At 36.8% G+C, this 288358-nt stretch overlaps 2 protein-coding genes and 3 long non-coding RNA genes across 33 annotated transcripts in view; 3 read left to right on the forward strand and 2 right to left on the reverse strand.

Annotated features, from left to right (window-relative positions):
* Nucleotides 1-28315: 28315 nt before the first annotated feature.
* Nucleotides 28316-31755, forward strand: LOC141396377 (ketimine reductase mu-crystallin). The gene is made up of 2 exons (XM_073971783.1): nt 28316-29259; nt 31370-31755. Exons 1-2 carry the CDS (start codon nt 28491-28493, stop codon nt 31627-31629), a joined length of 1029 nt encoding a protein of 342 aa, XP_073827884.1. The 5' UTR covers nt 28316-28490; the 3' UTR covers nt 31630-31755.
* Nucleotides 31756-82476: 50721 nt separating this feature from the next.
* On the reverse strand, nt 82477-213084 carry Tlk (Tousled-like kinase). Of its 29 annotated transcripts, none has more exons than XM_073974731.1 (9): nt 158475-158709; nt 113569-114813; nt 88248-89151; nt 86347-88136; nt 86086-86264; nt 85178-85370; nt 84901-85106; nt 84091-84310; nt 82477-84029 (listed from the first exon to the last, which is right to left on the reverse strand). In XM_073974731.1, exons 2-9 carry the CDS (start codon nt 113998-114000, stop codon nt 83769-83771), a joined length of 4185 nt encoding a protein of 1394 aa, XP_073830832.1. In that variant the 5' UTR covers nt 114001-114813; nt 158475-158709; the 3' UTR covers nt 82477-83768. The 29 variants fall into 29 exon arrangements, 18 of the variants coding, with proteins under 18 accessions (XP_073830832.1, XP_073830828.1, XP_073830834.1 ...); XM_073974727.1 differs by having other exon boundaries at nt 86347-88175; XM_073974733.1 differs by having other exon boundaries at nt 113569-114810; nt 158475-158702.
* Nucleotides 91354-92237, forward strand: LOC141397888 (uncharacterized). The gene is made up of 2 exons (XR_012411559.1): nt 91354-91477; nt 91745-92237. It is a non-coding gene; the product is annotated as an uncharacterized lncRNA (long non-coding RNA).
* LOC141397887 (uncharacterized) lies at nt 98492-99258 on the forward strand. Its single transcript, XR_012411558.1, has 3 exons — nt 98492-99009; nt 99080-99139; nt 99204-99258. It is a non-coding gene; the product is annotated as an uncharacterized lncRNA (long non-coding RNA).
* A 71594-nt stretch (nt 213085-284678) lies between the features above and the next one.
* Nucleotides 284679-288358, reverse strand: part of LOC141397886 (uncharacterized) — a 522872-nt gene continuing 519192 nt past the window's right edge. The window contains exon 2 of the long non-coding RNA XR_012411557.1: nt 284679-285059. This is a non-coding gene — a long non-coding RNA (uncharacterized lncRNA). The remainder of the gene's footprint in view (nt 285060-288358) is intronic.

Genomic DNA, 288358 nt, shown 5'->3' on the forward strand with positions numbered 1-288358 from the left:
GATTGGGAAAAATTGTGTTTAGGGATTTTTGCTAAAAGAATGTATACATGTATAGACCTTGGATTGGGCGACATAATTTCATTTTAAAAAAAGTTAAGACTGGATTCCAGATTTCCCCTTGTTCCTGATCAATTTATGAGAAGATCCAGAATTTCTATAAGTGAAGTCCGACGATTAGACGCTAAAATTAGTCTATTGACAGATGCACGATATGGCGACAGAATTTGTCATTTACATAACCGCAATTAGGTGCTAGAATTTCTTGATGGATAGACTAACTATTGCTCAGCATTAGTTCTCGGCAGTCACAAATTCTTTGTGATAAGTAGACATCGGATTTTTGCATATTTTTGAAAATTATAATGTTAAGATTTTTGAAAAATTAAATGTTATGACATTTCTAAGGTTTTCCGTTGCATTCGCTTACCGAAGTGATACCACTGAATTTCATAACATTCACTGTAGTTGTGAATTATTTAATAGATGATACGCCCAAAAATATATGGGATTAATATATTCATTGTTTTGACCATATATTAACTGTGACATATTGCCAAAAAAGTTCTAAAAACCAAGTAAAATTGGCCAAGAAGTCTTATTAAAAATAGCATTTGAATTAAAAAAAGTAATGAAAATTATTTCAACAGTAGAATAAGTCTAAAATAAGGTTTACATCTTTGCTAAATAAGACATTTTCGCTAACATGAACTTTCAAAATTTTGGACAGGTGAAATATTCGTCGGAGACCCCCAATGTGGTATACCAATCTTCATATCTCGACGAGATAAAGCGATTTTGAGATGTGTGTCCGTCCGTCCGTCCGTCTGTCCATTATAAATTGTAAACACGCTCCAGGCCGCAATTATGGACCGATCGTCATGAAATTTTGTATGGAGGTCGGGTTCAGATCAGAATAGATCCCTATTCTTATTGGTGATGATCGTGAAATATTTAGCGGGTTAAATGGACCAAAAAAATAATATTTAACCGATTTTCTAGCGGCTCTGTAGGTCTCAATAATAGTCCGATCAACGCGTAATTTTAAATAAGGTAAGAGTATATCACAAAGGAGAAGCTTGCAAATTGAGATGGCGATCGGATAATATTTAGAGGGTTAAATGGACCAAAACTTTTGTGTGAAAATTGTGAAAATTTTTAATATACAGCTTATATCTTAATTCCTGGAAGTGATATTCTGGTCAAGTGAGATATACTTAAAAGTGGAACGCTTGACCTTTCAATTGATGCCAATAATGTTGGTGTGCATGATCAGATAACAGAGTTACAGCCTAATATATTCCGTAATTTGTTTGTAGTGTAATAATAAACTCGCTAGAAGTCGCAATTATATATCAATGGTCACGAAATTTTGCACCGGGTAAGAGTATAGGTCGAAAAAGATGCCTACAATTTTGAATGATGATCTGATATTCTTTAGCGGGTGAAATGGACCATTACTTTTGTATGAAAAATAAAAAAAATATTATTTTTGGTCGATATTTTAATTCCTTGAGGACATATATATTTCGCAAAGTAGCCTACATGTGGGAAAAAACTACTGACCATTCCTCTGATGTAAATTGCAATAAAGTGTTTGCTAGATAACGGGCCTACTGCCTAATATATAATGGGTTCTGTGTAGAGAACCACATTTTTATCCCATGCTACATATTGTCTCTCCAAAAGTTTATGTAACACCACGAAATATTCGTCCTAGACCCCTTATTTGGTATGCCAAAATTCATATCTCGATGAGATAAAGCGATTTAGCGATGTGTGTCCGTCCATTAAAAATTGTAAGCAAGCTTAAGGCCGCAATTATGGACCGATTGTAACGAATTTTTTAAGGAGGTTGGGTTCGGGCCAGAATAGAAATGATTAGTTTTTGCTGATGATCGTGAAATGTTCAGGGAATGAAATGGACCAAAAACAAAATTTTAGACAATTTTGTAGCGGCTCTGTAGGTCAAAATAATAACCCGCAAAATTTTAAACTAAGTTTGAGTTTATGATGAAGAAGAAGCGTACAAACCAAATTGAGCGGGTTAAATGGGCTGAAACTTTTTTGTGAAATTGGTAAAAATTTCAATAACGTAGCGGTTAAACAAAAGAAGTAGTAGTATTACATAAGTGGGTTTCATTACATTTTAGTTTGCGTGAACTAAATTTTCCTTTCCTGCTACAAAAATGCCTTTGTCATGATAGACTTTTTGGTTTTGGCCATGAGTATTATAAATTACATCTCTGATATTTGATAACACTATGCAGCACTGAAAATGTAAACAACTTTTACTATACACTCCACGTCAGTAGAATAGAACACCTACATTTTTGTTAAAGTTAGCTTATTTATCCCAAAACGAATGAATCTGCGTTTTTAATCTTGTGGGGATTTAAAGTCTATGATGTTATGTATCAAACACAGAAAAAATTATGTTTCTAGCTCTTCGCGAAATGATTTTCTGATCAATTTTCCGATAGTACTATGAAAACTAGGCATTTATTTTTGGTCATCAGGATAGAACAGTCACTTTATTTTCGCGAATTTTTGAGATATTAACGCCGAATTTTCTTTCAGTCGATAAAGCAAGGCTTTCTAATAATTTTTCACCAAAGAAAACCTATAAATTATTCCGCGGACACCGAAATAACAGCGTTAAAGGGTTTAAATTGACAGATATTTGAAACATCTCAGAATATCAATAGGAGTCGCGCAGTTATGTCATATTTCTTCACAATAAGATAGAATATGACACAGACAACCTCGACGGATACAATCGAGTGCTTCGGATGCTGATAAGATGGAACATTTTGAAAATAATTATGAAAAACTTCAAAATTTCTTATAAAAACCTTGATGTTTTGTTCAATAAAATGGGTTTTCCGCGAACAAGTCCGCCGTTTAAAGGTTTGGAAATATGCTCCGGATTTGGAGGAAGATAATCTGATACGAAAACAACCGTTATGTTAATGCACTGAGGGAAATTTTAGCACATTTTTTAAATTGAACACACCCTTTGGACTTCGATTTTATATGTGATCTTTTTTCGGTGTCCGCGACTGTTCTCAACAGTGTTATGCTCCAATATAAATGGACCAGGATATGCTCTCTATGCCGGATTTTCCGAATTAGTAGTTTTTTTAACTGAGCTCGCAAATGTAAAAGCCCCGTTTTCGCGGGAAAACACAGTCATGGAAATTGAGGTTTTAGGTTTCGTATGTTGTTATACAAAGTACTAAAATTTCCCTCAGTGCATTAAAATAACGGTTGTTTTCGTATCAGATTATCTTCCTCCAAATCTGGAGCATATTTCCAAACCTTTAAACGGCGGACTTGTTCGCGGAAAACCCATTTTATTGAACAAAATATCAAGGTTTTTATAAGAAATTTTGACGTTTTTCATAATTATTTTCAAAATGTTCCATCTTATCAGCATCCGAAGCACTCGATTGTATCCGTCGAGGTTGTCTGTGTCATATTCTACCTCATTGTGAAGAAATATGACATAACTGCGCGACTCCTATTGATATTCCGAGATGTTTCAAATATCTGTCAATTTAAACCCTTTAACGCTGTTATTTCGGTGTCCGCGGAATAATTTATTGGTTTTCTTTGGTGAAAAATTATTAGAAAGCCTTGCTTTATCGACTGAAAGAAAATTCGGCGTTAATATCTCAAAAATTCGCGAAAATAAAGTGACTGTTCTATCCTGATGACCAAAAATAAATGCCTATTTTTCATAGTACTATCGGAAAATTGATCAGAAAATCATTTCGCGAAGAGCTAGAAACATAATTTGTTCTGTGTTTGATACGTAACATCATAGACTTTAAACCCCCACAAGATTAAAAACGCAGATTTATTCGTTTTGGGATAAATAAGCTAACATTAACAAACATGTAGGTGTTCTATTCTACTGACGTGGAGTGTATGTTTTTGAAAGTACATATTTAGACTACAACAAGTAAGAAAAGCCTATAGTCGGACTGAGCCGACCATGGGATACCCTATACCACTATCCCTGGACAATCGCTCTCCACGGAACTTCTTTTCAATGATTGTGAAAATTTAATTATCAAATATCAGAGATGTAATGTATAATACTTATGACCAAAACCCAAAAGTTATCTAGCATGGCAAAGACATTTTTCTAGCAGAAAAGGAAAATTTAGTTCACACAAACTAAAATGTAATGAAACCCACTTATGTAGTACTACTACTTCCGTTGTTTAACCGCTACGTTATTGAAATTTTTACCAATTTCACACAAAAGTTTCAGTCCATTTAACACGCTAATTTTTATCTGATCTTCACGTTGGTTTGTACGCTTCTTCTTCATCATAAACTCAAACTTTGTTTAAAATTTTGGGGGTTATTAGTTTGACCTACAGAGCCGCTACAAAATTAGTTAAAATTTTGTTTTTGGTCCATTTCATTCCCTGAACATTGCACGATTATCAGCAAAAACTAATAATTTCTATTCTGGCCCGAACCCAACCTCCTTAAAAAATTCGTTACCATCGGTCCAGAATTGCGGCCTTAAGCTTGTTTGCAATTTTTAATGGACGGACACACATCGCTAAATCGCTTTATCTCGTCGAGATATGAATTTTGGCATACCAAATAAGGGGTATAGGGCGAATATTTCGTGGTGTTACATAAACTTTTGGGATAAAAATGTGGTTCTCTACACAGAACCCATTATATAGTAGGCAGTAGGCCCGTTATCTAGCAAACACTTTATTGCAATTTACATCAGAGGAATGGTCAGTAGTTTTTTCCCACATGTAGGCTACTTTGCGAAATATATATGTCCTCAAGGAATTAAAATATCGACCAAAAATAATATTTTTTTTATTTTTCATACAAAAGTAATGGTCCATTTCACCCGCTAAAGAATATCAGATCATCATTCAAAATTGTAGGCATCTTTTTCGACCTATACTCTCACCCGGTGCAAAATTTCGTGACCATTGATATATAATTGCGACTTCTAGCGAGTTTGTTTTTACACTACAAACAAATAACGGAATATATTACGCTGTAACTCTGTTATCTGATCATGCACACCAACATAATTGGCATCAATTGAAAGGTCAAGCGTTCCACTTTCAAGTATATCTCACTTGTCCGGAATGTCACTTCCAGGAATTAAGATATAAGCTGTATATTAAAAATTTTCACAATTTTCACACAAAAGTTTTGGTCCATTTAACCCTCTAAATATTATCCGATCGCCATCTCAAATTGCAAGCTTCTCCTTTGTGATATACTCTTACCTTATTTAAAATTACGCGTTGATCGGACTATTATTGAGACCTACAGAGCCGCTACAATATTGGATAAATATTATGTTTTTGGTCCATTTCACCCGCTAAATATTTCACGATCATCACCAATAAGAATAGGGATCTATTCTGATCCGAACCCGACCTCCATACAAAATTTCGTGACGATCGGTCCATAATTGCGGCCTGGAGCGTGTTTACAATTTATAATGGACAGACGGACGGATGGACGGACGGACTGACGGACGGACACACATCTCAAAATCGCTTTATCTCGTCGAGATATGAAGATTGGTATACAACATTGGGGGTCTCCGACGAATATTTCGCGGTGTTACATGAATTTTTACCAAAACAAACTTATAATACCCTTTTCCACATTGTGGTATAGGGTATAACAAGTAAGAAAAGTCTATAGTCGGACGAAGCCGACCATGGGATACCCTATACCACTATCCCTGGACAATCGCTCTACACGGAATTTCTTTTCAATGATTGTGAAAATTTAATTATCAAATATCAGATATGTAATTTATAATACTTATGACCAAAACCAAAAAGTTATCTAGCATGACAAAGATATTTTTGTAGCAGGAAAGGAAAATTTAGTTCACACAAACTAAAATGTGATGAAACCCATTTATGTAGTACTACTACTTCCGTTGTTTAACCGCTACGTTATTGAAATTTTTACCAATTTCACATAAAAGTTTCAGTCCATTTAACCCGCTAAGTATTATCTGATCTTCACGTTGGTTTGTACGCTTCTTCTTCATCATAAACTCAAACTTTGTTTAAAATTTTGCGGGTTATTATTTTGACCTACAGAGTCGCTACAAAACTGGTTAACATTTTGTTTTTGGTCCATTTCATCCCCTGAACATTTCACGATCATCACCAAAAACTAATCATTTCTATTCTATTTACAATTTTTAATGGAAGGACACACATCGCTAAATCGCTTTATCTCGTCGAGATGAATTTCGGCATACCAAATAAGGGGTCTAGGATGAATATTTCGTGGTGTTACATAAACTTTTGGAGAGACAATAAGTAGCAAGAGATATAAATGTGTTTCTCCACACAGAACCCATTATATATTAGGCAGTACACGCAGAGAAAAAATATTTTTCGCTTTTGTTGGAACAAAAATATATGTTTTGGTTCCAAAAATGTATTTGTTTTGTTCAAACATTGTAATCCAAATCCAAAAATACCATCTTTTGTTCCAAACATAGAAAACAAAAACAACTTTCGAATTTCCGCAATATTGTTAAAATCGTTAACAATACCGATTGTAGGAACTATCATAATCTAATTTTGTTTACAAAAAGTATTGTCAATACAGAAAACCAGCCCAGAAATTTTTGATTTGAGTGCATATACTTCTCATATACACTTTTCGCATAACTTGGATATAAATGTCGCGTATAATATTGCAATCATTGATGAACACAATACATGGTTTGCTGCATTGGCTGACAACAAAGACAAACAAAAAGCCACAAGAACCCACCACAACATAAGGAATAATTAAACACCATAACAAACATGAAAAGGAAAGAAGAATGAAACAAAACAGAAACAACTAAAAACAAGAGTCTCACAAGTACATACACACAAAAACAAAGGTAAAGGCTGCATGTCATACAAACACACCACAACTCACCAAAATTGTTTTTTCAACACGGCATCGAATAGCGAGAGAAGAGAAACACATTTTCGAAGAAAAGAGAGAAATATTGTTCAGTTGACACAAACTATTTTTGGATTTACAATACTATATGAGGAATCCAACAATATGTTAACAATACATATTTTGCTCTTGGAATATTGTTGGATCAAACATATTTTTTTCTCTGCGTGTAGGCCCGTTATCTAGCAAACACTTTATTGCAATTTACATCAGAGGAAAGGTCAGTAGTTTTTTCCATATGTAGGCTACTTTGCGAAACATATATGTCCTCAAGGAATTAAAATATCGACCAAAAATAAAATTTTTATATTTTTGATACAAAAGTAATGGTCCATTTCACCCGCTAAAGAATATCAGATCGTCATTCAAAATTGTAGGCATCTTTTTCGACCTATACTCTTACTCGGTGCAAAATTTCGTGACTATTGATGTATAATTGCGACTTCTAGCGAGTTTATTATTACTCTACAAACAAATAACGGAGTATATTAGGCTGTAACTCTGTTATCTGATCATGCACACCAACATAATTGGCATCAATTGAAAGGTCGAGCGTTCCACTTTCAAGTATATCACACTTGTCCGGAATGTCACTTCCAGGAATTAAGATATAAGCTGTATATTAAAAATTTTCACAATTTTCACACAAAAGTTTTGGTCCATTTAACCCTCTAAATATTATCCGATCGCCATCTCAAATTGCAAGCTTCTCCTTTGTGGTATACTCTTACCTTATTTAAAATTACGCGTTGATCGGACTATTATTGCGACCTACAGAACCGCTAGAAAATTGGATAAATATTATGTTTTTGGTCCATTTCACCCGCTAAATATTTCACGATCATCACCAATAAGAATAGAGATCTATTCTGATCTGAACCCGACCACCATACAAAATTTCGTGACGATCGGTCCATAATTGCGGCCTGGAGCGTGTTTACAATTTATAATGGACAGACGGACGGACGGACGGACAGACACACATCTCAAAATCGCTTTATCTCGTCGAGATATGAAGATTAGTATACCACATTGGGGGTTTCCGACGAATATTTCGCGGTGTTACATGAATTTTTACCAAAACAAACTTATCCCTTTCGGTGATTCTATGCCATATGGCATAACCAGTTTTTGAAGCCCGTTTTAAGGCAAAATACTTATGGGCACTCTTTTTTTAATAATTTTGTATTTTTCCCTGAAGTGTTATCTAAACATAATTCGACAAAATTTTTTGATTGGTGGACCCTATACATTGTTTTGTCTCAAAGAGCAAGCGCTCCTCATTCGATTTAAAATTTGCATGAAAATACCATCTTATAATTTTATATATTTTATTAACAAAAATATTTTTTTGTTAACTTTTTGTATTTAGTTTAGTAGATAATCATTGCCTTAATAATTAAAACGAAAAAAAGATCCGAAATATAGTTCAATGGAGCTGCCAGATTTTTTATATTTCATACTATGCCATATGGCATAGATTTTTCCCAACGGAAATGTTTCACTTTGTTTGACTCCCAGATCTTCTATTGTAAAACACCTAGATCTTCTATAAGAAGACCTCCAGATCTTGTATAAATAGACCTCCAGGTCTTCTATAAGAAGACCTCCAGATCTTGTATAAGTAGACCTCCAGGTCTTCTATACGAAGACTTCCAGGTCTTCTATAAGGAAACCTCCAGATCCACCATAGGAAAACCTCCAGATGATGTATAACAATTCTTGCAGATTTTCTAAAATAACTCCTCCAGATATTATAAAAGATGGCACCCACGTCTTCTACAAGCTGACCTCCAGCCCTTCTATAGGATGACATTCAGGTGTTCTATAATAAGTCCTTCAGATCTGCTATATGAAGACATTCAGGTCTTCTATAAGAAATCCTCCAGTTTTTCTATAAGAAGGCCTCACATCTTCCATAAGAAGACCCTAGGTTTTCTATAAGAAGACCCTAGGTTTTCTATAAGAAGACCCTAGGTTTTCTATAAGAAGACCCTAGGTCTTCTATAAGAAGATATTCTATAAGAAGACCTTCTATGTGAATACTCCCAAATCTTCTAATAGTAGACCTCCAGATATTCTATGAAAAACCTTCATGTCTTCTATAAGTAGACCTCCTGGTCTTCAATGAGAAGATCTTATGCTTTTCTATAAGAAAGTCTCCTGCTCTTCTATGAGAAGACGTCCTGCTCTTCTATGAGCATACCTCCTTCTCTTATATAAGAAGACCTCCTTCTCTTCTATAAGAATACCTCCAGCCCTTCTGTATGCAAACGTCCTTCTCTTCTACGAGAAGACGCCCTGCTCTTCTATGAGCAGACCTCCTGCTCTTGTATAAGAAGTCCTCCTTCTCTTCTATAAGAAGACCTCCTGCCCTTCTATATGCAAACGTCCTGCTTTTATATGAAAAGACGTCCTGCTCTTCTATCAGAAGACGTCCTGCCCTTCTATATGCAAACGTCCTGCTCTTCTATGAAAAGACGTCCTGCTCTTCAAGAAGAGGACCTCCTGCTCTTCAAGGAGAGGACCTCCTGCTCTTCAGGGAGAGGACCTCCTGCTCTTCTATAAGAAGACCTCTTGCTCTACTATAAGAAGACCTCCTGCTCTTCTATAAGAAGCCCTCCTGCCCTTCTATATGCAAACGTCCTGCTCTTCTATGTGAAAACATCCTGTCCTTCTATGAGACGACTTTTTCTCTTCCAGGAGAAGACATCCTGCCCTTCTATGAGAGGACCTTCTGCTCTTTTATGAGAAGACGTCCTGCTCTTCTATAAGAACACCTCTTCCTCTTCTATAAGGCCTCCTGGTCTTCTATAAGATGAAATTTGATTAAAAACTTGAATATTTTAGTTTTGTTTTTTTTTCCTTTAAATACATTCTATGCCATATGGCATAGTTTCCAAAAACCACTTTTCCAAACAAAATGTTAAAAAAATAGTTTTGATTATTCATATAGTGGGCTTAAGTATATATAAAATTGGAAAAATATATTTTTCAGATCAAAAACAAAAAAGAAGCACCGAAAGGGTTATAATACCCTTTTCCACATTGTGGTATAGGGTATAAAAACCCTAGTAGGGTTTTGTCCTGTCAGATCCAGTTCGGATTTTATGGCCTCATCTAAACCGTGCTAAATCTACACTTTTTTGCATTTATCAGGCCTTTGTCTCAGAAACAAATAGGAATTTGGCCTTGCTGTCTCTAGCAATATTGTAACCCTAAACTAGTAGAACTTATCTTTTGAAAAAAAACCACATAAGAAAAACTCCATCTAGGGCATCAAAATCTATAAAATATAGAACATTTTACATAATTGGTGAAATTATGGTCAGAATCGGCTAAACTATTGGGAGTTGAACCAAGTAACCTTTTGCAAAAATCTTCCAGATTAAGTTCTCAACAATTCTTTAGAACATTCTGAAACTCTAAAATGCTTACTTCATGTGTTTCAGCCGTATTTTGCATCATATTATTTACAACTCGTATTTCAAACATTTACACCAACAGTTTATTCTCGCATTTCGGATTTCACTACATTATTTAAATTTTTATTAAATCGTCGTTGAAAAATTGACAGAAAACAACGGCATAGAGGCATTTTACAACAATGACATGTGCTGAAGAGTTGTGTATTACATTCCAGGGTATATTTTACCAAAAGATAGTATTCAGAAAAACGGTTTTGGAGATACGGTGCGAAATGTATAAAAATTGAGGAATTTTTGCATATATTTTGAAATTTGAGGCAATAAATGTAGTTTTTCGAGTTCATTATTTCTCCAAATATTTTATTCTTGTACTTATCTACAAATTTGCTTCAGAGGTCAGAAGAAGATTCGCATTGGTTTCAGAGATATCGCCCCGGATTTCTTTAAAAACTCAATATTTAACCTTGTTTAGATGGGGCCATAAAGTCCGAGCTGGATCTGACACAACAAAACCCAACTAGGGTTCCTTGTCGTTTGGGTCTGTACTTTCAAAAAATCCTCAGTTCGAATTGTTTGCACAAGATCACCTTAAAAATGTTGCACAGTGTAATTAAATTTTCACAATCATTGAAAAGAAGTTCCGTGGAAAGCGATTGTCCAGGGATAGTGGTATAGGGTATCCCATGGTCGGCTACGTCCGTCTATAGACTTTTCTTACTTGTTTTATGTATTTATTTAATAGATTACAAAATGTTCATCACATTACAGAAGTTTTAAAAAGATACAAAGTGTTTTAATCTATAAACGACTTAACATGAATGTTGAGAGACGCCCCTGTATGAAGCCTGGAGTCAAGTGTCGACATGTCACCACTTTATTCTACCATTATGGTGAATTTGTCAATATTTTGTCCACAGATTGTCAACAATCGTTATTTTACTTTATTTTCTTGAATAAAATAATAGTGGTCAATAAAAAACACTTTCCTATTTCTCAAAAATGTATATAAAAAAAACTTTAAATCAGTGGTACCGTTATACGGGACCATACTTTTGGCGGAGACATTTTTTGATCACTACGAACCCTTAATGCTGAATTGCACCCAATTTAGACAGAGAGTGTAGATAAATAAAGATTTAACAAGTAAAAAAGTATCAGTCGGCTTTGCCGACAGAGATATACCCTCAGCCTGTGCAAATTGAAACACTTTTTTCAGAAAAAGCTTATGTATTTAGGGGGTTTCAAAATTTTGGTCGTATTAACCGACAAAAATGTTGATTAGGATTAAAGTTAAAAAAAATTGCGGAAAAGGTACTTTAAGGAATGGACCGACATAGACCATGGGGGTACCATAGGGTTTTTACACCCATCGGGCTGTTTTCTCTAGAAGTATGGACTTGCCCCTGAAACAACTTTTACCATCGTAATTGAGGCAGCGAATGTAAGTTGCTTCAACAAAAATCAAAGTGATTCAATAGCAGGTCTTAAAGTGAACTTATCCAAAATTTTGTGTGGGAGGTACGGGATGGAGTGGACAAATATAGTCCATATTCGAACCTGATCTATATCTGGTAGATATTATGAGAATGTGGACCAAATCGGTCACTCCCATCAAGAGTTATCGTGTGCACAATTTTTCCGAATATTTTTGAACTTTTGTGGGGTAGGTACCTGAAGGAGTGGACCGATATGGCTTATCTACGAACTTAAACTAAGTTTGGAAACAATATTACGAAGGCCAAATTTTGGCCGGAATCGGCATATCCGTTCGAGAATTATCTTGCGCTTCCACCCACAAACATGGTGTCATAAGGTTTGTTTTTCAACTTTCAGGCTATTTTTTCAGGAAGTATGGACTTGCCCCTGAGGAAACTTGTACCTTCGTATAGGGGACAGTGAATACGAGATGTTACAACAAAAACCAAGGCGATTCGAGAGCAGGTCCTAAACTGAACTTTTCCGAAATTTTGGTCGGTCACTCCCATCAAGAGTTATCGTGTGCACAATTTTTCCGAATATTTTTGAACTTTTGTGGGGTAGGTACCTGAAGGAGTGGACCGATATGGCTTATCTACGAACTTAAACTAAGTTTGGAAACAATATTACGAAGGCCAAATTTTGGCCGGAATCGGCATATCCGTTCGAGAATTATCTTGCGCTTCCACCCACAAACATGGTGTCATAGGGTTTGTTTTTCAACTTTCAGGCTATTTTTTCAGGAAGTATGGACTTGCCCCTGAGGAAACTTGTACCTTCGTATAGGGGACAGTGAATACGAGATGTTACAACAAAAACCAAGGCGATTCGAGAGCAGGTCCTAAACTGAACTTTTCCGAAATTTTGTGTGGGAGGTGCTCGAAGGAGTTTACCGATTGAGTCCATATTGGAACCTCATCTAAGTCTGGTAGAAATTTCATAATGTGCAAAGTATGGACCAAATCGGTTACTCCCTTCAAGAGTTATCGTACGCGCAAATTTTTCGAACATTTTCGAACTTTTGTGGGGGAGGTACCGGAAGGAGAGGACCGATATAATCCATCTTTGAACTTGAACTAAGTTTGGACAAAATATTACGAAAGCCAAATTTTGGACCGAATCGGCAGATCCGTTCGCGAGTTATCTTGCGCTCCAACCACTGCACACGGTGTCATGGGGTTTTGTGTAACTTTCAGGCTATTTTCTCAGGAAGTATGGACTTGCCCCTAATGAAACTTACAGCGTCGTATAGAGGACAGCGACTACAACTTGCGTAAACAAAAATCAAAGCGATTCGAGACCAGGTCCTAAACTGAACTTTTCCGAAATTTTGTGTGGGAGGTACCCGAAGGAGTGGACCGATTGAGTCCATATTGGAACCTTATCTATGTTTGGTAGAAATTACACGATGTGCAAAGTATGGACCAAATCGGTTATTCCCTACAAGAGTTATTGTGCGCACAAATTTTGCGACAATTTTTGAACATTTGTGGGGGAGGTACCTGAAGGAGTGGACCTATATGGCCCATCTTCGAACTTAAATCGAATCTGGACAAAATATTTCGATACCCAAAATTTGAACCGAATCCATTGATCCGTTCGAAAGTTATCGTGCGCACCAGCCAGCCAGACAGACAGACGGACAGACAGACAGACGGACGGACATTGCTAGATCTACTCAAAATTGTCTGAAACGGATATCGTACAAACATACTTGGGGTCTAAAACCATTATTTCGATGAGGCACATTTTTGGTCGTATCAAAGTGTAAATACCCTCTTTAGCCTAAAGGCTGAGGGTATAAAAATACTTGAAATCGGGCGGTATCGGTATAAAGGGGCTATACAAAAACGTAGACATATGCCTACAATTTTTAAATGGAGAACTTTGTTGACCCCAAAAGCCAAATTACAGGCAATTTAGACTGAAAATATGGGTAATAACTTTCAAATAACTATAATCGGGCGTTACCGTTATATGAGGGCTATACCAAAACGTGGTTATATGTTTATCTAAATCTTTTAGCGGAGAAGCTTTTTTACTACTTTGAACCCTAAATTCCAAATTACAGCCAATTCCGACCGATAATATAAATAAAATCTTACAAATGACTAAAATCGGGTGGTTCCGTTATATGGGGGTTTTACAAAAAACATCCAAGAAGAAGTTTTCTGACCACTAACCAAACCCAAAATGCCATATTATAGCTGATTCGGCTTCAAATTTGTGCCTAAAATGTCAAAATACCCGATATCAGGTAACGTTATATGGGGGCTATAACAAAACGTGGACCGATATAGCCCACTTTCGAACTCGATATAAGTTCAGACCAAAGACATATGAGTACAAAATGCCATCCTTTTGTATCAACTCATTCGGAAGACAGCGTTATTACATCAGACGGACTCACATGGCTAAATCGGCTTAGAATTTTACCCTGAACAAGAATATATATGGGGATTTCTGAGGGAAATCGGACACTTTTTCAAAATGAGGTTTTTGATTTCCATTATTTTTTTGCTGGGGTGATGCAAACCATTTTAGTATATTTTCAATTTTTTTACTAAAGGTTCCAGATATATCGCGCCTTGAAAAAGTCGAATTCTGTAAAAACTATATGCAAAGAAATACTCATAACTTATTTAATACTGGTCCAAAGAGAAAAATCTTTTATTTTGTATTTTTTTATTTTTTATAAGTTATCTAATAAAAATAGAAAAAATTGTACACGGTGGGCTAAAATGCAATTTTCACGATTTAATAATTAAAATAAATTTTTTTCAATGATTGTACTCTTCGATTTTCTTGAATTTTTTTATTAAGCTACGATTAATTACAAAAATTTTAAGTCCTATTTGGTAGTAGGATTCAAATAACTACTATTATATTTTTTAAAAGCTAAATTAAGATAAATTCCTAAATAAAACAACAAAATCAATACTAATTAATGCATCGTAATATTTTTTTGGTAAAATGACATATTTTGCACAGTGGTATATAGGAAAAATTTTATTGACAAATTTTAAAAAAATTAGATAAAATAGTAATTATTCGAATCCCACTACCAAATAGGACTTAACATTTTTGTACTTAAACGTAGTCTAATACAAAAAAATCAAAAAAAAAATAAGGTTGAAAATCTAAGAAACCCCGTTTTTCTCTACATCTTCCTTTATAAAATCAAAAGACGAAGTGACCCAAAGAAATAAAAACAGCCAAGACAGAATTTTTACATTAGAACCCTTGAATAACACTGTGCGACAACAACAAAAATGACAAGAAAACTGAGTAGATTACGAAAGTAGAGCAAAAAATATGAGACACGTGTATGGGCGTTTTTAAAGTTTACATCGGAAAATAACTACAATAGGCGGGGTAAATTCCGCCCATTTCTAGTTTTTTTTTTTTTCGAAATATTCGAGTTAAGATATTATGGAATCCTTGCATTTTAGGTTTATAGTATCTTTGGCAACTTTACAAAAGAGGACGTGGGCAATATTTTTTTAAAAATTTTAACCCCCCCTGCGGCTCATCGAAAGGGACTTTTTTGTCCTTTTTTCGAAAATCTTTCAAAAACTCCTTTAAAACGTGATTATATCAACTCCAAATATTCAACAAAATTGTTCGTTATAAAATATTACTATAGGTCTCAGAATACAGCAAATCTATAAGATTTATAATCGCCAGAAATCCTTATAAATGAAAAACTCGTTTTAGGGTTAAAGTCGGACTTCATCTGAGTTTAATTAAAATTGTCCCACAAAACATAATTTTAGAGAGATGACGTCAAAGACAAAAATATTCTTTGTCAAATTTCACTATGGGTCACTAAAGAAATGAAATGTCTATTTGCATTATATATTATAAAAATAGCAGTATCAATTTTGCTAAAAAAACATGAAAATATTTCCCAATTTTTTTATGACATTTTTTTTCCTTCTTTTTTCGAGTTGATACATGAAAGTAATATGAAACTTGGTTCTAGGTGAAAAGTGGCAAAAGATGAAATATTTTACACAAAATTTCACTATGAGTTTCAGAATAAACCAAATATCTAGCTATGCAATTTTCTTAAGAAAATTAGATTACAAATGTATATATATTAGGATGAAATTATATGTTTTTATTTTGGACTGTTAATTTTACATAATTCAATACTTGATCAAAATCTAGCAAAAACCTTTACTTTTTGAGAATATTGTTAAAGAAAGAAATGTTCCAAATGAAATTTCATTGTGAGTCTCTGAATAAAAGAAATCTGTAACCATAACATATAACATTCTTAGCGGCCCTTGTTTTTGATATAGTGTTTAGGGCAATATTTTACAATTTGTATCCAGATTGTCGTTGTGATTGGACACTATAAATATCTTATTGATGGTTTTTCGTTATAAATTCATACATAAGATGTAGTGCGCTCCATTTAAACAGCCTTTTTCAAATATATATTCACCACAAATGTTTCAAAAGCTGTGTAAACATCTTCTGTCTGAATTTATAACGAAAAACTATCAATAAATTATTTATAGTGTCCAATCACAACGACAATCTGGATAAAAAGTGTAAAATATGGCCCTAAATCCAATATGAAAAACAAGGGCCGCTAACAATGTTATATGTATGTTATGGTTACAGATTTCTTTTATTCAGAGACCCATAATGAAATTTCATTTGGAACATTTCTTTCTTAAACAATATTCCCAAAAGAAAAGGATTTTGGTAGATGTTTATCCAGTATGGAATTATGTAAAATTAACAGTCCAAAATTAAAACACATAATTTCATCTTAATATATATATACCTTTGTAATCTAATTTTTTCAGGAAATTGCATAGCTAGATATGAAACTCATAGTGAAACTTTGTGTTGAACCAAGTTTCATATTATTTTCATGTATCAACTCAAAAAAAGAAGGAAAAAAATGCACAAAAAAATTGAGAAATATTTTCATGTTTTTTCAGCAAAATTGATACTGCTATTTTAATGATATATAACGTAAATAGACATTTCATTTCTTTGGTGACCCATAGTGAAATTTGACGAGGAATATTTTTGTCATCTCTCTAAAATTATGTTTTGTGGGACAATTTTGAATAAATTCAGATGAAGTCCGACTTTAACACTAAAACGAGTTTTTCATTTTTAAGGATTTCTGGCGATTAGATAAGATTTACAGGTTTGTTGTATTCTGAGACCTATAGTAAAATTTTATGGCAAACAATTTTGCAGAATATTTGGATTTGATATGATCACATTTTAAAGGAGTTTTTGAAAGATTTTCGAAAAAAAAAACCATTCGCTGAACCGGTTGAGGTTCAAGATTTTTATCAAAAATATTGCCCACATCCTCCTCTGTAAAGTTGCCAAATACACTATATACCTAAAATGCCAGGATTCCATAATATATTAACTCGAATATTTCGAAAAAAAATGGGCGGAACTTTCCGTGCCTACTTTGGTTACTTATCGATGTAAACTTTAAAAACGCCGACACATGTGTCTCATATTTTTAGCTCTACTTTCGTAATCTATTCGGGATTTCCCATCATTTTGAAAAAAATTGAATTTTGTTGCACAGTGTAATTTTCTTGTAGCAGAGTATTATTAAACCCTTTATTTTTTGCGTAGTCCAAAATATTTACCCGGAATTTAATGGTACACAACAAGTCTTGTAAGAAAAATGGCACTTGTATATCCCATTGTTATCGTTCTTTGACTATATATTGCCAAGAAGAAGTCAGCTGTGTAAATATATTTCACCTTTAAATCGATGAACAATTCGAATGAAATTCTATAAAACAGACCACGATTTAATGCAGCAAAATTTAGTTAATATATTTTAATTATCTACAATACATCATATGAAAAGAAGCGACTAAAAATGTTTAATTCAAGATTAAATATTTTGGCTGGAGGTAAAACAGCAATTATTGATCAGTTCCATAATATACAAGATTGTACTATTCTTAATGTTATTTTAAAGGAAAATTTTTAAATTTGCAGATTATTGCAGGTTCTGGCATAGAAATATTATAATTTCTATAATAATGAAATTTTTCATATTTTTTATCTTTTCAGTTATTTCTAGTTTATTTGATGTAGTCTCTAGCGCTTATATTCCACCAACATTTGTGGTAACAACAATACCCCAACCCTGTCCTGATCATGTACTTTTGTTGGCCTACCTAATTATTACAGTTGTAATAGTTTTCGTGTCGTTGGAAATATGTTTGACCATATTGTCGAATAAAAATAAACAGAAAAGAGAGATTCAATATACCTAATCGTATTAAAGGCGAACTGTTAACATTTATGAAAATGTATAAATATTAGTTTTATATAAGTATAAGTTTTTATATGTATAATTGATAAATCGATTTTAATAATAAATATATGTAATAGTTTTAAATTGCCGAGGAAGGTGATTATGTATTCTTTTCTGGTATTTCCAAAATTCGAAAATGTTTAAGCTCCTTCTCACAAGAGAAATAGATAACGATTATGTTAAATTTATTTTAAACAGTTTGTATAATTTCAACCCATAGGTAACGTTACCGGGTCGAAAACGGCCGTGTAAAAATGTATTACAAATTGTAAAACACTTATATACTTTATATTATATGTTCTGCGGAATCATGAATGAAAATTTATTACCACATATTTTCAAAAATGACACGCCTCCGTAAATGACACGTAGAAATTACCAAACGTGTAGGTAAAGATACCCTGTAGGAAATGTCAATAGTGAATCTATACTTACTTACTACTGACATTGTCAACAGTACTACTTACAAACTGTAGACAACTCATGTAATTTCCTATAGACATTTTGTATGAACGTGTCATTCGAAAGTCAGTAGTGACATTGGAACTAGTATGTCAGTAGTTGATTAGGGAACAATCTAGTATGTCCTTAAATTTTCTTACCTATTGCAGCTGTATAAACATTGTATTTTTGCCAAATAATCCTTCAACATTATAACTCATTATTATGTCATGTCTAGACAGCGGAATTTTATGCAACCCCTATTTTTGGTCCGATTTATGTCAAATTTTGGGACTAGGTATATTTTTGGCTTCTGATTCAATTGCAAACGAAACATATGACATATGCAAAATGCATAAATTTTTGCATATGCAAAATTTGTTCATTTTGCATATTTTCTTATGCAACAAATATTTCAATAAAAGGTACAAAAATGTTTGTATTTACAATTTTTCTGTTTAAAATTCTTTTCAGACAAGTCAATAAAATACAGAAATGTATAACCACAGCCTCAACCTTCAAAATACCGAAAATCGGGAGGTATCGTTCAATGGGGGCTATATAAAGGCCTGAACCTATCCCGAAAAATTTTAGATGGAAAGTTGTTTACCCCCAAAGAAGACTTAATAGCAAATTTCAGCCATTTTGGCGGGATATTGAGGCCACAACCTTCAAAATACCGGAAATCGGGAGGTACCGTACTATGGGGGCTATATGAATACGTGGACCTATACTGACAAATTTCAGATGGAAAGTTTTATACCCCCAAGGAAGACTTAATACCAAATTTCAGCCATTTCCGAGGAATATTGAGGCCACAACCTTCAAAATACCAGAAATCCGGAGGTAGCGTTCTATGGGGGCTATATGAAGACGTGAACCTATACCGAGAAATTTCCGGTGGAAAGTTTTATACCCCCAACGAAGACTATATACCAAATTTAAATCATTTCGGTGCGATATTGAGGCTACAACTTTCAAAATACCGAAAATCTGGAGGTACCGTTCTATTGGGGCTATATGAAGACGTAGACCTATACTGACAAATTTCAGGTGTAAAGTTTTATAGTCCCAACGAAAACTTTATACAAAATGTCAGCCATTTAAGTGTGATGTTGAGGTCACAACCTTCAAAATATCGGGATGTACCGTTCTATGGGGGCTATATGAAGACGTGGACCCATGCGGACAAATTTCAGCTGTAAAGTTTCATACCCCTAACGAAGCTTAATACCACATTTCAGCCATTTCGGTGGGATTTTTAGACCACAAATCCTTGTATATATTTTTGCATATGGTTTTGCATATGCTCATTTTATGCAAATATGTAGAAATATGTCAAAAAAAGCACGATATTCAAAACTTTCTGGGCCTAATTCGTTTTATTTTGTGATAAAACTAGTTTCTGTCTAATCAGATTTTCTCTACGACCATACTAACCATATATGCATTTGCATAGGTTTCCGCTGTCTAGTCATGTCCACATCCAGCGAGACGGGACAATATATTCGTCAGGCTCCGCAATCTTCTCTAAAGGTTCCACAAAATGTCTAATTGTCGAAATTTCGCCACAAATGTTGTCAGCCACATCAGAATTTGTATTTCAATATAGAATTGTCTGTTTTTCACTTGTCTTTTATAATTTCTTTTGCTCATACTTGTTGTTATAAAAATTATGTACCTTAAGTCTAATCACTCGTTAAATTCACGATATTTTATTGATTTTTCACGAACCGCCAAAATTATTTTACCCCAAACAAGAAAATCAAGAAAAAATAAGAAGATGCTTAGTTGGGCTATCAGATGCCTATATAAACAATGCTTCTTCTTATTAAAGTAAAAGTATCAATTGTTGACAACATGTAGACAAAGTGTTGACTTTGTCACCATAATATGGTCTGTTCCTTTACTTTTAAAAATGGTAACAATGGCAGAAAATGGTAAAAGTGGTGAACTGCTCTCATATAAATTGTATGCTTATAAAAGTAAGGGAACACTTTGCGGGTAAGAAGTGGTAAAAACTGGTAACCTCAGGTACGTAAAGGAACACGACTATAGTAGACAAAGTGGTGACATGTCGACACATGACCCCATGCTTCCTACAGGATAACTAATGGGTAGCTACCTACCCGGTTACCTAGACGTTGAAATTACGAGCATGAGTGCTACTGTTATATGGGATATATACCAAAACATGGACCTATATTGATCGTTTTCTGCGTTGAGGTTTTCTATCCATTTTGAATCAGTAGGGAAATGTATAAACATAAGCTTATGCCGACAAACACAGTTGTATACGTTTAATGAAGACTAACAGCCTGTTTATGTATGTCGAACGAAAGGTTTCTTGCGCTTCCAAAGTGGAAAAAAATCATTTTCTGTTCATGTAAACACCTTCGAAACGAAAATCTATGCGACCGACAAGCCATACGAAATAACACGTAAACGTACACTTTTCCATTATATGTATTTGGGTTAATGTATTTCGAAAGGACTGTCTTTTGTAGAAAGAGAATGTCAAATCACTCACTTGCTTTGTAGCTGTCGAATATAATGTAAACTCGCGAATAACACCGAAAATCTTAAATCAAATTTATGTAACACATTCTTAAAACAAAATAAAATTTTTTTAGCCACGTTTTAGGCTATGTTTATATTATAGCCTTTTGCAGGGTTAACCTTCTTAATAAGGATTTATTTGACATATACGCAAAGGAATTGACATTTGAAACCCAGTGGGTTTGTTAAATCCGATTATATCGACACCTCCAAATAATAGTATGCTAAGTCTAAAAAGTGAGTTTTGCAGGAGAAGCTCTCAAAGTGTGGAAATTTTTTTGAACTTCAGTACTATGCTAAGTCAATATTTGTTTATAACTTCTGTTCGGATTGACCGATCATTACCAAAATTTGACAGAATTTAAGTGAAAGGACGTTCGACACCTCCAAATAATAGTTTGCTAATTCTGAAGAGTGAGTTTAGCAGGACAAGCTCTAAAAGTTTGGAAATTTCTTTGACCTTCAGTACTATGCTAATTAAATATTTGTTTATAACTTCTGTTCGGATTGTCCGATTATTACCAAAATTTGACAGAATTTAAGTTAAAGGACGTTAAATATAAAAATGTAAAGAACTTGAAAACATGCTAAGTCGACTTAGCATAATATTGTTTGGAGTCGGTTTCATACATTATTTTGAAGAAATCAATTAAATAAAATAATTCAAAACACCGACATATTTTTCTCTCAAATAAAACAAATCACCCAGCCAGCATTTTTTTGAATTTTTAATCAAATTCGAGTCTTTTTTGATCCGACTGCGCGATTAAAAAGCTGGAATATGAGCGCATTTTCCGATCATAAAAGACTCTTTTGTCGGGAGAAATACGTAACCTTGGGCGACTCTTCTAAACAAAACACATATGAGTCTTCCTCTGCATTAGTTTAGAGCAAATGTGTTCTTCTTTGGCACGGTGGTGCCGAAGTTTTTCGGCAATTTGCACACATACGACCCGAATGCATAGAAAGCGCGTACGAAAGAGAGATAATGTTTTGATTTGTTTTTGTTTTGTAGCGAGCCTGCATAAAGACTCTAAACTTTAGAGTCATTTTCGACCATTTTCTGACGGTATATAAAGTATTTTTCGAGTCGTATTTTAATTATTTATTGGTGATTTGGTGATTAATTTGGGACTCTTTTTCGAGTCTTTTTTTAGTCATGTAAATTTGTCAGTATAGGTCCACGTCTTTAGATAGCCCCCATAGATCGGTACTTCCGGATTTCTGGTATTTAGAAGGTTGTGGCCTCAATATCCCTCCGAAATCGGTGAAGTTTGGTATTAAGCCTTCCTTGGGAGTATAAAACTTTCCACCTGAAATTTCTCGGTATAGGTCGATGTCTTCATATAGCCCCCATAGTGCGGTACCTCCCGATTTCCGGTATTTTGAAGGTTTTGGCCTCAATATCCCTCCGAAATGGGTGAAGTTTGGTATTAAGTCATCCTTAGGGGTATAAAACTTTCCGCCCGAAATTTGTCGGTATAGGTCCACGTCTTCATATAGCCCCCATAGTACGGTACCTCCCGATTTCCGGTATTTTGAAGATTGTGGCCTCAATATCCCGCCAAAATGGCTGAAATTTGGTATTAAGTCATCCTTGGGGGTAATCAATTTTCCACCTAAAATTTTTCGGTTTAGGTTCAGGCATTCATGTAGCCCCCATAGAACGATACCTCCCGATTTTCGGTAGTTTGAAGGTTGAGGCTGTGGTTATACATTTCTCTATTTTATTGACTTGTCTGAAAAGAATTTTAAACAGAAAAATTGTACATACAAACATTTTTGTACCTATTATTGAAATATTTGTTGTATAAGAAAATATGTAAAATGCATAAATTTTGCATACGCAAAAAGTTATGCATTTTGCATAATTTTGCATATGTCATATGCTTCGATTGCAATTTAATCAGAAGCCAAAAATATGCCCAGTCCCAAAATTTGACATGAATCGGACCAAAAATAGGGGTTGCATAAAATTCCGCTGTCTAATAATGACTAACGGATCCGAATTTTTGCTGGGTAATTATCCAACATTTCAAATTTGGCCGGAGAATAGTCAGATCGATGTTCTCAAACAGAGGGGAGTGGACCAACACTGTCCTATCGCATGGCTTTTCCTGGTTGAGTCCTCGACTAAGATGTGTTGTTGCAACGGTGTATTTTTTATGATATGTTTGTAAATTTGTTTCATGCTTAATCTGGCTGTTGGGCTATATGCAGCTGTGGGAATGTGGGTGTTTCGATGGGATGTAATCATAGATCCACCGTTAGTCAGTTTAGTAGGTTTGGTAGGGCAATTGAAAAGGTCCAATATGTTGTACGGACCTGTACCGCATGGTGGGCAGATGTTTTGCACGGTTTTATCAATCCTTGCCCTATAGGAACTTAGTACGAACCATGCCGAGCGTAGTTGAACCAAAATGAATGTGGCAACTGACTGTCCTCAGCTGCGATAGATGGGGGATGTTCTCCAAGGACCGCATTCATTGATCTAGGGGTACTCTTTTGTAACGCTGGACCTCTCATTGTAGGTCATGAAGATCCCTCCTGACACGCAAGTACTGCAACGAAAGCATCCCATGCTGCACTGGAAGAAACTTTGTCCCCTCATGCAGATGGTCCACTGAAGACGTTCTGGCAGGTTTGAATTTTGTTTCATTGCCTTGTTCCATACGGTCCCGCACCACACTGACGCAGAGCTTACCACAGACCGACCGATTGTGTTATATGTGGTCAACACAATTTCTTTGTCTGCACCCCAAGTGCTGCCGGTTAAAGACTTGAGGATCTTGTTCCTACTAGAGTTGGGTAATCTAGTTCCTAGTTCCTTGTACTAGTTCCAAAACGTATGAGTAACATCATGAAATATAACGTGTTATGTTAAGTATACGCAGTTTGTTCAAAGAAAATATGTGGGCCATTGGAACTGCGAAGTGAACTAGATAGTTCCATATAGTTCCTTTGGCACAACTCTAGTTCCTACATCGCAACTCGTCACATATAGCTGTGGCATGTTCGGACTACATGAACATGCTGTCGAATGTTACTCCTAGATTCATGGGGTAGTTAGTGTTCGGAATTCTGTTACACTCGACCAGGACATTTAACTCTGAGCTCATCTGCGCAGTCCATGTGTTGCAAATAGTGGCTGTAGACTTAGTGACGGATATTTTCATATTCCTAGCATGGAAAAAAAGGTGGTTAAATCGATCAAATAGGAGTTCAGCGTTTGGCTTTAGAGAAGGTATCGCCAAGTTCGTACAATCATCCACATAAGTTAATACCCTCTGGAGGGGGTGTATTACATGAAAGGTAGAGATTAAACAATACCGGAGATAGAGTCTAAACAATACCTTGCGGGACTGCCAGTTCTCTCTACGAAGCTTTCTTTTTCTGAATTCTAACATACGACTGGGGTCCACACATATAATTGTTTATCTAACTTTCAAACTTTGCCGGAGTGTAGTCTATTCGATGTCCTCAAACAGAGGGGAGTTCTTGACTGTATCAAAGACTGTTTTGATAAGCCGAGCACCACCATCACTGTTCTATCACACGCTTGATCTGGTTGAGTCCTCGACTAATATGTGTGGAGATGGCGCCCAGCGTTGTTGTAGTGCTGTTTACGGAATCCATGCTGATGATCGGCAACTGGACAGCTATTTGTGATGATGGGGAGGATTAAAGCCTCAAGATACTTTGCAACGGGCGACAAAAGTGAAATAGCTCTGTACGATTCAAGTTTGCTGGCATCGATGCCTGCCCGTTAGTTAGTTTTCTTCGCCCTATAACTTCAGGTGTGATCAACAAATTGTTGATTACAATAACTTTCGCACCCCTTCGGATCAGTTAGCGTAACGTCGCCAAACGTGATTGAGGTAATATCATCCTTCTTCACAGGGTTCAAGGGTGACTTAAGCGTTTCCAACAACTCATTACTTCCGGCCCCAATGTTGCAACTCTCCTGATGATTTATCCACTTGTTCCGTTTATGGTAACCGACCAACCTGTCAACTTCCAGTGTCAGTACCCTGACTCTGGGGTCACTGGGAGTTGGCATGATGAAACTCATCACGCTCATTTGCTAATTCCTTCGCCTCTGTTGAGAAGTTTGATCTCACATTCGGGTATATGGCGAGTGGCTGCATCAGTGATGATGTCTCAGATCCTACATTTGTGCTACCCGAACATGTGATGGGTTGGGCAGATATCTGAAGCGGTGATTAGTGAATTTTCTGAAAATACGCCAATTAGCTTTCCCATGATTGATGAAAGTGGGGCGTTCAGAGGTGATGAAATCAGGTGCTAATGGAGACATGTATGGAGTTTGACCCAAGAGAAACGACAGGTTGACACGTGACGCCATTTGTCAGACCAAGTGACACGATGCTTATGTCTGACGATGGAAGAAGTCCAAGACCTTCCAGAAGAGGAAGATGGTCAGAGAAAACGGAGCGGAGCCGCCAACTTCTTACTCCAAGGTAGCCAGGAAGTACTACAGGGACGAACAGTGCTATGCAGTGATCGATTCCAGTAGAGGGTCCGGCAGATTGCTAAAAGAACACCAGGAGGCCATCGAAAAAACGATCGGTGACAAAAAATTGGATCACATCCTGAGAAATGGCCCAATAAATATAATTAGTAGCGAGCTCAAGGGGGACTTCCTGTGGTTCTACTTGGGCCCAAAAGCAAAACCGACCGCTCTCGAGGAGGTAATAAATGGAGTAACCACCCCTTGGGAAGGCGGTAAATTGAAGCTGGTGAGGAAGGAGAACGTACCTCACCTGACTAAAGCGGCAGTTTTCGTAAAAGGTTATGGCTGCAAGTTGGAGACAGAACGCATGCTCGAAGTCTTTGAAAAGCAAAATGAGACTTTGGAAGTGAAGAGGTGGGAAGTCTTTCACAGGGAGGAGAAAGAAGAGGCCACTCTCCTTGTGGTGGGAATTGACGACCTCTCACTAGCCTGTCTCTCAAAGACGAAGGGCAGTGCGTTCTATATCTGCAACGCAGTCACCTTAAAGACTGGAAGGGCAAGAGTCGGAGAGGAGGAAGATGCCCAACCACCTAGCCGGGAGAAACACCTACCGAGCGAAGACACAGAGGGAGACGAACCCAATGATTGAGGTCATCCAGATCAACCTTCATCGGAGCGATACGGCGACTCATGGCTGATGGAGAAAATGAACAAAGGTAATATACATATATATCTAATCCAGGAACCTTGGACAGTGAAGAACAAGGTCTCTGGATTGAACCATATAAATCATCTGAGACCACTCCTTCTCTGACCACAGGCATATTAGGTTCAAAATATCAAGGCCACCGCCAAACCCGATAACATTCCGTAAAAAATCCAAAACAAACTGGAGCAAGTTCGGAAATAAATTAAGGTACAGGCTAGGGCAAGGAGAAGCCATCGCGGTTATAAGACTGAAAGCGATGAGCGAGTGGATCGAAAGAGACCACCAAACATACCACCAAAGCATATTACGGTTCACAACGGGTGAATCTATAAATCAAATAGTATCGGACCGGATACCAGAATCAAGTGAAGTGTGAAGTTCTAATACCGGACAGATATATGTGGATCGATGGAACCCTAGCACAGATTCCCGCTGGAAGCTGCGGGTTTGCGGACGGGGCTGTGTTAGGGGGGAGAACGGGACTGGGTCTTTATATCGTAGACACGGAAACGAGGACCTCCCTTCGGCTGCCGGATCATAACACGATCCTCCAGGCCGAAATCCGAGCTATCACAGAATGTCTGAACTGGTTTAAAACAAATACAAGGTCATCCTGACGGATAGTACAGCAGCAATTAGAGCTATAACAAGTAAGGCAACAACATCGAAAACTGTCTGAGAGTGTAAAAATTCAATTAATGACTATTCCCATTATGGCTCGGTAAACATTACATATATGGGTACCAGGACACATAGGGATAACGGGAAACGAAGTAGCAAACTCCTTAGCAAAACATGCCAGAGGGCTACCTACAGTATGTCTAGACTCTAGACCAGGAGGAGGCATTGTGACTCACAAGAGAGCCCATGTGCTCTAAGTGAGCGTAAATTTGTTATCGCTCACAGCCTGTGTAGATGCTAACACGTTGTGAACAACAACAAATTTACGCTCATTGAGAGTACAAGAGAGACCCAAAAATGTTCTCTGCCTCACTCTGCTCTAGACAATGCCAAGCCTTTAAAGGCGGCGCGTGTAGTACTAAAAGCTTGGGCAAAGAATGCTCATGTATCCCTATGGAATAACCAGGAAAAGGGAAAAACTACAAAAATCCTGTGGGGAAACCCAGACCAGGACAAAACAAGTGACCTCCTAGTGATGAGTAAAAAGGATATCAGTAGACTGATTGTTGTCCTTACAGGGCATCTTGGACAACAAGCGCATCTGCACAGGATAGGCTGTGCAGAGAATAGTGAATGCAGGGCATGTGGCGAGGACGACGAAACGTTGGAACACTATCTCTGCCACTGTCAGGCTTTCACAAACTTGCGAACTCAACTAATGGGACACGACATAATTACAGGACTCGACCATATCAAGGTTAAAAAACTTGAGGGACTACATCAATGGAACGGAACTTCTAAACTATTAAACAATTTTAAACAACAACTTCCCGGACACATACAATTAGAGGGCACAATAGGCTTCTTCTGGCTTAAGTGTATGCTCTTTATTTTAAAGACATGTGATGATCTTGAATCACCCCTCTTCTCAACCTAACCATCCTACTATTGCGGTTTGGGCATTGTCATGTTAAAATATGGAAGCGGATTGCTATCTGTCATCTTTCATTCATTCAGCTTTTCCACTTCATAACATCACTATTAACATAAAATTATAACTTTACTAATCTCAAAAATTTACGCTACTAGAGACATCTTACGGTGACAATATACATTATTATTATTAAGTGCGGACACCAACCTCCAAACGTGTGACCAGAACAATGTACTGTACACCACTAAAATAACATCGATCGAATATGGCATATTATCGATTTTTACGACACCACCGATAACCGCACCGCACAATAGATAAGAACTTGTTTTAATTAGAAACAAAAATAAAATAAAATGACAACAACAAACCGCATGAGAATTGGTTTGGGCTGCATAAAAATCATAACGATTACGGGTTATTGGCTTTTTACGGCGATAAAAAGTTTGAAGTTTTTGTCAGTCTATGCTAAGCTATATAAACAAACGCTGGTCGGGAACAAAAGTACAAGTGTTAACAAGTGATAAACAATAAACAAAATGGAAACCAAAGCAAACGAACAACCAAAATATTTTAATGCCGCAGAAGTTGCAAAAGTTTTGACATGGAATTTGGTGAATGCAGCAGTTGAGGAAGCCTTAAAGGCAACTGCACCCACTGAATCAAATCCCCAAGATGCGGAGGCCTCATTTGCCATACAACCAGCACGATCGGTGACATCCTGTGGTGACAGCTCCAAATTATTGCTTACCATGCCTGGATTTGTGGGCAATTACAAGTTAAACGAAAAGCGCACCAATACTCTGGCATGTAAATTGGTTACATCGTTTTCAGCCAATCAAAAATTGAACCCACCTTTACCCAATATTTTGGCAAACATTCTGCTATTCAGCTCAGAAACGGGTCAGCTACAATGTATTATGGATGGTACACAAATTACTGGATGGCGTACAGCTTCAGCATCATTGGCAGCTACGAAATATTTATTCTTACATCGTTTTTCAGAGGGGATGAATAAAGCTATTCGTGTTGCCATCATTGGTTGTGGTGTCCAGGGACAATCACATGCCTTGGGAATGTGTAAAACATTTAATGTTGTCGATATTTATCTATGGAATCGTACCAAATCAAAAGCTGATAAGTTGGGTGAGAAATTACGTGCAGAGTTTCCCAATAGCTTGACGGTTCATGTGTGTGAGACCCCAGCAGAGGCATGTCGTGAAGCAGATGTCATTTGTGTTGGTACCTATTCGCCTACGGCTTTAATCAACTACAGCATGCTGAAGCATGGTCATGTCCATGTAAATAGTAAGTATGAGATGCTTCATAGTACAATTTTTGGAAATTATGAGGGGAAAAACGTTTAAACCAAAACTTAAAAATGTGTCAAAACGACCAAACGGAGGGTATCTACAAGAGATGGGGTGCCGGAAGAAGTCGAACCTGTCGTGTAGGATAATGCCAATATACGTTATACTGTCGGAAGATTATTTTATTTAATTACTTTGATGGTTGGTATGTCTGTCCGGTATCATTTCACTGTGCTATCAAAGCGTCCACGCATCACCAATAGGATATCATCGGCATAGCTAGACAGTGATAAACAATTTATACAGGACTGGTCCCAGTAAAGATCCTTAAGGAACCTCCGTCTTGATGGGTCGTTGTTCGGATATCCTGTCATCCACTCTCTATCGAAAGCCTCGATCCTTCAAAAAACTTGTCACATTGCGGCATGTTTCACGATCGATGCTAAAAGATTGTATTTGTATAAAATGGCATTCTGTCATACCGCATCGAAAGCTTTTTTGCGAAGTCCAGGCTCACCGCTATGGCCACTTTTGTAACGCTCAAAAGTCGTGGGTACTCGTTTTTGATTTCAATAAACTATTTCTCTAACAAAATGTATTTATTTCAAAATTTAAATTCAAATTTAACTGTCCAAGTGCCCCTTAGTGGTAATACCGGAAACTAATGTGCAGTTAGGGGGAACACCTAGCGTCAAACGCACACACTAATATTTAGTACGCCGATGAGAAGTGAATCAAACGACGGCCGGTCACCAGCAGGTATAAAAGGGGGTGCTGTAGAAACAATGTGGCCAGTCGTCTGTTGGCGTTTGTTGAGTCATGTGGTGTTGAAAAACAAAACCTTGACTTTTGTGGAAATAGAGTAGATCGTAGTTTTCTACATAGTGAAGTGGTGTTGAAAAACAAAACCTTGACTTTTGTGGAAATAGATGGTCTGTTCCAGTACTGCAAAAATCTACTAATTATTTCGAGAACACAAAGGAAAAAATTTTATTGTAGTAAAAAGTAGTAGCTTCTTCTGGAACAGAGCAATAGTGAATGGTAGTTTCTACGTAGTCGAGTGAGGTTGAAAAACGAAACTCGGCTATTAGTAGAAGTAGATGCGGTGAAGCTTCTGTCTCGTCGAGTGGGTTGCAAAACGAACCTCGGCTGGTGCAGACACTAGTTGTTGGCATCGTCGTGGTATTTCTGTTGTGTGTCGTCTGAGTCAAGTGGTGTTGCAAAACAAAACCTTGGCTATTCGGCAGGGCATCGAGCCGCCATTATTGTAACTGTAGTGGGGCGTCTGAGTCAAGTGGGGTTGCAAAACAAACCTTGGCTTTTCGGCAACACGTCTGCGCGTACCAGTCCACCACTGCAATACTTGAACGCCGCAGATCGATCCTGGGCTAACTTCGCTGCCAAAGCCCCTATCGCCAAACGCATATGCGAATTTTATAGACCGAAACCACCATGTTTTTCGACAACAAACGCACTGAAAACCTTTGGTTGTATTTCAACTTTGTTTTTACTTTTCGGGCTGTGCTTTTTCTAACACTCATAGACAAATTGTTGGAAGAGGCTCTGCAGCTCAGGGACTGTTCTGGTCGCTTTAAACCAGTGCTCACCAGCGAAACCTTACTGAGAGCAAGTGAGCGTAACATTCAATGTAAAACACACAATAATGCTCACTTGCTTTCAGAAATTGCTCGCTGGTGAGCACTGCTGTAAACGAACAACACAAATATCCAGTAGAGCATAGCAAATTGAGAGAGCACTTTTGATATTAGCGTGATTGAGAACCTACTAATAGTTGCAGGGAAAATTTGTCGAGAAAGAATTCGAAAGTTCAATCTGTTCAATAGTAAAACTGTAACGTGATAGAAGACTAAAAATAAGAAGACACTTGTCCCGACGTTTTTCCACCATCACTTCCACTTTCGCAGTTATGGGCACCCAAAGATTTGAGAACTGATAAATATCAGCTTGTCTTCTCCGGATCTAACTATGATAAAGAGATTTTCTAAAGATACTGACTTCACAATAACCCCTCTACATCACTAACGTTTGCTTACTAAAATATCAAGGAAATTGTATATATTTAATAAGTTTTTTTCTATACATTTTAGCCGTTGGTGCCGGACAAGTTCACTTTGGTGAAGTTGCTCAAGACATTTATGATAACGGTGTGGTTTATGTCGATTCTTTGGTCAGTGCCAAAACCGAGCTGAAAGACTTAAAGGCAACAATTGTGGGAGAAGTTGGCGATGTAATACGTAATCGAGGTCAGAGAAGTGAAAATAATCGTATAACAATTTTTCAATCGATGGGAATTGCTGCTGAAGATGCTACCGTAGCTCAAGCTGTGTATGAGGCATTGTGTAAATGATGAAAGGGGCTTACATGGAGAACTTAAATTTGGACATTCCGGAAAATAGCTCAATATAAAATGTGTGTATCATCAAATTAACATTTTATTATGGCCATTACAATAAAATTTGTTTAAATAAAAATATTTATTGAAAAAGTCGTAAATAGTTGTGTCTTTTTACTTTTTCAGTAATAATTATTCAGTAACTTCTTTTCAGAGAGTAAGAGAGATTTTACTCTTTGATACGAAAATAGAGAAAAAAGTAAAAAGACAGCATTTAGTAAACCTTAGCAAGATAACAGTTGATAACCAAAACAAAAACATTGGCGCCAATGCATGAGCGAAAAAATAACACCAAAGCAATGAAAAAGTTCTTCAATTTTAAGCAAAATAAATAAAAAATAATTAATGTATTAATAAAATAATCAATAAATAAACCCGAGTCGTAATATTTATAGTATTTATCCGCAAAAATAAGATAAACATTGAGCAGCTGACCATTAGCAGATGATTAAAAATCAGCTGATCGAACTTGCTAAATGTTGCTGGGAAAAATTCTTTCAGCAACTTTTAGCAATTTCTCAGCAAACAACTGTCAAAATTGTTCTCTCACTTCGCTCTCTTTTACTGAACTTTTGTGTAAAAAGACAGCATTTAGTAACATTTCGTAATAATTATTACAAATTATCACGTAAAAAGACACACCTAATAAATAAGGCTGATAGTGTTGACGATATCATCCGTCCAAGGCAAATTTATACACACCACGTCAGTAGAATAGAACACCAAAATTTTTGTTAATATTAGCTAATTTATCGAAAAACGAATGAATCTACGCTTTTAATCTTGTAGGGATTTAAAGTCTATGATTTTCCGTATCAAACACAAAAAATATGTTTCTAGCTCTTCGCGAAATAATTTTCTGATCAATTTTTCGATAGTACTATGAAACATAGCCATTTATTTTTGGTTATCAGGGTGGAACAGTCATTTTATTTTTGCTAATTTTTGAGATATTAACTATGAATTTTCTTTAAGTCGATAAAACAAGGCTTTCTAATCATTTTTCACCAAAGAAAACCTATAAATAATTCCGCGAACACTGAAATAACAGCGTAAATGGGTTTAAATTGACAGACAGATTTCTTCACAATAAGATAGAATATGACACAGACAACCTAGACGGATAAAATCGGGTGCATCGGATGCTGATAAAATGGAACATTTTCAAAATAATTATGAAAAACGTCAAAATTTCTTATAAAAATCGTGATATTTTGTTCAATAAAATGATTTTTTCACGAACAAATCTGCCCTGCCGTTTAAAGGTTTGGAAATATGCTCCACGTTTTGAGGACGATAATCTGATTTGAAAACATCCGCTATTTTAATACACTGAAGGAAATTTTAGCACATTTTTCAAATTGAACACACCCTATGGACTTTGAATTTTATATGTGTTCTTATTTTGGTGTCCGCGACTGTTCTCAACAGTCTTATTTTCCAATATAAATGGACGAATTAGTGGTTTTTTTAACTGAACTCGCATATGTAGAAGCCCCGTTTTCGCAGGAAAACTCAGTCATGGAAATTGAGGTTTTAGGTTTCATATTGTTAAGGTATTAGATTTAACTAATCTCCGTGTAGACGTTGTTTTATTCCCCAGTACGATTTGCACCAAATAAAACAGGGTTCGTTTTAGATTACGTTTCTACAATGCTTTATTTACTTTATTACACTTATTCAGAACCGACTTTAATTACTAAGCACACAGCAAGTCTCTAGTTAGCACGCAGCTACTCTTTTACCGATCTGTTCAGTTCAACGCTTAAAACACAACTCAACTCATGTTGCCGTTCCTACCGCTATTTATATCCAAAATCTCCTTGGTCTAGAATTATCCAGTAATCTGGCAACTTCTCGAATCTGTGCAGCGAACACACAGACACACATTCCCACTAAGCGAACAACCATACTCACATAAATACAAGTAGACCAGCACAGTAATGACGTAATTACAACAACAAACAAATACACGAAATACAAGAAGTAGAAACTAAACGATAATTACATGATTATGGCAAAACAAAATAAAAGCACATTAATGAAAGGTAAAGTAACATCTAGAATAATGAAGAGAGTTCTACATGGTAGTTGTTGTTGCTTAAATAAAGTAACTGCGTAATAAAACTTTACGTTACAATTCAAATTTTTAACTTAACGGAAATTAAACTAAACTAACTTAAAACTATCAGTTACATTCGTAACATTGCCTCCCGCTTAAGCCTGTTCGTCCCGAATAGGCACAGTTCCCTCTCGGTGGTATGGACATTGGTAACACTGCCTCCCGCTTAAGCCTGTTCCTCTTGACTAGATGCAGTTCTCGTTCTGTAGTGGTGGCAACTGATTTAGATGTACCCTCTACTGCGTCAGCTTTGGACTCTTGCTCTTCTGGACGACGTTGCTTTCTCTCCAGGAATCGCGATGCTATACCTTCTTTCTTCGTGGTCACCTTCCTAAGTGCCACCTGGTCTTCCTCGGACTTGCCCTTCCTTGCTGTACGATAGACCTTTCCTCGACGTACATCTTCTCTTTTTCCTCCTCGTCGCGAGATTTTTCCACTTTCCTATGGGCCAATTGTCAGCGGCTTCCACCTTCAGCGTACGGACATCTACAGCGATCTCGTCGGATTCTGCACTTTGGCGATGCTTGCTTTTCTCGTCGTAGCCCACATTTATCGGTATTTCCACATTGGACCAAGTCATCACACGGTGCTTTATGTCCAGGTTGATGTCGAAGGCAATCATAAAGTCCACGCCAAGTATAACTTCGTCCACAATATCGGCCACTATAAAATCGAAATTTACAGATTTCCTACCCATGCTCAGCCTTTGGTAGGCCTTTCCATGAACCGTTGTTGTCTCGCCTGTGGCCGTCCTCAATTTGACTCCATTTAACGGCAATACCTTCCCTTTTACCAAATCCGGTCTAATAATGGACTTTGTTGCACCGGTGTCCAATGTCAAGGTACGCAATACACCACTGACGAAGCCTATAACAGTTAGGTTGTGATTCTCCTGCTGGACTATGGCTATAGAAATTGTGGGACCATCGTTTTCATCTTCTGCCAACGGCGCCTCGTGATTGACGGAATTCATTTTATTTGATTCACCTGATGTCTCTCTTTCCAGATTCTTGGCCACCGGTTGGTCGTCGCTCTTTGAAGGCGGTGAGGTGGATCTGAGCCTTGGTCGTTGCAATATGCATTCTCGTGCAATGTGTCCAGCTTTACGACAGTTGTAGCAAGTCTTTCTCGTTTTACCAGCCCCTCGTTTCACACGCATTAGTGCATCCTTTAGCGGTTCGACAACGGTCTGGGAATTGTTGTCCTCAACTTGCAGCCTCCTCACGTTGTAAGCTTTAGGTTTCACCAGCATCCTCGCGGTTTCTTGGGCCAGGGCAAATGACACGGTTTCTGCAAATGTTCCTATCGGTGCCGCATACGTCGCAAATTTTATCTCTGGATCACGAATACCACTTGCAAATGTCTCAATCTTTATGCGGTCCACCAATGGATGTGTCTCTCCTGGATATGCCAACTGCGCCAACCGCTCTATATCAGCCGCAAAGTCTTGTAAGGTCTCATTTGGCTTCTGGACTCTTCCCCTCAGTTCCATTCGGTAGATCTCTTGCTTGTGTTCACTACCGTACTTACGATCAAGAGCAGCCATTATATCTCCATAGTTGTTCCTAGAAGCGGCGGGAATACTCTGTAATACGTCAGCAGCATCACCCTTCAATGCCATAAGGAGTGATACCGCCTTGTCGTTGTCGTTCCAAGAATCTCTAGCAGCCAATGTCTCGAACTGTAATTTGAACACATTTAAAGAGGTAGAGCCGTCGAACACTGGAGGCTTGATTTTTATCGTGTTATGAATAGCTCTCACTGGACCGCCTTTGATTTCCAGTTCCGACATTTTCTTTTCTATGCCAAGAATCTTCTCATCTTGAGCCAGAAATTTCTCGTCAACAGACAGAATCTTTTTATCCAACTCTTTAATTTGCACCTCCACGTTTTCTACTCTCTTTTCAATCACTATCGTGATGTTCTCGAGTTTCTCGTTAATTTTTCTAGAATTCTCTTCCAACTCCTCTTTTAAGTTTCTTGAATTTTCTTCAAACATCCTAGAATTCTCTGCCATTAAGTTTTCGGTGATTTTTCTGGAGTTCTCTTCTAACTTTGCCTCTAATTTGTCGTCGAATTTGGCAAATCTTTCCTCCAATTTTCTGGAATTTTCTTCACTCTTTCTGGACATCTCTTCCAACATCTTACAGTTGTCAGATTTCATTCCCATGGAGCTTCCTTCTATTTTCCTAATTTCCACCATCATCATAGCCAGCATTGATTTCAAATCGTCTCCACTGGCAGCTACCGATGAAACTTCCTCAACGGAGGATTCGCCCTTTGCCGATAACTCGACTTCCTCCTTACTGTCGAAGTCATATGCGTCGATGTTCATTCCACGGCGCTCGAACTCTTCCAACAAGCGTTTTTGTAGTTCGGCCTTGTTGCCAGTAGAACACAACTCCAACTTACTTAGCTCCTTCTTCAAGTCTTCCACTCGTAGATCCTTAAACTTCATTGTAGGATGATCGTAATCCCACTTCTGACACCAATTGTTAAGGTATTAGATTTAACTAATCTCCGTGTAGACGTTGTTTTATTCCCCAGTACGATTTGCACCAAATAAAACAGGGTTCGTTTTAGATTACGTTTCTACAATGCTTTATTTACTTTATTACACTTATTCAGAACCGACTTTAATTACTAAGCACACAGCAAGTCTCTAGTTAGCACGCAGCTACTCTTTTACCGATCTGTTCAGTTCAACGCTTAAAACACAAGTCAACTCATGTTGCCGTTCCTACCGCTATTTATATCCAAAATCTCCTTGGTCTAGAATTATCCAGTAATCTGGCAACTTCTCGAATCTGTGCAGCGAACACACAGACACACATTCCCACTAAGCGAACAACCATACTCACATAAATACAAGTAGACCAGCACAGTAATGACGTAATTACAACAACAAACAAATACACGAAATACAAGAAGTAGAAACTAAACGATAATCACATGATTATGGCAAAACAAAATAAAAGCACATTAATGAAAGGTAAAGTAACATCTAGAATAATGAAGAGAGTTCTACATGGTAGTTGTTGTTGCTTAAATAAAGTAACTGCGTAATAAAACTTTACGTTACAATTCAAATTTTTAACTTAACGGAAATTAAACTAAACTAACTTAAAACTATCAGTTACATTCGTAACAATATGTTGGTCGAAGGTCACACTAGAGTGGTTTCATTGAAACTTTTAGGGATTCTTAAATCAAGTTCCCCATTACAGCAACTTTATGATTTTACTCTAGTATGGAAATCGACCTAGGAACCCTAGATTTCATGAAATTGTTTCAGTGAAACCAGCTAGTGTTACCTTCGACTTGCTTTCATATCAGATTATCTTGAGCATATTTCCAAACCTTTAAATATGCTCCACATGTTCGCGGAAAAATCATTTTATTGAACAAAATATCACGGTTTTTATACCCTCAGCATTTATGCTAACGAGGGTGTACGAGTAGACTTTCATACGGGCAAAATGTGCCTCATCGAAATAATGGTTTTAGATCCCAAGTATGTTTGGACGAAATGTGTTTCAGACAATTTGGAGTTGATTTAGCCATGTCCGTCTGTCTGTCTGGCTGGCTGGAGCGCACGATAACTCTCGAACCGATCAACCGATTCGGTCTAAAATTTGGCTTTCGTAATATTTTGTCCAAACTTAGTTTAAGTTCGAAGATGGGTTATATCGGTCCACTCCTTCCGGTACCTCCCCCACAAATTTCGGAAAATTTGTGCGCACGATAACTCTTGATGGGAGTAACCGATTTGGTGCACACTTTGAACGTCGTGAAACTTCTACCAGGCTTAGATGAGGTTTCAATATGGACAAATTGCTCCACTCATTTGGGTACCTTCCACACAAAATTTCGGAAATGTTCAGTATAGAATTTTGATTTTTGTTGTAGAAACTTGTTTTCACTGCCCCCCGTACGACGGCACAAATTTAATCAGGGGCAAGTCCATACTTCGTGAGAAAATAGCCTGAAAGTTGCAAAAAACCCCTATGACACCGTGTAGTGGTTGGAGCGCTAGATAACTATCGAACGGATCTGCCGATTCGATCCAAAATGTGGCCTTCGTAATATTTTGTGCAAACTTATTTTAAGTTCGAAAATAAGCCATATCGATACACTCATTCAGGTACCTCCCCCACAAAAGTTCAAAAATCTTCGGAAAAATTGTGCGCACGATAACTCTTGATGGGCGTGACCGAATTGGCCCATATGTTACACATCCTAATATGTCTACCAGATATAGATCAGGTTCGAATATGGGCTATATTTGCCCACTCCTTCGGGTACCTCCCACACAACATTTTGGATAAATTCACTTTAAGAACTGCTCTCGAATCAATTTGATTTTTGTTGAAGCAGCTTGCATTCGCCGCCTCAATTACGACAGTAAAAGTTTTTTCAGGGGCTAGTCCATACTTCTTCAGAAAACAGCCCGAAAGTTGTAAAAACTTCTATGGTACCATATGTAGTGGCTGGAGTACTCGAACCGAATCGAATTGTTTATGTGCATATTATTCCCTTTCCGCATACGAAGTAGCGGGCATTTTACTAGTAACTTATAAAATGTCGCTGAAACTCCCAATATATCTATATACATATATAAAAGAGCTTAGTGATAAGTGAGTGAGTGAGGGAGTGAGTGACATATACATCATCGCCCAGCCGAAACCGCTGAAGCTAGAAAGCTGAAATTTTGACTGTAGGTTGCTGTCGGTGTGTAGGGGTGAGATAAGGCTGGGTTTTTGGAAATTCGACCTAGAAGGGTACGAAAAGTACTAAAAGGTACTAAATATGGTACCCTTTGTATTAAGCAAACGGGAAGAGCTAGAATCCTGAAATTTGGAATGAGGGTAACTGATGGAGAGTTTGAAAGATGCACCAAAGGGTTTTGGGAAATTCGACCTCTAAGTGTACGAAAAGTACTAAATTTTGTACCAATTGTAAATTTTGAAGGGATTTAGATAGAAACTTGCAATTTGGTATGGAAATGAAGGTTGGGAAGTAGTGTTTATAAAAGGAAATGGTTTGTGAAGTTTGTACTCAGGTGTACGAAAAGTACTAAATGGTACTAAATTTAATACCATTTGGATTTTTGTGAAAGGATAGAGCTGGAAACCTGAAACTTGAAACTAAGATTACTGACGGAGTATAGGATTGATATATAGGGGTAGTTTTGGAAATTCGTACTTACGTGTACGACAAGTTCTAAATGGTACTAAATTTTGTACAATTTGGATTTGGGTGAACCGATAGAGCTGGAAACTTGAAATTTGGAATTAAGATAACTGTTGAAGTGTACAATTGATATATGGGGTAGTTTTAGTACTTTTGTTTACGGAAAGTACTAAATTTGGTACAATTTGGATTTGTGTCAACGGATAGAAATGGAATACAGCAACTTCGTACTTATGAGTACGGAAAGTGTTAAATGGTGCTAAATTTGGTACAATTTGGTTTTGGGTGAACGGATAAAGCTGGAATCCTGAAATTTGGAATTAACATTACTGATGGAACGTAGGGTATGAAAAGTACTACACTTGCTACAATTTGCAATTAAGATTGCTTTTGGACTGTAGAATTGATGAAGATTTGAAAATTCGTACTTATGAGTACGAAAAGAACTAAATATGTAGTACTACCCTTGGATTTGGGTGAACGGATAGAGCTGGAACCCTGAAATTTGGAATTAAGTTTACTGTTGGAATGTAGGATTGATGTAGTTTTGGATGTTCGTAAATTTGGGTACTGAAAGTACTAAGTGGTATTAAATGTGGTACATAAAATATGAAATATAAAATATGAAATATCTATATATATAAAAGAGCTCAGTGAGTGAGTGACTGAGTGACTGACATATCATCGCCCAGACGAAACCGCTGAAGCTACAAAGCTGAAATTTTGATTGTGGGTTGCTGTTGGTGTGTAGAGGTGAGATAAAGCTGGGTTTTTGGAAATTCGAACTAGAAGGGTACGAAAAGTACTAAAAGGTACTAAATAGGGTACCCTGTGTATTAGGCAAACGGAAAGAGCTAGAATTATGAAAGATGTACCAAAGGGTTTTTGGAAATTCGACCTATAAGTGTACGAAAAGTACTAAAAGTTTCTAAATTTGGTACCAATTGTATATTTTGAATGGATATAGCTAAAATCTTGACATTTGGTATGGGAATCTAGGTTGGGAAGTGATATTGATATAAGGAAAGGGTTTTGGAAATTCGTACCAATGTGTACGAAAAGTACTAAATGGTACTAAATTGAGTACAACTTAGATTTGGGTGACGGGTAGCGCTGGAAACATGACATTTAGAGTTACGATTACTGTTGGAGTATAGGATTGAGATAGTTTTCGAAATTTGTACTTATGTGTACGAAAAGTACTAAATGGTACTAAATTTGGTGCAATTTAGATTTGTGTGAACAGATAGAGCTGGAAACCTGAAATTTGGAATTAAGATTATTTTTGAAGTGTAGGATTGAGATATGGAGGTAGTTTTGGAAATTCGTACTTATGTGTACGAAAACTACTAAATGGTACTAAATTTGGTACAATTTGGACTTGGTTGCACGGATAATGATGCAATGATGAAATTTGGAATTAAGATTACTGTTAGAGAGTAGGACTAAGGTAGTTTTAGAAATTCGTACTTTTGTGCACGAAAAGTACTAAATGGCATAAATTTGATACAATTTGGATTGTGAGAACGGATAGAGGTAGAATCCTGAAATTTGGAGTTATGTTTACTGTTGTAGTATAGGATTGAGGTAGTTTAGTCAATTCGTACTTATGTGTACGAAAAGTACTAAATAGTACTAATTTTGGTACAATTTGGATTTTATAGAACGGATGGAGCAGGAATCCAATAATTTTAAAGATTACTGTTGGGTTGTCGTATTGAGATATGAGGGTAGTTTTAGAACTTCATACTTATGTGTACGAGAAGTACTAAATTTGGTACATTTTGGATTTATTTGCACGAATAGTGACGTAGTGATGAAATTTGGAATTAAGATTACTGTTGGAGTATTTGTGAGAACGGATACAACTGGAATTCTGAAAGTTGGAATTAAGATTACTGTTGGAGTATAGGATTGAGGTAGTTTCTGAAATTCTTACTTACGTGGATTTGTGAGAACGGATAGAACAGGAAACCTGAAATTTGGAACAATGATTACTGCTGGAGTATAAGACTGAGGTTATGGAAAATCGTACCTATGTGCATTAAAGCTACTAAATGGGACTAAATGTGGTACTAAATTTGAATTTGTGTGAACGGAAAGAGCTAGAATCTTGAAATTGGGAATTAAGGCTACTATTGGAGCGAAGGATTGAGATATGAAAATAGTTTTGGAATCGTTCTTTTCTGAACTAGATGGTACACGGTACTAAATTTCGTACATTTTGGAGTTGGGTGAACGAATGGAGCTGGAATCATGAAATTAAGACCTAAAATTACACTTGAAGTGTAGGATAGAGATATCGATGTAGTATTGGAAACTTATATTTGGGGAACGAAAAGTAATAAATGGAAATTTGAAATTAAGATTACTTTTGCGGTGTAGGATAGAAATATGGAGGAGGTTTTGGAAATTCGTACTTATGTTTACTAAATTTGGTACATTTTGGATGTGTGTGATCGGATAGAGCTGGAATCCTGAAATTTGGAATTAAGTGTGGGATAAATATATGGAGGTAGTTCGGAAATTCGTACTTATGTGTATGAAAAGTTATAAGTGAAACTAAATTTGGAACCGTTTGGTATGTGCTAAACTAAGGAACTAGAATTTTGAATTTTAGTATTAGGATCAGTGTTGGTGTGTAGAATGGAGATAAGAAAGAAATTCCGGAAATTAGTGCATATGTAAATGTACTAAATGTTACTAACTTTGATGTTGTGTTAAAGAATAAAATTGGGATTCGAAAATTTGGTATAAAAGTCGCTGTTGGTGCGTAGGATGTGGTTGTGGAAATAAGTTCCATAGGTATACGAAAAGTACTAAATGGTAGTCAATTTGTTGTTGGATGTACGGATAGAGCTGGTGTGTGGCGTTGGTATATGAAGGTGGTTGTGGAAATTTGATGTACCATAAATATACGAACATTACTAAATCGTTCTAAATTTGGTATTTGGTGTAGGAATAAAATTTGGTATTAGAGTCCTTTTCGTATGTGGGGGTTTGATATAGAGAAGGTAGAGGTGTAGGGTTGAGGTTTTGGAAATATAATAAGTACTAAAGGAGTTGAGCTGGAACTTAGGGATAGCAGTTGGTGTATAGAGTGGAGATAAGGCGGAGGTTTTGTGAATTCTTACATATGAGTACTAAATGGTACCAAATTTGGTACAGTTTGGATTTGTGAGAAAGAGCTGGAATCCTTAAATTTGGGCTTAAGGAATGTGCTGAATGGTACAGAATTTGGTATAGTTTATTATTGTGTAAAGCGGATGAGATAGAATTTTAAAATATTAGGAGGAGATTTTGAAAATTCGTACTTATGTATATGAAAATTGTTTCTGGGGAAACATATAGAGCTGGAAATGAGAATCCCGGTTGGTATATAGCGTTGATAGAAGGATGTATTTTTTGAAGCTTATACCAATGCGCACCATTTTGGTATTGCGTGTAAGAATAAAACTGAAATTATGTAGTTTGGAATTATTATATTAGTGTACTAAAAGTTCCAAGGGGTAATAAAAAATTAGTGCACTAGAAGTACAAAATATTACTAAAAATTGTAGTACTAATATTGAGTGAACGGCTAAATGCAGCGCTTTGACATTTGGGATTACATTAAAATCGTTATGAAAATTCGAACTTAAAACTTATGACATGTTTCTACATGTAATGCCATAGGCATTAGGTGAACAAGGAGTGCAAAAACTGTTAAATTTTACATAATGTTCAGGGTTTGAAAAGTTGTATTATATATTGTACCATTGGTTTTATGTGAACGCGAAGTAACTTACTGAAATTAAGTAATTAAATTAGATATATGTGAAAATTTTTTTACAAGAAAGATTTTTATCCCTTAATGGAAATACCTTAAATGAATTGACGGCTGTTGATGTTTTGTGGTGAGGTAGACCGATTTTTTGGAAATTCGGACTGAAGGGGTACGAATAGTACTTAAATGAAATTAAATATCAATAAACAACAAAATTTTCATACCTCGCCAATTCGATATGAAATATTGTTTATTCCTTTCCGCATACGAAGTAGCGGGCATTTTGCTAGTCTAAAATGTGGCGGTGTCATTAGGTCTGTACGATAACTCAAAAGTTTGTGCAAATTTGCACAAACTTTTACAAAATGCTGTTCGATAACAAACTTGCAAAGTAAAAGAGAGAGAATTTGGAGACAATCGTGAGAGAATATTGGAGAGTTTTGGAGACTTTTGTTTACAAGTTTTTGTAAGGAAAATTTTTCTTGTAAGAATTTGCAAGTTTGATCAGCTGACTTAAATTCGAATGTTTTGTGGCGAACTTCTTGGCAAAAACATAAACAAACGTTTGGCTATTAAAATAAATTGACATAAAAAAGGGAAAAAATTATTAAATAAATTACATTAAGTAAAATAACTTATTTTGTAGTTTGTGACTATTTTTTTATTTTAAGGGTATCAAATCCCAACAAAAAGCGGTGCATCCTTGGAGTAGGAGAAACACAATGAAGAGGCAGAAATGATTTCAGCCTTATGTACCGAAGCCAGGACCACAACGAACAGCATCGGTATACATTTCCCAAGGATCCCAAATATTGAGCTTTTGTGGCGGAGGTATCCTAGAAGTTAAATGAAATTTGGACAAAATATTAGGAGATCGAAAGTGTGGACCAAATTGGTTGCCCCGTTCACGAGATATTGTGCTACCATTTTAGTGACATTTTTTAAATATTAATGGACCGGTATTGTCCATCATCGAACTAAAAACTAAATTTGGACAAAATATGACGATGTTCTTCGGTTCAGTTCGAGAGTTGTCGTGCACCAGCCACTACGTATGGTGCCATAGAGGTTTTTACAACTTTCGGGCTGTTCTCTCAAGAAGTATGGACTTGGCCCTGAAAAAAAAAAACTTTTACCATCGTAATTGAGCCAGCGAATGCAAGTTGCTTCAATAAAATTCAAAGTGATTCGAGAGCAGGTCTTAAAGTGAACTTATCCGAAATTTTGTGTGGGAGGTACCCGAAGGAGTGGACAAATATGGTTCATATTCGAACCTGATCTATATCTGGTAGATATACTTACTTACTTACTTAGCTGGCCCATTACAGAACATTTGTTCTATAGGCCGAACTAAGAAGAGATCTCCATTCCTCTCTATTTGTTGCTTTGCTCTCTGGAATACCGCGCCTTTTCATCTCAACATCCACTTGTTTGCGCCATCTATTCCTTGGCCTGCCAATTCTGCGTGCACCGCCATGTGGCATGTATTCATACGCCTTTTTAGCGGGTTCATCATCGCTCATTCTTATGATATGGCCTAGCCAACGCAATCGCTGCATCTCGATACGTTTAACAATATTGATGTCGTTGTATAGCAGATACAGCTCGTGGTTCATGCGACGTCGATATTCACCGTCAACGCAGATTGGTCCGTAGATCTTTCGAAGAATTTTTCTCTCAAACACACCAAGCACTGCCATGTCTGCTTGCGCAAGTACCCAGGCTTCGGAGCCATACATCAGCACGGGTAGTATCAGTGTTTTGTAGAGCGTTATTTTTGTTTGACGAGATGTGGCTTTGTTTTTAAACTGCTTACTTAATCCAAAGTAGCATCTGTTGGCCAATACAATTCTTCTTTTTATTTCACAACTGATGTCGTTTGTTGTGTTGACGGAGGTGCCGAGGTAGACGAAGTCTTTTACTACCTCAATATTATAGGAACCAACTTCCACAGTCGGTCCGAGCTCAATGGACGCATTGCGCGTCGACACCATCAACTTGGTCTTCTCACCGTTTACCGCCAGACCCACTTTAGCAGATTCTCCTTCGACCTTTATAAAGGTATCAGTTACTTCTTTTACTGATCGACCCATGATGTCTATATCATCAGCATAAGCAAGTAACATGTGACTATTGGTGTAGATTGTGCCACTTCTTTTGACGTTTGCCTCTCGTATAACCTTTTCTAGCAGGATGTTGAAGAGGTCACACGAAAGGCTGTCTCCTTGTCTGAAACCTCTTTTGGTACCAAACTCTTCGGAGAGGTTCTTTCCTATTTTAACTGAGGACCTCGTGTCAGTTAAAGTCATTTTACAAAGCCGGATGAGCTTTGCGGGAATACCAAATTCAGACATGGCTTGGAATACCTTTGAGCGCAGCGGACTGTCGAAGGCTGCTTTATAATCGACAAAAAGGTGGTAGGTGTCGATCTGCATCTCTTGGGTCTTCTCCAGGATTTGCCGCAGGGTAAATATCTGGTCAATGGTGGACTTGCCAGGTCTAAAGCCGCATTGGTATGGTCCAATAATCTCGTTGACCATTGGCTTTAGTCGTTCGCACAATATCCCTGACACGATCTTGTAGGCAATAGGGAGTAGACTTATGCCCCTATAGTTAGAGCATACAGTCTTATCTCCCTTCTTGTGGACGGGGCACAGGATACTCAGGTTCCAATCGTCGGGTACTCGTTCTTCCTGCCAGATGGTGCTAACTAGCTGATGAATACACCTTATCAGCGTGTCGCCTCCGGTTTTGAACAGCTCGGCTGGTAAGCCATCGGCCCCTGCTGCCTTATTATTCTTCAGCCGATTTATTGCTGTCTTTACCTCATCTTGGCTGGGCAGTATACATTCAATACCATCTTCTGGGATTGGGACTGTGGTATCTTCGTCTTCTTCGCTGCTATTGGATACCAACAGATTTGAAAAATGTTCTTTCCATATCCTGAGTATACTATCTGTATCAGTTACCAAATTACCTTGCTGGTCTCTACAGGAGGATGTGCCTGTACCAAAGCCATCAGTTTGATGCTTGACTCTTTGGTAGAATTTTCGGACTTCATTCTGGCTCCTGTACATCTCGATTTTTTCACACTCCCGCTTTTCCATCTCTCTCTTTTTCCTGCGGAAAAGACGTTTCTCCTCTCTCCTTTTCTCCCTGTATCTCTCTCGTGCGCTACGCGTTGCTACGGATTGTAAAGTAGCCTTATATGCCGCATTTTTCTCTTCGGTGGCAGCACGACACTCCTCATCATACCATGGATTCCTTGGTGGAGGTCTCTGGTATCCAAGTATGGATTTTGCGGCTGTTTGCATGGAGTGGGCAATGCTTTGCCATTGCGCTGATATGTTATCGGGATGAGGAGGGCTTTGATTAAGCAATTGGGCTAGTTGAGTGGAATATGCTGTGGCTATCTGTTGTGATTGCAGCTTACCGATGTCTAACTTTCGTGTTGTGTCTGCTCGTACTTTGTTTGCTACGTTTAAGCGGGTGCGTACCTTTGCTGCAACAAGGTAGTGGTCCGAATCAATGTATGCGCCTCGGAACGATCGTACATCCAACACGCTCGATGAATGTCTTCCATCTATCACAACATGATCAATTTGGTTTCTTGTTTTCTGATCTGGAGACAGCCAGGTGCCCTTATGAATATCGAGATGATTAAATCTGGTACTGCTAACTACCATGTTTTTTGCAGCTGCAAAGTCTATCAGTCTCATACCATTGTCAGATGTTTCACTGTGGAGACTGAATTTCCCGACTGTTGGGCCAAAGATATTCTCCTTTCCAATTTTGGCATTAAAATCGCCTAGAATGATTTTAATGTCATGGGCAGGGCAACGGTCATATGTTTCTTCTAAGCACTCGTAAAATATATCTTTGGTCTGTTCGTCCTTTTCTTCAGTGGGAGCATGAGCGCAAATAAAGCTGATGTTGAAGAATTTAGCTTTTATTCGAATTGCAGCAAGTCTTTCATTCACTGGAGTGAAGCTGGATACAAGATGTTTTAGTCTCCGACTAACTACGAATCCACAACCAAACTCATGCTTTACGTCATGGCAGCTATAATACAGTGCGTCACCTTTAGGTGTTGTTGTGACGCCTTTCCCAATCCATCGTATTTCCTGTATGGCAGTAATATCGGTCTTGTACTTTTCAAGTACGTCTGCCAATGCGAAGACTGCACCTTCTCTATAAAGAGTGCGAACATTCCAGGTGCAGATTCGCAGATCATGGTCCTTAAAACGTTTGCGGGGTTCGTCAACTTTAGAGGGGTTTGTTTTTCTTTTCTTTCGTTTTTTCATAGTAGGCTGTTTTTTCTAGGGGAGGGTTACTAACCCGACGCCCAAACCCAAGTTTTTAACGTTCTTATGGGTGAACGCGCGGCACATGTTAGCTCACTACCTTTAACGGGTGTTAAAGGCAGTTCCCCAGGTGACACCACGGGGAGGTCAGTGTCCACTTGGGATGAAAGAGGGACCAAGATAAATCCTGGGCTTTGCCATGTTAAAACCGGTCAGGACCGTTCCTTGGTATCTTCCATCCCCTACGTCACTGGTAGATATATTAGGACCAAATCAAGAGTTGTCGTGCGCACAATTTTTTTCGAACATTTTTGAACTTTTGTGGGGAGGGTACCTGAAGGAAATGGAAAATAAACAAGTAAGAAAGTATCAGTCAGCTGAGCCGATAGAGATATACCCTCAGCCACGTACCCGAAGAAAAAAAGTTAACACAATACTTCTGTAGGTTTTTTAGCTGTTGGGAAAATTTTCCAGGATGGAAAGGGCCGCAAAAAACTACATTTTGCAACAAAATTCAGAATGATCCTGTAGGAGTGATCCGATGTAGTATATATTCGGACCTAATACAAATCTGTAGGAAATATTTTTTTCTTTATTAGTCTATGGATATTTTCCTTACAGACTATATAATAAACAAGTAAAAAAGTATCAGTCGGCTTTGCCGACAGAGATATACCCTCAGCCTGTGAATATTGAAACAATTTTTTTCCCAAAAAAACGTATGTATTTAGGCGGCTTTAAAAATTTTGGGCGTATGAACCGACAAAAATGTTGATTAGGATTAAAGATCAAAAGATTTGCAGAGGAGATACTTAAAAGAATGGATTGACCATTAAGGAAGAGTGTCTCCAGCCACTACACATGGTGCCATAAGGGGGTTTTTACACCCTTCGGGCTGTTTGCTCAAGAAGTATGGACTTGCCCCTGAAAAAACTTGAGGCAGCGAATGCAAGTTGCTTCAACAAAAATCAAAGTGATTCGATAGCAGGTCTTAAAGTGGACTTATCCGAAATTTTGTGTGGGAGGTACCGGATGAGTGGACAAATATACCCCATATTTTAACCTGATCTATATCTGGTATATATATTAGGATGTGTGAAGTATGGACCAGTTCGGCCACTCCCTTTAAGAGTTACCGTACGAACAATTTTTCCGAACATTTTTGAACTTTTGTGGGGGAGGTACCTGAAGGAGTAGACCGATATGGTTTATCTTTGTTTGGACAAAATTTTACTAAGGCCAAATTTTGGCCGGAATCGGCATTTCCGTTCGAGAATTATCTTGCGCTTCCACCCATAAACATGGTGTAATAGGGTTTGTTTTCCAACTTTCAGGCTATTTTTTCAGGAAGTATGGACTTGCCCCTGAGGAAACTTGTACCTTCGTATAGGGGACAGTGAATACAAGATGTTACAACAAAAACCGAGGCGATTCGAGAGCAGGTCCTAAACTGAACTTTTCCGAAATTTTGTGTAGGAGGTACTCGAAGGAGTTTGCCGATTGAGTCCATATTGGAACCTCATCTAAGTCTGGTAGAAATTTCATAATGTGCAAAGTATGGACCAAATCGGTTACTCCCTTCAAGAGTTATCGTACGCACAAATTTTCCGAACATTTTCGACCTTTTGTGGGGGAGGTACCGGAAGGAGTGGACCGATATAGTCCATCTTTGAACTTCAACTAAGTTTGGACAAAATATTATGAAAGCCAAATTTTGGACCGAATCGGCAGATCCGTTCGAGAGTTATCTTGCGCTCCAACCACTACACACGGTGTCACATGGTAGAACAAATACAAGGTAAAGTTAATACTACAACAAATACAACTCGAACAACAACCACAAAGGAATTTGTTTTTGTTTGTAAACCTTAGTGTCAACGTAAATGTAAACAAAACAAGGAAATGTCTATAAATTATTGGAATTTAAAAACTAATAATTTTGCACATTTGATTGAATATTTTGGAAAACATGAATGAAAACTCGTTAGATTTTCAATTTGAATGTTTCCATATCATTCCACTAAATGCATAATCTCTCGCAGAAAGTAGAATACTTGCAAACATATTTCGGGTCGCTGGTAATTCATTGAAAAAAGAGAAGCTGTTTCAATCATTTGCTTTTGAAAACAAAAAAGCACATGTTTATTAGGGCTTTATTCTTTTCAAGTTTAACAAAATACCACACATATTAACAAATATTGTACCGCCTCTATAAGCGGTGTTTTAGTGTGCGGCATGTCGTTTGGACCTGGAGGAGGTTACATGTCAATGGGAAATAGTTTTTTTTCTGATGAATAAATTTGTTCTTGAAAAATATATATCCCTAATATACATCGAACATAGAAATAAATACATAAAATGTCGAATGGAATTTGACACTAACACTACAACCCAGTTCAGTCAGCTGGGTATTGCTGCTACCTTCTCTTGTTCTACCATGACGGTGTCATAGGGTTTTTTGTAACTTTCAGGCTATTTTCTCAGGAAGTATGGACTTGCCCCTAATGAAACTTACAGCGTCGTATAGAGGACAGCGGATACAACTTGTGTAAACAAAAATCAAAGCGATTCGAGACCAGGTCCTAAACTAAACTTTTCCGAAATTTTGTGTGGGAGGTACCCGAAGGAGTGGACCGATTGAGTCCATATTGGACCCTCTTCTAAGTTTGGTAGAAATTACACGATGTGCAAAGTATGGACCAAATCGGTTATTCCCTACAAGAGTTATCGTGCGCACAAGTTTTGCGGCAAGTTTTGAAAATTTGTGGGGGAGGTACCTGAAGGAGTGGACCTATATGGCCCATCTTCGAACTTAAATCGAATCTGGACAAAATATTTCGATACCCAAAATTTGAACCGAATCGATTGATCCGTTCGCGAGTTATCGTGCGCACCAGCCAGCCAGACAGACAGACAGACAGACGGACGGACATTGCTAGATCTACTCAAAAATGTCTGAAACGGATATCGTACAAACATACTTGGGGTCTAAAACCATTATTTCGATGAGGCACATTTTTGGTCGTATCAAAGTGTAAATACCCTCTTTAGCCTAAAGGCTGAGGGTATAACAAGTAAAAAAGTATCAGTCAGACAGAGATATACCCTCAGCCTGTGGAAATTGAAACACTTTTTTCACAAAAAACTTATGTATTTAGGGGGTTTCAAAATGTTGGTCCAGTATTAACCGACAAAAATGTTGATTAGGAATAAAGTTCAAAACCTTTGCTGAAAAGGTACTTAAAGGAATGGACCGACATAGACCATGGGGTGCCATAGGGGGTTTTTACACCCTTCGGGCTGTTTTCTCAAGAAGTATGGACTTGCCCCTGAAACAACTTTTACCATCGTAATTGAGGCAGCGAATGTAAGTTTCTTCAACAAAAATCAAAGTGATTCAATAGCAGGTCTTAAAGTGAACTTATCCAAAATTTTGTGTGGGAGGTACGGGATGGAGTGGACAAATATAGTCTATATTCGAAACTGATCTATATCTGGTAGATATTATGAGAATGTGTAAAGTATGGACCAAATCGGTCACTCCCATCAAGAGTTATCGTGACCACAATTTTTCCGAATATTTTTGAACTTTTGTGGGGTAGGTGCCTGAAGGAGTGGACCGATATGGCTTATCTACGAACTTAAACTAAGATTGGAAACAATATTACGAAGGCCAAATTTTGGCCGGAACCGGCATTTCCGTTCGAGAATTATCTTGCGCTTCCACCCATAAACATGGTGTCATAGGGTTTGTTTTTCAACTTTCAAGCTATTTTTTCAGGAAGTATGGTCTTGCCCCTGAGGAAACTTGTACCTTCGTATAGGGGACAATGAATACAAGATGGTACAACAAAAACCAAGGCGATTCGAGAGCAGGTCCTAAACTGAACTTTTCCGAAATTTTGTGTGGGAGGTACCCGAAGAAGTAGACCGATTGAGTCCATATTGGAACCTCATCTAAGTCTGGTAGAAATTTCATAATGTGCAAAGTATATACCAAATCGGTTACTCCCTTCAAGACTTATCGTACGCACAAATTTTCCGAACATTTTCGAACTTCTGAGGGGGAGGTACCGGAAGGAATGGACCGATATAATCCATCTTTGAACTTGAACTAAGTTTGGACATAATATTACGAAAGCCAAATTTTGGACCGAATCGGCAGATCCGTTCGAGAGTTATCTTGCGCTCCAACCACTACACACGGTGTTATAGGGTTTTTTTTAACTTTCAGGCTATTTTCTCAGGAAGTATGGACTTGCCCCTAATGAAACTTACAGAGTCGTATATAGGACAGCGAATACAACTTGCGTAAACAAAAATCAAAGAGCTTCGAGACCAGGTCCTAAACTGAACTTTTCCGAAATTTTGTGTGGGAGGTACCCGAAGGAGTGGACCGGTTGAGTCCATATTGGAACCTAATCTAAGTTTAGTAGAAATTACACGATGTGCAAACTATGGACCAAATCGGTTATTCCCTACAAGAGTTATCGTGCGCACAAGTTTTGCGACAAGTTTTGGACATTTGTGGGGGAGGTACCTGAAGGAGTGGACCTATATGGCCCATCTTCGAACTTAAATCGAATCTGGACAAAATATTTCGATACCCAAAATTTGAACCGAATCGATTGATCCGTTCGAGAGTTATCGTGCGCACCAGCCAGCCAGACAGACCGACAGACAGACAGACAGACAGACGGACGGACATCGCTAGATCTACTCAAAATTGTCTGAAACGGATATCGTACAAACATACTTGGGGTCTAAAACCATTATTTCGATGAGGCACATTTTTGGTCGTATCAAAGTGTAAATACCCTCTTTAGCCTAAAGGCTGAGGGTATAACAAGTAAAAAAGTATCAGTCAGACAGAGATATACCCTCAGCCTGTGGAAATTGAAACACTTTTTTCACAAAAAACTTATGTATTTAGGGGGTTTCAAAATGTTGGTCCAGTATTAACCGACAAAAATGTTGATTAGGAATAAAGTTCAAAACCTTTGCTGAAAAGGTACTTAAAGGAATGGACCGACATAGACCATGGGGTGCCATAGGGGGTTTTTACACCCTTCGGGCTGTTTTCTCAAGAAGTATGGACTTGCCCCTGAAACAACTTTTACCATCGTAATTGAGGCAGCGAATGTAAGTTTCTTCAACAAAAATCAAAGTGATTCAATAGCAGGTCTTAAAGTGAACTTATCCAAAATTTTGTGTGGGAGGTACGGGATGGAGTGGACAAATATAGTCTATATTCGAAACTGATCTATATCTGGTAGATATTATGAGAATGTGTAAAGTATGGACCAAATCGGTCACTCCCATCAAGAGTTATCGTGACCACAATTTTTCCGAATATTTTTGAACTTTTGTGGGGTAGGTGCCTGAAGGAGTGGACCGATATGGCTTATCTACGAACTTAAACTAAGATTGGAAACAATATTACGAAGGCCAAATTTTGGCCGGAACCGGCATTTCCGTTCGAGAATTATCTTGCGCTTCCACCCATAAACATGGTGTCATAGGGTTTGTTTTTCAACTTTCAAGCTATTTTTTCAGGAAGTATGGTCTTGCCCCTGAGGAAACTTGTACCTTCGTATAGGGGACAATGAATACAAGATGGTACAACAAAAACCAAGGCGATTCGAGAGCAGGTCCTAAACTGAACTTTTCCGAAATTTTGTGTGGGAGGTACCCGAAGAAGTAGACCGATTGAGTCCATATTGGAACCTCATCTAAGTCTGGTAGAAATTTCATAATGTGCAAAGTATATACCAAATCGGTTACTCCCTTCAAGACTTATCGTACGCACAAATTTTCCGAACATTTTCGAACTTCTGAGGGGGAGGTACCGGAAGGAATGGACCGATATAATCCATCTTTGAACTTGAACTAAGTTTGGACATAATATTACGAAAGCCAAATTTTGGACCGAATCGGCAGATCCGTTCGAGAGTTATCTTGCGCTCCAACCACTACACACGGTGTTATAGGGTTTTTTTTAACTTTCAGGCTATTTTCTCAGGAAGTATGGACTTGCCCCTAATGAAACTTACAGAGTCGTATATAGGACAGCGAATACAACTTGCGTAAACAAAAATCAAAGAGCTTCGAGACCAGGTCCTAAACTGAACTTTTCCGAAATTTTGTGTGGGAGGTACCCGAAGGAGTGGACCGGTTGAGTCCATATTGGAACCTAATCTAAGTTTAGTAGAAATTACACGATGTGCAAACTATGGACCAAATCGGTTATTCCCTACAAGAGTTATCGTGCGCACAAGTTTTGCGACAAGTTTTGGACATTTGTGGGGGAGGTACCTGAAGGAGTGGACCTATATGGCCCATCTTCGAACTTAAATCGAATCTGGACAAAATATTTCGATACCCAAAATTTGAACCGAATCGATTGATCCGTTCGAGAGTTATCGTGCGCACCAGCCAGCCAGACAGACCGACAGACAGACAGACAGACAGACGGACGGACATCGCTAGATCTACTCAAAATTGTCTGAAACGGATATCGTACAAACATACTTGGGGTCTAAAACCATTATTTCGATGAGGCACATTTTTGGTCGTATCAAAGTGTAAATACCCTCTTTAGCCTAAAGGCTGAGGGTATAAAAATGTTGTACATAATTTTCTGAATTTAAATATATTACAATTTTACTTTTCAATATACAAAGTTTGAGATAAATCGATTTCTCTCTTAAAGGGTTATTTTACACATTAGCCAGTTTAGGTGGTGCCGGTAGGATTTTATGAACCTTTTTGGGTCATTATCTCAGGAAGTATGGACTTGCCCACAAAAAAAATTACAACGTCGTAACAGAGGCCGCAATTGCAACCTGCTGCATCACAAATTAATAAGATCAGAGAGGAGTTGTTAAACTATACTTTTTCCAAATTTTGTGTGGGAGTGGACCGATATAGTCCATATTAGAACCCGATCTATGCCTGAAAGTAATATTACCAATAGCAAAGTTTGACTCAATTCGGTTACTCCCTCCTAGAATTATCATGCCCACAATCTTGGCGAAACATTTTGAACCTTTGTGGGGGAGGTATCGGAAGGAGTGGACCGATATGGTCTATCTTCGAACTTAACCAAATATGTTGATCCATTTGAGAGTTATCGTGCGCTCCAACTACGACACATGGTATTATATGGGTTGTTTGCAGTTTTTGTACTGATTTCTGAGGAAGTATGGACTTGCTCTTGAAAAAAATTATATCGTCGTAATGGGGGTAGTGAATACAAGTGGCTGCAACAAAAATCATAGCGAATCGAGAGCAGGTCTTTAACTGCACTTATGCAAAATTTTGTGTGGGAGGTACCCGAAAGAGTCCATATTGGAACCTTATCTATGTCTGGTAGAAATGTCACGATGTGCAAAGTATGGACTAATTCGGTTACTCCCTTCAAGAGTTATCGTGCGGACAATTTTTCCGAACATTTTTGAACTTTTGTGGGGGAGGTACCTGAAGGAGTGGACCGATATGGCCCATCTTCGAACTTAAATCAAATCTGGACAAAATATTTCTATACCCAAAATTTGAACCGAATCGATTGATCCGTTCGAGAGTTATCGTGCGCTGCAGCCAGCCAGACAGACGGACGGACATTGCTAGATCGACTCAAAATTGTCTGAAACGGATATCGTATAAACAAACTTGGGGTCTAAAACCATTATTTCGATGAGGCACATTTTTGGTCGTATCAAAGTGTAAATACTCTCATTAGCCTAAAAGCTGAGGGTATAAAAAATAAAAAAGAAATGGTAGACACCTTCAATTGTTAAATTTAATCTTTTCCGCCAATTTCTTGTTTCTCAAATCAGCTGACTTCTTGCAAGTTTTTGCAAATTGCTGTTCGATAACAATCTGCAAATTTTTTGCTTCGAGAGAGTAAAATTTGTGGAGAGAGGTTACTGAGAACTTGCTGAGTGCTTGCAAGTACTTTTCACTTGCGATGTTATCGTACACACCTATTATATGGGAGCTATGACAAAAGTTGGACATATTTTGAAAAAAGTTTACAGACTTGTTTCCTGCACTCTCAAGCCTCTAAATATCAATTTTAAGAAAAACCGGTTGAAAAATTTAGCTATGACAGATCAATTTCAATTGTATACTACATACACTCATAAAAGGAATTTATACAAAAATTCTCCCATCTTAATATAGAAAACGCCTTTTTTAAAAAAGGGGCAAAAATTAGCAAGAAATGACTACTGAATTTGTTAGTACAGGCCCCTGCTAGCTTCTAAAGTCGATTTGGCGGAGGTCATATTTGGTATTTTTTTAAGTTTAATTATATTTAAAAAATGTTGGTAAAAGTAATTTTCAATATACATAAAAACATTGATTTTACATCGCTAATTATACAAATGTGTTCGTTCGTTTTTTAAATATTATGAAAGTACTTACCATCAGCTTCCCGATTCATAATAATTTTTGTCTCACTTCTGTATATTTATGCAATGACACAACACAACAAAAAGAGTATATTTTACAAAACAAAATATTTTTTTATTTTTATACAAAAATGTGTCAACTTTTACTATGCACCAACTAACGGAATCTATCGGTATTAACAAAAACTAATTATTTTCGGTTGAATTTAAGTGTTTTTTGTGGTACTGCGCAAGGCGAATTTAACAAGGTGATCCAGAAGGCGAATTCGGGAAAATTCAGGCCGCAGTCAATTTGTTTGCGCGAAATATCCACAAAAGGTAAAAGAAAACGGTAAAATATTCTTCGCGACGCATAAATAAAGATGTTGTACACAGATATTCTTTATAGAACCGAAATATTTGTTATTTAATTTTGATTAAGAATATGTTTTGACAGCAAATGAAGACATCAGTTGGTTTTATTGTATCACCTTATTTCTTGCACCATGATACTGCGATAACAAAATGAATATTTTGAAACCTCCAATAAATACTTGGCTAAAAATTTATTGATTGAAACCAAGGCAAATTTATATAAGGTATATGCATGAATTACAGCAGCAAACAAATTTACAAAAACAACATTGTTGTTTTTGAAAATTAGTTATCAATGAAAATATTGAATAATAAGGTCGTTCCAAAATTGTTCTCAGGAAAAACATAAATACATTTTGAAAATCCTCTAAAATAGAACAAATTTGAATCAAAATGTAAATATAACGCATTCAAAACTCTCGTAGGTAATTTTTATTACACGTTTAGGATGAAAGCAGCATTTTATGGTAACAAATTTCGAAGTTTCCAATTTCATGAGTAGAACCTATTACATTTTGAAAACCAAATTTACAAAAAAGTAAAAATACAGCTAATTGTCACTACTACTCTACTACTAGTTTGAAATTGAAAAATGTCAAATGAAATCCAGAAAAAAACTTGAATTTAGATTTGATTCACATTTAAAAATTCTCCTTGAAATTTATCCGCCCTTTATAACTGAGTTTAGAATATTTCTATTTTCTTCCAGCCCTATTCTGAACGCAGGGAGTTGGGAATTTTTTCCCATTCCCACATTTTTGTATTCAGAATAATATGTTGTGGGAGTTTTTTCCCCATTTCCCATCTCCCCTCATTCTGAATGAAGTTCGAATTGAGAATTTGTGGGAGAATTTCGTGTCTTTTTGTGGGAAAAATCTCCCCAGCAAAAAGTCTGCGAGTTTGAAAAAAAAAAAATTCAAGGAATTTCATATTTTTATGAAATTTCATATTGAAATAAGTATTTTTTCAAGCTCGAGGTCAATATATCAATTATCTTTTATTGTTCGATATTTCGCAATTCTTTGAAATGCATCTTCAGGAAGATAAAATCGCAAAAAACACGTCAAGAAATAGTCTTAAAATATTTACTTAAAACTAAGGTAGCATCACTACCATCGTCGTATTTACAACAGCTGACGATGGTTGATTTAAACGTATAGAAAGGACACGGTGGTCTTGAAGCAACTTTAACGGCCTGTTTCTGTATGTCGAAAGAAGAAACACGTCCAAACTCTTGTGTGTTTTTCAAATTTGTTTTTTGTTTTGAAGCAAAAGCAAAGGTAAAATTATTTCGAAAACTAAAGTTCGGGCGTGTTTCATTCGCACACATTCTTCTTTCGACATACAGAAACTGGCTGTAAATGGAAGGTGCTTACACCTGTGATGTTTTTGAGGATTCTGAAGGGGCGATTCCGGGGCGAAGCCGCAAGTTCTATATCTATCAGGCATGCCACAGAAACCAATTCCGATCGAAAGTGGAATTTATTCCGTATTTAGCTTCTTCAGAAACCGAAAAACGAACATTTTTTTTCGGAATGAAACCACTTCTGTAGTGGAATTCTGTAACTCATTTTTCGAGTTACCGACAAATATCGGTAAAATTAAAATGCTTATAATTTCGGTAATTAACGAAAATTTTCTGTAAGTTAACAACCAAAATAAAGCTGTTGCTAAATCCTACCGATAGCAATAGTGCTTTCAACTTTTTTTTGATACTTTTCATCCATAATTTTGCGTTATTATATTACCGATTTTTGTCGGTAACTCAAAAAATGAGTTACAGAATTCCACTACTGGTTTCTCAAGTGGAATTATATTTTTTATACCCTCAGCATTTATGCTAACGAGGGTATATGAAGAAAAGACAAAATTTTTTAGTTTTCCATAAAAAAAAAATTAAAAAAATTTTTTTAAGCTACATAAAAGATTTTTGGTACATAGATTGGGGAAAAAATCAAATTCTTAAATCTGTTCGAGATACTAATTTTGGTTGTTGCGCGCAAAAGTTATGGCGGTTTCAATTCTGATAAAAAGAAAAAAATCTTTAAAAGACTCTAATCATTATATTGAGAAACTCTCTTAATTAGGGGCTCCCTACGTAATATATGATTACTGAGGCCACATAACATTAGTGAAAAAGTTTTAAGTTTTCGCGGAAATTGAGAAAGAGTTAAAAAAATTTGCTGGCTTGCCAATTGTTTTAATAAAAATTAAGCTGTTTATGCATCGGAAAAATATTTTAAAAATATGTACGTAATCTAAACATCGCGAAGATTCAAATGAAACCAAAAATATACAAATCTGTTTAGCGGTTTGCATATTATAGCAAAAACAAAAATATATATTGAGAGAATTTATAAAATTTTTGTAAGAGAAAATATTTTTTCAAATTTATTTTGTGAGTTAGTTGAAGAAAATGTAGTAAAATTAGGTCGGAGTTATTCTCCTATTTCAGTTAAATTTCACGCAAAAAATCAAATTTTTTATTCTAATCACTTCTCGAGTACACGCTAACATCTAGCGGAAGATATGGGCAACGTTATAATAAATTTTGGTTTCCTTTGAATGGGGTATAATCTTCAAAAAAAATTGTCTCGGGTAATGTTCATTTTGAAATGCGTGTAAATCGCGAAATCCTCAAAATCACTTGATGCGCATGCGGTTTATCAATACGGAGAATTCTTCTCTTTTAATCTGTACACATGTGCCAGGATTTAATTTGGCGGTTAAGATGTAGCATCGCCTACAGCGTAGTGTGCAAAAAACTGTATAATGCTTATATTTTGCACAAAGTGCATACACTTTTTATGCGCATCCGATTTCACTATCAAGCGTGAAAAAATACATCGATCTAAACATATTTCAATATAATCCATCAAGAACCGTGGATGTAGCATCACACAGTATTTTTTGGATAAATCGGATACAGCTCCCATGCCACTAAATTTTTCAAACCGCTGTTTTCGCACAAACGCGAGTGATGATTCACTTTCTTCATTGAAATGGAAACGATCCACCTAAAACGCGAATTAGTCAGCGATATTTTGAAAAACATTTTTCGCAAAATTTTAAATTTTTGCAGTAGCCATTTCCGCCGTTCTAGTAGATGGATTTTTACGATCTGTTATTCATATGATCCGGATCGTCGAAAAACTAAAATATCGCGGGGTACCAGCACACTCAAAACGATATTGTAAATACTCTACCCAAAAAATAGGTTTTTTAGAAAAAATATCGCACTAAATTTTGGCCTTTGGCAGTAGATTACTCTGCTGCGGTGTGGGCTACATACTCAATATACATATCAGATTATGCGAAATCGCGAGTTCTTTAATCCTATAATTGGTTTTTCGAAATATCCGAATGCGCGTCCCAGTTACATAAAAAATACAAAAAACACCTGAAATCCGGCTTCAAAATGTCAGCATCCATAAAAGGTGGATACAGTGGAAATTTTGGAAAGTGATACATTAGAGGTGTAATCTTCATTTTGTATTCTCCTACTTTTACTTTGGACAGATGTCCGTCATTTGAATGGTTTAATCAGAAATCGAATAGCAATGTAAAAAACCTGTTTAGCTTCAACGTGTTTTTACCTATGTTTTTTCCTTTACGCGGTCGTAACTACCACGTAAATTAAATGTTTTTGCTAAATTTTTGAGCTTTGTACAAAAACATCTAAATTAATCCAGCAATAGTCATAGTTACTGGTAAACTACAATAGTTCGCGTATTATAATAGTGCAAACCTTGGCTTCATGGAAACTAAAAAATTTTGACTTTTCCTCATATACACTTTCATACGGGCAAAATGTGCCTCATCGAAATAATGGTTTTAGACCCCAAGTATGTTTGGACGAAATGTGTTTCAGACAATTTGGAGTCGATTGAGCAATGTCCGTCCGTCTGTCTGTCTGGCTGGAGCGCACGATAACTCTCGAACGGATGAACCGATTCGTTTCAAATTTTGGCTTTCGTAATATTTTGGCCAAACTTAGTTTAAGTTCGAAGATGGTCTATATCGGTCCACTCCCGGTACCTCCCCCACAAAAGTTTGAACATTTTCGGACAATTTGTGCGCACGATAACTTTTGAAGGGAGTAACCGATTTGGTCCATACTTTGCCCATCGTAAAATGTGTACCAGACTTAAATAAGGTTTCAATATGGACTCAATCGATCCACTCCATCGGGTACCTCCCACACAAAATTTCGGATAAGTTCAGTTTAGGGCCATCTCTCGAATCGCTTTGATTTTTGTTTTAGCAGCTTTTATTCACTGCCCCCCATACGACGGTACAAGTTTCATCAGGGGCAAATCCATACTTCCTGACACCGTGTGAGGTGGTTGGAGCGCAATATAACTCTCGAACGGATCTGCCGATTTGGTCTAAAATTTGGCCTTTGTAATATTTTGTCTAAACATAGTTTAAGTTTGAAGATAAGCAATATCGGTCCACTCCTTTAAGTACCTCCCCCACAAAAGTTCAAAAATGTTCGGAAAATTTGTTCGTACGGTAACTCATGAAGGGAGTGACCGAATTGGTCCATACTTTACACATCCTAATATATTTACCAGATATAGATCAGGTTCAAATATGGATTACATTTGTCCACTCCATCCGGTACCTCCCACACAAAATTGCGGATAAGTTCACTATAAGACCTGCTATCGAATCACTTTGATTTTTGTTGAAACAACTTGCATTCGCTGCCTTAATTACGATGGTTAAAGTTTCGCCAGGGGCAATTCCATACTTCTTGAGCAAACAGCCCGAAGGGTGGAAAACCCCTATGGCACCATATGTAGTGGTTGGAGATCCATTTCCATAATGGTCAATGTAGATCGATTCTTTTTAGTATCTCCTCCGCAAAACTTTTGATCTCTAATCCTAATCAACATTTTTGTCGGTTCAAACGCCCAAAATTTAAAAAAACCCTAAATACATACGTTTGTTGGAAAAAAAAATTGTTTCAATATACACAGGCTGAGGGTATATCTCTGTCAGCAAAGCACTAGTGTCAGGTAGAGACAATCATAGCGATCATGAATACTCACGTAGGGAGCTTTTCATGAGTGAGTTGCAGCTCACTTCTCACGTCTCGACCTATCACAAATGACAAGGGAGGAGCGAAAAAAGTGAAGAGGGGTTCACAAGTTTGAAAATTGAAAATAGTGCCGCATTTTGTGATCCCTTGAAAATATAATTTGCGTTGCCATATCGTTATTTTATTTACAAATAATTTTGCAATAACTAAATTCGTAATTTTGTTAATAAAACATTATTTTTTTTTATATTAAATTAATATTTCTAAAACGAAAAATAAGTTTTATCAACAATCCACTTTAAAATACTTGGTAATTGATAAAAAATATTAAATGTTTGATATGTGGCAACATCTGTAACAGCTGTTTTTTTTTTTTGTTTTGACAGATACATACTTCTTCTTCTTTATTTGCATATTCGATCTCCGAATATAAGCGACCAATACAATTATATATCATTATTTGTTACAAATTTTAAGGTATATTCATATATTATTCGTGATCTCCATAAAAGCTTCTCTATTTCTGGCTTCACTCAGTAGGAATGAGAAATTTTCAATGCCGGTCCATTTCAGAATATTGTCAATCCATGATGTTTCTTTCCGTCCTCTGGATGGCTTCCCTTCTATCGTTCCACCGATTATGGTTTGGAGCAGCTTGTATTTTCGGTTCCTCATTATATGTCCAAGATATGACACTTTTCTTCTTTTTATTGTTGTAATTAGTTCACGTTCTCGATTAACCCTTGTCAGAACTACTGAATTGGGTATCAAATGTGTCCATGGGATTTTTAGGATACGTCGATAAATCCACGTTTCAAAAGATTCTAGTTTCTTTATGTCAACGGCTTTTAGCGTCCATACTTCTGAGGCGTACAGCAAGACCGACCAGACATAAGTTTTAACAAATCGAATTTTTGTTTCCATGTTTATGTCATGACTGCATAAGACATTTTTGTATTTGAAAAATGCACCTCTCGCCATTTCTATTCTGCATCGTATTTCTTTTGTGTTATCCCAGTTTTCATTTATTTTGACGCCGAGATATTTAAAAGTCTGTACTCTATCTATATGTACATTATTTATTTGTAATTCGGTTGTTTCTTCGTTTCTGGATTTGGATATAATCATATATTTAGTTTTTGGGATGTTGATCTTTAACCCATACTTTTCGCTACAGATATTTAGACGAGTCAGAAGGAATTGTAATTCTGACAGGCTACTTGCAATTAACGTGGTATCATCTGCATATCTGATGTTGTTGACGAATGTTCCACCAATATATATGCCTTTACGAACGTTAGAGACTGATTCTTGAAAAATTCTTTCGGCGTAGATATTAAATAGTAATGGTGATAGTATGCAGCCCTGTCTAACTCCTCTCGATATTGCAATGGATTCTGTAAGTTCTCCATTAATGTCGACTTGTGCTGTTTGGTTCCAATATAGTTCCTTGATACACTGTAGTTCCTTTCCTTGGATGCCAATAGAAATGAGGATTTCCACCATTTTGTCATGCTGTACGGTATCGAAGGCTTTTTCATAATCCACAAAACAAATGTATACGTCCTTTTGTACATTTCTACATTTCTGTATTAAAACATACAGATACATACATAGATATGTAAAAATTGTTTATTTACGCCTGAAGAATTTCTGCAATTTGCAAAAAAGCAGTGTTCGAAAATAAACACTATGGTATCGTACCGTACCGTTCTGTACCGTACCAAGGTGGATAGGTACACTACGATAGTGTACCGCTCCGGAACACAAACACTAAAAAATATTTTAGTGATACTGTACCGGAACACAACGATAATCGTAGTGTACCGCATGCCGGAGCACTAAAAATCGTAGTGCTCCGACTGCGGAGGACTAAAAACCGTAGTTTTCCGACTGCGGAGCACTAAAAATTTTAGTGTTCCGACTGCCGGAGCACTAAAAATCGTAGTGCTCCGACTGCGGAGGACTAAAAATCGTAGTGTTCCGACTGCGGAGGACTAAAAATTTTAGTGTTCCGACTGCCGGATCACTAAAAATCGTAGTGCACCACGTGTTGGAACACTAAAAAATAACAAAGGAATTATGTTTTCTTAGGAAAATGAAATATTTGGTTAAATTTGATTAATACAAATTAAGATAAACTGTTACATCCATGTATGTTTAAATTAGTTAAACACATTGCGAAATATGGTCAAAATTATGAAAAAACAATATTTAGTTTTTGTGGAATGAAGCAGAAAGATCATCGCGCCGGAGCACTAAAAATCGTTTTGTACCACGATTTGAAACTATAAGGTAATGAACCATACATTAATTAAATTAATTAAATATTATATATATTTTTTAATAAATAAAAATTAAAAGAAAATGTGAAAAACATCTCATTTGGTTTTTGGACAATGGAGCACTAAAAATCGTAGTGTTCCGACTGTCGGAACACTAAAAATCGTAGAGTACCACGAGCCGAAACGCTAATAATAATGTTAAGATAATCGTCTGTTTATTATGTGTTTATTAAATATTTTATGTTTTTAGAATAAATAAATATGTATTTATTTATTATTTAATACATTTTTTATAAAATTATTATTTAATAAATAAAAATTAGAAGGAAATGTGTAAACATCTGATTTGAAATCGTAGTGTTCCGACTGCGGAGGACTAAAAATTTTAGTGTTCCGACTGCCGGATCACTAAAAATCGTAGTGCACCACGTGTTGGAACACTCAAAAATAACAAAGGAATTATGTTTTCTTAGGAAAATTAAATATTTGGTTAAATTTGATTAATACAAATTAAGATAAAATGTTACATACATGTATGTTTGATTTGGTTTTTGAACAATGGAGCACTAAAAATCGTAGTGTTCGACTGCAGAACATTAAACATCGTAGTGTTCCGACTGTCGGATCACTAAAAATCGAAACAATGGAACAATAAAAATCGTGGTGTTCGGTTGTGGAGCACTAAAAATCGAAACAATGGAACAATAAAAATCGTGGTGTTCGGTTGTGGAGCACTAAAAATCGTAATGTTCTTACTGCCGGATCACTAAAAATCGTAGTGTGCCGACTGCCGGATAACTAAAAATCGTAGTGTACCACGTGCAATACGAGGGCGGTTCGGAAAATTCTTAGCCTATCAATGAAAGAGAATAGTTAGGTTTTCAAAAATATTTTTAGCTTTCAATATAATCTCCTGAAACTTCAATACACTTAGTCCAACGCTTTTCTAGCAATTCTATCCCTTGATTAAAATAGTTTTCCTCAAGGTCTTCAAAATAGTGGTTTACAACTGTAATTGCATCTTCATTTGAGATAAAACGCTTGCCAGCAAGGAATTTTTTTAGATTTGGGAACAAGTAAACGTCACTTGGAGCTAAATCAGGAGAATAAGGTGGGTGGTCAAGCAACTCGTACTTTAATTCGTTGACTTTAGCCATTGTAAAAACACTCTTGTGCGCTGGTGTGTTGTCTTGATGAAAAATATTTTTTTTGTGTTGTAAGCCAGGACGTTTTTCTCGAATTTGTACATTTTATTGATCCAAAAGGTTGCAATAGTACTCTGAATTTATTGTTTTACCCTTTTGCAGATAGTCAATCAATAAAATACCTTTGAAGTCCCAAAAAACCGTTGCCATGACCTTATCAGCCGATTGAATTGTTTTTGCCTCCTTTGGGGCACTTCCTCCAGCTTCATTCCATTGTTTCGATTTTTAGAGATCCGGCAGTTGGAACACTACGATTTTTAGTGCTCCGCAGTAGATCACTACGATTTTTGTTGTTCCATTGTTTCGATTTTTAGAGATTCGGCAGTCGGAACACTACAATTTTTAGTGATCCGGCAGTCGGAACACTACGATTTTTAGTACTCCGCAGCCGAACACTACGATTTTTATTGTTCCATTGTTTCGATTTTTAGAGATCCGGCAGTCGGAACACTACAATTTTTAGTGATCCGGCAGTCGGAACACTACGATTTTTAGTTATCCGGCAGTCGGAACACTACGATTTTTAGTACTCCGCAGCCGAACTCTACGTATTATTGTTCCATTGTTTCGATTTTTAGAGATCCGGCAGTCGGAACACTAAAATTTTTAGTGATCCGACAGTCGGAACACTAAAATTTTTAGTGATCCGGCAGTCGGAACACTACGATTTTTAGTGATCCGGCAGTCTGAACACTACGATTTTTAGTGCTCCGCAACCGAACACTACGATTTTTGTTGATCCATTGTCCAAAAATCAAATCAGGCGTTATTCACGTGTTCTATTAAATTTTATTTTTTAATTTGTATTTATTAAAAAAAATTATAAAATATTTAATTTTCCTCACAAATCATAATAAACTCATGTATCCACAGTCAGAACACTACAATTTGTAGTGCGCCATTGTACAACAACCGAATCAATGTTTTTCATATTTTCTACTTAAGTTCCCAACGTAATTAATTAATATGTATACATACGTGGATTTAAGAAGTGTATCTGAGTTTTTATGTCTTAATTTGTACTTATCTCAAAAATTATAAATATTTAATTTTTCTCGCAAATCATAATAAACTCGTGTGTGGTACATTATCATTACGTTATTTTTTAGTGTTCCGACATGTGGTACACAACGATTTTTTAGTGCTCCGACTGCGGAACACTACGATTTTTAGTGTTCCGACTGCGGAGCACTACGATTTTTAGTGTTCCGACTGCGGAGCACTACGATTTTTAGTGCTCCGACTGCGGAGCACTACGATTTTTAGTGTTCCGACTGCGGTACCCAACGTTTTTAGTGTACCAAAATGTGGAACACTACGTTTATCGTTGTGCTCCGGATCAGTATCACTAAAATATTTTTTAGTGTTTGTGTTCCGGAACACTAACGCTAAAAATATTTTAGTGATACTGTTCTCGGAGCGGTACACTATGTTAGTGTACTGTTTATTTTCGAACTCTGCAAAAAAGTGAACAAAAACCGTTTAAAGGTCATTAAATGGCAAAAAGAAATGAAAATTTTTAATATTGCATTTTGAATGATGTGCGAAACGACAAACGCTGAGGAATACAAAGAAAACCAAGCAAAATTTTGTGGAAGTCGTTCCATGCGAGCCAAATCTCACTGGATCTTTTGTATTAGTTCAAATGAAGTTATGAAAGATCTCATTTTCAGCATTTGGAAGGAATTTCAAGAATTGTAAATAAATACAATACGTGAAACATCCGATCTTTTCTCCACAATAGGACCAATTATATAATTGCTAAGTACAATTCGTGAAATTCGGATTCAACATTTGAACCAATTTCATGGATTTTAAATACAATTTCTCAATTTTCAAGAAGGTTAACCCTGCAAAAGGCTATAATATAAACATGCCCTTTTTTATGAATTTAATCCTTCCTATTGTGGCTTGTTCGTGGAATATATCATGCCAAGGTGGTGGTTAAGATACTATTCCACTGGGTTATTGAAGATGCCATCCAAAATGATTTGGATCTCTTAGGGGTTACAGTCTTGTAAAAAGAATGGGCGAGAGTTGTAAAAAGGTGACATATAACTTGCACTCATGCTTGAATAGAATCTTTGGCATCGAATATTTTGCTGGGAACCTTAGCGAACAAAGAACAATACAAAGGCACTTAAGATATGTCACTTATCATCTTGAGTGGCCGCAAAGTTTGGAAGTACCTAAAAAAAAAAATTTAGAAAGGTGTTGCTCCTGATTGGATTCTCTTCCATTCCTGTTTTCATCAAATGATTCTGAACCGCTTCCCATATCTGCAAAATTTTGGCCAACTTCAACTCCACCTCCAAATTACGCCAAATTCGATTGAGGTCTTCCTTGCTTCATTGATACACGGATGAACATGTAGTTGCCAAAAGAATTTCTAATTGTTTTTTATTTGTTACCTTTAACGCAAAACACAAATAAATACAATTGATTATCATTGCAAAAGATTCGTTTCTTGTCGATTTTTTCTATAAAAAATGTCCATAGTTACATTTTTTTGTTCAACTCACCTTGATTTCTGTGGTGAGAGAAAATTGCCTCACATTCTCACTTTTTTGACATTTATAATAGCTACTTTTCTCACGAACGTGAGTTTTGTTCTCCCTTATGATGTTTATAATAAGGGAGGAGAGTGAGAAAACTCACGGTGAGATGATGTTCATGATTGGGCTGAATGTATGGTGGAGCGCTGTTTATCCATGACCGTAAGGGATTTCTTGGTAGTAGTTGTATTATATACGTGATCATATTGTCACGTTACACTTCATTACGACGGTACAAGTTTGTTCAGGGGCAGGTCCATACTTCCTGAGAAAATGGCCCGAAAGCAGTAAAAACCAGCTATGGCACCATATGTTGCGGATGGAGTGTGCGGTAACTCCCGAACGGATAAACCAATTCGATCCACAATTTGGCAATCGTAATAATTTGCGCAAATTTAATCAAGTTCTAAGATGGGCCATATCGGTCCACAAAATTTCAACACTAAAATGGTGCGCAAGATAACTCTCGAAGGCAGTAACCGATTTGGTCCATACTTTGGACATCGTAATATTCACCCTTATTACGGTTGGCGTTGTCGTATCCAAAATTGCAAGCTGACGTGTCGTAACGTCTAATTGGTATTATGTATGTTTTTGTACAAAAAAGCAAAAATTTCAATTTTTAAAGAATTCTTGTGGTAACTAACATTATTAGAATTATTAGTAGATCATTTTTAAACTTTTAATTCAGAAGAAAAACCAAACCAAAATAAGTGTTTGGCGTAGACGTTTTTGTGGTCGTTGGCGTAGTCGTTGTCGTAGGGATATTTTTTGGTACCACGTAACATTTACGACAACGACAATTTTTTTCTCATACAAAGTTTAAAAAATATATATTTTTTTAATTGTAAAACCATTCGTTTGAAATCATATTTTGAGAAAGAACTAAGAAATTTACATTGCATCAATCGTTATATGAGGACTCTTAACAGATTTTCAATAGAAAGTTTGTCATCTGATAAAGACACGAAATTTATCTTATGAAAATGAATCAAAGTAGTAAAATTTGTATTTATTATAGTTATTTTCCAATATATTTTAATAACCATTGCCAAAAAATTCTTTTGAAATTAAATTGTTTTTATTTTTATATGCTGTCGTTTACAAAATCGGTCACGACTCTTTCCTCGTATTTCAACGCCATACGTAATACCAATTTGTCGTGATACGCCAAACGTAATACCGATTTGTCGCATCAAAAAAAATAAATGTTGTATTTAAACCAAGAAATTCGTTTTGGGAATTACAAATGTATTTCTTTCGATTTTTTTAGGATATAAAATGCTATAAAAGACAAAAAATTTCGTTGTATATAATTTTTCATCATATAAAAATGTATCTTACGACTACGCCTACGACAACGTCTACGTCACTTGACTACGCCAACCGTAATAAGGGTGATTTCTACCAGGCTATGGACTACACTTTTTTCAGTTGTAATTCGAATTATTTTAATTGTAATTCGAGAATTCGGTTTATAATTCGTAACATTTCATTTGTAATTCGAATTATTCAATTTGTTATTCGAATTATTACAAATGATACCGTTTTACTTGTTTTGGAAACATGTCACTTTAAAACTCTCCAAAAACACTTAAAAATAATAAAAATATTGTTTTATTAACAAAACCAAATTTAAATTCATATTTGTTACCATTTTATTTAAAAAATTCGCAAATTTTCATTATTTCTCAATTAGCGAAACCAATTGTTACCAAAGGATTGCCACACAATTTTTTCATGAAAACCACTAAAAAATCTGGCATTACGAATGATAAAATAAAGTAAAGATACAAAACAAAAATAACACAAACAAGATATTTGTTCGGTGTTATGTTGATTATTTTGCGCCTCGATTACAATAAAAATTAACTTTCTCTTTTTTCTTAGCTACAATATTTTCTTCTGTCACATTTCGATAGGTATAGCGGTTTCCAAGCAAAATCGTGAAAACCTAAAAAACCCTTAAAATGTCAACTTGAATCGCGATTTATTTAAATAGCGCTCATGCGATTTTTTTTCCTCATCTATGAACATTATAGATTCAGAATCCGCAAAAGGTTTCTAGGTATAAGCACCTTTCAATTAAAGTTGCTTCAAGGGCACCATGATGATCTATTAACAATTCTATTATTTTTTGTAGCCAAAATAATTCTTAAAAAATTATGTTTTTGTTTTTCATAATACCGATTAGGCGTAAAAAATATGTCAATATAATAAATGTGAATATGTAATAATACGCAAAAATATGTAATAATCGGGAAAAAATATCAGAATTTATCTTTTTGACTTTTATAAATATGCAAAATACGAGGTCTAGCGATCATTAGGAATAAATAAAACTAGCGATATACTCGTTAAACCCCTAACTCAAATTATTCCGAATGGACATCAACATACAGGGGGTTATCATGAATGACATTTCCCCGTGAGTTTCGTCTTTCCGCCGTTGCAACTTAAGGGAGAAAGTGAAAAAATTCACGGGGAATTGCCGTTCATGATAACCCCCACAATTTTTAAATTTACAAATTTAAAAAGTTCCTATTATTTTATACACAAAAAGTATGTTTGCCTAACAATTAAAAAATGCTTACATCAGTTCGCTCATTTTGAAGAAAATGTGTTTATTAGTACAACACACCACACAACGTTTGACACCATTCACTTAAAAATATCCATAAATTAATGAACGGTTGTTAAAATAGGTGAGTTGTACCTAATTCAAAAACCGTGAATTCAATGCAAATAGGCATTTTGTATTACAAAACAAAATTACAGCCCCCCAAAAGTATGCTATAATAATTTGGTGTAAATAATTTCGAATTTCGAAATTTCTTCTCAAATTTTTTGCTGTTCCCACGTCGTTGAGAATATGGAAAGCGTGGGAAAGGGAAAGTTCAGAATGGGGCTGTTCATTTTTCTCATTCAACAAATAGGTTTGAAACAAAGTGGGAAAGTATATCTTCTACTGAACATACCTACATACCTTCTGTGTATATAACATAACACTGTCATAACTTTAAAATACTACTTACCTTCTTGTGATAAACCTTAATTGGAATCGAATTTGGTGTAAACCTTGTGTTAGGCAACAACAATTTTACACAAACTAGCCTGATTGGGATGAAACTCGCGCCAATTTCCTCTTTACACAACGAAAAAAAGCTTCAATTAGTTTTTATTTTTAAATAATTTGTAAATTTTTTTATTTATGTCTTGATTTTTTGTTTATTTTTTTTTTACTTTTTTCATACTTTTTTTAAGTAAAATTTATTTTAATGCATTTTCTCTTTTTGTTTTCTTTTTCATTCATTAAATATTGTTAATGGGGAGTGGAGGGGGGTCTTCTTTTAGGGGAAAGGAGGATTTTCAATATTTAGTTTTATTTTTATTAATTAATATATGATAATCCTAGAGATTTTTTTCTGTTGTTTTTATGCATACATTTTTGTTGTTGTTGTTTTTTTTTATAATATTATTTATGTTGTTTTTTATACTAAACAATAATAATTTCAAAATTGAAATATAGTTTTTTTTTTGTTTTGCATTATTTTTTATTTATTTTTTTGAATTTTATATTTATATATTTTTTTAATAGAGAGTATAGAGAGAAAAGTGTGGAGTGTGTATGGTGTGTGTTTATGCATGAATTTACTTTTTTATATTTATATTTTTTTGAAAATTATGGGGGAAGGGGGATTTTACACAGCTGTGTGTTTTATTGTGGTAATATTTTTGTTGTTGCTTGGTAATATTTATTTTTTTGTTTTAATTTTATATTTTTGTTTTTAATTTACGACATATGCTAAAATTTGTTGCTTTTTGTTTTTCATTGTTGTTGTATTTATATATTAAATAATAACTACTTTGGGGGAGAAAGTTTTTGTTTTTTTATATTAATTTTTATTGTGTTTTGTTTTTTATGTTTAATATGTATATATAATATTTTTAAATATTTATTTTTTTTAATTATATATAGTTTAATGTATATTAGTAAAATACTCAACAAATATTGTTTTTTTTATTTCTTTTTAAGCATTTTATGTTTTCTTTTTGAAAAAAAAAAATATAAGGAAAATAAACTCAAAATAATTACACAAATATAATAAATAAATTAAAATGTCATACTCGTTTTATGTTTTGCCGATGTGGCCCCAGAGACCTAATGTTCTCAGTAGTATTATAAAAAGTGAGGTTAATGAGTCTCCACAATGGTCATGTCCCAAAAAAACACACACGAACCCCGTAGAACATTAACATTTCGGTTCATGATTTTATCGTGGACTGAGACGGGTATGTTCTGAGACCCACTTCCCCTCACACTTCACTCCTCAATCATTTTGTTCACCCCATTTACTCCTATTTTTTTCGAATTTCTTGGGGATAAAATTCATTGGGGTATTGAAAAAGAAGAGTGCACCCTGGTTCGTTCATAAAATACTCGCAAAATAAGCGTAAATGAGGTGAACAAAATTCATGAGACGTGAAGTGAGAGATGAAGTGTGTCTCAGAACATACCCGAGAGATTTCTCTCAGAACGATCGAGATGACATTAAGTTCAAATCAAAATGTCACAAGCTAATGTTCCCAATATTATTATAAAAGTGAGGTTATGAGTCTCTGTAACGATCATGCCCAAACAAATGTACCTATTATAACATGGTGGCAATAACGTCATGATAACAGAGATATAAATAGGCTATATAAGAAACAAACCCCCTGAAGACGACTTATGGATTAATATTTGGGTCTGCGATTTAACCTAGGCTGAAAAAAATTCTACTAGTCCCAGTACCAGGTAATTGGATCGCATCATCTTTTCTTCCATCTTTTCAATATTTATCGATACGTAATCAGCAGACCAAACAATTACAGAGAGAACACTATTGGATGAAAGTTCTTCGAATGAAGAAACTACTGTTCCGGTCAATGAACGGAAAGAAACAAAACGATTCCCGTACCAATCACACAAAGCCACAAACTTTTCAGCTTCTCTGAATCGTTTCATTCTCACAACCAAAACAAAAACACAAACTTTTCAACGTAAAAAGATGGAAACCGTACGATTGGTGAAATGTAACTTCGGCTATGCTTTGCCGAGTTGTTTCATTCACCACCGAAACGACAAGTATTTTTGGGAAACGTTTTCCGTGCGTTATGGTCAATGACACACTCAGACACACACACACACATGTGATTGCTTAACAACCCTATAAGTTAGCATCAGCATACCACAGTGAATTTTATCAACCACCAAACGTTTTTGATTTATTCACATGTGTTAAGTACTATTTAGTTTTCTATCTGTTGTTGTGGAGTTGAGTACTTTTCGCTTTTCGTTTTGTTCGTACTCACGAATGTAAACAAAACGAAACTAAACAGCGAGCTCGGCCAACGAGGGTTATGTTTCGTTTTGTATTGTTCCTATGGAAAATACGAAACGAAACGATTGGAAATTTTATTTAAAGTATTTTTACGTACTCTGGTTCCGGTGCTAACCTTGACTGGACATTTTTCCTCACATTTCGCTATTCCCCATAAAGGCTACATTGTGTCACCGTTCAAAAGGCCCGGTACCAGCATCTAATCATCTTTTCTCCTACTTTCTCAGTATTCTTCGATACGCCATAAATCGACATAAGTCATTTCTTTTTAACTTCTCATTATTTCATACTACCCAGAATGAACACAATGGACCCAAGCTCTTCGAATGGAGTAACTGGCGTTCCGGTGATGGCGCATCTTTAAACTTAACCTAACATTAAAAATTTAACCTCACTTTTTTAATATTCTTTATAAAGGCTACATTGTGTATAGCATAGCATTTTTGGGCTTAAACATGACAAAAATATTTGTTTTAGAAAATTAAATAAACAAAAAAATAATAACAAAACCATTCATAAAATTTACAAAAACAAAAAATATATTCAAACTAAAAAAAAGGTATAAATCAAATAAAAATAAAATGCAAACTGAAATGGAAAACGCAAAAAATTAGGAATCACACCTAAATACATTTACTTTAATTATAAAATATTTTGTTTTCATTTTCAATTATAACTATAATTATTTTAAATATAATAGTACAAATTTATATATTATTATAAAATTAATTATACATACATATGTTTATTTGCAGGCTTAAGGCTAAATGAAAGGAAAATTTTTGTATGGGTTTTTTGTTTTTAGCTTAAACTTAAATAACTTAAACTTAAATTAAAGAAACTCAAAAAAAGAAAAAAAAAATAAAAACTTATGTTTTTATTATTATAAAAATCTATTCAAATGTTGTTTATTGTTCTGCAAAGAGTTGTTATATATAAAGATGATTTGTTTTTTCTATGTACATGGGGATTTTTAAAGGGGAGAGTTTTTGTTTTATATATTTATATTTTTAATTATTTTTTGTTTGTTTTAATTTAGCATTTCCTTTTTAAAGCTAAACTTAAAGATCTAGAATATTCTGTTTTACTTTGTTTACTACTAAACATTATTCACTTTTTGTTGTTGATCTTGTTTTTTTTTTCTTTACTTTTTCTTAATATTCATCAAAATTGTATATTTTAAATTTCTGTAATTTTGTTGTATTTCTTTTTTGTGGAACATTTTTGTTATTTTATTTTTTTTTTGCACATTTAGCATCATACCAATTCTCTTTTTTTTTCATAAACTGTGGCTGGGATTTGTTAGTTTCTTGCTGGAAGTTGTCTTTTGGGTGGATGGTTTTCTGAAAAAGGATTGATAATATTTCGTTGTTGGATTTTTGTTTTGCTTGATTGTTTGTTGAGGAAGAAAAATGAATTGCAGTTTGTAGTTTTGATTTGGCTTTAGCAAATTGAAGCTTTATTTAAGTGGGAGAATGTTTGTAAAATATTATCAGGGTTATCATGAATAAAAATTCCGTGCAGAATTTTTCCCTTTCCCCAATTTGATAATTTTTTATTTATATCCAAAAACGGAATATTTTTGTCGATTCGGCAAGAATATTCCATAATTAAGTGATTCTAGTTGTTTTCAACTTTTTAAAATATTGATTTTAAAATAATTTCACTTTTTAAAATTATTTTCCGTGCGGAAAATTCCGAGGGAAATATTCATGATAACTCTGTATATGATATTTCAAAATTAAACATGCAAAGAAAAGATATACAGGGTTATCATGAATATTTCCCGCGGAATTTTCCGCATGGAAAATAATTTTGAAAAGTGAAATTCTTTTAAAATAGATATTTTAAAGTGCTAAAAACTACTAGAATCAATTAATTATTCAATATTCTCACCAAATCGACATAAATATTCGCTTTTTGGACTTAAATATGGAAATAAAAAATTGTCAAATTGGGAAAAGGGAAAAAACCCGCACGGAATTTTTATTCATGATAACCCTGATAGAGAGAGGTCAACGGTAAATGTTCACTTGTGGGAGATTTCACACCTTCTCGCCCTATTATGTTATGTTTGAATTTCGAAATTAAAATATTAAACAATATTCATGTATTATTGTTCCATATTCGAATTTCAAAAAAATTAAGTTTTCGTTCTCATTCCGTTCCGTTCATTTATAATAAATAGGGCAACATGGTAAAAGAGAGAAATCTCCAGCAAGAGAACTTTTATAATTGCATAAATAAAAATTTGTTTACATTTTACATAGACAACATCTGTGTTAATTTTATAGAATTAGAAGATATGAATACTGGGATTTAATAACATTTTTTATACACACATTATAAAATATTTTTTAATTGTAATTTAGACATTTTATGTTATTTTCTCCATTGAGAGATTACAAACGTGACTTATTTATACGTTACTCTGTCAAATAAATGCTTCATTCACCAAATTTTTTCTGTGGACAAACATCATTTATGACACTGAAAGGGTTTATAAAGTCGCACCGGGTCCACAATCAATGACGATCCATGTATGGATTGTACAACAGCAAAAATAGGGCAAAAATAACTTGTTGTGGAATTCTGTTACACATTTTTGGGTTATCGGCAAAAATCGGTAAAATTAAAACGCAAAATCATTAATGAAGAGTACCAATAAAAGTTGACGTTGACAGCTCTACTCGATCGAAATTTCGTTAATTACCGAAATCACAATTTTGTCGGTAACGATTTAGAGAATTCCGTTCCTGATTAAGATTTAGCATTTTATTTATGCCTTTATTACCCAACTGTTGGTACAAAATGTATTGAGATTGAATATTTTGGTTCACGACAACTTCCAAAAATTGTGGAAGAACAATTCACAACTGGCAAATCCACGGCAGCGCGTTCTTATGTACCGGATTGAACCGAAACCGAAGAGTTGGTTATTTATCCCTAACTTTTATAGGTATTGAGAAAGTTTTGTGCATAATTTATCCAAAAATTCTGTATATAATTAAATTGTGAAATGTTTACTATACACGATATGTACAAAAAATTTTCAATAATTTTAGATAAGTTATCTATGAATTTTGTATAACTCACCTGCACGTTGTGAATAAACGTCGATCTTTGGTGGTGTAAATAATTCACAATAGGCGATCTACATTGAGTAGATCAGTTATCACATGGATAAACTAACGACCTGTCCTGTCTATTTTTCAATTTTATAATAGTTTATACAAGACTTATTTAAATTTTCTCACCGCCAATTGACGATAATTCTTTACGAATTGCGGATAATTGTGAATAGTTTATTTACGAAAGAAGACAAACTTATCCACGAACGAAAAACGATTTATCCACGGTCCGTAAATAATTTATCCACGATTTGTGTGGATTATATTTTAAAAGTTCTGGATAATTTATGAAAAAATGTGAGATATTTTACACACGAATTTGGTATTGGTTATCCTCGACTTGTGCATCATTTGTAAACGAATGGTGAATAATTTATCCACAATCAGTCCATATATTATCCAAGGATTTTGTATAATTTATCCATGAACTGTGGATAGTTGTCTACGTATTCCAGTTTTGCAATGGTGAATAATTCGAATGGAGAATAATTTACTTTGTGAATAGTAAATTCACGAATGGTGGATAATTTGTTCACCAATTATGAAGAAATTATACAAGAATTATTTTATAACTAAACATTTATGGATAATGGGTTTACAATTTGTGGATATTCAAATGGCAGGTAATTTGGTGAATAATTTATGAATGGCGGATCATTTATTTACGATAGTTCATCCATGATTTGTGGATAATTTATAGAGCAATTGTGAACAAATATCTACGAATTTGAATAAATTTGAGAAATTGTGGAAAATTAATTTCAATTTGTGGATAATTTATTATCCAAGAATTTTTGGAATGAATCGTTCTCAAATTGTGAGTATCCACAATTATACAGGCATGTCACAGATTCCGATCGGAATGGTTTCAATTCCGTAATTTAATTTCGATCGTTTTTGTTTTAGCTTCTTCAGATTCCGATCGATTTTGTAAAATCGGAAAACATCATTATTTAGTTTAAATATGAAATTAAATGTAAATGTATTAAGAAAACATTTTTATTATTTCTAAGTGTTTTTAGAGTGTTTGAAAGTGGCAAATTTAAAAAAAAAAAAAAAAAAAACTAAAGTTGAGTTGCTATCAATAATCGACCCCTAAATGTAAATTTGTTAACAAACCAACATTTTTATTATTTCTGAGCGTTTTAAAGTGGCAAATCTAAAAAAATAAAAATAGAATTCCGTTTGCAAAATCAAAAGTGGTTTCATTCCGAAAAATTCTTCGTTTTCTGAAGAAGCTAAATACGGAATGAATTCCACATTCGATCGTAATTCGTTTCTGTGACATGCCTGATAGATATATTTATTACAGGCATGTCACAGAAACCAATTCCGATCGAAAGTGGAATTGATTCCGTATTTAGCTTCTTCAGAAACCGAAAAACGAAAAAATTTTTCGGAATGAAACCACTTTTGATTTTGCAAACGGAATTCTATTTTTATTTTTTTAGATTTGCCACTTTAAAACGCTCAGAAATAATAAAAATGTTGGTTTGTTAACAAATTTACATTTAGGGGTCGATTATTGATAGCAACTCAACTTTAGTTGCGTTGCCAGAAGAGAAACTCATGCAATTTAAATGATCAAAAATGCTGAAATTTTTGTCAAATTCAGTGAAAATCAGTGTTTTGAACCTTTAGCTATTAATTTAATTGTAAAAAGTATAAATTTTAATGCGGAAATAGAAAATTCTAATACTAAATTTGCTGTGGGCAACGCAACTGGAGCTGGGTTGCTATCCATAATCGACCCCTTAATTTCATATTTAAACTAAATAATGAAGTTTTCCGATTTTACAAAATCGATCGGAATCTGAAGAAGATAAAACAAAAACGATCGAAATGAAATTACGGAATTGAAACCATTCCGTTCGAAATCTGTGACATGCCTGATAATTATAAATATATATATAATTGTGGATATTCACAATTTGAAAACGATTTTTCCAAGAATGGTGGATAATATATCCGCATAATGTGGATAACTTATGTACGAGCAGTATATAATCCATTTATGAATTGTGAAAAATTATCCAGGGGCCTAATTCTCGCATCCGTTATCGAGCGAGTTTTTGTTCGAAGGCAAATTACGAACGATCGAGTTTTTTGGATTCCCTTATACGATCGAAATTATTTAAAAAAGTTATCGATACATACGGTTACACTATGCAACACTGAAAATGCAAACAACTTCTAGTATGCATTTTTTGAAAGTACATATTTAGACTACAAAAACCCTAGTAGGGTTTTGTCCTGTCAGATCCAGTTCGGATTTTATGGCCTCATCTAAACCGAGCTAAATTTACACTTTTTTGCGTTTATCAGGCCTTTATCTAAGAAACGAATAGGAATTTGGCCTTGCTGTCTTTAGCAATATTGTAACCCTAAACTAGTAGAACTTATCTTTTGAAGAAACCACATAAGAAAAACTCCATCTAGGGCATCAAAATCTATAAAATATAGAAAATTTTACATAATTGTTGAAATTCTGGTCAGTATCGGCTAAACTATTGGGAGTTGAACCAAGTAACCTCTTGCAAAAATCTTCCAAATAAAGTTCTCAACAATTCTTTAGAACATTCTGAAACTCTAGAATGCTTGCTTCATGTTGTTTCAGCGGTATTTTGCATCATATCTTTTTCAAACGCGTATTTCAAACACAGTTCACACCAACAGTTTATTCTCGCTTTTCGGATTTCACTACATTCAGGTATGTGATGAAAACCGAATCGAATCGATTTGCAGAATCGGAATAGTATATAATTGGAATGCCGTTGATGATATTTATTGTTTTTCTTCGCGAACGCCACTAATTTGAATGATATTTTTAAAATCCATCTTAAATTTCATTAAAATATTTACCAAAATTAGAGAAAAACGATTTCGATTTATGTCAAAACGAGTCGAATCGTTTTCCATCACATACCTGATTATTGACATTTTTATTAAATCGTTTTACAGCAATGTCATGTTCTGAAGAGTTGTGTATTACATTCCAGGGAATATTTTTCCAAAAGAAAATATTCAGAAAAAATTAACGGTTTTGGAGATATGGTGCGAAATGTATAAAAATTGTGGAATTTTTGCATATATTTTGAAATTTGAGGCAATAAATGTTGTTTTTCGAGTTCATTATTTCTCCAAATATTTTATTCTTGTCCTTGTCTACAAATTTGCTTCAGAGGTCAGAAGAAGATTCACATTGGTTTCAGAGATATAGCCCCGAATTTCGTTAAAAACTCAATATTTAACCATGTTTAGATGGGGCTATAAAATCCGAGCTGGATCTGACACAACAAAACCCAACTAGGGTTTCTTGTCGTTTGGGTCTGTACTTTCAAAAAATCCACAGTTCGAATTGTTTGCACAAGATCACCTTAAAAATGTTGCACAGTGTTATCGAACGGTGAAACATATGGTAAACACAAAATATTACAAACAAGTTGTTGTGCGGCAAGTTTCTCGCAAAATGGAATAAAAACATGAAAATTGTATAAAATAATAGAAAATTGTGAAAAATTAAAATAGTGACCCGAAATAAATTCCACTATGTAAAAATATAAAAATCGCATTCTGGCATTGGAAAATATATTTTTAATTTTTAAGAAACAGTCCCTTTTTGTCTAGTTTTTTTACTCATATTATTGGAAAAATGTTTCATTAACGAAAAATGTTTTATTAAAGTTCGTTTTGTGCTACAAAAATAATCATTTCGACAGCAGATGTGTGGCGGACAAAAACTTGCAAGATTCCACTCGAAAATATCGATCGAAATAACTCGATCGCGTATGCGAGAATTAGGCCCCAGATATATAACTGAAAATAAGCTTTGCATCCACATGACATAACCAACACTGCATAATCTTATGTTTCTCACTAAACTGATCATATCATTTTATATCACATATAATTTTATTTCAATCATTTTATGAATTAAAAGTATGCGGGACCTTTTTAAATATTGAAATGGAATAAAAGTTACTATTGTCAATAATAGACAAAAGATCATTCAATCGTGCAACATGAAATATTTTTTTATAAAAAAAAAATATTATTAAAAAAATCTTTCTTTAAGTTGTTTGTGCATTACCTTTTTTAATATTTAAATATAATAAACTTTATTTTAGTCAAAAATAGGTAAAAGTTCATTCATTCCCGCTACACAACATCATTGTTGAAAAAAAGTCATAACTCTAGTGTATAAATTAACCACGAATTGTCGAAAATGTATCCACAAAGTTGTAGTGGTTTATCCACAATATGTGTAAAATTAATATGCAACTTCTTAATAATCTCTGTACTAGTTGTGAGTAATTTATCCAAGAATGATGGGTAATGTGGATAATACTATGCATCACATATTCGACGATTTACTCAGCATAGCAGCAAACCAATTCAAACGAAAATAAACCCCTTCATTGAAGAATGCGGATATTATATATTTTGAAGGCAGCATTTAATAGAAGAAAGACAAACGCTTCTCTCATGAGGTAATTAATGTTGAATGAAAAGCCAACTGTCAATCATTTTTCCAATTAATTTTAAAGTTTCTAATATTTTTGGAAGTTTTTGTGAGTCTATGGTGTGAAATTGGTTTCTCGCCAAGTAAAAGCAAATACGGATATTGAAGTCTGATTACAGACTAACAAATGTTTAAAAAATTGTCTGGACTCAATCAATTACAGTACATATGTTCCACAGCGTAATTTTTAAACAAAACCTTGATATTTTATGCACAGTTTGTGGACAAATTATATATACATCATTTCCATTCTCCATTCAGGAATAATGGATTTTCTAGATAAATATAAAAATGACATTGTTAAACAAAAACGTTTTTTGTTCATGTTTTGTAATCATCCTTTTGTGAAAAAAAGTCCAAAAACAATCCCACAAAGATGCGGAGCAACTTTTTTAACCACCAACTAATAAGAATAAAAAAAATAATAATCACATTGTTGTTTTTGTTTTAATATTTTACCAAATAACTTACAACTGATTTTTATTTACAAAATTATTAATAGTTGTTTTTTTTTTTTGTAATGTGTGGTATTTTTTCTTTTGTATTTTAATAAATCACTTAGTAATTAGAGGATATTATTTTTAAGACTTATATTCATTGTAGCTTTTTTTTTGTTTTTTTTTTCGTTTAAAGTTGTTGTTGGTGTGTTTTTTGGGGAATAAAATTCTAAATTACAATTAAAAACATTCTATTCGTTTAGAAACTTAAAAAAAATTAAACGTTTACATGAATAATAATAGGTATGTATATGAAATAAAAAAGTAATAATAAAAAAATCATAATTTTTTAATATTTATATAATAATAAAAATAAAATGTGAAAATTGAACATTATAGTTCAATAATAATAATGTAATAATAAAAAATCAATTAATAAAAATTTCTGCGGTGCATTTATCACTCACTCTCACTTGCTAAAATACCTTGCCGTGCAGGGTATTGAGAAAAGCCAAGCCAAAGTTAAAACGAAAACCTACTGCCAATTTTATGGAAGGAGTTCAGAAGGAGGAGCAGGAGGAAATAGAAGGTGGGGTGAAGGGCAATGGATGCTGGGTGTGATGGATGATTTGAGAAGAAATGTTGTTTTTATTTGTTATTTTTTTCTTTCATTATAATTATTTCTTATAATTTTGATAAATATGCTTTAGAGAAAGTAGGAGAATGTTTGCTTGCTTGTCTTGAACTGTTTGTATTTTGCTTGAGGGAATTTCTTTCTTTTCTAAGCGGTTTTTTAAACGGATTTTCTGGTTTGTTGCCATATTTTTTTGTTTTGTTTTATGTTATATCTAAATATTATAATAATTATATTATGTATGTGTGGGTTTTTTATAATTAATTATTTTAAAAGTTAGGCTTAATTTACCATTATTATTTATTTTTAATTAAACTTAATTTTTTGCTCATCCATATATTCTTTATATACTTTTTTCTCAGAGAATATTTTTGTTGTATTTTTTCATTCTTTTTTTTTCAATAACAAAGTTTCTTAAACAATTATTTTGTTTTAATTTAGTTTTTTTTTGCTGCAGTTCTTCTTCTAAGTGTATTCTTCTCTTCTTTTTGTTCCTTATCCACAGAAATTCTCAATATTTTTTTTTTGCTTATTATTCATTTTGTTTTTTTGTGTTTCATCAAAACGTTCACATTATCCTTGTAGGCTAAAAATTGTTGGTTGTTTTTGTTTTTTGTTTCTAACTTACAATTAAAAAATTCTTTCGCAGTTGGTTGGTTTTGTGTTTCCTAATAAAAATGAATCACCATGTCTTACAAAGGAGAATATATTGTGGCGGGCTTCCTCATTCTTATTTTTTGCTATGCTATTTGGTTCATAGAAGTTATTCTTTTGTCAATTTCAGAAATCGATTCTGTGAAGAGCTGCAATTACTTTGTGGTTGTGTTAAGAGGTGGTCGGTAGCGATTTAAGTGAATTTGAATATAAGTTTATGTTATAATTAAATTGAAGTTAATTATTCATGAATACCTGCAAGGATCATCTGATACCTTTATATAGCGAACATTTTTAAGATGTTTCTAAACGTATTTCGATTATTCTCTAGTCGATGACTTCACTTCATTTGCGGTGCTAATCTTTACGAAGCGATTTTGAATAAAGCAGTTCATGAGAAATACTTTTTTTAAATAAAAATTGGTCGTACGTTTCTGAAGACCTTTTCAATACAAAATTAATTTGTTTCATGGGATTTTTTCTATAGAATAAACTAATGTTCAATTTGTGAAAATGTTAAATTTTTGACGAAGCTTTGTTCAAATTTTTTGAAAGGAAAGATTCTTAGAATTCTAAAGAATTTAGTTTTCGAAAAATTCGATATCCGAATTTTTAAGTGTTTTTATTATTTTTTAGACAACTTAAAAAAATAATATTGACCTTTACATTCTGAAGGTTTCTTTCTATACAAACAATTACCCTTTAGATCAAAGAATTTTTGTCCATAGTACTCAGATTAGAGGATTTTTTCTGTAGTAAACGTTCGGACCGCTGATTGAGACGTTACTTTCTCTATTTGATTTCGTACGATTCCTTAGATACTAAGGTAGCGACATTATGCTGATAGAAATCGATCGTTTTTAATGATAAACTTACAAATGTGTGACTTTCAATATGGCATTCTTTCTCCTCTAATATGTCAGGCAATCTTTAAAAGGCCACACATGCATCAATAGAATTTAGAGAGAATTTTTAATCACAAAGAATAGTTCAGGAGGGAAATATAAAATCGCTTGATAAATAACTTCACTGTGGTAAAATTGAAAGTAGCTATTATATAGAAATATAAGATAACAAAAGACAATCCTATCCAAATTTGTTTGACAAAGTCCCTTTAAACAGCTTTGAATACCTTAAAAAACAATGAAACACCAGCAGTCTAGCCAGCTAGTTTGTTGAAAAAAATCCCACAAAGGCTTACATGCGACATTCACCACCTACCTACCACCCACCCCCTCATGACACATATGCCACACCCAAATTACACCAGCTTTAAGGCCAGTATCTACGTTATTTTCTAACAAACAGAGTGGGGAAAAGAAAACCTATTCTGACAAACGGCAGTGTAAAAGTTTTGTTAAATTAATTTCCTCCACTGTCCGTTGTAGAGGAGAGTGGAGTTGCATAGATATTGTTCATTTGGGAGGAGGAAAGCTATACTTATAACGCTTTGTATGAATTTTCTTTTACTTCTTAGGTTTTTCCTAAGAAAATGTGAGCATCTTATGTTGCTGCTGTTGTTGTTTGCTTTGTCGACATTGCTGTTGCATTGTTGTTATAGGGTGTTGTTGCTGCTGTTGTTGTTGTTGACTGCGAAAACTTCTTGTACCAACATATCCACCACCGCCACCATTACCACCAATGTTGTTATTGTTTGTAGGCAGCATTGTTGTAGATGTTGTTGTATTCGGAGTTGAAGATGAAGAGGAGCTTGCATTATTTCTTCTTGTATGATGATGGTGATGCTGCTGTGGCTGCTGCTGTTGTTGTTGGTTTATTATATTGTGATGGGACGACATTCTTGTTGTTACAGAATGATGATTCATATTCAGATTCTGATTTATTATGCTATGTTGTTGATTTTGATGATGTCGTTGATGATGATGTTGTTTATGGTGATTATTACTGTTGTTATTGTTGGTACTATGATGATCCTGTTGTAATGCTTGTTGTTGTTGCTGATATTGTTGCTGATTATGGTGATTATGATTGTGGCCAATATTGTTGTTGTTGTTGTGATTGATATTACTACTATTACTTTGTATTAACTTTAACAATTATGAATTGGAATTACGTTTAGTGTGCAGCTAGGACGAACTCGATTGATTCAAATTGCCAAACATGCCCGCTGAGAATGATGTCTGTCCGGCAGAATTGGCTTGATTACCTGATGATTGCTGTTGCTGCTGTTGTTGTTGCTGCTGCTGTTGTTGCTGTTGCTGCTGTTGGGTCAGCGATTGGCCACGGCCATGCTTTGGAATGGGAGGTTGTATGTATTCGTGCCGCGCCAGCGCAAATACATCCATGCGATCTTCTTTGCGATAAGCCAAACATCCTCTAATAAAGCTCTGCCAAAAGAACAAACGTTTCAAAGGAAATCTCACAACAGAAATTAATTAGGAAACTTACCTTTGCTTCATTAGATACTGTTGGTTTATTGGAGAATTGTACTTCTGTGGCTTTCAATATGGTATTCTCCTCTAATATTGTGGCTTGTGATTGATTATGACCAAACGGTTTCTTGCCATACAGGCATTGATAGAAAATCACACCAACACTCCATACATCAACTTTTGATGAGATTTTGGGAGGATTTTTACCCACAACAAAGCATTCTGGAGGCAAGTACCTGGTAAAACCCGTGAAATAAAAAAAGATTAATACAGAGTTATATTTTTCTTTATCTGTTTAGGATAAGAAATCATTGATCAGGGACCAATAAAAAGAATGCCAATAATGGTGCCACCCTAGTGCAGTATTATATATCGTAAGATCGATTCTTCGACCATTTCAGCCTTGGCTAAGTCAGTCGGAATAATGTTGCCCTAAATTTTCTATGTTAATTCCAGGAAATGTAAAACATCTCTACACGTGGCATAGTAAAACGTCCGAATGGCCGCTCGGTCCCCTCGATAAAAAGGAGGTCTGCTTCATAATGAGATATGAGATAAATCTTCCAGTGTGCCTTTTGGCATGTGGAAATAGTTCTTTATTAACCTTATCAATGATATAAAAACCATTTCCCAAGAACATTTCTGAAAGGACTATGGAATACATTGCTGACATAAATGAGTTGAGCCCGATCATATTCTTAGCTCAGTGGTAATATACCTCCTTTTTATAGTCGAACTCGCCACCTTTAGTTCTATAGTGGAATTGCCCGGCGAATCACAAGGTCAAAAAGTTATTGCATTTTGGCTATGTTTTCACAATTCTTACCAGTATGTTCCTGCTCCCTGGGATGTTAAATCCATGCCATGGTCGGGATTGTAATTTTCATCATCCATCACTTTGGACAAACCAAAATCAGTAATTTTAATTTCACCGCATACATTGCCCTCGGTTAACAGAATATTACCCGGTTTCAAATCATAATGGATAACCGGTGGTTTAATCTCATTCAAATATTTTAAAGCAGATACAACCTGAAAATGAAACAAATTTTAGATTTAGTTAGTCACTTTTTAATATTCTATGAGAAATGTGAAATACATACCTGCATTATGATCGAACGTGCTTCACGTTCTGGTATCGTCTTGTGTTGTTTTAGATAGAAATCTAAATCATGACCATCACAATATTCTAAAACCGTGCAGAATGAATTTGCATCGATTTCAAAGACATCATATAATTTAACCACTCTGGGATGATCGAGGGCCTTGTGAATATTGTATTCTCTTAAAGCATGCCTGTAAAAGAAAAATAAAACAAATTTATAAATTAGATACGATTCCCAGGTTTGAATCATATTATGTTAAGGGAAACAACTAGGATTGCTGTCAGTTTTACAAAAATGTCTTTGAAAATATAGGCTGACTTCCAAAAATCAGTTGCTTTGTATTCGTGCATGAAATTAAGGGTTCTTAAATCGAGTTCCCACTACTGCAATTTCATAAAAATACTTTAGTATGGAACTCGATCTATGAACCCCTAGTTTCATACACGAATACAAAGCAACTGACGTTTCGGAAGTCAGCCATAATTTTCATATTAAAAGATATCCTTCTATGATGATTTTAAAACTTTCTCCTGTGGATAGTATCAAATTTTTTCATTGGAATAGTTTGTGTTGTAATAACTTCTCAGGCCTTTGTACTTACCCCACAACATATGTTTATCATTCTGATTAAGACAGCAATCCCTTGATCTAAAGCTAAGAAACCAACTACTGCAAAAGTTGCCTAAATTTCTACCCATATCCTGACACTTTGCAGGATAAAATACACTACTGCATTATAGGATTTATATAGACTCGAACTTAGTTCTTAAATATTTAAATTTTCATCATAAATAACTGGCACTTGTTATAATTCAAATACCCATTTTTTACTTCCCATAGCCTATAACCTCAATAAAAAATTAACGAACAGAATTTCCCAAATTGTATCTCTTTTCTTCGCTTACTTGATATAATTGGCCTTCTTATCTTCTTTCCAATCCTTATTCAATTGATGAACTTTACATGCAACATAACGTTGTTCCTTTAAATCGAAAGCCTTATGGACTTCAGAGAAACCACCTTTTCCCAAGAGCATCAGCAATAGATAACGGTCATTCAATACTGGATGATTATTGAAGCGGGACTGAAAAAAAAATAAAATAAACATGAAAAAATATGCATTTACATTAAACGATTATATCAAACAACATTATTCAAATACCCACCTGATCTTCATTTAAAATACGTTTCAATTCACGTATATGCAAATTACGTTCACGTTCCAATTTTTCCATTTCTAACTGAAGATCGGCATCTTCTTTTTTGAGAGCATTTTGGCGTAATTTAAGAATCTCATCATATTCATAATATTCTTGAGCGGTATAGACACCCGATACGGGATCAGGTTTAAGGAACGTTGCTGAATCGGAACCACTGCCAGAATTATCACCTCGTCCCGAACCACCGCCACCACCACGATCTGATAGACGATCAGAACCTATGCCCGTGCCGCTGGTACCACTACCACCATTGTGCAGCAGTTGATTTTGAGCTTGTGTCGAATTTGATCGTGATAGACCACGACCACTGCCACCACCGCCACCGGTAGCCGAGGAGACGCCACTAATGCCGCTATCATTACCCGATAGACGATCACATCCGGCATTCAAATTGGAGGAATCATTTGAATTGGAATTTTGCTGGCTATTATTGTTACGTTTGCGACCAGATTCGGCTGGCCTCTTTTTCATTAGTTGCTTCTTTTGACGATCGATTTCTTCACGTTCTGCAGAGATTTCTTCTTGTCGTCGATTCAACTCCTGGAAGGCATAGCCATCGGTCCAGTTCTCCTGGAATGTAGCACCTACACGCTGTGTAACGAATTGGCCCAGCCGCAATCGGTTCTGCATGCATTTTTGACGAGCCTCCTTTTTCTCAATGCTAGATTTCTCCTTAAGCAGCTTCTTGACCACATCAATACACTTGGCTATGTGGGATTTGTGTTGATCGATTAGTTTTTGATGAGCAATAATTTGACATTTTTGTTCATCAGACAGTCTTGTCATCTCATCCAATTTTGATTTGCTGGATTCACTCTCCGATTCACGCTCTTGCATGTCGTGTTGAGAGAGATCGGTTTGTGTTCCTTTGGTGACCATCGTTGTCGAGGGTTGGGGTGGCTGGGGCGCACCACTAACGCCAACTGTTTGTGGTACTCCGCCTGGATTGTTGGTGAGCATGCCGGCATGTTGCAGTGAATTGAGTTGGGCAGCCGCTACAGCGGCCATTTGTTGTTGCTGCGAGGTTGTCAGTGTCTGTTGCACGTTTGTGGCAACGACGGAAGAGGCGGGAAGTTGGAGAGTTTGCTGTTGCTGCTGTTGTGGCAGAGGAGGTGGAGGAGGTCCATTTCCCGCAACACCACCAGCGCCCGCTGCTGCTCCACCCATAAGGGTACCACCTGCAGCCTGATTGTGTACCATGTGGGAGGACGTCATTAGACTAACATTACCGCCCACTCCAACTAGGGGTGATTGCGGAGGAACCATTGCATTGGAAGTTTGCTGTTGCCTTTGCTGCTTGCCCGTTACCGAGTTGGCAGCCGCTACACTACTGTAATGGAAATCTGGAGGCGGGGGTTGTGACGTGGGTGTTGGCGGTATACCGCCGGGTGCTGAAATTTGTGGTTGCTGTGGACTAGGTGGATACATGGGATACGTGCTATTACCGCCGCCTACAGATGTTGGCACTTGTTGGGCCTGGGGACCAGGTTGCTGCTGCGACTGCTGTTGTTGCGGGCCAGCCGATGAGGGACTCTTAGAGCCGCCGCCAGCTGTATGCCTCATAGGACTATTAGTGGCTCCTGTGGACTGTACACTGTGCTTAGCATTGAAATAGTCATTGATCTTTTTATTATCGCCTAAAGAACCTCCGCTACCGGGTGGTAGGAGACGAGGGGTTTTACCACCACCAGCGCCAACGCCGGAACCGGGCATTTGAAGACGATCCTGTTGAGCACCTAAATTTAGAGATAAATTGTTTTTTAATAATTGTGAACCTGAAGAGGAGGAGGATGAATTGTTGTGTTTAGTTGATTTAGAAGCGTTGCTTGAACTATGATTATTATTACCTCCATTACCGCCGCCAGGACCGCTGCCGCCACCACCACCTCCACCAGCACCACCACTGTCATCTGTGTGTAAAGCGGTTATTTTTCGCTTACGTTTTCGTTCAGTTGGAGTGCGTGATAGTTTTTCCATGCGTCCGGTGTTTGTGGCACCACCAACTATAGCAGCACCGCCGGCACCGCTACCAACAACTGTTTGTGGCTGATGTGATAGCTGATGAGGAAGATGATGATTTGTTGTTTGCATGGCATTTGGATCTGTTGATATACCCATACCGCCGCCTCCGGTATTCATCATACCGTTGCCAGCTGTTGATACTGTTACGTTTGTTTGCTGTTGATGTTGCAAAATACCAATTTGTTGTTGTAGTAAACCGCTGGATTGTTGTTGCTGTGCACTTAGCATGTCTGAATTAACAACATCTTTTTCACTGTGTGAAGAGCCAGTGCTCATATTCGAGTCAGGATTACTGCTGTGGCCACCACCACTGTGTTGCTGTTGCTGCTGATGCAGCAATAGATGTTGCTGTGAATGTGCCTGTTGCTGTTGTTGTAGATGAGAAGTTTGTGTTTGCGATGTGGGTGTTTGAAGGTGGTGATGTTGTTGTTGCTGATGTTGATGGAGAGAATGTGGATTTGTGGCAAGTGTTTGGGGCTGTTGTTGCTGCGTATAATGTGTTAAATGTTGTTGTTGCAATTGCAATTGTTGCTGCTGTTGTGTTTGTTGCTGCTGCTGCTGTTGGATTAATTGCGGTTGTTGTTGCTGTTGTACCTGTGACAAAAGTGCCTGTTGCGATTGCTGCTGCTGTGAATTATGAACAAAATGCGTTTGTTGTTGCTGTGTTGTATGATGGCTTATGGACGTCGATGTCTGTGGGGCCATCTGCAATTGAGCGCCGGCGGACATCTGCAATAGAGGAAGAAGCAAAAAGGAAAATGAATTAGGATAACGTTTGCAGAAATGTTGCAAATATGAATAGTTTAATAAAATTAATGGCATAAATGTATGAACTTCATTCCGGCTGAAACTGCAGCATTCAAATCGAGGGTGTCTCCCTTAACTACACTTGCTTTATATACTTGTTCAAAACAAATAATGTCCAATGAATTCGTCGTATTTGTGAAGCCGATTCCTCTGATAAGCTGTCTAAACAATAGCTCTGTTCCCTTACGTTCAAGAATCTTCAAGTTTTACCACTTTTTACTCGAAAAGCGTTCCTTTATTTAAGACACTATATAATTCATATGGGAGCAGTTTACAACTTTTGCCGGTTTTACCATTTTCAGAAATAAAGGAACATATCAAATATGACTAAATATGACTGTTGTCTTCATCTTTAACCATAGTTAATTTTGTTTTGTGCACAATTACGATACGTTACAATTTTCACTAATCACTATAGAGATACATTGCTTGCTCAATTTTGACAATGATAGCAAAATGGTTGAACAGCTGATACGTTACATATGACGTATAGTACGAGTGCACTAATTACAAATGTAATTACTTTCACTTCACGGCAATAAGATTTTAATCAACGGCATTTAATTTGTTAGGAATTAATAAGATACAAATTATTATTAAATGTGTAGTTAGATATTAAATGTTCATAGTTCCATAAATTGGAGTTTAATGCTTAACGAAAAAACTATCGTACTCTTTTCTTTTGTCTGTCTTCAAGGAATTTTCGGGAAGTAGACGACATTAGAAACAATTAAAGGAATCAATGTGTCCAAGACATCACACAATTTTTATGAAGAAACAATGGAAAATTTAAGGGTGGAATCTTTAAAAACACCAAGTAAAAAAGAAACGATGCTTTGACTACTTTGAATTTGACATACTTATATACTCTGTTCACATACATACACACAGTACATAGAATGTAAAAGTTAAGCAAAAGTATGTATGTATAATTAAAATCATTTATAATAAAGAACAAGATGATAAAGGAGGAGGAGAAGTAGGAAGGAAAGGGAAAAAAGAAAACTAACCAAGTACCTTATACGGATTCAAACTAAAGAAACTTATTTTCTTGTTTAAATAAAAATGAACACTAAACAATTTTTAACAAAAAACTCACATCTTTTAGACATCATCATTGTTATTGTTATCCTTCTTTAGGTAAAGGTCAAGTAGTAGTCATAACTTTTATTAATTCCATTAAAATTTTCACACAATTTTATATTTTTGCTATTTATTTGTCATTTATTATTGATTCTCCCTTTTATTGTTTTACTATAATTTGTTGTTACTTTTGTTCTTTTCGGGGTTTTCAATGGGAAGATGATGATGGAACAGCTGTCATTCGTGTATTATTCTTATTAAAACGACAGAGATGTACTCCACTTTGCTATGGGCAAACAAACAAAGAGAGAAAGAGTTAACACTACCATGTCACACAGAGGCACCACTGAGCACAATGATTATGTCAAAATTGTCAAATCACCAGTGTTGTAAAGTGTTTTATTTATTAACTCGCCATACGAAGACCCAACACATCTGTGGATAACAAAACACGATGGAAACGAACGAAGAAAAAGCAAAGAAAATACACAACAATCAAAACAGAGAACAAGAAAAATACTTAAAAAATTACAAAGCAGCCAACAACAGTGCTAATAAAAAACACAGGCGCATAAAATACACGAAGAATACGGCGATTTTTTCTTCTTTTCTTTTAAATACGCACAAACACACACAGCCGGTCGAAGAGTGTGCTAAACATATACTAAAGTATATTTACTCGTGCAGGCCTACTATTGTTGTTGCTATATCCTCCTCGGTGCACAGCACACACGCGTATTTCTTCATACACAAAAATCCGCGAATAAACACGAAATATCTATAGAACCCATCGACTAACTGACAGACGGGCGGGCAGGCAAATTGTCATTTGGTCGGTTGTTTGGTGCGTCCGGCGATTACGTCGTTGTTGTTTTTGCCATTGTAGTGTAGTTGGAGGAACACGACAACTACGACGATGAAAAAGAAGAAATAGCAGTAGAGAAAAAAGTTTAAGAGATTTGCATGAAGTATAGACGACGGACGGTTAAATATGGCTGGGGCAAAAACAACAACAATAGACTAAAAGACGACGGTGGCGACGACGAATACAAGACACAAAATACGGGCAGAATAACAAAAGCAGGCACGAGAAAAAATAAAAATGGCTACCACGAAGGGAGAAACAACGTTACAAACTATAGACTATTGTGATTAATTTCTATTTGTAAAAACTCAAATTTTCAATTAATTTTTTTAAACACAAAACATTGTTGTTGCACTTCTTAATTTGTATTTTTTGCAAAGTTGCCTTTATTTTTGATGATAGAAATTTTTGTTTAAATATTTAAGTCATTTAACTTTCTTTTTTTATTAAAAAAATCTTTCCTACGAACAAACACACTCACACAAATGTTATGCGAATTTTCAAAAAATTGCAAAATTGTTTTTTGTTGTACGTTTTTATCTTTTTCTCAAACCCAAACGATGACAGACAAAACGACATTGTGAGTACCACACACACAGGAGAGACAGGGACAGAGAGCGCCTCTGTGGTGAGGTGAGTGAGTGGTATTGGGAGTTAAAAGATTGCGGAAAAGTACTTTTTTTCTTTTCGTTATGAAATTTTAGGATAAATTAATGTATAAATATTAAACAAAAATTATTGTTTTTTATTATCCAGCCATCGTCATCATCATTTTTTATTTTTCTTATTTTGTTTTTGTTCACTGCACAAAAAAAATTGCTTTTGGGAGAGTGTGTATGGGTGTGTAAGTGTGTGTCAGTGCGGCGGCCACTGAATTGAGGAACAAAAAAAAGGAAAGACACAAAAGCAAATGAAATTAATGATTTTTCATACTCCAATATTTTTTGCAATTTTTTAATTTATTATTTTTTCAACACTTTCCAACACTGGTGATTGATTATTTGGCGAGATTATTTATCAACATTTTTATTGTAAAATAAAAAGAATTTACTTTTCACTGCATTTTTATTGCTTTGTATTTTTTTCTTGTCAAATTGTAGTTGAAAGCAAAAATGAAAAAACTTGTATGGATATTTTAACGAAAAAACTTGTCTTGTTCCGCGAGACGTTGATAATGTTAAAAGGAAGGAAGAGAAATATTTTATACGCCAATAAATGGTCTCATGATGGTGGTGGTGTGTTGTTGTCTCATCGTCGTGCTGCTGCTGTGGTTCGCAACGTCATTGTACAAAAACACACACACATAGCTACATACATATGCATAACAGAGCAGAGCTCATGAGCGAGCGAGGGAGCAAAGAATTCGTGTGGATGTGTGTATGTATCTTTTGGCAAATGCTCTTCTACGGCTGGCTGGCTGGCTGGTGTGTGAATAGAGTAAATTACAACAACAACGATATGTAGATGAAAATCATTCACAACAATGGGTTGCCGTGTTTTACAAAAAGAAAAACGCCGCACAACATGAAGAATACAAAAACGGGGAACAATTTTATATCCAAGTTCAAAAAGGGAGATTTTGGTTAATATGTTTGTGCATTTATTGCAAAGTATGAATATCTACAAATTACAGTTTGTCAACTAATGAATTGCAAAAACATTGTAACAAATTGCATATTAATTGTTCATTTATATGTTTTTATGTATGTTTTTTGTGCAAATCTCTTGCTATGGTTCTAAAAACAATATTCCCTCAAAATATACTATGTTGTTTTATAGTACGTTTATATATAACCGGATTTAACAAACCCACTGGGTTTCAAATGTCAATTCCTTTGCGTATACGTCAAATAAATCCTCATTGAGGAAGTTAACCCTGCATAAAGGCTATAATATAAACATGGTCTTACTTTGCCCTAAATGAACAATTAATAGGCAATTTGTTACAATTTCGGTTTTGCAATACATTAGTTGACAAACTGTATTTATTTTACACATGTATGTATGTTAAAAAGTGGATTGCTTTAGTAACGAATGTTTGCTAAATGTCAAAACAAAAATGTTGTCAAAATTAAAATATTTTCTGAGAGTAGGTAAGTGAGTTGTGGGAATTTTTTTATTTAGCAATTTTCTCTCTCTCACACTGTGTATTGCACTCTTTTGTAATGTTTTGAGTTTTTTTTGCCTTTGCAGCTCCTGTTATGTTGTGTACAGAGAATATGCGCTGCTGCTCTGGCAGTTTTGAGATATAACAAGATAAGGTGTTAAATTAACAGATGTTAGGTCAATGAGGTGTATCATTTGACTGTCTTATTTATTATTTAAACACAGTGGGACATTTATGGTTGGCATTTAACAGAGGTGGTTATAATGGATGGTGGTTGATTTTACATTGGGTTAAATCGCTTAACATTAACCTGTACATTAGCCTGGTTTTAACTCAAAGGAAAAAATCGATGTCGGACTTTTTTATGCGGAAACCTCTTAAAATGTTTAGTTTTGTTAAAAATTAAGATTGCCAAAGTTTGAGGTCAACCGGAATATTTTAACACGTGCCAATGGGGCCTCAAAGTTTCCATGGGCCCTTTATATAGCCAATAATAAAATTTGACCCGATTTTCAAAATTTGTTGTAGGATTACTTGTTTAGTTACTTCAAAGAACTGGTAAACAGTATTCATCGATTGGATAATAAATACGGTCTGCAGAGTGATTTTTTTTTTTAAATTCGCCTTTGGTCCCATACAAATTTGTGTAGGGCCAAAGGGGAATTTTAAAGAAATCGCTCTACAGACCACATTTATTGTCCAATCGATGAAAACATTTTACCATGTCTTTGAAGTGGCTAAACAAGTAATCCTACAAAAAATTTTGAAAATCGGGTCAGATTTCAGTATTAGCTATATAAAGGGCCCATGGAAACTTTGAGGCCCCAGAGGCGCGATTGAGCTCAAACTTTGGCAATCTTAATTTTTAACAAAACTTAACATTTTAGGATGGTGCCGCATAAAAAAACCGACATCGATTTTTTAAAACCGCTCTAATGTACATACATATGTATAAAAAGAGGTGTTTCTTTTCAGATTTTGTTGAATGATGTAATTAATTTAAGAAATTAAAAAGTTAAAGATAAACGTGTGGATCTGGGCCAAGAATTGTGAATAAAATAAAACTATCTGAAAATGGTGCAACAATTTCAGTCTAGTTCATAAAAAATACGAGCACTGTTCATGGAGTAGTTCATGTTGGGAAATTCTTGCAAAAGCTGGAATGGAACATTAAGAAGAGAAACATTATCGAGCGAAATACGGAGAATGAAATTATAGTGCAACAAAGACTACTAAAAACTTCACAACGAGAGGTGTATAAACTTGTAGCCCTAAATATTGGGACATCTCGGGGCCCATATATAAAAAAATTATATTGTTGTAGCCGCTTTTAAAATGTCGACACGATCCGAAAAGTGGCCTTAAACTGAAGTAATCGGAGAATTTGCTCTAATTTTCCTTACGATAGTTATGACGCCAAACATCCATCTTAGTTGGTTTCCGTAGGATTTTTAGAACTTTTGAAGAAGTAAGACTTGCCCACGAAAAAAATTCTATCATAGTAAACAATAATACAAGGACAACCTTTAGCAAAAATTTCAAGACAATCGTGCAGCCCTTAAACTGCACTTACAGTGAGTCAGAGTCAAAAGTATCCACTTGAGTTTTATAGATATTAACATGAAAATTGTGTACAATAGGTATGAAGTAGAAATCGCAGAAATAATAGAAATTGTTAACAAAATAAAACCAGTAAGGAAAGAATCATAGTCGGACGGGGCCGACTACATGATACCCTACACCACTGTGAATATGTAAAATATAGGAGATATATGTATATCAATTTGAACTGAGTTCTATATAATATGGTACACTTATTACTAGACAAAATGCTGTCACACATTCCAAAGTTCATCAAAATTGGCAGATATATAGGGTGTTTGGTGCAGCAAATACGTCAAATCGGCCGAAAATATATATGGGAGCTATGTCCAAATCTGAACCGATTTCGTTGTAATTTTGCACATTTATTTTCAGACCGAATTCAGTCACACAATCCAAATTTCATCAAATTCGGTCGTATATAGCGTGTTTGGTGCAGCAAATACGTCAAATCGGCCGAAAATATATATAGGAGCTATATCCAAATCTGAACCGATTTCGTTGTAATTTGGCACATTTATTTTAACCGAATTCAGTCACACAATCCAAATTTCATCAAATTCGGTCGTATATAGCGTGTTTGGTGCAGAAAATACGTCAAATCGGCCGAAAATATATATGGGAGCTATATCCAAATCTGAACCGATTTCGATATTATTTGGCACATTTATTTCTAGACCGAATTTCGTCATTAATTCCAAATTTCAACAAAATTGGACAGATATTATGCATGTTACATATGTACAAATGCACTAACACATAATACCCCTTACCACAGTGTGGTGTGGGGTATAAAAACGCATTTTTTGAGTTATGTCATTCTTTGAGTAAATGAGCGATATGTAGGTATGTACTTGCCCTCTAAAAGTAGAACTATCGATTGATAGTTTTGCCTATCGATATTATCGGAACAAAAACCCCCAACCTAAAATTCATTGAAATAAATAGAAATTTCGCTGTTTTTCGGCTTTGTGTGTGTGAAAAGTAAGTCCGTAGTCACACGTACACATTTTTCGGAAAAGTAAAATGTATTTTTTAATATTTTTATAAAGTAAGAGCAATTGTTTCTGTGAACTAATTGTGCAAAATGTCAAGAAAATCATTGACATTTCCGCCATTTTCATCTTCAAATTAATGGTGTTGACAGCTTAACGATAATATCGATAGCAATCGATATTTTAAACTATTATATCGAAAATATCTAATGTTGGGAATATCGATGGTTTGCCAGCTCTACTAAAAAGTTGTACTGTTGTAAAAATTCAAAACGATTCTAGACATGTACTAAAACTGAACTTGTGTAAAAACTTTTGAAAATTTGTGTGAAGTAAATGAAGGAGTGGACCCACAAATGGAATGTTTCGAAGAAAATTATCTTTCGAACCATTTTAGCGAAAATGTGTTGAACAAATGTCAAATGCGTACATAAAAAGGGGATTAAAAAAATTGTTATTCATTTTGCACCCAATAAAGTATTTTTTGGTAGATTAAAAAAAATATTTTAATTAATAAAGAAAAAAATACAAAATTGGGATGAAGAAAAATTCTGTGTACTACCACGAGACCGTTTGCAAGAATACACATTTTTCTGTATTCGCAAAAAATTAGGTCATCAAACACAAAGCGTTTACATAAAAGCCGAAAAAAGAAGGCATCATCATCTCATTCAACAAGAACAACAACAACAAAAACGCAGAGTTGAAAAAAGCATGCATGCAAGCGCAAATAGAATTCATCAAAATTTTGTATAGATTTTTCCCCTCAGCAGCCATACATACAAACAACATTTGAATATGTGGATAATTGTGGCGGCGGTGTTGGGCATTAAAACTATTTTCAACACATTAGAGAAAATAATGAATTATCGACAGATTTTTATTCAGTCTGACTGAATGATGGACGTTGTCTGTGTGCTGTCCCGTCCGTCCATACATTCTCTTCGTATCTTTTCAACACAAATTATTTCCGTTTTTCACCACACCCCCACATTAGGTACCCCAATGAACACACACTCGTACAGCAGAGGGTACTACTGCCTAGCATCAATTGTTCGTTCGTTCATACCTAACCTAAAACTAAGCAAAGAGTAATAATATCAGGCAGCATAGCCGTTAAAATACAACACACAATAGCCAAACAGACAGTACAAAATAGAGAAGATGCATAACCAAACACAAACCGTCATCTCGTTATGGACTTTTGCAGACCTTACAAATCTGAAACTATTGAAATGGGCCGACGACACAACTGATGCTGCTGCCGTTGTTGTTGAATCAAATATTCCACACCACCGTGTAGTTAGTCAATTGGCAAAAACAGGGGCCGCCACACAATCAACCAAAAATTCAATCGGCGGTGTATGTGCAATGTGGAAAAGAGAGCAAAACTTAAAATGCAAGTCAGACGCCCAGCCAGCCAACCGAGCGAGCGAGCCAGCGACTAACCAACCAAACTGCATTCATGCATATGAAAAACAACATTGAGAAGTGTACACAACAAGCAGCAGCAAGCAAGCAGTGCACTTCATACAATGCCATATCAAATACATTGCCGTTGGTCGTCGACCGACTCGTTGTCGGTCGTCAGTCAGTCACCACACACCGTCGTCCGAGTCTCATATAAACAAATCTCAACAACAACAACAAGAAAAACTTTCAAACAACAGCGAAAAAATTGCAAACACGAAGATGAAAGACAGAAAAAAGAACACGAATGGGCAACCAAACAACAGAAAAAAATGAAATGAAAACTAAAAACCAGTTTAAAAGGGGAATGGACTCCAAGTAGTGATAAGACCGACGACGACGACGAAACGGCATACGAAATGAAAACACAGCAACAACAACAGAAGTGACAAGCGAAAAAATAATTTTATGAAAAAAAAAATCAAACAAGAAATGATACACGACCGACCGACTACTACACAACGAGAGTTGGGGCCAGACCAATCTAACAAAAAAAAAAAACCGAAACAATCACAATAATAACAACAAGCAAATGGGGGGCAAAGCCATTTCAACATCGATCTTAGATACGACAACGACCAGACGACGAATGAATATTTGCAACAAATCTCAAATGGTTTGATGCAAACAGGTTTTCTTTCTGGTTGTGAGTCGGTCGTTGTTGGTTGGTTTGAATCAATAGGGTGGAGAAAGAAAATTATTGGTCCAAATATTCGTACAAAAATGTTATTTCAATTCACATGTAGGTATGGTATGGCTGGTTAAGCAAAAACTTGTAATAATATCAACAAATTGTTGCTGGATATCATCTGTTGACGCAGAAGTTCTGCAAAAGATAGCGATTCATTTTAAAAAGCAAAGAAACAAACCAATTGTGTTTGTTTACGTTTTACAGCTTTCTTGGAAAATATAATAAAACTACAATTCTTGCTGGAAAAGTAAGCAGACAGACCTTATGTGTTAGTTTTGGCGATTTTTTGTAAGACGGTTTTCCCTCGATAGGTAAATATTAAATTTGCGAGTCAGTTATGGAAGTTGGAAATCCCACAAAAGTTGTTTAAGCATTATAACCCCCATTATTATAAGTCTTCTTTTGTTATAGTTTGGATTTACCAAACAGATTTATAGCGTTCCGGTTAACTTAAAGTAAAAAGTGATGATTGAATTTCAAAGAGGAGCTTTTTAACATTAACTTTGAATGTAAAAATTATATTTTTAATGCCTCCAAATTGGTTAATTTTGATAGTAAAAGATAGTAAAAGAACACATATAATAATGGCCCTAAGATGTACTTTACTGTGTTCATACATACAAACCATATGAAGTATGCTTTGATTTCGTTTACATATAAAAATAATACAGTATGTAATACAAGTTTTGTGAATACACCCAATAGAAAATCAAGTCATCGACGACATTTTCGTCGACGATTCGTTGACGAAATTACCGAAATTGTCATGCACGACGCGATGCATGACCATGTCTTGCAAAGTGTCGTGGCAACAAACTCAAAAATTTTCAAAAAAGCGTGCTATGAAATTATTGTTCACATATTGATTCAAATATACAATTTTCATTTTGGAATAATTGTAAGATAAAAAAATCATCAAATTCTGAAAGCACGTCAGTACTAAACAGTTTGCTTCAAACAAAGAGCGGTAAGTGAGAAAAATTATCTTAAGGAACTTAAAAAATAATTTAAGTTATTCTTTTAATACATATATGTAGCGAAGTCATGGCAAATTCCGAAAATCCCAGCGGTTTTAAAAGATGCGGCAGTGGTATATGGTAAGATTATAGATTATTTTAGTGGTTATTGTCAACATCCATTAATAATGTTTTCTTTTTACAGAATCCATATATAAGGCAGGTCGCCCCTCCATAGGTTGTGATGAGAAAATTCAAAAATAGGTGGATCGGAGAATATTCTGGAACGAATCATTATTAATCTAAGATAACATTTATAAAATGATGTATTTTTAATGTAATAAAAATAAAAATTTGACACACGACAACAAAATGAAATTGTCTTTAGTAGGGTCGTTAACGACAAATAGCAAGACAGTGTCTGTAAAGCTGTCGTCAACGAAAAAACGAGTTTTTTGTCTTCGAAGTCGTCGTCGACGACAGCTTCGCTTACCTTGTCGCCCAAGTTGTCGTGCATGAATACTGGGACACTTGTGTGAAAAAGTCGTCAACGATCCCAAAGGGCTGTCTGCAAGGAGTCGTGAACGAATTGGAAATGTCGTGTACGATTCATCAATGTTGTCTTAAAGACACTTTCTATTGGGCATATGAAAAATAAAGTCAATTCAAATTCAGTTTTTCAAATTATCGGCTGTGTTTTAATTCTCTCTCCGCCTATAAGTTGGTGACCCTTGACGCTGAATATTTTTCAAGCAACCTAATTTGTGCCTCAAATCGCAACAATGACAAGCAAATCAGGAACAGCCAGTAGTGTATCTCAACAGAATGCAATCCCATCTGTTAATTCGATGCAATATGGCATTAAAACTCCCCGATTTTGGAGAGAAAATCCGTCTCTTTGGTTTGTCCAGGTGGATGCGCAATCTGCTTTGAATGGAATTGATACCGAGCAGAAAAAGTATTACATAATAATCGCCGAATTGGATACAGAATTGCTGACATGTAAGTGACATCGTTTTGAATCCACCTGAAGACGTATATACACAATTGAAAAAACGTTTGGTTGAACATTTTTCCGTCTCTGAGGAAAAACGCATTAAGCAACTTCTCAACGATCGGGAAATTGGTGATAAGAAACCGAGTAACCTGCTACGGGAAATGAAGAATCTTGCTAATGGTGGTGTCAACGACGAATTCCTGCGTACAATGTGGATGCAGCGACTACCAACCAGTGTTGCCGAATTTGCTGATTTATCGTCATTTTGACGATTTTTTGGCCCAAAATTTAAAAATGACGATTTGACGATTTTATGGTCCAAAATGACGATTTTTTACCTAAGCCAGAAATGCATGAAATAAAAGACGATAACTACATTTGACCAAAGTTTCACGAAAGATTTTAAGGAAAGCAATGTTCCAACTCGATTTTTGAGCTTTTTAATGTTTTATAGCAATTTCCAGACGGCTATATTTAGGCACATATCTGGCATATCTAGGCACAGGAATTTTATAGTTTTTGCCCCACATTCAAATTACATGAGCTGAAAATTTTCGTTTAGTTTTGGTAATGAATAAAAATCTTCCTTAAAAAGTTTTCGAGATAAAATATTACTTATATATATTTTGTTATAAAATATATGAGCCCAGCTTCTTTATTAACTTCCTACAAATGCCCTCTTTAAGTTGTCAGCCAGTTTTTAATGAAAATTTTTATCGATTTTCGACTGACCAACAACCAAAATGTACGTGTACGGACAAATATGGACAGGTACACTGTCAAGCAAGCGATATTTGAGCTAAGCTACCATTTAAAATGACAATGTGTACCCAGATTTACCATACTGCATTGCTTCAAGCTCGATAACTATAGGAAAACTATAATCTTCTGAAAGCTGTATTTATAGCAGTATTTAAGTGATGTTGGGTTAGATTTATTGCTGTGGATTGTATATCTTATGTTGTCAGTCTCATTCACAAAAATAGCAGCGAAAAATCGCATTAAACGGTAACCAAACCGAGTTTTGGACCATGTTGACGATTTTTTGACGATTTTTCAAATATTGTTGACGATTTGACAATTTCTGATCAAAAACTGTCGGCAACGCTGCTACCAACACATATCCAAGCAATCCTGTCTACATCATCGGAATCTCTTGAAGCAATTTACTTCGCAGATTTTCAGTCATTTGTAAAGCAACTGACTATACGGAAGTCAGCCTGTGTGTGAGACCTCCACCCATAAGCGACTATGAGAAGACTCTACCTAGGGACACCATATCGCGGTACTGTCTCAACTCCGTTAAGGTATCTCTAGAGTCAAAAATACCAAAATGTGGTCAATCCCCGCACATCTCGAAACAAATTTTCAAATGTCCAGCATTCACACAACAACGATTTTCTTATTATGTCAAGCACGTAGAGAGGAAGGGCACACGTTGACCTAGCACCTTGTTCTCATTTAGTAATGAAAAACTGGGAGAAGTTTCCAAACAATCTCCCAGGAAAATCAATCTCAGACCGGACTGGAGACGGGACAAATGACAAATACAGGTCATCGAACATATTTCATTATATTGGGCTGTAAAAAAGGTATTACAGTAGAACTTCGATAATTCGTACCTCGATAATTCGTAATCTTCGATAATTCGTAACAAACTGCCGGTCCCTTGAAAAAATCGCGATATTTCGTAAAAATTACACGCATTTTGGTCCCCTCGATAATTCGTAATTTTTCAGCTCAAAACATTTTCTAATTTCATAAAAATTTTATAATTTCGTTGTTAACAAAACATTAACATAATTTTATTACAAATGTTTACGCACCAAATGCACAGCATCAATAATTCTCGCGAAATTACACAATCACTAAACGATGTCAATGGCTTTTACCGTTAGTTTTTTTGATGATGTTTTGTCATGAATATCCCGATGTAGAAAAGGCTTTAGTTTTATGGTATTGACAATGCCGAGAGTCTAATATGCCAGTTTCAGGTCCATTATTAATGGAAAAGGCCCAACTTTTCGCCAAAAAGTTAAATGTGAACAATTTTAAAGCAAGTAACGGCTAGATTGATAACGTAAAAAAACGAAACAACATCACGTATAAAAAATTAGTGGAGAAAGTGCTGCCGTCGACGAAAATGTTAGCTTATAATGGAAATAAAAACTTAAGGATCTCATAAAAGATTATGAGGCCAAGGACATTTTTAACACATATGAGACTGGACTATTTTATAAATGCTTACCAGATCGCACTTTTTGCTTCAAGAATGAAAAGTGTCATGGTGGAAAACATAGTAAAGAAGGAGTGACTTTACTATTTGCTGCAAACATGGATGGCATGGAAAAACTAAAGCCTCTATTGATTGGAAAGTCAGCAAAGCCCAGATGCTTAAAGAACATAAGAACTTTCCCAGTAGAATACCGGTACAATAAAAAAGCTTGCATGACAACTGAAATATTTAACGAATGGCTTTAAATGTTGGTTGTTATTAAAACCTCATATCACAGGCTTTTTTCATGTTTAATTTCATATATTTTAATTTTTAAATCAAGTGTACTTATTTAAGCTATATGAATAACTGTTTTTATTTTTTTTCTGAATTTTTATATAAGTTTTTCAATAAATGAAAAAACCTTGATAATTCGTATTATTTTATTTTAACCTAATTCGTAATCTCGATAAATCGTAATCCTCGATAATTCGTAAAAATTGTCTGGTCCCTTGAATTACGAATTATCGAAGTTCTACTGTACATACAGTGAGCCATAGTCAAAAGTATCCACTTGAGTTTTTTAAATTATACACTGAATGTCTGAGTTCGATTCACATGCAAGAGAACTTAACAGTTATCAGTGGTCGCACAAAATTTCTCAAAGTAATATAAAAGGAAGTCCCAATATCATTGAGCTAATATAGGGGTTGACTCATTAATATGAGGATAGTTTCCGTAAGTATTGTTGTAGTACTGTTCTCAAGTCTAATAAAAACGATTGTTATCCGAGCACAATGGTTCAAGAATCGATACCTAACAAAATGCAATGAAAACAATATCTGTTAGTTTCCGAGAAATAGTTGTTTCTTTCTCCAGAAATTTGCAAAAATGATGTATTTTCCAAAAATTCCGAAAAAGTTCTCGTCTTTAGGATTGAAATTCCAACTTTAGTGGACTAGAGCTTTTAGGGAATGTGTGTTTTTTATGTTTCCCATATAAATAATATCTTTTTTTTTTTTTAAAAAAAGTGAAATTTTTTAGTATATGAGTTTTTATATGAGTTATATTCGTTTTATGAAAACCCAAGGGATATTTATTTTTTAATTTTTGAACAAAATTTCAATTTTTTTGTAGTTTTATGGTCTTTTTATTGGTGTTTGACCTTTTGTAATAGATTGGAACATATGAAAAATTCAAAATATGAAAAAAACTCAACATTTTAATTTTGACATTGAATCCCTCTGCAAGTATTAGACTGAATTAAATGTTTTTAATGCATCGGAAAGCTGAATTTGTTATCTGTTTGTGTGTTATAATGAAAATATTTCTATACCTTCGAAAGTTGCAGAGCGTTGACCAGAAAAAAAAACGATTTTGAATCACTGTGCGGCGCCCAATACATTCGACGGCCCAATTTTTTTCGTTATGTCACATCACATTTTCCATAACCATGTGAAAATCCCGGCCAACCAAACGTCCAGAGAGTTAGAGAATCCACCAATGAACTCTTCGGAGAACTGTCAACTTTTCCACATCGTAATATTTTTCCAAACGTAGATCAAGAAGACTGGTCATATAGGTTTACTCTTTCGCAAAAAAGTACACATCGTCCGTCTTATACCTTCCAGACATGGGCCATGCTCGAATGTGGACTATCTATATCAATCCGCTTTTTCGCCTAACAGAAAAAATTTCAAAAGCGTCGCAATAGTGTAGTTTAATTTCTTTGAGATTTTCAAAAAAATCTCCAAAATACCCTACCGGCACCAACTAGAATGACTGAAGAACACTATAACTTACGAATTTAGTATCGGATTTTGCCGAAACTTTACACATCGTAAAACTTCTTCCGATCGTACATAACTTTCACGAAGATCTTCGGGTAGTGAAATGAAATCCCTGAAAAAAGTTTAATATCTTCGCTTCTGACATAGTGGTCGTCATGACAGGTTTCGAAAGGATTGATTTCCAAAATTATATCGAGTTACAGGATGAACTATGTAGGTCCATTCTCTCAGATACCACCTCCACGAGAGTTCAATAGTTTTGAGCTTTAATTCGGTTTAAGGCCTCTTTTCGAATTGTTTTTAAATTTGAATAGTGGTTTGTTGTTGTGTTAATAATTTTTTGGGCCCCAAATTATCCCAACCTTTTTGGCCGGCCACTTCATACACCTCTCGCACCAAATTTGTAGTAGCCTTTGTTACACGCTATACTTTTATTATCTTCTGTATGTCGAAAGAAGAATGTGTGCGAATGAAACACGCCCGAACTTTAGTTTTCGAAATAATTTTAGCCTTGCTTTTGCTTCAAAACTAAAAACAAATTTGAAAAAACACACAAGAGTTTGGACGTGTTTCTTTCGCACACATTCTTCTTTCGACATATAGAACAGGCTTTTAATAATGGCCTGAATATTTCAAAAACTCCACAAAAGTGGTATTCTTGCAATATTTTGTTTTTGTAGACCCAAACACCAAAAAATGAACGCTGGAAACTTCTAAAAACTCTTTTGTCGTCTACGAAAATGCTACTTCTTTTTAAAATTGGAGTTCTATTCATGGTACATTTAGGCCCGCTACACCCGTTAGTTTTTTTGTACCATCTTATATGCCTGCTTATTCTTTTTCTTTTCTACATGTTGTTTCAAATTCCTATCGAATCGCCAATTCGTCGGTGTCATGCTTAAGTGTTCCATACGCCATTTGCCTGATTCGAGAAAAACTCAAATTAATGTTTAAGGTCATACAGGACAAAAATGGTGCAATAATCCAATACTTTAAAAGCTCAGTTCTACTTAACTAAACTCATAGAATATAACAGTAGTTTATTTTAGTCAGATATCTGTGATAGTCTAGAAGTTATGGCCAATTTTTATAATTGCAAAAAGTTGCTGAATGGTTCCATGGAATCTTTTTTTCATGTTTTTGGCAGTTTGTGTCACATGGAACACATTTTGTCACATTTCAACCAAAACACTTTTTATCAATCGTGTTCCACCTCCCTTATATGAAGTGCTACTGTGGAGTTTAAAAATCAGGACTTTAAATGAAACATTTATTTTTCTCATATAAATACAATAAGGACTATAATTAAAGGTTTCCTTAAGACTTATTTAAGGGATTGCCTCCACTTATCACTACTTTTTTGTGGTAAAAATTTCGATCGGACAAAACGGATTGATATTTTGCATTACTAAGGTAACATAAAACATTTAAACGCGATTTTCTTATAATACCATTTTCGTAGTCGGTTAGTTTCAAGCTGAATGGACGTTTCTGAGTATATTTTTGTGGACTTACATCAAAATTTTGTCTTTAAACAAGGGATTTTTTGTTTAAACGATTTATAAATTTTCGTTTTCATATAACAATACAATAATCAAAAATATTTGAATTTAGAAACTGTTATTCTTCAGTTTTTAAACCAATCCCTTTTTGAAAATATGTTCCATGCGCCACACTTTTCCGTAACTTGGCAAAAATGGGCAATTTTTTGTTCCAAACGCCATCATTTTTGGTGCGGAACAATTCGTTTTTGTCTCTTTTTGTTCCATACGACAAACGACATGGATATGGAACTAAAAAGTTAAAAGTTTTTTTGTTCCATACGCCAGGCTTTATGGATATGGAACAAAACGACAAGATTTTTTGGGTCACAAAGCGGATATGGAACATACTGGCATCTGAATATCTCAGAAACTATAAGAGATAGAGAAAAGCCGACCAAAAAATTCGAAAGAGCATGGTTCAAAACCTTGTAAGGTACCTTTATCTCAAAATGTCAAAAATGGCGTATGGAACACTTAAGCATGACACCGACGAATTATTACCTCTACCTTAATAATTTTGCGACAAAAAACTGATACATTTTTTACAAAATCATTTGCCAAATCTATTACAACCAAATAAATCATCACTCGTTAATGTTTGCAGCTAAACAAGTTTTATGTGCCGGTCGGTATGTGTCTCGCGCCTTGTTGTGACTTCCCCAAGTTTGATGTTCGATTCGATGCTGTTATAATTGTTTGATGGGGTGTTCTTTCGCATTTGTTGTTATCTCGTGATGTTGTGTTGTCGGTCGTCGTAAATTGTTTTGGTTTGGTATGCACATTTGTGTGACGGCGGCGGCGGATAGGTTTCGTGTGTAAAACGTTTTAGTTTAACAGTTCATGCCGATGAGTCAAGGTCGAGAGACCGTATACAACGTCACGTAACGTCAGCGAATTTATTTTTTGCTGCTAGTACTAGTTGGCGGTGTTGTTGTTACTATTTTATGAAATGAGACTCATACAGAAAAAATTTCGTTTTCAATTCACACCGATGGCGATGATGATATTCGGGCGCAAGTGAATGCATACGATACGTGAGTGGTGCTTCTTGATGTGTATGAGCGAATAAGTGTGTGTCGTTGTTGTTGTTGGGGATGTGTATGGATTCACTCGCCCATATAATGAAGAAGACGACGTGCGACGGAGTAATTTGTGTTTATGTTTGCACAGATAACGATACGGAGCAAATGACGACGACGTTGATGATGATGATGGACGGACGCCAACCAACCAACAAATATAACGAATTGAACGAAAAAAGCACTTTTTGTATTTTTAGTTACGGGAATGGAATATTTTTAGAATATTTTCAGTGTTTTGTTTTCGGTTTTTCTTTTTGGCTGCTATTTACACACAAAAGAATTCAAACACAATAAAAACTAGTTATTGTTGTTGATTTTGTGATAAAGCGAAAACAAAAATACACTGGGAGAGATTTTCAACGTAAAGTGTAATTTCTTTTTAATGGAGAATATTAGGGCAATGAAGAATGAGAAAAAACAGGCAGTAGTAGGTATTTGCTACAACAATGGGATTTTTTTGTTTCTTATCAGTTGAAATTTTTTAATTAGTTAAAGTAAGAAATATTAGTATACCTACCTATTTGTCAATATTTAAGGTGCTTATTTATACATTTACTTCCCTAGTTTAAGATTGATAAGAAATTTAGCTGGAAATATTGCAAGGAGGATTGTTGTCACTTGTGTTTTGAAAATATGGGACAGTCAGTGAAAATTTGGAAAAATGCTCTGGGTAAAACCAATAAAGAATTTGTGATAAGTTAATTTAACCCATATTTACTGAAATGTGACAAGTTTTAGAATTTGGAAAATGCAAATGAAAATATATTCGTAAAAAGGTTATTAATTTTCGTGAACAAGCAAAAATTAGGCAAGCAGTTTACCACAAACATAAAGAACATTGAAATTAGATAAGGATGTGGCAGACTTTAGGAAATTTGTTTGGAGTGACTTTGAACTTTAAGAAAAGGGCTACAACTTTAAGAAAAACGCTACAACCCAGTAAAGTTTAACCCTGATTTTGACATCGTTGTTTTAAAAGCAACTAAAATTGGAAGAAAAATGCACGTTATACCCCGGTTACACTTAACCGGATTAACCCAGTGGGTTTGTGTTGCAAATATCAATTCCATAGCGCAAATGTCAAATAAATCCTGATAAAGTGGGTTAACCCGGCAAAAAGTGCTAATGCAATCGTGCTATAAACGATTTTCGAACAGATTTATTGTAAAGCTGTTATAGGTACCTACCCTACAATATTATGTGAGTATCCTCATAAGAAGTTGGTTTTGGTTCAAAAGTTTGTAACAAATCGAAATAATGGGCGTAGACCTTTTTATTAATGAAAATGAATGTCTCGATGAACTGAGGTGATCATCTGTTTCCGTTCTTTCTATGCCTATCTAAAACTTCTCAATATTTGAAAATAAATAAGCCAAGGAACACGTTTTTTGTAAAAGTTCAGAAATCGATTTTCCTGGCCAAAACCGCACTTTTTTGTTGTCACCGATTGTTAACTTCTATATGGGATTCGATAGTAAACATATTCAATATTGGAAGGTGTGGGCGTGCGTCCACCTAAAAACGACCATTTTTCCCAATTTCGGATAATAGGTACGTAATTTCTGAAATTTAGTGGACTAGAACTTTTAGGGAACAGCTAGACCCCAAGTTTGTTTGTACGATATCCGTTTCAGACAATTTTGAGTCGATCTAGCAATGTCCGTCCGCCTGCCTGTCTGCTCTCGAATCGCTTTGATTTTTGTTGCAGCCACTTGTATTGACTACCCCCATTACGATGAGTTAATTTTTTCAGGAGCAAGTCCATACTTCCTCAGAAATCAGCACGAAAACTGCAAACAACCCAAAATGTGTCGTAGTTGCAGCGCACGATAACTCTCGAACGGATCAACATATTTGGTTCAAATTTTGGGTCTTTCAATATTTTGTCCAAACTTAGGTTAGGTTGTCCTATGTCCTTAAAAAGAAAGGACATACACTTAAGCCAGAAGAGGCCTGTTGTGCGCTATAATTTTATGTGTCCTGGAAGTTGTTGTTGCTAGTTTAGGAGTTCCGTCCAATTGACGTAGTCCCTCAAGTTTTTGAACCCGATGTCCTTGATATGGTCGAGTCCTGTAATTATGTCGTTTCCCATTAGTTGAGTTCTCAAGTTTGTGAAAGCCTGGCAGTGGCAGAGATAGTGTTCCAACGTTTCGTTGTCCTCGCCACCAGGGCTGCCAGATTTGACGATTTTTTGGTCAAAAATTGACAAATGACGATTTGACGCTTTTTACCCAAAAAATGACGATTTTTGGATATTTTGCTAATGCAGTCATAAAAAATTTTGTAAAATATGAATTTGTAAAAAAATAGTTGATTTTAAAAATTAATTGTTAAACAATAATCACAATAGTCGTTAATTTTGAACGTAGAAGCTTGAAATTTTGCCAGAACATGTATTTTAGTTTTTTGTATCAGATTTCATCAATGGTGACGATATGTTTGGGTGCATATGCAAAAGGAATTTTCAACTAGAACCAAACTGAATTTAATGGAAACAAGCAAAATATATAATTGCACTGTTGCAGGTTCTGGAGTCTGCCCGATCAGTCTGCTGATATCCTTTTTACTCATCACTAGGAGGTCACTTGTTTTGTCCTGGTCTGGGTTTCCCCATAGGATTTTTGTAGTTTTTCCCTTTTCCTGGTTATTCCATAGGGATACATGAGCATTCTTTGCCCAAGCTTTTAGTTCTATACGCGCCGCCTTTAAAGGTTTGGCATTGTCTAGACTTACTGTAGGTAGCTCCCTGGCATGTTTTGCTAAGGAGTTTACTACTTCGTTTCCCGTAATCCCTATGTGTCCTGGTACCCATATAATGTTTACCGAGCCATAATGGGAATAGTCGTTAATTGAATTTTTACACTCTAAGACAGTTTTCGATATTGTTGCCTTACTTGTTATAGCTCTAATTGCTGATTTACTATCCGTAACGATGTTAACTGTGAGTGGCCTTGTATTTGTTTTAAACCAGTTCAGACATTCTGTGATCGCTCGGATTTCGGCCTGGAGGATCGTGTTATGATCCGGCAGACGAAGGGTGATCCTCGTTTCCGTGTCTACGATATAAAGACCCAGTCCCGTTCTCCCCCCTAACACAGCCCCGTCCGTAAACCCGCAGCTTCCAGCGGGAATCTGTGCAAGGGTTCCATCGATCCACATATCTCTGTCCGGTATTAGAACTACACACAGAGCTACTTCACTTGATTCTGGTATCCGGTCCGATACTATTTGATTTATAGGTTCACCCGTTGTGAACCGTAATATGCATTGGTGGTATGTTTGGTGGTCTCTTCGGATCCACTCGCTCATCGCTTTCAGTCTTATAGCCGCGATGGCTGCTTCATACCTTACCTATCGGGTGGACAAATAGAATTTTCTCTAAAGCCCTAGTTGTCCAAACTTAGTTTAAGTTCGAAGATAGACCATATCGGCCCACTCCTTCCGGTACCTCCCCCACAAAGGTTCAAAATTGTTCGCCAAGATTGTGGGCCTGATAACTCTAGGAGGGAGTAACCGAATTGAGCCAAACTTTGCTATTGGTAATATTACTTTCAAGCATAGATCGGGTTCTAATATGGACTATATCGGTCCACTCATTTGGGTACCTCCCACACAAAATTTGGAAAAATATAGTTAAACAACTCCTCTGATCTTATTAATTTGTGATGCAGCAGGTTGCACTTGCGGCCCCTGTTACGACGTTGTCATTTTTTTTTTCGTGGGCAAGTCCATACTTCCTGAGATAATGACCCAAAAAGGTCCAGAAAATCTTACCGGCACAACCTAAACTGGCTAACGTGTAAAATAACTCTTTAAGAGATAAATCGAGATCCTGGAAAATTTTCCCAACAGCTAAAAAACCTACAGAAGTATTGTGTTAACTTTTTTCTTCGGTTACGTGGCTGAGGGTATGTCTCTGTCGGCTCAGCTGACTGATACTTTCTTACTTGTTAAATAGTTAGAATATATAAAAAACTCGAAATCACTCATATTTTGATGCAAAATATGAAATTTTTTTTAACTTTGACCTTGAATTCCTTTGCAAATTTTAGACCGAAGTTAATTTTTTTGATTCATCTCAAAGTTGATTGTGTTATATGTTGAATAAATTATGAAAAACTTTTCTGAATCACTTTTGCAGCGTACATTTTTAATCCTTTTCCAGGTAGATATCGTAAACCATTGGCCTTATTATTTTACTGAAAGATATAATCACCACCGTTTCCATATATTTTAGGAAGACACTCTAGGATGTGCAGATCGGATACTCAATTCATAAGCTATCGTACTCATCAGTAATTTTATTTTAGCTTTATTTCAGGGAGTATGGAATTGCCCCTGATGAAAATTGTACCGTCGTATAGGAGCCGGTGAATACAAGTTGTTACAACAAAAATCAAAGCAATTCGAGAGAAGGTCCTAAACTGAACTTTTTTTTTATTTATTTATTTCAATTCATATTTGCCTAGTCTTTCGACCTTAAGCTGTATACTACATTATAATGTTTATATAACAAAATTAATATAAAATAAAGTAATAAGTAAGGAATATTTAAACTACTCAAACAACTTTTTACGAACTTTTTATGAACTTTTACGAAATTTTGCGTAGGCGGTACCCGAAGGAGTGGACCGATTGAGTCCTTATTGGAACCTCATCTAAGCCTGGTAGAAATTTCATGATGTACAAAGTATGGGCCAAATCGGTTATTCCCTTCAAGAGTTATCGTGCGCACAAATTTTCCGAACATTTTCGAACTTTTGTGGGGGAGGTACCGGAAGGAGTGGACCGATGTAACCCATCTTCGAACTTAAACTAAGTTTGGGCAAAATATTACGAAAGCCAAATTTTTGGACGGAATCGGTTGATCCGTTAGAGAGTTATCGTGCGCTCCAGCCAGCCAGACAGACGGACGGACATGGCTAAATCAACTCCAAATTGTGTGAAACACATTTCGTCCAAACATACCAAACCATTATTTCGATGAGGCACATTTTGCCCGTATGTAAGTGTAGCATAAATGCTGAGGGAATAAAAACACTAAAAAAACTGAAATTTTCATAAGTCCTTGGAACCCAAGGTGTACCCCATATAATTCCCTTCTGACACTGAAAGTTCGGAGACTGGTGGAGAGTATAACTAGCAGACTGGAACTTATTCCCAAACGAAAGGGATTTAAAACTGAATAGGTATGGACGAAAATATTGAAACTAGTCACAATCCAGTGAATTTAGGGCATTTTTTTCATTTTTGGAGGTTATTCAAATTGACAGATATGTTTCAGTTTCTGTATTGCGTTGTATTCTTACATTATTAAATACAACTACATACTTTTGAAGTTCTTTTTAAGTAAAATAAATGTTGGTAGTAGGGTGTGCTAATTATGTTACCAACACTGTAGATTGAATAACATTTAGCAATTTTAAATTTAATTTGCATGTTTTCCAACTTCAATTGGGTCCCTACCGTTTATTTTCTTTTTATGTGGCCTAGTGTAACTTAAAGAAAGCTTACTTCATATGTTTTTACAGTGTTTTATTTAACTTGCTTTTTTATTTAAAAATGGTTCCTTTGCTGATCGTCCTATTTCTTTTAGGTACAAAATAGGTTCATATCAACAAATTTATTCGTTTGGAAATGGAATTTAACTTCATAACTTTCATTGTGTTCTATTGAGAATACATTTAAAGAATAATGTCCACTAAATAAGAGGTACTAAAAATTACTTTCACGACACAAAACGACATTTTCACATTTTCTTGACAACTTAGTAAGTTGAAATTATAGGTGGTGGCAACACACAAAATTTGAAATGTGGATTTTTCAAACAGCACCAACAACAAGGTATTAGAAGGGTAACTCGACTTGCTAAAATAAAGAAATTTATAAGTACCTATAAAAAAATACCAACAATAATTTCTGCACACAATATTCATAGAGAGTTGCTGTTCAAGTAGTAAAGGTTTCTTTGGGTTTGCATGTATTAGTATAATAAAAAAAAAATAATAAAAAATATCTAGCAGCCAACAAAAAAAAAAATCTGATGATGTCTTTCGTTTAAGTTTGGTTGGTTGTTGGGTTACATGATTTTTTTTTTTTTTGCTTTTCCATTTTATTATGTACATACAAACTTATGTACATACTACATACATATGTATGTACATTGTACATGGTGTTCATTTATATTCTATGAAAGTAGCTTTTTATATACAACAAATTGTGTTTTTTTCATGTTTTCTGTTTGAAATTTATTTCGTATCTCTACTAATGCCTGCTTTTATCTTTTTGCGTTTGCTCTAATTTTTTTCTTGTTAAATTCACATTATCATAATGAAACGGCAAGCAACAAAGAAAGAAAACCTTGTTTTTAATATGTGATAGAGGGAGCTCTCTGGGATTGTGTATCTCTTGCTTACATTCTCTAATGCATTCTCATCGTTATGGAATATTTTCGTTGTTTCTCGTGTTTTCTTGACAACGACTGGAGAAAAATTTATTTGTTTTTCTGTCATTATCGCCCTTCTTTTTTGGGTGAATTAAATAAATGACAAAGAAAAAAAGGGGAGAAAATATTATGTGTCATAATATTGTTGTTGTTGTTGTTGCATTTCTGTACAAATGCATTTTCCTTTATCTTTTTAAATTTTTATGAAAAAAAGGAAAGCAATGAGAGGAAAAAAAGGAGTAAAGAAACGCACGTGCTACTAATTTATACAACACTGGAGAGTGAATAAAAGAAATTTTGGTCTCAGTGGTTCTCTTCTGGTAATCTCTGGGTCTTTTAAAGGAAAAAACAATTGTTTACAGTTGTAGTTTTTGTTATTGGCGTTATATACATATTTGAAATTGGTGCCATCAGTCAGCCAAAGAAACAAATCTTGCAGTTTTTTTTTTGGTTCTTCTTTGATGATAATTCCTCTTCATTTTTCTTATTGTACTTACTCTTTGTTGAACATAAATATTTTGTTGTTGTTGTTGCTGCAGTTGATGATGGTGATTATTGTGTTGCTTTCTATTCCTTTTTGTGGTGGTGTTGTTGTTGTTTGTTACAGTTGTTGTTAGGGGATTAATATAATTGACATTTGCTGTTGTTGTTGTTGTTATTAAACCGGCAGCAGCTGCAGCAGCTGTAAAATCTGTTGTTGATCTCTTACGAGTCCTTTTACTTGTTGTAGTTCTTGTATTGCTATTATTATTGTTGTTTGTTGTTAAGTTTTTGTGGGATATTGTGTTTGAATTTGCTGTTGTTGTTGCTTGTATAACAACCATAGGATTTGTTGTTTGATGATGATGATATTTGGTAAAATTTCGATGTGCTGAACTTTCTGTTATTGTTGAGGTCTCTATTAACGACATTGGCAAAGTGAGAGACATTGGTTTTTAATTGGGGTTTTTTGTTTCCGTTTTTGTTGTTGTTGAGAGAAAGGAGAGTGAGAGCGAGAGAGACAGACAGTGACTGTGTTGCCCCCCTTTTTTAACAGTTTTCTCTCGTTCAAACAAAAGGAAAACACACTGAGGTGAATGTTGCACTCGCGACAAAACACAACTGCTGGGCTCTGTTGGATACTACGAGCGCACACACACGATTGTTGTTTTTGTTGGACTTTTGTTTATTTTGCGTTTTTATGTGAAATGCATTTTTCTCCGAGTTTGTTTGTTGTTGTTGTTATTGGAAACACATTGAGTGAGTACTTGCTTTGTTTTTGATTAAGTGTATGAGTATTTTCAACAGAGGGCTGTTGTTTTTATTACTTTGTTGTTGTTGTAATTGTTGTGGGGAGATGACGAGAGCGGCGCACACCACGATGTTGGATTTAAAACAGCTGTTTTTCGACGACCGGCTTTATTGACAGCTGCTAATAATGCTCGGCTGCTGCTGTTATGTTGCCTTCTGGTCGTTTTTGTTGTTCTTGTTTTGTAGATACAAACGACCACAACGACGTCGCTCATTTGGTTTGCTTTGCTCTTGTTATGTACAAAATTATATACTTATGTATTTATATAAAAATTTGTATGTATATCCGTGTGTGTGTATTATATACACACTGCACTATGTTAATTTGTTTATTTTTCTACTTCTTCTTTTTCTTGTTTTGCTGTTTCTTTTCACATTTATTTGTATGTACTTGTTTGTATGAATGTTTGGTAGGTATGTACAACTACACGACGACGACACTCAGAGCACTACTAAAATTAAATTGATTTTCTTTTATTATTAGATGGTGATGATGATGGTGTTGTTGTTGGTTGGTTGGTTTTGTTGTTGTTGCAAAGGGGAGGAAGGAAGTAAGGGGGTAAAACAATATAACAAAAATTAACAAAAAGAAATTAAATTTCAATAAATCCAATTGTTGTTGCTGTTGTTGGTTGACAACGGCCGATGACAATAACAATTATGGTGATTTGTTATTGTTGTTGTTATGGTGGTTTTGATTATCACTGTAGTTTTGTTAAAATTTTGAACACCTTCGTCCAACATTTGCATTATTAATTTTTGTTGTTATAACTTTTTTTGGTGGAATGCTTGGTTAATAAATTGTTTACACTCTCACTAACTTATTTAATTAGTTATTTTGTTTTTTCAATTATCATAATTTGCCATGCATAATTTATTTATTATTGAAAATAATTCAAAATAATTTCCATTTAATATTACACTTAAAATTCTTTCAAAATTACACACTTCTTTACAGTTGAATATTTTCTTTTCATTTGAATTTTTTTGCACAATTTTATTTTCTGGCTCGCCTCTTTGTATTCTTTTCATAGAGAAGTGCGCTGCTGTGTGTTTTTTTTTTTTTTTGCTTTTTGTGTGCGGGTTATTGTTGTAGTAATAATATAGTATCACACACAATTGGGAGCACACAACGAACGAACGACCCAAGCAAGCAAAAAAAAAAGCCAAGAAATACAACACTCGAAAAATTAAAAACACGTCACGTTTGTAAGTCGGAACATTTAGCACTGTTGTTGTGTGGTTGTAGTTGCTGTTAAGTCAGTGCCTTAGACACCGTAACCAACAGCCAGCCAGCCAAGCCATCAACAAAACAATCAAACAAACATTTCACACACAAACACACTCAACTAAACACATATGAACAGCCAGCCAGCTAGCACCAACAAACACACAATATTCCTTCTCGTTGTTGTTGTTGTAGTCGCAACCAACAGTATTCCCTCGTCTGTTGTCGTCGTCATAGTCCACAACAACAACAAGAATATCAGCAAACATCAGTTGTGGAAACAATACCAACCACACTCACTCAAAATTCTCTGTGTGAAAAAAGGAGAGCTCGCGCAGCACTTTGTTGTTGTTGCTGCTGTTATTATTATTATTGCTTTGTTAGTTTTTTCTTCTTGTTGTTGTTCCTACTCTTAAAGGTAATAAAGTCCGCACATAAAACCCCCAAAAAAGCCAAAGCACAAATGGAAAGAAATAGCAGAAGCAAATACAGCAGAAAAAAATATAATACACTTTAATAATTGACGACGACGTTGTTGGTTATTTGGCTAGCGTGACTAACAGACTGACTTGGTTTTCTGAGCCTTCTCAATATAATAAGTGCTGTTTTACATTTAAGCGACTTGTCTTACGATTTTTTGTCTCCTCTTTGCTCATCTTCGTAAATTTCACACACAGGGTTGCATTTTTTTGTAGCATGGTACCAAGTGTACATTTTGTTAAAAATACTTAATGTAAAAAGAAGGTATTTTATAAAAATATGTTATACAAATTTTAAAATGCTTATAACAAATAATCATTTTATGCTTTAAATGATTTTTTATGCACAAAATTCATTGCAAAACTAAATTTTGTTTCAATTTCTCTTACTATGTTTTGCAACTCTGCCTAACAAGAATAACCACCACAAAGAGGAGACAAAAAATCGTAAGACAAGTCGCTTAAATGTAAAACAGCACTAATAATCCTCCTCTGTGTGTTTATCTTCTGTAGCAAGCAATGTGTCGCTTGCTTGTTGTTAAAGTAGTTGGTTGGTCTCGTCGGTCGTTTGGTAGGTTAGGTAGGTATGTAAAGTGTATGGAACCCCCCCACTTACACACATCGTATTAGGTTTGTTGTCGAATGTCGTGGTCGCAACTGAACACATCAAGCCGACCGACAACAAACAAACAAACGTACACATTTCATACATTCTTATATTCCAATAACAACAGAGACAGAGCGACAGAATGTCAGTTGAAATTTATATTTATGAATGTAGGTAGGTATGTTGCATGTATTCGTGTGAGTGTGTTTGATTGTCAATCTGTCGGTAGGTCGGTCGGTTTGTTTGTAGGGTCCATCTGTCGCTTAGTTCTACTTGTTCGATGAAAAAAGCAGCAGCTTCACACAAATAATTGTGGGTTCCTTTTTTATTTAATTTTACCCATCCATCTCTTAATCTTTCCTGTTTTTTTATGATTAAAACAAAATCATCAAAAAAAAAAATCGCAGAAGTAGTATATGTGAAAAAGTTAGTTTAACAGTGGCGCACAAATATTCGTAATAAGTCTAATTAATTCGATAATACCACCCCGGGCACTGTGCACATCGGGTTGAATTTGCATAACATCGCCTGAGATAGAACCTAGATTACCTTCTTCAGGTTCCATGGGATGACGAATATGCATATCTTGATCTTATCATACAGATTTTTTCTTTCATTGTTCGTTATAGCCTCAGCCTGTAGTAGGCTATCGAGGGTAGTAAAAACACTTTGATACGACCAAAAATGTCGCTCATTAAAATAATGGTTTTGTAATAATGTAACAGTACGGTTACACTACATCTTTTTGCCGGGTTAAGCCACTTCGCGAGGATTTATTTGACGTTTGCACTATGGAATTGACACTTGAAACACAAACCCACTGGGTTAATCCGGTTAAGTGTAACCGGGGTATAATGTAATAATGTATGTGTGAAAGAAATCCGTTTAAGACAATTTAAAGTTGATTAACCCACTTAGCGCCGAGAATTTTTTTGCGAGAAAATTGTTTATAAAAATTATATATTTGAGACCTTTTAAGCAATCGGGCCTTCTTTTAAAAGTGCCAAAAACTTTGGAGGGTAATATTGGTGTATCCTTACATGCCAACCCAGGGACGTACGCAGGGGGGGGGGCACAGGGGGCCCGGGCCCCCCCCGAAATGGTTTGGTCGAACAAAATTTGTTAAGCTGCTGTAACTAGTTATTATATTTTTATCTCATACAAATGTTTGTATATTTGCAGATTTCAAATTAAAACATATATTTTCTTAAGTTTCTGAACAGAAAATGTACATCATTAACAAGTTTTGTAAGAAATATTTTAAAAATGTTTGTTTGTATGCTATTTTTGAGAGAAACTTCCAATGAAATCTGAATTACTTCTTCATGTCATATCATTTATGTCATATTCGAACTATATAGAGCTCTCGAGGCTTAAAACTCATCCTGTAACAACAAAAATAACGAGTTCAGTATTGTGTGAACGGAAGTATATGAAAAAATGTCTATTGGATACAATGTAAGAAGGGTCGGTCCTTCGTGGACTACACTACTACTGCCATCGCAAAAATTTTGTTATTCTATTTTAGACAAATTTGCTGCTAAACGGTATGAGAAAATAATGAAGACAAATGAATTTTTGTGCGTCACTTGATTTTTTTCCTTATCATTACCGAAGTATAATTGTAGGCGTAGACTTTAAGGTTACGAGATTATATACACTAGGATACGATACAAATAGGATAAACAAATAGCATAAATAATGATTTTAGACTCCACACAGATATGTTTGGACGATATTCATTTCAGACATGATGGAAGTACTTACCACAGTCCATCCGTCTGTATCTCTGTTTGTCTGGCAGGTTGGAACTCATGATAACTCTCGAACGGATCAACTGATTTGTTCCAAGTTTTGGATCTCGTAATGTTTTGTCCAAATTAAATTTAAGTCATATTGAACCTATTATGGACTATCTTCGTCCACTCGCAAAATTATTTCCAAAAGTACATCAAGTTCCTAGAGAATATGTTTGGACAACATCTTCAGGTCACTCATACAAGTCAAACATAACTGCAGTTTAAAAACTGTTCGAGGATCCTTTGGACATTTTGTAGTCTTGTTTACAGCGATATCCTATTTTTCGTGAACAAGTTCATGCTTTCTGACAAAGCTTTAAATCCTACGGTGACCAACTAAAATAGCTTATGGGCGCGGTAACTATCGCGAGGAGTGCCTCTCAAAATAAGATTCATTTCTAAAATTAATTAGCTTATTATTAGCGAATATTTAAGTGGGGTTCAATAAGGATCGATTGTTATTTGTCAAAACTATATAGAACTAAGTCCATCAAAGTGTTTGTCAAAGTGTCGAGTCCAAAAACTTCTAATCGTACAGTTAAAAAAATTGATTGCTTGAGTGGAGTGTTCCCCCATTGGCTCAACTTCATTTAATATCCTCTATTACAGAGAGTAATGTTTTTCAAAACGAACTGACAGTGTTGCAAAATTTTACTGATCGCTACCAATATCATGATTTCATCCCGGCGAAGGGAATTATCAATTGGCTTCTCAGTTTTTGAAATGATGCCTTTTTAGTAAAATTTTGCAACACTGTCAGTTCGTTTTGAAAAACATTACTCTCTGTAATAGAGGATATTAAATGAAGTTGAGCCAATGGGGGAATACTCCACTTAAGCAATCAAAATGAGATTGAATCTTAAACAATAAACAAAACAAATAAAAAAAATTATAATGCTTCTTTTTTCCATTATATTAAAAGTAAAAAGTAATCCTGAATCAGACTCTATCTCTTCCGGTAAATAACACTGTGCAGCATTTTTAAGGTAATCTTGTGCAAACAATATGAAGTGAGGATTTTCTGAAAGTACAGGCCCAAAGTACAAAAGCGTTTTGTTGAGTCAGATCCAGCTTAGAATTTATGGCCCCCTCCAAACATTTTTAATTATCGACTTTTTAAAGCAGCTCGGGGCTATATCTCTGAAACCAATAAAAATCTTCTTCTGACCTCTGAAGCAAATTTGTAGATAAGGGTCAGAATAAAATATTTGGACAAATATTGAACTGGAAAACCTACATTTATTACCTCAAATTTTATAATATATGTATCTAAAAATTCCATAACTTGTATAGATTTCGCACCATATCCCCAAAACTGTTAAAATTTTCTTATATTTTCATTTGGAAACACATCAACGACAACGGCAGCCTATATTCTTAAAAATTAGGCTAAGATCATCGAAATAGTAAAAATCTTGCTATAGCAAAGACAACTAAATATTATGATTTTTTTCTATTGAATTCATATCTCATATAAAATTCGAAAAATCTAATTTTTTTGTGCCAAAATTTTCAGTCCATCGGACAAAAATTTACCTAGATATTAGCTATCGAAAGGAAACATTTATTGTGTTCTGTATGTAGCATAGAATCTAAAAACGTCTTTTCCTCGAAGTGGCACTTTTGAAAGTGGGCACCACTGTTGCTCGAAAACGGATGCTCCGGTCTTTATATGTTTTTTTGGGACTATTATACACATAAATCATATGCTTACCGAGAGTCTTTAAAAAACTGCTGACGGAGTCCGAAAAAATATCAATTTTTTACAATGTGTTTTTTTTAAAATTTTGATTTTAACTGTTCACAATTTTTAAAAATTTATTTTTTTAATTCCGTTCCGATAATTGTAGCATATAACGTATGAGAAAGCATAGCGGATGTTAGAATGGCTAGTGCACGTACTTTGGACCGGCCTACAGGCTCGTCGGAGGGGTAGGTTCGAATGTTTTCTAGCCAGGTGCATATTGAAGCTACACTACAATTATTTTATTTATACGTGCAAAAATAGAATAAGCAAAGGTGATAGAACAGACGGAAATCAGGCATTAGTTCCATGGTGCATTTACAAACGATAGGCGCTGTGGTGGATTCACGCCTAACAGCCCTCCCAACCAAATCATAGAACTAGTTACCTTCACAAAGACATCGTCTATGCTCCCAACTGTGTGGTGACCTAACTATCTACTTAGTCTGGAAATCAAACAGGATAATTATGAGTTCAGGCTAAATCCATAATGTGTTTATTGACAAAAGTATTCATACTCTACTTATTCCTAGCGGTAGACTTAATATAGAGATTAACATCGTTTGGCTATCGATAACATTAAATTTAAGCATAAAGTATATAATTTGTTTATAATAATTACAAAATATTCAAATTATAAACGTTGATTGGCAGAACAGTTAAAAATTAATCCTAATGTAAGTTCAACAATTTTTGTTCGTTTTGAAGGTGCGATCGTAAACCCACCTTAATGTATTTAAACGCTTAGAGCAATTACCGTTGTCACCGAAACAAATAAATACCAAAAAGATACAGATAAAAATAAGAGAAACATTAAGTACTCACATTTACGTGCCATCAAGTAGAGCGCTCCAACGTCGAAAGGCCTTCCGATGGGGGGCTGTGGGCAGCGTGCTTGTTTCTATCGAGAGAGATATTATGGATTTTGTTTTGGTACACTTTTGTTCGGTTACAAAGCATCAAACGCGGTAAGAATTAGAGAGAACAAAGTTAGACTTTACTGAGTACATAGCTACAAGACAGACTTCATGAAAACTACCACCAAAAGGCAATTAAAGGGTGCTCATTGCAGTCCCGACTGTACGTATGCAAATTTACTTGTTCTTGTATGTCTGTGTGTTCATGAAATATTCTTGTAACGAAATGGGTAAAGCATAACCTACAAAAAAAAAATCACAAACAAATTCGGTACAGTGGTGCCTAGTGGATTGACACCGTAATCTTGCTTTAACACTAAATCACATAAAGTATTGTAAAATACGGTCTCGCACGACTGATTCAACAAATATTATGCACTGGTTAAGAACCAAGCTGGGTTTTTTTTCTCCTTATTATGCTAAGCCAGTAAAAACAGACATAGTTAATAATCAACAGGGAAGTTAACCATCATTCATTTGAAGAAGAATTACTGAATTTTGTAATTATTTAAACGGGGATTCACACTGACACTGCGCGAAAGGTTGATTTGCGGGCTTTATGGTTTCAGGTTAGTTAAACCCTTGCAGCACTGTCTTGTTTTAAAACTTTGAACTTGTTACCTTACGCTATATGAGGCTTATAATGAATTTCGCGTTGTTAAATTACTGATTTAATATGGAATAGCACTCATAACAATAACCCGAAACAGGCGGCTCCTTCGTGAAAGCAAAGCAAAATTTTGACGATGATTAACAAACCGGAGGGCTTCTGATTAATCATTTGATTCAGATTTTATAACTCGTTCACGTGGTTAGAAGGTAGACATTGTTGCTTAGCACTGCTTTTTCGTAAACTGTTGACTAGCCAGGCGAAACCGTAGTGGTACAGCAGAACACTTGAAACTCTCGCAGATGTTGTTTTGTAGCTGTCCAAGAACAAGTGCAATAAAAACCAGTATTTTGGTCGACCCTTCAATGTCCCGCGTGGGAGAGTACTTAGTATGGTAGTGGGTGCCAATCCTATGTATGTAATAAAGAAACAACAAAACAGTTTTTGATTGCTCACATATTCCCTTCTTTAATAATGGTAATTAAAACTCACCGCTATAGCGAGATGGCACCAAATGTAATGATTAACTCTGCGAATACAGAGATAATGATGTTTTGCGAAATGAACCTCAAATTATGATGATGTGCAAAACCAGGCACATACAGAATGCATCAATTTTGATTGTGTCGAAATCAACCTACAGGTTTATGATTTATTATTATTTAATAGAGCAAGGGACTGATGCTCATTGGCAATTTATTTGCTTACCAGTATAAGGAAGAAAAAAACAAATCGCATGAAAAAAAACTTGACAACTAATTTTCAAACGAGATCAGTAAATTTCCGCAAAGACAATCTGGATATGGGTCAATCGGCAAAATGGCCGAGCAAATCTCATATCAATGCAAAGAGACCTAGCAAAAATCAAAGTAAGCAAACGAATTTCCAGGCTAGTAGCCGAAATGCCAAAATATTACTCTAAGAATGTTACTAACATAATCATCTAACTAGTTATGAAAAGGGAACATCAAAAATAGATGGCGCGTACGATCATTTAGCACGACTAGCGTGCCCAGTGATTCCTGAAGAAAAAGAAAAATAAGAGCAAGTGTCTCCCCTACAATCCCCCCCGCCAAAATCAGACTTCGGGGATGCAACACATACCAGAGGCTGATGACACTTGCAAGATAAAAAAAGTTGCACTATTGGCGGATATCCTTAGCATGGTATGTCCCCACTGAGTTGCCATTAAGATCCTCCAAATCATAGTAAGAGTTGCCCAGTCTTCTTCTCACACGGGCTTTGAGAAAGGTAGGTGCAAGCTTAGCATTGTAACCCTGCTCAAAGTTACTTTGACGGAAATTCCTGCGGAACACTTCCTGTCCCTCCTTAAAATGAACTTCCCTTGATCGTAAATTGTACGTCTTCTCGTTTCTCACAAACTGCTTTTGCTCCATCTCAGCCGCTCGCATAGCCACAATGTCCCTTGAGTCGTTGCGGTCGAATCGAACAGCTCGATCTTCCAGCATCCCAAGCCGGCGAAGCAAGCCATAAACAGCACCATTGGTGACCATATTCTGGCCGAAAGCCAGATAGTAGGGTGATGTACCAATAGCCGAGTGTCTCGACGAACGTAGAGAACAGCAAATACTACTCAATAGTTCGTCCCAATTCTTTTGGTCAGGCTTGATATATGCCTTGACCGCTGCCAGAACCGAGCGATTCACTCTCTCGGAGGCGTTAGCCTGAGGAGAGTGAATAGCAGTAAAAATATGGTTAACACCGTACTTTTTGAGCAGTTGGCTAAATACGGTAGACCTAAACTGTGAACCATTATCTGAGACGATGGATTCCGGCACCCCGAAGGTATGGAAAAGTTCGCACTCAAGATAATCCACTACGACATCAGCTGTAAATTTTTTAATAGGTTTCAAAAATGGAAACTTTGAAAAATGATCCAAAGCTATAAAGATCCCGATATTGCCGGATTTAGATCTCGGGTACGGACCAAGAAAATCTATATAAAGCCTCTGGAAAAACCTCATAGACTCCGAAGTCTTCCCCAAGGGAGGTCGTAACACTGTGTTGGGATGTTTAGTCGACTTACAAATCTCGCAATTGTTAACGTAGGTCCTAACATCTGCAGCCAAGTTAGGCCAAAAGAAAAATTGACGTATCCTGGCAAGTGTTTTGTTAATCCCGCCATGGGACGAAACCGGATCATCATGGGCCTTTTTGAGTACATCTGGCACCAACTCCCGCGGAACCCATAATTTCCAAACAAGGTCGTCGTGAAGCTGATCACCATTTGCATGTTCCATTCGTCGGTATATGTAGCCATCCAATATTTTTATGTCGGGCATCTGATCGAGGCTTTTCTCAATCTTCGCCAAGAGACCCTGGTATTCCTCGGATTGAAAGTGAACAGAGTTCAAGTCTATGAAAAACCCTGACTCGGTCTCCACATTAGTTAAACTTTCGATCCCGAGAGCAGACAAGTCCTCGGTGTTGGCTCTAGAAAGGGTATCAGGAACTATGTTCAAGTTACCACGCCTATGTTGAATCTGAAATTTGTACCCCTGCAGTTTTAAAGCCCACCGAGCCAGCCGTGTACTAAGATCGGTCTGGGACATGAGCCACTTCAATGACGCATGGTCAGTGATGATAGTGAACTCATGCCCTTCGACGTACGGTCTAAACTTTTTAACACTTAGCATTGCTGCTAAGCATTCCTGTTCGGTAACTGAATAATTGCGTTGGGCTTTGTTGAGCTTCTTCGACATAAAGGCGATAGGAACCTCTTCACCCTCCGCATTCTTCTGTACCAATACGCTTCCTATACCTGTTTTACTCGCGTCGCAGTGTATGAAGAACGGCTGCGAAAAATTTGGGCTGTGTAAAACAGGGGCTGAGCTCAAGTGTGACTTCAAAACCTCAAAAGCTTTATGGGCCTCATCGGTCCATACAAATTTCTTCTTCCCTTTCAACAGATCTGTTATAGGCGTGGTAATCGAAGCATAATCCCTAATAAACTTCCTATACCACCCCGTCATGCCAAGGAATCGGCGAACCTGTTTCACTGATCTCGGGGCAGGAAATTCGGTAATGGCGGCTACCTTTTCTGAATCCGTTCTAATAACCCCATTGCCCACAATATGGCCCAGGTACTTAACTTCTGGAACGCAAAAGTGGCTCTTTTCAACATTAATGGTCAATCCAGATTCCCGAATTCTCCTAGCCACAACGCCCAAAACTTCCAGATGCCGATTGAAAGATTCCGAAATGACCAGAAGATCATCGAGATAGACAAACACTTCCGCCCTGAGATCCGGAGGTACCACTTTATCCATTAACCTGGACATCGTCTGCGGGGCATTGCAAAGCCCGAAAGGCATTACTTTAAAGTGGTACAGCGGTCTCCCAGGGACGGTAAATGCTGTCTTTTCTCTTGATTTCTGATCCAAAGGAATCTGCCAAAAGGCATCCTTCAGATCCAAGCTAGTGATGAACTGAGCTTTTGGCAATCTACTTAGAATGCCGTCAATTTGAGGCAACGGGTAGGCATCTCCTATAGTTACTGAATTCAGTTTTCTGCTGTCAAGGCATAATCTATTTTTGCCTGGCTTCCGGTGCAAAACCACTGGAGAAGACCAGGCACTATTAGATTCCTCGATCACGTCTAACCGAATCATGCGGTCCAGTTCCTCGTATATCAGCTTTTCAATAGCTGGAGATACGGGGAAGTGGCGTTGCTTAATCGGTTTGGCTTCACCCGTATCAATGCTGTGGGACAGCACATCGGTTCGGCCTAAACCTTCCTTAGAATATGAAGGAAACAAGGACACAACATGACTTAACCTGGTTCTCTGGCAGTCCGATAATGGAATCTGAGCAGAAAGTTCATTTATACACGACGAGGGCAAAAGTTTCTTACAGCGAAATTCAGACGGGAGTAAGTTGAACATTTCCCAGAAGTCAATTCCGAGAAATAAATCCTTGTCCAAGGATGGAACAATGAAAATAGTAATGGGCCTCTCACTGCCCTTGAACGAAATGAGTGTTTCGACAAACCCCCTCACATCCTGACCCCTCCCATCAGCTGTCCGTACGATAGTGTTTAACTTTTTAAAAGGCGCATTTGATAGAAGGAAATCCTTTGCAACCTCAGAACCGATGCAGGAAATGGAGGCACCTGTGTCCAATAGCCCTAGGACCTTCTTACCAAAGAGTGTGACTTCGGCATATGGCCTTACATCCGACGGCTGGTCCAGGATCGAACAGACCAGTTTCTTTTTCATATCTTTTATTTTACTCCAAAATGACTTCATGCGAATAGCTGATCTAGACTTCCTGCCATCCTCCTTGAAAATTCGTAGACGCGCTTGGTTATACTCCATAATCCGGACATGCAACGGTTTGAAGGATGGATAATTGGCTGGGGAACAAATATTTTCGGATGTAACATCAGACTTCGAGAGGCGATGGCCGGTAGGTTCTGACTTATTAACAGTAAGGGAATCTGGGTTGGGTGTATTAGAAATGGGTCTTTTTAGAATTTCTATTCGAGGTCGGGATTCAAAGTTCGTGTCTGTGGTTGTGCACTCTTCGGTGCACTGAAACGAGAGTTTTTTGAAGCACATTTAGAGCAGTTGGGTTTGTAGGTATTAGCCATACCGCACCCATAACAAAAGACCGTTCTTTCTTCAAGACAATCTTGGTAACGGTGACCATTCTTCCCACAGTTCCAGCATATCAAACTAATGGCGGAAATTTCATCATCTGGTGAACTTAACACTCCAGCAACATCATCCTCACGGAATTCCACCTCACATATGCGCTTAGGCAGAGGGTTCGGTTTTGATACCGCTACCCCATACTTCCTACGCATATCCGCCATAAAAAACTCCCGTCTCCTACAAGTATCGCGCAAGAGCTGCAACGACTTTATTTCCAAATTTAAAATGTCGTGCTGAATGTCAGGAAGTAAATTCCTTCGAAGGATTTCAACTAACATTTCCTCCGACAAAGGAGTTTTCAAGCGGTCGGTCAAAGTCACTATAGACTCATAGAAACTATCGAAAGATTCATTTGCCCTTTGCTTTCGTTCACGGATTAATTCCCTAATATCTATGTCTGTCCTCGAATCCTGATATTGCTCTCGAAGAGCCTTGCACAGATCCTGCCACCTAATATTACTTACAGACCTATGGTACCGCCAGAACCAATCGTTTGCTTTGCCATCGAACAACGAACAGGCGTTTCCACAAAGCAAATCGAAGTTCCCTTGCAGAGTTTGTGCTGTCAGTGCTTCCACGCGGTATATGAAGTTGTCAACTGTGAGGCCATTCAAACCACCATTAAACTTCAGCTTCCAGTTCGACATTATTTGTAAAACTTTGTCAGGCCGAGAGTTTAATTCGCTTGAGTTACCATAAGACGAAATGTTTAATGCCGATGGAACTGTGCTTGGAGGATGTCTCACTTGAGGTGAGGTATGCGGTTGGGGACGTGAGTTTATCCCAAAAAGATCTCTAAAGGTTTGTTGCTCAACATCTGGCAGGGTCTGCATCTGCTGAGGTGAGGTTTGTGGCTGAGGTGGCCTACTTTGTGAGGTGGGAGGCACCCATCTGGATAGGCTTGTTGCAACCTGAGTCTCGATCATTTGGCTCATTTGAGCACTAAGGTCGGACATAAGCTGATCCTGTTGGGCAGTAACCATATTTGTTACTATTTGCATTATAACCTCCCTCTCTGGCAACCCCGTAGTATGGGCATTATTGTTATTATTGGCAGCATTACCTACTTGAGTCGAAACTGAATCAGAAGGCATTGCAGTAGCGGCTTGCTTCGACTGAGACCTAGTCGTCACACTCGATGGGCTTGAGGTGCCTGGCGCAGTCCCGATTCGGACATTGCATACTGGACAGTATGGTCTGGTTTTGATGCCCTTTTCGAGACAGGCCTTATGAAAAATATGACCACATGAAATTCTCTGGGCAGTCGAGGCTGAAGTAATAGTTTCTTCACAAGCGTCGCAACAAACGGCATTGCCTGCAATTGGCAGAGCAGACTTCTCTCCTGCGTTAGATGCCATTATATGGAGAAAACTATAACGTAATACGTTTTATATACTAATGCCCCTGGAGATCAAAATAACGCTGATTAATTATATTCAGACAGCAGCATAACAAAATGGCATAAAAACCCAAGCTTTATGACCAAGCTCTCGAGAAATCTTTACCCAAAATTAGCGAATCTTTAATTTTACCAGTGAACAGGTTATAAATAGTGAGCACCTTTTCCTCAGGAGTTGATAAGTTCGCCTAAAAAGAACTCTATACCACCGACACGAAATAATAATAACCTACCAAGGCAAAGACAACGTCACCACTTTCACAGAATGATTCCCTGAATTTATGAAAAGGGTAGTTATCCAAATAATTTGAGTAATCTAATGCCAAAATACTAATGGACACTAGACATATACTGAAGCATGTGGAACTATTGCACACTCTTACAATAGTTTTGACAAAAATGTTGGTTTAAATACTCAGTTATGTACCGATATTTCAAATACGGCTAAACAAAATCAATAATCATATAAAGCTGGCGAAAATATGTAGCAGTATAATTATAAATTTCGAAGGTATGATTCGTAATTCAACAAATTTCAAAATTCACTTAAACCACAACCGCAAAACATTCATACGGAAGCAACTCATTGGCTTGCGGCCATATAATGTTGTTGGCTGCCAAAAGTAAGTAGAAAACCTTTCCCAATAGGCAAATTTAAAACGAAAAACTAAGGATGTGCTCCAAGAATGAATATTGAACAGATGCCCCTCGGACATACCAAAAAAAAAATGCCACTATGTATAACTAATTGTGGTTAGAAATAAAATGACCATCTATACCAAAAAGACGATCCAACTTTAAGCAATTAAAATTCGATGCGTATTACTTTCCACAATCAACTCATCAATGTTTCATTCTTGAAACATAATTTGCGACTTATAAGATAATCCTAACAGTTATATTCCCTTATCGCTGGTAATCGCGACTTTAACCCAAAAAAACTTCCTTAAATATTCACCTACAAGTCTTACAAAACTTGTTGAAATTTGTATTGCGAATCTTATTCTCAAAAATGTTTTATAAATGATAACGACAAAATCCAAGAAAAATATTTTGTTTTTTTTTTACAACACAATAAAAAAATCCCTGTTTGATTTCACTGACATTTTCGATAGGTTTGTCACTTCAAATTATGCAAATGACCACTAAACAAATACCTGAAAAAATTATGAAAGGAGAAAGACGACAGAAGGTCCAGACCGGATGGAATCTAATTGGTTCCAGGTTCCAGGTAGCTGGTGAAAATAAGGCATTATTACATAAGATCTAACTGTGGTCTGATCCGGCACCGCTGTCCAGAGTCAGCAATCCGTCCAATCATATACCTATGTTATAACACCTTAGAGTGATTTTGGAGGAAGACTATTATCAAAACGGGATGGACAGGAATGAACTTAAAATTCTCGATCCTTCACATAATCCCTGCGATGAAATAATCTCAGATAAGAAAAATGAAGTGGAAAAATAAAAAGAAAAGAAAGTTAAATTGTGAGCCGAACATCTGACTTTTGAACTGACTGATATAAAAAAGATGGATACAACAATGAATTTCGTTCGGGTCTCACGTCTGGGCGCCAAAAATAATTATTTATGTAGCATATAACGTATGAGAAAGCATAGCGGATGTTAGAATGGCTAGTGCACGTACTTTGGACCGGCCTACAGGCTCGTCGGAGGGGTAGGTTCGAATGTTTTCTAGCCAGGTGCATATTGAAGCTACACTACAATTATTTTATTTATACGTGCAAAAATAGAATAAGCAAAGGTGATAGAACAGACGGAAATCAGGCATTAGTTCCATGGTGCATTTACAAACGATAGGCGCTGTGGTGGATTCACGCCTAACAGCCCTCCCAACCAAATCATAGAACTAGTTACCTTCACAAAGACATCGTCTATGCTCCCAACTGTGTGGTGACCTAACTATCTACTTAGTCTGGAAATCAAACAGGATAATTATGAGTTCAGGCTAAATCCATAATGTGTTTATTGACAAAAGTATTCATACTCTACTTATTCCTAGCGGTAGACTTAATATAGAGATTAACATCGTTTGGCTATCGATAACATTAAATTTAAGCATAAAGTATATAATTTGTTTATAATAATTACAAAATATTCAAATTATAAACGTTGATTGGCAGAACAGTTAAAAATTAATCCTAATGTAAGTTCAACAATTTTTGTTCGTTTTGAAGGTGCGATCGTAAACCCACCTTAATGTATTTAAACGCTTAGAGCAATTACCGTTGTCACCGAAACAAATAAATACCAAAAAGATACAGATAAAAATAAGAGAAACATTAAGTACTCACATTTACGTGCCATCAAGTAGAGCGCTCCAACGTCGAAAGGCCTTCCGATGGGGGGCTGTGGGCAGCGTGCTTGTTTCTATCGAGAGAGATATTATGGATTTTGTTTTGGTACACTTTTGTTCGGTTACAAAGCATCAAACGCGGTAAGAATTAGAGAGAACAAAGTTAGACTTTACTGAGTACATAGCTACAAGACAGACTTCATGAAAACTACCACCAAAAGGCAATTAAAGGGTGCTCATTGCAGTCCCGACTGTACGTATGCAAATTTACTTGTTCTTGTATGTCTGTGTGTTCATGAAATATTCTTGTAACGAAATGGGTAAAGCATAACCTACAAAAAAAAAATCACAAACAAATTCGGTACAGTGGTGCCTAGTGGATTGACACCGTAATCTTGCTTTAACACTAAATCACATAAAGTATTGTAAAATACGGTCTCGCACGACTGATTCAACAAATATTATGCACTGGTTAAGAACCAAGCTGGGTTTTTTTTCTCCTTATTATGCTAAGCCAGTAAAAACAGACATAGTTAATAATCAACAGGGAAGTTAACCATCATTCATTTGAAGAAGAATTACTGAATTTTGTAATTATTTAAACGGGGATTCACACTGACACTGCGCGAAAGGTTGATTTGCGGGCTTTATGGTTTCAGGTTAGTTAAACCCTTGCAGCACTGTCTTGTTTTAAAACTTTGAACTTGTTACCTTACGCTATATGAGGCTTATAATGAATTTCGCGTTGTTAAATTACTGATTTAATATGGAATAGCACTCATAACAATAACCCGAAACAGGCGGCTCCTTCGTGAAAGCAAAGCAAAATTTTGACGATGATTAACAAACCGGAGGGCTTCTGATTAATCATTTGATTCAGATTTTATAACTCGTTCACGTGGTTAGAAGGTAGACATTGTTGCTTAGCACTGCTTTTTCGTAAACTGTTGACTAGCCAGGCGAAACCGTAGTGGTACAGCAGAACACTTGAAACTCTCGCAGATGTTGTTTTGTAGCTGTCCAAGAACAAGTGCAATAAAAACCAGTATTTTGGTCGACCCTTCAATGTCCCGCGTGGGAGAGTACTTAGTATGGTAGTGGGTGCCAATCCTATGTATGTAATAAAGAAACAACAAAACAGTTTTTGATTGCTCACATATTCCCTTCTTTAATAATGGTAATTAAAACTCACCGCTATAGCGAGATGGCACCAAATGTAATGATTAACTCTGCGAATACAGAGATAATGATGTTTTGCGAAATGAACCTCAAATTATGATGATGTGCAAAACCAGGCACATACAGAATGCATCAATTTTGATTGTGTCGAAATCAACCTACAGGTTTATGATTTATTATTATTTAATAGAGCAAGGGACTGATGCTCATTGGCAATTTATTTGCTTACCAGTATAAGGAAGAAAAAAACAAATCGCATGAAAAAAAACTTGACAACTAATTTTCAAACGAGATCAGTAAATTTCCGCAAAGACAATCTGGATATGGGTCAATCGGCAAAATGGCCGAGCAAATCTCATATCAATGCAAAGAGACCTAGCAAAAATCAAAGTAAGCAAACGAATTTCCAGGCTAGTAGCCGAAATGCCAAAATATTACTCTAAGAATGTTACTAACATAATCATCTAACTAGTTATGAAAAGGGAACATCAAAAATAGATGGCGCGTACGATCATTTAGCACGACTAGCGTGCCCAGTGATTCCTGAAGAAAAAGAAAAATAAGAGCAAGTGTCTCCCCTACATAATGGACAAAATTATTAGGTTCGTAATGATCCCAAAAATATATGGTGATTGGTTTATTCTTTTTCAAACAACAGTGGGCAAACTGCTTTAGTAAAAACAGTGCTTTATAGGCGGGCATTTGTCAGAAAGATTATTAAAAAAAAATTAGAAGCTAACTCAAGGTTTAAAAGATTTCTTATAAAAATGCATGAAAAATTGCTTTTCTGATACTTATAAGTGGACATAACCCCTTAAAATAGCTTTACGTAACGCTACACAACATTTGAATTTTTCATGATTTTTGGTCAAGTTGGGCCCCCCCCCGAAATGAAATCCTGCGTACGTCCCTGTGCCAACCCCTTGGATTTTGGTTGAGAAAATGCTCTTACTATATTCCTAACAAATCCCTGACTTTATATGATTCTAACATTTATGATTAAATTTTTATCGCATATTTAAATTTTTCATAAAAAGTCGAAAATTACAAAAAGTCGACTTTTTTGAATAGCTTGGGTTTTAGGCCAATTGCGTGGAAATAGGTAGGTCAAATGAAGCGTTATAAGCGTGAAATGACAGATAACAGACAATACTATAACAAAATGCAAAAAACCCCACAAAAATATTTGAAAAAGTCAGAGTTTTACGTCAATTTTTGCAACAATTTTTTGTGGCGTTTAAACGACCAGTGGCTTTATCTGGGTTAATACTAGGGATAGGTAATGGAAAGCAATAATCGATTTATCGACTTTTCGATTTTGGCCTAAAACTAAAAATGGGATTTTTTGGTCTTGCGATTATTTTATTTGTCCTAAAACTCGACTTTCGACTTTTTCATAACCGCAGATTATTGATTATTCGTCGATTTTCGAGTTTTCTTTTGAAACAAGGTGTGTACGATAACTTTCCCAGCAATAATTACTCAGTCAGTTCCAGCAACCCCTCTCTGTGAAGTTTACTCTCTCAAGCAAGAAAAATTGCAAAAAGTTATCGAACAGCATATTGCAAAAACTTGCAAGAAAGTCAGCTGTTCCCGAAAATGTATGAAATTTGTTTTTGGTTCTTTTGATATTTTAAACCAAACGGAACAAAAACATAATGTTCTTGGTCAAAAATGCTAACATTTCGAGTTGTTTACATTGAACAGGAGATTAAAAGTCAACTGATCAGAATTGCAAATTTTTGCGGGACAAATTTTCCCAGCAAAAATTTTCAAGTTCTCAGTCACAAAACTCTCCAAAAATCTCTCCAAATTAGCTCTCTTTTGCTGGATAATTTTGTTATCGAACAGGATTCAGTAAAAATTTGTATGAATTTGTACAAAATGTTGGGTTATCGTACAGACCTACTGTAAAACCGCCAAGTCAACAAACTCGAAAATCGATCACAAGATAATCGATTATGCGATTTTCCCTCCAGACAAAAGTCGACTAAGATTTTTAAGCGGGGTACACACGATCTGTTTTGACTGTCGATTTTTCGGAATTATCGATAACTGTCCAACCGTCCAGCAACCACAAAATATTTTGTGGTTGCCTGATGACTGACAGAAGTGAACGGCCACTCTGGCAAGCAAGCGATTATTTGAGCAAAACTGACAGTCAAAACTGATCGTGTGTACCCCGTTTTAGGCCTTTGACTGCAAAAAGTCGACTAATCGATTAATTGAAAGTCGACTTTCCTATCCCTAATTAAGACCTGTCCGTCTGCTTGTTTGACTATGTGTGTCACCACCAGTCCCCGTTTGAGGTGGTAGTCTTTTTGGTTACGAGGTCTTACCTGAGACTTAAATCAGGGACCACGGGTACCAGTTGCCCCCAGGGCCTGTTGGCCTAGTCTAGTAGTTAGTGTCGGCCCCCTTGTAGAAGAATCGTCGTGGATGTACCCGAATCGCGGGTAGTGTGGCCGGTTTGAATGTAGAGTTGCATTGCATTGAATTTTACATGGGTGCTGCACCAAAGCTTGGTTATGAAGGGGGCCAAACACTTGAACACAATTGGTACATCACTACGCTTTAAAGGGCGCTGGCTGATCGCTTGTATTCAGCTCAGTTTTGTGTGAACACCGTGGGGTTAGACAGGAAGGTAGGTTAAACACGGCATATCTGGCTGATGTGCACACCATAACTCTCATACCGATCAACCGATTTGGTCTAAACTTTGCACCTCGTAATATTTTTCCCAACTTAGGGGTCAATTATGGATAGCAACTCAACTGTAGTTGCGTTGAAAGAAGAGAATATCATGCAATTAAAATGAGGAAAAAGAGGGACATTTTTGTCAAATTCAATCAATATCAGTGTTTTGAACCTTCAGCTATTAATTTAATTGTAAGAAAGTTTACATTTTAATGCGGAAATAGACAATTCTATTACGCCCCTGGTCGAAGATTACTCCGGGTCAATACGGTGGATGGAACCGACCGCCGCACAGTGGTTTAGAATCGTTTTTCCTGGTCAAAATTCAGTAACTTTTGAACGGATGCAGATATTTTCATAATTCTTTTTTTTTTGTTAGACAGGTAATACAAGCAGCTTTCAGACCAATTATACGCGGCCTGGTAGTTGAAGAGAAATTCAAGGTCAAGTTAAACTTTTCGAGTTTTTTAACTATTTTTCATCAATATATGATTGTTTTTGTGGTTTTTATATCTTCATATGTATTAAAGATGGTCAAACACCAACAAATAAACAATAAAATTACCGAAAAAATTAAAAAAAAATCGAAAAAAATGTGGAAAATTTTTTTTCAAAACTTTGTAAAATTTTTTTTTACAAAAAAAATTAAATTTTTTCAAAAATTAGAAAAATACTCCTTATGTTTTCATAAAACTTGTATAACTCGTATAAAAACTCATATACTCAAAAAATATTAGCTGTGTTCCAGAACTAAAAAGTTTTTACAATTTTTACGACATTTACACATTTTACTCGAAAAAGCGTTCCCGTACACAAAAAAGTTGTAAAATGTTCACTTCTCTTTAAACAAAAATGGCGCTGAATGACGCTCTCTTTAAAAACTTTTTACACGACAAATTTGGGCGAGTAAAAAAATAGTAACATGGTTGCCGGCGTCTGATTGGCTGATACGCCGACTTTGACATTTGTTCCAGTTTTTTTGACGTATTTTCCATTTTCCGTTCCCGAACTATTTCAAAAAACGTGTGTGTAAGAACTAATTTTTTGAAGTTCTCTCTTTTACGAGTTTTACCATTAAAAAGTACGGGAACGAAGCTATTTATTTGATTCAAAAAGCTGTAATTCATATGGAAACAATATAAAAAAACACATTTTACACATGTAATTTCAATAAATTGAAAAAAGTGTTAAACGGAAGGAACGGGACGGGTAGAATAGTATATATGGGCTGAAAGAGGAGGCTTTTGGGTATCTTTCTGTGAAAACAGAACTTTGTTCCATGTTGTTCCACAAAAGTTCTAGTCCACTACATTTGGAATTTAATAAAATTTAGTACCTGAGGAAAAATAAAATAGCTCATGGCGTGTAAACGCTTCGGTAATTTATGAAAACGATTTTTAAAGCCATAATTCTACCTACCTAAAAAAACAATAAACACAATATCTGTTATAGTTTTCGAGAAATAGCTACGTCTTTCTCTAGAAATTTGCAAAACTTTCGTATTTCCCAAAAATGGGGAACACGTTCGTCTTTAGGGTCGGACACCCCACGCCCACACCTTCCAATATTTTCACCTAATTTTTTGGTTTCAATATGTTTACTATCGAATCCCATATAGAAATTAAATATCTTTGTCAAAACAAAATTTTGATTTTTGGCCAGGAAAATCGATTCCTGAACCATTGTGCGCCGTGGGATCGTGGTTAATTGTGCGATCTTAGCGTCGGGGTCTATCGTCGATGACATATTCGATAGGTTAACTGTCTACATAGTTAACCTAGTCCAGTCCTTCCATCTGAGGAATATGAAAATATTCGCCGCTAAATCCGTTGCCACACGGCTCACCACTTGGATGTCTGAAATGAAGCTCCCACTGAACATATTGGTCGATGGTGTCCTAATTCCGATTACTAACTACCCAAAATATTGGGTGGGTTTAACGTTCGATAGCATGTTTAAGTCGATCGCGCAAGCCACAGCTACTTCCGATAAGATCAGAAGCAGAAACCAGGTTCTCAAGTCGCTGGCCGGCAGCCCTGGGGAAGCTGAAAAAAAGTAACCGATTTGCTCCACAACGTAAGATTTCTTACAGACATAGATGAGATTCGAAGATTCAAACTTTTCCATAGAATTTCAGTTTTAGACTACTTGTCGGATAGTTTAAATTTTTGCAGTAGCTCGTCCTCTCGGCCCCTATAATGAAGGGACAATTTTTTTGGGAAAAGTCAATACTTCCTAAGATAATGGGCAAAACCTGCCGGCAGTAACTAAAACAACTGATGATCTCGATATCTTACGAATTTAGTATACGATTTGACCGAAACCGAGCGTATCGTAAAATTTTTCACAAACGTACCAAGTTCCAAGAATTTCTGCATCGTCCAGTCCTTCGGATACATACCACACAAAATTTCCCCTAAAGTGCAATTTTAAGACAAGTCTCGCATCGATTTGAAAAGTTTTGCAACAGGTTGTCCTCACCCTAATAAACCACCAAAAGCTCTTACAAACCCTACCGGCACCAACTAAAAGGACTGGCATACAGGGGTGCCAAGTTGGTGGTTTTCCCGCTACTTGTGGTGATTTTTGACGTACAAAAACAACTGTTTAAGCAGGAATGTCAACTGTTTAAAGGTAAAAATCGCTACAGACCTATGGTGCGTATGTGGCTGTAGCGATTTTTACCTCGGAACAGTTGGCATCCCTGCTGGCATACTCGGGTGTGACTGTGAGTCATACCAATCATCATATTGTGGATAGAGCTCCCCCATCTAGGCATGTCAGGAGGATTCTTCATGATCTAGAGAGAGATGTCCAACGAAATAAGATATAATCCTTAGATCGGCAAGCCTATCAAGCAAGCAGGTTCGGATAGCCCATCTCTATCGCAGTTGAAGAACGTCAGCAACCACGACAAACCAGATGGTGTAGCCGTCTAAATTCCTGTAGGGCAATGATTGATGACATCGTGCAAAACATCTACCCAGTATGCGGTACAGGCCCGCACGACGCTCTGCAGCTTTTCAAATGCCTTGCCAAACCTATCCCACACTTACTCCAGTAGCTTTGTGGCTACAATCAATCGAAACAGGCAGAACCGGATTAAGCTGTTACAACAACTGATGGGTACCATAATATCTGATTTGTTCGAAATCTTGCGTATCAAAAATTTTCTTTCGGAAAATTGTTGCAATGTTTTAGTGGGGACATCGTGGCGGAGGAGGTACTTAGTACTTTCATAAACTAAAAAAATTAATCCAATTTTGCTTCAGTACAATTCGTGGTGGAGGGTATAAAAAGTTGGGCCGAACTTAACGCGTTTTTTACTTGTTCTGTATTGCAACTTTACATGTTATTTACTTCACGGTGAGTGTCAACATCTTCGTTAGGTTCTTTGATATTCCTATTTTTGTAAACACTGGTTCCAACGCCTACGATACACAGGCAAGTTTTGGGGTTTTTGAATACATGAATTCAACGGTCCTTTGATGTGTAAACGCCGGGTAATATAATAATAATTGTTCCACAAACATCCTTGAAGGGACAAGGGAGACTTCTCTCATATCAATGAGTGCACCCCGATTCATATTAGCTCAAAGATATGGGACCTACTGTTTATCGCCGAGTCCGAACGGCGTGTCTTAAGACACCACTTTGTAGAGAAGTTTTACATGACTGAAATACTCAGGGAATGTCGCCAACATTACTGAGGGGGATTTTGCCACCGCTGAAAAATTTTAGATGTTGCCTGGCCGGGGAATCGAACCCACGACCTTCAGCGTGCAAGGCGGGCCTGTATACCATTGCACCACGGTGGCACCCACACCGGGTAATCTTCTTCTTCTTTATTTGCCGATCCGTATTCGGATTTTGGCGATCATACAATTACAAGTTGAATATTTTAGATGTATATATAATATCTATTGTGTAAATTTATTCTGCAATGGTGAGTTCTCTATTCCTCGCAGCATTTATAAGGTTGTTCTCATCTGGCGTATTTGTCCAGTCTAGAATATTTTTTATCCATGACATTTCTCTTCTTCCTCTTGGCCTTTTCCCCTCAATTTGGCATTTCACCGGGTAATATATTACTTCTAATAAGGTCGACAGTCGAACTTCTCTACCACGAATTATTGATATTTCAAATTACGAGGATTCCACTGTACCAACAAAAAAAAAAAAAAAAACAAAGAAAAAAACTTGTCTAGATATCTTCCCATGCTCTGGCTAATTTTTTGGGTGTGAGTAACCAATAGAAGAACAACGAAACATGAATGAAGAGAGAGGATTGATAGGTACAACAGCAACAAAAAAAATTCAAAATATTTTTTTGCAATATGTCCAAAACCTACTACCTATTTAGACATTACCAAACCGAATTATTTAAAAACGAAAACCTCTGAACTAAAACACAAAAATCTAACTGACTGAGTAAACAAACTAATCGTGGCACCACAGCAACAATACCAATGAGCAATAAGTATTTGTAGCGAATTTCAATCGGTCGGTATTTACGCTTATCAACAGCAAAAAAAAAAAATGAGACAAATGACTGACAGACTGACTGCCTCTTGGCCTGTCTAAACGACTAACAGCAGCAGCACTCACCCAAATTTATACTAAAGTCTGTCCGTCCGTCTGTCACCATCCAACCACATCTCACCACATTAGTTTGACAGTCATTTGGTGTATTCGTTTGTTCTCACACACGCTTTTTATTTTATTCGTTTACATTTTTTTCTACTTTGGCTTATTTTCTGGTTACTTTTCTTCTTAAGCTTTTATTGTTATTATTATTTGTTAAATATCTGTGTGTTTCCGATTCGTTATGGTTTAACTGCACAAACAACCAACTAACTGAGATGACAGAAGCAGCAGGCAGGCAGGCTGGCAGGCAGACACACTCTCATACACACATTATATATTAAGCAGCAACAACGACAACAACAGCAAAAGCGACAATCCAATAATCAACAGCAACAACTACAACAACCAGAACAAAACAATAACTGAAAAACAAAATTAAATACTCGTTGTTTAGATGTCGTCGTAGGTCGTAGTCGTGGTCCGTCGGTCGGTCGTTGACGACATCCTCTTCATCATCCTATCCATCCACTGTATATCGGTGGCATCGCTAGTAACAACAACACCAATAACTGTAACAAAAACACCAACAACAACATCACCGTCATCATCATCGGTGTAAAAAAAAAACACAAGAAGAATGTAAAGAGTAAATTCGCCCGTAGGCAGAGTTGCCGTTTCAGCAGATTTCAAATTATTTGCCAAAGTAGGTCAAAAAAGGACATGTGTTATTTTTTGTTGAACCTGCGAAGAAGAACAACGAGAAGGTTGGTGTTGAGGAGTTAAAGAAGAATACTGAATGAAATATCACCGGAACATATAACTTCCCAGCTCTTAAACAATTGTTTTTGATCTTTGATCTCTAGTGGACCTTGCTGTTGTATCGACATAAAGGTTAGGTTAAGGCGTCGATTAGTTCCCTAAGCTCGAAAAACTTGCACTTCGAAATTAAGAAGACAATGGTGACGGGTCCAACGTATGTAAAAAGAGATATGTATGTTGGTACAACAAAATCAAAACGAAACAAGTGAGCAAAGACTATAGTCGGGACGGGGCCGACTATGTAATAACTAGACAGCGGAATCCTATGCAAATGCATATATGGTTAGAATGGTCGTAGAGAAAATCTGATTAGACAGAAACTCGTTTTATTACAAAATAAAATGAATTAGGGACAGAAATTTTTGCATATCGTGCATATTTTGACATATTTGCATAAAATGAGCATATGCAAAACCATATGCAAAAATATATACAAGGATTTGTGGTCTAAATGTGGTATTAAGTCTTCGTTAGGGGTATGAATCTTTACACCTGAAATTTGTCCGCATGGGTCCACATCTTCATATAGCCCCCATAGAACGGTACCTTCCGATTTTCGGTATTTTGAAAGTTGTAGCCTCAATATCCCACGGAAATGTCTGAATTTTGGTATTTAGTCTTCGTTGGGGGTATAAAACTTTCCACCTGAAATTTCTCGGTATAGGTTCACGTCTTCATATAGCCTCCATAGAACGGTGCCTGCGGATTTCTGGTATTTTGTAGCTTGTGGCCTCAATATCCCTTCGAAATGGCTGAAATTTGGTATTAAGTCTTCTTTGGATGTATAAAACTTTCCACCTGAAATTTGTCGGTATAGGTCGACGTCTTCATATATCCCCCATAGAACGGTACCTCCGGATTTCTGGTATTTTGAAGGTTGTGGCCTCAATATCCCTACGAAATGGCTGAAATTCGGTATTAAGCCTTCCTTGGAGGTATAAAACATTCCACCTGAAATTTGTCGGTATAGGTCCACGTCTTCATATAGCCCCCATAGTACGGTACCTCCCGATTTCCGGTATTTTGAAGGTTGTGGCCTCAATATCCCGCCAAAATGGCTGAAATTTGGTATTAAGTCTTTCTTGGGGGCAAACAACTTTCCACCTAAAATTTGTCGGTTTAGGTTCAGGCCTTCAGGCCCCATAGAACGATACCTCCCGATTTTCGGTATTTTGAATGTTGATGCTGTGGTTATACATTTCTCTATTTTATAGACTTGTCTGAAAAGAAATTTAAACAGAAAAATTTTACATATAAATATTTTTTGTACCTATTATTGAAATATTTGTTGCATATGTTTCGATTGCAATTTAATCAGAAGCCAAAAATATGCCCAGTCCAAAAATTTGACATGAATCGGACAAAAAATAACCTACACCACTACTCCTGTGTATAAGTTCTTCACTGCTAAACATTTATTTTTGGGAATATTATCCGACTATCACCAAATTCAATATGATTCTTTCTCCCTGGGATAAACATTGCGACATGTAGCGTAATGGAAAATTGTATGGATTACGGACTATTGTGATATCTCCCTTGTTTGACCACCTTCGCCAACCTTCTTTGCATCAATGTAAAGGCGATATTTTCTTTCTTCTTTGCCGTGGGAGTACCCTAATAGAAGTCGAGATATTCGCAAAAGAATAAAACATAATCCGACCATCACCAAACTCAAAAGGCTTCTTCCTCTCTGATTAAAAAAAATGCAAAAATGGGATGTATTACCGTCTATTGCTACTTTCATAGTCAGGCTCTGCTTTTGGAAAGTCCCCAACAAAAGCTGTGATATTCGTCATTATAATTAAAAACGCAAAAATGAAAAGTTGGGTTTGACCACCTACGACAACCTACGTCGTTCGAAAGGAGATATTTTCTGCTTTCATTGTCAGGTTTTGTTTCTTGTACATCCCTTATAGAAGCTGAGATATTCGCTTTGGAAAAAAGTTGGCTTTTTCTCCAAATAAGTTTTTTTGCCCATTCCGACCCCTTATTATTATACGACCATCCACTCCGGGACCCCCATAAAACCCCAAAATTTCGTGACGATCCGATCAAAATTGCGACCTGTGGCGTGATTGCAAAGTTTAGATGGACAGACGGACGGGCTGCCACACATAGCCAGATCGACTCAGCTCGTCGAGACAATCATTTTGGTATATATACGTAAGATTATTTGGCTATTCTGGAGGTTTCTCCACAGTGTGTTGCTAATTCCTGGTGTCCATGTTGGGACTTTGGCCCCCTTGTGGGAGCATCGCGGTGGCTGTGGTTTAGACCCAAATCGCGAGTAGAGTTTCAGCTCGAATATGGAGTTGCATATCAACCGGGTGCCTGACCCAAAGAAAGGCAGGAGTTTAGATAGACTCCGCTCCTAACCAAGGTGGCGATCACTTCCAAATACGTGTTAGCGAATTGGTACTCGTACTTCCGTGCGGGGGCGTTGGCAGACGCATTGTATTCACCCGGTGTTAAGAGCACTGTGGGGTAGACCGCAAGGTAGGTACGCACATAAAGCACCACGACGTATGTCCATGTTGGGACCGCAAAGTCAATAAGTGGACAACCGTACGCATGGTCTCGCTTCTTCTTTCCCCAAGTGCTGCAGGCTAATGATACTAACATATTATTATTCTTTTTCCCAACGTTCCAATCTATTATCTCAGAATGTTTACAAACGACAATTATTTTGGGTTTGTGTATGTTGGCATAATCAACCTCGGATATGAATATCTAGTTCCATATGTATCATGTGAAGATCGTAACTGTGGCCTTTGGAGCAGGAAGTTATTATTTGGGGTTACCAAAAAGTATGTGGGAATTGAAAGGTAATTACCTTTAATTATTTAATTAATTATTAATGTTCGACCCTATTTCACGGAAGTCTCCACGGGTGGACAGTACTGTGCAGTTGTCTGCGTATGATATTATAAAAATGTTGTTGACCTAGAATTTGTCAAAGGCTTCGGCAACACGATATCTTGCACATATTCGCCACAGGTCACACGTTTTCTCAATGATAGAAAGTTTTTCCTCAAAATTGAGATAAAATGATGGTGCATAGAATCCCTCAAGTGACATTTTTAGACAATTCATTGCGACGTACCTGGGCAACCTGAAGTAGAGTTGCTGCTTATGGAAAATTTCGAGCATAAGTTGGAGAAGATATACAAATTCATACACGAGTGATATAAAAGCTATTCATAAGCTACACTCCAGACGAACTAATGAAGAATGCTGATGCTTACATATCCCGACGATGGCATCACAGACGTTCCAGGTCGCATTGGTCGCAAATTAGGGATCTCGTTATATTTTTTTCTAAAATTAGTTTATGTTCGAAGTTTCTCTATATCGCTATATTCGGGTACCTGAACCACAAGAATTAAAAATTGCAGGTTAAAATGATGCGCACGATAACCCTTGGAAGGAATAACCGATTTGTTCCAAACTATTATTTCATCCATTTATAGATTCATAAATTTCCACACAAAATTTCAAAATTTACCGCAAAAATTCATCATTAGTGCGATTCTCTAACACATGTCTGGAGTTACCGACAAAAATCGGAAAAATTAAAATGCTTATAACTTCGTTAATTAACGATATTATTCGGCAAGTTAGCGACTAATAAAAAGTAGTCGTAAAGTTCTACCGAGAACAACAGTGTTGTCAACTTTTATTTGAACTTTTCATTCATAATTTTGCGTTTTAAAGTTACCGATTTTTGTCGATAACTCAAAAAATGAGTTAGGGAATCGCACTACAGATTGTACTCAGGGCATCTATTACGACGGTACAATTATCTTCAGGGACAAGTCCATACCTCCTGAGATAATGGCACAAAGATTCTAAGAAACCCTGCCTTTACCAACTAAATAACTGATGAGCACACGATAACACGCGAATTGAGTATCCGATTTGGATGCAACTTTGTACATGGTAAAATGTCTTCCGTACGTCATCATGTTCCAGGTTTATCGAACAACACCTTCAAGTACATCCCGCACAAAAATTCAAAAATTTCGCCTAAATGCATTTCAAGGTCTCCTTGTGGATAGTTTTGAAAATGTTGCCCTAGTTAGTCCTTGTGACCCTAATTATAGCGATAAAATGTTTTTCGTCGTCCATGCATCCTGACATAATGACCAAGAAGCTTTAAGAAATCCTATTGTGACCAATTAAAATGGAGGGGGACTCACATTGGTCCAACCTTTGAACATTGTAATATTTCTGTCAAACTAAAATAAATCAAGTTCAAGTTCCGGAAACGCCCTTCTGGTACGTCCCACTCAAATTCAAAATTTTCGCTTATGTGCAGTTAAAAGCCTGTTTGAAAATTGTGATTCTGATTGCAATTATGTACATAATTTTTTCGTGTGCAAGTCCACGTATCTTGACATAATGACTTAAGAGCTCTAAAAACCATACGGCCACCACCTAAAATGATACGTTCACCAAAAATTATATCCACTTCCAAAATGGGCTGTATCGATAAATCCCTTTAGGGACCTGCTTCGCAAAAGTTGTTCGTGTGTATCCCACATACATAAATGTAAATACCTACCCAGCAAACCAAAATCGGGAGAAACATCAGAGTTCGGACCGAATTCTGTCCGAAAGTCGGATAAAACGTCCGAGTTCGGATCCGAATTCGGTCCGAACTCTGACCGAAAGTCGTATGGCGTGGTTGACGTGTTCTCTGACCGTAATTCGGATGAAAATCGGATGTTTAGGCGACTTTCGGACCGAATTCGATCCGAACTCTGATGAACTATCGTATAAATTTCTGATTTATTAACCGACTTTCGCACAGATATCGGTCAGAATTCGGAAGTAAAATTTTATGAAATTCGAAAGTGTTTGCCGACTTTCGGACCTAATTTGGTCCGAAGTCAGATGAACTATCGTATGAATTTCTGATTTATTTACCAGCATTTGACCAGAATTTGTTTTTTGGTCTGTTCCAGAACTGAAAAGAATCTACTAATTTTTACTGTTTCTTCCGATAACATAAAGGAAAAAATGTTATCGTAGTAAAAAATAGTAGCCTCTTCTTGCAGGTTCTCGATCAGAGCAATTATTATTAAAAGATGTTGAAAATACACAGTTAATTCATGAAATATCCAAATCCTATAAAAGTTTATCTACTATAAACATATTAAAGGTTTTAATATCATCTTATGCTGTGTTAAATGCACGACTTGGTGGAAAAACAAACTGTATGCAACCGATCACTATGAATAACATTAAACACTACCATGCATCAACACGCATAACAAAAATAAACCAAATTTGTTGTTTGAAATTAAAGCCCGAGCACTCAATTTTTCCCTTCAGAGAGGGAGAAAGTTCGTCAGACTAGTCGGACAGAGTTCGGACCGAATTCGGTAAGACGCGTCGGAAAAAACTTCCGACTTTGAGCAGACGCGTCGGACGTCCGACATTGGGTACTTATGGCAATGAAAACATTTATACGGATTTTCTCTGTTTGTAAAATATCTCAACAGGTTTACGCTCTCCAAATTCCAGTTTACCTCGTACGGCAAAATTCTATGGAGATACAATTGAATCTACAGATTGTCACCTGTCGGTATGACAACGGTAATGACAATTCAAATGATTCCCCCATATTTTCTACCCAAAAATTCCCAAAGGAAATGGCAACACTGCGGCATCTCCTCCTTTTGCCTATTATGCGATTTTGGTTTCATTTTTTTTTGTTTGATTCGGTTAAGTTGAGCTTCTTTTGCAAATGATTTCGTCGTTTGTTTAAATGCGACGACGATGACTACCAACCAACAACATCATGAGTGAATACATCATCTACAACAACTGACGACGAAGTGACTGACTGACTGTTAGAGAGACTAAACGACAACACAAAAAGACGAGAGTAGACCGTTTGTAAGGCGTTTATATCACCATCGTCGTCAGTCGTTTGGCCTTTTTTCTTCATTCCTCACACATTTGATAAAAAAGGTTTTCATTTTTTTTTTTTTTGCTTTTCATCTTTTTTGCGGCGAGTTGATAGCTTGCTGTTGACTACAAAATTTTTAGGTATGTAAGTCGGTTTGTTTGTATGTGCAACGCGCCACCACTATTTAGATATGAAGGAATTTGTTTCGGTTTTTTTGTTGTTTTTTTTTTGCTTGATGTCCGTTTTTCAAACGAGTAACGAGTTGAAGAAAAAAATGTACACACACATTTTTTTCACTAATTTCGTTATTGGTGCATCACTTTTTTTTCCTCAGGTAGGTAGATTGTATGTACAATGTATCTTGAAATTATTGCAATCGCTCTACAGTCAGCTTTCATTGTTCACTTAAATTCAATATTTCAAGTAGAAATAAACAACTCGCAAACATTTGCTAAAAAATATTCATTTCAAAATAAATTTAACGGTCAATTGAAATTATAAGATGCTTGTATATTCATTTCACATGTATAGATAGGTACCCCACCATTAGAGGGGTGGGTATGCATTTGTTTTTTCTCCAATAGTCACAAGTTGTGTGGAATTAAATACTATGTATGTATATCGTCCAATTAATGTTTTCGGACAGGTCATTTGACGAAAATCAGAACATTTGCAGGAAAAAGGGGGTAGAGAGGCACCAGAAGTTGGTCTCTTAAGGATTTCATTATTTTCAATCTGTCGCCCTTCCGATGGTTATTGCACAAGTATATTCAACATAGGTTGATATGGATTTTGATTATACCCATCCGAAACCAAATATAATTTAAATTTTTTCTGAAGGACAATAGTTTAAAAATAATTATCCTTATACCTAGTATGTGTGTCTGGTTACCTGCAAGTGCTTTCTAGAAAAAATTTGTCCAGCAAAAACTTGCAAATTCTCAATGAACAACTGAGAGATAACAGAGAACTACTTTCTATAACAATTTGTAAAAATTGTTGCAAACTTTTGAGTAACCAGACAGACCTATTAATAAATAAAAACAACAACAAAATTAATGATTAAAATGTTAATAATATAATAAATAAATAAATTAATAATAAAATTTAAATAAATATTTTTCCCATCAACATTCCTGGAATTTTTTAGTTGTCATCGATAATGACTTTTTAATTGGGCCTTAAGGGGTATGGCCACTTACAAATTTTACAAAATAGAAAAAATGTTTTATTGGCTCATTTTAAAGCGGGGTACACACGATCAGTTTTAACTGTCGATTTTTCGGAATTATCGATAACTGTCCAACCGTCCAGCAACCACAAAATATTTTGTGGTTGCCTGATGACTGACAAAAGTAAACGGCCACACTGGCAAGCAACCGACTATTTGAGCAAAACTGACAGTCAAAACTGATCGTGTGTACCCCACTGAAAGTACAGGTAGAATAGAATATGTTGCAAAAAAAAATTAGCTGAGATATGAGCTTTAGAAAGAGAAAATTCATTGTGATTTGTATCTAACATCGAAGTTTGAAACGCGGTTTTCTCAAAATGGTACAGTGTGCGAAATATTTATAACCTACAATGGTTATTTTTTTATTTTAAGCCAATTACTGAAGTACCGATTACTTTTTATTATGAAATCACTATCGGTGGGTTTGTTTTGTATGTACTAAACATAACGGTACACAAATAGTTTTTATTTTCGTTACAAATTACAAATATACAGTAGTCACAGTTTTGTTACATCGAATTTTACGCATTTTTAGGGAAATATTGGCAGAAAATGCCTCGTGCTCCAATTTTAACTTTCGATGAGCTTGAAAAGTACTGTGCATAAGTATTTGAAAAATTCACAAAAATATGGCAAAGCAGTCCTTCCCGGTCGTCCTCCGAAGGTCAGTGATCATCAAAAACGACAAATTAAGCACTATGATGTGAACAAATACATTAGTCCAGCTAAAATACGCAGAGAATTGGATCTACCCATATCTACTCGAAGAGTGCAACAGATTTTACACGCCGATTCTAATATTAAATACCAGAAAAAATGACCAGTTCCTCGTCTACTCCCGAGGCATAAGGTACAAAGACTAGTATTTCCCGCAAAAGATCGATTTTGGGACACTGAATGGCATTCCTTGGTTTTTAGTGACGAAAAGAAATTCAACCTTGCTGGACCTAATGGCTGCTACAAGTATTGTAGAGATACTCAGAAAGAAAGCGAAACTTGTGTTGCTAGAAATTTTAAGGGTGGATCCCATATGGTATGGGCAGCATTTGGGTATCGTGGAAAGTCTCCAGTCTGCTTCGTGAGTCACAAAATGGATTCACAGAAATATTGCGAGTTACTCGAAGACGTCCTAGTAGAATTTGCGTATGATTTATGGGTTGCGGAATGGTTCTTTCAACAGGATAATGTCCCCATACATGTATCAAAGAAAACTTAGGACTTTTTAAAGACAAAAAACATTAAGACTTTGGAGTGGCCGACCATAAGTCCAGACCTGAACCCCATAGAAAACCTCTCTGCCCCAAGTGCAATTTTTAGAGGGACCACATGGAGGGAAATTGCTATTTACGTATGTCGATGGATGGTGTCCGTTTAGCGTCCTCGTTTTGGATATACTATAATGGTAAAGATACATAACTGTTAACCTCTAGCATAAATTTGCAGCATGACTTGTCATGATGTCGGTACATGGAAGGTTTAATATAGAAATCCCACTAGCATCAGTCCAGGGAGCAGTATTATACAAACTGCCAATCAGCGATATACCATGACCATCGATTCGAGAACAAACTTTTAATTGAAGATTTTTAATTAAAGAAGCACAGTTGTGGCCACAACCTTGAAAATACCGAAACCGGGATGTACCGTATGAAGGCGTGGTCCTATACTGACAAATTTTCGGGGGGAAAGTTTTGTACCCCCAACGAAGACTAAGTATGAAATTTCAGCCATTTCGGTTGATTATTGTGACCACAACTTTCAAAATACCGAAAATCGGGAGGTACCGTTCTATGGGTGCTATATGAAGGCGTGGACCTATACCGACAAATTTGTGTGGGAAAGTTTTGTACCCCCAACAAATACTGAGTACCAAATTTCAGGCATTTTGGTTGATTATTGTGGCCACAACCTTCAAAATACCGAAAATTGGAGGTACCGTTCTATGGGGGCTATATGAAGACGTGCTCCTATACTGACAAATTTCTGGGGGAAAGTTTTGTACCCCCAACGAAGACTAAGTACGAAATTTCAGCCATTTCGGTGGATTATTGTGGCCACAGCCTTCAAAATACAGAAAATCGGGAGGTACCGTTCTATGGGGGCTATATGAAGGCGTTGACCTATACCGACCAATTTCTGTGGGAAAGTTTTATACCCCCAACGAAGACTAAGTACCAAATTTCAGCCACTTTGGTGTGATAATGAGGCTAAACCTTCAAAATAACGAAAATCGGGTGGTACCGTTCTATGGGGGCTATATCAAAACGTGAACCGATATAGCCCATTTGCAATACCAAACATCCTAGGAGTAATATAAACTTCCATACCAAATTACAAAGCTCTATCTTAAAAATTGCGAGCTGTATCTTGATTTCAACAGACGGACAAAGGAGTGGACCAATATTAATAAGTCCATACTCGAATGTCTGTTTGTTTGAACTTCTATAGAAGGAGCGGACAGATATGACCAGTGATGCCAGATAAATTTGTTCGAAAATCGTCAATTTTCGGGAGCCAAAATCGCCAAATCGGAAAAAAAGTATTTCAAATCGTCAAAAAATCGGCAAATACAATAACATGTATTTCCGATCAAATTATTACTATTGTCGACTACTTTTGGGTAACCAGACATACCTAATGTTACGAGAGCCAAATTTTGGACCGCATCGGTTGATCCGTTCGAGAGTTGTCCTGCGTCTCTGCCATACGAACGAACATGGCTAAATCAACTCCAAATTGTCTGAAATGGATTTTGTCCGAGACACATTTTTATCGTATTAAAGTATATACCTGTACCGATTTTAGCCTATAGGCTGAGGTTGTAGTGAAAAAACAAAAATTGTAAATGATTATCAGCTCCACCAATACATTTTTTTTTCAAAATTGTCACTTTCCACTAAATCGAATAAAGATTTTCATCCGCGTAATTTTTAAAATAAGTTTTTTATTGCAAATTTTGCTCCTAATTAGGCGTATTTTCTTTAATATTCTTTTAATATTCAATATCTAATGATCACTTAAATTGACCAAAATATCTTTTGTTAAGGTTCGCACAAACTTACAGGTTATTCACACCATATGCACCCTATTATCCATACGAGATTTGAAATTTTCAATAAAATAAAATATTAATTTTATTTAAGAATGAATTTTAAATGTTGGGAAATTGTTTAAAACTTTCAGTTGTTGATTTGATATTTTTAAGTGAAAGTGTTGCTATTTTCGAAAAACTAAAATTTATTAATTTTATAATATTTTTATTTATTTTTCTTTGCACTTTAAGAACTTTAAAGTTTAAACACACACACAATTGAACAATTAAAAAACCAACATTCCACCACTTCAGTTTTTTTTTATACTGCACTGGAAATCACACAAAAAATAGTTTAACTTTTTTTGTTTTTGTCACACACAATTAATTTTATTTTAATATTTTTGTTACCTAGAAATTATTTCAAACAAATTAATTTGCATCTCTCCTTTGAAAAAAATATTTTTCCACACTACCTTTTCAAAAGGCTGTGATTTTGTCTAAGTTGTTATTTTTCCTTTGTTTCTTATTAATTATTATGTGATAAATTGTGTTTGTTTGTTGTTTTTATTATAGTATGTAGAATTACCGTTGAATTGGATAATTATTTATTTTATTTAAATTTAATTTCTTTATTTATTTTATTAACACAATGCAGAGAAGCCAAGGCAGGCAGAAAAAAAATCCGAAACACTTTGCACCACCGCAGTACACACACATTTACAAAATAATGCCATCACAGAAGGAAAACACAAACCATATCGATGAACAAAACACACAATCGTACACACAAAACCATCATCACCAACCAACGAAGAAATAGTAGATGAAGCACGACGTCGGGCACAAGAAAAAAAAAAAAACAAAACAGCACACAAATCAAACACAACAGTAACAACTAAAATACACAGTTTTGTGTTTGAGTATCATATTGTTGCTGCTGTTTTTGTTGTTGCTGCTATTGCTGGCCACCAATGTTGGTTGGTTGTCGTTGGCGAGTACGATGATTATGATGATGCTGCTGCTCACTCACACTCTCTTTAGAAAACATAACGACGAAACACCTACCCGAAAATACCGACACCAACTTTAGCAAGCCGACGATGTCAACGACGTTGAGGTTGAAAATCTACAATTCATACCCTACTAAGTACTTTAATACAACTGAGTGTGACCGACCAACCGACAGACAGACAGTGAGACGATGTTGAAAAATATTGTACAATTTTATTTAGTTAAGTTGTAGTAATGACGCAAAAAATTGTTTAAAAAACAAATCTACACAAAACCACACGGTTTCATGCTCTCAGGGCAACTGAAAATAAGCTCTCTTTACCAATGCCGTTATAATATGAAAACACAATTTTTTCTGCAGTCAGTCACTGCTGTCCCAATGCTCGGCGTCGTAATTCGTTTGTTGGTTCTGCTGCTGCAACGGCAAAGTTCTTTTTTTCTATTTGTTTTGGAACAAACAAACGAATCAACGAACATATCAGACGGGAAAAAGTATCAACAGACTAACTACATTACAGCAAATACGACGTCGATGATGATGACGACAGGAACCGAGTAGAGCCCTGGCCTGGAACAATTGAAGGAAACCATCAACGACAACAAAAACAACAACTAACCATCGCAACAAGAACAAAAAAGGCATGAAACGCTACAAAAACACACAAGACAAAAGTGGCAGCATAAAAACATAAACACATCTCCTTCAATCATCACAGACAGTGTTGCATATGCTGTAGTGTAAAAAAAATCGCAATATTTGCATTATATTTAAAAAATTTTTAAATATGTACATATGTATGTAATTGACAATGTTGAACAAGGAATACCAACAATTCTAAAATATTATGGACTGAAATAACAAAAAATGTCAATTACATCATAAAAAACAGCGTTTATCCCACAAACATTTCCCAATAGACATGAAAGGACTTTGCCTCAATGAGCTCAGCTCCATTCTATTATCATTATTTAAAGAGGCAATTCTCGAAAGAAACAACCAGTTTGGCTCCTCATAAAAGTTTGCCCAAACATGGGTCAAGTTCGAAGATGGACCTCACCAACAAATGTTTAAACATTTTCACAAAAAAACGGTGTCCAAGCTATGCACATCTTAATGGGTTATGGCCACTTATGGAGGAAAAAAAAAACATTTTTCTTTCTACTTGACGCCATAAATCCGTCAAATTTTTTTTGAAAAAAGTCTCTCGCTTACTTACAAGCTTTTTATGATTTCAATAATCCGTTTTCGGGCTACAATGGGCACCGCATTCAAAAATGTCATTTGGAGAAAACCTCGCTTGAAAATTCGATATTACATACAAATCACAATAAATGTTTCCTTTCTAACGCTCATATCTCAGCTAATTTTTATCCAATTGACTCGAATTTTTTGCAACATATTCTTTTCCACCTGTGCTTTAAAAAGAACCAATAAAAAATGTTTGTAAAATTTGCAAGTGGCCATAACCCCTTAATATGTATTTCTTCCAGACATAGATCTGGTGCCAATATGGACTATCTATATCGATCCACTTCTTCAGGAACCGCCCACACAAATTTATTACAAGTAAGTACGGCGTTAAGTTCGGCCTGGCCTAACTTGTTGCACGCTCCAACACGAGTTGTATTGAAGTAAAATGGAACAATTAGTTTCATTTCGTTTATGATGAAGGCTAAATACCAAATTTCAGCAAGTTCGGTAAAACAATGTGGCTAATCTTCAAAATACGAAATTCGGGAGGTAGCCCCATGGAACGGGCTATATCAAAACGTCGATCTATACCTACAAATTTCTGACGGAAAGTTTTTAGACGTAAAGAAGTCCAAATACCAAATTTCCGATATTTCGGTAAAACCTTTAAAATAACGAACATCAAGAGGTACGCTTCCATAGAACCCGCGGACCTATACTGATTTTTCTCTTCGGGAATAGTTGATAACCCCATGGAAGATTAAATAACAAATTTCAGTCTTTCGGTGGGATATTGACGCCACAACCTTCAGAATTACGCAAATCGGGAGGTACCGACGAATTGCAGTAGGCTTTTACCTCAAACAAAGACTAAATACCAACTTTCAGCCATTTCGGTAGGTTGCTGTGGTCACAACCTTTAAAATACGGTATAGGGAGGTACCGTTCTATGGGGGCTATACTAAGGCGTGGACCTATACCGACAAATTTCATATGGAACGTTTAATACCCCAAATGAAGACCAAATACCAAAGTTTAGCCATGCTGTGGATTGTTGTGGCCACAACCTTCAAAATACCGTTCTATGGGAGCTATATGAAGGCGTGGACCTATACCGACAAATAGGGTCTCCGATGAATATTTTGATGTGTTACTAACGGAATGACAAATCTAATTATACCATCGATATTATGGTGGAGAGTATAAAAATTGGCACAACAAAAGTGCAGTTTAAAGACATACATATCTCGCATCATTTTGAAAATTTCCGCAGCAGGTTGTCCTCGATGAAAACGATAGTTTAGGAATTGAGTATGGGATTTGGACGGGACTTTGCGCATCGTAATATGTCTTCCAAACGTACATCATGTTCCAAGAAAGTTCATATCGGACTTCAAAAGTTCAAAATTTTGGCTCTAGTTTAAAGGACGGTTGATGATGTTTTGAAAATTTGGCCCTATTTACAGTGATATACTGGTCGTGGGCAAATCTATACTTCGTGTCAGGAATGCGATGAAAATCGATTTCGAGCTCAAAACAAGTCAAAAACGACTGTAGATATGATACATGTACATTTTTCGATTTCGAATTTTTTCGATATCGGTTTCATATTCCATTTTGTTCTGATGAAAACTTATCAAAAAGCGTGTGATGAAATCCGATACTTGTTTATTTTTCTCGTTTTGAAAACGGCCATATAGAAGAACGATGTAAAGAATTTTGAGAGATTTTTTAGGAGAGAATGTTTGAAATGTAAGCACGGGTATAAAAAGATAAATTACATTTATTACACTATGCATCACTGAAAATGCAAACAACTTCTGGTATGCATTTTTTGAAAGTACACATTTAGACTACAAAAACCCTAGTAACTAATAATTTTTCACCTTTGATTGAATATTTTGAAAAACATGAATGAAAACTCGTTAGAGTTTCAATTTGAAAGTTTCCCTATCATTCCACTAAATGCATAATTTCTCGCAGAAAGTAGAATTCTGGCAAAAATGTTTGGGGTCGCTTGTAATTCATTGAAAAAAGAAGAGCAAGCAATCGTTGCTTTTGAAAATAAAAAATCACATGTTTATTAGGGCTTTATTCTTTTCAAGTTTAACAAAATACCACACATATTAACAAATATTATACCGCCTCTATAAGCGGTGTTTTAGTGTGCGGCATGTCGTTCGGACCTGGAGGAGGTTTTTTTTCTGATGAATAAATTTGTTCTTCAAAAATATATATCCCTAGTATACATCGAACATAGAAATAAATATATAAAATATCGTATGGAAATTGACACTAACATTACAGCCCAGCTCAGTCAGCTGGGTATTGCTGCTACCTTTTCTTGTTCTATCATGTCAGTATCGGCTAAACTATTGGGAGTTGAACCAAGTAATCTTCGCAAAAATCTTCCAAATAAAGTACTCAACAATTCTTTAGAACATTCTGAAACTCTAAAATGCTTACTTCATGTTGTTTCAGCGGTATTTTGCATCAAATCTTTTACAACACGTACCTATTTCAAACACAGTTCACACCAACAGTTTATTCTTGCATTTCGGATTTCACTGCATTATTGACATTTTTATTAAATCGTCGTTGAAAAATGTACTGAAAACAATGGCATAGAGACATTTTACAATAATGACATGTTCCGAAGAGTTGTGTATTACATTCCAGGGAATATTTTTCCAAAAGAAAATATTCAGAAAAAATTAACGGTTTTGGAGATACGGTGCGAAATGTATAAAAATTGTGGAATTTTTGTATATATTTTGAAATTTGAGACAATAAATGTAGTTTTTCGAGTTCATTATCTCTCCGAATATTTTATTCTTGTCCTTATCTACAAATTTGCTTCAGAGGTCAGAAGAAGATTCGCATTGGTTTCAGAGATATAGCCCTGAATTTCTTTAAAAACTCAATATTTAACCATGTTTAGATGGGGCCATAAAATCCGAGCTGGATCTGACACAACAAAACACAACTGGGGTTTCTTGTCGTTTGGGTCTGTGCTTTCAAAAAATCCTCCGTTCGAATTGTTTGAACAAGATCACCTTAAAAGTGTTGTACTGTGTTATCCATATTTATTGGCATTTTTAAATGGTTTTATTTAGCTCACCCTGTTTGTTTTATTATTTATTCTTGGGTCAAATTTAGTAATTCAAATTTCACCCTCTTCCTGTCAACCGATTAATCTGAAATTTTGTATACACTTTGGATTTTGGTGACAATACAATTATGTTTATTCATTACCATTATAAATTCAAGATGGCCGCCGCTACAAAATGGCGGATAATTTATGTTTTATTAATCCCATAAATATGGGTATTAAATGAAAGAGCTCAACAAGCAGAATACAATATACCATAAAAAATTGAAATCCAAGATGGCGTCCGCTACAAAATGGCGGATAACGTAGGTTTTATCAATCCCATCAATATGGGTATCAAATGAAAGTGCTCAACCAGTAGAATACAATGTACTATATAAAATTAAAATCCAAGATGGCGGCCTCTACAAAATGGCGGATAACTTAGGTTTTATCAATCCCATCAACATGGGTATCAAATGAAAAGTCTCAACAAGTAGAATACAATTTACTATGCAAAATTGAAATATAAGATGGCCGCCGCTACCAAATGGCTGATAACAATTTTTTTTATCAATCCCACCAATATGGGCATCAAATATAAGGGCTTGACAAGAAAAATACAGTGCAGTGCTTGACAAGAAGAATACAGTACATCTTATACACCCGAAAGCCATACAGTTTCCAGCTAAGTACAATTACAGGACGGCTGAAAGAAAAATGTTGCCTTTAATACTATCATGGGCTTCTATAATAATAATAATTGTTCCACAAACATCCCATAAGGGACAAGGGAGACTTCTCTCATATCAATGAGTGCACCCCGATTCATATTAGCTCAATGATATGGGACCTACAGTTTATCGCCGAGTCCGAACGGCGTGTCTAAGACACCACTTTTGTAGAGAAGTTTTACATGGCTGAAATACTCAGGAAATGTCGCCAACATTACTGAGGGATATTTTGCCACCGTTGAAAAGTGTTTTGATGTTGCCTGGCCGGGGAATCGAACCCACGACCTTACGTGTGCAAGGCGGGTGTGCATACCATTGCACCACGGTGGCTTCTACAATACACAAAATGCAGGGCACCACTGTGGATCACGCAGTCGTATACTTAGGTGCGAAACTGTTTGAAGAAGGTCAAGCCTACGTGGCTCTTAGTAGAGTAAGATCTTTGCAGGGACTACGTATAGAGGAGTTGGACTGCAATAAACTAACGGGCAAGAAACCTTGCAATAATGAAGCACTAAATGAATTAAACAGAATGCGAAATAAAAACTAAAAACTAGAAAATAAAAATAGGTAAAAAAACTTTTTAAGTTAAACGGTTTTATGTTAAACATACATTGCAATGTTTAAGATAAATGTACTAAAAACCAAAAAATAATAAAATAGATAGAGTCGTGGGAATTATAAACATATGCATAGACTAGACAAAAATAAAACCGTGGGGCACGTCAATTGTCTACAAATTATCGACTTAATGTGCGATAGAAGAATCGTTTAATTCGTCGTTAGGCAGTTGGCCCGCAGACGGTGAGGAAATTACTTAATATTTTCTTGTTCATGGAAATTCCAATAGTTATACACTCCATGTAAATAAAAGAGATGTTTCAACTAGTTTATCGTTGGACATTCACACTGCTGGCTGGCGAGAATCGTTTTACTGCTCGTAGTTTGTCTTTAATCAACAAAGTACTACTCGCTCACCACTATGAAACCCTAAAACTCACTTATAATCGAGCTTGCTAGCTTGTTTGCACATTCTATCCCTACTTATCACACGTCCATCGCTGTCGGTTGAACAACTGCCTTATTATAGTGTAACATTACAAAACGAACATTTTGATCAACGATTGTAGACAGTTGACGTGCCCCACGGTTTTATTTTAGTCTAGTCTATGCATATGTTTATAATTCCCACGACTGTATCTATTTTATTATTTTTTGGTTTTTAGTACATTTATCTTAAACATTGCAATGTATGTTTAACATAAAACCGTTTAACTTAAAAAGTTTTTTTACCTATTTTTATTTATTAACAAAATATTTGATATTTCGATAAAAAAGCACAGAACACAAAATCTACTTTTAAACATCTGCGTTTTCCCAAATTCGTGAAGACACCCACTTAATATGTTGTTATGCACTTTTTGTAGGTCTCATAATGTAATAGTACAAGATTTTCCTCACTAAGCCCCCATATAGGCCAATTTAAAGAACACACAATTATGTTGATATGGGCCCCATTATTATCGCCGAGTCCGAACGGCATGTCATACGACACCACTTGTAGAAAGAACACTTAAGCCACCATTACACTGACGGGATTTGCCACTGCCGAAATTTGTATGTTCCGGTTCCGGTTCATCAGCCGCTTCTATAAACCTGCTGGTCGAATACAGGAAGTGAGACATAATTTCCCATATTTGGCTCTTCGAATATTGTTGGATTAATCATATTTTTCTCTGCGTGTAGCAACTGAGTGTGATGATGACAATTTTACGACTTTTATGACGATTTTCGGACAAAAACGGTTTGCGTATTTTTTGCATATTCTGCATATTTTGCATATTTTTTGTATATTTTTGATATGACCCCAAATGACGAAAAATTGACCCTTAAAACGCCTAGATCCAAAATTTGAGTACAATCGGATAAGAAATAAAAAAACATGCAAAAATCCGATATCTAATTATCATAGTGAAATTCAACAGAAAAAGTTTAGAGTGTTGTTAATATAATAATTGGTTTCGTAAATTGACAACTAATGGAAACTTGTGAATTTTTTAAATGAAATGATAAAAAATATGAAATTAAATGTGATTTTGTTATAAAACAACATTTTTATTATTTTTAAGTGTTTTTGGAGAGTTTTAAATGGGCGTGTTAAAAAAATACAATTGCACTTGCAAAACCAAAAGTGATTTTATTCAGAAAAAAATTTCTGTTTTCGTTTTCGGAAGAATCTAAATACGAAAACAATTCCCCATTCGATCGGAATTCTTTTCTGTGACATACCTGTATTTTAATTATAAGAATTTCCCTCACTCAGCCAGCATTCATTTAAAATAAAGCGTCATATATGAAGAAACATCGCTAAAATGGCAACATTGCCTTTCAATCTTCATTAAAATGGATATTTTTGCGTTTAAGCTTTGTTCTCTACACTTGCTAAACATGTATGACACAATAATTTCAAATGAATCAGGGACAGAAAAAAATAATGATTGAGTGAGTACCCACATATTAACCTGAGTAACAATTTTAATAAAAATATCAATTTAATAAATATTAATATTTAAAAATTATTTAAATTTTCTGGCATTTTAACACTTGAGTGAAAATGATTTTTTTATTGCATTTCTATTAAAAAAACACACAACAACAAAAACACTGCATTATTAACAACACAGCAACAAAGTCCGTGTTCGTTCCTCTGTTGCAACAAATCTTATTGGAAGGGGTCAAGGGGAAAGAGAGAGAGAGGGAGGGAGGGAGACCAACAAACACTGTTCTTAAACTCTTTAATAATATTTATAATGATTTAACAGATGTTTATTATACACACCAGCAGCACAGCACGGCCAGCACACGATGAGGGTGCACACACGACACTGACTGACTATACAGGAAAAACAACAACAATGGATATTATCAATCTTCTATTCGTTATAGTTTTTTTTCTGTTAATATTTCGGAAGCACACGGGTAGGCAAAGTATTCGACAAAAAGTAAGTGTAGTAGTTAAAAAAGGAAAGAAAATGAATGCTTCCAGCCAGCAGCAGCAACAACAGACAGAGCAACAACAAGCGAATCCTGTAAAATTAACTAACATAAATCTTGTCTTGTTTGTTTAATTCGTAATAGGCGCACAGAAATGACACAGAAGAGAGCAGCCAATGTTTGGCTGCACTCCACTGGGCAGCGTTGTCAGTATTGGGGATTTTTCCCCAAATTGGGGATTTTTTTTCTGAAATGGGGAAAAATAATTCGACTTGGGGAATTGCGGATTTTTTGGGGAAATCTGAAAAATATTTGGGGATTTTTGGGGAAATTATTTTTCATATTATCTGAAATAATTACTCAAAACGCACACATTTATAATTTATAACAGATTTGAAGTGCTATCATGCGGTTCGGCAATTGATCGTGTACTAGAACAATGGGTTGAATTAAAATACAATTTTTTCATAATTTCAACTGCTTAACTGCCAAATGATTTCTGAATTAATAAGCAATGATGAAATTAAACTTTATGTAACATTCATGGCTCCAATTATAAAAGAGAATTATATGGTTAATCTAAGTTTTCAAAGCGATAAAATGGGCCCGGGAACAGCTTCTAATAAATGGCACTCGAATTTTGAAACCATCTATAACTGTCACGATAAAGCGGGCTACACACAGTTTTGCTCAAATAATCGGTTACCATTGGGAACCATAGACCTACGCTTTACTTAAAAAAAAAAATTGAATGCTTGAATGAGTCAAAAATTATTAATGTTAAAAATACCTGTGCCGAATATCTTAAAAGCTTGTTAATACAAATACTGAAACGTATGCATTTTTTAAACTTACAAGCATTTTCCCCCAATGTTTGCTGCAATTCATTGGGTCAACCCAATTTTAGTTCTATAAGAACCAAGGGGATCCAAAAGACGAATTTAGGCCGTAGTCTTCTTTTGCTGTCAAAATTTTTTGTTCGAAATATGCCCAAAATGTAGAAGAAAACGGTAAAATATGATTAAGCTAGGGTCACACTAGGCAAATATTTGATCCAGCGAGTGTGTGTTTACTGAGAGCAAGTGAGCATAAATTTCATTGCATTTGTTATGCTCATTTGCTCTCAGTAAGCGCACACTGCCGGTCGCTAGAGCAAATATTTGGCTAATGTGACCCAATCTTTAGAAATAAGTTTTGACCGCAAATAAAGACATCAGTTGGAATTATTGTATCACCTTCTTTCTTGCACCATGATAAGAACCTTTTTACACATTTTGGCGTTATATTTTCTTATATAAAGATGCAGCAGTGTTAACTCCTTTTCAAGAAATTACAAATAATGGATTTGTAGAAAGAGTTTTTTCTATTATGAACTCTATTAAAAGTATAAGAATAAGTACTTTACGAATGTGAAACCAAATTAATTGAATTTCAATGAATGAAGTATTATTTAGTACAAACATTTTGTTGACCTTTTCCAATTTTTAACTCACTTATGTAAAATAAAATGCATGAATTGAATTTCAATAGCAAAATAAAACTACTTTTGATTTTTTTGTAATTTGCTCTGTTCCAGAACCTGCAAGAAGCTCCTATTTTTACTACGATAACATTTTTTCCTTTATGTTATAGAAAAAAATAAAAAAATAGTAGATTCTTGAAATGAATTTCAGTAGTAAAATAAAAAAAACTACTTTTGATTTTTTTTAATAATTATTGAAAAAAAATGTTTGGGGATTTTTTTGGGGAAATTCAATAAAATCTGGGGAATTTTGGGGAAACATTTTGGAGAACTTGGGGAAAAGAGGCTGAAAAATACTGGCAACGCTGCCACTGGGACCGAAAGAATGCATGCAGCGCACATGTACTACGAACGATTGACCGACCGAACACACACACACCCACCCACATGTCAGTTGTACACAAAACGAATGACACTCGTTGAAATGAGACAGCAACGAGTGAGTAACGTAAACTTTATCAAATAATCATGAAAACAACAGCAACAAAAAAAATAAAAACAAAAACCCACCGAGTCGGAGACAGAGAGAGAGAAAACGAATAAGCTTAACAAAGTCTCTTCTCATGGCATGACTAAAACATTGGTAAACAAACACAACAACTCGAATGTACACAAAACAAAACCTGCATTGTATTCGACAGCAATCATATGTTCAGTTAGAGCTGCCACAACACTGTGTGTCGTTTCGTCGTCTAACCCAAAACAGCAGGCAGGGATGGGAAAAGTCAATTAGAATGAGGTGGAAGAAAATCCCTATCATATGTGTGTTTTGTGGATGTATTTTTAGGGTCGTCTGCAAAATTCAATTAGAATTTTTGGGTGGTTAAATTTTCTTTAAACTGTTTTCTTTGCTCGGTCACCATTGAGAAAGTGCAATAGTGAAAGGAATGAATTATTCTTCTTAAGATAGTAATTTGATTTTTAAGGAATTTTTGAGATTAAAAAACAATTAGGTCAAGGTTAGTTGGTGTTGCAAAAATAAATAGGGTTGCCAAATTTGAACAAAAAATTAAATTTGATTTTTTTTAATTAAACAATTAATAGGAGGGGAGAGCGGAGACATTTCATAATAATAAAACTGATGAATCCCACACCAATTTCGGACAATAAGGCGAATACATAACGACAAGTAAAATAAATGCACCGTCGGGGTGTACTTGGAAACACAAGAAGGGTTTCTTTAGAAGGCCAAAAGGCCTTCTAATTAAAGATTATAACGCGTTTTTATGAAAAAGAAACAGAGAATTTTCTGATCAAATTCTTCTAATAGATAACCTGAAGGTATTCCTATTGAAGACCAGAATTTCTACTTATATAAGCCCAGGATGTCATGTTATATAAGGTCAGAATAACGTATTACAGACTACCAGTACATCTAGAATACCTGCTCGTCCTCTTGAATAAACGTCTTCTTATCGATTACCTTAACCGGTTCGTCTTCTTATAGAGGGCAAAAACGTATTCTTATAGAAAATTGGAAGACCAAAATGTATTATTATTATTATCGTCCATATGATCTAGAAGAAATTGCATCAAAACTCGCCGAAAATATACCAAGGCAAGAAAAAGAGGTGAACCCGAAGCAGAACACAGAGCATACAAAGATGTAAAAAAGAATTTACAGAAGTGCATAGCTGAAAGCAAAAGAAATAAGTGGGAAGTACTGCGAATTGACATCAATAATAATCCATGGGGTCTCGGATACAAGATCGTCATGCAAAAGCTCCGGGGGAGAAGCTCGGTTGCCACGATGGACGATGAAATAATGCAAAACATCGTAACTGCATTATTCCCAACACATTATGACCGATGCGAGGAAACGGATACAGCGCCTCCGACAAATATACCACTTTTCACAGCTGAAGAATTTAAATCTGCCGCCCGTACACTTAAAAACAAAAAGGCTCCTGGTCCAGATGGAATACCAGCAGAAGTCATTAAGGAAGTAGCGCTTTACCGACCAAACGTACTCTTAAGGATGTACAACAAGTGCATAAGCGAGGGTATCTTTCCAGATATATGGAAAACGCAGAAGCTGGTCTTGATTAACAAGGGTAAGGATGGCCAAACATCGCCGTCATCATACAGGCCACTTTGCATGCTGAACACCGCCGGAAAAATGTTCGAGAGGCTACTGAAACCTAGACTACACGAAGCAATTAGCGCCGCAGGAGGACTCTCAGAAAGACAATATGATTTCAGACCAGGAAAATCAACAATTGGAGCACTGAGTGAAGTTGTAAGTACTGTTAAATCAACACACCAAGTTAATCACTACTCCAGACCAATTATCTTGTTGGCAACGCTGGACATCAAGAATGCTTTTAATAGCTTAAGATGGGCCGATGTTCTCGATGCTTTGGACAAAATCTTCAACATTCCAAAGTACTTAAGAAGAGTAATAGGCGACTACCTCAAAAATCGTATATTGATATACGACACAAACCAAGGCATCAAAAAGATGAAAATCCCCTCAGGAGCGGCACAAGGATCAATACTGGGACCACATCTGTGGAACGCCACGTACGACGAAATCCTAAAAATTGAGATGCCAGAAAACATCTTTTGGTGGGTTATGCCCATGACATTGCAGCAGTTATCAAAGCAAGAAGCGCAAGGGAAACTTCAACAAACTATGATCCGTGCAAAGACTTGGCTGGACAATCATGGCATGGAACTGGCGATGCAAAAAACCGAAAACATATTGCTCTCCAGGAGACATATGCCTACAGAAGTCGATATGATATTGGTGACTTAATAATTCCCACCAAGCCCTTCCTCAAATACTTAGGAATGAGGTTGGACACAAAGCATGCTTACGCCAAACAGATTGAGCATTCGAGAACAAAGGCGGCAAAGATGACAGCTCAAATGAGTAGGTTGATGGCAAATACTGGTGGTCCCCTACCGAGCAGAGGAGGTGATAAACAGCATACTCCTTTATGGATGTGAAATCTGGGCACAGACGCCGGAAAAGCAGTCGCGAGCGAGAAAATTATTAGGTGTGCAAAGAACTGCTGCGCTCCGCGTGACACCAGCATACCGCACCGTATCAGCAGAAGCCATCCTGGTAATAGCTGGCATGATTCCTATCGATTTGCGGGCAATGAAGCGACGAAAGGCTTACATGTCTTCTTCATGTAGAAGACCACCACATCCTCTCCTTATGGAAAACCAGAATATCCTCTTATTGAATACTAGAAGGTCTTCTTGGTAAACAAGACTATACCAGAAGGTCTTCTTATAGAAGAAAGTCTTCTTCTTATAGAATGTTAGAAGGTCTTTTTATCGACGACCATAAGAACTTCTCCTTATAGAAGACCAGAATGCCTACTTCTTATTGAAAACCAACAGGTATTTTTCTTACAGAAGACTAGAAGCTTCTAATAGAAGACCATAGAGACTTCTTTTAGAGCATCAGGTGGTAATTTTATAGAAGTCCGAAAAGTATTCTTGAAGAACACCGTAAGGCCTCCTTGTAAAACACCATCTTATGAAAGTAAAGAAAGGACTTTTCCTTATTGAAAATCAAAAGGTCTTCTTTCCATAAAATACCAGACGATGCTCTCTTTGTAGAAGACAGAAAATCTTTAAGAAGACCAGAAGACGTTCTATATATAAAAATCAGAAGGTATTCTTATGGAATATCAGAAGTTAATCATCTTATAGAAGACTAGAAGATCTTCTTATAGAACACCAGAAGGTCTTTTTATAGAATACAAGAGGTCTTTTTTTAGAAGCCCAAAAAACCTTTTTATAACACCTGAAGTTCATCTTATAGAACAACAGAATACCCTTTTATAGAAGACACGCAGGCATTATTCCTATAGAAAACCGGAGGGTATTTTCTTATAGAATACCAGAAGATCTTCTTATAGAAGACCAGATGGTCTTCTTCTTGTAGAAGACCAGAGGGTCTTCTAATAGAAGACCAGAGGGTGTTCTAATAAAAGACCAGAGGCTCTTCTAATAGAAAACCAGAGGGTCTTCTAATAGAAGACCAGAGGGCCTTCTAATAGAAGACTATAAGGACTTCTTATAGAAAACAAAATGCACCTCTTATAGAAGACCAGTAAGTTTTCTTCTTATGGGAGAAACGAAAGGTTTTCTCCTTATAGAAACCCTAAAATATCTTTTTTTATCAAAGACCAGAAAGTCCTCTTACTATAGAAGATCAGAAGATGTTATCCTTGTAGAAAACTAAAGGTCTTCTTCTTTACGAAGATCAAAATACATTCCTCTTATAGAACGTCAGAAGGTCTGATTTTTTTGAATATCAGAAGTTAATCTTCATATAGAATACTAGAAGCCCTTCCTATAGAACACCAGATGTTCTTCTTATAGAATACCAGAAGGTCTTTTTAAAGAAGACCGGAAAGTCTTCTTATAGAAAATCAAAAACAAGATCCTGTTATAGAAAACTTGAAGGGGCTCCTTCTTCTTACAGAAGTTCTTCCTATAGAAGACCAGAAGGTCTTTTATAGAACTACGGAAGGTATTTTATAGAAGACCGGAAGGTCTTTTATAGAAGACCAGAAAGTCTTTTTTAGAAGACCGGGAAGTATTCTTATAGAAAACCATAAGGTCTTCTTAAAGAACACGAGAAGGTCCTCTTAAATAAGACCATAAGGTCTTCTAAGTGAAGGCCACAAGGTCTTCTTATACAAAATCATAAGGTCTTTTTATAAAACACCAGAAGATTCTGTTATAAAAGACTGGAAAATCTTCTTATAGAAGTTCCGAAACGATGCCATCTTATGAAAGACAAGAAGGTCTTCTTCCTATAGAAGACCAGAGGACCTTCGTAATCTTTTAGAATATCAGGAGATATTCTCAGAAAAGACCAGAAAGTTTTCCTCTTACAGAAAAACAGAAGGTATTCTTCTTATAGAAGAAAACCACGAGATTGTCTTCTTATAAAATCCCTTTTACTTCCTATAGAAGATCAGAAGTCATTCTTCTTGTACTTATAAAACACCTTCTAACAGACAACTTTCCGGTCTGCTTATAGAAGACCGGAAGATCTTATAATAAAACACCAAAGGTTTTCTAAGAGTAGACCATAACGTATTTTTATAGAGAACCCGAAAATATTTTAAACAAGACCGGAAAGTCTTCTTTTAAAAAAACCATCAGATTTTCTTACCGAACACCAGAAGTCCATGAGGTCTTCTAATTGAAGACCACAAGGTCTTCTTATAAAATACCAGAAGGTCTTGTAATAGTGCACCAGAAGAATCTCTGATAGAAGACCGGAAAATCTTCTTATAGGAGTCCCGAATGCAATGAAGTCTACTTATGGAAGACCAGAAGGTTTCTTTTTATAGAAGACCGGAAGTTCTTCTTCTTATAGAATACCAAGAGAACTTCCTCATAGAGAAGACATGAAAGTTTTCTTCTTCTTATTAAAGACCAAAAGTCCTTCTTCTTCCTATAGAAGACCCGAAAGTCTTATTGTGCTAATAGGAGACCAGAACTCCTTTTTCTTTACAAAGTATACCAGAAGTCTTCTTCTTAAAGAAGACCAAAAGGTCATCTTTGTATAGAAAACCAGGAGACGAGAAGGTCTTCTTATAGAAGATCACACGGAAATTCTTCTAACAAAAAACCACAAGCTCTTTCTATACACCGCCAGAAGGCCTTCTAATAAAAATATAAGATTTTCTTATAGAACACCAGAAGATCCTCGTATAGAAGAACGGAAAATCTCCTTATAGAACACCGCCAGAAGGTTTTCTTAAATAAGCAACGAACGAAAGGAAGTCTTCTAATGGAAGACCTTCTTCCTTATGGAGGATCAGAAGGTCTTTTTGTTCTTATAGAATAAAAGAATAAAAAAACAGGTAGGTCTTATTTTTCTCATAGAAGACCAGAAGCTCTTCTTATAGAAATCCAGAAAGTCTTCTTCTTCTCATAGCAGAAAAGACCTTCTTCTCATAGAAGTGCAGAACGACAGATGATTTTCTTATAAAATACCAAAAAGAAGATACAAATTTTCAATCGTGGTTTTATGGCCCTGTTTAAGAGATTTTACAGAGGCAGTGCATAACAATAAATAGTTCATTCTTTCCATTTTTAAAGCATGAAGATTAAAACGATTTAGTTTTAGATATTATTTAAGCCATCAACGATTTCGAGGACCTGCGAATGTTCATAAAGCTATTCTCTGTTCGATTTTGCATCTCAATGCACCTCCCTACACAACTCCCATCTCTGGGCACATTGCATGTCAAGCCGTTTAAAATCATAACGAGAGATGAGCTAAACGACGAAATAACACTAGACAAGGGCAGGACAAGGATATTGGTATACTTTTTCTAACACAAATAATAAACCCAGGAAAAAAAAACGAAGTTGTAGCATGCAAATAAAAGCCCCGAAAAATACGGCGGTGTCGGCTGCTAATACTGCTTATAGCTGCATTTTTAATAATGGTTTTCCGCAAATCTCTTCACACATAACCTACAACCTACCAATAACGTCATCATTCAAAAGGAAAATGTCTGGAAAATTCCATAAAGTCAAAAACACGACAGCAGCAACAGCAACAACAAACAATCACAAAGTACGACGACAATGAATCGTGAAAAATCAATCAACGCTCCGATTAATCATACGATTTCCTCTGCGAAATACTGTGGGTACATACAAATGTAAATGTACATGGGTTTGTACATACATACATAAGTATATATGGATGTATGTATTGCAAAAACTGAGTTTCTATTGTTGGTGGAGCAGCTTTATCATGACAATTTCGAAAGGGTTTTGTGGGAGCTGTATTGTATCCATGGTCCAAAAAATCGAAGATTTGTGTTGCGATGTCCTTAAAAAATATTAAAAAAAAAAATCAACAAAAATCCGTAATCCTAAAAAATCCTTAAAATGACATGGGGTCTTTTGGGTGGGTCTTCAAAAATATTTTTAAAAAATCACCAATTTGTGATTTCCTGGTAATGAAATAAGCCTTAAGTGGTGGTTTCCTCGACCTACAAAAATTTTGCTTTAAAATTCCAAAATTTGTGGTCTGTGCAAAATGTTCCTTAAAAAAATCCACAACTTGTTCTTAAGAAAATCTTCATAAATTTTTTATCCTAATTATGTCGAAGCAGAACTGTGGTGAATATTTATACTAATCACTAAATTGTATTACTATTAGCCTGTCGTTTAGTTTTCTATGATTTTATCACACTTTTTGCTCAGGTTTTTTGTTTTCTTTTTTAGTGAAAACTTGTTTTGAGTTTTTCTACCATTTTTTTTTGTTTTAGTTTTTTTTTCTTTTTCTGCTCACTTATGGAATTGTATCTTTTGGATGTCGACTTGTTGTTTCTATTGTAAATTACAGTTAGACTGTATGTATTATGTCTTTTGGTCTACAGAAGCATGAGCAAAATGAGTGATTCGGCAACGGCGGTCATTGGGGAACAGTTAATCGGCCGCCATTGACACTAGGCTAGCTATTCGAGCATTCGTATTTCATGGATTAAATAGAAGCGAGAACAACTTTATGTTGGTAGGAAGGTATAAAACATTAAAATTACTGTGGAAGGTGGAGAGGTAGCAAATGTAACATAGAAAATAAAACAAAAAATCAACTAAAAGTCATTGTCCGACATTTGCTGTGGAATTGCATTAGCTTGTATAGCTGTCTATCTATCTGCCAGTCAGCATGCTTACTGGTTTTTTCCATAATTGCATCTGGCAACACTTCCAACTACTGCTAATTGTTTACATACGCACATAATGCCACATCTCATTGTATACATACGCACTATTTACACTTGGACGAACAAATATTTGTTTAACTATTGCAGCATTATCATTCTGCTCAGCGATTTCGATAGCCAAATGACGACTATATGAAGCTGAACTGCAGCAAATTCTCGAGATTTGTATTCTTAGGCGTTTTCCAAAGCGATGACCCCAAGTATCAATTCGAATGGTCTAGAGTCTAGATACAGAAAGACATCATCCTGCAGAGGTACGGATTTTTTATAGACCACAAATCGTGGATTTTTTTAAAGATTTTTTTTTAGACCCCAAATCCCTGGATTTTTTAAAGAATATTTATTATAGACCACACAATTTTTTAAATATTTTGATAAACCTCAAATCCTGGATTTTAAAAAAAAATATTTTTAAAGATCTCAAATCGTGGATTTTTTAAAGAATATTTTTTATAGACCACAAATCGTGGATTTTTTAAATAATATTTTTTATAGACCACAAATCGTGGATTTTTTAAAGAATATTTTTTATAGACCGCAAATCGTGGATTTTTTAAAGAATATTTTTTTTATAGACCACAAATCGTGGATTTTTTAAAGAATATTTTTTTATAGATCACAAATCGTGGATTTTTTAAAGAATATTTTTTATAAACCACAAATCGTGGGTTTTTTAAAGAATATTTTTTATAGACCACAAATCGTGGATTTTTTAAAGAATATTTTTTATAGACCACAAATCGTGGATTTTTTAAAGAATATTTTTTATAGACCACAAATCGTGGATTTTTTAAAGAATATTTTTTATATACCACAAAACGAGGATTTTTTAAAGACCACAAATCGTGGATTTTTTAAAGAATATTTTTTATAGACTACAAAACGAGGATTTTTTAAAGAATATTTTTTATAGACCACAAAACGAGGATTTTTTAAAGAACATTTTTATAGACCACAAATCGTGGATTTTTTAAAGAAGATCACAAATCGTGGATTTTTTAAAGAAGACCACAAATCGTGGATTTTTTAAAGAACATTTTTATAGACCACAAATCGTGGATTTTTTAAAGAAGATCACAAATCGTGGATTTTTTAAAGAAGACCACAAATCGTGGATTTTTTAAAGAACATTTTTATAGACCACAAATCGTGGATTTTTTAAAGAATATTTTTTATAGGCCACAAAACGAGGATTTTTTAAAGAATATTTTTTAAAGACCACAAACCGTGGAAGACCACAAATCGTGGTTTTTTTTTAAAGAACACCACAAATCGTGGATTTTTTAAAGAAGACCACAAATCGTGGATTTTTTAAAGAAGACCACAAATCGTGGATTTTTTAAAGAAGACCACAAATCGTGGATTTTTTAAAGAAGACCACAAATCGTGGATTTTTTAAAGAAGACCACAAATCGTGGATTTTTTAAAGAAGACCACAAATCGTGGATTTTTTAAAGAAGACCACAAATCGTGGATTTTTTAAAGAAGACCACAAATCGTGGATTTTTTAAAGAAGACCACAAATCGTGGATTTTTTAAAGAAGACCACAAATCGTGGATTTTTTAAAGAAGACCACAAATCGTGGATTTTTTAAAGAAGACCACAAATCGTGGATTTTTTAAAGAAGACCACAAATCGTGGATTTTTTAAAGAAGACCACAAATCGTGGATTTTTTAAAGAAGACCACAAATCGTGGATTTTTTAAAGAAGACCACAAATCGTGGATTTTTTTAAAGAAGACCACAAATCGTGGATTTTTTTAAAGAAGACCACAAATCGTGTATTTTTTAAAGAAGACCACAAATCGTGGATTTTTTTAAAGAAGACCACAAATCGTGGATTTTTTTAAAGAAGACCACAAATCGTGGGTTTTTTAAAGAAGACCACAAATCGTGGATTTTTTTAAAGAAGACCACAAATAGTGGATTTTTTAAAGAAGACCACAAATCGTGGATTTTTTAAAGAAGACCACAAATCGTGGATTTTTTAAAGAAGACCACAAATAGTGGATTTTTTAAAGAAGACCACAAATTGTGGATTGTTTAAAGAAGACCACAAAACGTGGATTTTTTAAAGAAGACCACAAATCGTGGATTTTTTATAGAAGACCACAAATCGTGGATTTTTTTAAAGAAGACCACAAAACGTGGATTTTTTTTAAGAAGACCACAAATCGTGGATTTTTTTAAGAAGACCACAAATCGTGGATTTTTTAAAGAAGACCACAAATCGTGAATTTTTAAAGAAGACCACAAATCTTGAATTTTTTAAAGAAGACCACAAATCGTGGATTTTTTAAAGAAAACCACAAATCGTGGATTTTTTAAAGAAGACCACAAATCGTGGATTTTTTAAAGAAGTCCACAAATCGTGGATTTTTTAAAGAAGTCCACAAATCGTGGATTTTTTAAAGAAGTCCACAAATCGTGGATTTTTTAAAGAAGTCCACAAATCGTGGATTTTTTAAAGAAGTCCACAAATCGTGGATTTTTTAAAGAATGCCACAAATCGTGGATTTTTTAAAGAAGTCCACAAATCGTGAATTTTTTAAAGAATGCCACAAATCGTGGATTTTTTAAAGAAGACCACAAATCGTGGATTTTTTAAAGAAGACCACAAATCGTGGATTTTTTAAAGAAGACCACAAATCGTGGATTTTTTAAAGAAGACCACAAATCGTGGATTTTTTAAAGAAGACCATAAATCGTGGATTTTTTAAAGAAGACCACAAATCGTGGATTTTTTAAAGAAGACCACAAATCGTGGATTTTTTTAAAGAAGACCACAAATCGTGGATTTTTTAAAGAAGACCACAAATCGTGGATTTTTTAAAGAAGTCCACAAATCGTGAATTTTTTAAAGAATGCCACAAATCGTGGATTTTTTAAAGAAGACCACAAATCGTGGATTTTTTAAAGAAGACCACAAATCGTGGATTTTTTAAAGAAGACCACAAATCGTGGATTTTTTAAAGAAGACCACAAATCGTGGATTTTTAAAGAAGACCACAAATCGTGGATTTTTTCAAGAATATATTTATAGACCACAAATAGTGGATTTTGTTTAGAATATTTTTGTACAACACAAATCGTTGATTTTTAAAGCAGACTTTTTGTAGACTTCGAAACGTGGATTTAGGCGTCAACAAAGTCTTGGATAGTTAAAATGAGTAAAGGCAACATGGCATTATTATTTGTTTCTCTTCCATTGCTTTGAACTAATTTTTGATAAAATAAAAAATTATTATATTTACATACATACACATTATTACACTCTGAGAAACGTTTCTACCTCCTCTGCGCTGTATGTTTTTATATAAACTAATAAATTGATTAATTTACATATATGAGTTCTAGATACATAAAAATGTATTCGAATTGTGTATTGCAATGATTTTTATTAATTTCAATATTCTAGGAATAGAATAATAGCAAGTAGTATGTATGTATGTAGTTGCATACACACTTACCTATATACATGCATATGTATATAAATGAATGTATATAAGAGTGAAAACTTGTTGTTGTGTAAATATTTTCTAAAATATTTTATCTTGAAAATATTGCTAAGTTTTTTGTTGTATTTTTTTTTTTTGTTCTTGTTCTCGTCGCCTGATTATTATTCTGGTCTTTTGTCATTGTTGCGAAACTGTTATTACGTATCTTGCATTTATTCGTATACGACTTTTTCATTTCATTTGTTTTCTCATTCCATGGAATTTTATTGTTAGGAATAATTTTCACTATAACAACGTTAATAAACGAATTTGCGATCGTAGAGAGGGTGAACTTTTTCCAAAGAATTTTCGATGGTATTGCATTTTTTCGAAACATGAAGAAAATACAATCCTGTTTCATGAAAAGGACCTGAGGAGGCCACCTCATAAAATACCATGGGGTCTTCCCATAGGAGACCATGAGGAGGTGTTATTATAGAAGATCAGGAGGTCTTCTTAGAGAAGATCAGGAGGTCTTCTTAGAGAAGATCAGGAGGTCTTCTTAGAGAAGGTCAGGAGGTCTTCTTATAGAAGACAAGGAGGTCTTCTTATACAAGACCACGAGGTCTTCTTATAGAAGACCATGAGGTCTTCTTATAGAAGACCATGAGGTCTTCTTATAGAAGATCATGAGGTCTTCGTATAGAAGACTATGATGTCTTCTTATAGATGACCATGAGGTCTTTTTATAGTAGAATATGATGTCTTCTTATAGAAGACTATGAGGTCTTCTTAAAGAAGGCCATGAGGTCTTCTTATAGAAGACCATGAGGTCTTCTTATAGAAGACCATGAGGTCTTCGTATAGAAGACCATGAGGTCTTCTTATAGAAGATCATGAGGTCTTCGTATAGAAGATCATGAGGTCTTCGTATAGAAGACTATGATGTCTTCTTATAGATGACCATGAGGAAGATCATGAGGTCTTTTTATAGTAGAATATGAGGTCTTCTTATAGAAGACTATGAGGTCTTAAAGAAGGCCATGAGGTCTTCTTATAGAAGACCATAAGGTCTTTTAATAGAAGACCATAAGGTCTTCTTATAGGAGACCATAAGATCTTCTTATAGGAGACCATAAGATCTTTTTATAGAAGACCATAAGACCATGAGATCTTCTTATAGAAGACCATGAGGCTTCTTATAGGAGACCAAGAGGTCTTCTTATAGAAGACAAGGATGTCTTCTTATAGAAGCCCATGAGGACTCCTTATAGAAGACCAGGAGGTGTTCTTATTGAATACCATGAGGTCTTCTTATAGAACATCATGAGGTATTCTTATATAAGACCATAAGGTCCTCTTATAGAAGACCATAATTTCTTTTTATAGAAGACCATAATGTCTTCTTACAAAAGACCATAAGGTCTTCTTATAGAAAAACATGAGGTCTTCTTATAGAAGACCATAAGGCCTTCTTATAGAAGACCATAACGTCCTCTTATAGAAGACCATAAGGTCTTCTTATAGAAGACCATAAGGTCTTCTTATAGAAGACCATAAGGTCTTCTTATAGAAGACCATAAGGTCTTGTTATAGAAGACCATAAGGTCTTCTTATAGAAGACCATAAGACCATGAGGTCTTCTTATAAGAGACCATAATGTCTTCTTATAAAATACCATAAGGTCTTCTTATAGAAAACCATGAGCTCTTCTTATAGAAGGCCATAAGGTCTTCTTATAGAAGACCATAAATTCTTGTTATAGAAGTCCATAAGGTCTTCTTATAGAAGACCATAAGGTCTTCTTATAGAAGAAAATAAGGTCTTCTTATAGAAGACCATAAGGTCTTCTTATAGAATACCATAAGGTCTTCTTAAAGAAGACCATAAGGTCTTCTTATAGAAGACCATAAAGTCTTGTTATAGAAGGTCTTCTTATAAGAGACCATAATGTCTTCTTACAAAAGACCATAAGGTCTTCTTATAGAAAAACATGAGGTCTTCTTATAGAAGACCATAAGGCCTTCTTATAGAAGACCATAAGGTCCTCATATGGAGTACCATAAGGTCTTCTTATAGAGGACCATAAGGTCTTCTTATAGAAGACCATAAGGTCTGCATATAGAAGACCAAAAAGGTCTTCTTATAGAAGACCATAAGGTCTTCTTGTAGAAGACCGACCACAAGGTCTTTTTAAAGAAGACCATTAGGTTTTTTTATAGAAGACTATGAGGGCTTCTTATCGACGACCATACGCTCTTCTTATAGAAGTCCTACAAAAAGGTCTTCTTATAGAAGACCGTTAGGTCTTCTTACAGAAGACCATAAGGTCTTCTTACTGAAGACCATAAGGTCTTCTTATAGAAGACCATGAGGACCATAAGGTCTTCTTATAGAAGACCACACAGTCTTCTTAGGTCTTCTTATAAAAACCATGAGGTCTTCTTATAGAAGACCATGAGGTCTTCTTATAGAAGACCATGAGGTCTTCTTATAGAAGACCATGAGGTCTTCTTATAGAAGACCATTAGGTCTTCTTATAGAAGATCATGAGGTCTTCGTATAGAAGACTATGATGTCTTCTTATAGATGACCATGAGGAAGATCATGAGGTCTTTTAATAGTAGAATATGAGGTCTTCTTATAGAAGACTATGAGGTCTTAAAGAAGGCCATGAGGTCTTCTTAAAGAAGGCCATGAGGTCTTCTTATAGAAGACCATAAGGTCTTTCTATAGAAGACCATAATGTCTTTTTATAGAAGACCATAAGGTCTTCTTATAGAAGACCATAAGGTCTTCTTATATGAGACCATAAGATCTTCTTATAGAAGACCATGAGGCTTCTTATAGGAGACCAAGAGGTCTTCTTATAGAAGACAACGATGTCTTCTTATAGAAGCCCATGAGGACTCCTTATAGAAGACCAGGAGGTGTTCTTATTGAATACCATGAGGTCTTCTTATAGAACATCATGAGGTATTCTTATATAAGACCATAAGGTCCTCTTATAGAAGACCATAATTTCTTTTTATAGAAGACCATAAGGTCTTTTTATAGAAGACCATAAGGTCTTCTTATAGAAGACCATAAAGTCTTGTTATAGAAGACCATAAAGTCTTGTTATAGAAGGTCTTCTTATAAGAGACCATAATGTCTTCTTACAAAAGACCATAAGGTCTTCTTATAGAAAAACATGAGGTCTTCTTATAGAAGACCAGAAGGCCTTCTTATAGAAGACCATAACGTCCTCTTATAGAAGACCATAAGGTCTTCTTATAGAAGACCAAAAAGTCTTCTTATAGAAGACCATAAGGTCTTCTTATAGAAGACCATAAGGTCTTCTTATAGAAGACCATAAGACCATGAGGTCTTCTTATAAGAGACCATAATGTCTTCTTATAAAAGACCATAAGGTCTTCTTATAGAAAACCATGAGGTCTTCTTATAGAAGGCCATAAGGTCTTCTTATAGAAGACCATAAAGTCTTGTTATAGAAGTCCATAAGGTCTTCTTATAGAAGACCATAAGGTCTTCTTATAGAAGAAAATAAGGTCTTCTTATAGAAGACCATAAGGTCTTCTTATAGAATACCCTAAGGTCTTTTTATAGAAGACCATAAGGTCTTCTTATAGAAGACCATAAGGTCTTCTTAAAGAAGACCATAAGGTCTTCTTAAAGAAGACCATAAGGTCTTCTTATAGAAGACCATAAAGTCTTGTTATAGAAGGTCTTCTTATAAGAGACCATAATGTCTTCTTACAAAAGACCATAAGGTCTTCTTATAGAAAAACATGAGGTCTTCTTATAGAAGACCATAAGGCCTTCTTATAGAAGACCATAAGGTCTTCATATGGAGTACCATAAGGTCTTCTTATAGAGGACCATAAGGTCTTCTTATAGAAGACCATAAGGTCTGCATATAGAAGACCAAAAAGGTCTTCTTATAGAAGACCATAAGTTCTTCTTGTAGAAGACCGACCACAAGGTCTTTTTATAGAAGACCATTAGGTTTTTTTATAGAAGACTATGAGGGCTTCTTATCGACGACCATACGCTCTTCTTATAGAAGTCCTACAAAAAGGTCTTCTTATAGAAGACCGTTAGGTCTTCTTACAGAAGATCATAAGGTCTTCTTACTGAAGACCATAAGGTCTTCTTATAGAAGACCATGAGGACCATAAGGTCTTCTTATAGAAGACCACATAGTCTTCTTAGGTCTTCTTATAAAAACCATGAGGTCTTCTTATAGAAAACCATGAGGTCTTCTTATAGAAGGCCATAAGGTCTTCTTATAGAAGACCATAAAGTCTTGTTATAGAAGAACATAAGGTCTTCTTATAGAAGACCATAAGACCATGAGGTCTTCTTATAAGAGACCATAATGTCTTCTTATAAAAGACCATAAGGTCTTCTAATAGAAAAACATGAGGTCTTCTGATAGAAGACCATAAGGTCTCCTTTTAGAAGACCATAAGGTCTTCCTATAGAAGTCCATAAGGTCTTCTTATAGAAGACCATAAGGTCTTCTTATAGAAGACCATAAGGTCTTCTTATAGAGGACCATAAGGTCTTCTTATAGAAAACCATAAGGTCTTCTTATAGAAGACCATGAGGTCTTCTTATAGAAGACCATAAGAGCTTCTTATAGGAGACCATAAGGTCTTCTTCTCTGAATAGAGAAGTTTCTTTTTTTCAAACAGAGGATGAATCCAGACTGCATGACAGCAATCTCGATACCCGAACATTTGAAATTATTTAACTGATTTCACTGTTGAATAATTGTAGAGAAAAATATATAAAATTTAAAAATATACAAATAAATCAATCATCGAACAAATGAACGAACTAGCGAGGAGAGCTATTAGGGCAACCAACCAGCCAGTCAGCCAGCCAGTCAACGAGCGTAAAATAAGTGAATGATAAACAATAAGATTTTCGTTTAAAGTGCAACAATAAACAAATGAAATAAATAATTATTGTGGTCGGTTGATTGTCGCGCTTAATGCGAAGTCGGCAAAAGCGAACCTCTGAAACCAGAAGCAGCAGCACCACCACCACCACTTCCTTCCGCGTCCATCAATGTAACCACTTTTGGGTTGTATATATAAAATGACATATTTTTATATAAACAGAAAAATGGACGGACATATAACGTATCTCTATATAAATATACAGATATATACTGAAGACTGTTTATATAGCAAATGACATACATGCATATAATGAATGTATTTATATAAATGTGTGAATGTATGTTTTGAAAAAAAAAAAACTATTTAAATTGAATACAAGCAGCAATCTGAATGTCTGTCCGCTCATTCGTCTATCAGTCAATTAGTTTGTCCGTCAGACAGGCACTTTATAGATTCGATTTGGTGTTCGTCACAGGGATTTCATGTGTGTAGATACATAGATATTTTGCACCAGATGACTGTCGTCCGTTGGCTGTGTCCACTCTAATGTGATGATGATGGCTATGGTGAGAGGAGGATATGTGTGCTAAAGGGGTAGGTAGTGTGGAACGGGGTTGTTGTCAAAGACGCATTTTATGGCGTTATAATTGTTGGCGATTTTGTTTCAGTTTCGATATTTTTTTCCTCTATGGCGATTTAAAGTTGATGAATTTTATTTGAATAGCTTTTGTGCAGCGATTAGCGATTACTGGTCGTCGCACAGTGCGAAATATGAGCACTTTAGCGGAACTTTGCTAATAACTTTTAAAGGAAAGGGCGTAGATTCCTAAAATTTTGCAAAAATGTCTCTTATATTAGTGGATAGTGTTTGGCTCAAATTGGGCCACATAGGCCCGCGGTTTCCCGTAGCGTTCATGTAACTCCTGCTGCCGTTTTTACGTTTTACATTCATTTTTCAATCGATTTTGCTGCAAATTGGTATATTCAGTTTTCAGCGGATAGAAAGCTTATGTACAAAATATTATCAATATAGGTTCGCGTTTAGGTATAGCCCCCATTGAACGGCACCGGTAGATGGGACCTATTTTAAATGTTACAGACACATTTTCAAATGTATTTGGTTGTATTTTAGCATTTTATGTTCTTCGTAGATAGAAAACCACTGTGCGAAATATTAGCATCGTAGATACGCGTCTTTGGTATAGCCCCCATATGACGGGTTCCTTCATGTTAGGTATTTTAAATGTTGAAGACAAAAATTGCAACCAATTTTGATGCAAATGTGAATTTTAAGATATTAGCGAATAAACATCCTCCTCTCATAAAATCTGTCAACATTGGTCCACTTCTGGGTGAAGCCCCACAACCCTACACATCTATTAAGGAGTAAAATGTCAATTTTTTTTGTTTTCATTTGTATCTATAATGTTTATTGGTCCATTCAGCAGGTCTGTACCATTAATTTTGTTAATAATGTCTTTCAGGTCTGCACTGCATTACAATTTTAACGTATTTTGGTATTTGTACCGCAGCATCTAAAAATGTTGCACTATATGTAAATCACCAACATTTAGAGGTCAAAACTATCAAAAATTGCGAGAGGTTTCTTTATTTTACAGAAATTATCACTGTTAGAATTAGTGAGTCCATTGCTTCAAAACACAGTCAACAATGGCGTTCATTGTCGCGTTTACCTTCCACTTTTGGAAAATGCAACAAAATAAAATTCCCGAAGTCTTTTTAGAAAATCTTGAATATCTCCAAAGACCGCGCGATACCGCACCAGTTTTATAGCTTTGCGAACAGAGGAGAATCCAATCTTTCAGATTATATATATCTTAACACGTGAATGTCCGTAATTCACTTTTGAAATGACTACGGAAAATAAAAAATTACAATTTTGAAAACTTCAAAAAATCACTTCTTTCCGACTAAAATTGCACGAAAACAATAAGGGTTTTTTGCATTTTTTTAAAGTGTAAAATATCATAATTGTTTTGTAAAATATTAAGAAAAATTAATCATGGCATACTGAGTTACCATATGTCCGCGCCACGCTATTTTTTTAATGAATCCAAATTACATATATTTCTTAGAAAAACAATTATGAAACAAAAGTGCAACTTTTAGTGCATTTTTAAGTCGTTTCGCGGAGTAAATCGCAAAACTGAGTATGGATCATTTGCAGTGGAGTACTTAGCTAACGAATTCAATTAAAATTTAATTAATTTTATGTACTTCAAAATTCCTTAAAGTTCCACTAAACTTCCCATATTTCGCACTGTGCGTCGGTCGGCTATGTATCAGAGAGTTGCGTGTATAGTTCACAAAAAGCAACCAAATCTATCCAGACAACAAAAACAATAAAGGCAACAAAATAACGACAACGAATCTTAATGAGAAATGAATGAATGAAAATAAACAAATAATCAGAAAAAAATAATTGTACAAACGAAAAAAAAAAAATATTCGCAAGAAACAAAAGCGAAAAAATAGTCTTATAGTTGGACGATTCGTTGGATGGACGGACGGACGGATGAATGGTCGGCTAGTAGAGATGGGATACATGCTTAAACAAGTGATGAATAAGACAAGGAAGAGGAGGAGGAGGAGCAGCTGTAGCAGCAGTAGTGTTTATCAATGCCACTACAACGCACCAAAAATTCAAACCAAATTGAAACAACAAAAAAAGTAAAGTAACACCACAAAGGTATACCTACATACACATGTATGTACATACCTACCTATTTACCGAATGACGGCAATGGTGGCGATGATGATGTTGATGACTCTCTCTGTGTGGTAGCAAATGAAAAGATACTTTTTTGTAGCCTTGTAGCTGAGAAGCAGGCCTCAGCTAACCAGCCAGCTAGCCAACTGCTGCCAAGTGCAAATCTACAAAAGTTCCATTATACTATTTTCTTGTAACGAGTGTAACTACTTGTCGCAGATACCGACATCCATACCTACATAAATACCCATGTATGTATGTAGAATATTTTTTTTGGATTTGCAAACGTATTTGCAAGACAGCGCAATATGTATTCAGTGACGAACGTGTTTTTTACTGGGCTAGTTATCTCTAGGCACAGTTTTTTTTTTGCGCTTAACCAATGGCCTGATGCAATGAAAAATAAAGTTGACAGAATCCATTGACTTTTGTAGTTGGAAAACATCAATGACAATTAAGTGGGGGAAGAAAGAGAAATACGTCAAAGTAATATAATCTATACAAAGAAAACTTCTATAAGAAGACTTCATGGTCTCCTAGAGGAAGATTTCGTGGCCAGCCCTCTCTCTGATTTGCCATAAAAATAGCTCAAGGTCATTCTCTGCCCTTATCATGAATTTCTTCTATACGAATACCACATGGTAGTCTTCTATAAGAAGGTCTTATGGCCTTCTATATAAAAAACGTCGTTATCTTTTATAAGAAACCATCTGGTCTTCTATAAGCACACGCCTTAGTTTTGTATAAGAAGACAACTTGAACTTCCATAAGCAGACCTCCAGTAGAGCAAATCTCTAGCTCATTTTTTGAGTTATCGACAAAATTATGAATGAAAAGTTTAAATAAAAGTTGACAACACTGTTGTCTTCTATACGAAGTCCTCTAGGTCTTCTATACGAAGACCACCACGTCATCTAACAGAAGACCAGTAGGTCTTCTATACGAAGACCACCAGTAGTGGGATTCTGTAACTCATTTTTGCTGTTATCGATAATTGTCGGTAAAATTAAAATGCTTATAATTTCGATAATTAACGAAATTTTTCGGTAAGGTAACGATGCATAAATAGTAGTCGCTAGCCTCTACCGACACAAACAGTGATGCCAATTTTTCTTTATGTTTTAGTCATAATTTTGCGATTTAATTTTACCGATTTTTGTCGATAACAGCAAAAATGAGATACAGAATCCTACTACAGGTCATCTATACGAAGACCACCAGGTTTTCTATACGAAGACCACCAGGTTTTCTATACGAAGACCACCAGGTCTTCTATACGAAGACCACCAGGTCTTCTATACGAAGACCACCAGGTCTTCTATACGAAGACCACAAGGTCTTCTATACGAAGACCACAAGGTCTTCTATACGAAGACCACAAGGTCTTCTATACGAAGACCACAAGGTCTTTTTATACGAAGACCACAAGGTCTTTTTATACGAAGACCACAAGGTCTTCTATACGAAGACCACAAGGTCTTCTATACGAAGACCACAACATCTATACGAAGACCACCAGGTCTTCTATAGGAAGACCATCAGGTCTTCTATAGAAAGACCACCAGGGCTTCTACGCGAAGACCACCAGGTTTTCTATACGAAGACCATCAGATCCTCTATACGAAGACCATCAGGTCTTCTATACGAAGACCATCAGGTCTTCTATACGAAGACCACTAGGTCTTCTATACGAAGACCAAAAGGTCTTCTATACGAAGACCAAAAGGTCTTCTATACGAAGACCAAAAGGTCTTCTATACGAAGACCAAAAGGTCTTCTATACGAAGACCAAAAGGTCTTCTATACGAAGACCAAAAGGTCTTCTATACGAAGACCAAAAGGTCTTCTATACGAAGACCAAAAGGTCTTCTATACGAAGACCAAAAGGTCTTCTATACGAAGACCAAAAGGTCTTCTATACGAAGACCAAAAGGTCTTCTATACGAAGACCAAAAGGTCTTCTATACGAAGACCACTAGGTCTTCTATACGACCACTAGGTCTTCTATACGACCACTAGGTCTTCTTTACGACCACTAGGTGTTCTATACGAAGACCACTAGGTCTTCTATACGACCACTAGGTCTTCTATACGACCACTAGATGTTCTATACGTAGACCACTAGGTCTTCTATACGAAGCCCATCAGGTCTTCTACACGAAGACCATCAGGTCTTCTATACGAAGACCATCAGGTCTTCTATACGAAGACCATCAAGTCTTCTATACGAAGAGCATCAAGTCTTCTATACGAAGACCATCTAGTCTTCTATACGAAGACCATAAGGTCTTCTATACGAAGACCATTAGGTCTTCTATACGAAGACCATTAGGTCTTCTATACGAAGACCATTAGGTCTTCTATACGAAGACCATTAGGTCGTCTATACGAAGACCATTAGGTCTTCTATACGAAGACCATTAGGTCTTCTATACGAAGACCATTAGGTCTTCTATACGAAGACCATTAGGTCTTCTATACGAAGACCATTAGGTCTTCTATACGAAGACCACCAGGATTTCTATACGAGGACCACCAGGGATTCTATACCAGGATTTCTATACGAAGACCACCAGGGCTTCTAGCGAAGACATTTAGGTCTTCTATACGAAGACCATTAGGTCTTCTATACGAAGACCATTAGGTCTTCTATACGAAGACCATTAGGTCTTCTATACGAAGACCATTAGGTCTTCTATACGAAGACCATTAGGTCTTCTATACGAAGACCATTAGTTCTTCTATACGAAGACCATTAGGTCTTTTATACGAAGACCAGCAGGTCTTTTATATGAAGACCACCAGGTCTTCTATACGAACACCACCGTGTCTTCTATATGAAGACTACCGAGTCTTCTATATGAAGACCACCGAGTCTTCTATATGAAAACTACCAGGTCTTCTATACGAAGACCACTATGTATGCTATAAGAAAACCGCTTGGTCTTCTGGTCTACTATAAGAAGACCTCATGGTATACTATAAGAAGACTTCAAGGTCTTCTATTATGTGATCCCAGTGTCTTCCATAAAAATACCTCATGGTATTCTATAAAATGGCCATAGGGACTTCTATAAACAGACTCCCTGGTCTTAGCCCTCCAGGTATTCTATAAAAAGATCGCTTGACTTTCTATAAGAAGGCCACCTGGATATCTAAAAGAAGACCACCTGGTATTCTTTAAGAAGACTTTTATACGAAAATCGCCTGGATCACCTGAAGACTTTTATAAGTCTTGGAGGTCTTCTATAAGATGATCACTTTGTCTTATAAGAAGACAACCGGGTCTACGATAAGAAGACAACCTGGTCTATATAAGAAGACCTTACGCTCTTTTATTAGATGGCTCCAGGGTCTTCTATAAAATGACCTTAGGATATTCTATAAGCAGACTCCCTGGGCTTCTATAGAGGACCATCTGTTTTTCTATAAGAAGCCCTTCTAGTGTCTATAAAAAGATCACCTGGAAATCTATAAGAGCACCACCTCGCCTTTTATAAGAGGACAATTTGGTATTTTATACGAAGATGTCTGGACCACTTGGTTTTCTATAAGAAAATCGCTTGTTTTCTGTAATAAGATCACCTGGTCTTCTTAAGAAGACCACCCGCTTTGGCGTCTTCTATAAAAAAGATCTCCTGGACCTAATATAAAGTCTTGCTGGTCTTCCAGAAGAAGACCTTATGACCTTCTATTAGAATACCTTATGATCTTCTCTAAGAAAATCTTATGGTCTTCTCTAAGAAAACCTTATGGTCTTCTCTAAGAAGACCTTATGGTCTTCTACAGGAAGATCTTATGGTCTTTTTTAAGAATCCAACCAGGTATTCTACCACCACTTGTTCCGCTGACCCATGTCTTCAATTTTTGGTGGGGGAGTTTCTGTAAAATTGGGAACTCCAAATGTCAAGTTACATTCAATTCGGACTAAAAATGAAGACAAAATCCTCAAAACATCTGAAATCGGGTGGTACCGCTATATGGGTGCTATAGGAAAAAATTGACCCATATTAGTTTTGGTTTTATATTCATGTATTGTCATCCAAATCTGAAAAGTGTGCAAAGTTTCAGTTCGATTGGTCAACTGCAACTGTGTTAAAAATGAGTTACTAGATTTGAACTAAATCGGGTGATACCGCCATATGGGGGCTATAGGAAAAAATGGACCCATTTGGTTTTGGTTTCATATTCAAGTATTGTAATCCAAATCTGAAAAGTGTGATTGGTCTATTGCAACTGTAATAAAAATGAGTTACTAGATTCGAACTAAACAGACAGAAACCAAAGCAAGTTAAATAAAAAATAATTTTCAATATTTTAAACATTCCTGCAAAAATCATGAAAGTGTAAAAACAATTCAACTACAAAAAAACACACAGACACACACATCGAAAATATACAAATAATAATAGGTACATAATAATAACCTTCAAAACAATATTGAACAAAAAGTATTTTTTTATTTGCGCAAATAATTGTTTCGCTCAGCAGAAGAAGACCTTCTTTAATTGATATTATTTATACATATTTTAATAAGTTTGTAGCAACAAAAAGCAATGAAATTTTTATTTTTTTGCAAACGTTGCAATTCTGTTTCTATTGTTGCTGTAGCTGTCGCTGTGTTGCTCTTTCTTGTTCAACGGAATCAATAATTGGTGAAAGTCATTTGCTTAGATGTTGCTAAAAATAAAAACAAAACCATTTAACAACAACAGCAACAACATTGGTAATACTAATAACAACAACTAAAAATAATAGCAACAAATCAACAGCAAACAACACTAATCAAGTTTTGTCTGTGTGTGTATACATTGTACAGCGATCGGTTAGGTGCCTCTCTTGTCCGCCGCCTCCCCCCTCCTCAACATGACCGACCTACACATTTAATACAACCAACCCATAACGCCCCACCATTGCACGTCATTTTCGCGTTTCTATCTTCAGTCATCAGTGTTTTTATGTACTGCCAATTGAAATTGCCAATATAGCGAAAAAAATAATGAAAATCTTTCAATTATATTTCATGTGATTTTCTTAATGAAACTTTGCGACGTCAATGGGCTTATTAGGTGGGACATAGAGACAGAAAATATTCTGAGAGGGCGTTATACCAAAAAAAGTGACATAATTTTCAATAGACGCAAAAGAATTTAAAGTAGTAGTTACTCAACTAGCGACGACGGTTTCAACTATTTCCTAAAGTATCACATTACACTACGGCGGAACCCGGCTCCCACTTGACCTAAATTCAAATATGTATTTGTTTGAAAATGTTTCTTGACAAAAATAGCCAGCAGAGAAAACATACATACACATGTGACTTTTGTCCTGCCGAAAACTGTATGAAAACTGTCGTATTATCCCTCTTTTGATTCCCAAAGGATTTTCCAAGGACCCATAGAAAACTCGATATGTTCATTTCCAGTTAATGCAGTTGTTGTTGTTGTAACAGTTCGGCTGAAATATGGATAAATAAACAAGTATACTCTCAGCCGGTGTGCATTGAAACAATTTTTTCCCAAAAAACTTATGTATGTATTTATTAATATGGATTTGTATTTGGATTAAAGCTCAAAAGTTTTGTGGGGGAGGTACCTAAAGGAATGAACCGACATAGTCCATTTTAGAAGTGTGTCTTATTTTGGAAGTCATCCCTCCCTCGCCTACATGTCATTTCAGCCAGTAAACATGTACTTGCCTACAAAAAACATAATATCTCTGTAAACAGGGTCATTAGTAGTACCTTCCGTAAAATTTTCCAAAGGATACTCGAACAGACCCTTAACAGGACAAACATTTTGAACATAAACTAGGTTTGGACAAAATATTTCGAGATCCAAAGTTTGGACCAAATCGGTTGCTTCGTTTATGAGACATCGCGCGTACCATTTTATCGAATATTTTCGAGGTGGGGGAGGTACCGGAAGGAGTGGACCTGTTATATCAAGGGTTTACCGTAGACTATATCTCGAAAACCAATTAGAAAATTGTTTAAATGCCTTAATCAAAATTTTATATACATTTGTTGCTAAATAGTAGGAGAAAATAATGGAAAAACAATTTATTGTTGTGGGTCATAAAGTGATATCTGCTATAACACTGTGAACCGAAATTTTGGGGGGTGGAAAATTCCTATTGGAGATGAAAGACCTTGGTGAGTATATACAGAACCCCTAAGGACAGATTCGCCGTGAGTCGAACTTTCGCGATATGGCGTGATGAAGTTTTTGCTAAAGACCCTGTAAGCCATCAGGAATTAGCGTTATATCTTTGTTCACTGTTGCTTTAGCTTATTTTTGAGATGACATGTCTGCAGTTAAATCGAATGAGGATTATTTTCGTGGAACACTTCGACCTTCTAACTCGCTTCCTTCAATGTCCTTTTCGTCCTTTATTTTAAGAGCCGCTATAAAAGTACCACAAGATGACGTTTTTCAGCTTCGAAATGTTCTGCAAAAATGTCGGCCAGAAAATTTTAGGTACGGCTCCCATTGACAACAAATCGATTTTGTCGAGTTTTCGTGGTCGTTTTGTGCATTCTTGTGGTACTTTTATAGCGGCTCTTAAAATAAAGGACGAAAAGGACATTGAAGGAAGCGAGTTTGGAGGTCGAAGTGCTCTACGAAAAAAATCCTCATTCGATTTAACTGAAGACATGTCATCTCAAAAATAAACTAAAGCAACAGTGAACAAAGATATAACGCTAATTCCTGATGGCTTACAGGGTCTTTAGCAAAAACTTCATCACGCCATATCGCGAAAGTTTGACTCGCGGCGAATCTGTCCTTCAGGGTTCTGTATATACTCACCAAGGGCTTTCATCTCCAATAGGAATTTTCCACCCCCCAGACTTTGAGCTCCATTTTGTTGCACAGTGTAATTAGCCCACCTGAATTAACAGCTTTTAGCTCTGTTCCAGAACTAAAAAGTTTTTACAACTTTTACAGATTTTCCGTTCCCGTACACAAAATTTATATGAAAATCGTTTCCGACTTTTACAACTTTTACGACTTTTACCACTTTTTAAAGTACGGGAACAGGCCAAAAGTTGTAGCTGAAAACAACTGTAAACGAAATTTATGCTCAAACATTGGTTCCCTGCCAGCAATTGGAAGTGAGTTTCGCACTCCCTCGCCTAAGAGGTCACTCCGGAGACACCCCAAGGAAGATCGTCGGTGAATTACACAAACAATTTCTATAGCCTTATTGTGATTATGTTTTATCGCGTATGCCGACACTTCGGAGTGACTTCTGAGTGACTTCCAAAGCGATTGTTTACATTTATTTAATGATTCAACACATTTGAACCAAATATAGAACATTTTCTATCTTCAAAATGTTTCGCTAAAATGGTGCGCAAAATAACTCTCGAAGGTCCAAATCGATTTCTCCTTCAGGTACCTCCACACAAAAATTCAAATATCCGATTTCACCGAAACTTTGAACATCCTAAAATTACCTCTAGACGTACAACATCTTCGGATAACCCCCTCACAAAAGTTCAACAAGGGTGCAGTTTATGGGCTGTTCGAAGGTCCGTTGGATATTTTGACCAATGGTACACCTTGCGGTCTTGATATAATGGCCCAAAAGCTCTAAATCTTACGCTAACCAACTAAAATGACGTCTTGACACGATAACTATCAAAAGGAATGAACTCCGGAATTAGGTCCACTTCCAAAATGGAATCGTGCAAAAACTTTTGCGATTTTATCAACGTCAAATTTATGAGCACAACATAAGCATTTATTCGCGACGCCCATATCGTGACGTTATATACCCCAAATGTTTCAATATTTTTTGTCGGAAAGTTTTTACGTCCAAAAAGGCCACGAAATGTCTTTGTCGGCAAATCCTGCTGATACTTTATTGCTTGTTTTTATACCCTCAGCATTTATGCTAACGAAATAATGGTTTTAGACCCCAAGTATGTTTGGACGAAATGTGTTTCAGACAATTTGGAGTCGATTAAGCAATGTCCGTCCGTCTGTCTGGCTGGAGCGCACGATAACTCTCGAACAGATCAACCGATTCGGTCCAAAATTGGGCTTTCGTAATATATTGTCCAAACTTAGTTTAAGTTCGAAGATGGGTTATATCGGTCCACTTCTTCCGGTACCTCCCCCACAAAAGTTCGAAAATGTTCGGAAAACTTGTCCGTACGATAGCTCTTGATACTTTGCAAATCGTAAAATGTCTACCAGACTAAGATGTGGTTCCAATATGGACTCAATCGGTTCACTCCTTCTGGTACCTCCCACACAAAATTTCAGATAAGTTCATTTTAGGACCTGCTCTCGCATCGCTTTGATTTTTGTTTTGGCAACTTGTATTCACCGCCCCCTACATGACGGTAAGAGTTTCATCAGGGGCAAGTCCATACTTCCTGAGAAAATAGCCTGAAAGTTGCAAAAAACCCCTAAGACACCGTGTGAGGTGGTTAGAGTGCAAGATAACTCTCGAAAGAATCTGCCGATTCGGTCCAAAATTTGGGCTTAGTAATATTTTGTTCAAACTTAGTTTCAGTTCGAAGATAAGCTCTGCCTACTCCTTCAGGTACCTCCCCCACAAAAGTTCAAAAATGTTCGGAAAAATTGTTCTTGAAGGGAGTGGCCGAACTGGCCCATACTTCACACATCCTAACTTATCTACCAGATATAGATCAGTTTACAATATGGACTATATTTGTCCACTCATACCGTACCTCCCACACAAAATTTCGGATAAGTTCACTTTAAGACCTGCTATCGAATCACTTTGATTTTGGTTGAAGCAACTTGCATTCACTGCCTCAATTACGATGGTAAAAGTTTTTTCAGGGACAAGTCCATACTTCTTGACAGCCCGAAGGGTGTAAAAACCCCCTATGGCACCATATGTAGTGGCTGGAGACACACTTCCTTAATGGTCAATCCATTCCTTTAATTAACTCCTCCGCAAAACTTTTAATCTTTAATCCTAATCAACATTTTTGTCGGTTCATACGCCCAAAATTTTTAAAACCACCTAAATACATACGTTTTTTGGGAAAAAAATAGTTTCAATATTCACAGGCAGAGATATACCCTCATCTCTGTCGGCAAAGCCGACTGATACTTTTTTACTTTTTAATATTCATTTGAAAGATTTTTTAGTTATTGCTTCAATGCTGTTGGAGAATTTGGCTTAAATCTTGGTATGGGACTATACCGAACGTTGTTTGATATGGTTCATTTTCAATTCTAAACATACAAGTATACTTTGTTCCAAATTTCAAAAAAAAAAAAAACCAAATTCTGCGTACGAATGTTGGCTAAGCAGATTGACAGCTCCACCTTTTTCATCTATATTGAAGAGATTTTGGTTACCGAATCATACGATGCAGACGAAAAGAACCGATTATGACAGCTCCGCCTGTTCGCGTTCGCACCTGAGTCGGATGGTTTCTCCTCAGCTGATTAACGTCTATCACCCTTTTGCTGGGTTTAGGAGTTGAGACAGCAGAGGAATCATTTGAAACTGCACCCGAGGACTTAGATGCCTTCTTTTTCATTTTTGGCTTCTTCTCTGCCTTTTTTTGAAGGCTGCGACGCACAGTGTCACGACCGTGGCCAAAAATGGTCAAAATCAAGTACTACGGAATACACATTTATTGATGAGAATTGATAGTAAACATTTCAATTTGAAGGAATTTGAATTGTGGTATTGATTTGTCATGTAGTTTTGTCCATGTGAAGGTTCAAATCCGATAAATGTTGGAAATATGCATTCTGTCCTTATTTTACTAAAATTAATAACTTTTATTATGCTCCAATATTTTCATATTTAAAGTAATTTATCGTTCTAAAATACATTTTACAGTTGCTCTGGATGTAATAAACATGGATTTAATTTTGTTTGGAAGTAAATAGTAATCATGTGGTGTTTACAGCTACACAAGTCTGTGGTACTTAGTACATCGATTTTTTGAACCAACTTTTAAATTTAGAAGAGTGGGAAAAATTGTATAAAAGTGTATATCGATATTATTTGCTGTTTGAGTTGTGAAAATTGAGTACTTCAAATGTATAAAGGTTCCAGCTGCAGAGGTTTGAAGACGAACATGTTATTTGTCTTTTTCAGTGACCACCTCACTAAGAGATTACCCACATTTTTACCAAGAGTTTTGCGGTTTTGGCTATAGCTCAAAAACGAATGGACCGATCATCATATATTTTTGTGGGCTTATTAAGTACGTAAAAATCTTCCTTTTGAACGGAGACACTTTTAAAAATATCAATTTAAAAAAAGTAAAAAAGTATCAGTCGACTTTGCCGACAGATATACCCTCAGCCTATGTGAATTGGAACTTTCATCTACGGACAGATCGAATGTATTTAGGGTCTTTTCAGAATTTTGTGGCACTTTTTGGACATTTGAACTTGCCGACAAAAATGTGGATTAGGATTAAAGTTCAAAAGTTTTGCGGGGGAGGGAATGGACAGAGATAGTGTATTACGAAAGTGGATCTTATTTTGAGAGTCATATCTTTTCGATAGATATCGCGCCCTCTAGTCATTTCAGTTGGTTATCGTACACCTGTTGGAGCATTATGCCAGGAAGCATGGACTTGTCCACGGAAAACATAATATGGCTGTACATCATCGGTATAAATTTCCAAAGGATCTCCGAACAGACTCTAAACTGCACTTGGACACAAATGTTGAACTTTTGTGGCGGAGGTATCCTAAGGAGAGGACAGACATGGGCCATTTTAGAAGTTAAACTAAGTTTGGACAAAATATGACGAAAGCCAAATTTTTAACAAATCGGTCTATCAGCTCGAGATTTATTTTGCTCTCCAACTACTATATCGTCGGTGTCATGCTTAAGTGTTCCATACGCCATTTGCCCGTTTTGAGATAATCGCATTTTAATGTTTTGCGTCACAACTGTGTGGAGCTGACTAAAGCAAATAATTATATTTTTGACTTGAAATATTAATAATAGTATATAGAACATATTTGCAAAAATTTAGAGGAATATGTATTGGAATATAAAAGTTATAGAGATTTTTTTAAAAAGAGAATTTTTGTCGATTTGTTCCATATCCGCACTTATGACACAAATGTAAATATTGTAAATCACATGGAACAAAGTGACAAAAAAATTTTCCATATTTGCCTCAAATTATTGGAATCTCATCTAAGTTTGGTAGAAATTTCACGATGTGCAAACTGTGGACCAAATCGGTTACTACCTTCAAAAGTTATCGTGCGCACAAATTTTCCGAATATTTTCGAACTTTTGTGGGGGATGAAGGAGTGGACCGATATTACCCATCTTCGAACTTAAACTAAGTTTGGACAAAATATTGCGAAAGCCAAATTTTGGACCAAATCGGTTCATCCGTTCGAGAGTTATCGTGCGCACCAGTCAGACAGATAGACGGACGGACATTGCTAAATCGACTCCAAATTGTCTGAAACACATTTCGTCCAAACATACTTGGGGTTTAAAACCATTATTTCGATGAGGCACATTTTGCCCGTATGAAAATATGTATATACCCTCGTTAGCATAAATGCTGAGGGTATAAAAAATGGTGAACAGCGAAAATCAAAATTCGATTTGTTACAAAAAATGGACCGTTTTTGAACATTAATCGGCCAAAAAAAGTTTTTAAAGAAAAATTCTCCTATTTAAAGACAGTTGTTTGATGTATTCAATAAGCTCACAAAAAATATGAAGACTGAGCACCAAATTTCAGTCATTTCGGATGGATATTGAGGCCACAACCTTCAAAATACTGAAAATTTGGAGGTACGGTTCTACGGGGGCTATATGAAGACGAGGACCTATACCGACAGATTTCAGGTGGAAACTTATAACCCCCCAACGAAGACTAAATACCAATTTTCCGTCATTTCGGTGTGATAATGAGGCTAAAATCTACAAAATACCGAAAACTGGGAGGTACCGTCCTATGGGGGATATATGAATGCGTGGACCTATACCGACAAATTTCTAGGTGAAAGTTTTGCACCCCCAACGAAGTCTAAATACCAAATTTCAACAATTTCGGTGTAATATTGAGGCTAAGGTTCAAAATACCGAAAATCGGGAGGTACTGTTCTATGGGGGCTATATCAGTCACAACAATTCCATGTTGGAATATTTCATACCTCTGCCGAAGACAAACCACCAAATTTCAGTCATTTAGGTTGGTCATTGTGACTAAAACTTTCAAAATATCCAAAATCGGGAGATACGGTTCTATGGGGGCTATATCAAAACGTGGACCGACCATCCCAGTTTTTTGTGCTGGTGATTGTAAGTCAATAATAAGTACGTTACCAAAATTGATACACCTACGATAACTCCTATTTTTGGCCTGTTGTCATCTCCTTAGGTGTGCCGATGGAGGTTTCTCCAGCTCTTGACGTAGGAATTTCACAGTTACTTCTTTGTTGCTTGAGAATTATTACTTTCGAACTTCCTCCCGAACTTGAAGTTAGATCGTATAAGCTGAAATTCTCTTACGCTGATGGTGCTTAGATCTTTGTTTGCATACTGATTGCAGTAATTGACTGCCCTTCGATATGCTTTCTTATCCTTAGCTGCTTTGGAATTTTTTGAGGTTTGCGGTATCAGTGAATCATCCGTCTTATCGATGGATATTTCACTCTTGACGTTTTCCGCCTCGAGTTTTTTTTTTTTGCCGGAGAAGCAAAGATTTGTCGGATTTGTCCGACTCTAAAACGTCTGACCCAGTGAGATAATTTGTTTCAGCAGCTTCACTCTCAGATTGGGTCTCAGCATTATGACTAGAGGTTGGTACACGGATCACAGTCGTGACCATGGCTTCATCCTCTTCAGTCAGCGATACATTGCGATACATTCTACCAAATATCATCTTGGATGCTCTAACTCTCAAGGAGGAGAGCATCCTGGGGGAATCGTTCCTCAATTTGATTGAGGAGTAAAATACTCTGTCTGTTTAGGCTGTCGTATGTGTAGCCCAGTTCCGGAGTGTCGTCCCCGCCTTTAGCAACAGTCCTTTCCTCTGCAACACCAGTGTTAGTGCTGATGGCGGCAGTATTGAGCGGTTTGTTGTTGATGTCTATATTCGTAATGGTCAGGGATAGTGAGGTTGATGCACTTGTCGGAGTGAAGACTGAGGGTGCCAAGGCATCCACACCTACATCAGTCGAATGTTTATTTTTGGGTTTTTGGTTATTGTTAATGAGGTCAACCGCGTCATAGCCTCTACACCACGCCAAATGCTTGGCAACCAAGCCTAATACTCATTGAGTCGCCCAGGTATCACCACCGAGGCTCCGTTCAAATACAGTTGGTACCCTAACTGAAACCCTTGAAACACCGATAGGCACGTTGTCGCTTAACACCCTGCACCTCATTTAAGGTAGGAGATCACTACCTCAGCATTTAGTCTAACGAGGGTATAAACACTTTCATACGGGCAAAATGTGCCTCATGGTTTTAGACCCCAAGTATGTTTGGAGGAAATCTGTTTGACAATTTTGAGTCGATTTAGACATGTCCGTCCGTCTATCCGTCTGTCTGGCTGGCTGGTTGGTGTGTACGATAACTCTCGGACGGATAAACCGATTAGAAGCCAGTTTGGCACTTCGTAATATTTTGGTCCACTTCTTTGGGTACCTCCCCACAAAATTTCGAAAATGTTTGGAAAATTTGTGGGCACGATAACTCTTGGAGGGATTAACCGATTTGGTTCATACTTTGCACACAGTGAAATTTATTGTAGACAATGGACTCTATTGGTCCACTCCTTCGGGTACCTCACACACAAAATTTCGGAAAAGTTCAGTTTAGAGCCTGCTCTGAAATCGCTTTGATTTTTGTGGCAACATCTTGTGTTCACTCGCAACATACGACGGTATAAATTTAATCAGGGGCAAGTCCATACTTTCAGAGAAACTAGCCTAAAAGATGAAAAAAAAAAACCCTATAACACCGTGTGTAGTGGTTGGAGCACAAGATAACTCTCGAACGGATCTCCCGATTATGTTCAATATTTGACCTTCGTAATATTCTGTCCAAACTCAGTTTATGTTTAAAGATAAGCCATATCGATCCACTCCTTCAGGTTCCTACCCCACAAAATTCGAAAATGTTCGGAACGATAATTCTTGAAGGGAGTGACCGATTCGGTCCATACTTTACACATCATAACATATCTACTAGATATAGATTACGTTGGATTATGGACTATATTTGGCCACTCCTTTGGGTACCTCCCACACAGAATTTCGGATAAGCTCACTTTAAGACCTGCTCTCGAATCACTTTGATTTTTGTTGAAGCAATTTGCATTCGCTACCTCAATTACGATGGTAAAAGTTTTTTCAGGTGCAAGTCCATACTTCTTGAGAAAACAGCCCGAAAGGTATGAAAACCCCCTATGGCACCATATGTAGTGGCTGGAGGGCATGATAACTCTCGAACTGATCAACCGTTTTGGTCCAAAATTTGGCCTTTGTCATATTTTGTCAAACTTAGTTTCAGTTCGAAGATGGGCAATACCGGTCCACAATTTCCCCAATAATAAAAAAATTACACTTAAATTGTATGCACGATATCCCTTGAACGGGTCAACTAATTTGGCCCACACATGGGATCTCCTAATGGTTTGTTCAAATTTAGTTTAGCTTCTAAATGTATGGCCCAGATCGGTTTTCCGTGGACAAATCCATGCTTCCTGACATACTGGTCCAAAAGTTCTACGATGACCCATTGAAATGACTATTGAAAAGATATGACTCCCAAAATAAGATTCACTTCCATAATGGACTATATCGGTCCATGTCTTCAACAACACTTTTGAACTTCAATCCTAAATCCACATTTTTGTCGGCAAGTTCAAATGTCCAAAAAGGGCCACTCACTTCATACCAAAACATACAAATAATAATAATTGATTTTCTCAGCAACAAAAATCCTACTCTAATTAATCCATTTGCCACCAACTAATGAGCAAAATGTTGTTGTTGTTGTTGAAATGAAATTAATGTATTAATTTGTTGTTTTTAATGATTTTTTATGTTCAATTTGTAGCCCCGGTTAAATGACAAACGATTGACACGAATGGGTTAAATGGCAGCTGCTCTGTCACTATTCCGTTCGCTGATCGCGAGAACAAGAGACACACACAGAAGATCGTCGTCATACAAATACAAAATAACAAAAACCGGGTAATTAACATAAACTTCATCGGTGGTTATCGGGTGGTAAAGACACATAACACAAATTACGACGACGACGAATGATGAATAAATTGAATACAACGACTACGACAAAGGCGTATGGCTAAAAAACACTGTGAATACGAGGCGATGAATGAGAAAAATTGTCACTGTTTGAATTGATTAACTTGAAAATGAGTTGGAAATGAAATGATAAAGATCTGACATTTAAATGTAAATGTTGACAGGAACGAAAATAAAAATTGGGAGGAGGAGATAAAAGGAGTAGTGGCAAAAAATGATCATTTCCATTGGAGGGAGTTGATCAGATCATCAGTAAGGTAAGGTGTTTAGGAGGTGTGGTTATCCAATAAAGTGACATATAATAATAAAATAAACAAGAAATTTTATGTAGGAAGTTAAACTAAGCATATTGTTATGTTATATTACATGTGTTTTAAAAATAATTATTATTTATTATCTTTAGCATAGGGCCACAATAACACATTTTAATAATAACACATTGTGAGATGAGTTCTTCTTCGACCCGCGAGCCGGGAGATATAAAGGCCTGCTTTCCTGCTTCATTTCTGACATAATAAGAATAAAAAAGGCCGAGCAAATTTCGAACTGGGTTGCCCTTTTCTTTTGTATTCCAAAGATGTAAATACATTAAGATTGGAAAACTCAATCGTTAACATTTGTCAACAGATGGAGTTAAGCTCTCTTGTTACGATATCATAACAACATCCTGTTAAGTAGTTAGCAATTTTAGGAGTTTTTAACCGCTTAATTAATATTCAATGAATTGGAAACTGCTATGGAATACAATCCTGAGTCCAACTTTTTGATTTCCTACAATTTGTGTAAGTCGAATTGCGCTTTAATGGGATTTTTAACATTAACATACCCCTGTTGTTGATAAAATGTTTATATACTTTGTTTCATAAACATATTTGCATTATGCATCTTTTCCAGTCTTTACAGTTCTATGTCTTTGTTTATTCTTTTATCAGAAGCAAGCAAGGCAAGCAGGCGAGGCAGCTTATGTACCTAGGCCTTAACATCTGTGGTTAATGATATTTGACGGTAAGTTAGAAATCAAAATGGTTAACTTTATCACAATTGTCAAGTTTTTTTATCAGTAGCCTACTTACACTACAGACTGTGTTCTTTTCCACTGTACGCAAACTTTTCTCTCTTATTGTCGTATAAATTTATAAAATTATACATAAAAATATCAATAATTAAATGCGCAAAACAGCGACACATTATGTAGATTTTAGTGAAGTTAATAATATATAATATTAATTAGCATTTTAAAAAATAATAATAAATTCAATTTATTTTCAATATAATTCGCTACTGGTTGTTGACTCAATATTACTTTCTGACCCTGGCAGTTATTTGTCATATTTATGATATTACAAATATAAAATATTGTATTCTTTAAATTGAATTATAATAATACTCACGCCATACATTAATACACATTTTGATAGGAATTGCGATTTTCGAATCTTCTTAGAATCGATGAAAAATGCTTACCTATAAAGAAAAGACAAATTAGAATAAACAAAGATTAGTATTTTACATTAATATAAAGATAAACAATAACACTGTACAACACAAAAAATAATTACAAGATAATTCGGCCAGAATATGAAAGAGGACCGAAAACAAGAAGACACGTGTATCGGCGTTTTGAAAGTTTACGTCGGGAAGTAACCTAAATAGGCGTGGTAAGTTCCGCCCATTTCTACATTTCGACATCAGATTCCTTGGAATCTTTGCATTTTAGGTATAAAGTGTCTTTGGCAATATTACTGACAACAATGCAGGTTATCTTTTTATGAAAAAATTAACCCTCATGCGAGTCACTAAACGGATCTTTTTGGTCCCCTTTTTCAAAAACGTTTAAAAACTCATTTAAAATGCGATCGTATCAGATCAAAATATTCCACAAAATTATTTGTCATAAAATTTTTCTATAGGTACCTGAACACACCAAAACTCTAGTCGTACCTAAACGCCAGGAATCTGCCAAAAGTAAAATCACGTTTTAGGGTTATTGTTGTACTTTATCTGCGTTTATTATGTTTTGTGCTACAAATCTTCATTCTAGATAGAAGACGTCGAAGACAAAAATATTATTCATCAAATTTCAATATAAGTGGCCGAATAAATGAAATATGTATTTGCAATACATATCAAGAAAATATGTGAATCAAATTTGCAAACAAAAGACCCAAATATTTTTTGTATAAATTTGTTTTGTTCTTTTTTCGAGTTGATGCATGAAAGTAACATGAAATTTAGTTTTAGACGAAAGGTGTTGAAAGAAAAAATATTCTACACAAAATTTCACTGTAAGTCCCAGAACAAACTAGATATCTGAGTAAAATACTTTGTTAAGAAAATGACGTAACAAAATTAGATATATGTAGAAATTATTTGTTAAACTTTTAGATACTTAATTAAAATTTCTTCCATACTGAGTCAAAATCTCCTAAAATACTTCACTTTTTGGGGATTGTGTCAAAAGAAGAAATCGTTATGAGTCTCTGAACAAAAGAAATTTGTAGCTATACTACTTAACATCTCCAGAAGCGTTCGCTTTTTATATATGATTTAGGACCATATTATACCGTTTATATCCGTTGTGAAAAAAAAAGAAGTTATGCCCCTTTTAAGTTGAAAATCCAAGAAACCCCGTTTTTCATTACATTTGCCGTTATAAAATCAAAACCAAAGGTATTTTCGTCTTCCATGGACTTCCACAAAACAGAACCCCTGCAAAAAAAAATGTTGTCAACTTTTGTAGCACAGTGTTATTTTTCCCACTTTCGACGTGGATAATCACGGTAAGAGTGAGTGCATCGATTAAATTAAATCTTTGTATGTCGATAGAGGACCATCCTATAGCACTATGAAAAACTGGTTTAATGAATTCAATCGTGACCGACACTTGACAAAAAACGAAGGTCTAAAAACGGCTGTTTTGTCAGAAAAAGTTAAGCCGTGCGTGAACGGATAATGCAATATCGTCATGTTATATACCGGGAGATAGAAATTTTTGCTGAACTTTCCCATCGTAACATAGTAGCGCACTGCAATGTATCTATCTACGTCTACGAGAGATGTATCAGAAGTTCTGCAGTTCTACAACAGATTGAAGTACGCAGGATGTTTTCACCGAAATAAAAATTTTTCATACAATTTTTGAACATTTTGATTCAAAAGGAACGAGTGTTCATGTTTTGGACAGAGCTCTTTTCCAAACTGCTGGCATGCAATCCCAAAAGATAATATAATTGGTCCACAAACATCCCATAAGGGACAATGGAGTGTTCTCTTACGTAGCAATCTCAGTGATTTGTGACCTTTTATTTATCGCCGAGTCCGAACGGCGCCTCTTACGACACCACTTGTATAGAAGTTTTACAGTGCTGAAATACTTAGAAAATGTCGCCAACATTACCAGCCAAGTCGGACTATAGGAAAGGTTTGGAATTAAATAACTAACATTAAAATAAATAAATAAATAAATAAATAAATAAATAAATAAATTAATAAATAAATAAATAAATAAATAAATAAATAAATAAATAAATAAATAAATAAATAAATAAATAAATAAATAAATAAATAAATAAATAAATAAATAAATAAATAAATAAATAAATAAATAAATAAATAAATAAATAAATAAATAAATAAATAAATAAATAAATAAATAAATAAATAAATAAATAAATAAATAAATAAATAAATAAATAAATAAATAAATAAATAAATAAATAAATAAATAAATAAATAAATAAATAAATAAATAAATAAATAAATAAATAAATAAATAAATAAATAAATAAATAAATAAATAAATAAATAAATAAATAAATAAATAAATAAATAAATAAATAAATAAATAAATAAATAAATAAATAAATAAATAATGCAGGGAGGATGTGCATACCACTGCACCACGATAGCACCCAAAGCTGGTATTTAATGTAAAGTTATACCCAAAGATTGTATTTAATAGAAGTTAATACGGTACAGAGAAAATTCATTATATTTATAGTGTAACAGTTACGCTGTAGATAAGTTTGACTGCAATTGGATCAGTGCGGCGTTAGTCTTCACAAATACACCATGACCAGATTCCCATTTTGCAGTAAATTGTGGAGAAGACTCAAGAAATATATCCATATTTACTAAAGTTGGGTAATATAGTTCCTAGTTCACTATACTAGTACCAAAATGGATGAGTAAGGTCTTAAAATCTAACCTGCGATATTAAGTACACTTTCTTTCTACAAATTATGTGGGTCATTGTAACTGTACACTGAACTAGGTAGTTTCATATAGATCATTTGGCACAACTCTAATATTTACCACCTTTTTGTCGACTATAAGGCTTGGACAGAGATATAATTTTTACAGAAACAGTAGGTTAGTTCAAATAATTTGACTATTGTTCTCCGAGTGGCACAAGCTACGGATTTTCTCAAAATTGAGGCGTATACGTACGTATATGGAATGTTACACATACGCAGTGATAAACAATTGTTCTGCTCAGAATCTGCAAGAATCTACAAATTTTTACTACGATAACAATTTTCGCTTTATGTTATCGAAAAATAGTAAAGGGGAGTACAGACTAACAGTCAAAACTGACAGTCAACGTACTTTTAGGACAATTTTCCGGCAAATAACAACTTTTATTTAGCTAAAAACTTTTGAAATACAATATTTACGGTATTATTTAGAGATTACAAAAGAAATTTTTCAGTTAGGCTTTGATATTCACGAAATAGACCTCGATGACTGTCAGTTTTGCTTGTCAATGTGTACTATACTTAAGAATTAAGAATTTCTTGCTGTTCTGAAACAGACAAATTATAATGTACACTAGGAAGGCCAAAAAACGAAAATGTATGCCTTTTTCACATTTAGGGGTTTTAGATCAAATGCACATTTCGTCTGCTACGCACGAAAAGGTCGTAAGTCCAATTTTAGAAATTTTTCGGGAGGAAGAAAAAACATTTCACGGCTTTCTGTATTACAGATTTTATTCTGGTAATACAGGTCAATAGCTGTACTTTGATTGATCAAATTCCGTCGCGTTTGAGAGATAATTGGATGTCTTTGGACTTACGACCTTTTCCTTGTACAGTTTTGTGTTTTTGCTGGAATTAACGACCTTTTCGTGAATATTATCCGACCATCACCAACATCAACAGGCTTCTTTCTCTGTGAGACCCCCAGCAACCCCCAAAATTTCGTGAGGATCCGATCAAAATTCCGATCTGTAGGGTGATTACAAAAAATGGAAAAACCTACTTTGCATCATTGTAAAGATTTTCTACTTTAATAGTCAGACTTTGCATTTGGAAGGTCCCCAACCAATGCTGTGATATTTGTCATTATTATTAAAATCGCAAAAATGAAAAGCTGGGTTCTATTAGCGACTATTGCGATATCTTCGTTGTTTGACCACCTACATACATACGTTAGATCGTTGTAAAGGTGATATTTTCTACTTTTATTACCATGTTTTGCTTTTGATATACCCCTTATAGAAGCGGAGATATTCGGTTTGAAATAAAACGTTGACTTTTTCTCCAAATAAATTTTTTGCCCATTCCGATCCCTGAATATTATCCGACCATCACTAAAATCAAGAGGCTTCTTCTTCTCCTGGACATTCATCGACACCCAAAATTTAGTAACGATCGCATTAAAATTGCGACCTGTAGCCTGATTACAAGGTTTAGATGGACAAACGGACAGACGGGCGGATACACATAGCCAGATCGACTCAGCTCGAGACATTCATTTTGGTATATTTTTCCACATACGATCATTATTTCAATGCGTTACAAACTTTTTGGCCAAAACAAACTTATAATATCCTCTCCACATAGTGGTGTAGGGTATAAAAACTAACTAAATACTGCTACTGCTCTTTCACAGTTATTTTCTCACAACTTCAAATCCGCGTAATTTCTATTCATTTGAGTTCATTTTAGGCTAGGGATTTTTAGTCCGATAATATCGAAATAGAAAACTATCTATCTATCACGGTGCTCTTGAATCAAATTTAAATGGAAGTTGCTTACACCTGGGAAGTTTTTGCGGATTCTGAAACTACAATGTTCATAGATGAGAAAAATCAAAAAACAAAAAAATCGCCGGAGGGCTTTTTAAATAAATCGCGATTCATGTTGACATTTTTAGGGGTTGTTTAGGTTTTCACGATTTTGCTTAGAAACCGCAAGTCCTATCAAAATGAAAATGAAGAAAATGTTGTAGCTATGAAAATTCCCTACAAGATTGACCTTCACGGTATTTTCGTAGGTTTTACCATTTTTGAGATATTGAAGTTCAAATTGGGACAATGCACTGACTGTATCGCCCCCTTATAAAACAATGTCATGAAAGGTGCGCCTTAACTAACTTTTAATGAAAACCGCTTACACAGGGAAAGTTTTTGTGAATTCTGAAACAGCAGTGTTCATAAATGAGAAAAATCCAAAAACAAGTAAAAATCGCTGTAGGTATCTTTATATAAATCGCGGTCAAAAATCACATTTTTAGGTGTTTTTTAGGTTTTCACGATTTTTCTTAGAAACCGCAAGTCCAATCGAAATGGAGCTAAAGAAAATGTTGTAGCTGTGAAAATTCTCTACAGGATTGACGTTTATGATTTGTTCTCAGGCTGTACCATTTTTGAGATAAAGAAGCTCAGTTTACATTTTTAGGTTTTCTTGTTGGGGTTTCGCGATTTTGCTTGAATACGGCAAGTCTTATCAGCACGGGACCTGAGAAAATCTTATAGCTGTCAAAATTCTCTACAAGACTGGCTTATGCAATTTTTCCTAGGTTGTACCATTTTTTAGATATATAAGTTAAGGTTGGGAAATTGCAGTCATGACATTGTTTTATAAAGTGACGATACAAATTGAATTGATTTTGAATTGTCCCAATTTCAACTTCTATATCTCAAAAGTTGTAAAACCTACGAAATTATCATTAAGGTCAATCTTGTAGAGAATTTTGATATCTACAACATGTTCTTTATTCCCATTTTGATAGGACGTGCGGTTTCCAAGCAAAATCGCAAAAACCTAAACAACCCCTAAAAATTTCAACTTGAATCGCGACTTATTTAAAAATCGCTCCGGCGATTTTTTTGTTTTTTGATTTTTTTCATCTATGAACATTCTAGTTTCAGAATCCGCAAAAACTTCCCAGGTGTAAGCACCTTCCATTTAAATTTGATTCAAGAGCACCGTGTAGTGCCATCGATTTTTTCCAGCTCTTTATGACAAAGTCAGTCCATCAAATGTTCGCATCATCTCCATTTTATTAATGAAATAAAAGAAACAATAATTTGAACGGAATAGGAGTCTGGTTTTTTCACGACACCGAGATTAGCCAAAATTGCTAGATGCCAACTCCATATCATAGTCATGGCTCACTTTTCTTGTTACGTACTCGTACGAACTTCATAAAAACTTTCAACTGTGTCAATACAAAATTCAATTTTCAAGACTATCTCGATTTTTAATTATTTTTATTTTGTAAAAACACCTTTATTCATGAAAAAACTATTCCATGACATGGAAGAAAACAACGTTCCATTGAAATTTGGCAAATTCGCAATGAAAATACATTTTCAAACTTTCGACCTTAAAAAGAAAACAAAAGAAGAAAAAAAAAACAATAACAACTAGAATTCCATTTCTCTTGTAAATTAGTGTTAGTAAGTGGTTGTTGTTGGTTGGCGTTTGGCTGGCATGTTTTCGCACTCATTATCATCGTTTATTATTGTATCACTCTATTTACTGCTGCTACACCTTATTCTTGTGCCCCCACCCAAACCCCCGCTTTTTGTCATTCCCAATGATTGCCTGACTGACTGACTGACTGACTGCCGCCTGCCTGCCTGCCTCTATATGTTGAGATTTGTTATACATAAATATTTTTTTTCTGCTCTATACTTGTGGTTTTATTGGCTTCATTTTGTTGTTATTTATTTATTTTTTTGTTCAGATATTTGCGAATTCGTTTCTTCAATTTTTTTTTTCACAAATACTTTTGTTGTTTTTGTTGTCATTTTCATTGTTTTAATATGTAGATACTCGCCGCCTTTATGTTTGTACGTGAGTGAGTGCAAATGTATTTATCTGGCTTTTTTCAAGTGATTTTTGTTGTTGTTGTTGCTGTTGTTTTCTACTCTTCGAACATCTTTATTTCTCACTTTATTATCTTCATTCGTTTTTCTTCCTATTATATTTTATATTTCATCATCGGCGTCATCTTTATTATTTGTGATTGCTTGCTTTTTTAATATTTTTCCTGTATTTTTTTCTATGTCTTTATTTTTTGCGCAATTTTGCCCTCTCCACCAGTACTGTTTTACTCCACCCCATGATCATCGATATCAACAACGAACGCCAGTGTCGTAATGAACATCATCGCCATCATCTCACCATCAACCGAATAATAGTCCGAATGTTTGTCATTCATGTGATTTATAGAACAAAAACACAGACACACACACACACTCGCTCTTATTCACTCACATGTCATCATCATCACCATGCTAATGATCTGCGGCGTTACATTCGCTGTTGAACAAATTTGTAATTGTTCTGAAAATTTTTAACTATTTGGCAGATGTAGAGAATTTCAAATGCCAAGCAACGATTCTAAAAGGTTTTGGTGTGCGAAAAGTCCAGGTCTTATTTTGGTCCGTATTTCATCTCAAACGGACACTGATCTCCAGGAAGTTGTCCCCTGCTTTAACAACGGATAAATCGCAAAGACTTCCATTTTTTTGAATTTTTAATGGCATTTCTAAACATTCCCGGCGGGACATGGCAGGCTCGTCTCTTGTGAAAGGGTCCCGGATTCATATTTATTATTAAAAGTAATGTCCTAGAAGTCCAAAGCAATCCCATGTGTGCAAAAAAGTTGTTCGACTATTTTAGGGCGTTTCAAGATTTTATAACCTCAGCCTTGTTGTTGTTCAACTCCTTGGAAATGCATCGTTCTGCAATTTGATTTCAACAGTCTCCGGGTGGATGTGTCGATTTATAGGTCGTAGAAACATCACGGTCGCACCGATTCAGGAAACAAAACTCACCATGATGTGTGGCTTATAATATTCGTAAGATCGTACAAGAAGCGGAGGAGGACGTTCCTTCCTTAAACATCAGTCTGTCTAGTAAAGACCTATGTCTCTTGAATCTATGACACACACATGGAATATGTATGGGGGTAGCTGTAAAGTAGCAATAGCAGTGTTTTGTGTGTCCTCCACTTTTGGAGGACAAATATGCCGTGATTAACGTGGGCACATACCTTCCGGTCTAACCCCACGATGTCACACAACAGTTGGCTGATTACTGGCGAGCAAAAAAAGGGCACCGTAGTGAGGTAGCACCTGTCTTCAAGTGTTTTGCCCTGTCCACCACCTTGGTTTGGTCTGGAGCAATATCTAAAACTCCTGTCTTTCTATTGCTCAGACAGCCGGATGATACTGCAACATCACATTCAATCCGAAGACTCTTAATTAAGTCCGGTGACTCACTCTTTTGGAGGACAATAACCGTCTGGTGCTAGGGGATGCTCCCTCAAGGAGATTGCCACAGACATCACACCGGGTCTAAAAAATGACATATCCTGGCAACCTGTCAATTCCCTTGGTTCAGACCTTCTTCATATCAGTGGGTTTAGCCAAGTTTAGATCCGGACGATTCTACTTACTTACTTACTTTCTTACTTACTTAGCTGGCCCATTACAGAACATTTGTTCCGTAGACCGAACTAAGAAAATATCTCCAATTCTCTCTGTTTAGTGCTTCGCATTCTGGAATACCACGCCTTGTCATCTCTTCATCCACCTGTTTGCGCCATCTATTCTGTGGCCTGCCAATTCTGCGTGCACCGCCATGTGGCTTAAATTTATACGCCTTTTTAGCGGGTTCATCATCGCCCATTCTTATTATATGGCCTAGCCAACGCAATCGCTACATCTCGATACGTTTAACAATATTGATATCGTTGTATAGCTGATACAGCTCGTGGTTCATACGACGTCGATATTCACCGTCAACGCAGATTGGTCCGTAGATTTTTCGAAGAATTTTTCTCTTAAACACGCCAAGCACTGCCTTATCTGCTTGCGCAAGTACCCAGGCTTCGGAACCATACATCAGCACGGGTAGTATCAGTGTTTTGTAAATCGTTATTTTTGTTTGGCGTGTTGTGGCTTACTGAAGCCAATGTTCATACTGAAGCCAAAGTAGCATCTGTTGGCCAATACAATTCTTCTCTTTATTTCACAACTGATGTCGTTTGTTGTGTTTACGGCGGTGCCGAGGTATACGAAGTCTTTTACTACCTCAAAATTATAGGAACCAACTTAAACAGTTGGTCCGATCTTAATGGACGCATTGCGCGTCGACACCATCAACTTGGTCATATCGCCGTTTACCGCCAGACCCACTTTAGCGGAGAATCAACCTTCATAAAGGTATCGGTTACTTCTTTTACTGATCGTCCCATGATGTCTATATCATCAGCATAAGCAAGTAACATGTGGCTATTGGTGTAGATTGTGCCACTTCTTTTGGCGTTTGCCTCTCGAATAACCTTTCCTAGCAGGATGTTGAAAAGATCACACGATCCTATTTTAACTGAATATCTTGTGTCAGTTAGAGTCATCTTACAAAGCCGAATGAGCATTGCCGGGATACCAAATTCAGACATTGCTTGGAACGTAGTGGTCTGTCGAAGACTACTTTATAATCGGCAATCGATCTGCATCTGTGGGGTCTTCTCAAGGATTTGCCGCAGGGTAAATATCTGGTCAATGGTGGACTTGCCAGGTCTAAAGCCGCATTGGTATGGTCCAATTATTTCGTTGACCATGGGATTTAGTCATTCGCACAATATCCCTGACACTATATTGTAGGCGATAGGGAGAAGACATATGCCCCTATAGTTGGAGCATAAAGTCTTACCGCCTTTCTTATGGACGGGACACAGGATGCTCAGCTAACTAGCTGATGCATACACCTTATCAGCGTGTCGTCTCCGGTTTTAAACAGCTCGACTGGTAGGCCATCAGCTCCTGCTGCCTTATTATTCTTCAACCGGTTTATTGCAGTCTTTACCTTATCTTGGCCGGGTGGTATACATTCAATACCATCTTCTGGAATTGGATCTGTGGTATCTTCGTCGACTTCGCTACTATTGGATACCAACAGTTTGGAAAAATGCTCTTTCCATATCCTAAGCACACTATCTGTATCAGTTACCAGATTACCTTGCTGGTCTCTACAGGAGGATGTGCCAGTTCCAAAGCCATCAGTTTGATGTTTCACTCCTTGGTAGAATTTTCGGACTTCATTATGTCTTCCGTATATCTCGATTTGTTCACACTCCCGCTTTTCCATCTCTCTCTTTTTCCTGCGGAAAAGACGTTTCTCTTCTCTCCTTTTCTCACGATACCTCTCTCGTGCGCTACGCGTTGCTACTGATTGTAAAGTAGCCCTATATGCCGGATTTTTGTCTTCGGTAGCAGCATGACACTCCTGGTCATATCATGGATTCCTTGGTGGAGGTATCTGGTATCCAAGTACTGAGTTTGCGGCTGTTTGCATGGAGTGGGCAATGTTTTGCCATTGTCCTGATATGTTATCGGGACGAGGATTGCATTGATTAAGCAGTTGGGCCAGTTGAGTGGAATATGCTGTGGCTATCTGATGTGATTGCAGCTTGCCGATGTCCAACTTCCGGGTTTGGGTCTGTTCACACTTTGTTTGCCACGTTTAATCTGGTACCTACCTTTGCTGCAACAAGGTAATGGTCCGAGTCCATGTTTGCACCTCGTAACGATCGTACATCCAACATGCTTGATGCAGGTCTTCCATCTATCACAACGTGATCAATTTGATTTCTTGTTCTTTGATCTGGCGACAGCCAGGTGCCCTTATGAATATCGAGATGCTTAAATCTGGTACTGCTAACTACAATGTTTCTTGTAGCTGTCAAGTCTATCAGCCTCATACCATTGTCAGATGTTTCACTATGGAGACTGAATTTCCCGACTGTACGGCCAAAGATATTTTCCTTTCCAATTTTGGCATTAAAATCACCTAGTATAATTTTAATATCATGGGCAGGGCAACGGTCATAAGTTTCTTCTAAGCGTTCGTAAAACATATCTTTGGTCTGTTCGTCCTTGTCTTCAGTGGGAGCATGAGCGCAAATGAAGCTGATGTTGAAGAATTTAGCTTTTAATCGAATTGCAGCGAGTCTTTTATTCACTGGGGCGAAGCTGGAGAACAGATGTTTTAACCTCCGACCAGCTACAAATCCGCAACCAAACTCATGCTTTGTGTCATGGCAGCTATAATACAGTGCGTCACCTTTAGGTGTTGTTGTGACGCCTTTTCCAATCCATCGTACTTTGCCAGTACATCTGCCAATGTGTAAACTGCAGCTTCTCTAAAAAGAGTGCGAACATTCCAGGTGCAGATTCGCAGATCATGGTCCTTAAAACGTTTGCGGGGCTCAGCAACTTTAGAGGGGTTTGTTTTTCTTTTCTTTCGTTTTTTCATAGTTTTTAACGTTCTTATGGGTGAACGCGCGACACATGTTAGCTCACTACCTTTAACGGGTGTTAAAGGCAGTTCTCCAGGTGACACCACGCGAGGCCAGTGTCCACTTGAGATGAAAGGGGGACCAAGATAAATCCTGGGCTTTGCCACGTTAAAGCCGGTCAGGACCGTTCCTTGGTATTTTCCATCCCCTACGTCCGGACGATTCAGCCGCTTCAATTCGTATTGCTCCTTACTTAATAGAACGATACCCAACACACACCCTGCATGTGGATTGGGTTGTAAAAAATTGATTTTTAAAGAAGAAAAGTTAGATGGCAGAGAAGCCGTTCAACAGCCGATATGTCTGAAGAGCCTCTACCAAAGGCGAAACATGCATGTCACATAGTTGTGGTTGTGTGGGTTCGAATCTTCGACTTTCCTTTTTCACGTGCAAAAATAAACGGTCATTAAGCTCGATTCCAACGAGAAATTAATTAAAAATAATGTTCTATGTTTTGGTAAAATAAGAAAGAAAGAAATGTTTCAAACTGGTATAAAGGAAAAATTGTATTGACAAATTTTAAAAAATTAAGTAAAAATAGTAATCATTCGAATCCCACTATTAAATAGGACTTAAATTTTTTTTAATTAATCGTAGTTTAATACAACAACAAAAAGTCAAGACGACCGTGCAAAATTTTTTCTATTTTTTATTATATAGCTGATAAAAAATTAAAAAATTTTTTTTTGATAGAATTCGACTTTTTCAAGGCGCGATATCTCTGGAAGCTTTAGTGAAAAAAATGTGAAAAAAATACTTAAATGTTTTGCTGATGAGCAGCATCATTACAGCAAAAAATAAAGGAAATCATGAAACCTCATTTGGAAAAAGTGTCCGATTTCACTCAGAAATCCCCATATACATACATATTAGGGTGGGGCGATTTGAACACCACCACGGGCGATTGGATTTTCTGATTATTGGGATTGTACTGAGCAAAAAAGTCAACTAGACCATATGTCTACGGTGAAAATCGAGCCCCCGGATTTTGACTTGAAGTTTTTTTTCAAGGTTTTTGTTGGATATTTTGGCATATATGTAACAGCCAAACCACTGAGCTTTTCGATCCAACACAAAGACAAAAATTGTAGCCAAGACAATAATTAAGAACTCTCTAGTACACAGCAAAAGCTTTGGAACGCTCCTTCAGGCAGTTATGGCCCCGAGAATGTGCAATTTTTTCGGAAGATATCGATAAATTACACTGTGCTACAAAATTTGACTCAAAGTCAGTGGGTGGAAATTTCCTTTTGGAGATGAAAGCTTTTGGTGAGTGTACTAAGAACGCAAAAGGAAATTTTCAGGATAGGTCAAGATTCTGAGATAAGGTTTGGCCAAAATATCCTTGAAAAAAATTTCAAGTCAAAATCCGGGGGCTCAATTTTCACCGTAGACATATGATCTAGTGGACTTGTTTGCTCAGTACAATCCCAAGAATCGGAAACTCCAGGCGCCCACTATCACTTTTTTCCTTCCATACAAATCGCCCGGCCTAATACATACACTTTATAGGGTCTCAAGTGATTATTTCGATGAGTTACATACGGAATGACAAACTTAATGTACCCTCCGTATTATGATGGAGGGTATAAAAACTAATTATTATCGGTTAATTTGAAGTGCTTTTTATCATCATTCCCTAAAAGTTGAAACTTCATAAAATAATTTTGGCAAAAAATTTCGTGTTTGGAACCATATTGCAATGCTAGGAATAAAGTGTTTATCAATGCGTATGTGTAACATTTCACATTTGTAACGTATACGCCTCAAATTCTACGAAATCTGTACTTAGTTGGTCCGAATCAATACAACATTCGTCCCGTTGTTGTTGTTATTGTAACAGTGTTTGTTATTATGTTTGTATGTTCGTTCTTCTGTTCAATCTGGCTCTGGGTCTATCTCCAGTTCCAGGAAAGTGGCTGCTTCGATGGGATGTAACCACAGATCCACTGGAGTTAGATGAGTAGGTTTGGCTGGGCAGTTGAAAAGGTGTTTTGTGTCGTGCGGGCCCATGCCGCATACTGGGCAGATGTCTTGCACGGCGCTGTCGATTTCCGCCCAATAAGAATTTAGGCGACTGCATTATCCCGAGCGTAGTTGAGCCAAAACTACTCTAGTTTGTCGTGGCAGCTGACGCTCCTCAGCTGCAATAGATGAGGTATGTAGTATTTCGAGGACTTTATTCACACTATAATTGCTTAAGGCCTTGGCAACTGCATCCGTGTGAATACTATTTAAACCTGCTTGATATGCTTGTTGATCTAAGGGTTCTCTCCTATATCGTTGGACCTCTCCCTCTAGAGCATGGATATCCTTCCTGATCTGCCTGAATGTGTCGGGCCTACCCACAAGATGGCGATTGGGATGGCTCACACGCTAACATCCAAGCAGGTACTGCTACGAAAGCATCTTATTGTGTCGCTTTCCTGGAATAATCTTTGCCTCCTCATATAGATGGTCCACTGAAGATTTGAGGAGGCACCCTGTTACTGTTCTCAGGGCGGCATTCTGGCAAGTTTGAATCTTTTTCCAAATCGTATCACATAGCTTACCACAGACCGACCTATCGCATTATATGTGATCAACAAGGTTTCTTTATCTGCACCCCAAGTGCTGCCGGCTAGGGACTTGAGGACCTTGTTCCTACTTTTCAGTTTGTTGCAGATAGCTGTGGCGTGCGCGCACTACGTGAAAGAAGTGTCGAATATGACCCCCAAAATTTTGGGGCAGTATGTGGTCGGAATTCTGCTACCGTCGACCACGACATTCAATTCTCTTCCAAACTGCGCTGTCCATGTGGTGAGTGGCTGTTGATTTTGTGGCGGTTAAATAATCGGTTAAATAATTGTTCAGTCTCTCACACATGTCATCAGGATAGGTACCCGACGCCAGGATCGTGCAATCATCCGCATACGTTACGATCTCGATGCCGTCTGGAGGGGGCGGAATACAGGAGAGGTAGAGGTTAAACAGTTCCGGAGATATCACCCCACCTTGGGGAACTCCCTGTTTCACTCTATGGGGTTTGGACTTCTTGTTCCTGAATTCCACGTACGACTGGCGTCCACACATGTAATTGACTGTCCAATGTTTCAAGCTTGGCCGGAGGGTTGTCTGTCTGTCCTCAAACAGCTTGGAGTGCCTGACTGTATCAAAGGCTTTTGATAAGTCAAGCGCCACCACCACTGTTCTATCGCACGGCCGTCTCTGGTTGAGTCCTTGACAAATATGTGTGGTAATAACGTGCAGCGCAGTTGTCGTACTGTGCTGCTTACGGAATCCATGCTGATGATCGGAAACTTGATAGCTATTTCTGATACTGGGGAGGACTAAGGCCTCAATGGTCTTTGCTACGGGCGACAAAAGTGAAATCGGCCTGTACGATTCACTTTTGCTGTCATCTTTGCCGGGCTTCCGTAGTGGGACCACCCTGCCCATTTTCCAGACTTCGGGAACAGTGGGGGTGGATAGCGACAAGTTGAGAACTTTAGTGAGATACTCCACCCCCGGCTCATCCAGCTGCTTCAGCATTACAATGGAGATTCCATCAGGGCCCAAGGCTTTGGATGATTTAGCGTTCCCATTGTAAACTGCGGTGGTTCCTCCTCGGCAGGAAGAGATCAGATGCGACGTAATACTCTTCTCTTCGCCCTGTCACTCTCGGGGTGGTCGACAAACTGTCGATTGAGATAACTTGCGCACATCTTCGGGTCAGTCAACGTAACGTCGCCAAACATGACTGAGGTCCTGTCTTCCCTTCTTCCAGAGTTCGAGAGTGACTTAACCGTTGCCCACAATTCACCTATACCGGCTCCAATGTTGCAATTCTTCAGATGATTTAACCACTTGTTCCGCTTATGCTCCTCGACCAGCCTATTAACTTCCTGTGTCAACTCCCTGACTCTAGGGTCATTGGGTTTGGTTCGACGAAGCTCATCACGCTAATTTGCTAATCCCGTCGCCTCTGGTGGGAAGTCTGGTCATACTTCGGGTATTCAACCAGCAGGGATATGGCGAGCGGCTGCAGCAGTGATGATGTCTCGGAACGTCCTTTCCGCTACCCGAACATCAGAAGGATTGGGCAGTTCTCTAAAGACGTGATTGGTGAACTCTCTGAAACCCGGCCAATCAGCTTTCTTATGATTGACGAATGTGCGGCGTTCAGAGGTAATGAAATCGGGTGGTCTGCTAATGGAGACAATTATGGGGAGATGGTCTGATCCAAGGGAAATGACAGGTTGCCAGGTAACGTCATTTGTCAGACCAGTTGACACGATGGTGATGTCTGGCGAGCTGTGACACTCTCCTCTAATTCTGGTAGGGGCGTCCTCATTGACCGTGCAAAACGTAGAGCTGTCAATCTGCTCAGCCAGCGCTGTACCTCTCTGGTCGTTTCCGAGGGCCGAATGCCACATCTCAGGATGCGCATTAAAGTCCCCCAATACCAGACGATTATGACCTTCCAAAAGCGGGCTAATGTTAGGCATGTAATCTGAGATACAGCTATTTCTCGGCGGGATGTATACGTTCAGCAACTCTATCTCGGCAGTTCCACACCTGACTGCTACCCCCATACATTCCATGTACGGGTCATTAGAGACAGGCTCAAGCGAGAAAGGTCTGTATTGGACAGACTGGTGCAATAGGAAAGCTAATCACCCACCTCCACTTCTGGTGCGATCCATCCTTAGCACTTTGTAACCATCGCAACGTTGTAAGCTACATATGGGACATATGTTCATATGTCCCATACGGTGGGCTATTTCAATGTCTATTTCGATTGGACTATTGTGTTTTTTTATGGATTCGACTAAATTGTAATCTTAGACAGTCGAGGATATTCTTCTGTACCTTTGAGGGTTCTGTTAGGAATGGTATTATGGTGTGGATTGGCAACAATTTTGAATATTCCCAAATTTGTGAATTTTTGGATTTGCATTTTTAAAAAGCCAATCGAATCCAACTTAATCCTCTCATGACACGAAAGTAAACTATAATCAATAAAGATGAAAAATAATTTTGGCCAAATACATGCATCTCTTTATAAAAAAACGTGTAGGTAGGGTATAACATTATCGACCTATTTCATTTCTTGATTGGTGAATTGTTGTTTTTTCTAATCGGTTATGACATATACCTGTCATGAACGATTTTCGAAAACGATTTGCCCTACATATGAGACAATCTGAACAAAAAAAAATTCTCTATAACAATTTTCAAGATAAGCAGCAAAATAGTATAGTAAATAAATTAAGTATTGTTGTTGGTTTTGTTGTTCTCCTCTTCTTCCGTACGACGTAAAGAGACCTCCAAACCCCGAAAACAAACAAACTAAATAAAGAGTAGAGTAGAAATGCCAAAACAAGAAGAAGAAGAAGAATAGCAACAACGACAACATTTAAATTGTGAAATAGTAAAATAGCAAAATATCAAAAAAAAAAAAAAAAAAAAAAAATACAAAATAACGGACAACGAGTAAACACGAGCAACTCAACCAATTGCAAAAAAATAATTTATTTAATACTGCCTTTACTTCTGCTGTTGGTGCTGCCACTACAGACAGCTGTTATATTTTTGTTTGTAGCTTACCTTTAAACTTGTTTTCGGTGACGTTGAAACAAAACGAAAACGCAACGCAGCAACGAAATAACGATTCAAAAGCTAATTTAGATTTCACTGTGAAAATTTGTCTCCGCCAACAATTGAATGAAAACTTAAACAATTTGTAGTCGTTTTTACATTTCACTTTAGTTTTGTTTTTGTGGGGTTTGTCTACGGGCGCCGCGATAACTTATCGATAATCACATGTCTGAGAGGTGGACAGGGGAGGAGGGGGGAAGACGAATTAAAGGGCGCTAAAAATAATTTTCACTTTTTTGTTAATCGAATGACAGACACTACTAGGCGACGAGAGGTAGCCGATATTAAATGGGTGTTAAGAAAATTAATACCAATAATTATTTTGTTTTGTTAATTATTACCTTTAAGTTAATTGTCACAATATTTCTTAAATTTACTTAATTCTTCACTCGGTTCGACAAAATCATAATAATTTATAGTTGAAATTAATGCTATTAACACCCGATGATAATAATTTGTTTTTGTTGTTATTTTCTGCTGCCGCTGCTGGCTGTTGCTCTTTGGGGTTCAACAACAGATCAGTTCAGCTATTTTTTAATTCTTTTAATTTATTTATAATTTTTTGTTTTTGGTGTGTATATAATTTCCGTTTATTGTTGAAGCACAAACAAATTGAGACTAAAAGTTGCTAAAGCTGAAAATACGCTAAAAAAAATTAAAAAAAAACAACACAAATAAAAACACAGCACAGCAGCAGTACATTCATCGATACATAGTCAGTCAAGACAGACAGTTAGTCAGTCACTCACAACTGCTGCTGCTTGACACACAGATGTACACCATGGCACACCAACAACACAACCTATCGACCAAAATAATAACAATAATAATAATAGCAATAAAAAACAACAAATACCACAACAACAGCAACAAAGAACAGAAACAATATTAGCTGCCGTAACAATCAGCGGTGACGCTTGATTGTTGTTATTTGGCCGTTGCTGTGTTGTAGTTGACGCTTCTGCTTTAATAGCTTTTTGGTTGAATCCGCTATTCGCGTACGTACAATGAAGCACAACGGCCGAAGATACAAATGAATTAACAAAACAACAACATCAACAGCAGAAACAAAACAAAATATTCGCAAAAGTATTTTCATTCATTCATTTAAACGCCGGTACGAGGGTGGTGTAATAAAATGGGGGATATTGGAAGCAAAGTTAAAAATAATTAAAAACAAATTTATTTCTTAAGCGATTCTCTTTTTCAGAGGATTAAAAAAGCCAACAACAAAGGACCAAGTCTTTGGTCTCGCACCAAGTTTTCTATAGAAAGCCTTGGTCTCGCACCAAGTTTTCTATAGAAAGCCTTGGTCTCGCACCAAGTTTTCTATAGAAAGCCTTGGTCTCGCACCAAGTTTTCTATAGAAAGCCTTGGTCTCGCACCAAGTTTTCTATAGAAAGCCTTGGTCTCGCACCAAGTTTTCTATAGAAAGCCTTGGTCTCGCACCAAGTTTTCTATAGAAAGCCTTGGTCTCGCACCAAGTTTTCTATAGAAAGCCTTGGTCTCGCACCAAGTTTTCTATAGAAAGCCTTGGTCTCGCACCAAGTTTTCTATAGAAAGCCTTGGTCTCGCACCAAGTTTTCTATAGAAAGCCTTGGTCTCGCACCAAGTTTTCTATAGAAAGCCTTGGTCTCGCACCAAGTTTTCTATAGAAAGCCTTGGTCTCGCACCAAGTTTTCTATAGAAAGCCTTGGTCTCGCACCAAGTTTTCTATAGAAAGCCTTGGTCTCGCACCAAGTTTTCTATAGAAAGCCTTGGTCTCGCACCAAGTTTTCTATAGAAAGCCTTGGTCTCGCACCAAGTTTTCTATAGAAAGCCTTGGTCTCGCACCAAGTTTTCTATAGAAAGCCTTGGTCTCGCACCAAGTTTTCTATAGAAAGCCTTGGACTCGCACCAAGTTTTCTATAGAAAGCCTTGGTCTCGCACCAAGTTTTCTATAGAAAGCCTTGGTCTCGCACCAAGTTTTCTATAGAAAGCCTTGGTCTCGCACCAAGTTTTCTATAGAAAGCCTTGGTCTCGCACCAAGTTTTCTATAGAAAGCCTTGGTCTCGCACCAAGTTTTCTATAGAAAGCCTTGGTCTCGCACCAAGTTTTCTATAGAAAGCCTTGGTCTCGCACCAAGTTTTCTATAGAAAGCCTTGGTCTCGCACCAAGTTTTCTATAGAAAGCCTTGGTCTCGCACCAAGTTTTCTATAGAAAGCCTTGGTCTCGCACCAAGTTTTCTATAGAAAGCCTTGGTCTCGCACCATGTTTTCTATAGAAAGCCTTGGTCTCGCACCATGTTTTCTATAGAAAGCCTTGGTCTCGCACCAAGTTTTCTATAGAAAGCCTTGGTCTCGCACCAAGTTTTCTATAGAAAGCCTTGGTCTCGCACCAAGTTTTCTATAGAAAGCCTTGGTCTCGCACCAAGTTTTCTATAGAAAGCCTTGGTCTCGCACCAAGTTTTCTATAGAAAGCCTTGGTCTCGCACCAAGTTTTCTATAGAAAGCCTTGGTCTCGCACCAAGTTTTCTATAGAAAGCCTTGGTCTCGCACCAAGTTTTCTATAGAAAGCCTTGGTCTCGCACCAAGTTTTCTATAGAAAGCCTTGGTCTCGCACCAAGTTTTCTACAGAAAGCCTTGGTCTCGCACCAAGTTTTCTATAGAAAGCCTTGGTCTCGCACCAAGTTTTCTATAGAAAGCCTTGGTCTCGCACCAAGTTTTCTATAGAAAGCCTTGGTCTCGCACCAAGTTTTCTATAGAAAGCCTTGGTCTCGCACCAAGTTTTCTATAGAAAGCCTTGGTCTCGCACCAAGTTTTCTATAGAAAGCCTTGGTCTCGCACCAAGTTTTCTATAGAAAGCCTTGGTCTCGCACCAAGTTTTCTATAGAAAGCCTTGGTCTCGCACCAAGTTTTCTATAGAAAGCCTTGGTCTCGCACCAAGTTTTCTATAGAAAGCCTTGGTCTCGCACCAAGTTTTCTATAGAAAGCCTTGGTCTCGCACCAAGTTTTCTATAGAAAGCCTTGGTCTCGCACCAAGTTTTCTATAGAAAGCCTTGGTCTCGCACCCACCAAGTTTTCTATAGAAAGCCTTGGTCTCCCACCAAGTTTTCTATAGAAAGCCTTGGTCTCCCACCAAGTTTTCTATAGAAAGCCTTGGTCTCGTACCAAGTTTTCTATAGAAAGCCTTGGTCTCGTACCAAGTTTTCTATAGAAAGCCTTGGTCTCGTACCAAGTTTTCTATAGAAAGCCTTGGTCTCGTACCAAGTTTTCTATAGAAAGCCTTGGTCTCGTACCAAGTTTTCTATAGAAAGCCTTGGTCTCGTACCAAGTTTTCTATAGAAAGCCTTGGTCTCGTACCAAGTTTTCTATAGAAAGCCTTGGTCTCGTACCAAGTTTTCTATAGAAAGCCTTGGTCTCGTACCAAGTTTTCTATAGAAAGCCTTGGTCTCGTACCAAGTTTTCTATAGACAGCCTTGGTCTCGTACCAAGTTTTCTATAGAAAGCCTTGGTCTCGTACCAAGTTTTCTATAGAAAGCCTTGGTCTCGTACCAAGTTTTCTATAGAAAGCCTTGGTCTCGCACCAAGTTTTCTATAGAAAGCCTGGGTCTCGCACCAAGTTTTCTATAGAAAGCCTTGGTCTCGTACCAAGTTTTCTATAGAAAGCCTTGGTCTCGTACCAAGTTTTCTATAGAAAGCCTTGGTCTCGTACCAAGTTTTCTATAGAAAGCCTTGGTCTCGTACCAAGTTTTCTATAGAAAGCCTTGGTCTCGTACCAAGTTTTCTATAGAAAGCCTTGGTCTCGTACCAAGTTTTCTATAGAAAGCCTTGGTCTCGTACCAAGTTTTCTACAGAAAGCCTTGGTCTCGTACCAAGTTTTCTATAGAAAGCCTTGGTCTCGTACCAAGTTTTCTATAGAAAGCCTTGGTCTCGTACCAAGTTTTCTATAGAAAGCCTTGGTCTCGTACCAAGTTTTCTATAGAAAGCCTTGGTCTCGTACCAAGTTTTCTATAGACAGCCTTGGTCTCGTACCAAGTTTTCTATAGAAAGCCTTGGTCTCGTACCAAGTTTTCTATAGAAAGCCTTGGTCTCGTACCAAGTTTTCTATAGAAAGCCTTGGTCTCGTACCAAGTTTTCTATAGAAAGCCTTGGTCTCGCACCAAGTTTTCTATAGAAAGCCTGGGTCTCGCACCAAGTTTTCTATAGAAAGCCTTGGTCTCGCACCAAGTTTTCTATAGAAAGCCTTGGTCTCGCACCAAGTTTTCTATAGAAAGCCTTGGTCTCGCACCAAGTTTTCTATAGAAAGCCCTGGTCTCGCACCAAGTTTTCTATAGAAAGCCTTGGTCTCGCACCAAGTTTTCTATAGAAAGCCTTGGTCTCGCACCAAGTTTTCTATAGAAAGCCTTGGTCTCGCACCAAGTTTTCTATAGAAAGCCTTGGTCTCGCACCACGTTTTCTATAGAAAGCCTTGGTCTCGCACCAAGTTTTCTATAGACAGCCTTGGCCTCCCACCAAGTTTTCTATAGAAAGCCTTGGCCTCCCACCAAGTTTTCTATAGAAAGCCTTGGCCTCCCACCAAGTTTTCTATAGAAAGCCTTGGTCTCCCACCAAGTTTTCTATAGAAAGCCTTGGTCTCCCACCAAGTTTTCTATAGAAAGCCTTGGTCTCCCACCAAGTTTTCTATAGAAAGCCTTGGTCTCGTACCAAGTTTTCTATAGAAAGCCTTGGTCTCGTACCAAGTTTTCTATAGAAAGCCTTGGTCTCGTACCAAGTTTTCTATAGAAAGCCTTTGTCTCGTACCAAGTTTTCTATAGAAAGCCTTGGTCTCGTACCAAGTTTTCTATAGAAAGCCTTGGTCTCGTACCAAGTTTTCTATAGAAAGCCTTGGTCTCGTACCAAGTTTTCTATAGAAAGCCTTGGTCTCGTACCAAGTTTTCTATAGAAAGCCTTGGTCTCGTACCAAGTTTTCTATAGAAAGCCTTGGTCTCGTACCAAGTTTTCTATAGAAAGCCTTGGTCTCGTACCAAGTTTTCTATAAAAAGCCTTGGTCTCGTACCAAGTTTTCTATAGAAAGCCTTGGTCTCGTACCAAGTTTTCTATAGAAAGCCTTGGTCTCGTACCAAGTTTTCTATAGAAAGCCTTGGTCTCGTACCAAGTTTTCTATAGAAAGCCTTGGTCTCGTACCAAGTTTTCTATAGAAAGCCTTGGTCTCGTACCAAGTTTTCTATAGAAAGCCTTGGTCTCGTACCAAGTTTTCTATAGAAAGCCTTGGTCTCGTACCAAGTTTTCTATAGAAAGCCTTGGTCTCGTACCAAGTTTTCTATAGAAAGCCTTGGTCTCGTACCAAGTTTTCTATAGAAAGCCTTGGTCTCGTACCAAGTTTTCTATAGAAAGCCTTGGTCTCGTACCAAGTTTTCTATAGAAAGCCTTGGTCTCGCACCAAGTTTTCTATAGAAAGCCTGGGTCTCGCACCAAGTTTTCTATAGAAAGCCTTGGTCTCGCACCAAGTTTTCTATAGAAAGCCTTGGTCTCGCACCAAGTTTTCTATAGAAAGCCTTGGTCTCGCACCAAGTTTTCTATAGAAAGCCTTGGTCTCGCACCAAGTTTTCTATAGAAAGCCTTGGTCTCGCACCAAGTTTTCTATAGAAAGCCTTGGTCTCGCACCAAGTTTTCTATAGAAAGCCTTGGTCTCGCACCAAGTTTTCTATAGAAAGCCTTGGTCTCGCACCAAGTTTTCTATAGAAAGCCTTGGTCTCGCACCAAGTTTTCTATAGAAAGCCTTGGTCTCGCACCAAGTTTTCTATAGAAAGCCTTGGTCTCGCACCAAGTTTTCTATAGTAAGCCTTGGTCTCGCACCAAGTTTTCTATAGAAAGCCTTGGTCTCGCACCAAGTTTTCTATAGAAAGCCTTGGTCTCGCACCAAGTTTTCTGTAGAAAGCCTTGGTCTCGCACCATGTTTTCTATAGAAAGCCTTGGTCTCGCACCATGTTTTCTATAGAAAGCCTTGGTCTCGTACCAAGTTTTCTATAGAAAGCCTTGGTCTCGTACCAAGTTTTCTATAGAAAGCCTTGGTCTCGCACCAAGTTTTCTATAGAAAACCTTGGTCTCGCACCAAGTTTTCTATAGAAAACCTTGGTCTCGCACCAAGTTTTCTATAGAAAGCCTTGGTCTCGCACCAAGTTTTCTATAGAAAGCCTTGGTCTCGCACCAAGTTTTCTATAGAAAGCCTTGGTCTCGCACCAAGTTTTCTATAGAAAACCTTGGTCTCGCACCAAGTTTTCTATAGAAAACCTTGGTCTCGCACCAAGTTTTCTATAGAAAACCTTGGTCTCGCACCAAGTTTTCTATAGAAAACCTTGGTCTCGCACCAAGTTTTGTATAGAAAGCCTTGGTCTCGCACCAAGTTTTCTCTACAAAGCCTTGGTCTCGCACCAAGTTTTCTGTAGAAAGCCTTGGTCTCGCACCATGTTTTCTATAGAAAGCCTTGGTCTCGCACCATGTTTTCTATAGAAAACCTTGGTCTCGCACCATGTTTTCTATAGAAAGCCTTGGTCTCGCACCAAGTTTTCTATAGAAAGCCTTGGTCTCGCACCAAGTTTTCTATAGAAAGCCTTGGTCTCGCACCAAGTTTTCTATAGAAAGCCTTGGTCTCGCACCAAGTTTTCTATAGAAAGCCTTGGTCTCGCACCAAGTTTTCTATAGAAAGCCTTGGTCTCGCACCAAGTTTTCTATAGAAAGCCTTGGTCTCGCACCAAGTTTTCTATAGAAAGCCTTGGTCTCGCACCAAGTTTTCTATAGAAAGCCTTGGTCTCGCACCAAGTTTTCTATAGAAAGCCTTGGTCTCGCACCAAGTTTTCTATAGAAAGCCTTGGTCTCGCACCAAGTTTTCTATAGAAAGCCTTGGTCTCGCACCAAGTTTTCTATAGAAAGCCTTGGTCTCGCACCAAGTTTTCTATAGAAAGCCTTGGTCTCGCACCAAGTTTTCTATAGAAAGCCTTGGTCTCGCACCAAGTTTTCTATAGAAAGCCTTGGTCTCGCACCAAGTTTTCTATAGAAAGCCTTGGTCTCGCACCAAGTTTTCTATAGAAAGCCTTGGTCTCGCACCAAGTTTTCTATAGAAAGCCTTGGTCTCGCACCAAGTTTTCTATAGAAAGCCTTGGTCTCGCACCAAGTTTTCTATAGAAAGCCTTGGTCTCGCACCAAGTTTTCTATAGAAAGCCTTGGTCTCGCACCAAGTTTTCTATAGAAAGCCTTGGTCTCGCACCAAGTTTTCTATAGAAAGCCTTGGTCTCGCACCAAGTTTTCTATAGAAAGCCTTGGTCTCGCACCAAGTTTTCTATAGAAAGCCTTGGTCTCGTACCAAGTTTTCTATAGACAGCCTTGGTCTCGTACCAAGTTTTCTATAGAAAGCCTTGGTCTCGTACCAAGTTTTCTATAGAAAGCCTTGGTCTCGTACCAAGTTTTCTATAGAAAGCCTTGGTCTCGCACCAAGTTTTCTATAGAAAGCCTGGGTCTCGCACCAAGTTTTCTATAGAAAGCCTGGGTCTCGCACCAAGTTTTCTATAGAAAGCCTTGGTCTCGCACCAAGTTTTCTATAGAAAGCCTTGGTCTCGCACCAAGTTTTCTATAGAAAGCCCTGGTCTCGCACCAAGTTTTCTATAGAAAGCCTTGGTCTCGCACCAAGTTTTCTATAGAAAGCCTTGGTCTCGCACCAAGTTTTCTATAGAAAGCCTTGGTCTCGCACCAAGTTTTCTATAGAAAGCCTTGGTCTCGCACCAAGTTTTCTATAGAAAGCCTTGGTCTCGCACCAAGTTTTCTATAGAAAGCCTGGGTGCGAGACCAAGGTTTTCTATAGAAAACTTGGTGCGAGACCAAGGTTTTCTATAGAAAACTTGGTGCGAGACCAAGGTTTTCTATAGAAAACTTGGTGCGAGACCAAGGTTTTCTATAGAAAACTTGGTGCGAGACCAAGGTTTTCTATAGAAAACTTGGTGCGAGACCAAGGTTTTCTATAGAAAACTTGGTGCGAGACCAAGGTTTTCTAGAGAAAACTTGGTGCGAGACCAAGGTTTTCTAGAGAAAACTTGGTGCGAGACCAAGGCTTTCTATAGAAAACTTGGTGCGAGACCAAGGTTTTCTATAGAAAGCCTTGGTCTCGCACCAAGTTTTCTCTAGAAAACCTTGGTCTCGCACCAAGTTTTCTATAGAAAACCTTGGTCTCGCACCAAGTTTTCTATAGAAAACCTTGGTCTCGCACCAAGTTTTCTATAGAAAACCTTGGTCTCGCACCAAGTTTTCTATAGAAAGCCTTAGTCTCGCACCAAGTTTTCTATAGAAAGCCTTGGTCTCGCACCAAGTTTTCTCTACAAAGCCTTGGTCTCGCACCAAGTTTTCTGTAGAAAGCCTTGGTCTCGCACCATGTTTTCTATAGAAAGCCTTGGTCTCGCACCATGTTTTCTATAGAAAACCTTGGTCTCGCACCATGTTTTCTATAGAAAGCCTGGGTCTCGCACCATGTTTTCTATAGAAAGCCTGGGTCTCGCACCAAGTTTTCTATAGAAAGCCTTGGTCTCGCACCAAGTTTTCTATAGAAAGCCTTGGTGTCGTACCAAGTTTTCTATAGAAAGCCTTGGTCTCGCACCAAGTTTTCTATAGAAAGCCTGGGTCTCGCACCAAGTTTTCTATAGAAAGCCTGGGTCTCGCACCAAGTTTTCTATAGAAAGCCTTGGTCTCGCACCAAGTTTTCTATAGAAAGCCTTGGTCTCGCACCAAGTTTTCTATAGAAAGCCCTGGTCTCGCACCAAGTTTTCTATAGAAAGCCTTGGTCTCGCACCAAGTTTTCTATAGAAAGCCTTGGTCTCGCACCAAGTTTTCTATAGAAAGCCTTGGTCTCGCACCAAGTTTTCTATAGAAAGCCTTGGTCTCGCACCAAGTTTTCTCTAGAAAACCTTGGTCTCGCACCAAGTTTTCTATAGAAAACCTTGGTCTCGCACCAAGTTTTCTATAGAAAGCCTTGGTCTCGCACCAAGTTTTCTCTAGAAAACCTTGGTCTCGCACCAAGTTTTCTCTAGAAAACCTTGGTCTCGCACCAAGTTTTCTATAGAAAACCTTGGTCTCGCACCAAGTTTTCTATAGAAAACCTTGGTCTCGCACCAAGTTTTCTATAGAAAACCTTGGTCTCGCACCAAGTTTTCTATAGAAAGCCTTAGTCTCGCACCAAGTTTTCTATAGAAAGCCTTGGTCTCGCACCAAGTTTTCTCTACAAAGCCTTGGTCTCGCACCAAGTTTTCTGTAGAAAGCCTTGGTCTCGCACCATGTTTTCTATAGAAAGCCTTGGTCTCGCACCATGTTTTCTATAGAAAACCTTGGTCTCGCACCATGTTTTCTATAGAAAGCCTTGGTCTCGCACCAAGTTTTCTATAGAAAGCCTTGGTCTCGCACCAAGTTTTCTATAGAAAGCCTTGGTCTCGCACCAAGTTTTCTATAGAAAGCCTTGGTCTCGCACCAAGTTTTCTATAGAAAGCCTTGGTCTCGCACCAAGTTTTCTATAGAAAGCCGTGGTCTCGCACCAAGTTTTCTATAGAAAGCCTTGGTCTCGCACCAAGTTTTCTATAGAAAGCCTTGGTCTCGCACCAAGTTTTCTATAGAAAGCCTTGGTCTCGCACCAAGTTTTCTATAGAAAGCCTTGGTCTCGCACCAAGTTTTCTATAGAAAGCCTTGGTCTCGCACCAAGTTTTCTCTAGAAAACCTTGGTCTCGCACCAAGTTTTCTCTAGAAAACCTTGGTCTCGCACCAAGTTTTCTATAGAAAACCTTGGTCTCGCACCAAGTTTTCTATAGAAAACCTTGGTCTCGCACCAAGTTTTCTATAGAAAACCTTGGTCTCGCACCAAGTTTTCTATAGAAAGCCTTAGTCTCGCACCAAGTTTTCTATAGAAAGCCTTGGTCTCGCACCAAGTTTTCTCTACAAAGCCTTGGTCTCGCACCATGTTTTCTATAGAAAGCCTTGGTCTCGCACCATGTTTTCTATAGAAAGCCTTGGTCTCGCACCATGTTTTCTATAGAAAACCTTGGTCTCGCACCATGTTTTCTATAGAAAGCCTTGGTCTCGCACCAAGTTTTCTATAGAAAGCCTTGGTCTCGCACCAAGTTTTCTATAGAAAGCCTTGGTCTCGCACCAAGTTTTCTATAGAAAGCCTTGGTCTCGCACCAAGTTTTCTATAGAAAGCCTTGGTCTCGCACCAAGTTTTCTATAGAAAGCCGTGGTCTCGCACCAAGTTTTCTATAGAAAGCCTTGGTCTCGCACCAAGTTTTCTATAGAAAGCCGTGGTCTCGCACCAAGTTTTCTATAGAAAGCCTTGGTCTCGCACCAAGTTTTCTATAGAAAGCCTTGGTCTCGCACCAAGTTTTCTATAGAAAGCCTTGGTCTCGCACCAAGTTTTCTATAGAAAGCCTTGGTCTCGCACCAAGTTTTCTATAGAAAGCCTTGGTCTCGCACCAAGTTTTCTATAGAAAGCCTTGGTCTCGCACCGAGTTTTCTATAGAAAGCCTTGGTCTCGCACCAAGTTTTCTATAGAAAGCCTTGGTCTCGCACCAAGTTTTCTATAGAAAGCCTTGGTCTCGCACCAAGTTTTCTATAGAAAGCCTTGGTCTCGCACCAAGTTTTCTATAGAAAGCCTTGGTCTCGCACCAAGTTTTCTATAGAAAGCCTTGGTCTCGCACCAAGTTTTCTATAGAAAGCCTTGGTCTCGCACCAAGTTTTCTATAGAAAGCCTTGGTCTCGCACCAAGTTTTCTATAGAAAGCCTTGGTCTCGCACCAAGTTTTCTATAGAAAGCCTTGGTCTCGCACCAAGTTTTCTATAGAAAGCCTTGGTCTCGCACCAAGTTTTCTATAGAAAGCCTTGGTCTCGCACCAAGTTTTCTATAGAAAGCCTTGGTCTCGCACCAAGTTTTCTATAGAAAGCCTTGGTCTCGCACCAAGTTTTCTATAGAAAGCCTTGGTCTTGCACTAAGTTTTCTATAGAAAGCCTTGGTCTTGCACTAAGTTTTCTATAGAAAGCCTTGGTCTCGCACCAAGTTTTCTATAGAAAGCCTTGGTCTCGCACCAAGTTTTCTATAGAAAACCTTGGTCTCGCACCAAGTTTTCTATAGAAAACCTTGGTCTCGCACCAAGTTTTCTATAGAAAACCTTGGTCTCGCACCAAGTTTTCTATAGAAAACCTTGGTCTCGCACCAAGTTTTCTATAGAAAACCTTGGTCTCGCACCAAGTTTTCTATAGAAAACCTTGGTCTCGCACCAAGTTTTCTATAGAAAACCTTGGTCTCGCACCAAGTTTTCTATAGAAAACCTTGGTCTCGCACCAAGTTTTCTATAGAAAACCTTGGTCTCGCACCAAGTTTTCTATAGAAAACCTTGGTCTCGCACCAAGTTTTCTATAGAAAACCTTGGTCTCGCACCAAGTTTTCTATAGAAAACCTTGGTCTCGCACCAAGTTTTCTATAGAAAACCTTGGTCTCGCACCAAGTTTTCTATAGAAAACCTTGGTCTCGCACCAAGTTTTGTATAGAAAGCCTTGGTCTCGCACCAAGTTTTCTCTACAAAGCCTTGGTCTCGCACCATGTTTTCTATAGAAAGCCTTGGTCTCGCACCATGTTTTCTATAGAAAACCTTGGTCTCGCACCATGTTTTCTATAGAAAGCCTTGGTCTCGCACCAAGTTTTCTATAGAAAGCCTTGGTCTCGCACCAAGTTTTCTATAGAAAGCCTTGGTCTCGCACCAAGTTTTCTATAGAAAGCCTTGGTCTCGCACCAAGTTTTCTATAGAAAGCCTTGGTCTCGCACCAAGTTTTCTATAGAAAGCCTTGGTCTCGCACCAAGTTTTCTATAGAAAGCCTTGGTCTCGCACCAAGTTTTCTATAGAAAGCCTTGGTCTCGCACCAAGTTTTCTATAGAAAGCCTTGGTCTTGCACTAAGTTTTCTATAGAAAGCCTTGGTCTTGCACTAAGTTTTCTATAGAAAGCCTTGGTCTCGCACCAAGTTTTCTATAGAAAGCCTTGGTCTCGCACCAAGTTTTCTATAGAAAACCTTGGTCTCGCACCAAGTTTTCTATAGAAAACCTTGGTCTCGCACCAAGTTTTGTATAGAAAGCCTTGGTCTCGCACCAAGTTTTCTATAGAAAGCCTTGGTCTCGCACCAAGTTTTCTATAGAAAACCTTGGTCTCGCACCAAGTTTTCTATAGAAAACCTTGGTCTCGCACCAAGTTTTCTATAGAAAACCTTGGTCTCGCACCAAGTTTTGTATAGAAAGCCTTGGTCTCGCACCAAGTTTTCTCTACAAAGCCTTGGTCTCGCACCATGTTTTCTATAGAAAGCCTTGGTCTCGCACCATGTTTTCTATAGAAAACCTTGGTCTCGCACCATGTTTTCTATAGAAAGCCTTGGTCTCGCACCAAGTTTTCTATAGAAAGCCTTGGTCTCGCACCAAGTTTTCTATAGAAAGCCTTGGTCTCGCACCAAGTTTTCTATAGAAAGCCTTGGTCTCGCACCAAGTTTTCTATAGAAAGCCTTGGTCTCGCACCAAGTTTTCTATAGAAAGCCTTGGTCTCGCACCAAGTTTTCTATAGAAAGCCTTGGTCTCGCACCAAGTTTTCTATAGAAAGCCTTGGTCTTGCACTAAGTTTTCTATAGAAAGCCTTGGTCTTGCACTAAGTTTTCTATAGAAAGCCTTGGTCTCGCACCAAGTTTTCTATAGAAAGCCTTGGTCTCGCACCAAGTTTTCTATAGAAAACCTTGGTCTCGCACCAAGTTTTCTATAGAAAACCTTGGTCTCGCACCAAGTTTTCTATAGAAAGCCTTGGTCTCGCACCAAGTTTTCTATAGAAAACCTTGGTCTCGCACCAAGTTTTCTATAGAAAACCTTGGTCTCGCACCAAGTTTTCTATAGAAAACCTTGGTCTCGCACCAAGTTTTCTATAGAAAACCTTGGTCTCGCACCAAGTTTTCTATAGAAAACCTTGGTCTCGCACCAAGTTTTCTATAGAAAACCTTGGTCTCGCACCAAGTTTTCTATAGAAAACCTTGGTCTCGCACCAAGTTTTCTATAGAAAACCTTGGTCTCGCACCAAGTTTTCTATAGAAAACCTTGGTCTCGCACCAAGTTTTCTATAGAAAACCTTGGTCTCGCACCAAGTTTTCTATAGAAAACCTTGGTCTCGCACCAAGTTTTGTATAGAAAGCCTTGGTCTCGCACCAAGTTTTCTCTACAAAGCCTTGGTCTCGCACCATGTTTTCTATAGAAAGCCTTGGTCTCGCACCATGTTTTCTATAGAAAACCTTGGTCTCGCACCATGTTTTCTATAGAAAGCCTTGGTCTCGCACCAAGTTTTCTATAGAAAGCCTTGGTCTCGCACCAAGTTTTCTATAGAAAGCCTTGGTCTCGCACCAAGTTTTCTATAGAAAGCCTTGGTCTCGCACCAAGTTTTCTATAGAAAGCCTTGGTCTCGCACCAAGTTTTCTATAGAAAGCCTTGGTCTCGCACCAAGTTTTCTATAGAAAGCCTTGGTCTCGCACCAAGTTTTCTATAGAAAGCCTTGGTCTCGCACCAAGTTTTCTATAGAAAGCCTTGGTCTCGCACCAAGTTTTCTATAGAAAGCCTTGGTCTCGCACCAAGTTTTCTATAGAAAGCCTTGGTCTCGCACCAAGTTTTCTATAGAAAGCCTTGGTCTCGCACCAAGTTTTCTATAGAAAGCCTTGGTCTCGCACCAAGTTTTCTATAGAAAGCCTTGGTCTCGCACCAAGTTTTCTATAGAAAGCCTTGGTCTCGCACCAAGTTTTCTATAGAAAGCCTTGGTCTCGCACCAAGTTTTCTATAGAAAGCCTTGGTCTCGCACCAAGTTTTCTATAGAAAGCCTTGGTCTCGCACCAAGTTTTCTATAGAAAGCCTTGGTCTCGCACCAAGTTTTCTATAGAAAGCCTTGGTCTCGCACCAAGTTTTCTATAGAAAGCCTTGGTCTCGCACCAAGTTTTCTATAGAAAGCCTTGGTCTCGCACCAAGTTTTCTATAGAAAGCCTTGGTCTCGCACCAAGTTTTCTATAGAAAGCCTTGGTCTCGCACCAAGTTTTCTATAGAAAGCCTTGGTCTCGCACCAAGTTTTCTATAGAAAGCCTTGGTCTCGCACCAAGTTTTCTATAGAAAGCCTTGGTCTCGCACCAAGTTTTCTATAGAAAGCCTTGGTCTCGCACCAAGTTTTCTATAGAAAGCCTTGGTCTCGCACCAAGTTTTCTATAGAAAGCCTTGGTCTCGCACCAAGTTTTCTATAGAAAGCCTTGGTCTCGCACCAAGTTTTCTATAGAAAGCCTTGGTCTCGCACCAAGTTTTCTATAGAAAGCCTTGGTCTCGCACCAAGTTTTCTATAGAAAGCCTTGGTCTCGCACCAAGTTTTCTATAGAAAGCCTTGGTCTCGCACCAAGTTTTCTATAGAAAGCCTTGGTCTTGCACTAAGTTTTCTATAGAAAGCCTTGGTCTTGCACTAAGTTTTCTATAGAAAGCCTTGGTCTCGCACCAAGTTTTCTATAGAAAGCCTTGGTCTCGCACCAAGTTTTCTATAGAAAGCCTTGGTCTCGCACCAAGTTTTCTATAGAAAGCCTTGGTCTCGCACCAAGTTTTCTATAGAAAGCCTTGGTCTCGCACCAAGTTTTCTATATAGAAAGCCTTGGTCTCGCACCAAGTTTTCTATATAGAAAGCCTTGGTCTCGCACCAAGTTTTCTATATAGAAAGCCCTGGTCTCGCACCAAGTTTTCTATATAGAAAGCCTTGGTCTCGCACCAAGTTTTCTATATAGAAAGCCTTGGTCTCGCACCAAGTTTTCTATATAGAAAGCCTTGGTCTCGCACCAAGTTTTCTATATAGAAAGCCTTGGTCTCGCACCAAGTTTTCTATATAGAAAGCCTTGGTCTCGCACCAAGTTTTCTATATAGAAAGCCTTGGTCTCGCACCAAGTTTTCTATATAGAAAGCCTTGGTCTCGCACCAAGTTTTCTATATAGAAAGCCTTGGTCTCGCACCAAGTTTTCTATATAGAAAGCCTTGGTCTCGCACCAAGTTTTCTATATAGAAAGCCTTGGTCTCGCACCAAGTTTTCTATATAGAAAGCCTTGGTCTCGCACCAAGTTTTCTATATAGAAAGCCCTGGTCTCGCACCAAGTTTTCTATATAGAAAGCCTTGGTCTCGCACCAAGTTTTCTATATAGAAAGCCTTGGTCTCGCACCAAGTTTTCTATATAGAAAGCCTTGGTCTCGCACCAAGTTTTCTATATAGAAAGCCTTGGTCTCGCACCAAGTTTTCTATATAGAAAGCCTTGGTCTCGCACCAAGTTTTCTATATAGAAAGCCTTGGTCTCGCACCAAGTTTTCTATATAGAAAGCCTTGGTCTCGCACCAAGTTTTCTATATAGAAAGCCTTGGTCTCGCACCAAGTTTTCTATATAGAAAGCCTCGGTCTCGCACCAAGTTTTCTATATAGAAAGCCTTGGTCTCGCACCAAGTTTTCTATATAGAAAGCCTTGGTCTCGCACCAAGTTTTCTATATAGAAAGCCTTGGTCTCGCACCAAGTTTTCTATATAGAAAGCCTTGGTCTCGCACCAAGTTTTCTATATAGAAAGCCTTGGTCTCGCACCAAGTTTTCTATATAGAAAGCCTTGGTCTCGCACCAAGTTTTCTATATAGAAAGCCTTGGTCTCGCACCAAGTTTTCTATATAGAAAGCCTTGGTCTCGCACCAAGTTTTCTATATAGAAAGCCTTGGTCTCGCACCAAGTTTTCTATATAGAAAGCCTTGGTCTCGCACCAAGTTTTCTATATAGAAAGCCTTGGTCTCGCACCAAGTTTTCTATAGAAAGCCAAGTTTTCTATAGAAAGCCTTCGTCTCGCACCAAGTTTTCTATAGAAAGCCTTGGTCTCGCACCAAGTTTTCTATAGAAAGCCTTGGTCTCGCACCAAGTTTTCTATAGAAAGCCTTGGTCTCGCACCAAGTTTTCTATAGAAAGCCTTGGCCTCGCACCAAGTTTTCTATAGAAAGCCTTGGCCTCGCACCAAGTTTTCTATAGAAAGCCTTGGTCTCGCACCAAGTTTTCTATAGAAAACCTTGGTCTCGCACCAAGTTGGTCTCGCACCAAGTTTTCTATAGAAAGCCTTGGTCTCGCAACAAGTTTTCTATAGAAAGCCTTGGTCTCGCACCAAGTTTTTTATAGAAAGCCTTGGTCACGCACCAAGTTGGTCTCGCACCAAGTTTTCTATAGAAAGCCTTGGTCTCGCAACAAGTTTTCTATAGAAAGCCTTGGTCTCGCACCAAGTTTTCTATAGAAAGCCTTGGTCTCGCACCAAGTTTTCTATAGAAAGCCTTGGTCTCGCACCAAGTTTTCTATAGAAAGCCTTGGTCTCGCACCAAGTTTTTTATAGAAAGCCTTGGTCACGCACCAAGTTTTCTATCGAAAGACTTGGTCTCGCATCAAGTTTTCTATAGAAACCGCATGGGGGAGTTCTCTCACCCTTGCACTCTGTCTTCTGGTAATAAAAGAAATTCTTGTGTGTTTCCGCAATACGATGTAGAGTACTGATAATTGATAAATTTTTACCAATCATTTCTGACATTGTGCAAGGTGACAATGGTCTTGGAGCGACCCTGTAGAAGACGGAACTCGTACTTTCCACCAGGAAATGCAATCTTCCACCAGGAAATAGGTCTTATTACTCTCTATTTTAGTAAGTACTTTACTAACAAAGAGTTGAGACTCACACCACAACTAATACTATGACTGTATGTAATCGTGGTTCTGGTGAACTAGCTCGGGTCGCTCGAAGTTTATCGATTTACCAATGGAGAAATCTTTTAGGCCACCGATGTGATAATACATCTGCAAGCATCGTGAGATCTGCATTGACAAGGCGCACCGCAGATGACTTATGAAACAATCTAGCCTGCGATCTCTCAACCTAGAAACATTTCCCTTCTCTCAATTTATAACATAGGAATGAAGATCACTCCGGGACTGTCTTACGGGTGACTGTAGGGTTAGATATCTAACTTCAAGATGGGATGACAGTGGCATAGACTACTGTATATTATGTGCAGATGCAGAAGAGAGAAGATGTCACCTTCTTATCTTATAAAAGATTGATTTCATTGCATGATACTTTATAAACGACCCTATCTTTACATCCCAAAACCTATCGTTGAAAATGAGACAAATTATATCTCAGATGAAAAATGCATATGTTACACTCGTATTGGCACTATAAACACACTCTATTAAATAGGTACGAACAATTTGAAAAGCTGACATACATATAAATTATGTACGTATGTATAAAAATAAACATACCAAAAAAAAATAAATGTACAAAAATAAATAAATATGTAAATACTCTTACATATGTGATATGTTAAAGCACATAAGCATTGCTAATAAGTAGATATGTATGTACATTTGCAGATAAAGGTAAAAACAAACAGCAAAAAAAATCAGCACAAATTTATTGGTGTACATAGATTTTTATTGTCTTTTGTAGTCGTCGTTTTTTTTTTTTTTGCTCTCATATTGCCTATTTGGCTTTTGTACGAACAGATTATAGACACACGACGCAAAAAATAGAAACAAATACCAAAAAATACTAAGAGGTAATTTATACATACATATTTGCCTATATATAGATAAAACAAAAACTTCACTAGTACAAACACGAAACACAAAAAATGACAAGCAGAACCTAATTTATAATGGCTACACATTTGCACAAATTCAATCTAAAAAAACGTATCAAATAAAACAATAACCAGATTTTGTTTGACTTTACAACAACTTTTGTATTTATATATAGTTCAATTAGGTCCACTTTGGCAGTTGCAATGTTTACATTCCAATCATAATGTAGTTAAATATATTCGTGACGGTAAGAAATTTTAACAAGATCCACAGTATACACCTATGGTACGTAGAAGATCATGAGGTCCTCTATCCATAGAAATAGAAGACTATGAGACCTCCTATACATAGAGGGCCATTAAGTCTTCTATCCAAGAGAGACATGACGTATTTATTCAACAAGACGACGTGGTCTTCTATTTATAGAACCCCATAAGGCCTTTCATCCATAGAAGACCATGAAGTCTACTTTACAAAGAACGCCATTGAGTCTACTATCAATATCTTTTGTCTAAAGAATACCATGAGGTCTTTCGTCCATAAAAGACCGAGAGGTCTTCTATGAAAAGAAGATCTCTTCTTTGCATACAAGACTATAGAAAACCATAAGGTCTTCTTTTTTTAGAAGACCACATGGTCTTCTATCCATAGAAGACCACAGGGTCTTCTGTCCATAGAAGACCACGGGGTCTTCTGTCCATAGAAGACCACAGGGTCTTCTATCCATAGAAGACCACAGGGTCTTCTATCCATAGAAGACCACAGGGTCTTCTATCCATAGAAGACCACAGGGTCTTCTATCCATAGAAGACCACAGGGTCTTCTATCCATAGAAGACCACAGGGTCTTCTATCCATAATAGACCATAAGGTATTCTATCTATAGAAGACCATAAGATATTCTATCCATAGAAGGCCATGGGGTCTTCTATCCATTGAAGGCCACAGGGTCTTCTATCCATAGAAGGTCACAGGGTCTTCTATCCATAGAAGACCTCGGTGTTTTCTATCCATAGAAGACCATGAGGTCTTCTAACCATAGAAGACCATGAGGTCTTATATCCACAGAAGACCATCGGGTTTTCTATCCATAGAAGACCATGAGGACTTCTATCCATAGAAGACCATAAGGTCTTCTATCCATAGAAGACCATAACGTCTTCTATCCATAGAAGACCATAACGTCTTCTATCCATAGAAAATCATTATGTTGTCTATCCATAGCATACCATGAAGTCTTCTATCCATGAGGTCTTCTATCCACAGAAGACCATGAGGTCTTCTATCCATAGAAAACCATGAGGTCTTCTATCCATAGAAGGCCATTAGGTCTTCTATCCATAGAAAAGCATCGGGTTGTCTATCCATAGCAGACCATGAAGTCTTCTATCCATGAGGTCTTCTATCCATAGAAAAGCGTGAGGTTGTATATCCATAGCAGACCATGAAGTCTTCTATCCATGAGGTCGTCTATCTTTAGAAGAAAATGAGGTCTTCTATCCATAGAAAAGCATCAGGTTGTCTGTCCATAGCAGACCATGAGGTCTTCTTCTATCCGTAGAAGACCATGAGGTCTTCTATCCATAGAAAAGCATGAGGTTGTCTATCTAAAGCAGACCATGAAGTCTTCTATCCATGAGTCGCTATCCTTAGAAAACCATGAGGTCTTCCATCCATAGAAGCCAATGAGGTTTTCTATCCTTAGAAGACCATGAAGTCTTCTATCCATAGAAGACCATAAGGTCTTCTATCCATAGAAAAGCATCAGGTTGTCTATCCATAAAAGACCATGAGACCATAGACCTATGCATAGAAGACCAAGAGATCGTCCATCCATAGAATACCTTGAGATCGTCTCTCCATAAAAGACCACGAGGTCGTCCATCCATAGGATACCTTGAGATCGTCTTTCCATAAAATACCACGAGGTTGTCTATCCATACAAGACCCTGAGGTTTTCTATCCATAGAAGATCATGAGGTATTCTATCCAAAGATTAACATGAGTTCTTCTATCGAAAGAATATCTGGAGAACTACCACCTGTTGTTGTGCTTTAACCCATGTCGTCCCGAAACATTTTTTATACCCTCAGCCTTTAGGCTAAAGAAGGTTTACACACTTTGATACGACCAAAAATGTGCCTCATGGTTTTAGACCCCAAGTATGTTTGTACGATATCCGTTTCAGACAATTTTGAGGAGATCTAGCAATGTCTGTCCGTCTGTCTGGTGCGCACGATAACTCTCGAACGGATCAATCGATTCGGTTCAAATTTTGGGTATGAAATATTTTGTCCAGGTTTGATTTTAGTTCGAAAATGGGCCATATAGGTACCTCCCCCACAAATGTTCAAAATTTTTCGCAAAACTTGTGCGCACGATTACTCTTGAAGGGAGCAACCGATTTGGTCCATACTTTGCACATCGTGAAATTTCTACCAGACTTAGATGAGGTTCCAATATGGACTCAATCGGTTCACTCCTTCGGGTACCTCCCACACAAAATTTCGGAAAAGTTCAGTTTAGGGACTGCTCTAGAATCGCTTTGATTTTTGTTGTGTCAGCTTGTATTCACTGCCCCCCATACGATGGGACAAAATTCATCAGGGGCAAGTCCATACTTCTTGAGAAAATAGCCTGAAAGTTTTAAAAAATGCCTATGACCCCGTGTGTAGTGGTTGGAGCGCAAGATAACTCTCGAACGGATCTCCCGATTTGGTCCATTATGTGTCCTTCATAATATTTTGTGCCAACTTAGTTTAAGTTCGAAGATAAGCTATATCGGTCCACTCCTTCAGGTACCTTCCCCACAAATGTTCAAAAATGTTCGGAAAAATTGTGCGCACGATAACTCTTGATGGGAGTGACCGATGTGGTCCATATTTTTCAAATCGTAATATATCTGCCAGATAAAGATCAGGTTCGAATATGGACTATATTTGTCCAATCCTTCGTACGTGCTCTCGAATCCCTTTGATTTTTGTTTTTATAGAGGCAAGTCCATACTTCTTGAGAAAACCGCCCGAAAGTTGTAAAAAAACACTATGGATCCATACACAAACATAGGTGCTTGCATATGGCGCTTGAGTTATCAAAAGCCTTTGATACGGTCTGGACATTGAGCAAACAACCCCCCGGCCAAGCTTGAAACGTTGGATGGTCAATTATATGTGTGGACTCCAGCCGTACGTGCAATTCAGGAACAAGAAGTCCAAACCCTGTAGACTGAAACAGGGAGTTCCCCAAAGTGGGGTGATATCTCCGGAACTGTTTAACCTCTACCTCTCCTGTATTCCGCCCCCTCCAGACGGCATCAAGATCGTAACGTATGCGGATGATTGCACGATCCTGGCGTCGGGTACCTATCCTGATGACATCTGTGAGAGACTGAATAACTATTTAACCGATCTTACCACCTTCTTTCATTCGAGGAATATGCAGATTTCCGCCACAAAATCAACAGCCACTCTGTTCACCACATGGATAGCGCAGTTTGGAAGAGAATTGAATGTCGTGATCGACGGTAGCAGAATTCCGACCACAAACTGCCACAAAATTTTAGGGGTCACATTCGACACTACTTTCACGTCGTGCGCGCACGCCACAGCTATCTGCGACAAACTGAAAAGTAGGAACAAGGTCCTCAAGTCCCTAGCTGGCAGCACTTGGGGTGCAGATAAAGAAACCTAGTTGACCACATATAACGCGATAGATCTGTGGTAAGCTATGCGGCGCCAGTCTGGTCCCCGAAATTATGTGATACGAATTGGAAAAAGATTTAAACTTGCCAGAATGCCGCCCTGAGAACAGCAACAGGGTGCCTCCTCAAATCTTCAGTGGACCATCTACATGAGGAGGCAAAGATTCTTCCAGTAAAGCAACACAATGAGATGCTTTCGCTGTAGTACTTGCTTGGGTGTTACCGTGAGAGCCATCCCAATCACCATCTTGTGGGTAGGCCCGACACATACAGGCAGATCAGAAAAGGTATCCATGCTCTAGAGTAAGAGGTCCAACGATACAGGAGAGAACCCCTAGATCAACAAGCGTATCAAGCAGGTTTAACTAGTATCCACACGGATGCAGTTGCCAAGACCTTAAGCAATTATAGTGTGAATAAAGTCCTCGAAATACATCCACCATCTATTGCAGCTGAGGAGCGTCAGCTGCCACCACAAACTAGAGTAGTTTTGGCTCAACTACGCTCGGAATATTGCAATCGCCTAAATTCTTATTGGGCGGAAATCGACCGCGCCGTGCAAGACATCTGCCTAGTATGTGGCATGGGCCCGCACGACACAAAACACCTTTTCAACTGCCCAGCCAAACCTATTCATCTAGCTCCAGTGGATCTGTGGTTACGTACCATCGAAGCAGCCACTTTCCTGGAACTGGAGATAGACCCAGAGCCAGATTGAACAGAAAAACGAACATACAAACATAATAACAAACACTGTTACAACAACAACTATGACACCATATGTAGTGGCTGGACAGCTCGAACCGAATACTGCGTTCGTCCACACTTTGGATATTGTAATATTTCTTCAAATATTAGATGAAAATCTAAGGTGGTGCTTATAGGTCCACTCCTTCCGGTACCTCCCCCACAAAAGTTCGAAAATATTCGCTAAAATGGTACGAGCGATTTCTCATAGACGTAGCAACCGATTTGGTCCAAACTTTGGATATTTAAATATTATCATAACTTAGTTTATGTTCAAATTCGGGCCCTATCTGTCCAATCCTCGTGGTACCACCCACACAAATGTTTAACATTTTTGTGTGGTTAAGGGTCTGTTCGAGGATCCTTTGTTTGCAGCGATATTATGTTTTTCGTAGGCTAGTGTGATAAAAAAGCTCTATCTATCGATATCCCCGCAAATGTTTGAGCTTTAATCCTATCCATACTTTTGACGGTTCATACGCCTAACATTTTGAAAACCTCCCTAAATCCATAAGTTTTTTTTTTGTTTTTGCGAGTGTATATCTCTGTCGGAAAAGCCGACTGATACTTTTTTACTTGTTTTTGTATAAAAAAAAGGCTGAAGATTAGTATTGAGTCTTCTTTGGGCCTACGAAACTTTTCCCCGAAATATGTCAGTACTGGTCCTCGTTTTTGATTACCCCTTTCGGGGTTTTTTCAGGGATTTAGATGCATTATCCTACAGAAATGACTGTACTTTAATACATATTTAGTCTTGTTTGGGGCTACTAAACTTTCCTCCAGAAATTTGTCAGTACAGGTCCACGTTTTATGTAGGCCCCGTAGAACAGTACCTTCCGATTTTAGTGTTTTTCATGGTTTTAGCCGCAAAATCCTCCAGAAATAGCTGACATTTAGTATTTAGTCTTCTATGGGGCTATAATATCTGTTCCCCCAATTTGTCAGTACATTTTCACATTTTGATATAGCCAACGACATATAGGATAAGTACCAGGGTTCGCTATTTCGAACAGTCAACTTTGCACATATGTAAAGTCGCGCTTGTGCATGTAAATCATGGTCCTTATATTTTTTGTGAAACGGTTACATATATTGACAATAATTCCGCATTATTACTTGTTTAAATTAATTTTTGTGTATATATTTTTAATTAATTTAAAAAGTATCCAAATATATAGATTTCAAAAATGTACCTCTACCATCGAGGAAAAGGGAGGAATTTTTTTATTTGCTGACAGATCAGACTTAATATATATTCCAAAACTTGTTTAAAATTTTATTATACCCTCAGCCTTTAGGCTAAGGAGGTTATATACACTTTGATACGATGAAAATGTGTCTCATCGAAATAATGGTTTTAGACCCCAAGTATGTTTGGACGAAATGTGTTTCAGACAATTTGGAGTCGATCTAGCCATGTCCGTCCGTCTGTCTGTCTGTCCTGCTGGCTGGAGCGCACGATAACTCTAGAACGGATGAACCGATTCGGTTAAAATTTTGGCTTTCGTAATATTTTGCCCAAACTTAGTTTAAGTTCGAAGATGAGCTACATCGGTCCACTCCTTCCGGTACCTCCCCCACAAAAGTTCGAAAATGTTCGGAAAGTTTGTGCGCACGATAACTCTTGAAGGGAGTGACCGATTTGGTCCATACTTTGTATAGCGTAAACTTTCTACCAGAGTAATATGAGGTTCCAATATGGTCTCAATAGGTCCACTCCTTCGGGTACCTCCCACACAAAATTTCGGAAAAGTTCAGTTTAGGGCCATCTCTTCAATCGCTTTGATTTTTGTTTTAGCAACTTTTATTCACTGCCCTCCATACGACGGTACACGTTTCAAGTCCATACTTCCTGAGAAAATAGCATGAAACTTGCCAAAAAACACCTATGACACCGTGTGAGGTGGTTGGAGCGCAAGATAACTCTCGAACGGATCTGCCGATTCGGTCCAAAATTTGGCCTTAGTAATATTTTGTCCAAACATAGTTTAAGTTCGAAGATAAGAAGCCATATCGGTCCACTCCTTCAGGTACCTCCCCCACAAAAGTTCTAAAATGTTCGGGAAAATTGTGCGCCCGATAACTCTTGATTGGAGTGGCCGAATTGGTCCATGCTTTACACGTCCTAATATAGCTACCAGATATAGATCATGTTCAAATATGGACTATATTTGTCCACTCCATCCGGTACCTCCCACACAAAATTTCGAATAAGTTCACTTTAAGACCTGCTCTCGAATCAATTTGATTTTTGTTGAAGCTACTTGCATTCGCTGCCTCAATTACGATGGTAAACGTTTTTTCAGGGGTAAGTCCATACTTCTTGAGCAAACATCCCGAAGGGTGTAAAAACCCCCTATGGCACCATATGCAGTGGCTGGAGATCCACTTTCATAATGGTCAATGTAGAACCATTCCTTTTAGTATCTCCACCGCAAAACTTTTGATCTCTAATCCTAATGAACATTTTTGTCGGTTCAAATTGCCAAAATTTTTAATAACCCCTAAATACATACGTTTTTTTGGGAAAAATTGTTTCAATATATACAGGCTGAGGGTATACCTCTGTCGGCAAAGCCGACTGATACATTTTTAATGGTTTTTTTTTTCATCCATAATTTTTTTTTGAAAAAAAGCGATTTTACTGTTCGAAAAAATCGAACACCAAGTACGAAATTAGCTAATATCTCATCTCTAATAAACTTATGTCATCAAATTAAAAAAAAAAAAAAAACAAAATTAAAATTATTTTATAATATTATGTGTTGAATATTATTTAACAATTTTCTTAGACGAATAGAAGTGTGAACAAAAAAAAAAAAAAAAATTATACAACAGTTTAATAAAAACAAACAAAAAAAGAATTAATTTTAAAATCATTGCTGCGCAAATTCATTTTTTTCTGTTTCATTCTTTAGTTATTTTAAAAGCACATGTGAACATCCGATTAACATATATATTGGTGTATGAATTATACAGAAATTTCCTATATATTTTGCATATGTAAACATATATGTATGTATATGTATAACACATTAGTCGAACATATGTATGTACACATGTATATAAAGAAATTAATACATAATATACATAAATTGAAATGAATAATTAAACAAATCAAAAGCAAAATAACCGATCGAGCGGCAAACAGAGAAACCGACACAAGAACAATACACAAATGACGAATGGATGATTTAATGAATTTGAAAAAGAATAAACAACAACCACACAAAAACACAGACAACACACACACGAAGAAAGGAATTATTTCAATTTGCCATATAGCTGTATACACAATTTGTGCACAATTAACAAAATGTAATGGAATTTATTTTTCATAATTGTAATTATTAAAATACAATGTTAAGTGGTCACTGGGGGAAGGGGAGGAAGTTGTGAAAGGAACAAATAAATATGAATATGGAAATTTACCAATTACAATTAACCAACTACAGTTGAACCTTTATAATTGGGGTTTCTTCTTTTAGAGTAACAAAGAGTTTGCATCCAACAACGTGACGATGCACTGCATCATTTTAGATCTGAGCTCCGATTTGGTTGATTTTATTCGCGAGGGAAAAATACTCGCGAATGGGATTACTCTAAAAGTGCAAGTTTTAAAAGAAGTGTACACTCCACTTTTTTGCTTAATGCTAAGTTTACATTTACGAAATCCACTCGATTTCAACTGTCAATTCCATAGCTCAAACGTCAAATGAAATCTCATCTTGATTTCATTTGACGTTTAACCTATGTATTTGACAGTTGAAATCGAGTGGATTTCGTAAATGTAAACCAAGCATTAGGTGGCATCGCTCGCGAATATTTCTTCTCTGCAAATAAATGTTTACACACTCTAAGAGTGAAATCGAGTGGAAAAAATTTTGATGTTGTTGCCACAATGATCTTAAACGTATTTGCAGGGTTTAAAAGCCAGCATTTTAAAACATTAGCATTGGCTGCACACAACAACTGCTACATAAAATTGATACACACGACTAAATAAGCAAACGAACGCATATTTATTTTTGTGCATCTTTGCTTATTTCGTATTTTACGCCTAATCTTTTTCTATTAGGTATAAGCTTTGTTCCAGAACTAAAAAGTTTTTAAAATTTTTACCACTTTTACACATTTTTCCTGAAAAACCGTTCCCGTACACAAAAAAGTTGTAAAATGTTCACTTCTCATTAAACAAACATGGGGTCGAATGACGCTCTCTTTAAAAACTTTTTACACGACAAATGTGGGCGAGTAACAAAATAGTAACATGGTTGCCGGCGTCTGATTGACTGGTACGCCGACTTTGACATTTAACGTTTTATGCATTTTTGCGTTCCCGAACTTTTTGAAAAATCTTTTGTGTGAGAACAAATGGCGTAAGGAAAATCCCCAATATTGCACGCATTAGCGACTGTATAACGATGGAAAATTTCAACACATATGACATTAACAGATAGTGTAAACTACCTCTTAGCACTTTGCTGACCAATCATCGAAGCCAATAGACAACGAGGGATGTTTTTGTGTCAAAATACTTCCATTATATGGTGGAAAATAAAAATACAAATTATTATTGTTTAAAAATAAAAAAATATATATATTAAACGGCTTCACCAAAAACCAACGAACGAAAAAGTGGAATCATTAATATCGTGATTTTTAATACTGGTAAACCGGATCTAAAAAACAATATTTGCTGAAAACCTGGTTAGGCCGTTGGAAATGTGTTGCTTATTCTTTTTTCTGATATGTGTTGATCATGTGTGCTGCAAAATATGAGTATGCATGTTTGGTGCTGTTTTATTATAGCAACAATATCAAATAGCATAGCATGTGTCGCGCGTTCACCCATAATAACGTTAAAAACTTGGGTTTGGGCGCCGGGTTAGTAGCCCTCCCCTAGAAAAAAGCAGCCTACTATGAAAAAACGAAAGAAAAGAAAAATAAATCCCTCTAAAGTTGACGAACCCGCAAACGTTTTAAGGACCATGATCTGCGAATCTGCACCTGGAATGTTCGCACTCTTTATAGAGAAGGTGCAGTTTACGCATTGGCAGATGTATTTGAAAAGTACAAGGCCGACATTACTGCCATACAGGAAATACGATGGATTGGGAAAGGCGTCACAACACCACCTAAAGGTGACACACTGTATTATAGCTGCCATGACACAAAGCATGAGTTTGGTTGCGGATTTGTAGTTGGTCGGAGTTTAAAACATCTGGTCTCCAGCTTCATCCCAGTGAATGAACGACTAGCTGCAATTCGATTAAAAGCAAAATTCTTCAACAGCAGCTTTATTTGCGCTCATGCTCCCACTGAAGACAAGGACGAACAGACCAAAGATATATTTTACGATCTCTTAGAAGAAACTTATGACCGTTGCCCTGCCTATGACAATAAAATTATACTAGGCGATTTTAATACCAAAAATTGGAAAGGAGAATATCTCTGGCCCAACAGTCGAGAAATTCAGCCTCCACAGCGAAACATCTGACAATGGTATGAGGCTGATAGACTTTGCAGCTGCAAAAAACATGGTGGCTAGCAGTACCAGATTTAAGTATCTCTATAGTCATAAGGGAATCCATGGTATGACCAGGAGTGTCGTGCTGCTACCAAAGAGAAAAATGGGGCATATAGGGCTACTCTACAATCAGTAGCAACGCGTAGCGCACGAGAGAGGTATCGGGAGAAAAGGAGAGATGAGAAACGTCTTTTCCGCAGAAAAAAGAGAGAGATGGAAAAAAGCGGGAGTGTGAAAAAATCGAAATGTACAGGAGACGGAATTAAGTCCGAAAATTCTACCAAAGAGTGAAACATCAAACTGATGGCTTTGGTACTGGCACATCCTCCTGTAGAGACCAGCAAGGTAATCTGGTAACTGATACAGATAGTGTGCTCAGGATATGGAAAGAGCATTTTTCTAAACTGTTGGTATCCAATAGTAGCGAAGTCGACGAAGATACCACAGATCCAATCCCAGAAGATGGTATTGAATGTATACCACCCGGCCAAGATGAGGTAAAGACAGCAATAAAACGACTGAAGAATAATAAGGCAGCAGGAGCTGATGGCCTACCAGCAGAGCTGTTTAAAACTGGAAGCGACATGCTGATAAGGTGTTTGCATAAGTTAGTTAGCTCCATCTGGCAGGAAGAACGCGTACCCGACGATTGAAACCTGAGCATCCTGAGTCCCGTTCATAAGAAAGGAGATAATACTTTATGCTCACACTATAGGGGGATAAGTCTTCTCTCTATCGCCTACAATATAGTGTTGTGCGAACTACTAAAGCCTATGGTCAACGAAATAATTGGGCCATACCAAGGCGGCTTTGGACCTGGCAAATCCACCATTGACCAGATATTTACCCTGCGGCAAATCCTGGAGAAGACACAAGATATGCAAATCGACACCTACCACCTTTTTGTCGATTATAAAGCAGCCTTCGACAGCCCGCTACGTTCATGGGTATTCCAAGCCATGTCTGAATTTGGTATCCCCGCAAAGCCCATTCGGCTTTGTAAAATAACTCTAACTGACACAAGATCTTCAGTTAAAATAGGAAAGAACCTCTCCGAACAGTTTTGTACCAAAAGAGGTTTCAAGCAAGGAGACAGCCTCTCATGTGATCTTTTCAACATCCTGCAGGAAAAGGTTATTCGAGAGGCAAACGTCAAAAGAAGTGGCACAATCTACACCAATAGCCACGTGTTGCTTGCTTATGCTGATGATATAGACATCATGGGACAATCAGTAAAAGAAGTAACCGATACCTTTATGAAGGTCAAATGAGAATCTGCTAAAGTGGGTTTGGCGGTAAACGGCGAGAAGACCAAGTTGATGGTGTCGACGCGCAATGCGCCCATTGAGCTCGGATCAACTATTGAAGTTGGTTCCTATAATTTTGAGTTAGTAAGAGACATCGTATACCTCGGCACCGCCGTAAACACAACAAACGACATCAGTTGTGAAATAAAAAGAAGACTTGTATTGGCCAACAGATGCTACTTTGGCTTAAGTAAGCACTTTAAAAACAAAGCCACAACTCGTCAAACAAAAATAACGCTTTACAAAACACAGATACTACCCGTGCAAATGTATGGTTCCGAAGCCTGGGTACTTGCGCAAGCAGACATGGCAGTGCTTGGTGTGTTTGAGAGAAAAATTCTTCGAATGATCTACGGACCAATCTGCGTTGACGGTGAATATCGACGTCGCATGAACCACGAACTGTATCTGCTATACAACGACGCGTAGAAAAACTTCATATTTTTTATGGTACCCATTTATGATGGCTTTGAAAATACCTCACCAACCCTTTAATATGTACCTAAACAGTGCTCCGTTATATTGATTGAGGCGTAAACACTCCAAAAATATTAACATTAGACCACCCAAATACTTCCCTGAATTAATCTCCGTTTTTTGGGATCTCACCCCACTGTGCGACGTCAATATAGTTAAACGTATCGAGATGCAACGATTGCGTTGGCTAGGCCATATCATAAGAATGAGCGATGATGAACCCGCTAAAAAAGTGTATAAGTTCGGGCCGCAGGGCGGTGCACGCAGAATTGGCAGGTCAAAGAATAGATGGCGCAAACAAGTGGATGAAGAGATGACAAGGCGCGGTATTCCAGAAAGCGAAGCACTAAACAGAGAGAATTGGAGATCTTTTCTTAGTTCCGTCTATGGAAAAAATGTTCTGTAAGGGGCCTGCTAAGTAAGTAAGTAAGTATCAAATAGCATTAGTTTCGCTAGCAATATGTATTTTTGTGTAATGTGTTGCTACATGTTGCCGTTGTTCATTGTTGCTAAACACATTTCGAAGAAATTTTAGCAGGCAAAGCTGCAAATGTTCGATGCTTTTGCTAATATGGCGTTAGCATTTTAAACCCTCCGTATTTGTTTTTATTTATTTTGCAGCTTTGGATTGAGGAAATACCCTCACTTACATAAAAACGGTATGACAAAAACAAAAATAGTACTCCATTCCATTTTTTGCAAAGTACGTTTAGGTTAAAAACTGCCAAACTTTCCAAAAAATTTAATTTTTCTCCCCTTTTTAGTCATGGCAGCGGTCATATACTCTTCTCCTGACCCTTGTAGAATATATCTTCTTTGGTCTATTCATCTTTCTCTTCAGTCGCGAAGAAAACTAATCAAATATAAATTTAACATGTTTCTACATTTTTGATTCTAAAATTTTGTACTAAGGTCGTGGGGTTGGCAACACTTCCTTAATACCCAAAATCTGACATGGGTTGGTAACACTTCTTTAATACCCAAATTCAAACAAACTGCTTGATTGCAGTGGCATTCGGTGCATGCCATACCGGTTCTGCCCGATCAATTATTGGGCGGTTTGGTGCATAATCGCCTTGTTTGATCGATCGCAAAACAATTCTGTACGTCCCCCCATTTTGTGTGTGTCATAATGCTATTAATGTCAAATTAATCAATAACAAAATAAAAATATATTAACCACAAGTCTCTAAACTGTGTAGAATTTTATTATTAGCAAAACGGCCGAAACATAATGAAAAAAAGTAAATAAAGTATAAAAAATTGTATTTTATGGTTGTTTTTCATTATGGTATGGCAGCTACTGATTGCAATAGAGCAACAACGGCCAAGCATAGAAACCGCTAAATGCCATGAAAATAAATCGCAAATAGAAGAACATTTCAAGGTATTTGCACCAGCATGACCGAGGAGAGACTGGAGACCAACCACATCACCACCAGCTACTTTATCGCATTTGACATTTTATTCCATTGTTTTTTGTTGTCATTTGCATATAATTTCTGGCGTTTTTTTTTTTTTGTCTATTTCACATTGACGAGATGTCATATTAGATATTTCAAGAATTTATTGACAATTTATTATATTCTGCGTTTCATTGTATTCTATTTTTAAATATTGGAAACAAATTGCATCATGCATATGCATTGTGTTGGACTCAAATTGTGAAGTCAAACAGATTTATGATTATTTTTTTTTTGAATTGTCCATCCGCACGAATTTCATATTTTATCATTCTGAATAAATAAATTTGAAAATTAGAATGATGACAAAAAATATTTACAAGGACATCATTTGAACTGAACTTAGAATCAATATTATTGGTATGAGATGAAAACATTTAAATTAGAATTTTTATTCCTCCAATATGCATTAGTTTAGGATATGAAAAAGAAATTCAAAATTTCTTTTTTAACCCATTTCGTACTTGGTGTTCTATTTTTCGAACAGTAAAATCACTTTTTTCGAAAAAATAGTTATGGATGAAAAAGGTAAAATTTTAAACAAGTTTTTGTATATATATTAAGTATAATCTGTCAACATATAAAAAAATTCTTCCCTTGCAATCGGGGGTAACGTCCCAGCAAACCAATCGTACCGACATCGTAACGAAATCGGAACAAAATTCGGACGATACGTCCGATATCTGATTCGAAATCGTAACGATATCTTAACGAAAGTTGTATGAAGTGGTTGACATAATTTCGGAACGAAATGTCGGAGCGACATCGGATCGATTTCGGTCCGATTTCGTAACGAAATCTGAAGAAAATCCTTGGGAAATTCGGAAAGGAAATTTCTTTCCGACATTCATTCCGAAATCGGAACGAAAACGGTACAAAATCTGAACAATTTCCTCTCCGAAAATCGTTTAGAAATCGGAACGAAATCTGAACGACTTTGCTTCCGAAATGGTTCAGACGCGTCGGACTTCAGACATTTGGTTTACTGACACATTTCGGGGAAAAGTTTTGTAGGCCCAAAGAAGACTCAATACCAATCCTCAACCATTTTTTCATACAAAAATTATAAAATAAATCAATAAAACAGCAAATAAATCAATATTGTTTTACTTCTATACATATAAGATATGCGCCAGTGTTCGAAATTTCGAACGACATTTTCCGGGAAAACGAAAAATCGGAAATTTTTCTGAGTAGATTTTTGATGTTAGTGGATCCTAATTACCCTAAAAGAGTATTTTTTCTTAAAAAATAAATAAAAAATTTGTCTCGGGATGATATGGGTTAAAATCTTCAAAATAAATTATGATTATAATATTAAATATTTTCAAAATAAATTATGATTATAATATTTTGTCACCTTTGATAATATGTCCGACTCCAATTGCTCTTTGGAAAGCCCACAATCTACGTTCTCAAACGTGTTGCTTATATGCGAATATGCAGTAAGCTATATATGTACATAATATAAATTATAGATATTGTCGATATATAGACAGATAAAAGCAAAATTGACAAGTGGAAGATGATGATGACGACGACAAAGAGTACTACAACGAAAGCAAACAATGACGATAAAAACAAACAACAATACACAGTGCAAATAAATTTAATTATAATTGATAATAAGTGGAAAAACAGATACAAAATAGCAAAAACGTAAATGCCAAGCAAGTAAGAAACAAAAAACAACAATAAATAGCAAAAAAAAAAAAATATTACACGACACACCCAAAATGTAAAAAACAGCTATGCAAAATAACAGATAATTGCTTGATATTCCTTCCTGTAAAAATCCAAAAATGTATTAAAATGAAAGAAAAATTGGTTAAATTTAAATCAATTAAATATTTAAAAATTATTCCGAAAGTATATAACGGAGGGATTTTTATATAAATCGCGGTCAAAGGCCACATTTTTATGGGTTTGTTAGGCTTAAGGGGATTTTGCTTGGAAACTGCAAACCCCATCGAAATGAAGAAAATGTTGTAGAGAATTTTCACTGCTACAACATTTTCCCATTCCGATAGGACTTGCGGTTTCCAAGCAAAAGTCGGAAATCCTAAAAAACCCAAAAAATGTGACCTTTAACCGCGATTTATTTAAGAATCCCAGGGTGATTTTTTTTGTTTTTTGGATTTTTCTCATCTATAAACATTATAGTTTCAGAATCACCAAAAACTTTTCAGGTGTAAGCACTTTTAATTTAAAGATAGTTAAGGTGCACCGTGGTATTGGATGGATATCATCAGGCCTATTGGCTTACCCAGAAAAATATTTGGGAGCCATAAGAGCCGAATTACATTGCCAAGTACTGTAAACAAGCTACTTTTCTGCATTTCAAGTAGGCTGAAAATGTGTGTTTGGTGCTTTAAAATACCGCAAGGCAAAAATAAGTTTATTTTACTCTCAACTAAGTAATGAGCGACAGTACCATAGTGTGTGTGTCCGACTACAAAATCAATTTTTTTTACATTCAAATGCTTTAAACAAACATTTTTAAGGTTTTCTGTAGAGAGAAGACCCTTTGAGGTCTTCTATAGACAGAAGAGCCTTTCAGATCTTCTATGAACAGAAGGGCCTTTCAGATCTTCTATGATCAGAAGACCTTTCGAAGTCTTCTATAAACAGAAAACCCTTTGAAGTTTTCTTTTAACAGAAACCCCTTCTCTTCTAAAGACGGAAGAGCCTTTTAGGCCTTTATAGACAGAAGACCCTTTAAGGTTTTCTATTCATAAAAGATCGTTTGAGGTCTGCTCTGAATAAAATACCATTTGTGATCTTCTACAAACAGAAGAGCCTTCGAGATTTTCTTTAGAAAGAAAACCCTTGTATAGAAAGGGAAGACCCTTGTATAGGAAGGGAAGACCCTTTGAGGAATTTTATAGACAGAAGACCCTTTGAGATCTTCTATGAACAGAAGATTATTTGGGGTTTTCTATTTACCGAACACCCTTTGAGGTCATATATAGACCGAAGACTCTTTGAAGTCTTCTATAGACCGATGGCCCTTTGGGGTCATTTATATACCTTTTGAGGTCTTCTGTAAATAGAACACGCTTTAACATTTTCTATACACAGAAGATAATTTTGGTCATCCATGAACAGAGGATCTTTGGGGTCTTCTGTGATTTTCTATAGACAGGAGATCCTTTGAGATCTCCTATACACGGGTGCCACCGTGGTGCAATGGTATGCACACCCGCCTTGCACGCTGAATGCCCGGGTTCGATTCTAGGCTAGGCAAAATTCAATGTTCATTTATAGACAGAAGATCTTTTGAGGTCTTCTATGAACAAAACACCCTTTGAGGTCTTCTATGAACAAAACACCCTTTGAGGTCTTCTATAGATGGAACAGCCTTTGAGATCGTCAATAGACCGAAAAACTCTTTAGGTCTGCTATTAAGCAAAATACCCCTCAGCGTAATGTTTGGCGACATTTCCTGAGTATCCTAGCTTTGTAAAAATTCCCAACAAGTGGTGTCTTGGGACACGCCGTTCGAACACGGCGATAAACGAGTCAGGGTGAACTCAAAACGAGTCAGGGTGAACTCAGTTATATGAGAGAAGTCCCCCTTGTCCCTTTGAAGTTTTCTATGAACAGGAAATCGTTTGAGGTCTTCTATGATCATCTGTAGACAGAGGACCCTTTGAGATCTTTTATGAACAAAAGACACTTTGAGGACTTCTATAGAGGGAAGAGCCTTTGAGGTCGTCTATATCCCGAAAAACCTTTAGGTCTGCTATTAAAAAAAGAAAAAACTTGTTAGGTCTTTCATAGATAGAAGATCCTTTGAGGTTTTCTATAGACCGCTATTTGCTGTTAAGCAAAACTTTTTAGGTCTTCTATTAAAAGAATACCTTTTGAGGTTTTCTAAAGACAGAAAACGATTTTACAGTTTTCAATAGACAGAAAAGCCTTTGAAGTTTTCTATGAACAGAAGACCTTTTGAGGTCTTCTATAGACAAATTACCCTTTGAGGTCTTCTATGAACAGAAGACTCTTTGTGGTCTTCAATAGACAGCAGACGCTTTGAGGTCTTCTTTAGACATAAAATACTCTGGAGTTTTCTATAGAACGAATACCTTTTGGATGTGTAATTAAACACAGTTTCTTAGGTCTACTTCAGACAAAAGACCCTTTGAAGTCTTCTATGAACAGAACATCCTTTGAGGTCTTATATAGCTCGAAGACCCTTTGAGGTTTTCTATAGCTCGAAGACCCTTTGAGTTTTTCTATAGAACGAAGACCTTTGGGATCTGTAATAAAACACAATTTGTTAGGTCTTCTCTAGACAGAAGACCTTATGACGTTTTCTATGAACAAAAGATCCTTTGAGGTCTTCTGTAAACAAAAGACCTTTGAGGTCTTCTATAGACTGAAGACCCTTTAAGGTTTTCTATAGACCTAAAACCCTTAGGGTCTGCAATTAAAAAACCGAATGTTTGCAAACGTGACACACTCTGTTTTGATACAAATCAGAAATTCTCGATTTGTTTTCAATACGATGAAGGAAGAAATTCTTGCTACAATTGGAATAAAAGCAAAATTTTTCAACATTCGTAATCTTAAATCCAAATTTCAGGATGCTCTATCCGTTCACCCAAATCCGATTTGTACCAAATTCAGTACTTTCCGTACCAATAAGTACGAATTTCCAAAACTACCTCAATCCTTCACTTCAAAAGTAAACTTAATTTCAAATTTCAAAATTCCAGTTCTATCTGTTCACCAAATCCAAATTGTATCAAATGTAGTACTTTACGTACCCATAAGTACGAATTTAAAAAATTTTCTCAATCCTATACTCGAACAGTAATATTTACTCCACTTTTCAGGATTCCAGCCCTATCCGTTCAACCAAATCTTAATTGTACTAAATTTAGTACCATTTAGTACTTTCCGTACACATAAGTACGAATTCCCAAAACTATCTCAGTACTACACTCCAAAAGTAATTCAATTCCAAATTTCAGGTTTCCAGGTGTATCTGGTCACCCAAATCCAAATTGTACCAAATTTAGTACCATTTAGTACTTTTCGTACACATACGTATGAATTTCCATATTTAATACATTTTAATACATTACGTACCCTTCTAGGTCGAATTTTACAATGTTAGATGTAATATCTTTGACAGCCCGGTAAGTAATCATGAAGCGTTGTCAGGTTGAAATATTTTTCTTATTAAGTGGTCCAAAGTGTCAAGAATCTAATCCCGTTACTAATTTATTCAAATATATGACTTGAAAAATAGACTTTTTGCATCGGAAACTTGCCATTGGGCCTATAGTGCACTGTTGCTATCGGTAGAACTTTACGACTACTTGTTTTGGTCGCTAACTTGCCGGATAATATCGATAATTACCGAAATTATAAGCATTTGAATTCTACCGACATTTGTCGTTAACACGAAAAATAAGTTAGAGAAACACACTTCAGATGGGTCTTGGCGAGTTCAAGTCTGGCGTTTTCATTTTTTATAGATATCAAGGCCACCGTGGTGCAATGGTATGCACACCCGCCTTGTACGCTAAAGGTCGTGGGTTCGATTGCTCGGCCAGGCAACATCAAACATTTCAACGGTGGCAAAATACCCCTCAGTAATGTAGGCGACATTTCCTGAGTATTTCAGTCATGTAAAACTTCTCTACAAGTGTCTTAGGACACGCCGTTCGGACTCGGCGATAAACAGTAGGTCCCATATCATTGAGCTAAATATGATTCGGGGTGCCCTCATTGATATGAGAGAAGTCTTCCTTGTCCCGTATGGGATGTTGTGGAACAATGTTTTTGTTGTTTTTGATTTAGCTACATTTTCCGAAACTTAATTATTTCGCCTGAAATAATTAATAATTTAATATCCTCTATGCCTACAAGATGTGCTTGTGTTATCCGGAATAAATTGGGGGTGCTTTAGTTTTGCCCACTTATATTTGCAACTTAAAATGTTTTTTGAATTTTAACTTTTTGTATAAAATTCTGAATTCCTTAGGTTTGTGCTTTTAATGATAAAGATATAAATAAATTAAAAGAAATATAAAAAATAAATTTATAACGTTGTTTTCTTAAAAAAATTATCATTTAAGAGAATTTACTGAGGGGTTGCTTTAGTTTTGACCGCTACTGTATTTCTAATTCAAAAATAAATGAAATCAATGAAAATGCTACAAAAAAACAAATAATGCAGCACATTTTTCTTCCAATGAACGTTAAAACAAAATGTTCAATTTGATTTTAAATCAGGCGTCAAAATGTGTGTTTACATTTAATTCATTTAAAATTATAAATACATTCTAAAAAAAAGTTGTCAAAAAAGAAGCGTAGGTGGGTGGCCTAAAACTTGTTGCATTTGTCGTTGCTTGGCCAACAAAACGAAACATATTTCAATGGCTTATTTATGATGATATGTATACTCGTACAAATATTTTGTATGCTTTAAACAAACAACAACAAATAGTATATCAAAGAGAATTCATGACAGTTTGGCACATTTTTGGTGGAATATTTTTGAGAATGCCTAGTGACAAAAATGTCAACAAGCTACATGACATAAATAAATATAAATTAATCAAAAGCAAATCGTTGTTTCTTCGAGCATATTTCTAATCAAAATATGTTTCATGGAGAGTGTAGATAAAAAATTGCTGTTAGCTGTTACCAAAAACGGATTTGACGTATGCCAAATAATGCGTGTAATGTGCTGAGTTATACTTACATTCGAATCCCAATAATTCGTAATCTAAGATACCGATCATTATGAAGCTTTCGGCAGTTTTTTTTTACGAATTTGTGATGTTTTCAGTTAATGCATGCATTTCGATGCAGAAATATGTTCACAAACTTATTCCATGTAATACAGAATTAAAAATAATAATAACTAAAAAAATTCATATAACTTTATAAGTCATGAATAATTTCTATATAATTTGAGTTAATCACTACGATTAAATGTGTATTTATTTATAAATATTTGACATCATTTCTCTGTAACAAACAACAGCAAACCATGTATCGACATCTAAAAATGTCGAGAAACTATAAATGTGAAATTTGTTTATTGATGTTTAATAAATATGGCGGCGTTGTACTGTTCACATTTAAATTTAATTTTTTCGAATAATTACGAGCACACAGACACCCCTTTCCTCTTTCAGAGAAAATTTTATTTTAATTTTATTACTGACTTAAGGTATTAGAATAAACACACGACAACGTTAATATTGACTTACGTGATCATTTTATTTTTGTTATAAATGCATTTTAATTGTTGTTGCCAAGTGTACTTAACATAGCATTAGGGAAATACAAATTGAGGGAAAAACAAAAAAATATTGCTTTTGAATTAATCTATAAATAATTTTGCCATATTTAATGGATAATAATGTGAATACAACTTTCTTTGGAATTTGATCATATTGCCAGAGATTAAACTTCTGTTGTTGTTATTATCCGATCTTAGTAATGCAAGTACGGTTTTGTAGCCTAATAACCGAGTACAAAACAAGTAACAAGTAGAAACACAGGCTGAAGGGTGTGAAAATTGAAACTTTCATCTATTGCCAATATCGAATCGAATTCCGGATAAGCGACCAAAATCCTTTTCCCCAATAATTATGTATGAAGGCGTTTCCAGACTTGTGTCCCATTTTTGAGGTATGAACTTGCCGACAGAAATATATATTCGGATTAAAGCTTGGGAAAGGGATGCATAGTGGATCCACATATATGCAACAAGCTTATACGCTGGCTACAGCTTTGTGCTGCTACTAATATTGTTGCGTGAGCTGTAACGTTTTAAAATTAAATTATTTTTAGCAACTATACACGTTCTCACCATATCCCCATTTGCACGGAGAACGCAGTCTATCCGCTTAGTCCGCTCACCTTAGTTTTATACAAATGGAGTTCCCAGACTAAGGCGATGTCATTCAGGAATCCTTCAGTAGTAGCTTTGCAATGAATACCAAAGTTTAGCACACCCATCGACTTCTTAGGTAGACCTCTCCAGACTTTTCGGTGGCAACGTTTGTGACAAGTATGTCGTTATCCTGAAAGGAGTTAAGAATTCTCTACTTTCCCATCTGAAGACCAACGTTCTGTTACTCGACTAACTTCAATATTCTCCCAATTCCATTGAAATATGAGGAACCCATACTGAAGTCACCATCTAACATGATATCTCAGTGACAAGTACAGCTGCCAGTTTGCTGCTTTCCAAATGCCCTTAACTGTCTCAATAAGAAAATCTTCTGACTCCTAATTCTCGCAGCTAAGTGCCTTGATTCCCTTGTATAGAGCTGCCTAGCCAAGTCGTACATTACCCTGGTCAACCATGTCCGAGATTAGAATGTCCCTAAGATGAGCTTATACCACACACCGATGAATATCACTGATGTGCCCATTGAGATCAGCCTTGTCGATGATTGCTAGCCGGAGATCATCTGGGACAATTGGTCGCGCAGTATACTTTGGGCAGACGATGAGTTGAGCTTCGCGTTTTCCTTGGTCGATTTCCCAGACGTACAAAGTTTCGAAGAAGATGCACTGATTAAAAAGATTTTGGTCTCTCCAGTAGTGATTTTCTTACTAATTTTCCTCGTTACCAAGGCAGGCGAATGTACCGGCTGCGACAGCGTCAACCTCTTCACTGCAGGTGGCTGTTCCTCGGACATCCTCATCCTATTCACTACCACGGGTTGTGATTTCGGATTGGTTGATTGATGACCGCCGATCTTTGTGTCAATTGACGCTGTCACAGACCGTTTCCTCCCGAGGTAGTAATTTCGTTGATAATAAATTGTTGCGTGGAGATAGTTTTTCTCGAATTTCCTTCCTCGTTCGGCCCTGGGAGACAGGTTGACTCAGCAACATTTTCAGGGGATTGTGGGCAGTATCATGACTAAAGTTGGAGACATGGATCACGGCTGTGACAGTGTCTACTTCTTCACAGCACGAGACTGTTCCTCGGACGACCTTATCCTCTTCACTACCACTGGTTGTGATTTCCGATTGGTTGAATGAAGACCGGCGACCTCTGAGGCAGTTGACGCTGTCACAGACCGATAGCAGTACGTACATTCTCCTCTTGAAGTGGGAATTTTGTTGATAAGAGTTGGTCCGTGGGGATAGTTCTTTTCGAAATTCCCTTACGCAAAAATCATCCGTTTTATTGACGGGTGATTCTCCCTTACGGCTGTCCTCCTCCCTTGCTTTCTGCCGGAGAGGTAATGGTTTGTTGGAGTTGTTCGACGCTAAAATGTCTGGGCCCCGGGGAACAGTCGATTCAACAAACTTTTTAGTGGATAGGGGGGCAGTATCATGGGTGAAGTTGGAGACATGGATCACTGTCGGGTCCGTAGCTTCATCCTCCTCTGTGAATGATAGATTTTCTTAAATGTCGTCGGGAATGTTATCCTCCCTAAGATTTTGACAGTCATTAATGTCGCCCAAATCCCCTCTGATTTTGTAGTAAAAGCTTGTATAGTCATGCGATATACAACTTTATATAATATATTATTTTACACAACTTTTATTCCAAACTCAGAACAAGTTCGTCAACACTTTTTCTCTTTAAGCTACTTGAGCATTGCACAGTGGATCCACTTGTATAGAGAAAGAAGCCAACAATATTTCCCGTGTAAATATCAAGCTAATGTTTTGGGTACAGCTTTGTGATTCTGCTAAGATTACCCTCCTTCCCCTCTGGAAGGGGTGTACGGTATGAATTGTTTTATGCTGTTAATACAAAATGTCTTAAACAAAAGCACCGAATATCTTATGATGCAAAAATAGGCATGGTGAAACAAAATAACATAAAAACCAATCAATATAGCGGGTTAAGTAGACCAACATTTTTGTCTGAAAATTAGTAAAATTTTTAATATAGATCTGGAAGACACGCACTCACGCATGTCATATTTGGAAGAAGAATTCTAAACCTCTTCTTGATGCAAATTATGTTAATGTACGTGGTCAGATAACAGAGTTATAACCTAATACATCCACAGAAACCATATTCCATGGTAGCTTTAGTCTTCTGCTCACCATTTATAGTCTGGCACTAGATCGCAGCTCATATTAATACTCGATAATACTAAAACCATGACTTACATAGGAAAATTATTCCTGATGTGGGCACTGGTGGGCATCATGACTAAAACCTTAGGTCATCTTTAAGTATAATCGAATTGGCATTCAAAAATACACTAAAAACACATCCAGCTAACTGGAAATCTACAACACGTTAATACACTATTTAAAAAAAATGAAGCTGTTACCTTCTCCTTCAAAATCCCTTATAATATTATGTAATAGGTATTAGTTTTGCGATATTTTGAATATATTTACCTGAACGTAAATTGTGAGTTGTACTCTCTACAAAAAATATTAGTCAAATGTTCCGACTTTTGGAGCTACTATTAAGAAGTGCACTTTCGAATTAAACAAAAACTAATATATATTTAACTAGTAGGAAAAGCGTTAAGTTCGGTCGGGCCGAACTTTTTATATCCTCCACCAAAAATTTCAGCCATTTCGGTGGATTAATGTGGCCACAACCTTCAAAATACCGAAAATCGGAAGGTATCGTTCTATGGGGGCTATATGATGGCGTGGACCTATACCTACAAATTTCTGGGGGAAAGTTTTATACCCCCAACGAAGACTAAATACCAAATTTCAGCCATCTCGGTATGATAATGAGGCCAAAACCTTCAAAATACCGAAAATCGGAAGATATCGTCCTATGGGGGCTATATCAAAACGTGGACCTATATAAACATTTTATGGTAGGAATGTTTCTTAGCCTCTGGAAACACAAAATACAAAGTTACAACCGATTCTGTTGTCAAATGGGACTAATACATTCAAAATATTTAAAAATGACGCGTACTTTATATGGGGCGTTATATGGGGGCTATACCAAAACTTGGACCTATATAAACCAACTTTGGTAGGAATGTCTTTTGGCATCTGGAGACACAGAATACCAAATTACAACCAATTCGGTGGTAAAATGGGACAAATATCTTAAAAATTCCTTAAAACGACGACGCGTCTCGCGTCATTTTGTATGGGGGCTATACGAAAGTGTGGACCTACATAGCCCGCTTTCAATACCAAAAGTCCTACGTACATATAATAGATTTTCCCAAAATTTCATCCACCTACGTCAATCCGTTCGGACGCTAGAGTGATTTCCACGGACGGACAGACGGACGGACATGGCTATATCGATGTAGAATTGCACGCTAATCAAGAATATATAGTGTGTGGGGTCTACAATGATTATTTCGAGTAGTTACAAACGGAATGACAAACTTAATATACCCCCATCCTATGGTGGAGGGTATAAAAAGATCCATGTCATAGCTGTCGGAGTTGCCAGCTGTTGTACCAAAAACTTGACATTCAGTTTTTTTTTTTATTTTTGGCCAATGGCTGGATGCACTGTGGGATGGACCGACATAGTCCATTTTGGAAGTGGATCTTATTTTGGGAGACATTTATTTTCGATAGATAGTGTGTCCATCAGTCATTTCAGTTTGGACAAAATATTACGAAGGCCAAATTCTGGACGAAATCGGTACATCCGTTCGCGAGTTATCGTGCGCTCCATCCACTACACATGCTAACTGTAGGGGTTTCTTACAGCTTTCGGGCTATTTTATCAGGAAATATGGAAATCTTGTACCTTCGTAATGGGGCCAGCGAAGACAAGTTGTTACAACAAAAATTAAAGCGATGCGAGTGCAGGCCTTAAAATATAACAGCGTCCGACAACTTTCAAAAAATTGCATTACACATGAACCGGACTATATACGTCTGAAACTATAGGAAAAATGGAGTAAAATTGCAGTTAAGATTTTTCGTTTTCTCATCTTGTTGACCTTTCAAAGGACATTCAAAATTCGAAGAACAACATTTTTCAAAAAAATATTTAAAATACTTGTACACGCAGAAAAATATATGCTAGAAATATGTTTGGATCCAAACATATATTTGTTTGGAACTGATTGCAAACAAACATGTGTTTGGATCCAAACATAATTTGTTGGTGTCCAAACAAATATATGTTTGCAACATTTTGTAACATATGTCAATTGTATATGTTTGGGTACCAACATATTTTTTATGTTAGAACATATTTTTTATGGGTGGGGGAGGATTTTTGTCAAAGAGAGTAAAAACATGGCTCTCGCAGCTGCGGAAGGCTGGTTTATAATAAAGAGCTGTGTTCATGGTGTAATAGGAGACGCAGACGTTTTGTGATGTGTATGCGTAAACCACGTGTGTTTCGTGCTTTGTTGTTGTTAACTAACCAACGTAGCAAGCGAAGAGGAAAAGAAAGAAAATGGTATTAATTATTTAATTGGATTAATCGAGCTAATATGGCCTAAGGAGTTTTGTATTGAAAAATGAATTCCAGCGAAATACCACACACTCAACCATTACGCTACGATCGTTTCGCCTGGTGGTTGGTTTTTTTATTAGTGTTGAGTAAAGACGGTAAAGTGAGTGAATAAATCAGTGTTTTGTCCTTTCTTATAGAAATTGTGCTTTTTAGTAAATTAAATGTCCAATACATTTTATAATTGAATCAAAAAGGTGAATGGAAATATTTTATTGGACAAGGAACAAATCGCATTTAATATTGGTAATTACATCAATACATTTTTCATATACATACATACATATGTATATTTGAAATATGGATGAACCTATTTATTACATTATATAATCATTTGATGCCGATTTTCCGCTGATGATTTCAACTTTGAAAAAAATGTGTGTTATTTCACAACTAAGGAGAAGCGTTCAACGATGTTTCAATATATTTTTTTCTTTTTAACCCACTTAGCGCCGAGAATTTTTTTGCGATAAAACTTAAAATTGTTTATGAAAATTATGTTCTTGAGACTTTTTAAGCATTTTTAATAAAATAACTTTTTTCTATAAAACGCATAGTTTTCCTGCAATCGGGCCTTCTTTTAAAAGTGCCAATAGGGTAATACTGGTGTATCCTTACATGCCAATCCCTTGGTTTTTGGTTGATAAAATACTCTTACTATATTCCTAACAAATCCCTGACTTAATATGATTCTAACATTTATGATTAAATTTTTATCGCATATTTAACTTTTTCATCAAAAGTCGAAAATTACAAAAAGGTTTTAGGCCAATTGCGTGGAAATAGGTAGGTCAAATGAAGCGTTATAAGCATGGAATAACAGAAAATACTATAACAATATGCAAAAACCCCAACAAAAATATTTGAAAAAGCCAGACTTTTACGTCAATTTTTGCAACCTTTTTTGTGGCTTTTAAACGACCAGCGGCTTTATCTGGGTTAAAGTATGACCTTTTATAAATTATTTCATGCATTTTTTTATTAAAGTCTGGAGTTTGGAATTTTGTATGTACTCGTACCTATGTGTCTTTGTTGTTTTGCCTTTTTTCTATGCTCTTCAATAAAAAACACCACCATTTATAAATGTGTATATATGCTAGAAATAGCCAGTGAGCGCTTGCTGAGAGCAAGTGAGCATACATTTCAATGTGTTTCCCTTGCTCTCAGAAAGCGCCCACTGATGCACGAGTTTATTTTTATTTTTTGTGGCTTTTGGGTTTGTATTTGTTTGCACCCAAACATATATTTGTTTGCAGGACCCAAAAATATGTTATGTTTGGGACTGCTTGCAAACAAATATATGTTTGGGACATAGTTAGAGACGCTATTTTTTTCTGTGTGTATGCATGCTATTCAAGCCCGCTTGATAGGTTTGTTGATCTAGAGGTTCTTGCGTTATTTGGTAATGGGAATTTTTGCTGGGTACGAACAGTTTGTACATTGGTTATATGCGTTCCTTCAGAACTATGCCAATACAACTTGATTACATAAAGTGGCCCGATAGATCGGAGTGAACCGATCGCGAGCCTCACATCGTCGGAGTCATGCTTAAGTGTTCCATACGCCATTTGCCTGATTCGAGAAAAACTCAAGTTAATGTTTGAGTCCATGCAGGCTAGATGTGGTGCAAAAATCCAATTCTTTAAGAGCTCAGTTCTATTTAACTAAACTCAAATGATATATCAGGAGTTTATTTTAGTCAGATATCTGTTATAGTCTAGAAGTTATGGCCAATTTTTATAAATGCAAAAGGTCGTTGATTTGTTCCATTGGATCTTTTTTCCATGTTTTTGGCAATTTGTGTCACATGGAACACGTTATGTCACATTTTAACAAACAAACTTTTGATCAATTGTGTCCCACCTCTATTATGTGAAGTGCTGCTGTAGAGCTGAAAATTCAGGGGCTTATATGGAACAGCAGTAGAAAATAAATGTTTTAGGGACCATTGTAATATGTTTTCTTTAAATTTATTAAAGGAGTGGACTCCCCCGCTTGTCACTTGTATAATATAATTTGTAGTACCTTATTTTTGTTGTCTTATTTCATCGTTTAATGATATACATAGTAAGTATAGTAAGTATAAGATCGATCCATTTGTTTTAGGGACAGAGTGAGCACCGCCAAACCAAATAGTGTTTCGCAAGCGGTCATTTGTCACAAAACTATGCACTATTTCTCAACAAAAAATCACCAAAAGTAGCTCAAAATTATTAGGAGTTTTCTTGGAAAAATTCATTGGGTTTTTTGGTATGCACGATTGGATTAACGCATTAATGCAAAATAAACAAATTTGGAGGCTTTAAACTATAAGTTTCACATTAAATGATAATGATAAGAAGGCTATATATATGTTAGAAAACTTCAATAATTGTTCTTTGAACTATTGGTAGTGGCTATGGAATTGCATTTTAATTCATGTTCTGACATTTTAATTATTACATATAAAGCGGAAGGCGTTAAAATCTTAAGCAAAAATAATTTTTTTTTCATATAATAATACAACATTTAAAAATATTTCGATTTAAAAACTATTCTTCTTTAGTTTTAAAACCTAGTCCTTTAAAACAGTTTGTTCCATAAGCCACATTGTTCGTAGCTTGAAAAAGTTGGGCAATTTTCATCATCATTTTTTATGAGTAACAATGCGTTTTTGTCTTTTTTTGTACCATACGCCAAACTGTATGGATATGGAACAAAAAGTTCAAAGGTATTTTTTTTCCATACGCCAGGCTTTATGGATATGGAACAAAAAAGCAGATTTTTTTGCGTCGAAAGTGGATATGGAACTTATTGACATTTGAGTATTTCGAAAACTATAAGAGATAGAAGAAAACCGACTAGAAATTCAGAAAGAGCAGGGTTGAAAACCTTGAAAGGTACCTTTAACTCAAAATGTCAAAAATGGCGTACGGAACACTTAAGCATGACACCGACGACATGATAACTTTTGAATTTAATATGTATTTTGGCATAGGCATAGCCGACTGATTCTTTTGTACTTGTTTTAATATTTGTCTTCATGAGCAAAATTGTGAATGCAATATCTTTATGTATGTGCGTAGGTAGACCTCGTGTAAAATAACATATTGACAAACTAGTGACACTACCAGAACTAAGAAAACAACAAAAACTAATAACATTGCTATTAATCTCAAATTAAGGCAAATAAACTAGATTTAAAGAGAATGACTTCATAAATTATAAATACCATAAGTGGGTGTGGGCCGGGAACTTAAGCGCCGAGTATATTGAGAGGATAAGGCACAATATTTTAATTTTTTTTTTTTTGTTTAACTTCGTTTTAATATTCCGAGTACCGAAGACCTTATCCCCTTACACTTTGTCAACATAAAAAACAAACCACCATAAAGAAGAGACATTGTTTGTTGTTGTTGCTGTTTGTATAAGAAAGTTAAACATTGAAAAGATTTTCGTTTTTTTCGCGTTTAAAGAAAATAAGGTAAAAAGTTGCCATTATATTAAAGTTGGAATGTTGTAGCTGGGGAGTGAGTGGTGAGGAGGCTAAGATAGGAAGTGCAAAGCTACAAGCTACAAAACGACATTATGTAATACAGCTACAACAACAACAAATATCTGTGTGAAAATCTCCAAACCTTTAACCAACCAACAAAGCGACAATATGCGAATGCGAGCGAATATGGCATAAAGGAGAAGTTTTTTTATTTGTTTGTTTGTGATATCAGGCTTCGGTTGAAGGTGGCAGGAGGAGGAGGAGGAGTAGTGGAGGAGTTAAGGAGGCCAGCAATGGTTTCATGCTTTATGGGCTAAATAAAGTAAGCAGCACAACCACCAAAAGTATTCCAATAACTACGATAGCTGCAGCAGCCAGTGACAAGAACAACAGCAACAACTACAGCAGCAATAATAATGGGCTACATGAATTTGTGGCAACAGATGTGTAGATGTGTGGTACAACAAAAACACCACCATCGCCAACAACAACAACAGTATTATACAATAATAGGAAAAGCAGCACACATATACTAAATCCAGTATAAGGCCAAAAATGAAAGCAAGCAACAACAGCACAAAAGTTATAAACAATAACTGGGAAACTATGAGAAAATTCAAAATGAAAAGCGAATGAATGGATAAAGGCAGGCGGCAGCGCAATGCCATTCATTCTCGGTATAAGCATCTTCCTAGTTTTACTATCCCCCCCTCCCTCTTTCTCCGCCACAATTTTCTCTTTTCTTTTCAACTTTTTGCGACCTTTCAATAACCAACAACAACTAGCACCAGTAGTACTAGTAGTAGTTTGCCTAAAACAGCAACAACAAATAGCATTAGCAAGCAGCAACAACAACAACGACATCAACGAACATATCATCATGCAACTTGCAGCACAGATGAAATGTAAATACGACAACGATACAAATTTCAAGCTACACAACACCATCATAGGTATCAACAGCAACGTCATCATCATCGTCATCACCATCAAACATCCATCCAAGAGCAGCATAGTAAAGCAATGTCGCCTTCATAATAACCAACCCGGCCTCTGGTGGTGGAGTAGCAGTGGCTTTCCTTGGGAGTGTCGGAGTGTGTGTTTGCCTGTTTTGTTAGGGGGAGAGCACTGTGGTTGTGGGCCATTGCTGGGATAACTAGCCACCAGTTGGTGGGGAGTATACCTTACAGAGGTTCTCCACCCATTTGCATGATTCCCGCCTCACCTTTCCACAATATGTTATGCAGAGGAATACGCACTCTTCAACCAAAAAGAAAAAAATAGAAAGAAAATATTGAAATTCATACACAACTAACACGAAGGCCACTACTGACATATACATATGTATGTAAGTAGGCAGCTGCTAAGTATCTTGTATTCGTTATTACAAATTGTTAGTCAGCGAGTTTGGTGTCACTGCCAGTTCATACACCAGTTAGTCATTCAAATGAAATTCGTAAGATACCTGGTTCATCAGTTCTTGTTGTTGTTGTAGCAAGGCAAATTTGTTCATTCGTAAATCCTTTTCAGTTATCTTGTGACGGTTCCTCTGTGCCCGGATTCAAAAATTCTGCAACCTGTACTGGCTGCGTCCATAAACAATTAGGAGATAGGTGAGTGGGGTTAGTCGTCTGTAGGATATGGAATTTCAGAAAAGTAGAATTTAAACAGATAGGGATATACGAGGGCTGCACGAAAGTTATCTGGCCTAGGCAACACCGGGGCACCCATTTGATTTTTTTGGACAGTTTTTAGCCTATATGTACTCACGACAGTTTATCATACGACCGTGTGTTGTGTTGTTTACAGTGAACTGAAAAAATCACTTAGCAAAAAATGGAATTTATTTGTGAACTTTTTCGTCCGATCATTTTTGACAACTTTTGACGTGGATAACACTATGCAATACTGAAAATGCAAACAACTTCTAGTATGCATTTTTTGAAAGTTCATATTTAGACTACAAAAACCCTAGTAGGGTTTTGTCCTGTCAGATCCAGTTCGGATTCTATGGCCTCATCTAAACCGGGCTAAATCTACACTTTTTTGCATTTATCAGGCCTCTATCTCAGAAACGAATAGGAATTTGGACTTGCTGTCTTTAGCAATATTGTAGCCCTAAACTAGTAGAACTTATCTTTTGAAAAAAAAACACATAAAAAAACTCCATCTAGGGCATAAAAATCTGTAAAATATAGACAATTTTACATAATTACTGAATTTCTGGTCAGTATCGGCTAAACTATTGGGAGTTGAACCAAGTAACCTATTGCAAAAATCTTCCAAATAAAGTTCTCAACAATTCTTTAGAGCATCCTGAAACTCTAAACTCTAAACTCTATTTCGCATCATATCTTTTACAACACTTATTTCAAACACAGTTCGTACCAACAGTTTATTCTCGCATTTCGGATTTCACTACTCTATTGACATTTTTATTAAATCGTCGTTGAAAAATGTACTGAAAACAACGGCATAGAGGCATTTTACATAAATGACATGTTCGGAAGAGTTGTGTATTACATCCAGGGAATATTTTTCCAAAAGAAGAATATTCAGAAAAAAATTACGGTTTTGGAGTTACGGTGCGAAATGTATAAAAATTGTGGTATTTTTGCATATATTTTGAAATTTGAGGCAATAAATGTAGTTTTTATACCCTACACCATAGGATGGGGGTATATTAAGTTTGTCACTACGTTTGTAACTACTCGAAATAATCATTCTAGACCCCACAAAGTATATATATTCTTGATCAGCGTGCAATTCTACATCGATATAGCCATGTCCGTCCGTCTGTGGAAATCACTCTAGCGTCTGAACGGATTGACGTAGGTTGATGAAATTTTGGGAAAATATGTTATATTTACGTAGGACTTTTGGTATTGAAAGCGGGCTATGTAGGTCCACGCTTTCGTATAGTTCCCATACAAAATGACGCGTGACGCGTCGTCGTTTTAAGAAATTTTTAAGATATTTGGCCCATTTTAACACCGAATTGGTTGTAATTTGGTACTTTGTGTCTCCAGAGGCCAGAAAACATTCCTACTAAAGTTGGGTTATATAGGTCCACGTTTTGGTATAGCCCCCACATAAGGCGCCTTATAAAATACGCGTCATTTTAATATATTTTGAATGTATTAGACCCATTTGACCAAAGAATCGGTTGTAACTTTGTATTTTGTGTTTCCAGAGGCTAAGAAACATTTCTACCATAAAATGTTTATATAGGTCCACGTGTTGATATAGCCCCCATAATACAATATCTCCCGATTTTCGATATTTTGAACGTTTTAGCCTCATTATCACACCGAGATGGCTGAAATTTGGTATTTAGTCTTCTTTAGGCGTATAAAACTTTCCCCCAGAAATTTGTAGGTATAGGTCCACGCCATCATATAGCCCCCATAGAACGGTACCTTCCGAATTTCGGTATTTTGAAGGTTGTGGCCACATTAATACACCGAAATGGCTGAAATTTGTGGTGGAGGGTATACAAAGTTCGGCCCGACCAAACTTAGCGCTTTTCTTACTTGTTTATTTATTTTTTAAAAACACAGCGCTTTTTTAGGGTAATTAGGACCCACTGATGTCAAAAATCAACTCAAAAAATTGTTCCGATTTTTCGTTTTCCCGGAAAGTGGTGTTCAAAATTTCGAACACTGGCGCTTAAGCCATATGTATAGAAGTAAAATAAAGAAGAAATAAAATAATATTGAGACTCCTTTGGACTTACAAAACTTTTCCCCGAAATGTGTTAGCACTGGTCCACGTTTTGGATTGCCCCCCATAGAACGGTACCGGCCGATTTTCGGGAGATTTTAAGGATTTAGCTGCATTATCCTGCTGAAATGGCTGTAAATTAATACATATGTATTTAGTCTTTTATGAGGCTACTTAACTTTCCTCCAGAAATTTGTCAGCATAGGTCCACGTTTTATATAGCCTCCGTTGAATGGTACCTAACGATTTTAGAGTATTTCAGGATTTTAGCCGCACTGTCCTTTAGAAATGGCTGAAATTTAGTATTTAGTCTTATATGGTGCTATAATAACTTTTCCCCGCAATTTGTTAGTAAATTTCAACGTTTTGATATACCCATCGATATGTAGGTTAAGTAACAGCGTTCGAAATTTCGAACAGTCAACTTTGCACATCTGTAAATTCGCGCTTGCGCATGTAAATCATGTTCCCTATATTTTGTGAAACGGCTACATATATTAGCAATAATTCCCCATGACTACTTTTTATACCCTCAGCATTTATGCTAACTAGGGTATATACACTTTCATATCGGCAAAATGTGCCTCATCGAAATAGTGGTTTTAGACCCCAAGTATGCTTGGACGAAGTGTGTTTCAGACAATTTGGAGTCGATTGAGCAACGTCCGTCCGTCTGTCTGTCTGTCTGGAGCGCACGATAACTCTCGAACGGACAAACCGATTCGGTTCAAATTTTGGCTTTCGTAATATTTTGCCCAAACTTAGTTTAAGTTCGAAGATGGGCTATATCGGTCCATTCCTTCCGGCACCTCCCCCACAAAAGTTCGAAAATGTTCGGAGAATTTTTGAGCACGATAACTCTTGAAGGGAGTAACCGATTTGGTCCATACTTTTCCCATCGTGAAATGTGTTCCAGATAAGGTAAGGTAGATAAGGTTTCAACATGGGCTCAATCGGCCTACTCCTTCGGGTACCTCCCACACAAAATTTCGGAAAAGTTCAGTTTAGGGTCATCTCTCGAATCGCTCTGATTTTTGTTTCTGCAACTTGTATTCACTGCCCTCCATACGACGGTACAAGTTTCATTAGGGACAAGTCCATACTTCCTGAGAAAATAGCCTGAAAGTTTCAAAAAAACCCCTATGACACCGTGTGAGGTGGTTGGAGCGCAAGAAAAATCTAGAACGGATCTGCCGATTCGGTCCAAAATTTGGCCTTAGTAATATTTTGTCCAAACATAGTTTAAGTTTGAAGATAAGCCATATCGGTCCACTCCTTCAGGTACCCCCCACAAAAGTTCAAAAATGTTCGGAAAATTTGTTCATACGGTAACTCTTGAAGGGAGTGGCCGAATTGGTCCATACTTTACACATCCTTATATATCTACTTGATATAGATCAGGTTCAAATATGGACTAGATTTGTCCATTCCATCCGGTACGTCCCACACAAAATTTTGGATAAGTTCACTTTAAGACCTGCAATCGAATCACTTTGATTTTTGTTGAAACAATTTGCATTAGCTGCCTCAACAACGATGGTAGAAGTTTTTTTCCGGGGCAAGTCCATACTTCTTGAGCAAACATCCCGAAGGGTGAAAAAACCCCCTATGGCAAACATCCCGAAAGGTGCAAAAACCCCCTAGACAGACGACTTCTCGGGTTCATTCAGTTGCTTTATGTGTGTAATCAAATCTCTGGACGATCTTGCGTTTCTAATGCCATCTGCAACATCGCTCTTCGCAAATTGTGTTGGATCCTCGGCTGAGAGCGCTTTTATACTGCGTAGCACGATCTTTTTCGCCTTGTCACTCGGTCTATTGTTTGCCGGTTAAAATAAGATCTGATCTGTCACTGTCTCTCCATTGAAACGTTCTATCATCCTTTTTTGGATTCGAAATTTGCCCTCAATTTACTTAATCCATTGTTGCAATGCTTCAGTAGGCCTATTCTGTAACTTTAATCGATTGAAAAGTGATTAAAATTTCTTTTGTTTTTGTAACAACAACAAACAAATGAAATTGTTGTAAAATAAACAATGAGTAAAGTTGTTAAAAAGTTACTGAATAGGGGGGCAGGTGGGCTAGTCACTTTTTCCGCTTATGCTCACCTACTAGTCTGTTGACTAACTTATCGTCTTTGCTGGGAAAATTGGTATTTCGGGTATTCGACCAACAGGTATGTAGGGAGCGGCTGCAGCTGGGATAATGTCCCGGAAAATTCTCTCAACTATACGAGAAGCTGAGGGACGTGACTGCTCTCTGAAGCGTTGGTTGGTAAATTCTCTGTACCCTTGCCAATCAACGGAGCCGATGATAGGACGACGGTATGGACAAGTTGCCGGGACACGTATTTTATCAGAACGGGTGTCACAGTGGTGAGGAGGTCCGACGTGCTGTGGAAATCTCAACTTATCTTCGTATAAGCGTCTTCGTTCACTGTGCAAAATGTGAAGCTAACAATTTTCTCGCACGCTGAAGGTCGTGGGTTCGATTCCCCAGCCAGTCAACATTCAACGGTGTCAAAATACCTCTCAGTAATGTTGGCGACATTCCTGAGTATTTCAGCCATGTAAAACTTCTCTGCAAAGTGGTGTCTTAGGACACGCCGTTCGGACTCGGCGATAAACAGTAGGTCCCATATCATTTAGCTAATATGAATCGGGGTGCACTCATTGATATGAGAGAAGTCTCCCTTGTCCCGTATGGGATGTTTGTGGAACAATTATGATTATAACAATTTTCTCGACCAGCATTCTACCTAGCTATTAGCATTAACAGTTACTGTCCTCCAAAAGCGAAGTAACATAAAACATATAACTCAGGGCACATCTATTTATAAGCAACTCTACCTCATCAGTCCCACACTTTACTGCTACCCACCATACAATCCATGTACATATGTATGTGTCACGAGAGTCAAGCTCAAGCGAGATTGCACAGACTGGTGTATTAGGAAGGCAATTCCTCCTCCTCCGCTTTTTATACGATCCTTCCGCAAAATGCTGTAACCATCGCAACGTTGCAAACTGCAGGTCTTGCCCCGAACAAAATTTTGCCGTCGCACTATGTAGCAAGTGGCCTAAAATGGAAGGACATGTCGTAGGTGGATCAAGTACTTATTGTTGGATTAAAATCTCAAGGACCCGAAATTTAGAAAATCACCGGATAAAGCATCGGTATTTTGAATGTTTTAGCCACATTATCCAACCGAAATGATTGAGGTTTGTAGTTTTGTCTTTCATAGGGGTATTCTACAAAGAATAGTGGATTTAAGTCCAAGTCTTGATATAGCCCTCATAGAACCATACCATCCAATTTTCGATATTTCTAAGGATCCTCATTATCCAATCGAAATATATGGTATTTGTCGATATTTAGTCTTGCCAGGGGTGCAAAATATTCCTACAGAGAGTTGTTGGTAAAAATCCACTGTTTGATATAGCCTCCATAGAACGAAAACGCCCGATTTTCTGCATTTTGAAGGTTTTAGCCATAATATCCAATCGAAATGACTGTAATTAGGTGTATATATTCCTCATATATTTTTGTGGGCTTACTGAGTACAGCAAAATCTTATATTTAAAAAAGTGATTCTACTTAATAAGGTCATATGAAGATCGGTCCAACCGTTTTCCAGCTTTATTAAAGAGCATGAACCTATACCGACACATGGGTTTCTATTTTCGCCACTCGTTCGTAATCTGCCCGATCTGTTGCACAGTGTAATATGTGTCGGTTGCAATACCTGTAGTGCGAGTCTCTAACTCATTTTTTGAGTTAACGACAAATGTCGGTAAAATTAAAACCCAAAATTATGAATGAAAAGCTCAAATAAAAGTTGACAACACTGTTGCTATCGACATAACTTTACGACTAGTTTCTCTTGGTCGCTAACTTACCGAAAAATATCGTTAATTACCGAATTTATAAGCATTTTAATTTTACCGATTTTTGTCGTTAACTCAAAAAATGTGTTAGGGAATCGCACTACTGGTTGAATGTTCCCGCGACAGTCATGGTAATCATGTCATATTCATTGTTATTTTGAATTTTGTCATATGAAAACGTAAACAAACATTTTGACAGATTGGGGATATTTCAATCACAATATTTGCGTCGTTGTAGTTACTGGTTCACATGATAGGAATCTTCTACCCAGGCCCGGTTTAAATTTTTTTAACAACATGGGTTGGAAAAAACATTGATGTTGTAGCCACCGCTAACGATGTTGGCGATGATGTTGATGATTGTTGTTAATAATGAAGATTTCCTGCGTATACAAAACTGACACGGTAAGGATGTTAAAAAGCATTTCATAACGTGAAATACTTATATGAAACAAGTACATTTTTGCAATATTGAATAGGTTCTCCCCTGCAAGTTGGAAACAAACAAGAACAACAACAATTTACAAAAAGGATATACAACATCCAAAGGCACAAACATTGACACCCTTTGTGGGAATAAATTTTAAACATAACATACCTACCAATTTACATACATACATACATACCTATGCATAATATATTCATCACTACACATTGTGCGTAACTCTTCAGTTGGCTGCTGTTGGGTGTGGTGGAAACCAATGGTCGGTCCTCTTTTGCTGTGCTAAATATTAAACCAGAACACGAGATGTAGGCGTGTGTGTGTGTGTGTGATAGGGGGTTTTGATAACACACTTTACAAACTGACATTTTCCAGTATACATACATTCATATGGTTACGTATGTATGTATGCGTTTGAGGCTTAGTCCCCTTACTTACGAACAGACATCTGTATGGAAAATCTATTTATGCGCCCCATGTTAACATTTTATTGATTATTCAAAACTCTGTTAGCTTTAAATCAAATCGAAATATTTCTCATCTTTTCTCTGGGGGAAATTCTAGAAGATTTTATTGAAACTGAGGCATTTATGTCTATGTATTTGGTTTTATTTACACATCACATGTATATAATAAATATTATAAATAGAAAAATTTTTAATTTGCTTTGATCATAATATAATGTTATAGGAAATATTCCTTTTAGAAATTAGTTTAATAGTTGTAAGCGGTGGCTTTAAAAATGTTTAGCCTCCTAGATTACAGCATGTCGCCAAAATCGTCGTCGGAATCCGAGACACACCCGCAGTCTTACCAACAACATCAAACTTACTCATGTTTTCGTTCATCCACCCGAAAATGCATCGTTCCTGCAATTTAATTGCAATGGCCAACACAACAAAGGCGAAGAAACCTCACCTCGTACACGAAGCGGAAGGCCTTTCGTATGTATATATAAATAACGTGATCTGGCATCCCGTCATTTCGTTTGGCTCTGACCAATTTTAAGTTCCGGTGAGAAGACCACCTCTTACTGCCTTACTTTTCTGAACAATAAAAAAATGATTAGCTGGATTCAGAAAATCCATCAATTGCTGCTTCAGATACCTGCCTAATCTGCTAGATCCTCGAGTAACTAAAACAATTTTCCGGGATAATATCACTATTGCAGCCGCTTGCTACATACCTACTGGTCAAATACTTGATATTACACTAAACTTCTCAGCAGATGCGGCGAAACTAGCGAATAAACGTGATGTCTGGACTACCCGAAGCAATACAATGTTCAAAACGGATTGCGGGCAATGTTAAATTCCTTCGAATAAGGTAAATAAGGAAGAAAGAAAAAAAGCTTTAACCTTCAACGACTAGACAATGATGGAACCGAACGTGGATAAGTGGAGATTGCCACAGCTCGTCAGACTTCACCATTGTGGCTTTCGTTCTGATGAATTATGTACCTCGACAACTCGTCATATCCCTTCTTCCTATCATTACTATCATCGTCTCCGTTAACAGTCCACCAGACTCCTTTAACACTGTCCGCGGTACTTATTTTAACCATGGAAAAGCTGATTGACAAGGGTTCAGAGTTTTGCCAACCACCGCTACAGGGAGTCCATTCACTCGATTAGCTGAGGGCATTGTCACAGCTACAGCCGCTCGCTTTTTGCCTATATAAGTGTTTCACAAGCATACCAGAAGGGTCAACGGAGACTTATCTCATATCAATGAGACGTGCATATTCGAGCAAAAATGGACAGCTCAAACAACATATCTTCTACAGATACAGCCCTACATGAAGTGTGGTAATACTCGTCTCAGGTGTGTTTCCGTCCATAAGAAGTGACATCATGAACGGAGCCCTGAAATCACTAGATACTTGGGCCACAAGCTGTGGTCTGGGAGTGAACGAAGAGAAAACGGAAATGATGCTATTCACTACAAAGACCAAATATGCAATCCGCAATCTACTACGACTACGAGGTCAAGAAGTACCCCTATCAGATCACGTCGAGTACCTACACGCAGAAAACTATATGTTAGAAATATGTTTGGATCCAAACAAACATTTGTTTGGGACTGATTTCAAACATATATATGTTTGGATCCAAACATATGTTGTTTGTGTCCAAACAAATATATGTTTGCAACATTTTGTAACATATCTCAATTTTATTTGTTTGGGTACCAACATATTTTTTATGTTAGAACATATTTTTATGTGTGGAGAGAGGATTTTTTCAAAGAGAGTAACAACAGGGCTGCGGAATGCTGTTTTATAGCGGCCAAGATCACACATATACGTTAACGTGACTGCAATAACAATATATCTTCTCTTTATTCTCTTCTGTCGTGGTTTAGTAAAGGAAAGACTCAGAGAGACTTATGCACAAAATAGAGGAGAAGAAAAAAATTGTATTAATTATGTTGTTCTTTTTTCTTCAGTTCTCTTAATACAATCGTTGAGTAAAGACGGTTTTTTGTCTTTTCTTAAAGAAATTGTGATTTTTAGTAAATTATATGCCCAATACATTTTATAATTGAATCAAAAAGGTGAATGGAAATATTTTATTGGACAAGGAAGAAATCGCATTTAATATTGTTAATTCCATCAATACATTTTTCATATACATACATACATATGTATATTTGAAATATGGATGTACCTATTTATTACAATATATAATCGTTTGATTCCAGATGCCGATTTCCCGCTAATGATTTCAACTTGGAGGAAGATGTGTTTTATTTCACAACTAAGGAGAAGCGTTCCACGATGTTCCTATATAATTTTTTCTTTTTAATGTGCGACTTTTTGTAAATTATTTCATTCAGTTTTTCTTTTATTAAGGTATGTTATGTATTTCTTAGGAATTTTTTATGTACCTATTTGTCGGTTGTTGTTTTTGCTTTTTTTTCTATGCCTTTCAATAAATCACCACCATTTATAAATATGTTTATGTGTTTGAGATAGCCAGTGAGAGTTTACTGAGAGCAAGTGAGCATACATTTCAATATGATTCACATTGAAATTTACGCTCCGTTGCTCTCAGAAAGCGCCCACTTGTGCATGTGTTAGTTTTTGTATTTGTTTGCACCCAAACATATAATTTGTTTGCACCCAAACATATATTTGTTTGCAGGACCCAAACATATGTTATGTTTGGGACTGATTGCAAACAAATATATGTTTCCTGCAAAATATGTTTGGGATATATGTTAGAGAGGCGTTTTTTCCTCCATGTAGGAATAATCCTAGATTCAAAGCGGTCGTGGAAACGTAACATGGAATCGAGCTCACAAAGCAACCGTTGCATACTACAGATGTCGCATGGTGGCTCTTGACCTATCAAAGGCATTCGATACCGTCACCCATGCCATGTTCGAGGAAATTGTTTCAGCAGTAGTTCAAAACGTTAAAGTTCACCAAGGTGGAGTGATATCTACGCAACTGTTTAATTTCTACCTGTACGTCGGGTCCTATCGCAGATGACATATGTATCTGACAGGTCAAATATCTGCATAGCTGACTAAGTGTCTTTCTTCCAAGTCTCGGTTTTGTACTCGGATACACACAGTCTATGTCACCATATACTTAGCAGTTTCGCCTAGGTTTATGACATGGTGTAACGACCATGTTGTTTCCTTATTCCTCGAAGGCTCCTGAGGATTAATGATTGAACAGTGTTGAGATAAAATAGAGATAGACCTGTGAGATTCTCAGTTGGAAATCCGTTTAGGACTAATCTCGCATTAGATTCCTTATGGGTTCAATATTTTAGAACTGGGATAGTTCATCCTGGACTGGAGGAGCTCGAATGCAAGATAAGAACACCAGTAGGTATTCTAAAAGAAGACCAGTTAATCTACTATAAGAAGGAAAATCTAAAATTTAGAAGATGGTATAAAATGTATACCGCCCGGTCAAGGTGAGGTAAAAACAGCAATCAACCGGCTGAAGAATAATAAAGCAGCAGGAGCTGATGGCTTACCAGCCGAGCTGTTTAAAACCGGAGGCGACGCGCTGATAAGTTGTATGCATCAGCTAGTTAGCACCATCTGGCAGGAAGAACGCGTACCCGACGATTGGAACCTGAGCATCCTGTGTCCCGTCCACAAGAAAAGAGATAAGATTGTATGCTCCAACTATAGGAGCATAAGTCTTCTCCCTATTGCCTATAAGATAGTGTCAGGGATATTGTGCGAACCACTAAAGCCAATGGTCAACGAAATAATTGGACCATACCAATGTGGCTTTAGGTCAGACAAGTCCACCATTGACCAGATATTTACCCTGCGGCAAATCCTGGAGAAGACCCAAGAGATGCAGATCGACACATATCACATTTTTGTCGATTATAAAGCAGCATTCGACAGTCCCCTCCGATCAAAGGTATTCCATGCAATGTCTGAATTTGGTATCCCCGCAAAGCTCATCCGGCTTTGTAAGATGACTTTAACTGATACTAGGTCCTCAGTTATAATTCGAAAGAACTCTCCGAACAGTTCAGTACCAAAAGAGGTTTCAGACAAGGAGACAGCCTTTCGTGTAAGCTATTCAACATTTTGCTGGAAAAGGTAATACGAGATGCAAATGTCAAAAGAAATTACACAATTTACACCAATAGCCACATGTTACTTGCTTATGCTGATGACATAGACATCATGGGACGATCAGTAAAGGAAGTAACTGATACCTTTAGGAAGGTCGAAGCGGAATCTGCGAAAGTGGATCTGGCGGTAAACGGCGAAAATACCAAATTGATGGTGTCGACGCGCAAAGCGTCCATAGAGCTCGGACCAACTGTGAAAGTTGGTACCTATAATTTTGAGGTATTTAAAGACTTCGTCTACCTCGGCACTGCCATAAGCACAACAAACAACATAAGTTGAGAAATAAGAAGAAGAATTGTATTGGCCAACAGATGCTACTATGGTTTAAGTAAGCAATTTAAAAACAAAGCCACATCTTGTCAAACAAAAATAACACTATACAAAACGCTGATACTACCCGTGCTAATGTATGGCTCCGAAGCATGGGTACTTGTGCAAGCAGATAACGCAGTGCTTGGTGTGTTTGAGAGGAAAATTCTTCGAAAGATCTACGGGCCGTTTGCGTTGACGGTGAATATCGACGTCGTATGAACCACGAGCTATATCAGCTATACAAAGACATGAATATAGTTAAACGTATCGAGATGCATCTATTGCGTTGGATAGGCCATATCATAAGAATGAGCGATGATGAACGCGCTAAAAAGGCGTATGAATACATGCCACATGGCGGTGCACGCAGAATCGGCAGGCCTAAGCTTCGATGGAGCATACAAGTGGATGAAGAAATGAAAAGACGCGGTATTCCAGAAAGCGAGGCGAAAAACAGAGAGAATTGGAGATCTTTTCTTAGTTCGGACTATGAAACAAATGTTCTGTAATGGGCCAGCTAAGTAAGTAAGTAGTATGCACATAGTTATAATAGAAAGTATGCATTAAAGTGGACACAAGTGGAAGACGACAATTGGATTTGATTATTAAAATTACTGAAGTCATTTTCAGATACACACAAATAGACAAATTTAAGCAGATACATACATACAGATAGAGAAATATTTGACATGCTTGGAACTTACATAAATTTCATAGAATATTTTACAGTATGGCGATGATGTATCGACAACTAGAGGGAGAGCGAGTTGATGGTAGTGATGATAATGGTGTTGCTTGGTGGCCTGCTTGGTGATATGGTGGCGGGGTTGTTATGACCCAAACCACTGATGCGCAGCGAAATGTTATTGTGAAATTCTAATGCATCTCTGACGAAGCTGTATCTTTAAATTGGACTATTGGTGCCTCTTTACAGTGCGCTTAGCGAAGGTATGAATGTAGTCATTGAACAAATAGACAGACAGACGGACTGACTGACTAACGAACGAACCAACGATTGCATAGTTAGACAAACGGGCAATTGGTTAGACCCAACGACAACAGCAATGGCATATTGCTTTTGCTGTTGTTGTATATTTTAAGTATATAACACAAAACTCCAGTTCGATATTTAGACAAACAAAAGCAGTACTTTACAACATACCTAGTGGCAGTAGAAATAATAGATAAATACATTTGTTATATACATAACTACAAAAGTATGTCGGTATGTATGTGGTGTGGTGTATTCACCTCTCTGGTACATACACACTTACATATGTATGTATGTACCTTGGAGGTTTTTGGTATATATGTATGTGCATATGTACCGAGTGGATTGGGCAAAATATTGTGTGTTGGAAAATGGATTTAAGTTCACCTCCTCTTTTGAAATTTATGGCTGGCTTCAGAAGCTTTTCCACAGCAATACAATTTGAGAGCAAAAGGCAGCAGCACCAACAACAACAACAGCAACATAACACAGCTTTAGCAAAGAGGTGAAACTTCCAGTATTGGAGTATGAAAAACTAAAATATCTAAAAACTGCAAACATCCATTTCCATGAATGTAAAGATGTAGTAGGTATGTCGGATTGTTGGCAGCCTGAGTGGATAACTGGCGCGTGTAACTGTTCGGCCAATGCCGCTGTTGTTGCAGCTGCAGTCGATAAATGGTACATACGTATCATACTCACAGATGCATCAAAGCCCAGAAGTGAAACTATAGTTTTTTTTTCGGGAGAGTTTGCATTGCGTTTTGCACTCGTTTCTGTTGCAGTGTCTTTTTGTTTGTTTTGCCTTTCTTCTTTCATTACATTTCAATAAAAAAAATTCGTTTTACCAAAGCGCCGATGAAAGACTCCAACCAAATTGGAGACCCACCATGATTTTCACAGAAGAGACCACCAACCATCAAATAACCAACCCACCACATGATGATGGGGTTCGCATTGGAAATTGGGAGGTGCACTAAAGGGAGAAAACAAAATTAAGCAAAAAAGTGTGTATTTTGTAGCTTAGCCCCATGTCAGCCAACTGTAAAACTAAACATAAACATGGCTGCCATTTACAAGATTATCGGAACCTATGTACGAGTATGTACAATGCCAGTCAACCAACTGACCCACCTCTCCATCCAAACTTCAACCAATCTTTACATTGTGTCACAAGCCGTTTAATAAATGTCCAATAAACTTACGAATAGCAACGCGACCATAACACCACCAGCAAAGAACAACAAAGATATTGGCAAAATGTCATTATTGACGAAACAGCAAAACAAAAACATCCGATTTGACAATGAGTAAAACAAAACTACAAATCCTCCACTACAGTGGCTCAAGCATGTTTTCTATGGAAATCCATCGAGTTCCGATTCGATTTTTTTTTATATTTTGTATATATCTGGTCTAGAATATTATTATTTATTATGACATGTTTATAAACGTGTAACATATTATAAACTTAGTCTATTTACAAAGATTCTCAATTCATTTCTATCATTTGCTATATATTTTAATTGATCGATTGATAAGTTGGTTTCTGTTGTTAGTGTTCTTCTCCATGTTGTTTTCGGCCTGCCTCTATTGCGTCGTCCTTGGGGATTCCAATGGAGAGCTGAGTGGGAAATATCAGTTTCGCTTTTTCTAAGAGTGTGGCCGAGCCAGCCATATTTCCTTTGTGTGATTGCAGATTTTATTTCCTGTTGATTTGTTATATTCCAGAGACGTTCGTTAGATATAGTTTGTGGCCACCATATTTTTAATATGTTGCGAAGACATCTGTTTATAAATACTTGAAGTTTATTGGTTATTTGGTTATTGTGTTCTTGTTTTGCCGCAGTTTATTTTCAGACCAACTTTTAATGATTCCTCTGATAGGTTGAGTAATTTGTTTTGCATATCTGAGTATGTTGTTGTAAGTAGAACGGCATCGTCTGCATACTTCAGATCCCCAAGTTTGTCGAACAAATTCCAATTTAGACCAGATGGTGTTGAGTCTAGATTTTCAAACACTTCGTCAAAGAACTGTGACGACTAATAGCGGTGATAATGTGCAGCCTTGTCGCACTCCGCTGGTTGTAAAAAACGCTTCGCTGAGGACTCCTTCGTGCAACACTCTGGAAGTCGTACCATTATAGCTATTTTCTATAAGTGTCACTAGTTTCTTGGGTATTCCTTTTGATAGAAGTGAGCTCCATATGTATTATCTGTTTAGGGCATCGAACGCTTTTTCATAGTCCACAAATGCTAGATATAAACTTGCGTTATACTCTACGGATTGTTCAATGATGATTCTTGTTGTGCATATGTGGTCGATGCATGAATTCCTTGCTCGGAAACCAGCTTGGGTTTTTCGCAACAATTTTTCTAATGGTCCGGCTATTCTATTTAAAATTATTTTGTTGAAAATTTGTAGTGTTGATGGCAGTAAGGATATGCCTCTCCAGTTGCCACATTTTGTTCTGTTACCCTTTTTAGGAAGTTTCACTATAATTGATTCTTTCCAGTCTTGTGGGATAATTTCCTCCTCCCATATCTGTTTGAATAACGGGTGTAGTTTTTCAGCCATTATATTGCTACAGACTTTAAAGCATTCTGCTGGTATACCGTCGTTGCCTGGGGCTTTTCCGGGTTTTAGGGTATTAATCGCTTCTTCTATTTCAGCAATTGAAGGATTTTCTGTTTTTACCTCTGCATTTGTGGGATGTATTTTTGAAATGAGGAATTGTGCTTGGTGGTTTTGGCTGATGTTCAGCGTTTTTTCAAAATGTCTTTTCCAAACTTTTGTTTGTTCGCCTCTTGATGTCACGAGAGACCCGGTTTCATCTTCTACAGGCGTGTTACTTATGAGTGTATCCTTGCCACTCAATTTCCTTATAATTTTATAGAATTCTTTTGAGTTCCCCTTGTTAGCAGCTGTCTGAGCCTCATTCCCCATTTTACCATAGTAAGACTTTTTGTCCTTTTTTACATGCTTTTTAATATCTTTGGATAACTGTTTGTGCTTCTCTCTGAATAGTTCCAACTTGTCTTCAGCATTTTCAGAAATCATTTTGCCCTTGACGATGTTCCTTTCTTCAATTAGTTCCCATGTTTCACTCGTTATCCAATCGGCATCTTGTTGTTTTCGCTTCAATCCTAAAACTGTCGTGCATATTTCCGTTACGTTGTCCTTAAATCGTTTCCATTTCTCTTCTAGTGTATCAAGGGAGTTTATGTTGATATTACATACTTTGTCTATGAACATATTTTTGGTTGTGCTGTTTTTTAGTTTCCCGATATCAAAGGTTTTTCTTTGTGAGTCGACATTCTTCTTTTTCTGCTGGGATAGTTTTAGTTTTACCTCTGCTAAAACGAGATAATGGTCACTTCCGATTTCTGCACTTCTTTTGTTGCGTACATCACATAGTATACTGCTCCACTTTCTTGATATACAAATATGGTCAATTTGGTTCTCATAATAGCCAGAGGGAGCTCTCCACGTAGTTTTATGGTTTCGCTTGTGAGGGAAAAGCGAACCACCTATCTTGAGATCAAAGTTACAGCACAGTTATATTAGTAGTTCGCCATTAGTGTTGCGATTTCCAAATGCGTGGGTTCCAAAGGCACTCTCGTACCCATCATTGTCACATCCCACTTGAGCATTAAAATCTCCGTGCAGTAGTACAACATTTTTCTTTGGTATATGGGAAAGTAGGTTGCTCAACTGACTGTAAAATGACTCTTTTTCTGTTAGATCGCTTTCTTCTGTGGGACCGTAGCACTGTGTTACAGTAATTATATTACGCTTAGTTCTTAAGTTGGCTGTAATAATCCTTTCCGATATTGCCTTCCAGTCTACGAGGGCTTTTTGAGATGACCTTGTCAAAAATATCCCTAGGCCTCTTATGTGGTTATCATCTTGGTTCGGCATTCCGGAGTACAGTAGTCTAGAATATATATATATAATTGTTCCACAAACATCCCATAAGGGACAAGGGAGACTTCTCTCATATCAATGAGTGCACCCCGATTCATATTAGCTCAATGATATGGGACCTACAGTTTATCGCCGAGTCCGAACGGCGTGTCTAAGACACCACTTTTGTAGAGAAGTTTTACATGGCTGAAATACTCAGGAAATGTCGCCAACATTACTGAGGGGTATTTTGCCACCGTTGAAAAATGTTTGGTGTTGCCTGGCCGGGGAATCGAACCACCGACCTTCTACGTGCAAGGCGGGCGTGCATACCATTGCACCACGGTGGCACCCGTGGAATAACATTATAAATTTTTAACTGCGACTTCCTGTAACTTTCGGTTTTATAGAAAATTTTAGGAAATATACCAATTGAAGAAAACCTTTTTTAAGTTTGGTTCAAATAAAACTACGATAATGGAAACAATTTTGATAAATAAAATCAGATATCACTTGAAATTGATCACAGAATAACAGATAAGAAAATACAAAATGAAAAAGTCCGTTCTTTTGTTCTCACGATATGGGTGAAAGTAGAGAAATTAATGCCGTGATGCGTTTCCAAATAAACTGCTAAATTCGAAGAATTGACGATAACTATCTGGCCTAACAATGAAAACGCGAATATTTACCATCAAAAACGGTTTTATTGTTTTCTTAAGTAGTCTCCAGCATGATTTATACACCTTTTCGTGCGCTTAAGCCTATTGGCGAAGCACTTTTTCCACTCCGAATGAGACACTTCGAAAACATGGTTTTTGAACGCTTTTACAGCATCTTCAGGCAACAAAAATCGTTGACCACGCCTTTTTTCTTGATGTGTTGGAATCAAGTGAAGTCACTGGATCCCCCAGTCAAGGCTGTACGGCGGATGAGAGCCCACATTATCGTGATGCACAATGATTTGTCTTCTCTTGTTCGTTTTTCGAATTTCTCAGGAGACTTCAGAATTAACCGTCCTATATTTCTCAAACCGTATGGTCGCCACAGGCCATTTGCTTCGAAGTGCTTCTTTCATCAACAACTTTCGTTTGATCTGGCTCGCTTTCGAAAACCCGAACGGCCGATTCCTGCTGTTGTTTAAGGCTCCTAAGCATAGATCCTAGATTCGTCTGTGGCGATCTTATAAACGTCGTTTGAAGCACCGCGATCGATGTTATGCACAATTTCTTTGAACCAATTTGCAGAAGCCTTTTTTTGAGCGATTGCCAAATTTTGCTGGATCTAACGAGAAAAATCCATTTTTGCGGCCAGGTGTTTATGCAATATCAAATGTTAGTTGGTGGAAGAAATGCCTACGGATGCCTCTCTCTCACGGTATTTAACATGGCGATCTCGCATTATTCGTTCATGCACGGCATATTTTTTTCTGGCACAACAACCGATTTTGGGCGACCCTCACAACCTTCGTTTTTTGGCGAGTGCCGACCACGGTTGAATTCAGTTAATCAGTTTTTCATAGTCCTCTAGGATAGTGCTTTACCGACATACACAGATTTAATTTGATCGATACACTTTTGCGGTGATTATTCACGTCGAAAATTGTGAAAAATTCTTGGACGAAATTTTCTCAAGTTAATTCCATTTTTTTGCAAAAGTGATTTTTAAAGTCACTGTAAACAACACAACAAAAGGTCATATGACAAACTGTCATGAGTAAGTCTAGGCTAAAAACTGTCAAACTTTCCAACAAAATTTTCAAATTGCGCCCGGCAATACGCGGTGTTGCCTAGGCCAGCCCTCGTACACGTTTTTATTACTAAAAGTGCAGAATGAGGCGATTTTGAACTCTAATTATACCCTCCACCATAAATTATATATATTCAAATCAGATTTCAGCAATTTCGCTTGGATTAATGGGTAAAAAATACCGAAAAGCGTGCGGTACCGTTCTATGGAGGCTACATTAAAAAGTGGACCTGTACCGAAATTCTCTGTCGGGATATTTTATACCACCAACGAAGACAAACTGCCAAATTTCGGCCATTTCAGTTGGATAATGCTGCTAAAATTTTCAAAATTACCAAAATCGGGAGGTGCCGATCTATGGGAGTTATACATACAATAAAACATCGACTTTTATATTCTGAACGCTAGATCTGCATTTTTTCCTACTGTGCGTCACCTGGCAACCCATCAGCAGACCGCCCGATTGCATCACCTCTGAATGCCGCACTTTCATCAGTCTTGGGGAAGCTGATTGGCCTAGTTTCAGATAGTTCTCTAATCAACGCTTCAGAGATCTGCCCAACCCTTCTGAATTTCGGGTAGCAGAAAGGACGTTTCGAAACATTATCACTGATGATGGCCGAATACCCGAATTGAGACGAAACTTCCCAGCAGAGGGGAAGGGATTAGCAAATGAGCGTAATGAGCTTCGTCGTACGAACACCGGTGACCCCAGAGTCAGGGAGCTGACACAGGAAGTTAACAGGTTGGTCGGTAAGCATAAGCGGAACAATTGGTTAAATCATCTAAAGAGTGGCATTATTGTAGCCGGAATAAGAGAATTTTTGCAAAAGTTACGTCACTCTCGAACCCTGGAAATAAGGAAGATATGACCTCAGTCACGTTTGGCGACGTTACGTTGGCTGATCCGAAGACATACGCAAGTTATTTCAACCGACAGTTTGTTGAACACCCAGGAAGTGACAGGGCGAAGAGAAGAGTACTACGTCGCATTAGATCTCTTCCTGCTGAGGATGAACCGCCACACTTTACAATGGATGATTGTAGCGTTGGGCATTGATGGAATCTCCATGGTAATGCTGAAACAGCTGGCTGTTCCGGGATTCGAGAATCTCACTAAAGTTCTTAACCTGTCTCTAGCCTCCCACATCATTAACGATGTTTGGAAAAAGGGCAGCGTGGTCCCGCTACTAAGCTAGGCAAGGCTTTTGTCACCCGTCCGCATCCGATATAGTTATCCAGTTGCCATCATCAGCATGGGTTTCGTAAGCAGCACTGCACTCCATCTCCACCCATACTAGTCGAGGACTCAACCAGGGCAAGCCGTGTGATAGAACAGTGATGGTGGCGCTTGACTTATCAAAAGCCTTTAATACTGTCAAACACTCCACGCTGTTTGAGGACATCTAACACACGACGCTCAAGTCAACTTTGAAACGTTGGATAATCAATTATATGGGTGGACGCCAGTCGTATGTGGAATTCATGAACAAAAAGTCCAAGTCTCGCAGAGTGAAACACAGTGTTCTTCTCCAAAGTGGGCGATATCTTCGGAAATGTTTAATCTATACCCCTCATTTTTTCAGCAAGGAATATGCAAATATCCGCCACTAAATCTACGGCCACTCTGTTCACCACATGGACGGCAGAGGTAACAACTGCGTTTAATATCACGGTCGATGGTGACAGAATTCTGACCACAAACTACCCCAAAATTCTAGGGGTCACATTCGACAGCATGTTCATGTTGTGCGCGCATATCTATCTGCGACAAGGTAAGATGTTGGAGCAAGGTCCACAAGTCCAAGCCGGCAGCACTTGTTGACCAACAACAAGAGGGTTTTTTGTTAGCACTCCATGTTCACTTCTAATTTTGTCGCAAATAGCTTGTCCGGACGACTTAAACATGCTGTCGAACGTTGCACACCATGGACCAATATGTTCAAGGGGAACCTCATTTTAACCGTACAGCTGGTGAACAGTGTTCTTGTTCAGACGGACCCGACGCTAAGATCGTACAATGTACATTACATACAATCCGCCTTGGACAACTCCCTGTTTCATTCTACAGGCCTTTCACTTCTTATTTCTGAATTCCTCAAACGACTGGCGCCTACACATGTAGTTGAATATCGAACGTTTTAAACACTATATGTCCTCGAACAGCTTGGCATGGTTGTCGATATAGAAGGCCTTCGATAGGTCAAGGTTCAGTTCTCTACTGACATTTTCCGGACAGGGCAACTGCTTCCGATCGTGTGAAGAGTATCGCCTCTAGAATCTTCTCTGTTGGCATTCTTACCTGTTTTTATTAGTTGGTTCATCCTGATTTGCTTCAGGTGATCTGGCCAATTTTTCCGCTTATACTGGGCTACTAGCCAGTTGACTTTAAAAGAAAGTTCTATAACTCTTGGGTCTTCAGACTTCACGCTCATTTGCTGGTCCGTCGCCTCTACTGTGAAGTTTGGTCTGATTTCGGGTATTTGACCAGCAATTATGTAGCAAAAGCCTTCAGCTTTGATGATGTTCCAGAAAATTCACTCAGCTAACAGAGTATCTAAGATTTGAACCCTTGCGAATCAGCTTTCGCATGATTTAGAAAAGTAAGTCGGTCAGAACTTATGAAACCGAGTGGTGCGTTAACGGAGACGATGATCGGAAGACAGCCTGACCCAATGAAAATAACGGTGATCCAGTCCAATCTTACGGCGGCCGATTCTATGCACTGGATTGACTCGGAGGAATTTTCAACCAGCAACAACAAATATGTGTTTGGGTTCGAACATTTTTTGCGCCATTGCATCGGCAATATAACCGAGAATGTCTGCTCCGAGATCTCTTGTTTCGTGCCGGGATAGAGGAGTACCCCGGGCCATGGATCTGTTCCGTTTGCAGATTTACATCTACCAGATGTCAACATCGGTTAGATGTCATGAATGCTGAGGATGTGTGCACTTCCGAAGCTGCTCTAACCTTAGCCGCCTCCAAAACTACTGCGGTAGGAGCAATATTGTTGCTTGATGCGCCATATCATCTCACAGTGTGTCTCCTACTTCGTCGTCGGATCGTCGGATTGTGGATTTCTAACTGGCGTGGGGTTGGGATTTCAATGCCTTCAGCGGAAAGCTGTTGTCACAACGTTGTTGTGTTGTGGGACGACAGCTTTGAGCTTATATTAAAGCGTCTGGCAATACCTGTTCGTTTATGCTTTCTTTTGTTTATTTATGCTGTACTACAAATAAAAATCTATATGTAGGTAAGATAGGTAGATAGGACACTTTCTGTACATCATATATGGAACCTGTTATAGGTGTTCGGGCTTAAAGAATACACTCTAAAGGTAGTATATAAAACTATAACATTTATAACCCATTTTCTGATATTTGTATTGAATCCATTTATTGTAATTATACCCTCAGACTTTAGGCTAACGAGGGAAAATACACGAAATTCGTTTCAGATAATTTGTAGTTGATTTAGCCGTGTCCGTCTGTCTAGCTGGTGCGCTTGCTAACTATCGAACGAATGAACCGATTGGAACCAAATTTTGCACTTCGTTATATTTTGACCAAACCTTTTCGAAGATGGGTCTTATCGGTACACCCCTTCGAGTACCTCTCCCACAAAAGTTCAAAATGTTTCTGTAAATGGTGTGAACGATAACTCTCGAAAGGAGCAATCGATTTGGTCCAAAGCAATCGTATTATTCGTTCCAGATAAAGATAGGGTTAGAATATGGACTATATCCGTCCCCCACTGCTGCTTAGGGTATTTCCCATACAAAATTCAGAAAAAGTGAAGTTTTAGTGCTCCTCTCGCATTGTTTTGACATTTTTTAATAGGTTGTAATTTCAGCCCCAATTTACGACGGTATTTTTTTTTTTTTTTTTTGAAATGGGGCCTGGCATTTCCCAATTTTCAGAGATACTGACCTAAAAGCTCCAAGAAACCGTGACGGCACCCTGGTAAATCCGCCAGATAACTCTCGCAGGTAGTTTTTGATTGGTCCAAACGTTGTATCAGGTTGAAATATTGACTATATCGATCCGGTCCTTCGGGTACTTTGCACACAAAATTCGGAAAAAGTGAAGCATAAGAAAGAGCTCCTCTCGGTTCGTTTTGAAAATTTTTTTAGAAGGTTTTCCTTGCGGTCACTTTACTATGGTACAATATCGGGGGCAAGTTCCTATTTCCTGAGATATGGCCTATATGTTTCAAGAAATCCTGATGGTACCAATTAAAGTGTCAAATCCGCAAAATAACTCACGCAGGGAGTTTCGAAACTTTGCACAACGTATTACTTCACCCAGTCATGTATCAGGTTGGAATATTGACCATATCGTTCCCGTCCTACGGGTACATAATAATTGTTCCACAAACATTCCAGAAGAGACAAGGGTGACTTCTCTCATATCAATGAGTGAACCCCGATTCATATTAGCTCAATGATATGGGACCTACAGTTTATCGCCGAGTCTGAATGGCGTGTCACGATTTTTCTTAGAAACCGCAAGTACTAAAGAAAATGTTGTAGCTATGAAAATTCTCTGCAAGATTGACCTTTACGATATTTTCGTAGGTTTTACTATTTTTGAGATATTGAAGTTTAAATTGGGACAATGCACTGACTATATCGCCCCCTTATAAAACAATGTTATGAAAGGTGCGCCTTAACTAACTTCTAATGAAAATCGCTTACACAGGGGAATTTTTTGTGAATTCTGAAACAACAATGTACATAGATGAGAAAAATCCAAAAACAAGAAAAAATCGCTGTATGGATTTTTGAATAAATCGCGGTCGAAATTCACATTTGTAGGTGTTTTTTAGGTTTTCACGATTTTGCTTGGAAACCGCAAGTCCAATCGAAATGGAGCTAAAGAAAATGTTGTAGCTGTGAAAATTCTCTACAGGATTGACGTTTATGATTTGCTCTTAGGCTGTACCATTTTTGAGATAAAGAAGGTTAGTTTACATTTTTAGGTTTTTTTGTTAGGTTTTCGCGATTTTGCTTGAATACGGCAAGTCTTATCGGCATGGGACCTGAGAAAATCTTATAGCTGTGAAAATTCTCTACAAGACTGGCTTATGTAATTTTTCCTAGGTTGTACCATTTTTAGATATATAAGATTAAGTTTGGAAATTGCAGATAATGGCCCAGAAATAAAGTTCCACGAAACCCTGAAGGCAACAGCTAAAAGAATAATTATTGTATTTATTTTGCTTGTTTTTTTTTTTTTTTTTTTTTTTTTTGTCAGTGGCTGAGGGTAAATCTCCGGAAGTACAGCTGACTTATACTTTCTTGTTGGTTTTTCCACTTTGTTCCACTGTACTTTAGAATCACAAAACCATCCATTTGATAGTTAACAGTTTTTTGGGTATTTTTTTTTGTTGTTGCAGCATGTGCGCACTGCATACGAAGAAAAAACTACGAATAACCGTTGCAGCAGCAACTGTATCTTTAAAAAATGCTGTTTGCTATATTGCATAGTTGTTGCCACATATCATTCTGCAGTCGACAATAGGCGATGGATTGGATGGCGAAAAACTTCAATACGCAATGACCAACAACATGCATTACGCACAAAGGTAAGGAAAAACAACACAAAAAATCATACGCTCACTCCCTATTGCACCAAAATGTACGAATGAGGCTGAGTCGTTCAATGTGTTCTTTTCCATGCTCAGGAGGTTGGCAACAGCATCGCGCGCTATAAGATTGCTACAAAAATGTTAGTGAACACTGATTTATGTCAAAGGTTTATGCTTGGTTGGTAATATTTGCAGTTTTGTTGTAGAGAAGAAAAAATGGAAACTGTGACGTTAAGTTTTAAATCTATTTGGATTTTAAAAATAATAAAGTAATACAATTGAACTAAAGCGAATGGGTTTGAAGTTGATGTCCTCGATTATAATAGAAGAGATCTTTATTCTTTTACCAAAAAATGGCTTAATTGATAGCCCCCCTAAAGCAATTTCTCTTTCTAACCCTAGTATTGATAATTTTATTTGATCTCTTTACAAAATAAATATTTATAAATTATCCTTCATAGCAAAAATAGTTACAAGGACTAATTTTTTTACTCACGCAATTAAATCAATAAATCCATAACAACAACTCATAGTTGGCTTACGAACATCCACGAAGCAATGTTTAAAAATCCTTACCTGTAAAAAAAGAAACAAAATGAATGTCATAAATTAGTTGATAAGCAAGAATTAAGTAGTTAATTATATGTTAAAATATTATAATTTTAGGGTACAATACACACAAACACCCCGGAAATAGAAATACCCACTCACAGCAAAACATTTTCTCGTTCTTTAGGTTCCCCGGGATTATTCAATTACTTAAGAGAAATATTGTGGCATTTATGCCAGACATTGTGGCTAAAGTTAATTTCATTTATCCCCCATGAAAACAGATTCTGTGGGGGATGGATGGATTTCATTCTTATGGCGACGACACCACAACCATATTGTATCCTTGTTGTTGTGTAGTCCTATTGTTAGTGTGTTGGTGTTTTGGTATTTCTATTTAATAGTCCAGAAATTAACTTTCAAAGTGTTATCCCCAAAAAGAAGCATACACAAAAAAAAAACCAGTTTTCCGGTCGCCCACAAAAAAAAAACCGTTTGGCTCCCACGTTGGAAAAAAGAACAGCCAGGAAGAAAAGGGACATTGAAGGAAAAAAATTAATAAAATAAACTTGCCAGCAGTTCTGTTAACTAAGCAGAACAAGAACGAACCCCAACTGCCATTAGCAGCAACACAGGAGACAAAGTGGAAACCAATAACGGTAATTTGATATTCACCACCGTTTAAAGGGAATCTGTGAAAACATTTTTCCAGCAAAGAGTCTCCCAAAATAAAGCGCGAAAAACTGACAAACGACTTTAAGAGATTTTATTTGCTTTGCCTGTCTGCCTGCTCAAAATCCATTACAAGCATCCTTAAATTCAAGAAAAAAGAGTAGCAAAGTACAGCAAAGTTAAAGAGCAGAAAACCCCAAACACATAAATACACACAAATTTATACTTAAATTCAAATAAAAGTCCTGGCCAAATGAAGAAAAAAATGGAACACATAAAAGCAGGGTAAAGCAGCAGTCACACGTATTGTCGACAGCGAAGAAAAAACGTATCTAATAATAAAAACTCACATACTCACACAAAGATACATCCATACACACACACATGAATTTGTTATATTTTTGTCTGTATATACTTTTTTGTTTGTTGTGGCCAAAATATACCAGACCTAACACAATTCTTGCAAAAGGAAATCTACTACCCATAACAACGCTGGCTGGTGGCGGGGTACTTCTCCGACTGACGGAGCAAAAACATACGCAACAACAATAACAAACCCAAACGAACTGTATAACTACAAAATAGAAAGTGAGGCAATCTGTTCGGCAAGCAAAAACCATACGACACCAACAAAAAGGACGAAACCATTCAGTGGAAGAACAGTGGGCTACAAATTGCAACGGAACACAGGTAGTACCACCCTGAGAAACATGATAAATTAAATAAAAATATAAAATATTACATATAAAAATAAAATAAGCAATATTTTTATATTTCAAATGTAATATATAATCTATATATATAAAAGAGTAGTGAGGTGAGTGACTGACTGACTGACTGATTCATCAACGCCCAGACGAAACGGCTGAAGCTAGAAACTTGAACTTTTGGGTGTAGGTTGCTGTTGGTGTGTAGGGGTGAGATAAGGCTGGGTTTTTGGAAATTCGACCCAGAAGTGTACGAAAAGTACTAAAAGGTACTAAATATGGTACCCTTGGTATTAGGCAAACGGGAAGAGCTAGAACTCTGAAATTCGGAATGAGGGTAACTGATGGAGAGATAGAAAGATGTACCAAAGGGTTTTTGGAAATTCGAACTACAAGGGTACGAAAAGTACTAAATGGTACTAAATTTAGTACAATTTGGATTTGAGTGAACGGATAGAGCTGGAATACAAACATTTGGAACGATGGTCACTGATGAAGAGTAACAAAGAAAGGTTTTTGGAAATTCGAACTATAAGGGTACGAAAAGTACTAAATGGTACTAAATTTAGTACAATTTTGATTTGGATGAACAGATTGAGCTGGAATACAGACATTTGGAATGAGGGTCACTGATGAAGAGTTACAATAAAAGGTTTTTGTAAATTCGAACTATATGGGTACGAAAAGTACTAAATGGTACTAAATTTAGTACAATTTGGATTTGGGTGAACGGATTGAGCTGGAATCCTGAAATTTGTAATGAGGGTCACTGATGGAGAGTAACAAATAAAAGTTTTTAGAAATTCGAACTATAAGTGCACGAAAAGTACTAAATGGTACTAAATTTAGTACAATTTGGATTTGGGTGAACGGATAGAGCTGGAATCCTGAAATTTGGAATGAGGATCACTGATGAAGAGTAAAAATGAAAGTTTTTTGGAATTCGAACTATAAGTGTGCGAAAAGTACTAAATGGTACTAAATTTAGTACAATTTGGATTTGGGTGAACGGATAGAGCTAGAATCCTGAAATTTGAAATTATGGTCAGTGGTGGAGAATAACAAAGAAAATTTTTTGGAAATCCGAACTATAAGTGCACGAAAAGTTCTAAATGGTACCAAATTTAGTACAATTTGGATTTCGGTGAACGGATTGAGCTGGAATCCTGAAATTTGTAATGAGGGTCACTGATGGAGAGTAACAAAGAAAAGTTTTTAGAAATGCGAACTATAAGTACATGAAAAGTACTAAATGGTACTAAATTTAGTACAATTTGGATTTGGGTGAACGGATAGAGCTGGAATCGTGAAATTTGGAATGAGGATCACTGATGAAGAGTTAAAATGAAAGGTTTTTAGAAATTCGAACTATAAATGCACGAAAAGTACTAAATGGTACTAAATTTAGTACAATTTAGATTTGGGTGAACGGATAGAGCCGGATTCCTGGAATTTGGAATGAGGATCACTGATGAAGAGTACAAATTAAAGGTTTTTGGAATTCGAACTATAAGTGTACGAAAAGTAATAAATTGTACTAAATTTAGTACAATTTGGATTTGGGTGAACGGATAGAGCTGGAAAACAAACATTTGGAATGAGGGTCACTGATGAAGAGTAACAATGATAGGTTTTTGGAAATTCGAACTATAAGGGTACGAAAAGTACTAAATGGTACTAAATTTAGTACAATTTTGATTTGGGTGAACAGATTGAGCTGGAATACAGACATTTGGAATGAGAGTCACTGATGAAGAGTAACAATGATAGGTTTTTTGAATTTCGAACTTAAAGGTACGAAAAGTACTAAATGGTACTAAATTTAGTACAATTTTGATTTGGGTGAACAGATTGAGCTGGAATACAGACATTTGGAATGAGGGTCACTGATGAAGAGTAACAATGAAAGGTTTTTGTAAATTCGAAATATAGGGGTACGAAAAGTAC

Source organism: Musca autumnalis, unplaced genomic scaffold (genome assembly GCF_047663935.1).
Source record: "Musca autumnalis isolate F117 unplaced genomic scaffold, ASM4766393v1 scaffold_3, whole genome shotgun sequence".
Classification (NCBI taxonomy): domain Eukaryota; kingdom Metazoa; phylum Arthropoda; class Insecta; order Diptera; family Muscidae; genus Musca; species Musca autumnalis.

Excerpts from the sequence above, each read along its gene's own strand:
- LOC141396377 (XM_073971783.1), top strand. The coding sequence starts at position 28,491 with ATGGAAACCAAAGCAAACGAACAACCAAAATATTTTAATGCCGCAGAA. Across the intron at positions 29,260-31,369 it reads TGGTCATGTCCATGTAAATA|CCGTTGGTGCCGGACAAGTT; the intron begins GTAAGTATGAGA and ends TATACATTTTAG.
- Tlk (XM_073974727.1), bottom strand. The coding sequence starts at position 114,000 with ATGTCTCTCACTTTGCCAATGTCGTTAATAGAGACCTCAACAATAACA. Across the intron at positions 84,311-84,900 it reads CAGGGAGCAGGAACATACTG|GTACTTGCCTCCAGAATGCT; the intron begins GTAAGAATTGTG and ends GGGTTTTACCAG. Across the intron at positions 84,030-84,090 it reads CAGTATCTAATGAAGCAAAG|AGCTTTATTAGAGGATGTTT; the intron begins GTAAGTTTCCTA and ends TTCTTTTGGCAG.